This window comes from Xiphophorus hellerii, chromosome 17 (assembly GCF_003331165.1).
Source record: "Xiphophorus hellerii strain 12219 chromosome 17, Xiphophorus_hellerii-4.1, whole genome shotgun sequence".
NCBI classification, from domain to species: domain Eukaryota; kingdom Metazoa; phylum Chordata; class Actinopteri; order Cyprinodontiformes; family Poeciliidae; genus Xiphophorus; species Xiphophorus hellerii.
The window spans coordinates 15,206,042-15,494,399 of NC_045688.1; the positions used below are offsets into that span (position 1 = coordinate 15,206,042).

At 40.6% G+C, this 288,358-nt stretch overlaps 4 protein-coding genes across 13 annotated transcripts in view; 3 read left to right on the forward strand and 1 right to left on the reverse strand.

The window, feature by feature from the left end:
- The window catches only part of LOC116736669 (calcitonin gene-related peptide), a 2,137-nt gene extending 1,184 nt beyond the window's left edge, over nucleotides 1-953 (forward strand). The window contains exons 3-4 of the mRNA XM_032589284.1: nucleotides 134-280; nucleotides 375-953. Of these exons, the coding sequence (XP_032445175.1) occupies nucleotides 134-280; nucleotides 375-549 (322 nt within the window). The 3' untranslated portion in view covers nucleotides 550-953. The remainder of the gene's footprint in view (nucleotides 1-133; nucleotides 281-374) is intronic.
- A 3,497-nt stretch (nucleotides 954-4,450) lies between these two features.
- Nucleotides 4,451-10,654, forward strand: pyroxd1 (pyridine nucleotide-disulphide oxidoreductase domain 1). 3 transcript variants are annotated; one of them, XM_032590003.1, is made up of 13 exons: nucleotides 4,451-4,767; nucleotides 5,329-5,409; nucleotides 5,509-5,628; nucleotides 5,782-5,910; nucleotides 6,276-6,349; nucleotides 6,458-6,654; nucleotides 7,191-7,288; nucleotides 7,383-7,485; nucleotides 7,592-7,707; nucleotides 8,424-8,546; nucleotides 8,645-8,802; nucleotides 8,912-9,001; nucleotides 9,971-10,654. In XM_032590003.1, the coding sequence occupies exons 1-13, from the start codon at nucleotides 4,690-4,692 to the stop codon at nucleotides 10,008-10,010; spliced, it is 1,407 nt and encodes a 468-aa protein (XP_032445894.1). In that variant the 5' UTR covers nucleotides 4,451-4,689; the 3' UTR covers nucleotides 10,011-10,654. The 3 variants fall into 3 exon arrangements, with proteins under 3 accessions (XP_032445894.1, XP_032445891.1, XP_032445892.1); XM_032590000.1 differs by having other exon boundaries at nucleotides 8,665-8,802; XM_032590001.1 differs by having other exon boundaries at nucleotides 7,595-7,707; nucleotides 8,665-8,802.
- A 3,233-nt stretch (nucleotides 10,655-13,887) lies between these two features.
- On the forward strand, nucleotides 13,888-27,826 carry etnk1 (ethanolamine kinase 1). The gene is made up of 8 exons (XM_032589846.1): nucleotides 13,888-14,195; nucleotides 16,643-16,902; nucleotides 18,075-18,206; nucleotides 18,651-18,793; nucleotides 24,110-24,193; nucleotides 24,288-24,448; nucleotides 25,142-25,215; nucleotides 25,408-27,826. The coding sequence occupies exons 1-8, from the start codon at nucleotides 14,049-14,051 to the stop codon at nucleotides 25,478-25,480; spliced, it is 1,074 nt and encodes a 357-aa protein (XP_032445737.1). The 5' UTR covers nucleotides 13,888-14,048; the 3' UTR covers nucleotides 25,481-27,826.
- Nucleotides 27,827-74,420: 46,594 nt separating this feature from the next.
- On the reverse strand, nucleotides 74,421-177,387 carry sox5 (SRY-box transcription factor 5). 8 transcript variants are annotated; one of them, XM_032589328.1, is made up of 15 exons: nucleotides 177,111-177,387; nucleotides 164,767-164,962; nucleotides 154,064-154,286; nucleotides 130,123-130,209; nucleotides 122,491-122,663; nucleotides 121,005-121,073; nucleotides 111,980-112,103; nucleotides 107,471-107,547; nucleotides 97,597-97,761; nucleotides 90,484-90,682; nucleotides 86,717-86,892; nucleotides 83,760-83,862; nucleotides 82,426-82,599; nucleotides 80,221-80,437; nucleotides 74,421-78,616 (listed from the first exon to the last, which is right to left on the reverse strand). In XM_032589328.1, exons 1-15 carry the CDS (start codon nucleotides 177,185-177,187, stop codon nucleotides 78,319-78,321), a joined length of 2,358 nt encoding a protein of 785 aa, XP_032445219.1. In that variant the 5' UTR covers nucleotides 177,188-177,387; the 3' UTR covers nucleotides 74,421-78,318. The 8 variants fall into 8 exon arrangements, with proteins under 8 accessions (XP_032445219.1, XP_032445218.1, XP_032445223.1 ...); XM_032589327.1 differs by having other exon boundaries at nucleotides 97,597-97,758; nucleotides 111,980-112,106; XM_032589332.1 differs by having other exon boundaries at nucleotides 86,717-86,889; nucleotides 90,484-90,592; nucleotides 111,980-112,106; nucleotides 177,111-177,386.
- Between the last annotated feature and the right edge of the window lie 110,971 nt (nucleotides 177,388-288,358).

The window sequence follows — 288,358 nt, forward strand, 5'->3', positions numbered from 1 at the left end:
ATTGTGCAAACCTAGGACAGCTGGCTAAGTGGCCACTTTCTCCCCTCTCACTCGGTCTCTCAGGACTAGCAGCTACTATAAAGAGGGTATCATCAGTGTGAAATGCTTTGACCCTTTTCCATCTGTAATCCAGGTACTTCAGTTCCGGCTCCTCCGACGACGGCGAGCAAGAAAATGCTCTTCCAGACAAGGAGAGCAGGTCACTGCCTGAGCTAATCTCCGACCCGTTCTTCGGCCTCACGGGCGCGCGGCTTCAGAGGGGGCTCACAGCAACGAACAGGTACGCGCTCGTGAACATTATTAGTCTTTATTGTATAAAAACACGATAAAAGCAACTACGAATGTTTTTTTTTCTTCCCCCCCATCCGTTTCAGTCATCACGTACATAAGAGAAAGTGCAACACAGCCACCTGTGTGACCCAGAGGTTAGCAGACTTCCTGGTCCGGTCCAGTAACACCATCGGAACGGTCTACGTCCCGACAAATGTGGGCTCGAGCACCTACGGCAAGAGGGACCTACATCAGCCTCCCGACTACCTGCCTTTCTAGTACAAACTGGGAGAATACCCCAGTGACCTAATGATCATGTGTTACAATGAATGTGAGAATGTCGACTCCATAAGATGATTTTTTTAAAAATCATTTGATAAGCATCAAGACTACAGTGCCTTTGAGTTAAGCCTTCTGAATCCATGTATGTTTTCTTCCAGCTTTGTGAATGTCGTAAATCACAGCACTAATGAAATGGAAAAAAAATTCAAAAAATAAAATATTCTGTCAGACAGAAGAAATGTAAGGCCCTTTAATATGAATCATCTGATATGTTTTGATAATAAAAATGTTGAACTCTATGTCTGATTCTTGCAGGAGATTTCTGTTTCAGCACAAGATGCCCATTAAACCAATAAAAGTATTTCTTCCTCAACAGGTTGGGGTAGAAAACACAGTGAGCATTTCGTGTCCCTTGCTCGTCATTTAAGACTGCTTTTCAATGTGTCTGTAAGTCACAGGTAATGAATGAGCTATTTAATAGCGTTTGTTAAATGTTGCCACAGGTAACCCTAAAGAAATGCTTTGTTTGCTGTGACGCCCTATTGCTCCCCTATGGTATGTTAGCATTAAACTTAGCCTGGGAACAAACCAGCTTTGAAGACTCAGGCTACAATATTCATACACCTTCAGATTTGCTCTATTATGTCAATTTACACAACAGTCATGGGTGTCCAAATCCTGACCCAGAGAGCCAGAAAATGGCAGAGGATGTTAACAGAATGATCATTTGGTCGGCACTCCACAAATGTGACTTTTATGGAGGACTGATATGAAAGTTACTGTAGAAAGAAAGCCAGAAGAAACCTTCTCTGCAGTTTGCCTTGGGCCATTTTAGACTCCACCCACTTGAGGATGTTTTTTTTTTTATTATTTTGTAAAATGGGTTGTTGGTTTTAAAAATACCCACATCTCCAGTTGAGAACGTTCCTAGAAATGTTTTGAGCCACACGGAAACGCCAAAATCAGGACAAATCACTATTTTTACTCCCCCAGACCTGTAGGTGGTGCTAAACATGGAGCATAGGACATGCACTCAAAGTCTCCACAAGAGATTAGTTTTAGTTTAGAAATTAGCACAACATACACATTTGGGGTTATAGGTAAGGTTAGCGGTTTGGCTAGTATGTTAGTGTTTTCACAACAGAGGCGTTTTGCTGTTCATGTGAATATGTAACTGTAAAAGTTAAAATGTAACTGTAGTTAAAAACGTTCCACTGTGAACAAAGACAAATATGAAAGAAGGCTCTCTGGTCAGACGAGACCCAAATTGGGTCTTTTGTGGAAAACCAACATTGCACATCACCCAACACCATGATGGCTGCACTTTACCTGGTCTTTACAAACCCATCCACACCTCTTGAATTTTTTCACATATTTTCACTTTACTACCATGAACCTCTGTGTATTTTATCTGGATTTTCTGCAATAGACACACACAAAGCAGTAGATAACTTTAAAGGAAAGGACATGATACCTAAGTGCATAAAGTGTTCTATCTTTGTCTCTCTTTAATCATAGAAGTATTTCAAGCTCAGTCTTTTTGCTGGAAGGTGCCATCAATAAGTCAACGCTTTGTGCTTTTGCACTTTTCTGTCTGCTCTGTCCTTTCTTTCTGTTCCGTCTTTAATATGTAGATATCTGTATTAAAAATGATTCCGTGGGTAAATTTCTTAATATTTGTTAAGTTAGTAAGTGTACACTGTTTGGTATAGGACACCTATTCTGGGTTCTACTTTAGTTCATTTTACTTTCAGTGCCAGTAAATCGTCATCTAGTGTTTACCCAGTTACGCTATAAATCTGAACATGGCTACATCTGGTGAATGTAACATTTTATTTTCAACAGTTAACATTAAAAAATGAATTTAAATTTTTTTTTAAAACGCAAGGCTTTCAATTACACGATCAAGTGTCCTGTAAATCATTTATGCCCACTTTTCCTCAGTTTATTTCCAAACTCGTGGTATGCGGTGATTGCATCTAGTGCTTATTAGTCATTGTTTACCCACATTACCTTTAATGGCACAGCTGCAATCACAATATTGCCTCCCATGTTGTCATGTGTCGTCCTCCGACGGTGCTTACTCAGGGTAATGAAAATCAAGAGCGAAACGGTGACGCACGGCATCAACCCCTGTTTGATTAGCAGCGACCTGATCATCTCAGACGCTGACATCAATACCCTCGCGCGTGGCTAACACCTGTGTAAAAGGCTTTTCGAAAATAGAACAAGTGGCGGCTTTTGCTGATGAGTCCAAAAAAAATAAATAAATAAAACCCAGCCATTATCTGACAAACACTCCCCGACAGAGAACGGGGACCGTGTCAAGATCTGTCGAACACTTCATGTGAGGCCTGCAAATGGGCTCTGTTGCCGGGTTGTTTATTGTGATAATGATTACGGTTGATGAATGCTTTGACGGAATCTCAGCTTATGTATTTATAATGATGAACTGTGACTTCCCCATAGGGCAACGCCTACCTGGCTTTGCTGCACAGGGGAGAGAAGGACCCAAAATATCAGGCGAGGACTACAGCAAAAGGGTTTTAATCCGTTCTTTTGTGTTAGTATGACCCCGTCAAAGTCCATACTAACATACTAACACAGTTTTTGTGTGTTAGTACGTCTCAGTCAAGGTCCAGCCTTAAATCCAGTTGAAATTTTGTTCTAAGATTCAGTCTAATGTGGGTCGAGCTGATTTGCAAGGAAGAGCAAGTAAAAAAAAGGAAATCTCTCTTTACGTGAAAAGCTTGTAAAGACAACCCCAAAAATATTTTCACCTGTAACTGCAACAAAAGGTGGCTCTTAAAAGTAAAGACTCAGAGAGGCTGAATGCAAACACGCCACAACTGGAACATTTGTGGTTGTAATGAAGGGGTTTTCACCTCAATTTCACAATTATGCACAATTTTGTGTCGGTTTGGCATACAAAAACCCAATAAGATACATTGAAGTTTGGTGCTGCGTCAAGATAATCCATACCCATCCACACCTGGGATAATATGTGGAAAGCTTAAATTTAATCCATTTACCTGAATCAGGAAATTTCGATGATTAAAAACAGCAAGTAAAATTTTAAAAATAACTGATAGTAATGATCCCTATGTGCTTGGCCAGGTCTAACAGCAAATCTACAACACAATGAGTGGAAAAAATAAGAGAATCCAGCCCCAAATATATTTGGGTAGATATAGTTGTAAAATGAGACATTAACTGGACAATGCACGTAAAAATATTCACAAACCTCGACAGAATGCAGCCGTGCTGATGTGGAGTTCTGTGAAGTCTTCTTTGGGGTTTACTAGTAATTTATCCAAGCAGCTGAAACAACTTCAATTGTCAGTTTCTCCATCTGGATGTGGCAAATGTGACTATACACAGTAACAATATTTTTTTTCTATGGTTCTGATCTTTTTTTAAAAAAAAAAAATCCAACTGAAAAATCACGTAGACGTTTTTAAATTCTGTAAACAATTTAAAAATAACATCTGAAGAAATGGCAAATAAAAACATTGACATATATTACACACCTTCCAAAAAAGAAATGAACAAAATTATTTCACAAACGATGCGTACACAAATAAATAAATAAATAGAAAAAAAATAAAAAATAATACTTTACATCACTAATTCAAATAGACTTTATGACGCTGGCTAACAGTTGTGAAAACGCAAATGATTTTAGCGCCATCTACTGGAGAGTAGATGCAAACTGCAATTTTCAATGGTAGCCTTTCTTCACTTGTAGACTCGCGAAGATATTACATCAAACAGTTCATATCAAAGTGTTATATACGTTTAATTTTACATTTAATTGTGGTTAATTCTGTTTTTAATGAACCTGAGATGTTGCTCGTGTAAAGAAAAACATGCCCTGCTGCTTGCCGTAGATAAATGTAAATACGGACGTGACGTAAAACCAGTGTTCTATAACAGAGTGCTAAAGCAGGATTGATAGAATTACCTCGAAATATTTGACATTTTTAAGAGTTACGTTTGATGTGAACGTTTTCTTATAGTTTATTTGTTTTCGGTTTAAGTGGGGGAAGAAACCTCAGGCAACATAAACTCATTTTGCGGTTTGAAAGGGAGGCTTCCTGTATCGCTGGTACTGTTAGCATGTTAGCTTTTTGAGCTATGGAGAGTAAAAAGGAGAAAACGTTTAAGTTTGTTGTGGTCGGAGGTGGCATTGCGGGCGTAACATGCGTGGAGCAGGTAAAAACAAAACTTTTTTTTTTCTAAAAGTGTAACTAAAAGCGCTAAAAATCTATGTTAGCATCAGGGTGTTGCTAAAGTAAAGGCCTATCTCCATGTTTTAGGGAGTCTTCGATACATTGGCTCAATTCAGGTTAAATGTGTCGAATATTTAGGCTCGTAAAATGTGGACTGAATTCCTTGTAGATTCTTTAACACCCAAGTTTTGTCGTCTGTAAAGTTGTGAAATAATTTATTTGTGAAAGTGTATACTTGTGGAGCCACCATTAAATATAATACAACTCTAAAACAACAACCCTAGAATAATCATCTGACCTGGATCAGGTCCACAGGACCGGGACATATTCTAGTCTTTTTAGTGTTAAAAAAAATAAATGCACGGTTATCAATAAAGACAACCCTAAGCATTTTTTAAAAAAAGGTCCCATCTCAGTAATCATAAACAGTTTTTAAGTATCTGGGAAAACAACAACAACATGGTTTTATGGGATTTACCCAAAACTTTTAAACAAAAATGTCGACATATTCTATATGTAACTTAAAAATCCTCTCCACTTGCAGCTGTCATCTCAGTTTCCATCAGAGGCCGTGGCTCTTGTCACAGCAGGTCCCCACATAAAGGCGGTGACCAACTATAAACAGGTAAGTAGTTGAACTCTGGAGTTTTTGGGGGTTTTTTACACTTCCAACTGAGAGGAGATTCATGTTCATGCACATCCTGATCCTTGTCCCGTTCATTAGGTGTCCAGAAGACTGGAGGAGTTCGATGTGGAGGAAAAACCCTCCAGTGTTTTAGAGGAGAAGTATCCCAACCTGACCATCATTCATTCTGCTGTAAAATCCCTCCGCACACGTACACATGTAAGGAGTAAACCTCTGTAAAGCCTATTGGCGCCCCCTTGTGGCCACAAGGTTACAGCACATGGCTTAACGGCACAGTGAAATGCTTGAATCTTGTTCCAGAACTGATTAATTCCCCCCCACCTCAACGGATTTATTTCTTCTGTCACTTAGTGTGTGGAAACCGCAGACGGTCGCGTGTTTGGTTACGAGAAGCTCTGTATATGCAGCGGTGCCCGTCCGAAACTCCTGACCCAGGAGAACCTGCACGTGCTCGGGATCCGGGACACAGACAGCGCACAGGTAATAATAACCATGTTTTTGAGTTCGAGGTTTACATTTGTCATTATTAGAATGCATTTGATTTTAATTTCGGTATTTTAAGTAGTGAATTGAATATTTTCGTATTCAGGTCGAACGTCTTGGTCAGCAAGTTTGAATTTATTATTAATTTTTCAAAGCCATGCCATATTAGACTAATGCGCACACGCTTTTATATACCAAACCACACATTTTGAGCTTTTGTTGTAGTACCGGCTGCACATTTGACTACATATTTTGACAGAAATTATATTTTATTTGCTATGGACAAGCAGTAACATTTGAAGTAGTGACATTTTGCTTTGAGGTCACACAGCATGCTAGATGCTGTTCTGTTTGGGTTGCAGGAGTTTCAAAAGCGGTTAGCCAAGGCCAAGAGAATCGTCGTCGTCGGAAACGGAGGGATCGCATTGGAGTTGGTGTAAGTGAGTCAACGGTGCAAAGTCATTTCTCCTCATTTTAACCTGCTGCTATTGCCTGTATTTATTCCTGTGTATTCATGAGCAGTTTGTTGTTGTTTTTTTTCCAGGTATGAAGTGAGGCGCTGTGAGGTGATCTGGGCTGTGAAAGACAAAGCCATTGGAAACACCTTCTTTGACGCGGGAGCGGCGCAGTTCCTCATCCCGTCGCTGGAGGCCGACAAAGAGCAGGCGGCGGCTCCGTGCAAAAGGCAGCGCTTCACCACGGAGGAACCGGCGCCGGATGCTGCGCACACCTTCACAGCCGGTACTTGGGATGTTTCTACGTCTCTCACGGTTTATCACGTGTTCTTTGGTCTCCTTGATTATGTTTGTTCTCTAACCAACTGGTTGCATATGAGTTTATTCAAGGATTTTAAATGGAAGGGAACCAAAACCCAAAACTTGTGTATGCCTGATCACGAAGTTAGGGCTGGGAGATAAATCGATTCCATCCATTAATCAAATGTTCTGTTTTTGAAGATTACATTTCTGGAAAATTGTGTTTTTCTTTTTCTTTTTTCACCTCTTGGGTTTCCATAGCGATTTTAGCCAAGAACTGCCATTTTGGATGATAAGGTTGTTTTTTTTTTTTTCCAGATCAATTCACAAAATATCTGAAAAATTGAAACTTGCGGTTAAAATTTAAATAAAATACATTTTAAAGATATTTTCTGTTATTTTTTTAAGGGAATCATCACCCAGCCCTGTGCAAAATATCCATATTACTGCTGTGACTGTGTTGCTCTTTCAGCAAATGGTGTTTTTTTTTTTGACTGTATATCTTTTCTTTTTCATTCCCAGATGAATATTCCCGCGGGCAGAACCCCGGTCCCGTCGAGTCCGGCAGCGCTCTCGGCCCGGACTGGCATCGAGGAATCGAGCTGCGAGGAGCGGAGCAGGTGGGACGATGTGTGTGTCTGCTCCGTAACCCTCCGTGTGTCAAACACTCGTTTGTTTCACACATATCTCTTCACTTTTTCTGTTTCTGTTCAGGGGTCCCGCAGAGTTTCAGTGGAGTACCAGTGTGAAGTGGAACACATCTTCACCTCGGAGGAGTTCCTCGTCTCCTCAACGCAAACTCCAAAACCTGACACTGGTGGGAACTCCTCTTACTTCTCTAACTCTTCCTTTGCTCCCCCGCTTTCCTCTTTTCTTCTCTCCCTCTCCACTCACTTTTCCCCCTCGCTTTTCTTCTCGCCCAGCAGGATCCTGGCCGGTTTACGTCCAGCTGACCAATGGCGAGACGTTTGGCTGCGACTTCGTGGTCAGCGCCACCGGGGTCGTCCCGAACACAGAGCCATTTCTCCACGGCAACAACGTGAGAAAACACTTTGGTCGAATATCTAAAAGCTGCCTCAAAGCTGAACAAAACGGCCTAAATAAAGTCTTTTTTTTTTTTCTTAAAAAAAAAAAACCCTTATATTGAATTGGGACTGTTAAATGATACATTTGATATATATTTCCACCCTGGAGCACTTCCAGGGTGGAAATAAAGTAGATCTCAGTGCACAAGTTTGAATTTATTGTGGGTTTTCTCATAGCTATAAAATCACAGAAAACATTTTAATAAGTCGTTAAAAAAAGGGCTGTAACACATTTTGCCCAGTAATTATCACAATAAACGATAATATTAATGTTTTTACACAGTTGCATTATTTTGCCATTACCATTATGTCACTTGAAAATTGATCTCAAAACAACAATATTATCTTTTATTGCAATAACTTCTGGGACAATTTATCATCCAGAAATGTTTCTTTTTTAAATCTAATTTATTTGCAAATAATAACAAATAAAATCAAATCTTGTCTTTGTTATGAGACAGAACTCTACTGAGTCAATCTACTTCATCATACGTTGACAGAGTTTTATATTTTGTTATATTTAGTAAAAATGGATCTTCTTTCTGTGGCTTCTTGAGACAGATTTGTTCCATAAGCAGAAAGACCAAGCAAATGTTTTTCTCTGTTATAATCAAATAATAATAATCAGATGTTATCGACAATCTTTTTTTCCCCCACGTCCCCCGTCTAGTTTTCATTGGCAGGCGACGGCGGCCTTCGAGTAGACGATCACATGATGACATCAGAGACGGATGTGTACGCTGCAGGAGACGCGTGCAGTGCATGCTGGGAGCACAGCCCACTTTGGCAGCAGGTAGAAGCACTACGAAATGTATTGGTGTGAAAAGCTTTACAGCGCAAACAATAGAGGATGTATTAGCGGACTACATCTGGCGGGGGGGGAAAAAAAAGGTGTGTGTGTGTGTGTGTAGATGCGGCTCTGGACGCAGGCCCGTCAGATGGGCTGGTACGCGGGCCGCTGCATGGCGGCCGACGTCCTCTCCGAGCCGATCGACCTTGACTTTTGCTTCGAACTCTTCTCGCACGTCACCAAATTCTTCAACTACAAGGTAAGCGACGTTTTGGCCTCCAGCTAGCCGAGCTGCGTAGACGACAGCCAGCGATTAATTGAGCAAGCCATTTTTTTTTTTTCTCCCATCGTTTCCGCTTCTTCCTCAGGTGGTCCTGCTGGGGAAGTTTAACGCACAGGGGCTGGGCTCTGACCATGAGCTGCTGGTTCGCTGCACCAAAGGCCGGGAGTACGTCAAGGTCGGCGCTGGTGCCGGGACGATTTCTGCAGTGTTTCTGTTAATGTCTCTAGTTGATTTTTTTTTTTTTCATATAGGTAGGATCAACATGTCCAGGTGTTTTCTTGCGAAGTTTACAGATATCAGAGGGATTTTTATTTACATGAGGCACAGCACTGCAAAAACTCAAAACCTTACCACGTATTTTTGCTGTAGTTTCTAGTTCAAATATCTTATTACACTGAAAATAAGATGAAGCTAACGTACAAGTAACCTTTCAGCAAGACAAATTAGCTTATTTTAAGTCAATTATTTAATATTTTGCTCCACTGGCAGATTATTTTACTAGTAACTAGCACTTATTCATCAATATTAAGTAATTATTGACTTTATATAAGCTCACATATCATGGCAAATGTGCATGTTTTGTGCAGACAAACTAATACAGATTTTTTTCTCATTTTTTGATACATGTTTGTTTTTTATACATATTTTGCTTGCAATAGCATGTGACGGACAAAGATTTTAATGAGTTTTATGTTTTAATTTTGATGAAAGAAACCAAATTTTCACACACATGGATGATAAGGTTGTCATGGTTTTTATTTTATTTTTCAATGGGTTTTTTTTTTAGGTTTTGTTATAATTCTTAATTTGTTTTCTAAAAAAATAAAAAGAGAAAGCTTTCACGTTTCTGGTTGCAACATGACAAAATGTCGCTGTACGCTGAAGGCCCGCGAATACTTTTGCGTCAAACGGCACGTAATCTTAAACTAAAGAGAGAGAATAAAGAACGTCTAAATTCAATTTTACTTATCGGAACTTGGGGAGGGGAAAAAAAACAAAACGTGTCATTTTTTAAAACAGACGTAATCTAGAGCTCTCCGTTCTCCCGTCGCTGTGACCGGATGACGCATTGTTGTTGAAAACTCAAACTCAGAATGCGCGCGGAGCTCGTTTGTGACAGAATGCCGCCATTTTCCACGTGCAGGTGGTCCTCAGCGGGGGCAGGATGGTGGGGGCCGTGCTGATCGGAGAAACCGATTTGGAGGAGACGTTCGAAAACCTGATCCTCAACCGGATGGACCTGACGGCGTACGGAGAGGAGCTGCTCAACCCGGACATCGACATCGAGGACTACTTCGACTAATCGCTCTCTTCCGAGTCTGGATAACCATGAAGAAAGAGACTTTTATTTTATTATTAGGTAGGTAAAAATCTGATTTTGAAGAATAATTAAGACTTTTTTACATGAATTATGACCTCAATCTTCTGTTGTTCTTTTTCTTTGCCAACTCATTGATCGATTGAGTCGAGTTTGACAGATGAAGGCTAACTCACAAATAAAAAAAAGAGAAATTTAAAAGCTTCTTAAAACAAAACATTGTGATATTTCAGGACTGGAGGATTATACACACATTAAAACCCATCTTGATCAATTCTATGTGCTCAAATGTTCACAATATTTTCAAATCTGTCAGGGAAAAAAAACAACAACAATTGGTCGATAAAATCTGGCTGGAATTTAAGTTGTTGGAAACCAGAGAAGCATCTGAGAGACGGCTCGAGTCGACGAGTTTAGATGATAAAAGATGCCTTTGTTTGCATCCGTGTAAATGTGTTTTTGTGCTATAATTAGTTGAAAACAAAAATAAATTATTTTTCGAAAAAGTGAGTTTGTTTTTTTCTTCGTTGTCGCAGATACGCCCTTAACAAATGCGCTGATATTTAGCCAGATAAAGCCTACTTATGTTTAAGATTGTGTTTGAATTTTCATCAAACACATTTGCTAAGGTAAATTAAGATACTGTCCTGCCAACTATCCTCAAATTTCATTGTCTAGTCGTGGTATACACACACGCACACACACAATAGAATGGTTTCTAACACTGGACCTTTATTTAGCCAAAAAATAGAGGTCTGTCAAAAAAATAATGCTCAGATCTAATTAAAGTTGACTTTTTATGGCATTTAAGGAAATTAGTATGTTTGGGAAAAGCTATGTTATTTCTCACAATTTTAAAAACTGAGAAATTTTTCCCTGTCCCTATAATCAGGATCTAAGGATTCTTAGAGAATCCTGATTAAAATGACGCTGAATATTTACATAATATTTAGATTTATAAGAGAAATCCCAAGACCGAATGTGAAAAATTAGAGACATTAATTGTGAAAATTGTAGCTAATTATATATATTTCTTTCATTTGATGGTGGGGATGCTTTGTTTAATGTTAATAGGTTAGTAGGTCAACTAAATATATTATAGTTTAGTTAAAAAAAAAAAAAAGGCAATAATATTGAAAAACTTTTAAATGAGATGGGGGTTTTTTTCAACCTAAGCGCTTGATGACTCTGAGCCAAAAGTGGATTTAAAATACAAGCTCCTTATTTGAGCTCAGACTATATTTTTATTGTTTTCCTTCGTTGATTTACTTGAACTCTTGCGTAATATGACCTCGTGTTTACCAGATCGGTGACTTTGCAGCAGGAAGTCGCCGACAGTGAGCGAGGTGTCTCCGCTGGCTGACCTGGGTTGGCATAGTAACAAGGTTTTATGTCTTCTGGGAGTTATGGAAAATTACCCAGCATGCATATAAATAGAAAAAAACGAGAGAATAATCTCAGGGCATCTCTTCCAGGTTGGAAAGAAAATACCTTTTTGTGGGTATGTGTGTGTGTGGGTGTGTGTGTGTGTGAGTGTGAAGAGAGCGACCTGTTGACTGTCAAGAGGGAGAGTCAACAGAGGCACGCGTTTGAAGATCCAATTAAAATCCTTGTTCATATGGAGACGCTGGATTAGAGTTGGTCTGGAGAGAACTCAAGAAGCAACCTATTCATTATGAAGGTTGCTAAGGAACCAGGCAATCAGGCCTGGTATGCTGTGGAAGAACAGAGAGGGTCAGTGAGTTTTATCGCTGTCATGGGAATACAGCAGGATTTTTAAGTCTCCGTGCAGTGTTTTTCTTTTTTCCTTTTAAATATTGTTTATTTTATATTTTTTTGAAAGAACTCATCGATTTTCTAAAAGAATCCACCTGGGACCTGCAAGATAGAGCCATTTCGTCCCTCCTTGGCTCATTGCACAATCGGAAAATATTTAACATTTTGAAGAGTCTCTTTCTGAGAAACTTTCTCATTAATCAATGACCAGAAAAGGTTGAGTTAAAGAGTACGGGCGTTTTCTGGAGGCCACAGTAGCTTCAGAGCTGATGTGCAATTTATTCCAATCCTATTGGCTGACATGTGGGCGGATAACCTGCTGCTGCACCTGACTCCTGGACAGATTTCCTATGGGAGGTCCCTCATGCATAATTAAGACTTTCCACTATTCTTTTTTTAATTTTTTATTGAGCAGTTTATTGTTGCAAGAGTGCTCTTTTGCTAGATAAAACAAATAAATAACTGTGTAATTTTAATCATGTCCCCTGGAAGAGGAGAACAAAGGAGAAACGTTCACGTTTATTTCTCAGAATTTTGACTTTAATGCAGAGGAGCAACCAGCTCCAATGACAGAGATGTGCGTTGTGAAGAAGAAGAACTGCATTTCTGGAGGAATTTGTTGGATTTAATTGGTCAATAAAGTCAAAATTCTTTTTTTTTTTATTTATTTTTTTCAGTGGCCCAAATTCTGTACCGGAAAGTCCTCTAGGATACTAACACTAATATCTAAGATACTCATTTCTATCTGGTAGAAATTGTGAATACAGTGGACTTTATTTATTTATTCATAAGAAAAACGTATTTGTTATTTTCATTCTCCCTCTATATTTTGTACTTCTTGTCTGTTGGTGTAGCTCGTGCAATTTCAATAAAGTGCATCAAAGTTTGCGATTGGAAAGTAGGAAAAGCAAAGTTTTCTCCATTACCTTAACTCAATGCCTTTGTCGGCAGAGACTCTGTGTTTTGAAATCCAAACGTTTTTGTTGATGTAGTACTACATCTGATTGTGACAATATCATATAACAATAAAGCAAACACACCAATACATTTGTGATTAAAGTTGATCACATTTGAAAGCACCTCACAAGGAAAAGACTATAGATTTATATGGAAAGTTGTCAGTTTGCCTTAAATGTGAAGCAACTCATGTTGTTTGGTGGATTTTTTTTTTCTGAATGATGCGACTGATTTACCAATGTATGTAGTTAATACTGTTAATAATGTTTGGCCTTCATCTCGAGAGCTTGTGGGCATGGGGGGCTCTCATGAACAAAAAAACCCAAATAGGTTTTTTTTTCGTTGGAAAAGTAATAGAAAGTAAGGCTGGTTTTTAGGGCTTGTTTGGATGTAAGAGTTAAATGCTGTCGTTTTTATCAAGGTGCCATCAATACAGTTCAGATTGTTTTTATGAGTTATTCATTTAAGGAATCGCATTTAAACTGTACATTTTGAGTGTCTTTATTTCCAACTAATGTCCTTTGCATATTTGCCCTTCAGTTAGTTGCTTGGTTCTGTTCTTCCTCTCTGGAAGGTCACGTAATAGCATAGTATTTTATTAATAGTATTGTTGTCAAGTGCGACTGAAATATCACGTTAAATGCCTTACATAAATTTATTTTAAATAAGTTATTTATTACGGATGTGACGTGTACATAACGTGACTGATACGGTCGTGGACGTTTGTGCTTATTCGCCTAGTTCCGCCGTCCACCATTGAGAAACCAGTAATTAGAGAATTATGGTAAGTTTTATATTTGCAGTCTACATTAAGTTTCATTAATTTATTCCTTTGAATGTTTTAGTTATTAGAAATGTAGTAAATCATATATTTGAACAGCTACGGATAAAACATGATGTGTACTGCGTTAAGCTCCGCCAGCGGTGCACGCTGGTGATATAAACAAGCGGCTCTAAAGAGTCGGCGGAGTTACGTACTGCTAGCATCAGGGGAACTTTTTTTCTCTCACGGATGGGTGGTTCTTTCTGAGAGGCGTTGCCATACAGCGACTGCACCAGGAATATATACCCGCAGTCACTTACTCTGTTTCATACGTTGCGCACCGCGTTGCCATTTCTAAGCACCGCTTACTTCGCCGTGTGAGTTATCTTGTGAAACGCTGTCTTCGCCATGGCCGACTACATTCACGTCCCAGACGAGGCTCCCGCTGTGCCCAAAATAGATGTGACGGTCGATGAGAACGACTACCGACCCGGTGGATTGCGGCTAATGAAGGAGCTCAGACCAAGCTGGAAGCCGTCCGAAATTAAAATGAAGGTAATATTTAGGTCGTTTTATTTTAGAAAACGTAAAAAAAGATTACTTTGCTTAGTGGACTGTATTTTCGCACGCTCTAAAACCGAAAATGTTTTTTTTTTTTTTTTTTTTGCTACCTTCGAGTTAGCTAGCTAGGTGTCCAATTTAAATAAATGTCACAGGCTTACGTCAGACGAAACGGAAGGATTATAATATCATTGCAAGGCGCTAGACGGACAAATATGTGCTATATTCCAACTAAAATACATTTCATTGTATCCAAAAGTGGTGGATTAACTTATCGATAGATGCAGAGATAGAAGGCGACCCTTTTATCATGAGTATTTTCACTTTGCGGTTAGCATCTAGAACCGAGTATTTTGATTTCGCTTTTTATTGGGTGTAAAACCCTGCTTGCACCCCCGTTTTATTTGTTAAGATAACAGAACTGGTTGTGTTTGGAGCAGTCTTTATCGAAACCTTGGCACAACTCTGTAAATTTGTTAGCAGTGGTGTTTCTATCCTGACTGGCGCCCAGGGCGAGGCCATGTTCCCCCACCCCCTCTCTCTCTCCCGAAAAAGAAAAAAAGGTTAAGAAAAAACGAAAATAAGAACCACGGATATGTAGTTTATTATAAATATGGAAAAAATGGGGATTTTAATATTGACACTTAGGTTTTTTTTTTCATTTGTTTTCATATATATATAGTTTTAAAGTAATAAAGTTGTATTTGCTGTTGTGACATATGTTGTAATAATTGGGAATCTAGGTATCATTTGCATATTTGAAGTAGACTTTTTAATTATTTATCTACACTCCCACACAGCAGGGGTGCTTTTTTCCCACGGAAAAGGGAAATAAGCATAGAAAACTTGTCTGGTTTGAAACTTGAATAATGTTTTCTTTTTCTTTTAACCCCCGCATGTCTCCCATATCATGAAGCACCACTACTTATTAGCTCATGAAGTTAGGGAAGCCAATAATTAGAGCTAAGAGATCAGAAGGATTTCATAACGCAGCTTTGGAAACTTCTGGAAGAAATGTCGACGACCGCGTGAGCTTGACTCTCAGACGTTTGCATTTATGATTTGCATAATTCACTTGATCTAATCCTTTAAGATTACAGATGTCCTAAAGTCAAACAGTACCTGACTCACGCCATCGGCACAGATAAATGCTGCGAGTCACACGTAAATTAGTCCAAGTGGAGCAGGAAAAAATTTTCCTCTCCTGTGATGGCCCGGGGGTGTGGCTCAGCTTAGTAAACACAGCCAGGACGGAGGATCACATGCCCCGCTGCTTTTCCCTGTTTTCATCAATGAGGCAAAGTGGGGGGTTCAGCAAATACCAGTCGGTCCTTGTGCGTGGAAAAATAAAATTCCACGCAATCCTGTCATTCTCTGTCAGTCCTAGACAGAGTAAACAGTCTGACTGTTGCGTAGCAAGCTGAGATCTCCCTTTATCTCCCTCCCCAGTAAATTTCCAGCTTTGTTGTGCCGATAGGTCAGTTTAAATTGGTCAAACAAAGTCACACTTCTAGTTCAGTCTGTTTTACTCTATTAATGTTTACCACATCCTGACCTGCTCTAAGCTTAATGGTTAAATCCTTCAACCCTTCATTCATTTGCCTTTTTTTGTAGTTGACCTATTTACAACCAGGTGCTTTACATTTGAATATTTTTGATATAAAAAAACATGTCAGAGCAATTCATTCTATGGAAGTACAAACAAAATTCAATAGCTAAACAGGTTTCTACAGAAGGTTATTATAGTATGTTTGTGGCCACAGCAGATTACTGTTAGTCACTTTTCTGCTAATGTTTAATAGATTAAACATAAAAATAGAAAGTCTTCAGAATTTTTATAAATACTTGCACATTAATTTTATTTCTTGTGTATGCAGGCAACCTTTAGCTAAACTATACTTTATGAAATAAACAGACCTGTCACAATAACACATTTTACTGAACGATAAATTGTCCCAGAAATTATTGGGATAAACGGTAATATTTTTGTTTTTGAGACCACTTTCAAGCAATATAATAGCAACGATCGCATAATGACACAAGTTTACCCTATCAAATAATAATAAATCTTTTTTTTTTTAAAGGACAGGTAACACTGGAACTAGAAGATATTTTAAATATCTAAAATAAATTTTAAAAAATGATCAAAAACATTAAATGAACCCACGATAAATGAAATGGACAGTAAAGGAATCAAAGCCCTTGATATCTGATCCACCACTATAATCCTTGCTTCTCAATTGCAACCGCTGCAGCGTGCCTCCAATGTTTACCAAAGTGGGACAAAATGAAACTAGTTTCATAGTAATGCTTCTGTCCTAATGAGTTGTTTTTAAACACAGGTCTGGAGTTAAAATAATGCATGAAATATAAAAGCTGGTACTCAAAGTCATGTCCATGGCCCCACAATTTACTGTAGGTGATGTTGTTCCTCTCTGCAGTTTTTCACTGATGGAATAACCAACAAGCTGCTTGGCTGCTATGTGGGCCCAGTCATGCAGGATGTGGTCCTGGTCCGCATTTATGGCAACAAAACGGAGCTGCTGGTCGACCGGGACAACGAGATTAAAAGTTTCAGAGTTCTGCATGCGCACCGCTGTGCCCCCCGCCTTTACTGCACCTTCAACAATGGCCTCTGCTATGAATTTCTGCAAGGAACTGCCTTGGAACCGGAGCATATCCGTAGCCAAGCTGTTTTCAGGTAAGGGAAGAAGACAAACCGGGACGAAAATCCCAATCTGCAGTCAAAACAGTAAAAGTGCTAAGTTACATTTTTAATTTTTATCTTCATACTTTCTTTTTAAGTTCCAGTGATATATGGTGTTTTGTTTTGTTTTCGTTTTTTCATCTGACAAGTCGATGATCATGAGAATCACCTTCAATGTTCTGCATTTCTATTGAACATATAATTGAGCAAATTGGAATTACAAAAATAAATTTGCTTAACAGAAACACAGCAAGTTTGAAATATCTCATGTTTTTTGATAAAGTTTTTGCACTAGAATGCGGTGATATTTTTATTTTTTTGGCCGTATCGAAATTAGTGTTTTTAGAAAAGTGTGATGGTTAGTTAAAACAGTCAGTTAAAACAGGTTCAGGTTTTTTGTTGTTGGAAAATTAGTCAGAAATCTTTGCAGGAAAAATGCTTTAGACCCATGCCAGAACACTAGATATCTTAAAATGCAAACACAAAAATAAACTTAAACGCACTCGACATGCAAAGCCTGCAGCCTTAATTATTCTATGTTTGTCTTCACCTTTTCAGATGATTTTAATTTAGTTTGAGTGCTGGTGAGTGCTTATTTGTTTCACATCGCATAAGTAATGTGATTAATGCCAGATGTTACTGCTGGCGGAAAAGATGAAGAAGACGACAGGAAGTAGTTGGAGGATGACGGCGTGGCGTGTTTTTCAATGACTTATTGCGTGAACAAAGTTCTTCATGTGTGATTTTAATTGCAATTGCAAAATTCAGTTTTTTTCAACATCAGCGGAAGATGAAAAAAGTTTTGCGTACATTTGTAATGGAAACGCAGCTAGTGTCTAATGAAGGAATAATAATATAGGAACGAAAGTTGGTTGATGCGATCACAAATGCTTGATTTGCGTGGACTAAAAAGCCTTGTACTGTAAGAGCTGGTTATTTTATAATTCCTGTTTTAGATGTCTTGTGTCATATTGCTGTTGGTAATAAAGCAAACAAAATACAGTCTTGGTTCTTTGCTCTGATTTTCCCCCGTTTAAAGTGACATTTCCAACTCAAATCTATATTTACACGTCTGTAAGCTGATTAGCAGTATGGGGCATGTCTTTGGTCATATTGGTTTACAGTGACATCTTTACATATTGATATTCGATGCCCTTGCCATGCAGGCTTATTGCGAGACAGCTGGCCAAGTACCATGCCATCCACGCCCACAATGGCTGGGTTCCCCGCTCTGACCTGTGGCTGAAGATGGGCAAGTACTTTGCGCTCATTTCCAAGTGCTTCCAGGATCATGACAGGTGAGTGCTTGTCTCTTAACTCTTAAACAACTTAAAAATTCACTTCTTATTGAAAAATGTTGCATCTAGTGGCGTTAATGGAAAAATATTATCTAGTCTGCATTGCGTTGGTAGTAAAATATGTTGAGAACTGGTTTTGGTAGCTGTTAAAGCCATAGGGAAAAAATTAGCTGCTGATGTCCTGTTCCTGCTGGGTTGCGAAATTTTGCGTACCAGCCACAGCAGTCCCAGGAACCCAAACTGTAACCAGAACATGAAGTCATAATGAGATAATCACATACTTTTCCTCACCTGACAGGTGTCATTTGTTCATTTGTCTCTGCTAGATGGTATTTTTATGCAAAGGCAAAAAACAAATTTAACTAGTTCTTGACATAAACCAGTCTATTTTCCTGCATAATACAACAGCATGGCTCAGAGTGTGGACCTTTTGGCTCCCTCCAGGTTGAACATGGAGGTCCCCGGCCCTCAGTCCCTCAGCAAAGAGCTGCTGTGGCTGCAGCAGAGCTTGTCAGTGCTGGGCTCTCCTGTAGTTCTTTGCCACAACGATCTGCTTTGCAAAAACATCATTTATAACCAGAGGGAAGGTGAGTATGAGCCACAGAGGTGCAGTCTTGGACGTTTCTGTGTGACTGGTTGCTGGTGTGAGTCTTCGTATTGGGCAGGGGTGCATTCAGGGGATGTCATCTCCTGCACACTGCTTGGTAGTGTCTGTATTCGTCTGCAAACATTGAATTAGATCAGATTAGACATTCTAGTTCCTTGTTCTGCCAAAGTTTCTACTTCACATGAAGGTAAGAGGAGATTCAGCCCAACTTAATATGTGCAACACTTTAGAATTTTCATTCATTGCAAATTAGCTCAATTTTTAAGAGTTTACATTTTTTTTATTTAGTCATTTTTTTATGTCTAAGTTCTAATTCTGTGCTGCTTTTACTGAAGTTGGAACAATAGCTAACATTAAATGAGTTTGCATACTAAGTCTCTGAGTTTATCCTCCTGAGGCTGTAATGTTACCACTTTGCTCATAATGTGTCCCACTTTTACACAAAGCAGCATCTTTCTGGCTAGCCAGTGAAACTGTTCTACTTTGTTGTTGATAACAATAAAACACAATAGGTGAACGGAAGAGCACAGTCTGGTCGGTGGGGTGAAGGAGGATGTGCGAGCTGTCGGCCCCCTCGTCTATTTGCGACGGGGGGGTGAGGAAATTCTCACAGCTCCTTGTGTCTAGCTTTTCTCCCCCAGGAGTGACGGCGGAGGCTTTGACTGCCGCTGCTGCTGGGCCGCCATGCCCTTTGGGGAGGCAGTGGAGAGAGACTAACCAGCACTGTGAGGGACCCTCATGTAGTGTGCCCACTGCTCAGGCTAATCGGGATGAGTTCATGGCAGCAGTAGGAGCCACATACATGCGTATCAGCAGTCAGTTGTTCACATGACATCTTAATATCAAAATAAACATCTAAAGTATCAGTATTTTAATCACAGGGATGACTAAATAGTTACAAAAAATATGATGGTGTGATATTTTGGTTTCTTTTCCTGATAGTATGCCTACAGACAAGACCAAACCCAACCTTAAACCCAACCTTGTCACTCGTAGTTGTATGTTTTAGAAAGTACTTTGTTTAATCAAATAAAAATGATGACAAATCAGTAAATCTACTGTTTGGTAATATAATTACAAAATACATGTTGAGGAACATCGAATCAACAGGTGTTTTATTCCGGAAAGTTTGACAGTGTGTGACTTGTGGAAATTCTTGGTTCTGGTCTTGTCATGGGCGTAAACGACAAGATAAAGTTGATAAAGAATATCAACTTTATCTTTATAGGCTGAAACATGCTTATGTGAAGACAGTTTAAAAGCAGCTGTACTGTCCGTTGTTTTGTCGACATGCTCACTTACAGCACAGATAGTCAGCAAAGATAGCGATCAGTGTTTCCTGAACATGTTCCCTGCTCTCTGTCACACTTTTACACACAGGAATAACCGGTATCTGTGTACAATCCCTCAATACCATCTTAAAGGAATCCTTCCTTGTACTCGTAGATCAGTGGGCGTGAAATCTATGTACGTGCTTTAATCTATGTACGTGTTTTAATCTATGTACGTGTTTTCTCTTGCACAATCATGTCTCAGGTGTCAGTTAAAACAGGTTCAGGAGTTTCGTTGTTGGCAAATTAGTCAGAAATCTTTGCAGGAAAAATACTTTAGACCCATGCCAGAACACTAGATATCTTAAAATGCAAACACAAAAATAAACTTAAACGCACTCGACATGCAAAGCCTGCAGCTTTAATTATTCTATGTTTGTCTTTATCTTTTCAGATGATTTTAATTTAGTTTAACTTTTTCTTACCTCTTAAATTTTTTGTAACATAAAAACCAAAAAACTTGAATATATTTTAATGGGATTTTATGTTTTATACCGACTCAAAGTAGTATATAATTTAAAAGTGAAAGAAAAAAGATATGTAGTTGCTCCACCATTTTATTTTTTTCACATAGAAATCTGAATAATATGGTGAACCCTTTGTATTCAGCCCCCCTAGTAAAATCCAGTGAAATTGGTTTCCTTCATAAATATCTTGAAGTCACCTGTGTATCATTTTTTTTCTCTTAAGGAATTTGTTGGAGACCATTAGTGACCAAATGGTAGCATAAAATAGCCTAGTCAAAGTCCAGAACTAAACTCAACTGAGAATCATGAGCCAAACTTTGAAATTACTGTAATCAGACACTTTTCATCCTTTTTTTTTAAGCTTTTTTTCAAAGAAACACTCAAAAAAAACAATCTAAGCACAAAGCTGGTAAACATATTGTGTTGAAAGGTGATTCTATAAAGTATCAACTCAGGTGGGTTAAGTACAAAAACACGCCACACTTTTCCATTATAATTTTTTTCCCTCTAAAATAATTTTGAGAACCATTTGTCCTATTTCCTTTCCTTAAGTAAATGTTTGCTACTTTGTTCTGGTTCAAGGTCAAGAGACAAACTTTTTCAAGTCACTGTAGTTGAAGCTTTTAATTGAGTAGATACGAGAACAGGTTTGCTGCCAGGCTGCTTCTTGTGCCTTTTTCTCTGTTGGACAAAATTGATACAGTAGAAAGTGCCACTTCCTGTGTGAATAAAACCAAAAAACCCAGGGTGGAAGTGCAAAGTCACTTAGCTTTTAGTGTTGCCCAAAAATAATGCTCACCTTTCATCTCAAAAAACCCAGTCACATGCTGAGTATTTCTCTTTCTTTTCACTTCTCATGTTATTCAAAAAGTAGATTGAAACCCATAAGCAGGCCTCTCAAAGATCCTGTCACATGAAAAAGCAGCAGAGGTCTTACACCATTGGACTTTTGCTGAGCCAATAGGAGCAGAGCATTGGGAGGGGGAGTGGCAGGTGACTGAAACTGTAGAGGGAAGAGACTGTTGCTGTAAAAGTTGAGATGGGATTTTTTAAATTTTTTTTTATTTGGCAGCAGGCCCTGATGTCTGGAAACTGTGAGAGAATGGTTAAAAGACAAATGTGTGAGGAGTGTGAGCATGTGTGAAAGATGTGTTTGCCCAAACCTTTTCATCTGCTGCACAGGGGGGCTATAGCCACTGCCCGGAGGTGTTCAGTTGTGTCCCGCTAGGACCTACACGCCGGCTGGTAACCCACCTCAAAGTGTCTTTCTCTCTAGTCCAGCCTGAGAAAAATTATTCTTCCTATATGTCAGGTTTAAGGAATTGACGAACGTTTAAGAAGTAAAACTATTAGGTTGCTACTCGGAAACAGAATTTCGGGGGCGGGGGTTTATTTTCTGTATCAGCGGGCCTGTCAAAGTAAGGGTTTGGATTTTGAGATAAACCGCCTCATGACTGACTACTTCCTCCTTTCTTTGTCTGTTAGTGCTGATGCTTCATTTTGTCAGTGGTTTAAAAAAAAAAAAAAGCACCAAGGCAGCAACACATTTTTGATGGTTTATTTTACATGTTTAAAAACAAAATGTAGAGCTAAGCTAACAGAACAATGAAATTTGACATTTCAAATCCAGATTATCATCTTGAGAAAATACATTCGGGTTGATGTATTTTGCAGCTGGAACCATCACTCCATACGACACGCCTATTAAGTCATAGTTTCAGTGACCTCACCCAAAAAGTATGATGTTTGGATGAACGAAACAGTTAAAAAGTTACAAGTTTTTTTTTGTTGTTTTTTTTAAGTCCACGCCTCACAACAGATTCAAAACATGACGTGTACTCATGACATGACGTCTCTGCAGATTTTTCCATTATACCAGTCAGAACACATGGATGTAGCAGCCAGGTGCTGGATCAGATCTTGTCTGCCAGCTTTCAGCTCCAACCCGCACCGGAGATGAAACCGAATTCCAGAGCAGAACGTATCGATAGAGACAATCGCCGTGGCAGACTGTGTACGTTTGCTTACGTGCTTGTCAGCTTGTGGCTTTAAATGTTCTGTTCAAACAGTTGGCAATTAATTCCCACGCACAATCCATGCACATGCATTAACGCTGTTTTAAGTACAGAAAGCTTCCTCCGATCCCCTGTTGGCTAAAAGCTCATACAACTTAGTTTTTATGTTTCCAATAAAGTCTGTGACGACCTCAAGACGTCCTCCGTAATACTCCATGTAACTTAAAGAGGACAAGTCAGATATTCAAATGATAGGCGATATCTTTATGCAATAAAGTGGTTTAATAATTTCCACATTAGGGATGGAAGTCATCGATTTAATTTAAAGTTGATTGATCTCATCGATCAACTAACGATTAATAACCACCATTTACTTAAAAACCTTAGTTTTCTGTTGTATGAAGAGGGCTGAACGTCTTTCCGTAACATTATTGAGGGCTACACATTTCATAATGTGCTGAATTTTGGAAAAAAGCACATTGTATTTTAACCATTTTTGTGTCGGCTGTGTTAAATACTGAATGAATAAACGGATAACTGTGTTTTTCTCACATTATTAAACTTACACACATTTTATAAAATGTAACAAAACTAAGTGGATGTTATTGGAACAAATTTTAATCTAATAAACCATTTAATCAACAATCAAAGGTCTACAATTAATCGTCCGACGGTTGATTGTTTGCATCTCTACTCCACACCGACTTAAACCTGCATATACAAAGATCTGATAAAGATATTTTATAATCTCTCTCATTTTGCAAATGAGAGAGATTATAACTCTTGGTGTGTTGCTGTCTTTCTACTGACTCTCTGCCCCTCAGTGTTTTTTGTTTTTTTGTGCTTTACCCTTTCACCTTCTGCTTTTGTTTCCATCTCTCTTTGTTTTTCCGTGCCTTTCCAAAAAGTTTTGTCTGGCCAGTTTCCTTCTTACGCTCTGCATGTATCCAAAACAAATACTCACTGGAAAGTCAGCTTGCCCTCCTCCCAGCAGACTTTTACAAGTGTTGCACCGTGCCTCACACATTTTCACCTCTCATGTATCCCAGTCACCCTTTTCTGTGTGCGTCTGCATGTTTTCATTTCAAACCGAAGAAACAAGCAGCCCACAATAAGTCTTACTATAATAAATTATAGTGCGAGTGAAAATGTGGAAGCTTTTTTTCTTTCTCTTTTTTTTTTTTCCATTACCTTGGTTCAAGCTTCCTCGTTCTCCATAAATAAAAAAGCCTACATTTCTTAAACTTACTGGAAGGGGCTTTATAGTTTGAGTACACACATCTTTCTGGCTTCCTCTAGTTTCTATTTACTCCTCAAAATGCAAACTCTTACTTCTCGCCCCTGCAATTGGCTGCCTAGACGGCTTGTCCATTTAGCTGACTAAAACATAGAGCTTTGACAGAGTTATTAAAAGGGAAACAACATAATCATTGCATCTGCATGTCCGGCATCACTGTCTAAACAATGCGCCTTCTGTTTCCAGGCAGTGTAAAGTTCATTGACTACGAGTATGCAGGGTACAATTACCAGGCCTATGATATTGGGAATCATTTCAATGAGTTTGCTGGTGAGTACAAATCCACAAAATCTGAAATGTTTCATTTTTGCTGTTGAAATTTCTGTTGTTTTTTAAAATTATTGTCCATCTTCTCATGTTTTAGGCCTGAATGAAGTGGACTATAGTCACTACCCGGAGCGGGCCTTTCAGCTACAGTGGCTGCGCTCGTACCTGGAGGCCTACAAGGAGCACAAGGGCCAGGATGGTGAGGTCACAGACACAGAGGTGGAGATCCTGTACGTTCAAGTCAACAAGTTTGCTTTGGTAAGTTAATAAATAAATCAATCGCAGTAAAGCAGAGTTTGAAAAATTACCTTACTGATTGACAAAGCAGGTAATTCCCTCTTTCATTTGTTCAACAATTCATCCAGATTCTTAAACGCAACTATAGTTTAAATTAGTTTTTGCACAACACAGGCATTTTGCTTCAACTGACAGAATATATCAAAACACGTTGCTGCCACCTCTTCAGTGTTAAATTCTCTTCCTGTTCAGTATCTAAACTCGTCAGACTGGTAATTTGTTAATACCTCGTAGTCAACGCCCTTTGTTGTTTCACTGAACTCTCATTCATGAATTGAGTGTGGTGAAGTCTTCTAGGAAATGCTTTGCGTAACAGACATGCCATCGTTCCTGCAAAAAATGCCTGTGGGGCATAACTAAGAAGTAATTGACGCCTTTAGTCAATGGTGTTTTTTTTTGTTTTTTTTTTAAGTGCACCTTTTAGATAAAACATCAACATTTCTTTATCTTACTGAAAGCTCCCTCGATGCTAAAAATAAAAATGAAGCTGACTGCAGTAAATCCTCTCGGCTGTTTTTGTGTTATGATTGAAAGACGGCTAACTACTTGTTTTCTGAGAAGACATGTCAGCTGGCTTGCTTATTGTGTCCAATAATTCAAAAATAACCTTCAGTAATCCTGATTCTTTTCTCTTATTTCTATCTTTGTGTCCAGGCGTCTCATTTCTTCTGGGGTCTCTGGGCACTGATTCAATCCAGGTTCTCCACCATCGACTTTGACTTCCTTGGGTATGTTTCTACCCTACAACAAGCTAGTGTGCTTAAACTTGTGCTTAATTATTATTATTATTACTATTACTATTTCTCCGTATTCAGCAGAAATTTTCTGCCATGTCTGCTGAAGCAGACGCATCTCTAGCAGAGAGCATTTTGTTCCATCTCATTGCTGACCGTGCTCTTTTCTCTCTTTTCTACCTGAAGATATGCGAAGCTGCGCTTCAACCAGTACTTCAAGATGAAACCAGAGACGGCTGCTCTGACATTACCCGAATAAAACGTAACAATTTCTCTCTTCTTCTTCCTCCTGCTTTCTCCCTGCCTGCACCCTCATATGATGACTGCAGGGCGCCCTCTAGAGGACTGTGTTGAAATTCCCTTTTGGTTCCCATTGTCCTTTTTTTCCAAAGGAAAATGTACCTTGTGGGTTAAAATGGAGGACCTGTTATAATGTGAAGCCCATGTGACTAAATGGTTCTTATTTAGTCATTTTTGTACTGATACTATCTGGGATGTGGGCATTAGATCAGCATACTGTACTCTGTACTTCACTGTATAAGCTGTTACAGAGACAAAACAAAGTCTCCTACAAAACAGATATGGAGCAGGCACCTGATAGGCTGGGATTCTTTTTTCTCATCTGGATTATAATAATACTGGCAAACATGGAGAGACTTAAGGGTAAAAAGGAGGAGATAAAAAAAAAACAACAACACACGACACAAAGGCGGTTTTGTGTTCCAAGAAATAGATACGGGACGACTCCTTTTTGAATCTCATGCGATACGAGTTTCGTTCCCCACCCTTTTCCTCCTGGCTTTGTTGTCACCCTTATGTTACCTCGTACTGTACATATGTGGGTGCTACACCAGAGTAGCCACGCAGTCACTGCTGAGCAGCTAGACGAGGGCTGTTTTGTTTGCAAACAGCGACTTGTAGGAAGGCGTCACGTGTTTAATTCTGACGAGTTGTGAGTCACTGGATCGCCTTTTCAACTTGGTGTAAATTTCATGCTTTCTTTGGCACTTTTATGTTTTTCTTTTTCTTTTTTCTTTTTTTCATGGTTAGCTGCTTCCAGGAATTTGAACATTCCATGTTCATAACGTCGTGCAGGAAACATGGTTGCACCCGTACGATGGGTCAGGAGTGCCAGCGGGATTGAAGTCGCTACTGTTTTAGACAAGACCAAACCATTACACTGTCCGTATGGGGATTATCTCTGGTATTCCATCAGTTTGCTGTTCAGTTCTGGTTGTCTTCGTGTGCTACACACTGACCACTCCCAAATCGAACGTCTCAAATGTCTGAGCCAGTGCTTGGAGACGAGGTGCAGCATGGTGAATGTTCTTGTTTAAAATAGGCATGGGCTGGAATGCCGTTTCCAGAAATGACCTTTGTAAAAAAAATAATCTCTAGATTTATACACAAAATGTAAAATAAACATGATCCAATTGATTTTGTTTTTAGTGGAAAATTCCTACTGCTATTTAAAACCGTACAACATTGCTTAGTGGTTATGTTTTAGATTATTTTGATACTGAAATATAGAATGAACCCGAACCAAATCTGGTTGGAATCTTCAAGCATGCATGCTCGTTACAGCTTTTAGCATTGGCAGTCTTAACTAGTCGGGACAAACTTTGGCACTGTGGCACATTTTCTGGCATCTCATCAAAAGGACCATAAATTGTATTTTGTTGTTTTCGTTTCACCGTGATGTCGGTAATTGGCCCATGCCTAGTTTAAAGCTCAAATTAGTCGGATGACGAGTTTGTTGGGGAGGGAAATGGCCTCTTGATATCAAAAACCGACTTATTCTTCATTTTTCAAACAAGCCAAGACCAAAGTGCTGCCACCTTGCTTGTACATTGTGCACATTTCTGTTTTGACATGGAGTTAGTTCTATTTTTTTATGTATATATTTTGAAATGGAACTCCCGTTCCACGGACACAGTCCAGCCTGGAATGTTGTGTGAAATGTTTCTGCACATTACCTGCTAAGGAGTTGGTTTCCCTGTGTGACATGTGAAAGCACATATTTCGCACTTCTAGTAAGTGACTCTTGGAGCCTGTTGACTTGTTTTTCTTGGCGACGTAGTGAAGAATAAACTGACAGTTTGAGTTGAACCCAATCTAATGTAGAAGTTCTCACCCACGACTGATGTGAAAAACTAGAGTTCACTAGTATTTTTTAAGGGATCTGTAGGAGGAAGTTTTCTTTTTACATGTGGTTAATAGACTTTCAGATCATGTTTACTTTAAATTGATATTTTCTCACATTTTATTTTTACATTTCATTCATTTCTAAATGATTAATTCAAATACTTTTTACACTTGTTTCTGTTTATACATCTGTTCCAATAAAAAAAAAATGACTGCACATTTTTAGACGGCTCTAAATTATGTGTAAATCTCTCTGGCCACTGTAACATTTTACATGTACATCGAGCGTATGTATTGTAATGCTTACACTCTAATGTGAATAAAAATGTACATAGCAGAATTTTTATGTTTTTTTTTTTTATTATTATTTTATTTTGAAGATTGCATTAAAGTGTGGTTGCCTGATGTAAGAGGCCATCTTGGATAAAAATGCTTTTGAAAATAAAGTATTTGCAAATAAGGGCGTTACTCTTGAAGTGTCCTCACTTTAACTGTGTTTATGATGGGAGAAATGTTTGGCTTTATCTGCAGATTATTACTATTTTTATTTTTGCCATTAACATTCCTTCAGAGTATGCCGTCGTTTCAGGGCTCTTCCAACATAGAGAAAGATTTATTAGAAGAGCTTCTTTGTTCCTTAATAAATTGTTTTTTTAAAAAAAAAAAGACATTTATTCAAAGTACATTTTTCATTAATAATGTAGAACAAGTGTGATTCTCGGTTAAAAAAATGTAGCTTTTCACCGAAAAAGTGTAACCGGACCTTTTCAAAGTTCACTTCAGGTTTCTTCACACTGACGTCAGCTGGTTCAGATCACAGCAGAAATCTGAGTTTGTACCACGGGTGACCACAAGATGGCGACACAACCCAAAGAAAAACATCGTCCTGCTCAAACCTAACATGAATCACACACACACACACACACACACTAATCTTATCCAGCGTTTGATTGTCGTGAATGAATCAAGATCGACATATAAAAATATATACAAAATAAACCCGGGTCATGTTGTTCTGCGTGATCTCTGTATGAAATTTAAACACCCTGCTCAGACTGGCTTACATTGCGTTTTGACTCAACTCTCTTTTGCTAGAAACTCTTAGCTTTACAGCCAAATTCAGTTAAACGTAATACGTTTACATAAATGCAGTAAGGGAAATAAAACGGGAGTAATTGTGCACTGTAAAACAGTGGGACGCTAATTTATTAGCTTGTTTATGCTAACCTAATGGTTAAATTCACGCCTCGCACCCAAAACCAAACAAATAACTTCCACTATTCTCTCGAAGCGAATCAAACCCACTCCTCGTCTCCCTAATATGAGCAGCTTCTTATACAGTGGAACAATTACAACAGTGCGTTATCCAACTCACTGACTGTAATTCAATTATCCTCCTCCCCCCGGCTTCATCCACCCAGATAATACACACATTAATTAACAACAGAATCCAATATCGCCTGTTCTGCGCCTCCACTTATTTTCATTTCCAATAAAAAGGTCACAGCAGCCACTTCCCACCGAAGACAATTAGCGTAAGTGTGCAGTAATGGATTACGCTTGTAAATCACCAGCGGCCCGAAGTGTGTGACGGGGAGCGGGAGAGTGAGCCCGGCGGTAGCGGGAGGGTGCGGCCTGGGAGAGCGGAGGTGCCGACTCGGCTGCCATTAACATCCATCAGACGTGTCACTCTGGAGAACTCATAAAGCAAGAATCTCCGCAAGGTGGATGTTTTTGCGTCACGTATTCCGGGGGAGCACAAGGAGACTCTTCCCTCTGTTTCCTTCAGGTTCAACGGCAGATCACAGTAGTGGACATTGCCGTGGTCCAAACGGCGTGGAGGTTTAAGCATAGAGGCTGGCAATGTTGCTAGAGTTTTGCATGCTTTCCTCATGCTTACCTAGGGTTTCTCCGGGTACTCCAGTTGCCAGAGCACTGTTCAGCCTATGGCTTGACAACAGAAACAATCAATCTGTCCCTTGCAAGCAAGACTATTCTATTTTTATAGGCCAAGGTAGATAAAAAAAAAAACCATCTTGATAATCCTCTCTTTTATACTAGATACACATATCCATTATTTAATATGTTTCTAGTTCATTTTTATTCATCTCTTCATTTTTCTTACTGTTTAATTCTTCTTTTCTTTTGCGTTACTCTATTTTGCATTTTATACGTCGTAATCTTTCCCTGGGAAATAGAGGTGTGGCGGGAGTTTTATTTACCATGAGGCACAGGTGAACTTATCTTTTCAAGAGCACGAAGTGAGACAAGAGACCACGGATGAAAACTCGACAACTCATGGCAGCATTCTCCCACTGTCACAGATGAGCAGACAGTAAATCAGGAAAATGCCAGAGTGAATGGGAGGGGGCAGGGTCAGTACAGATTCAGTCATCCTCACTAAGGCGGCGACCTAATTACCCAAAGAGAGGGAAACAGTAATTAGCAGAGAGTCTCACCTCGTTAATCACAAAGGGCTCCTTCACTCTATTTATATCTGATTAATGGCTTGCTTAAGCACGCTGAGGTATTTATTTTTCTGTTAATTGTGTGCAGCTTGTCTCCTCTCAGCTCACTGCAGATTGCTAACACCCCCAACTGATGCACACACCTCCACGACACCTTACCCGATCTTTATTTATTTATTTTATTTTTTTTACATTCTCATTTTGACTTACTGGCTTCCTGACTTAAAGATGACAAGAAGTTGTTTCTCCAAATGTGAGGAAATGGAGTACTTTATCTGGAACGTCAGGTGTTTGTGTATAATGCTGTTAAATATTATTTTGACCCTCCCAAATTTTAGTTGTTGTGCTTTTCTGCTAATCTTAAATGTTATCAAATGATGATTTAATTTATTAAGCAATGAAAGCTACCCACACCAATCTGACCCTGCTTGAAAAGAAATAGCCTCCTACGTCTAATCACTAACACCCTTGGCCGAGAACAACTGCTATTAAGCATTTACGAGAACTGGCAGTGAGTCTTAAACTTTGCTGTGTAGAAATTTTGGCCCACTCTTCCGTCTAGAATTGTTTCTTTATTGTGGCCAAATTGGAGGGTTTTTCAAGCACCAACAACCTGTTTCAGGTCATTCCACAGCGTCCTAATTGAATTCAAGTCTGAACTTGGCTGGACATTATGACCAGGCATTCTGCTTGAAAAGTTTCTGCTAAAGATAAAACAAAATTTATATTTTCCTCTGTCACTGATTTTCTGAAATGCTGCTTGTTTTACACCCGGTTTAATGGGATGGACTAGACTGGTAAACACCAGCCCTTTGTTCTAGACAGAGTCTGGACTCTTGGTTATGATTGCTTGCTGGAGGCATGGACTCTGTTGAAGTCCGAAATGTTACTGAGTGAATCATGTTTACCCATGACATATGCAATGAGGCAATTTGATGCTATGAAACTTACCAGAAATTGCCTGAACTGCAAACAACCGTCCTCCACTACGAAGGCAGACGTGCAAAACCGAACCAGCTGGGTGTTAATGTTGACGGAATATTTGGAAACATGGCCAACACGCATTTAACGGCTTTGTTCACTTTATCTGGTGGCAGTGCTAAAACTACAGGCGGACTGCGATTCTAAAAAAAAAAAAAATCTATGTCATTGTTCACAGCTTCTCCTTCTGTTCGCTGTTTGGCCTGGTTGAAATTCAACCGGAGAAAATGCACCTTAGTGGGATAAAGCCCAGATGGGACGATGAAGAGAGATTAGAATCAAGTGGAATTGTGCAGGAAGGGCAATAGCCAGGTTAGGGATGGACACCTTCCAAAACGTTCAACGTTTGTCTCTTTAGCTCAGGGTATATTTTCCCAGAGCTAAAAGTTCTGCAACTTTTTGGTGTGTCCCTGGTCCAACACACTGGAGTCAAATGGTTGAATTACCTCCTCAGTATGCAGTCAAGTTCCCAAGAGTCCTGCAGGACACTGGCTCTTGAAACCTGGATTTGAGGTCCTATGATCTAGAGGATCATCAAGATTTTTTATTTTTTCCAATTGTGTTATATGCCTTATCGTTCTTTTTGGTCAGCAATGGTTTTTTCCCTTGAGATTCTTCCATGAATGCCATTTTTGGTTGACTGGTCAATCTGGGTAAGGTTCACCGCTGTTCTTTGTTTCCCCCCATTAAAGGATTATGATTCTAACGGTGGTTTGCAGGACTCCCAAAACCTTAGAAATATCTTTAACTCTCTCCAGACTGACAGATTTCAGGGATTGTTCAACATAAGTTCTTCTGGCCTACTTCATGTTGTCATACGAGTACTAGAATATATAAAAGAGTGTTAATAAAAGGCCAAAACAGGGGACTTCTGTAGTACACCAACAGAATCTCACTTTCAAAACACTGACCTACCCCATAAAGGAATCAAACTGCAGCTTTAGACCAAAACCTCTAGATGAAAGCCAGGAGAACAAGCAGTCCTTACCATCTCCATCTCCCTCATTGTTCGGTGAGGGCTGTCAAAAGGCCGCACGCGGAAGCGCAGTGCGAGACATCACTTTTCAGACGAGCCTCTGACGGGGAGCTCTGCGCGGGTTTCCCCCCTCTCGTTCCCTTTCTCCCCGCAGATCCAACATTCCAGCACAGCTTTGCCAGGCTCAGCCGCTCGTCGTGAGCGGCGAGGGGAGCATAATGGGAGAGGATCAAAGAGCTAAACGAGGGGCTAAAAGATACTGAAGCAGATTAGGAGTGCTTCCCACAATGCCGACAGCTGCTTTAGAACTGCGCCGGGCCTAAAGATATTGTCTCAGATTAGCGGCAGCGCTACAATGCCCAGGCAGCTGCCGTCTGCTACCCGCAATACAATGGGAAAGGGAGGATCAGCGAGCGCGCTAAAAAACATGTGTTATCATCACAAAGGGATTGTCAGCTTCAAACGCCTTACATCCTCCATGCCATCCCTCAGGATCAAACAGGCTGTTGGCTGGCAGTTATCACAGAGCGCTACTCCAGTCTACTCATACCCATTCTCTACTTCTCCTCGCCCCCTCTTTCCCTTTTTTTCCTCTCTCAGCAGGCCTTAATCTCAGTCATTCTTATCCTCGAAGCCATCACAGACAAATAATCAAGACAATCCCCTTTGTCTAGTGTCTGGTTTGGGCCTTCTCGATCGCTTTCAATATTATCAACAACGCAGGATCTCATTGTGGAACTTGTATGCATCACAAGCGAGCAGCGTTTCTGAAACAGATCGGGGGATTTCATTGTTCCTCATTGTAAACCGATGAACTCTCCAACTCGATCCGCCGCATCCTAAGCAGACTCCGGGCTGAATGCATCACGCTGGTATGAATGTGTCACATTATGAGGCAACAATTACAAGAATTAGAGAAGGATTGTTCTCCGTTAAAAGACGACGTTTATTCTCTCGCCGTTTCCCTTGCTTCGTCCCACCGAGGAGTGATTTCCCAAGTCACACATGGATGTAAACAGCGCAAACTCATAAAAATGAAGAAGGAGAAGTAATAAAGTTCCGGTGGTTTTCACTCCAAGTTCTTGGGCAGATGAACAATTTGAAGTTTCCCTGTGTTTTGTGGCGCAACAAAATCAGCTTTTCTTTGTGACAGACCAACACAAAGTAGCACATGACTTTGAAAAGGAAGGTAAAGTGGTGCAACAGGTCGTTTGACACAATCCTGCTCAGCAAAGTGTTCAAGCTGTCTCATGTTTAAAGGATGATCACAGATCTGTTTGTATATGCCTTTGGATGGCCATTAAAGAATAGCCCAATGCTTTCTTTACCCGTAACCTGCAACCGATGCTGAGTTTTCTGGCATTGGGGAGTATGATTTGCTCCAGAATGCCATGGTAGCCTTGAGACTTTGTTATGCCCCGGAAATATTCAATGTTAGATGCTGTGAAGTAGCCCAATAACAAGACAACTCCCTTATTTTTATTTTTTTTTTACGCTTTGGCATTCTTTTCTGTAAAAGCTTCCTTTTTCCTTTGATTAACAAAGAGATTAAGCAACAGGCCAAAAAGGTTTCAGCTTCTTCCCATCAGCTCATCAGATAGTGAAGAAACCTCGGGTCTTATCAACATGCATTTTGGTGAATTCTAGTCTAATTGTTTTTGTATTTTCCTGCCAACAGTTGAGTGCTATTTGGTCTTTGCCTTTTATTGGTTGAAATGTGGTGTACCTTGACCCTGTAAATGTGAGGAGTAGCCATATTGAAACACGTAGTTGGCCTTAAGAATATGGGGTGAGTTGGAGTTTCTACCGCTTTCCAAGTGCGAAGTCTGACTTCTGGGGGCGTTCCAGTTGATGTTTCTGACCAAGAAGTCGGAATTTCCGATCGATTTCTCACGGTGAGAATGTGTGACTGCTCCCAGAACACAACAACAAATGTGTGAAGTAGACAAGAACAGCGAAGGCTTCAAAATCTTGCAAGCATCTGCATTGGTTTTTGGCAGAACAAGCATATTTGTGCACTTCTTTTATGAAAGCTGATTGGTCAATCGTAAAATTGACCAATACCAAGGACTTTCCAGCAATGGTCATTTGGGTGTGATTAGATGTGTTCATAAAGCAAGATTTCATACTCTTATTTCACTATTTCATTAACTGTGTTACATCCTAAAAACATACAGGTAGAGATCAGATTAGACCATGTTAACTTCTATGAAAGTAATTTGTTGTTCTTTTCAAAGGACCTGACGTTAAATTAGCATCACAACATCCACATGCTTTCCACATGGGTCAACTTAGACATGGTTATTTATGCAAACTCTTTTGAAATGCCTTTTGATTTCTTTGAAATAAAATTCCGAGTCGGTGGAAGTCACATCCCTGTTATGTTCGTGGTTTTGTCCGAGGCGCCTCGTCTCTGGAGTTGTCCGTCTATCTGGATGGAGAAATGCCTCGGCGAGGCTTGGAGCGTCCCGTGGACTCCCCTCGTTCTCCAGTAGATGCCAGCAGTGAACCATTGTAAGCGCAGCATCCAGCCCTCCCCGCCCTCCCCCCACCTCTCCTGCTTTTAATTCGAGGGTTCTCTGCCTCTAACTGCTTTGGAGTTGGAGATGGTACAGATGGCTGGCCTAAACGCAACACTTATCCAGACATTTCACTGTTCGCAGAATGATATCAAAGTCAACTCAAAATGGAGGCTGTGCCATCAACTTGAAACAAATTCTAACACTCCCAACAAAATTGTATTGTGAGCAAAGTCACCATGGATTTTGGTCAGCGTTCAGCACAGATGTCCCCTCCCCTGAGTGTGTGTGTGTGTGTGTGTTTGCGTGTTGCGGTGCTCTCACGCTTGTGTCTGAACGTGTGTGTGTAGGGGTGTGTGTGTGTGTGCGTGGTTGCGTTAAATAAAAACAGGAGCTCACATCCTCTTAAAAATTCTGCAGTGGATTTCGGGGGATAAATACTCACAGTTCTAATGTTTTAATCCAGATTGGATTCAGACACATTTATTTATTTTAGAGAGTGAGAGTTTAAATCATGCTTTAAAACATTAGGAGGGCCGCAACAAAAACAAATACCCTAAATTATGGGAAAACGTGGCAGCCTAATTCGAACAGCAACAGGCGTCAATTTCTCTTCATTTCTGTGCAAGATAGTCTTCACATTTATATTATATTATATTATATTATATTATATTATATTATATTATATTATCAAAAAGTGTTATTGTTATATAATACATATTGTTAATACCTGGAATTTCTATTAATACTTTTGAAAAAAAAAATGCATTTCATTATTCCTTTCTAGTTAATTCCATACATTCAATGCAATTCTCCTAAAGTATTGACATAAATTCATTGAATAATTCATGTTTTATTTGCTTTGCTCCTTGTTCCTCTCCCTCCTGACACACATCGCAGTCAAACGGGCCCAGATTGAAGTTGTCAAATTCCACTTACGAGTGTGCTAACCTCGGTTTAATTTTAATATGTGCAAATTAACAACTACATTTGTTTCTTAAGCAAAGCGTCCTGATGGAGATGAATGAGGAGATCTTATTCATGATGGCATTAGGGGGGGAAAAATTGGTTGTGAAAACACCAGCAGCACCCGAAGAACCAGTTTAATTACAAAACATGTTCACAGCTCGTTTAACAGGAAATACACTGAATTCGTGTGTGTGTGTGTGTGTGTGAGAGCTGTTCCATTACCAACAATAGGCTATCTGTGCGTATTTCTCGAGGGCGGGGCCCCTGAGACCTGGCCTCCCCGTGCGATTGGCTGGCTCGCTGTTGTGAGAAGTTTACTTTGGAAGGTGCTGCACTGTGATTTTTATTTATTTATTTATTTATTTTGCTTCCAATTAAATGTGGAATGCAGGACTCTTGAAGGCCATTTGAAGTGTGTTGTGTTTGTGTGCGCACGTGCATCCGTGTGTTTGTATCCATAACCTCCTCCTTTCATTTCCACACAACACGGGGGTCCTTCGAGCGAAGACGCGGCGGCCTCCCGAAGCAGGTAAGACGGGACCCCGAACGGGCTCGGGTCAGTTCTCCGTGCCAACCTCGCCGCGTCTCAGTCTGATTGCGTCCGCGCTCGGCGTCGTGACCCCGAGGTGGGAACGGGGAGGCTGCGAACACACAAGCAGCAAGTTATTTTCTTGCTATGTCAAAATCTTCTCATCCGGAGAGGATTAGCACTTCCTGGGAATGTGTGTGTGTTGTGTGTGAGTCATAAAAGACTTCTTGCTTCTTGTTTACTGTTTGTCAGAGGTGTCTTGTGTCTGGATGTGATTACAGCCGGCTTTCCACCACCCCTTTCAGTTTAATCACATGGGTGGGTACGGCCCGTTTCCAGACGGCCTGGTCAAATACAGACAATTTACTGGGCACCTCTGGTAAAGATGTGCAAAAAAAAGGGGGAAGCCTTGAAATTATTTCAGCTTTTATTGCAGCTATATAATCTCATATTGAAAAAAATAACAAGTAAGAACTTTAATTTGACTTTTATTCACTGAGATAACTTTTTTTTTTTTTACTTCAATGGAGTGGAGGTTCTGTGATGCTTTGGGCCTACATCTGTTCCATAGGCCACAAACTGCACAGTTTGAAATATCATATTGGACCTTAACATGTCACACAACATAAACACGACGTGAAGACATGACAGTGGCTCTTTTCACGCCGAGTGACGGAAGGTGCAGCAGAAACCTTGGACAGAGAGATCAATCTCAAACTGAGTGGAGAGCAGGTTGTGATTGTTAATGCTCTTATTATTAAACTTAAAGTCTGAAATGAAAGTTCAGAGACCTTCTGATTTCCCCAAACAATTTTGTACAAGATGGCCAACAATGATCCAGCATAAACCTGGCGTAAGATTTACATGGCATTGTAAATCCTCTGAAATTCAAGCTATTACCAAAAGCATTGGCTTGTTTGCGTTCACACACATATGAGCTTGGGTGAAATCCAGTTCTTTATCCACTTGATGATGACGGGCCAACTTCTGCAGCTACAGTACAATAGATTCAACTCTTCTTTGAAGACTTTCCACAAGGTTTTAAGAGTGTGCTCATGGACACTTTCGACCATTCTCCCAGAACCCCCGCAATGATTCATCCCAAATATGTTCTATCAATTTGAGGTCATGACTGTTTGCAGGCCAGACAGATTCCTACACACCAAGCTTGTTCATTCCTGACTTTAAAGACCTTGCCTCGTGTGAAAGGGTCCATCCTTGAACTATTCACGCAAAGTTGGGAACACAAACTTGTGCAAAATGTCTTGATATGTCGAACTTTATGAGTTCCTTTCACTAGAAATTAAGGGGCTGAACCCAACTGCTGGAAAACAGTCAGGTAAGCCCGGACTTGTCCTTGGAATTGCCACACAGACAGGCTTATTTGCCTCTCCAGAGAACATATCTCCACTACCTTAAAATCACTTGATATCATGCTTTACAGTTGCAATTTACATTGCACAAAATTCTGCTGCTCAGCCATGAAAACCCATTCCATGAAGTTCTCTATTGACGTCACTCTCTTCAGAAAGCGGCGCACTCTGCCATTATGGACATCAACGCAACCGACGCGCTGCTGTAAAGCTTGTCAAAAAACCTAAGCCTAACCTCACTTTAAAAGCGGTCAAAGGGTACTCTGCAGTCAGCTGCACAAATAGACAAGGACGAAAAACAAATGTGTCATTTTAATGAGGAACAATATGGTGGTGATGGACAGCAGCTGTCAATCACAAGGACTGGCAACTCTTGGTGTATACGCGGATTTGCAGCAAACGGTTTTTACAAGGTAAGAGCCAGCAAGTTGATCAAATCAGCACATCAAAAGGGAGAAGGTACGGGTCGGTTTCTAAGCTAACTATTTCTAAGCTACTATATATTCCCAGCTTTTGTAAATATCGTTGTCTATGGATCTCAACTAGGTGTGCTACTTCCAAAGTCAAATTAGCTTGACTTGACCAAATAGAAGTCATGGCTAAACTGGCAAAAACAACTTGGGAAAACAATCTCAGTCGTTCAACACTCCCGTCCCTCACATCCGTCATGGTGCCTCGCGTGATTAAGTGAACTATTGCAAAGGATCGATCCGTTGTTCTTTATCTAATATGAAGGCCACATGAGGTTTGGGTGTCTCCACTCAGCAGAACGTTGTTGACATCTTTGTAGTCTATTTGTATCCACTGACTCGGTCTGTTATTTTACAATTGCCTACTACTTCTTCTTCTAAGTTGCTATACTTCCATTTTGTTTTAATGCCACAGTTGATTGTGGAATAATTGTTGTCAACAAGCAAACTTCCCAATTGGGGTTACTGCTGTGGCGTCTTATCGCTGTATCACTTTGGAACTCACTTGAGTCCTTCTAAAGGGACCCAAGTCGTTCTGTATTTTGTGCATTTGTGGTCTTGAAAGTCATTCCAACATCTCAATTCAACGATTAAAATGTGCGACCTAATACTTTAGACACTAGAGCGAAATCTGAAAAATTTGTCTTCAAAGCATCTTTCAACAGAAAACGGAGGATACATTTCTTATTGAAACTTGTCTTACATTGATTTGGAAGGACCAAACCAAGACAGAAATGGCTGACAATCCAAAATCAACCATCTTTGATGACCGTCCTACATCGACCTGTGGGCCAAGCTGAAGAGAAGAGAGCATGAGAGAGGATCCAGGACTTTGGATGAACTGGTCTAAGATCCCTCTCTCTCTCTGTATTCTCCAGCTTGGTGAAATGTCATCGAAGAAAGTTACTGTAGCACATAATTTACAATTAAATTATAAATTAGATTTTTGCTCTTTTTTTTCCTGAGAGAGCTAATATGATTGCAATTGCAATTCCTTTCAAGGCTTTTTGCACATTTTTGCCTGGATCGCCAATAAATTTGTTTACATCTAATGTAGAGGGCGACAAACGAAGGAGGAGATGTCATCCACAGCTTAAGTATTCCCAGACGATTTGTGCGGTACAATGTGCCCCGCCAACTAAAAAATGAAAATGAATGAATAAAAATAAATAAATAAATAAAAACAAAGATGTTAGCACCCAATATGTGGAGAAAGCGGAAATAAAAGCGAATCTCAACTTAATGAACATGCATTACTGGCATGGGAGCGCTTTCATCAGCCTCCTTTTCAAACGTGTTTTCACGTCCCCTCAGATGCAACATCACAGCCCCACTGAATCTGACAGGGAGGAGAGAAAGTCTTTATTTAGACTCAAATGGGTCTCGTCTGAAATAATGAATATGTCCTTGAGAAAAACAAAGAGCCCCGCAAAACAGGCTACTCTTCCACAGAGGAAACGAAGATGGCAGATAATTGTTTTCAAGTCTGGCACCGCTCTGTAAATGAGTTTGTTCTGTTCTCCGGGCGGCTAACTGTGCCTTTACTTCCTTTTATTTCTCTCTGCTCATTGTTTCTTCTTACACACACACCTTTTGATTTTCCTTCTTCTCTCACCTTTGTTTTTTTTCTTGTTATCCAGTCTCTATGTTTACCCTCTCCTCTGCTTTCTCAACAGCCTCTTTTACATTCCTTCCTCTTAATTTGTCTTTTCTCCCACTTTCCAGCATTCTTTGATGCAGTCAGCTTTTTACATCTTTGCTTTATTCGTTGTCCACCCCCCCTCCCTTTGTTTTGTTTGCTTGCTAAGAGCTTACAACAGAGGAATTTTCTATTTTACTGTTGTTCACAGCAAATAGCTTACCTTGACTTCGGCCGCCTCAGCCTGCTGTGTTCTCGTCAAATAGTTATTAGTGCTTGGCAACAATTGAAGGGGGTCTCCTCACAAAACGCGGCTCCATTGAGCTCCGAGCCGCTTTGGACAGTTTCTTACAGTAGCTCTGGCCGTTGAGACAAAACAATAAATAAGAGCGAGGTACAAGGTGTCGCCCGTGGATTGTTAGAAGTCCTTGTAGACATAGATAAAGGGAGCCACTGATTCATGGAGCCTGGAGGAAATCCAAAAGAACTTTTTTTCCTTCAGAGTATTCCTTCTCTTGTTGAACACACGGATATTTATACAGTTCTTCTCGCTTCCCTACACTGTGGGACTTTCATGTCCCTCTGTTATTTCAATGAAATTATTCAGTATTTTCAGTTGGGTTTGCTGAGGTAACAAAACACAACCTTGATTATCATTACTCCAATAGGATGAGCTGAAGAAGAAGGAAAAAAAAAACCCATTTCTTTTTAGATAATTATAATAATGATTCCAACAGAAATCAACTTGAATTGTTCACAAAAAAAAAGTCAAAAGATTTTCTCACCAACCAGGACCTGAAGACCAGCAAGACTAGCTCATATATAAAACTAACAATGGTGACAAAGACGACTTGCATTTTTGATCAACTATCTTAATAGACTGTTTCACAAACAGTGCAACACAACCACACATTAGCGAGGACGCTGCTACAGTGTTTGATTTAACATGTAGAAAAAAATAACAGTTTGTTAGCCATGTCACTGATCACATCAGTTAGCATATGTATATCCAACAAGTTTTTGAACTTTCCTGAAGGTTGATGTAGTTGGTGATGTTTAGATTATATATTTATGATCTGTCCTGTAGAGGGCTTCTCATTTGTGTTGGTATAGTTTGTTTTTTATTTTTTGCAGAGAGAGTAAATTATGATCAATTCTCACCAGTCTACGTTCAGGTTCAATCAAAATAGGTGCATTAGTGAGCATAAAACATAGAGAATAGTATGGAACTGGTTAACAAAATACATAAAATATATGGAAGAAGCAGAAATGTTATGAGCTGTACAGATTGCTTTAGGGCTCCGTGAATATTCCATGGGACTGTGAAAATGTACTCCATAATAAAAACCCAAATCCCTCCATTTTCTCAAAGTGTTTGGATGCGTAACTAAATTATCTAACACCATGCCTTCTGATTGGCTGAACGGATGACGCACGGAAACCACGTCAGGAAGAGCGTGAAAAACAGAAACGCCGAACTAGACGCTAGGCTGCGAGTAGCAAGCTACAAATGGAGGGGAAAAAAAGACACTGAACATAAGGTCAGCGATATTTTAAGGCACGTCTATGTTTCTGGTTGTTGTACGTAAAACAGCGGGACTTGAAGAATCTTTTTCATGTCCTGCGTAGCTTCGCCAGACCGAAGTAATGGGCGAGACGGCAGCCGCACGTGATAGCGCTCCAGGTAACCAGGGGAAACCATGGTAACTGGACTGGCAACGCTGGATAAAGCTGGGCTTCATGTGAGTAGTAGACTTTGCTGCTTTTGTGGAAGACACTCCGCCGGAGAAACCAGCTAGCTCTCCGTGCTACTAGGTCCTCTGACGACGCGGGATACAGCGACATGTGCCGCCGGACTCCGCCTGTTGCTCTGCTCCACGTGGTTGGGAGGCGTCACTCAAGGTCATAGACATTTCACCGCAGCTAATGTGAGTACGGTACTAAATCTGACCTGCGACGTCGGGGCTAATGTGTGTCGAGTAGTCAAACAGCGCGGATTTTGATTTGGGATTGAGTTTTAGCCATTTGTTCTTCAAAAGGTTGTGCAGGTGTGAAATTAGATTCACATGTGAATTTTTGTTAGCAATGTTCTATTAAAAAAAAAAAATGCTGTAGTTATGGAGGGAGGGAAACTGAAAGGGTATAATTGCTGTTTTATGTAAATCTTAGTGTTATTGAAGTAAGCTTAAAGTTCTGAGTGAAGCAAGACTGAGGTATTTTTGAAATAACCTTGTGGTTTAAAAAAAAAAAAACCTTACTGCAATCTGCTTTATTTTGCTCATTTTAAAATTGCTTTTCTTACTCTATTTACGGTGTCCCAGAAGGGTCAACAAAATGGAGTTAGTCAGTTGTCTGTTTGCTGTTGGAGTGCTGTGGATTTTTTTTCTGTTGCCTTTTAGCTATTTGCTGTTTTGTTGTGGCTCTTTTCTGCCGTTTGTGGGTTTTTTGCAGGTGTTTTGTGGGTTTTGCTGACTTGTTGTGGCTGTTTGATGTGTGTTGGCTTTTTTTGTTGCCTTGTGACTCTTTGCTGTTGTGACTCTTTGCTGGTGTGTTGTGGTTCATGGTGTTGTTGGGGCCTTTGCAGTAATTGGAGTCAAAATTGCTTCAATCGTACTTACCTCTCTATGATGGTGTACAAATAAAGCGGCACAAAATCAAATATATCATGAATTAGTCTATTTGATTGGACAGGCACAAGAAACTTGGATCAAGACAATCTGTGAATGAGAGATGAAAATGGTATCTTCTGTGAGCTCTAAAGTCATCACAGAGATGCAAAGAAGTATAAATAATGGCTCATCTGTGTCCAGCATGAATTTCCATTGAGGACTGGAATACTAAAACACTACAATGTGTCCACGGATCCTTAAAATTTTAAATTAAGGTTTCTAAAATTAAGACTGAAACGTCTTAAATTCATTTTTAAAAAGAAAGTAAATTGGCTTTAATTTAATCACAGGTTTAAATTTTTTTTCTTGACTGGACTATTTAATCTTATGTGTATTTAAACTGCATTTATTTTTTTGTTCTCATGGAACTGGTAACTCACTGCTAGGACACCCTTGCTAGTTAGCTGACATTTTATGTACCTATAATGAATAACTTCAAATTTATCGCCAGTTGGCTGGACGAGGTTCGTACGTTTCAGAGGCGACATAGGTCTGAAGTTCTATTATTTTTTTTCTGGCCATGCTTAGCCTTAAAGATAGGATGAGGCGATTGGAGCAGAACTGCTCCTTCTTTGCATCGAAAGCAGTCAGTTGAGGGTGTACTTGTACAGCGGTTTATCAAGTCCAGAGGACCCCAAGGCACTTCACACTACATTCAGTTTTTCACCCATTCATGCACACATTCACACGCTGATGGTGGCAAACTACTGGATAGTAGCCACAGAGCTGAGGCTGCAATGCCACCGGATCCTCTGCCCACCACCACCAGCAGCCAAGACGGGTGAAGTATCTTGAAAGACATGATGATTTAAGCGGACGGAGAGGGAAACAAACCAGCTATACCATTGATTGTGGGACAAACTCCTACCACTGTCTCCATAATCATCCCATAACTTGTCAAAGGGACTCTCTGGGACCCTTCTGGCCTCAAAGGTCTTCCCGGAAAAAGTTAGAAAGTGTTTCTGGGGACAAAGATATCTGAATTTCCCTCTGCTGTTAATCTCGCAACCTGTTCTCAGTTGCGCAGAAGACGGCATATTTCCTCTAGTCTGAGAACATGCCCAGATTCATACCATATCTGGAGACCTGTTACTACATTTTCGTCTGAATTCAGAAAGTTAAATGCTTTGCTTCCTCTCTGCTTACTTTCCCACTTCCCTTCATAGTCTCAGTGGTTTCCTATTCCCAGGGTTCCACTCCACACGCCTCGAGTCCCTTGAGAACCATTCATAGCTCTCGCTGGCTGGTAATAATGGCTTTCTAACGTCGTCTATTTAGACTGCAAGTTTCCATTAAATCTCACCATGGCATTGCAGTTCATATCCTTAATTATGCAGCAAATGTCCCCAAGGGAATATCATGGAGGCCACCACTCCACAATCTGTCCATATGGCACTTAATTAAAAGTTTTCTTAAGAATAAATTGTATTCAATTCAATTAAAACTGTAATGTCATACCAAAATAATGGGCATAGCCTCCTACAACGTGCAGCTCAGAACGCGTGCACAAAAAAAATCCACCTCCCCCCCTTTCCATGTTTGCAATAGAAAAAGTGCATATCTGCCTTCCAAAAAAGCCCCCTACTAGAAAATATGCAAAAGGCAAATATCACCAAAGCCTCCTACATGCCACCAAGCCCCAGGCAACAACGCGCTTGAACAGTCGAGCTATTTCTAGATTCTACTCTTGGAATTCACACCATGACAAATGAACCTTTGGAGTTTGGAATTCCTATTTATCTGCGGCGCACAGAGCCTCTTGATTTGGGTGTGAAGAATAAAGGAATTATATGGACAAAAAAACAGACAACTTAAAGGATAAATGATAAAAAAAATAAATAAAATAAATAGATTGTGTGTGTGTGTGTGTGTGTATGCTTTCCCTCTGGAGCCTGAGCTATTTGTTCATCTGATTTGAGGGCGTTTTGGGTGGGTGTGTCCTTATCATCTGGATGCTCTGATCTAACCAAAGCAATGCAATTTTTTATTTTTATTTTTTGAAATAAGCTGCATCTGATATTGAACATCCCTGGCATAGATTCGCGGCAAAAACCCTGCAGGATTGTCTCCAAGAAAATCTGTCTCCTTTCTGACAATAAATAACGCGTACTTGCATATAATTTTTCCTTCCCTGAAATGCCTCAATAAGTTAAAACCTGCACGAGAGCCAACAGTCGCCTCAAATAATCACAGATTTACTCCGAGCACTCTCTTGCCTAACCTTCCAATTACAACTTCGTCTTGCAGATGATGAGCATTGATTAGAGGATGGGGGGGAACAAAGTCCATTTGGTAAAGTAGGCCGCTGTTCTGCACACCCCATCTGCTGGGTGTGAGATGCTGACTTCATCTGTTGACAACGCAACGGTGACTAGGGAACCAGGGATGAGTTGATTTCCCTCTTTCGCTGGTTGAGCAGTGAAGGGCCCTACAGCGTAAACAAAGTGTTTTTCTTGTTCTAAACACAGAGTCTTGGCTCGGGTTTGACTTGGACTTGGCTGCTACGTGGGTGCATGCGTGTGTGTTTGTGTGTGTGTGACTCTGCTGCTCACTCAACCCCACTTAAAGGACCTGTTCAGTTTCTACAACACAAATACCTCCCCAACTAGCCATTAACAGGTGACCAGCACACGTAGAGTACAGTGCCTAGAATATGTTTTCACTCTCCTTGAACAGTCCCACATTTTGTCATGTTGCAGCCACAAACTCCAGTTTTATTGGGATTTTAAAGGCTTGTTTACACAACAAGGCCAGGACAGTAAAGCGAGAATATTGTGTTGCACTTTGACTTCTTCTTGTTGACATGGGATAACAGCATTTGCAAAAGTTTGACAACGGGTTTAAGAGTGAAACCTTTTAGAATCACACTGTTACTCGTGTTTGTGTATACGCAAACCTCAGTCAATCTTGAACCTGCGACACCCGGTTTTTCACCCGCGTACAACAATAACAACAATAGCAGACCTCCATGTTCTGTTGGAACAATGATGGGGTCAGCTAAGACTCTGATTACATCTGCAGATCATATGTGCACCTCAGAACTTGTCTTCCTTTTGTTCCGGACTTACAAGCCTGTGCTTAACCCCTGCGTTGTGCCATCATAAGGTCTCACTGCCTCCCGCCGGCCTGGCATGCCACACTACAGCGTTTTGCAGTACTAGCTGCGTTTTCATTCCTCTGTTGTGTAAACGCAACAGTTTTTTTTGGAACACTGTCTTACAAATAGGGCGTGAATGATAGGTCACCATGGAGAGATAATTGGGAGGAGGCTTCAAAAATATACTTTATTCTAATAAATAGAATTTTGAGGTGTTTGTATTCTAACCCAAAGTCAAAACTTTGTAGAATGACCTTTCATTGCAGATATAGCCGGTAGACCTTTTTGGGGGAAGTTTGACCAACTGCCAGGGATCCAAATAATGACATTCCCACAGCATGATACAACCACCACTCTGTTTCAGAGTAAGGGTTTCACTAGATCTTCCCAGAACTCCTTCTTCATATTTTTGCCCCCTTCATAGCCATAAGTACTGCTCCTTCTGGTGTTCTTATAATGGCTTCCTTATGGGTTCTTTTGTAGATATTCAATGTTGGGCATATTTTTTTATAACCTAACTTACTTTAAACATCATTGTTCATCATTTAAACATTTTGCTCACTAAAGCTCCATAGCAAACTACTAAGGTCTTCAAGTAACTTTAATACTAAAATTAAATTACACATAGATGTACATTTCCTCATAAAGTGACTTTTGAAAGCAATTGGTTCTATTGGATTGAATTTCGGAGATCAAAATAAATCAAACCCGACATTTGTGAACGCCATAGAATTTTCTTCCACTTCACAACATTGTAGGTTTATCATATGGAATCCCTATAAAATATACTTTTGTGGTTGTAAAGTTGAAGCGCTGCGAATACTTTGGCAAAGTACTGTAAAATCTCCATGCTTACAAATGAAAACCACATCAGCGTCACCCAGCACACACTCACACACACGCATATACACACGATGCTGCGTTTTTAGTAATCATGCCTTTGATTATTTGCACGCTAAAGAAGTGGTGTGAATGGAAACGTACTTTAAAAAAAAAAAAAAAGAAAAGTCAATGCTGAGGATCAAACAATTCCTTTCAAATCGTCGCATCTATTTTCTGCCCACTGCCTACACAGAAATACTCTGACTCACTAAACAAAACACTGAGTTTTGAGTTAATCACACCAATCAACACCTTAGGTCCAGAAAACATGCCTTTATGTCACCGTGAGTGTTTGCCAGGATGTTTTGAAGGCAGATACGTTGTTCCAGGCAGCAATGAGCTGCGTGGCCTCGACCTGCCCTATCCCCTCTGGAAATGTGATGTTTTTTAAAAAAAAAAAAAAAGAAACCTGGAGAAATCATTGATTTGAAACAAGTAACAAATATTTTAGCCCGTTGAAGATATAATTGATTTAAGTTGCTGGCCAGCACGCTTTAAACGAAAGGGAAAACCAGAGGGAGAAATATCCGTGAGAGACAAAGAACAGCAGAGACTGGAGAAAGAAGGCATAAATAAATTTTGTCCTCTGCACTGTGGACATCTGATAACTCACAATGCGAGCCTGAGTGAAAACACTCGCTGTCAACAGCCAGTTTCACTGCACTAAGCCAGTCTAACAGATGTGCGCTCATCCAAAAACTAATGCAGATGCCACAGCTGCTGCTCCTGTGTGAGTGTGTGTGTGTACAAACAGGCTTATATGTGTATGGCCATGTCAGGCATAGTTCAGCTGTGCTTTAAAAAAAAAAAAAAAAAACACTTTTAAAAAAGAGGCATAAATTTGCTCTTGTTGGATTTGATGATAATTACATTAGCAGATGGACACTTTCTTGGCTATTGTCCTGGTCTGCAGGGCTGATTCATGCTCACTTATGGGCTGTGATGGGCTTCCCTGCACAGTATGTCTGCCCTTAGTGAAGATATATTTTGTTCTTTTAGGGAGTGAAAGGGTTCAGGGGGGCATCCTGTGGCCAAGTTGAGAGTCTCATTCTGGTTCAGATGCTCTAACCTCACACTTTACAGCTCAGATAAAGCTGGGCTCCACTCCCAGCTGTTTGTTTCAGAAACAACGTTAAAGGTAAATGGACCATTAGTTTGGAAGTCACATGAGCTGTGACTTGATTTGATAGATGTCAAAGTAAATTTTGGTGTTTAGAAAGGATACGTTTGGCTACACAAGATATGCGTTACTAACAAACTGCATGAATTGCAACATTTACAGCCATCTAGCGACCAAGATGGAGCAGCCAAATGTACCTAAACATACGCCTGTCGTACTAAGCAACGATTCAACTAATCATATTATAAATTTCAAAAAGCTCAATTCGATTTCATGTTTTTCTCTTTTCTCTCTCTCTCTACCTACACCAACCAAAAACGGATAACAAAAGTCTTCAGTCTGGTGCTTTGGTCTTAACTAGCCCATTTTTTGAAGGACAGGTTTGTTTACAGAGACTTCAAAATTCATTTTATTTGTTGTTTCTGCTGTTTTGTTTATATATTTAGCATATTTAAAACATCTTCCAGTTCCACTGTTAAATGTTTATTAGACGTTAACGTTTATTGCCCTTCTAAAATGTGTTCTTGCATTATTATGCCATTAATATTACATTACTTGAAAATTATTTTAAGACAAAAATATTATCATTTATTCTAATAATTTTTGGGACAATTTATCACCTAGAAAAATGGTATTGTGACAGGCTTACTTACAAATTAGCTATTTACTGCATTTGCAGCATTGATTACTTGCAACACAGTGATGTGATGTAGAAGGAAGTGTTTGCTCTCTACTCACCCATTCACACATGAATGACCCATGAAAAGTACCTCATGAATGTTTTTTCATTGTCAATAATGGCCACGAAAAAACATTTCACAGAGGTAGAAATGTGTTGGTGAGTGATGTGGAGAGTCAAAAAATGTTTTTTGGTAGCCACAGTAGTGGAGAGACAAATTAAAGGAAAACACCGCCACCATAATTTTGGGACGTCAGTGGCACTCCTCCACAGTTTGTGAGTGGTGTCAAAGCGCACATTTTGTGTGTTGGTCTGTGACACACATCACCCTGGTGATCATCTGGGAATGAGATGCTGAGAAAACTTTGAAAAGGTGTGTGAACTTTGATTTTTACATTCAAGTTGGCTTATAGATGTCTTTTATTTGAAAGGTATTTATTTCTACGTATGGCTCGCTTAAATAACATTAGTACTATGATTAAAGTTCGATATGGAGTGAAATTAAATGTCTGAGAAGAATCATGATGCGGTGTGGCTTCAATTCCCCACCTCACCATGTGCGTCGCCAGTTTCCCCGTCTTAAAAAACGAACGCAAGAGTCAGAGTTTACGTGAGGGGCAGCATTTTCCCCAGTCAAGTTTATGTTTTATACATCACAACCTGCGTGGAAAGTGATCTATAAAAGTGATTCTCTTTTGGGCCCTGTGTTTTTTTTGTTTTTTTTGCACACGCCACGTTTATAAGTGAATTCACAGACCTTCATCCAATTAGGTATCCTCAAAAAGACTTACATTTGTCTTAAGGGAGCTGAATGCAAAGTTTTATTTTGCATTCAGCAAAATAAAACTGAATGCAAATTCAGTTTGCATTCGGTGCAATGTATTTTATTGCCGTTCAGACGGCAATAAAATACATTGGAAGCCACTATAAATAGGTACTTTAGTCAAAGAAATGAAGCAATTTGTTAAGAAAAACATTCATTAATCAATATTTTTTTCAATAGTCCTAAATTTGACTCTACTAAAAGACTCCTGATGAAAGTCAAAATTTTCAAATAGGTTTTTCCAATTATATTTTACAGTTTCATTTAATTTCCACCCGATGTCACTTTGGAAAATTTGTCAAATTGATGCTTCTTTTGCTTTCATATCTCCCATTGGTTAAAAACACGTTCACACTAAGAGTTTGTCCCGTTGGCAAACTTACCTGCAAAAAAAATCTGAAACACGCTCAACATAATCGCCCATCTGTTGCTGTTAGATCTGCGGCTATTGATCGTAATGTTGCCTTAAAAAGTGTGCAAAAAAGAAAGCAGCCCACTATCTCAACTTCTCCTCAAATTCACGGCCAAGTCTGGTAGCTTTGAGAACGAGGTTGTTTGGCTCCGTCCCTGCCTGGTGGGCAACGCTCAGCCAAATTACCTGCAACTGAACCATTTCTCACATAGAATAGGTTCAAAACTCCACATTCTGGTTACTTCGTTTATTCACTCGTATAAAATTTTCCAGGAATCTAGCTTTTTTTTTTTTTTTTTAAATTCGCGCGATGAAACTTTTCAAGCGTTTACGGAGCAAAGTGAAAGCAAATGTTGTTGTTTTTTTCCCCCTCCCTTATCCGTCCAAAGGTGTCACATTATAACAAGGCAGCGCTTTTAGAAAATGTTCCCCGATCCACTCGCCAGACTGTTGCTGTTAAAACTGTGCGACTGTGGAACTACTGTTTCTCTGTGCACCGAGAAAACAGCCCCACAAACACACACGCACACACACAGGCTCAAGTGCCATCATGGGTGTGTGTGCGCGCATATGCATGATTGACAAACACACACAGACACACCACTCTTTCTTCTTGTCTCATTGGCAGGCTCATATCCCATCTGCTCTCCAGGGGGGCGGACACAGAGATACTTGTCATTGTGGAACATCTCTCCGCAGGCACACACACACACACACACACACACCCACACACACACCACTGGGTACCAAACTGACTTCCACACGCACACCTCACAAACCCCCATGCAGTCACTTTTATGCATCTTGAGTCCAGCCACATTCTTCTCTGCTAATTGACTGTCATAACGGCTGGCGAGATTAACTTCAGCTCAGTCCCTGCAAGATAAAGGATAAAGATGCGGGGGCCGGACTGGGCTCGGATGAGGGTGTGGTGCGGGGCCCAAACTGGGCTAATACCGCCACGTTTCCTAGATGTTATTGATATTTACAGGCCATGGTGTCACTCCTTGCTCGCTCGCCACCCCTCCTCTACTTTTCACCCAAATAACCGGCTCCCCCTTATAGGGATTAGCATTAGTGGCAGGCTTATGGAGTAAGCGAGCCCCTGTCAAACCCATGTCCCCTCTTTGCCATCTCCCAGATTAGCTCTGTGACTGGCTCTCTCTGCAAGACACGAGACTGCAGGCGTAAGGGAAATGACAGAACTTGGTGTAAACTTTTCCTAAAGCAGGGGGTAGGGAGCCGGTGACTGTTTTTCTTGAGAGCATACATTGTCTTCTTTTTAAGAAAAATACCAGGTTTTTAAAACATAAGGAAGCTAGATAATGATAAATAATTCATAAACTTTTTCCAGTTTTAATGTAGCACATACCATGGGGACTTCAATTGTAAATCAAGCTATTTTTTTAGGGGAAAACAGGGAAAAAAAAAAACTTAAAAAAAAAAAAAATCAGCATTCAGTGTTTGAGCTAATTAGCATTGTCAAGTTAAAATGAGGCAAAGTTCTCCAAATCTGTCAGATTGAGAGGACATAGCTTGTCAACAGCTCTTTTCCAGTGACCTAACAGATGCCTAAAGTAAATTTTCCTCCCATAATTGTTCTTTGTTGATGTGAATATATATTTGGACTCAGCGTGTAGCTAAAAAGATATTCAATCAAAACTGAAAAATATTTTGAACTGTTCCTAATTTTATCCAATGTAACGTAACTAGCAAGAGATTAATGTATGCACAACCATGTTTCACTGTGGTTGTGGGGTTCTGATCTTTTGAAATTGTGGCCTTATTCTAGACTTGCGTACTAGAATAAGGCTTCAGAAATAAGCACATCTTCTCACAAGGTTTTTCAACAACAGATTAAACAGTTTAAACAAATTAAATGCCCGATTATATCAAAACGTTATTGAAATAATTGATCAGCATTGTCAGACTAAACTAAAAAGGCATAATATTCTGTTACTTTGATCTCTTTGAGCTTTACGTATCAAAGTTTTGTATTACTGTGAAGTAAGAGAGAGTGTACAGGTTCCAACATTTATAAATAAAAATCAAGGCAAGTTTATTTGCATAGTACATTTTAGCTAAAAGACAGTCTAAAGTGCGTTACATCATAAAAGTATCATACAGTCATCAGTTAGGAATCAAGCAATGAACATTATGTCAGAATCCAAATATAGTGTTTAAAATCTTAACAGCATGTAGGTAGGTTTAGGACTCTTATTTTGGAGTAAGAAAGGAAGTAGTTCAACCAAATTGGGTGCTTGTGTGGCAGTATTTTGGGTGCTTTCTAGAAAAAAAAAATTTGTTAACAGTTTGACGCACAACGCTGTTAACATTTAACGGTCTTCCAACAAGAATACCCATTGTGGCTAATTGTTATCTGCTAATAGTGCAAAATTTGGCATCTGCTTGTGAGCATACCATCCGCACTGAAGAGCTATTTCATTTTTACTATTTCACAAAATACTACTTATGGCTAACTGTTAGCCATAAAAAACGCGGAAGTGCGAAAATGCACATACTTGGGGGCTTCTTATCTGCTAAATGTCTACTTTAAAAGTTTGAAAGCAGTGTAGGAATACTGTTAGCTAACAATGCTAAAGTTAGCATTTGATAGTTTCCTAGCAATACTACACTAAAGGTCTACTCATTAATATGTAAGCACTGTGAAGCTAGGGCAGCTGGCTAACTCTCAGCTGCTAATGCTAAAGTTGGCATCTGACATGGAGCCTCTTGTCAGTGCTAAGCTAATGGTCTACTTAGCTTTAACAATTTTATAATTTGTAAGCACAGTGGGGATACGATGACTGGTTAACTGTTAACTGTTAATCATGGTTGGCATCTGATTCAGAGCTTCCTATTGATGCTTAATTAAAGCGTTATTTTACTTTAAAAGAAACTGGATTCCATTGTCTGTGTAGTTTTCCATGTCTAGTCCATAGACATGAGAAAACTAAGTCTATGGACTAGCTAAGCCTTAATTATCTCATCCTACTCTAATTATTTATCACAAACATCTGGAGATTTCTGAAACATTTTCTGTTGCTATTGGCTGTTAAATACAATGGGAAATGTAGCAAAATGTTTTAGCTCGTCTGCTGTTTATACATTTCTGCAAAGTCAATGTCAAACCCAAAGAGAAAATCCAATCCACTTTTTTTTTTCTAGAGTGACACACTCTGACCAGTAACATAGTAGAAGTTAGTGTTTTTTCTTTTCATCCCTAACTCCTCTCATTTCTGCCTAATCTACTTCTCCTTTTCTCTCACTCCATCCCAGCCTCTGCGTTTCTTCCCTCCATCCTGGCCGTGCGGATGACAGCCGTGCTCTCGCGGCATCTGTCTGCTGCTCCCCAGCTTGTCTGTGTGTGATCAACTCCTCTCCAGCTCTCCTCCACACTTTATCTCGTCGTCTTAGTGCTCCCTTTTTTTTTTTTTTTCACTCAGCCTCCTCGCTGCCAACTCACTGTCGCTGTTAACTCACATACCATCTTATGTATTGCCAAAGCAGATTGTGTTTGGAGGGCAAGCAATTAAGGGGGAGGCAAGCGCAAAACTGTAATGTAATTTTGGCTGCAATATTTACAGGAGGAGGTGGGTGGGGGGGGGTAAAAGAAGAAGGGTGGGAGGCACAAAAAAGCACAGAGGAGGGCTTAAGCGGGTCGGACACCGTGGAGTCAACACCGTCGAGAATAATGATTCTGAGCTGAGATTTAGTGGGACGGAATCTGGCACTTCCCTAATTACGAGAGGCCAAATGTCAAGCCTGCTCGCTGTCAGCTTGGTGGCGCTCAGTGCTGCTTTCTCTCCCTCTGTTTCTTCCCCTCTCTCTCTCTCTCTCTCTCTCTCTCACGCTCTCCCTTTTTCTGCAAGTTTGTGCATGTTTTATGAATCTCATTAAAAGTCATTAAAAGTGTGGCGAGATTTTCACAGCCTCCGCTCCGTGGCCCTGTAGTCCTCTTTCGATCTGTCACAAATCTGAGCGAAAAGAGACAGAAGGAAAAAAAAAAAAAAGAAGAAAGAAACTAGTTTGAGAGTTGGAACATTCTAAGGTAAACAACTTGGAAGGAATTACAAGAGAGAGCACTGAGGGCAAGGTTTCTTAGTGGAATAGGGGGTAGGTTTTGCTGAGCGGTCTCTAAAGAAAGGTCTAATTTTTACAGACGTGTGGTGTTATCGGCCCTTTTCAAGGAGCAAACAATCTAACATATTGTGGGAATGTGAACAAACACCTTGCCGGAGGAGGGTTTTCTGACAGCTTGGCCTATTTGTCGATCAGCATCTTTGGCCAAACATTCAATTCAATGAAGTCTTGTCTGTATTTACAGCTCCCATTTCAGCTGATGCTCGATACAGCAAAAGGGGTCAAAGTCAAGGTCTCTCTGCATCACTGATTGGATAAAACTTTCAGCTGCTTACAAGCTGATACAAAGACCTGTTTTGCCTGGTTTTATGGCAGACCCGGTCAGGGTGAGGGGGGGAGGTTTGCCCAAGCCGCGGACCTTCGGCTCATTCTCAAAACTCCCGGCGAACATTCGTGCCTTGCGAGCAGAATGGGCCACCTTCGCTTTTCAGGAGAGACATGTGAACGGAGGAGTTGGAGGTGAAAGCGGGCGACGTAAAGCGATGAGGAGCGATGAAAGAGTGTGAAGGAGAAAGAAAGGGATACAGAGAAGGCACTAAAAGCAGTTAGTCTGACTTATAGCATTCCAGCCGCTACATCGTTGGTCATGCTCCCAATTACACCACTTCAATAGACCGGCTGAAATCACATTGCCCCCCCTGTGTGTATGCACTTCTTCTATAGTGTCTCCTTCAGAACACACTGTCACACCCACACACAGAAAAAAATAAAAAATACCTCCCACCTCAATACAAACACACACACAAAGGCGCACATTGTTGCCTTCTGTGTGGCTAATTGAAGGTGTGCATGTGCGGGGCCTAGAAAAGGTAAAAGTAGTTGTGCAAGGGGATTTGGCTCGCTCTACCGATGTACCAAGAAGTCTACAGATGGCCCTGCAGTGCCACGGCGGTGACACTAGAATGTGTGTGTGTGTTTGTGAGTCAGGGAGATAGCACATTGTGGAGCCTCGGGCACCATCGGAGACCCCCCTGTGACTTGGATGTGGGAAGCGAGCGGGGAAAAAGTCTGCGTGGGTGGGTAAAGGTATGAAATGATTTAAAAGAATAAGGACCAGGAGGCGGGGAATTGGCTAAATGGAAGAATGTCAACTTCAGGGGCAGGTAGGGTTTGATGATCAAGTAACGGTGTTGAGGGAATGGGGGTCAGTCTTGAGCTTTGACCGGGAATATGGGAACAATAAAACATCTATTGGAGCAAAAACACTATCCAAAAGTGGATTGATTTTGTTATCAAGCGTGGTCTGTTTTGCAGCACCCTCCAGTTGAGGAATTTCATCTTCCTCCTTTTATGGGAAAGCTCTGGGATCCCTCTGATTGAGCTGGAGAGAGTTGATTGGGAAACTGTTCTTTGCCATTCTTACTTTAGCCAGTTTCTCTTTTTTTAAAATGACCCCTCGAGGTTCATTGTGACAGGCTTGTCATTGTGACAACCTCACGAAGGAGCTTGGAGCGTAATGTTGTTTTAGTGATGTTGTGTCGCTGAGTAAACGCCTGGATCTGATGTGCCTCGTGATCCAAACTCTAGAAGACAATGACTAGGATGGACGAATGTCAAGAAACAATCCACATGTAGGACAGTGGGAAGGCCTTCATTAGAAAGAAAAGTAAACAGTGGAGCACAACCACCATCATGTTTCAACAACATAAATCCTCCTAAACCTGCAATAACTTTTCAAATAATTGCTACCTCTTTATTAATACTAATTTAGGTTGATGTGTAGTGAGTTGTTCTCTTTCTTTCTAAAAGCTTGCAACAGACATTTGATAATATAACTAGAAGTGATAAAAAGATTGAAATACAAATGGCTAGCCATGAAAGAGAAAAGAGAGAAAAGAAAAGCCCGTAAAACTAAAAGAATGGAGCATGATATAAAAGACACGAGATCTAACAGCCTGCACATTACTGCACCACACCAGGCTCACAGGTGTGAACGTAAAATTTTTATCCCCTCCAGCAGTGAGTCGTTTGGTCTTTCTGAACTGACTTCATGTGCACATATGAGGTAAAAGTGGTGGATAATAGAAAAAATAATAAAGCCCTATTAATGCCTCATTAATAAGGTTCTAGTGGCCTGCAGAAAGTGAAAGGACACTAATTATGGGTAATTTTGTGCAGAAGCAAAAGGAGAAAAAAAAAATCCTACTATTCAGGCTAAAACTCGATTGCTCAAATTGGAGTACAGCTGGGTTTTCCTGAGTCTGTTCTTTGTGAATACCATAGGAGCCTGTTTCTTATTACAACCCACCAGTTGACTCGCATTTTAGCTCAGAGGGACGTTAAGCACAATTGAATCAAGGGAAGAAGAACGAAAATATAACGTTTCAAAGCATTTTAGAACATTTGTTTCCAGTATAAAATTTACATCACATTTGAATCATGTCTACAGCAGCTTTCTTGTACTGCTAATATATTGAACCCGAAGACCTTATGGTCTGCTTCATGATTAAAAGATAAAAATAAAGCAAAAATAAAATTCATTCACATTGTATGACTTTGACCAGTCCCCCAAAACTATTTACAATTTTCCCTTATGCATATATTATAGTTTTCTAAAACTGACATTGTAAAAATGCTCTTATTGTATAATTTGTCACATCGAAGGACCTTTTTTTGTGGGATTATTATTTTTGTTGGAATGGCCCAGATAAAGTTGGGAGCTAAATTAAGTAGAGAATCTGTGGCAAGATTTTAATCTTATTTTATTTTTTTCTTCAAACAAGTCCAATCTGGCAGCGTAACAATCAGAATAGTTGAGTAGATCAAAGAGGGAGATGAGAAAAGAGGAGAGGAAGAAGGATAAAGTGAATACAAGAAAACATGCTAGGAATCTGCTCCTGCACCTGCAGAAAGCGAGAAAACAGACACCACAGCAACGAACATTTAATTTAGTCCAAAACTTTATCTCTTCTTAGTGGAAACACAACAAGTTCCATCTAGAAAGTGTCTGTTTTACAAGATAGTGACTAAATACAAAATTGCTCCAAATTTAAAAAAAAAATTTCTGCGGTAAAAAGAAAGTATGTAAACAATGTTGCTTTTTTTTTGTCATGCTCTTGTACATAAAGTATTCAAAAGAAACCCTTGAGAGTTGTTGCTGTAATGGGGGGAAAAAAGTGTGTTCCCATGTTTTTTTTATTTATTTATTTATTTTTTTGTTGCATTTTTCGCTAAGCTGTTGTACTTATCTAAGCTCCTCTATCCAACTTCCAAAACACTCAGAAAACAAGCCCTGAACGTCTGATTAGACTGTCAGATGACGCTGGTTCTCTGTTTTCGGGTTTTCAGAGACTCCTCTGTCACACGCTCCAACCTCTGAGCGATCCGAACAGGGAAAAGTGAAACTGCAATGTGCAGGGGAACCCCTACTGGGCATGAAGACAAATGCGGTCCACACACACTCTCTCCGACACACACATGTCTGACAGAGCCCTGCAGTCCCACCTTTGACACTAAGCTTCCAGAAGCAGGGAACTCTGGCTCATCCTGACTAACTCAGACTGGCAGGTGAAGCTAAGCACCCTCTCTTTTCTCTTGCACTCCTCTCCTTTTCTGTCTCTCTTCCACTCTTTCTCTTACCTTTTTTGTGCGTTTCTTGCATTCACTTTCTCCTATTTCTGTTTTCCTATATCCATCTGTTTCTTTCCTATGCCCCTCCAACCCCCACCCCCTTCCTTTCATTCCCTCCCTCATCTCCTTTCCTCTCTCTTCCCCTCAGAGGCTGCGGGCTGGGGTTGAACTCATCTGTCAGGATCAGAAAGGGTCTGGAGTGACAGGAGACTCCTGTTTTAGCAAGATAAACAGCCAGCGCAGATCAAAATGCTCTCTTAAACGTACACACACGCTCAGACACGCACACCTACAAAGGTACACACCGAATGATCCATCTCGTACGACGGCAGATTGGGGGAGTTGTCAGCTTAGACAAGGCGCAGCATCTAAATGCAGGTGGTTATTTACAAAGTTAATCATGGAAATTTTCAGCTAAAGCTTTCCAGAAAAAAATAGGAGGATTGGGATTGTTTGTGTCCAGAAAGTTCCAGGTATAGATCCATTATGTTTTAGATGAAGTCTGTTTGCTTTGACTGCAGTGCCTAATGTCTAAAACAGCTTCTTTTAAAAATGTTTTATTGCTGCTTCCCGTCTTCCTATATCGCCCTTCCCCCAAGTACACACTCCGTCAATGAGGACAATTCTACAAAAATGTAAAAAAACATTTCATCATGGAACTTAAAAAAAAAACCTTAATAGATCCTAATTATAAACTGGTCTTTGATTTTCATGTACATGGTCTCAGTGTTACAATATTGAAAAAGTATAAATTATTCATGCTGTTAATTTATATAAGTGATTTATTTGTGTTGAATTTGATACGCTGACAATCAAAAATGAAAACATATATATCATCAAGTAAACATGCTTATTCTGCTGAATATTATAATTTTTTTTTTTTGCTGTTTAGATAATAGACTTTGGCCTTTATGAGATTATTACGGTATGATACCTTGAGTAAAAATATCAGAGCTACACACTATCCTTGGTATTTCTACAAATTCAAAAAAATAAAGTTTAGCAATACCTAGCTGTTCTTATTTAAAACAAAACATGTTGTACTTGTTGCTAAAAATATTATAGTTCTAACATTTTATATTTTGATTATTTTTTATATTTTTAATATCACTATTTTTATTTTAATTTTTAAAAATGTACATAGTGGTTAATGTAGAACAATCCCCGCACTGAATTGTTTAAGTAAACTTTTAGAGAGTGGGAGTCTAACGAGCTGATATTAGTTGTTTAATTTTCCAGGCTGGCCTGCAGTCTGCTGCTTAACAGACGTGCTGCTCTAGCCTCATAGTATCTGTACTATGCTTTCAAATAAAAGCCACGTAACAACATTAATAGGCAGCATGCCTTTAGATTACTCATAGTGGGTTTCTTTCTTGTAAGCAAGATAAATGTGTTGGGGTGACCAGTAGTGCGCCTTAACAAGTAATAGAAGCAACTCCAAACAACCAGAAAAAGGTGTCCATTCTGGAGCCTTCTTGCATATTAAAAGAACGATACATTGTAAGAATCTTGTTCTTACAATGATTTTTAAGCTAGTGCTTTGTTGAAACTTTTGAATACCTTAGCCCAGCGCTTCTCAATTCCAGTCCTCAGGCCCCCCTGCTCTGCATGTTTTAGATGTACCTCTATTCCAGAGCAGCTGATTCAAATGATTGCTTGACCATCAAGTGCTGCAGAAGCCTGTTAATCACCCACATATTCAACCCAGGTGTGTGGCAGAAGGGAAACACCTAAGACATGCAGGGCAGGGGGGCGTGAGGACCGGAATTGAGAAACACTGCTAGCCTAAGGTATTCTGTAAGTCTGATGGTAGGGGCACTAAGGCAGTCTAACAGCGGCCCACCATGTTTCTGTGTTTAAGAAGAAAAAAACCCCTAAAAGTTACAAAAATTTGTAGGTGGGCAAGTAGGCAACATTATTTGGAAATAGTAGAGTGTGAGGCCGATGAGCAGCACAATTGGTACTCACCCTCTTGTGCCTAGCTCAGTGCGGCAACTATAAACCTTGCTTAATCACGTTTTTACTGTCATTGGTGTATAAAAAAACCTTATTTAAAATAAATAAGCAGAATAAATAAACAACTTGTATCCTGGTGGGGGGGCAGGTAAAGCCTGGTGGCCCGCCAGACTTGCAATACACCAGGCGGAAACTCTGCTCAGGCCTATCTGCTTTGGTTATTACCTCACAACGGTCCAGAAATCTTCAGCTTTTTTTGTAGCCTCTCATTGAACTCCTTAAAATCATAGCTGGATGTTCAGTAGTTCTGAAATTGGAACCTTTGATTACCAAAGTGGAAGCTATTCAGTAAGCCAAAATGATCTTGCAGTACTGTAGAGGGGGGTACCTAATCCCTACTGACTGGACAGGCAAATCAGCTGTAGAAAACTCATTTAACTGATATAACTTTTTTTTTTTTTTTTGTCTTGAGTCCTCCTGCTGCCCTGCAGGCTGTGCCGCCCTGGGCACTGAGCCACATCGCCCCTATCATAAAACCACTACTGGCTGCTCTCGAACTTGCCAGGATGATAGCAGTTGCCCACATGTCCCATTTGATGTTTCCTGCCTCAAGAACATGTGGGAGAAAGGGGAAGGGAGCAGGAGAAACAAGGGAGTATAGAGAAAATAAGTGGGAGGGAGAAAGAGGGGAGGTGGAGGGGAGACAACAGGGGGAGTCAAAGCACATGAGAATGAGAGGAGTGGAAAAGAACATTAGCTTGAGAGATGCCAAGTTCACTATCTGCCAGCCTGAGGTGTGTGTAGCTCGGCTGTTGTGCAGGGAAGGAGGGATGAGGCAGGCAGTGGGTGTCAGGTATGTCTCTTTTTCTATCCGAGTGCTCCAGCACGCTCCTCTCTGCCGCAGCTGCTGCGCGCCCGGATAACAAATCATTCCCTACAGCGCCTTCTGGTAACCTCGTCATTCCCGCTAATAACATTTGGAGATGCTAAGCTTGTAAATTAGCAAATCTGGACCGAGGAGATATTATTTATGCTTGTCTCCCATCCTGAAAGACCCGTCTTGATGGGTAAATTGTGTTTAATTCTCGGAGGAAGCCGTTTTTTTTTTTCAGCGCCCCAGCGTGAGATGAGATTAATCCCTTGACAACCTTTGCGGGCGCGCTTCAAAATTGCTCCCAAATGTCACCAGCGCCGCCACCATTGGTGCCACCGCACAGATTTGTGGAAGGGTGCAAACGGGGAGGAAACGTGCTGAAACGGGGACACGCCATCCCTTCCTGGTACACACAAACATACTCTTGAAGTGTATTTTATTTTCCTCTTCTTAGCATTCACAGAAAAAGCGAAAAAGAAAAAAATTACTCGAGCCACAAGCCGTCGCCCGCCCCCACACGCACAGACACACACACCTTGCACCCTCCTATAGATTATGTTCTTGTTATAATGACACACACATACCGTCGCAAAATAAAACTCTCACTTCGAACTGAAGCAGAGACGGCAGTCTCAGAAATACAGGGAGCGCACACTGTAGCAGTTGTCCCAACACACACACACACACGCGCACACACACACACACACACGACACAAACACTTACAGCTTGTTCCCCAGATTGCCTTTTACTAATTTGTTCCCTCCAAGTGAGAGTTTGTCTTTGATTTAATGTCTCTGTATGGCTCTCGGTGAAAAGACAGCCTGGGATTTATTTAACAAGAAGGCAGAACAGGCCCTGCAGCTTTTTTGTTTTTTTTAAATCACACATGAAATCAAATAGTTGAGTGAAACACACACACACACACACAAAAAAGCATCACCTCTGGTTGAATGTAAGTTTAAAGGGAAGTCCAGCAGCTCTGGAGATCAGCTCGCCCCTCGTCCCTGTGAGGTCTGTCGGCTGATGAGTTTTGGTCGCGGTTCAACCTACCCTGCAGCTCGGAGATCAGATTCCCAGAGCGGAGTTTAACTGGAGAGTCTATGCCTTCCTTAATGACCCACAGAGCGGCAGATATCAAACCTGTCAACACACATCTGCATTCTTCCTCTCCTTTGACACTCTGTCTTAACAGTTTTTTTTTTCTTTTGCACTCCATGTGCAGTCTCTTCTTTTGTTTTTCTTCTTTGTTGCGACTTACTTGTCTCTCTATGTCTTTGACAACAGCCAAAACAAAAAAAAAAAAAAAAAAAAAAGACGAAACAAACATGTTTATGTTCCAACGGCCTCAAAGTGTTAGTAAAGACAGGCAGATGATCCCTCATTTTCACCAGCAATGCATCAACTTCTGTACGGGAAAAGTTTATTTGAACTGCGATGCGATTTGATTCCTTAATGCCAAACATACCGTTCTCGACGCAAGCATTTTCATCTTCCTTTCCTCCAAATAAGTTACTACATATATGTTACATTCTCTTTTTTTTGGGGGGGGGGGTGGTCACTTTTTTTGTCCAAGAAAGCCTAATCAACATGTGAATTATGATATAAAAAAAAATTACATGTATTCTTTTGTTGTTTTTTTTTTTTTTTACTGAATTTTTCCAAAACTTTTATTTGTGATTTTTTGGCTCCTGGTGAGTTTTCTTTAAAAATAAAAAAGAGAGAGAAATTATGTTTTTTTGCTATTAGATCAAATATACTCTCCTAAATGCGAACTTCCACATTAACTTACCTCTGGTGACATCACATAAGGTTGAATCCAACAAATCAGTTTTTAAGTACTTACATTTGTATCTTCCTATACTTTGTATTTAGTTTGTTTGGTATTTATTTGGATTGTTTTAATAAAGTTGCAGATTTCCCTTTTACTAAATCCAGCTGATCAGGCTTGTGCCTCCTGTGATGTCATCGCTGCAAGACGTACACGAAGCAGGAATTCTCTTCAAGGCACATCTTAAAATCGCTGTATGTAGTGAAATTCTTGAGTGCAAATCTACACTTTGTTTCCCAGTTGTGTTTTTATTGTAGAAGTAGTTTTGTGAGTGGTGGAAAAACAGAACAGTGAATAGTATCTTTAATGTGCAAAAAAAAAAAAAAGTTGGAAAGTGTTGTTTGAGTAAATTACACTGAGATCCCTCCGCTGCATTGAAAACCCAAAATGACACGTGGGACTGTTTTTATGGAACAAGTCATTTCTGATAATTACAGTTATTTGTGGCAACTGTCCATACACACTAATTAAACCCGTCTGGGGCCTTTCAGTGAGCATCAGAGGGAAAATAAAAGTTTACTTTTTTTTTTTTTTAAAACAGCAAACAATTGTTGCGAAAAATAACCGAAAAACACACGACAATATCCCCACTATATAGTCTTAATTTTCACCTTTGACCTCTGACTCTAGAGGATTAGTCAAACATTCGACATCCAACTAGACTTTATGTAAGCGTGTTTATTGTGACACGAACTCCCCTTCCCCCCCCCCACAAGAACTTTGATGATGTGTTTCATAATAATAATAAAATAAAAACTCAGGGTTTTAAAGTTGTTTTCGCAGAGCTGAAAAGATGTCATTTAAATAGAACATAATCCATAAGCTGAATAACAAGCAGAGATGTTGGTTCGTTCTCTCCCTCTCTCTGAGTGACACGGCTACATAATGTCTGTCTGTCGCCGTCTGAATGTAGGCTGGAGATCTGGTGACACACACTTTTTCAAGCACGCGCAGGCAGAGAGAGCTGTCTTCTTGCATGCTAACGTGGATCTATCGGAGCGTTTTAGAGCCAGCGTACTTCTGTGTATGAACTGACAGCTTGGCACAGCAACGAAAGAAGGAAAAAAAAAAACCCTCACTTTTTCAGTTCAAGACGGCCTGATTGGCAAGGATAGAGAAAAATGTCCCACTGATAAGGACTGTTACTTTATTTTATTCCAAATGAATTGTTTTGTTGTCAACTTATAGTCAAGATAATGCAAACTTGAAGTGTTTTGATTCTTCTTCAGGTCTCAGAGTTGACAGACGGATGTCAATCTGAGATTCACTGTTGCTTAACCTCAGCTGATGTTAGAGTTCAAAATGCAGACACTAAGAAATTGGCAAAAATGGCATCCATGGCATTAGATGTAAAACTGACAGCATTTCAGAACAAGATAATACCGACAGTCAAACATAGTGGTGGTAGTGTGGTGATCTGGGCTGCTTTGACACTTCAGGACTAGTTTGACTTACTGTAGTTGACGGAACCATAGCCAGTCCAGTTTAACTTTTAAGCTCAGTCACATGAATATTATGCACCAGGACAATGAATGAACCAGCAAAAACAAACTGGCTTGGAAAACCAGTTTCTGAAGCCACTAGTAAAAGACTGGAGCAGATATGGTATTACCTTAAACAGGGCATTCAGTTTAACATTTCAGTGTTGCTGAAGTAAAACTATTCTGCGAAGAATTTCACAAAATCGTTGTTGTGTTTACAATGATTCTTTTCCATACATTAGTTTGGATAGATTTGATGATCCTTAACAATACATTGGATTATCATTTGAAAAGTACTTTTTCTGTTTACCTAGATTAGCTTTATGTGACATTATTATTATATAGCAGGTTTGGATCAGTATGTTGTGAGTTTGATTCCAACTTCCCTGTTGTCCCTTGTCAATGTGAATCTGGACTAGGCATTTAACTCCAAGCTGTCAATAGGTATTAGCATCAGTGTAGGAATATGTGGATGGTGAGGTCAGCTGGGGAAATTCAGCCAATAGGTTGTTAGCTAGCAAAAAGATTCATTTTGTGAGCTTTTGGTGTTTGGATTTCATGGTAGACGAGTTGATCCGTTGCTTGTATTTGCTGATTTTCGACAGTTTAAAGAAAACGCCATTTGCTTTAAAGTTCTTCCACATAACTTTGCAAATCAGCATTTAATCTGTGTTTAAGCTTTGGAGAACACACCTTTAATTAAGCTTCGTGCTCCGTTGAGACCATGTCATCGACTTTCTGCCCAAAAGAGGTGGTGGCGATTTTTTTTTTTTTTTGGAGGGTAAGACTTGACGTTCAATACTTTAATCCATAAGGTCTGACCGTTTGGAAGTCATACGTCAGATCCTTGCTTAAAATGACCTGCTTAAAGTTCACATCCCACCTTGATAGCATTGCAGATGCAATGCTGTTGAAGTCATTTTAAGCGTTTTTTTTTTTAACGTTAGTGCAGTAAGCCAATGCCAGAACACTCATGTCCGCTGCATCAGACTTGGAGTGCATCAGACTTGGAGTGCATGGTTATTTTGGAGAACTTCCTCGGCTGTGTGCGCCGGCCTCTCCAACACTGTTTATGGAGCTGTGTGTTGTGGTCAGTGTGGTCTCTCGCTTGTCCCCGAGGCCTAGTAAAGAGCCTCACCACAGGGCTGCTCAGACTCGGCATGATCCTACCACAACACCAGAACGCTCACATCTGCTGCGCAGCAACATGTCAGAGCTCCGGATTTATGTCTGGCACCCGGCGGGACGTCAGGAAAAAGCTGACGTCCCGCTCCCGAGCCCTGCGTTTGCACGCTGTTGTTTCAATTGCGCCGTCTGATTTATTGTCTCGAAAAGGTTTCGCTTCCTGGAGCTCAGATGGGATTTTGGGTTACTTTGGGTCAGAAGTTTTCATGCCTGCTTATTAAAACCCAACATATCAGAATACATTCCAAGGATTTGGGGTTAAAAACATGATTAATTTGTCAAACCATTCTGCATCCAGAGGAAACATTATTTGCCTCTTTCACTGCGCCGTATATTCCCTAATGATGTTTCCTTTTCTAAAATAGTTGAGGGAAACTGATGATGTGAAAATAAATTGCAGTGATTGTGCATAATCGCTGGAATTTTCCCCTTTGATTAATGCAACAGAGAGCTTTTCATTACCCAGAGAGCGTTTGTTAAATAAAGCGTTAATTTGAATTCATTTAAAGCTTTTCAGAATACTTATTGTGAATGAGATTGGATTGGAATTTCAATGAATGTCAACACTCAAAAGAATTCTTACTGTCCTGAATCTCTCTCTGCTCCCCCCGTCCTCACACACACAAGCGCACGCCATCACACATTCAAATGATGGCGACGGCTAACACAAGCCATTTAAACAATCGCCCCAATCCCCCCCCGTGCCCTTATCTTCAGGAGTTATGGCTCTAAATCTACTCGTAATACATAGCTCACTGAGGGTGTAATCCCTGGGAACATCGGAGTAAATCCGTGCTATATCCGCTACATGCAGACTACAGCGACCAGAGCCAAGGCCATTATGGTGACTGAGAAAGTGAGGGGCATTAACGGGCTGGGCATGGATTCGTGTTAACGCCGAGCCATTAGGATACCTCCACCGTGAAAATCTCCCGAACCCTCGTGACCAAAACAGCTGTCCAAAGTGGAACTTTAAGTCCCTCCTTTTGGCTGTTTGCCCTCTTGTCTGCCTTTTGGCTCAGATTGTCCTCAATTTGTCCCAATTAGGGGAAAAAAAAAAAAAAACTAATTAAAGTTTAACAAGTGCACCCAATATCGTTTTACAATCTCACCCAACCAGGACCTGGCCAAAAACATCGAGTAGTCTATTGGTTTTTCACAAACCAAAAGGTTTTCAAAAACTAAAAAATCAAAAGAACAAGCAAAATTATCTATATTTGATTCAAAGTTGGCTGTCAGGATACATGGCTGTCTGCTGAGCCATTATGACACTTGTTTTGTCCTTATTAGAAAAAACCCCACCGTGGTCGAAAACCAGAACATATATTTTGTTGGGTCAACATTTTCAAAAACTAAAAGATGAAAAGAAGCAACAAAATCAGCTATATCTATGATTCAAAGTCAGCTGTCAGGATACATGGCTGTCTGCTGGAGGGAAGAGAGAGGGAGGTGGATCTTGTCATGTCCAAAACAACAAACCATGGAGGAATAAGTGGGCTTTTTAATCTTGGAGCAAAGAGAAGTGACGAGGCGCTCAAATTAAAAATGCAAACCCGAGCTCTCTCCCACCCTTTCCTCCCAGGCCAGAGCGAGAAAGTAACACAGACAGAGCTCTTCGTGTACTGACGGGAAAATCGAGGCCCCTGGGTTCCTTAACTCCTTGGCCGGACGACAGTTTGCTGGCCTGAAGGGGTCAGCGGTGGGCTGTCTGGGAAGCTGGCAGCCATTGGGGCTCCAGAGGGGATGTTTTGCAGAGAGAGGGGGGGAGAGAGCGGAGGGTAGTTGAGAAAGGCTGGGGGGGGGTACATCTTGTGGCTGGTTGGCATGGAGCGGACACTGACAGTTTCCAAACACACTGGCTGTCGCTGCCAGGGCCTGCTGAGCTCTTCCACATTACACCACAGTCCGGGAAGACCAGAGGAACTGGAGGCCTGGAGCTACAGAGCCCCCCCTACAGATTCATTGGGTATCTACAGGGTCCGGGGCTCGGTTAGTGGTGCTTTACAACTCTCAATACTCCAAACAATTATATGTTGTTATGGTGGAGTTTAATTCCTGGAAGAAAACACAAAACTTAAAGCAATGAAAGTGTTGATGAGTTTGATAAGCAAAATATATGTCCTTATTCTTGTGTATATTAACTACTGTGATTTTTATGAGTTTATTCTACTAATTTCAAACTGATATTTTATTAATGGACTAACAATTGTTGATGACTGAAAAAGCTTTAAAGAGCTAAAACAAATACTTGCATGTTATAGAACTTTATTCAATAACTTTACAACGTTAAGTATGGTTTTTTGTTTCATTTTAGGCATAGTAAAATGAAACAAGATAGGAAAACTAAAGTACTAGTTTAGTTTTCCTATCTATTTAAGCTTAGACTCAGAGCAGGGTTTTAATGCTGTGGCCAACATGGACTTAACGGCTTTGTTCACTTCCTCCGCTGCCATTGGTAAAACTACAGGTAGATTACAATTTTAAAACGACACAGAAAAGTGACATTGTTCACAGCTTCTTCTGTTCGCTGATTGGCCCGGTTCAGATTCCACTGGGGAAATCCAATTCAATAGGAGAAATCCCAAAAGGAGCATTGAAGTTAGCTAAGAATTCCCGGTATTCATGGTCGTTAGGGACCAGCTTCTCAAGCTACATTTGCTTTCTAATTCTTTGGATCGGCTCTGCAAAGAAATATCCAGAATTTCAAATGGTTTCGAGGTCAGTTTGATAGAAAAATCACAGTAGGGGAATCTGCAAATACTGCTAAATCTGAAGATTTCCACCTCTGCAGCAATTTTCCTCCGAATTTGAAAGTAAATATTGAACTCTCCCACCGGTGGCTACATAACAACCGTACCAACTTAAGAAAGTCATTGAAAGTGTGAGGGTGGCAATGCTTGATAATCCTAGCCTATTAAACGGTCATTTTAAATGTTTTTTCTGGCACCAATTTCACCTCGGAGACGAGAGGAAACCGTTCAGGCCGATCAAACACAGATGCTGTAGATAAAAATAAAAACAACAAAACATTCTAAGCCAGAGTCTTACAATCGTGAGACTGTAAACACGAGGCATGACGATAACAAGGCAGTCGTAAGAGTCAAGAAATAACTCTTGGCTGCTCACAGCACCGATGATCTCGTTCCCGTTTGCTACCAGGAACAATACAGGAAATCCAACAGGAGGCTCTTCTGCTTTTAGTGTGAGTGAATGAGGATACGGTAAAGCTCAGGGAAAGTGGATGCATTTACATAATGAAGCCATAAGTTAAACGGCGAAGCATTTTACGACGGTTTCCGTCGGGTCAGGCGCATTACATTCAATGAAGCGCACCTGTGGGGGCAGTGTCACCAGCTGAACACATAATGCATGTTAGCTGCGTTCTCCCAGTCACCCCCGCTGCACCGGCGCGTCGCACAAAAACACCCAAACAGCTCCACGTTCACGTCCCTGGCCCTTTCAGCTGAAAGATTTGCAATTACAGTTCCTTCCAAAAGTATTTGCACCTCTTCAGAGTTTTAACTTCTTTACTTCAGTGCATTTTAGTGGAATATGATTAGCAAAGTGGTGCATTGCTATGACAGAACGCCTGCTAGACCTGGTGGTAGGAAGGAACTTCACCGGCCGGCCACCATGTTTTTGTGTTAATATATGTTAAAATTGTCACTAAATTTAACAATAATAATAATTTAAGAAATTATTATAGGATCCCATAATATTAAATAACAATTTAATAAATGACTAGGTAGTTGTATGTTTATTGGAAGACATTGTTGGTAATGCTTACACATACAACTGTAGATTCTTTAAAGTAAACACTTAAAGTCCCATTTAGTGTGAATATTAGATCTGATCTGTAACTCAGTTCTCTGATTCAGCCAGGTTAGCTTCATATTCAGATAATTGACCTGTTGCCGTTGCTTCCAGTGCAGCAAAATCATTCAGATTGCAAAAGTAGGCAAGGGCTTTATTCTCTTTTCAGTTTTCAGCCACTAACCAACAGGGTCCTGTCTGTTCTTTAACTTTGTCATTTCTTTTAGCCCTGCTTGATTTCTCTTCTCGCTGAACACCTCCATCCCTTTCTCCTGTCATTTTTCTATTTTTACTTTTTCACTCTTTAATCTTCTAAAGCCCTTTCTCCTCTTTCTAACCCTGGTCGCTCTGCTCGGCGGTATTTCCATATCCCTGAGCTCTTTTTCTTTTCTTCCCCCTTCCCCTCACTCGCAGCCTGTTGTATTCCCGCTCTCCCTTCTCATCCGTTTATCACTGGCCCTTGTTCTGTTAATCCCCGAGGGTTTTGTTTATTTGTGTTGGAGCTGCTTTTACAGCTTGCGACTGACCCCACCTATTTTCTCACCAGTCATTTGAACAGCAGGGCTGCTTTGCAGCTACTCCACCAATTAACATACCATTAGCATAATATTTGCATGTGTGCATTAGGGTGTTGATGGGGAGAGAAAATAACACTTTTACAGGGTTCTAGATTTTTTTTTTTCTCTTCCCATTTCTCAAAAAAAAAAATAAAAAAATATATTTCATAGAATGACGTTAAAGCGCCCACTGGCTGTTTTATCTCGCTTTGATTTGATTTGCGGCTCGGCGAGCAGCGTCTCCGTTTCAAGTTTACTGTGAAAAGTTCTGCAGCCCACCTACACACTAACATCTGATGATCAAATTCAAATCATTTCCACTGTGTTAATTTAAGTCGTGTTTTATCAAAATGCTAATACTTGCACGTTTCGCGTCTTCTAAAGTAGGAGTCAAAACTCAGAAATTTCAATATGCAACTCAGTGTTATTTAATAATAGCTCCTAAGTTTTGGTGTTTTTAATATTTGTTTTTTTAACTCAGATGAGTTACAGATATGGATGGGCGATATGGATTTAAAGATTTGTCATGATATTTTGCGATACTATTGTTACTACAAGAAAACTGACAATAGCCATTTATTAGATCTTTTTTAGGCAACTTGATGATTTATAGCCCCAAAAACACAAATACTGCCCTCGAAAACATTCCAGTTTATAGGCCTGTCGCGATAAACGATAAATCGATTAATCGTACGATAAATTAAAACTATCGACGTCATTTTAATTATCGGCATTATCGTCTCTTCCGGCCTTTTTCTCTTTCTGTTAATGACACTGAATGAAAAAAAGGCTCAACTCCGGTTCTCTCCACTGACTCCTCCCTTCCTCATTTCCTTAGTGTAAAGCCCAGCGCACACTACAGCCGATTGTCGGCCCATTTTCAAAACCTGACAGACCACACATTAGCCGACAGAAATCCTAGGTATAACGGTTCGATCGGGTTCCTTCCTGCCCTGTGGTGTCCAACAATGGGCACAAAATAATGGCTACAAGTTCAGTGAACTAATTTTAAAACCAGGCATTAATCAATGTTTTACTACAATCTACCTGCAATGCATGTGGCTAGTGTCAGCGTAAAGTCCTGACTGAATGAAAATCATTATAACCTATTTACGTCACGTTAACGAAGAACAGCTGAAAAGTTACCGGGTTTATCAACTGCGGTAGCAATTTCGCTCCAACTCCTCCCCTTGTCATTTCTATATTCTTTGCATGTTAAATAAACATTAATGTTGTTTCCACATATCATCTCCAATGTTCGCTGGACTTCGGGTTGCGCCGTGTCAGCTGTTTGGGATTCCCCGACGTAATTTCCCCTCAGAAAGTACGGAGGAGAATCCGCGCTTTCTGATTGGCTACCTGTCACATTCAACAGGCTGCGTTAAAGATCCCAGTCGGGGAAAACCCCTGATTTAGATCTGAGCGGCCATGAGGATCTACCGTAACAAACCACACAATCTTAGAAAGACCAAAGGTCTAAGATTGTTGTATGGGGAAAAATAGGAGCAAAAAATCATGTAGTGTGAACTATTGCATCAGGTAGTCGATGTGCCCATCTTCTCTATTTAAATCTAATTATTACTGAAGGGCAACATAATATACACTTCATAATCTGCACTCTTTTTGTTGAATGCAGTATTTATTTCCACTTTGGCTTTATGTTGTTTAGTTTTTTTTTTCAAGTGCGTTTTTTGTTAATGGAGACTGAGAATCCATTTTATTTTCGTTTTTGGTTGTTTTGTTTATCAGTTCCAGTGTTTAGTGTTCTTTTGAAAATAAAGTGTATCTATCTTTGGCAAGAAATCGCATGGATTATTATGTCATTTCCATTAAATCAGTGTAAAAAGGTCTTCAAACAATATTATCGTTTATCGCAATAATTTTTGAGACAATTAATCGCTCAGCAAAATTTGCTATCGTGACAGGCCTACCAGTTTAAGAGAAGTGGGATTTGTATGACTAAGCAGCTCACAATAACTTCATTATAAAATGTATTTGTATTTATTGATGCTTTAATTGAGCAGTGGAGAAAATATTCAAACTAAATCCTGAGAAGGATAGTATTTGGTTTTTTTTTTAAACATCTTTATTGGACTTTATTGTGACAACGACGAATCAAAATCCTTATGATAAGTTTATTACGATAAATCATAAACAATACGATAAATGCCCACCCCTGGTCACAGGTCAAGAGGATGGAGTGGAAACGGGCGGGAAAAAAATCTTCTGATGAAGGCAGAAATGAGAACAGTTCACTGGGAGGCGACGCATCACAGCAGGGAGCCTCGGCTTGACAATGCCGTAATAAACTCGTTCGTAGGTTTTGATGGAAGCCGACAGGAAGAGATGGGTGAAACCAGGCCAGCCGAGATAGACCAGAGGGGGAGAAGACGAGTCCGGGGCGTCGAGCCAGTTTCCCGGCGCCGATCAGGGATCCGCCCGCGGGCCCCGCTGTTCCTCCGGTGTGCTACGCCTGTCCCTCACACGCCACCGCTCCCAGAGCCGTCACATTAGGGCCGTCGCTCAAACCGCCGCCGCTTTTGTGTCCGTTTGAGGTTTCAGTCACCGAAACCTGAGTGACAACCGGCCTGAGGTATTAGTAAAATAAGCAGGTGTTCAGCGCATCCAATCCAACAGGAGCCCTAAAGGGTACTAGAGTTGTCACACACGTCACGTATACGAATGGAAGTCTTTTTGTATAAGTGATACATCATTGGTAATCATGCAAAAACCTCCCCAAAACACAAAATGTGTCTGTAAATTGGTGTAGTCTGACATTTAACTAGAAATGTGTGTGTTGTTGAACAAGCTTTTTGGTCCTGCACACCGTAGAGTTCCTTAGTTTGGATTTTTTGGAAAGAACAGGATGGAGATGAAGACGCATTTTGTCAGATAAGTTCAGTCAGTTCAGCCAGAATTTATCGGAGTTTCTGAAGCCTGAACAAACTTTTAATACAATTGCATTACAGGTCTGTAAAGACAAATAAAGTGTGTTTAAGTTCAGACACATTGGCTGTAACGTTAAACAAAATAAAAAATAAATAAATCTAACTGTATATTGTGTTACTTATTCATGGACGGGTCATATAAAATGTCCTAAAATCTTTCTTCAGTGTTCCTGTAACTTAAAGTCCTTCCAATGTGAAGCCATGGGAAACTCCAAGTTATCTTTGGCTTCCTTTGGCTGTATGCTGCATAGAGTGACCTAGAACTGCCCCTCCCCAACTTGTTGTTGTACATAAAAAAAAAAAACAGCTGGACTTTCTTCTTAGAAGAAATTTAAATTTGGCTTTTTTGAAGAAAAAACCCCCAACAATCACAATTTGGAAACAATTTATCTATGACCCATCACTCTTATTATGGTAAGGCTGAGACACGACTAGCACCAGTTAAAGGGTGTATTTTCCAGGCACATAGTGATATTTTGTCGCACATTCAAGTTACTATATTACATTTAGTTGTTAAAAAATGCTATATATAATTAATAACTTCAAAGGAATTCAACTTTGTAATGTGACATTTTGAAATTGAAGCTCTGCCTTCAGCGCGTTATAAAAATGCCTTTCCATGTCGAACATTTCAGTTTTCCATAACGCTGCCCCTTTAAGGAGACGGCTGCAGATTAGCAGCCGACTCGGATAGCCTGACTAACTAAACTAACTCTGCTTGTTCCTCTTAAAGAGCAGAATATCAAAATGCTGCTCAATAAACACTTCAAGACTACAGCTGAATTGATTGTTTATTGTCGTTTATTTTATTTTCTACGTATAACTATAAAAAAACTATCTGATATTTGCATGAATGGAAATAGCAATTAGATCACGTTGTGCTCTTTTTGCTCATCATACTGTGATAATGTCATGCTTACCTGCTGTGGTTGATATAATTAACACTTGTCTGTCATGACAACGGTTACATTAGATGTGTAATGCATAAACGTTCAAACATGAATAATGTAAAGGAAGTATAGGAGCTGTAGGGACTGATGGCATTTGGAATTCATCCAAATCAAATCATGTTTTTCATCCCGTCTCCAACCGTTTGACCTCATGGTGTTTAAAACTTAAATACAAATCAATAAAAATAAACTTGAAGTAGATTTTTATTTTACTGTGCTTCAAAGCCTCAAGTTACCTCATCTTTTATACTCTGAAATTTTAATACGCAATCCACAGACTAACAAGTCTTGTTCCCCCCCCCCCTTTTTTTTTAGCTTAATAAAAAAAAAAAAAAAGCTGATGAAATATTAGAAAACAGAAACCTAAACACTTGCTAGAGTTTTTTTCCCTTCCTCTGATACTTGTGCGATTTTTAGTTTTCCGTGATGCTGCAGTTTGTGTGTGTGATGGTACGGCAGACCGGGGATTAGCCGAGCAGCCAGAATCAGAGATGAAAGGAAAAGGCACTGCTCGGAGATAAACACACATTTGTGCTAATATCCCAGTTAGAGGCAAGAATTAATTTCTTTGAAATGTTTTCATAATTGTTTGTTTGCTACTTGTCATCTGGGGAATACAATGTTTAGAAACCAAATCCTAGTCGCACAAAAATATAAAAAGAAAAAAATATATATATATTTTTCAATTCTGCATGAATATTTTTATTTCTAAAAAGTTGATAAAAAATGTAAATATGAAATTAATTTGCATTTATTTTATATATATATATATGAAATAAATAAATTAAAGTGAGGCCTTGGCTAGTGTGCTGCACTCAGCTCAAGCTGCTCTTGTCTCTGTATAATCCTCCTCCTCATGAATACATTAACGCTGCAGCCTTAAACTCAGTTTAGCTGGCGGCTCAGCGTCACAGCACATCCTATTACCGACTTTAAATCATTAATGTGACATCGTTTTCACTCAATTTCCAAACACCCACGGTTGAAAGAGAGGGAGGGGGGGGGGATCCACGGCATGTTTCACCGAGCCGATGCAGGCTGAGCGGCCTGCTCTCGGAGCACACCGCTCAGAGTTTTAGTGTTCGGTGCAGTTTGCACAAGCAGGAAAAGTTCAAGGCAACTGTGCTGATAAAAATAATTTTGCCATTTGATAGTTTTTCCTTCTTTGTTCTGAATTGCTCACCTCCAGCCCACCTCAGGGTGTGTGTGATTTAATCGGAGGCTAACCACTGTTTGCTTCCTTCAGCATTCCCAAACTGCTGACAATAAAATAGAAATCCAAACTCTTTTTCTGCTCCTCAGCTATTCACACACACAAACCTTTTCTCTTTCTCAGGTTCTTTGCCTTCGGGCCGCTTCTGAAAAATTCACGTCGTCCAGACAAACCGAATCCTTCACTTAGTGTATTATTCCGTGAGTTTTGAATCTGCCCCCCCTTCTTGCCTTTTTATTGCATCAAAAGGTGTTTTTTTGGGGGGGGAGGCAGGGGAGTGTGTGTCTGTGAAGTTCTGGTAATTAACAAAGCACATAAAATCCTGTCCTCTGAATGCATTTAGCTTGTTTTTATGCGCCGCGCGTCGGGCAGGGCTGTGGGGGTTGATTGCGGAACATATGGACGCAGATGGGGGACAGCATTTTAATGGGCACGCTGAGTGGGGTTTGGTGTTTTTAACCCCGGAAAATGGAGGCACGAACATTCTCAACATCCATAAGCAGGCATCAATTATACATTTGCGGGGTTTTTTTAAACCTGGTGACAGCAGCAAACATGTTTTTCTTTTTTTTTTTCAGAAAAGTGTCCCTTTCAGGACAGATAACCAGATAACCTTAATTAGGTTATCTGGTTGCTAACAGGCTGTGATTCTTCATCATCTTCTTCCCTCTGATTGGAGGGGCAAGAAGGTGGACTTACCATAATTAACATTATGAATATGATTCAATCACTCAACTTTGCTGATGGCTCACATAATAAGAATAATAAAATAAGTCGTGAGGAAGACATTTCTAATTGCTTTTGGAAGTACCCTTCACTTACTCTGGGTCCAAGTATTTATCGACGCCACACTTTTATTGGTGTAGGGAAAAAAATGTGTGTCTATATGAAAGTTAGTGGCGGGAAAAAATGAGCAGGACCAGCACAAGTTTTACTCAACACATTGCTGTCTTTATTAGAGCCTCGTCTGGCAGTAATACTGAAAAAAAAAAGTGAACTCAGAACAGATGGTGGTGGCAGCCCACGGATTTTTTTTGTTGTTTTTCCTCTTTTTCTTTATTTCGTTGATATTTTTTTCATTTTTTTTGAGAGAGTACTGCGACTCCACTTTTCTGTGGCATGAATAAACATCAATAAAAGAGACAGTAGGGAGAGAAAACCAAAAAAAAAAAAAAGAAATATACAACTTATATTACACTGTGTTATGAACAAAATATAAATCTATAACTCTATGTTATATTTACATAATTATCTTTCTTGATTTTTTTTTTCAAGTTGAGATGGTAAGATAGTTTTTTGTTGTAATAATTCTTACTTTGTTGTGAGCTCCACTCGTGACTTGATTGTCTTAAATAATATTTTCATTGTCTTGTCATGGGGACAGACCTTGCCAGCAGGGATGATTGATGTCTTTAATGCCCCACACGCTCTCCTGATTCCTCTCTCCAGCAACAGTGTGGTGATAACAGGGGTGACTTTACAGCATAATTAAGACCCAGAAGCTCTTTATGTGGAACATTTATATAGCGATTTAAAGAAGAAGAAAACAAAAAATAGATAGGGGGGTTTTGGGGATCATTAAGCGACGTCACACCTGAAGAGTAGTCATGGCTCCTGTAGCGTCGCGTGGAGCTCAAACAAAGCAAAGGGCTCCAGATGAGGGAGGTTAGAGATACCGCCGGGCCGCCTCGCATGCCGACATGGTGAAACACTCCTGCTGGGTCAGAGTAAACTCTGCTCTCCTGTGATAATGATGATGATTGGATGAAAGAAAATCACTGCTATTACAAAAACATTCTAGATATGTACAGGGTTGAAAAAAGCAAACAGCATAGGATTTGTTTAGTTTCAATAATAATCTCTTTATATTGTCGGCGTGTGTTTTAGTGATTGTGAGTGAAGACGGTTGAATACACTAATCAGCATGAATGTCAAATAAGGGAGTTTAGATGATGAATTAAATATCTATAACTCTTAAATTAGAGTAAATAAAAAAAAATAGACCCACGTAAACTGAACTTTAAGATAAGCTGTGTACTATTTTATCAGTCGACTAAAATCAGTTTTTCTTTGTATAGGACCAAATTACATCTGTGAAAAGATCTTAAAATTATTACATTTTTTTACTGATATTTTTATTATTACATAAGCCGTTCTACAGCCCCTTTGAGAACATTCATCATCTTGATGCGGTCCGAAATGTAAGGTTTGAATATGCATATTGTCAGGGCCAATCCAGACGCGCAATGGTGGGCAGTTGTACTCCAGAGCTAGATGTTACGTGAGTTTGGGACACCCAACTGTGTCTTAATGTCCAGCTATTCGTTGAATGAGGAGAAATTGGTTAGAATCTTCTGGAACAACCCAGAAACCACAATGGCTGAAGTTCTACTGCATGGCCTTACATTTCTTCAAGTAAAGATTAGCAAGATTGATTGGAGGATTCAAGGTGATGCTTGTAAAATTAAGAAAACTGCACCAACTGCTACACATCATGTTGGGCAAATGTTTTGATGTCAGTGATTCTGCTAGATGGTTACAAAAATCGGTTATCCTGTTGGAAGCAACCAATTATAAACGTTCAAAACTGGTTTCAGAATAGTTAAAGCAGGCTAGCATTGTTTGCTGACCACTCCCAATTTTAGCCCGATTTATAACGTATGCTGCAGTCTTCATGCAAACTGAGCAATTTAAAGAGCCAGTGGTCAATAATCAGACAGAATTATGAAAATACAATGTCATGGCTTGGGAAAATGTGGAGTTCAAGTACAACTTGCTAAGGTGTGTTTAACAAGACATATAAAACAATTCTGACTCTTGTTTTATACAACATATTCCTTTTTTAAAAATTCATGTTTATATATATATATCTTATCAGTCCAGCTTAAAATAAGGAATGTTCAAATGTGTTAATCAGTTGACATTCATTCCGATCAAGAGTATGTAAACCTCTGGGCGGGGCTGTGGACGTGAGAATCCCAGCAGATGTTTCACTGCGTCTCGGCTCAGCGGCTCAGCTAGTAAACGGGGACAGGTCTTTGTTCACAGAAATCCTTCAAATCATTCTCAAAGAAAACAACAACAACAAAAAGAGGAAACCTTCACATTGTACATGGTGATAATCATTACAAATAAAATTATAACAATAATAAAAAATATTAATGTTCTTTATCTCTGACTGCAGAGAGTCTGAGTGCTTCGTAGAAATGGGCATGGACATAAAAAAAAAAAAGTCTTCAGCGTCTTTAGAGGAGCTCGCTGTCCTAACTGAGCCACACATCCGTCCGCAGGGGTTAATACAAGTCAAAACAGATTTAGGAGGGGAAAAGAAAGACAAACAAACAAAAACAAAGCAAGGTAAAAGAACAACTTCTGCTTAAATCTAAATCCTACCAGCTAAATAGAATAATGTTTCAGTGACCGTTTCATACGGGCACAAAAACCTGATAAGGAGGAGAAAAATAAATTATACTGTACATAACTTACTTAACTCAGGAAACGCTGACCATCCTCTTAATTATGGTTAATAATAATAATAATAATAATATTAGACTAGAGGCAGTTTTAAAGAAAAAATAATAATAAAATACAGAAACACTGACTGCACTCCGGCTCCACCCACTGGCTTACAGCAGGACGACGTTGATTGGAGGGAGCAGAAAACACTTAGACACAACAATAGCTTTCTGTGTGTGTGTGCGTGAGAGAGAGAGAGAGAGAGTGTGTGTGTGTGTGTGTGTGTGTGTGTGTGTGTGTGTGTGTGTTACAGCGCATTAACAGCAGCAGAACAAGTTTCTTATCCTTCAAGATTTTGTTTTAGCGCCTTTTTTTTTTTGTTGTTGCTCTAAACCAAAAACAAAAGTGCTGTAAGCAACACACACCGACGCGCACCTGTCGGATGTTTCAGGAGAAGTCGTGCTGATGATGATTTTTTAACTTTTTTTTTTTTGCCCTACACGATATCGAGATGGAGACAGGAGGGACGGAGTGAGAAGAAAACTCGTGGATTGTCTCACAAACACAGTGCTTTCGATTCCTCTCCGGGACACCTCCCCCCCCTCGATCGGGTCCCCTCTGTCTCCTCCCCCTGAGCGGTGGCGGGAGAGAAAGAGAGGCGAGTGGAGGCACCGATAGCACACCGCTAGGCTGAGGATTCGGTTAAAAATAAAGGTCTGATGTCTTTCAGGTGCTTTACAACAAAAGGGAGGGGAAAAAAAAGAAAAGTCTCTTTTTTTCTATTATTCAAACTTGTAGCACAAAAAACAACAAATCACATTCACAAGCCACTTATTGGCACCGTGTACCTGAGTGAGAATATTATAGAACCAAAGAACAAAAAAAGCTGTTTCTTAAAAGTGTCTCTTGATAATAAACAGGTCCGCCGTCCTAAAGTGTCATCTGTTAGCCTTTGACAGGTCCGCTGTTTTAGTTTTTCAGTTTAAAATGTCTCCTTTCCCTCCAGATCGGACTGAAAAGGGTTGATTTTTATAAACGTCTTCTCACTTGTGGCATCACACTCTCGCAGTAGTACTTGAATATTCCTCAGTGAGCTTTAAACTGGCTTCCTCCCAGACTCCAGCATGTGTAACAGTCAGTGTGAGTGACAGGTCCTGTGCTTCCATTGATTGATCAGATGCTGGTATCAGGACTCCAGTGGGAGGGGAAGGGGAGCTGGCTCTGCCGAAAGAGTCCGTGTTAGTCAGGAGAAGAGGGGATGGGAGGTGTTTTTATCTTTTAAACTGGAGGTGATTGGCGAAATACAAACTCCTCTTCCTGACTGATGTGTTTAGGGTCTTTAGAGCGCCACCGGCAGTGACCGGTGCCGCCTTAATGGGGGATATGGTTGTCGTTGTCGCTGGCGTAGTCGGCCTCTTCGTCCTCGTAGTCAAAATCATCGTACACGTCACCGTTGCTGTCGTCTAGCCGCAGCTCCTCCTCCTTGATCCGTGTCTCGTCCCCCTTCAGTCCGGGCATGTGGGGGTTCTGGTGGTGGTTGGCGTTGGGCTCTGGGCTGCTGGACATACTTGAGTGCTCTGAGGGCATCTGGGGGGAGGGCATCCCTGCCATTGAAAGGGCACCTGGGTAGACCATGCCTGCAGAGGATAAGGGCAGCTGGCCCTGCTGCCTGTATTCACAAAAAGAAAGGAAAGTAAGGAGTAACGTCAGAAATATGCTGTAGCCAGTAAGGTGAAACCTTTGCCTCGTTTCCACTGTGCTCAACAGAAATTTCCACGGCCAGTTGGACTTCAACGGGGCAGGCAGGGTTGAACCCAAACACCTAACGTTGAATCAGACGAGTGCAACGACAAATTAGACGCACAAGAATGACATTTTTCTGTTCCCTAATCAATGCTGTGTTGAGAGGTGCCAGTAGTTCCACTCTTACCATACCATACAACTATCCAATGGGCCTACACCTGAATGGGGCCCAGGAACAGCGTGGTACAGATCGGTTGTATGGGCCCCTTTTATAATAGACAAAAAGAAAATAGCTTGCCGAACCGTACCACTCAATGGAAACGAGGCATTTGTTGATAGCCCTGCTTAACAACTGAAGCAATCTTTCTTTCTTGTAGAATAAGATGTTTTAGAGGTTCAACTATATTTTTGCCATATGAAAATACAAGCATTTCTTATCAAAGTTGAGCCTGACCTACGAAGCACTATCTAGTGGATGTATGCATGTGACTTTGTAACTGTGTGTGTATGTAACAATTCACCCTCTACTTTGGTTTAAAAGGTTTGCTTCTTTTAAACCAAACCATGTTGGAACCATTTCCCTGATTACCACCATCAGAGCATACAGAGTCTTAAAAGGTTACTGTCGGAAAAAAAAAGTCTAAACTTCCTTTAATTCCAGTTTGACTCGGTGTATTTCAGTGCTGTAGTCCTTCTCTGCCTGTTGTTCGTGGCCAAGCAGCTAGCTAAAAGGCAGCTATTAACTTTTACCTACTCTTTAAAGAGAAACTTCAACTATTTTTCAGCACAAACTATGATTCGGAAAAATAAAATGTATCCCATTACAAATAAAGGGTCCTTTTACACAATTTAGCTTTAATTTAATTGTAAATATGATGAAAGTGAGGTAGCTTTATTGCATGTTGTTATACCTGCAGGTAAAACATTACTGACCCAGGCCTACATTTTGGGTATTTGGTACAAAGCTACTTGCATTAACTTGGTTTGTTTCAAAAGAACAATTACAGGAAGATCCAAAAATGAGAATAGTACACATAAATTTAAAGTAGAGATGCACCAGAGTTTATCTACCAAATGATGATTTCAGGTTTGTTGTAAACACTGAAATATTTTTACTCGACGTTCTGCAACAAAGCACCTTTTCTTCGTCCTCTTACTTCCTTTTTGAACACGTCACTGATAGTGAATTTTTTCCTTTGTATTAACTTCTGTACTGAAGAGTGTTGTTATGGCAGACTGGTAAAGTTTAAATGTTAATGATCTGAAAAAGGTCCCACAGGCTGGTTAAGCTGAAACACGTCTGATGGGTCACCAGCCAATTTCTTAGTGCATCTCGTTGGTCAAAATCCTTATTAGTAACTATGATATATTTACATAAAAACTAAAAGAAGAGGAAAAGCAAATTTACATTCAGTCTCTGCGTTTAAAACAGAAATAGAATGATGAGGAAAAAAAATCCTATAAATTCTGATCTTTTTATTTGCAAAACAAACAAAATCCTCCTGGACCTAGAACTACCCAGTCCCTCACCCTACGCTGAAGTATTGTCTCATCTCCTGCCTGCGGGACCTCATGATGGCCTTGTACTCGCCGATGCGCAGCTTCTTGCCGTCCACCAGGCAGGTGCGTTTGGGCCGCGGCTTGTACTTGTAGTCCGGGTATTTCTCCAGGTGCTGCTTGCTGAGGCGAGCCTGCTCCTCGTAGTAAGGCTGCTTCTCCAGGTTGGTCATGGCTTTCCACCTCGAACCTGGAGACAGATGGAAAACAGTCGTTAGCTTTTATTAGCTGCTGCTTTTCTTTGAGACAACTTCCCACAGAAGGCCTGTTGTAGGGCTGGACAATATGGCTGAAAAACCTAACATGATATATGCATTTCATGTCTACAATGGTGTATTAGGGCCTTTGTAGATAGAGAAAAAATTTGACAAAAAGCACTAAAATTTCCAGATTAATGTCTAGAAATTAACTTTTTTTAAAATTACAATTGTTCTAATACACTATTGTACATAGCAGTTGATATCGATAATCAATTTGGTTTTTGTTAAAAATATCTGAAATACTGCCAAATTGGTAGCGTGATTCTTATTTTTATTTTGTAAAGCAGTTATGAGGCATGGGGGTAAAGCTGAAACTGTTGCTGCGCAAGTTACTCAACAGGCTGTTGCTAAGTAACCAAAGAGTGAGTAAGTTGGGCTACGTTCACACTACAGCCGTTAATACTCAATTCCGATTTTAAACTTTTTTGTGTGCGGTCGTTCACATTTCCAAATACATGAGACTTGTATGTGACTTGACGCGTGAACTGCAAGCAATGTAAAAGTGTCCGCATGTCCAGCAGAGGGCGCAATAATGCGAGCGTGCTCGGTGTTTATGGAAGTACATGTGGATGATAATGGTGGAACATAGTTTGCAATTTATTTATTGCATATTAGCTATTTTAATTTTCATTATTGTCCTCCATTGTTGTTGTTTTACTTCCCTCTTCTGGGTATCAGGATGCAGAATAGTGACTTTTATTGTGTATCACTGACATACAGGTGGGATGTCGTACAAAGGCAGGTCACATTGGAAAAGGTCGGATACGTGTTGGATTTAGAACCACGTATCCAAGTAGCCCGGGTCAAATCTGTATAGACTGACATGAAAAGATGAGAGAGGTCACAGAAGGTTAAAAAAAATCTGATTTGGGTCACCTCAGTCTGCAGTGTGAATGTAGTCTTAGTTGATGCCACATTGAGCAGTAAAGTCTTTCCTGTGCCTACATCCCCCAGAATGCTGTGAGATTCTGGATTGGAGTTCAGTGAAATGATTGAATATTCTATCAGACGTATTATCTATTAATATTAATCATGCAATATTTATTTATTGTCCAGACCTATCTTTCAGCGCAGTCACTGATTACTACTAGTCCTGACATTTCTTTGAAAACATGACCGTCCGCATGCAGATTGGCTACTCTGACTGATGTGTGGTGTAGGACGCTCACCAAACAGTTTAAACTGATACAAGTGAGAATGAGCTTAGAACACACACACACACACACACACACACGCAGTGTGGTGCTGGAAGTGGCACCCGGAACGAGAACGCAAAAGAGAGCAAAAGAGGGTTAATGAGGAGCACCGCTGGGACGACAGGTACTCATCTCAACTAATGAGGACTTCACTTAACCTGCTGTCATCTCTCAGCTCGGTTGCTGCTCACAGATCTGTACTGTGTGTGTGTGTGTGGGTGGGTGGAAAATCTTGTGCCTGTCTTCCTCTGTGTGTGTGTGTGCTTCATATCTGGTCTGAATTTGCACTTGACTACTGTATGTTTAATGGGTAAAAGCTGTCAGTGCGCGGCTGTTCTCTCCCCCTCTCTCTTTTCTCCCTCTCTCTGTGTTCTGCGATCTGTTAGCAATCGAGAGCGCGGAGGCTTATTAAAACCAGATTTCCCTGTGTTATAAAACGCTTAGGAGCTCTTTAAAATGTCAGGGCCGATCCCGGCGGTCTGGGGGAAATGTCAGGCGGCCTTGCGCTGCTTGTTTAATGCATAATGAATTATATCATCATTTGTCGTGGTGGTGCTCTCCCCCAGCCTTTCATTAACGCCCGCTTACACAACGCCGCCGTAGTACGAAAGCAGCATTAGTTTGCAATGCATGTGTGTGTGTGTGTGTCTGTGAGACGGAGAGATGGCTTATATGATAAGGACGCAGCGAGCGCATTGAGCTGCTGAAGGGCGGTAGTTTACCGAGGATCTTGCTGATGTTGGAGTTGTGCATGTCTGGGAAGGCCTGGAGGATCTTCCGCCTCTCGTCCTTGGCCCAAACCATGAAGGCGTTCATCGGCCGCTTAATGTGCGGCTCGTTGTTGTTCCTGCCACGCGTTTCCCGAAATATTCTGGAGTCGGACACGCTGGGGGATCCTGAGGAGGAAGACCGGTCAGGAGGAGACAATAATTATGCAATGTAAAAAAAGAAAGTGTAGATCAACTTTTGTGCAAGGTTGAAGCACACACTGCAAAAAATACAAAATGTTACTAAGTGTTTTTGGTCTTGTTTCTAGTGCAAATATCTTAGTTTTGTCTTATTTCAAGTCTGCTAACTTACAAAAGTACTTGTTCCACTGGCAGATTATTTCACTTATAACATTGGATATAACCGCATTCTTGATTGTTTTTCTGCTAAAATACCCAAAGGTGACAAGTTTTGATAGCATCCATTTAAAATGTACTGGTATTTCAGAGTTTGTAATGCTGGGCAAGGTTCCCACCTCGATCTTACAACCACAGACCAACATCCCAGTAGAGTTTATCAGACTCTAGATATTTATGCTCCAGGTGTTGGGACAGAAAAGGTTTGGTGAGCCTAAGCTGCTGATAGTTAGATACTTTAAATCTGAATCATTCCTCTGACTGGTGAGGTTCACATTAGTTGTCATGTTCAGTTTATTTTATACACCACAGTAGTTCAAAGTTCTTTACTCCATAAAAACTTAATAAAGTAAACAATTATGAAATAGCAATAAATAAATTTTTGTCAAATACAATGATCAATTTTGCAGATTATTATTAATCAAATGCATTTAAAAGGACTCTCTGTTTATGCAGTTTTCTGTAAGTTTGTTCCAAATTAGTGGAGCATAGAAGCTGAATGCTGCCTGAGTACATATTTTGTAGAAGTATAAATATTAAAAATATCAAACCACTTTTTTAAATTGAATGTTTTCTTATCTTTAAAATTTAAAAGGTGGCAAAAAGAAATGGGACTTAGATCATATTTGTACCTCAGGAAAAAAGAAAGGTAGTGAATACTAATTAAAGACTTACAAAATCTCAAAGCTAGCATAAAATGAAAACAATGGTTTCAGTAATATTTGTTAAACTATTTTCAGTTTAAAATTAAAGTTTAAATAAAATAAAATCAGAGTCAGATTATGCTAAAGCAATAAAAGATGAATTTTTACTTCAGCATATTTGTATCAGTTGTGCAACTCATCTTTCCTTTAAAGTTCAGATATTCTGAATGTGAGAATCCTTCCTTTGGCATTTTGTGTGTGTGTGTGTGTGGGTGTGTGCGTGCGTACCGTCGGAGTCTCCACTCATGGTGAAGTCCAGCATGGCGTGGCTGAACTTGTCGTCGGCCTGCTGCTTCAGCTGCTGACTCAAACTCTCCAAGGCAGCTTTGTCCTAAACGGTTCACAGTAGCAGTCGGTCAGTGTCTGAGTCATACGCTGGGAAAACATGAATGAAACTCCAAACCTGCACTTCTGACTGGCAGCTCCCAGTCCAACTACTCTCATATCTTTACAAAAAAAATGTTTTCTCTCGTTTTAGACATCCGAGGTGAAAATGAACAATTGTTAAATGTTATAAAAATATATATTTTTCCCCCCCAAACAGACAATCTGTTTGACGTGGAAATGTTAAAAGCCTGAACACACATCTGCGTTTTGAGTGTGTTTCCATGTAAAAGAATGTTGATTTTACTCCGGTTTGGATGTTTACTGTTATGTGAGTGCGCTGCTGATTAAGTGTGTGTGTGTGTGTAGCAACTCCTGGCAGCCACCTGCGAGAGTGGAGTGCGGCGGCTTGCCTCTCTCTTGCAGAGGCCCCCGAGGGTCGACGCATTAGAGGGAGAGAGCGCAGCGCGGACGAGAGCGGGGCCACGCCGCGCGGCCCCCTGGGTATTTATTACAACCAATAAAAGGCTGATTTACTGAGCATTTACATGCCTAATGCAAGCAGCCGGCACACACTGCGCTGGAGCTCGGCTGATGCTCGCTCGTGTGCGCACACGCACGCACACACACAGGCGGCGCGGCACCAGCGCCAACGTTTTACAGTTTAATTACACGATTAGGAGCTCTACCCAAAACACGGCCGTCTTCTAAAACGATGTTCCGGAAAGTGTCCTCCTCCATTTCCATGTGACCCTGGTGAGCCGGGTGGCTGCAAGCAGGGAGGGCAGAATGCTAATGAAATGCATTTTATCTATTTTTTTTTTAGTCCAACGCTGTTTAATTGTTAGAGATAATTTCCCCCTGCCTCCCCCCAATAGGTTGGAATAAATAGGGAAGAGGAAGAATAAAAGCTCTAAATGTTTCAAAAGCATTTTAGTTTTAATTTCTTCTGCTTTTATAAATGCATAATAACCCTCAATGGTTTGGAGTTAGTCATTTTGTATGTAAATCAGAAATATTTTAGGAGTTTTTCCCTCATTTTGCTCTAATGAAAGCCTCATTCAGTCCTTGTTCCAGGAAAAAAATAGAGCACAAAATGTCTCCTCACACTTTCAGATTTTAAGATTAAATATGCGCTCTCAGTTGGCTTTATGGAGTGTGTGTGTGTGTGAGAGCAGAGACAGAGTGGATGACAGCCTAGTCTGACATTAAGCCCCAGTACAGTACATGGGAAAAGTGGATTGATTGGCTGACATGAGAGCAGAGACACAAAGTAGTGACAAAACTAATCCTCTGAGTGTCAGGGACGCCGCCGCTGTATCCCGACACACAAAGCCCAGAGCGGAGGAGGAACAGGAGGAGCAGAGCTGCAGAACATCACAAAGAACCAACACTGTTTCATAAAGTCTTTACAAATCTGCAACTTTATAACAGAAACATCTGTTTGTCTTTCTTAAATGATTTCTTGTCCTTTAAAACTCTTAGCTATTTACCACAATGCCGAGCAATTTGATAATATTTAATGCAGTCAAATCTGCTCCATATTTCCTCTTTGATCATACGAGCAAACAGTTTTAAATGTCATTATTTATAAGAAACATTTAAAGCATTTACATAAAATTTAGTGGTTTTAAAAAGTCCAAAGAATCAAATCTTCTACTTTAAAATTGCCCGAAAGATGCTTTCCCACATTTTCACACCGACATTCTCTGAAAGATTTGTTGCTGAAAAGTTTAAATTAAATCTCAGCTGACATTTATTTTGATTGAAAATAAGAGTTTCAAATAGTTTTGACGCTACAGTTATAAAGTCGGCTGCAGTGTAAATAGTCTGTCCAATTAAACAGCCACTGTCAAAATTTATGTTACTCCATAAAGAGCAGGACGGAGAAAAAACTATATTTGCAACTTGCAAAAAATACTATTTAGTTTAGTAGTTTGTTTTATATATATTAGTGTTAATTAATGATCCTGAATGCAATATTTATCAGCAATATCAACATGAATACAGAAAAGCAGCAGGAGGAATAAGTCCTGCTTTGACACTCCAGCTGATTCCAAATATGTTGAACAAATACTCAGAGTTTATCTGAGCCGCTGAGGAGCCGACGCAGTCATTTCACATTACTGTCTCCTTGACACTCCGCTGTGCCACACGCACACACACACACACACACCCACCCCCACACACACGTACACACTCAGAGCCCTACAGTGTGCCTCACAGACGCAGTCATTAACCTCCACGCTGCCTCCGGTTTTTACCTTATCTGGCCACGTTTAGCTGTGCGAGGGCATTGTGTGCCGATTTACCTCCTACATGCCGCGGCGGGGACGGCACGTGGAACGACAAATTACCGCACGCCGACAATGAAGACGGTCACGGCCTGCGATGACTTCAGAGGGCTCGGGGTAGATCTGTTGCAGTTTTTTTTTTTTCCTTTTTTAACGCGCTGAATTCAGAGGCTGAGATAAAAGGCGGCGATTTGTATTCGTTTTTGCCGAGCTCCAGCTGACTGAGTGTAAATCATTTGTTGTGGGGGGGAAAAAAATCCCGACACAATTAGTACTTCACCTGAGGTGGGAGCTGAGAAGATTTTTCTGATGTATTTATATACACTGTGTATTTCTGTAAGCCGTTACATGTCTAGGAAATGCCCACTAACTATAATTTCAATTTTTAATTTGTGAGGCTGTATAAATTGTTTAGAGTTCATTTAAAATAATTAAAATTGTGCTTTAAACAAACTTTAAAATAATAGAGGAGACAACACATAGTTGCTTTTGCCAAATTTCATGCCTCAACGGCTGGGTAGATTTTAAAATCTTTGTGCGCTGGAAGGAAAATCAAAAGAACCTGACCTTGTCGGAGCGGCCGTTGTTGAGGCTGAGGTTGCTGACGGAGGCCATCTTGGCGTCCAGGGCCTGCTGCTCCCCCTTCAGCTGCTCCTTCATCTGCCGGGCCTCGGCGAAGGCCTTGCTCACCGCCTCGTGGTCGTTCAGGTAGGCTGTCGACGACAACGAAGACAACAAGTCTGCTGAGACGCAGACAGGAGGGACAATCTGTTAGCCATCCTGTTCAGCGTCTTTATTTTTCATAAGCACAAATGCAGATTGAGTATTAACAGCAAAAAATATATGTATATAGAGAACAGCCTTTTTAAAAATTATTATTATTGGATAAACACTCCAAAGTGTTTACTTTGAAGGTTCTCATCTGGAACAAATCTTCTGAACCATAAGGTAAAGGCATTAACATACAGTTGATGAGGGGAGGTTGCCAGGGTGTGTGTGTGTATTTTTTTATGTATCTAACTGAAAACACTCAAAGCGACTGACCACTTTGCAGCCGAGTGGAGCATGTGAGTCAGAGTTTGCCCCCAGCAATCTCATCCCCTTCAACAGAACGCTGTAAGCAGCGTTACAGTCAGCAGAGGCACCTCTTATTATTCTGCATGTGTGAGAATGTGAGGCGGCGCTATCTCTGCTCCCCATCGGTCCGGTTAGTTCTTAACAAAGAGCCGCTGCTGCTTTATGAGGCCTTTATCTGCGCTAATCCGCGCCGCTAATGCCATCTCGGACCAGATTATCAACTTCAGATTGGTAATGACAGAGCCGTGAACTCTTTCAGAAGTCATAACCGGAAAATCTGGACGGGAGTGGAGCCCGACAAAAAAAAGAAAAAAGAAAAAGAGAGGGTGCGGGATCAGAGGCAGGACAGAGGAGTGAGAACAGAGATGAGGAGGTGGAGGAGGGGGGCAGGCGGGGTGACAGAATTGGGTGGCAGTCAATTTTAATCTGCAGTCAAAAGAAGAGGCGGCGGGGGGGTTGATAGAAATTCCTGCGCACACGATTGTGTGATTGCTTCAACTGACAGAAATGACAACCATCCAGACCCGACGAGTGAATGTGACCCAAATAAAAGGAGGGAAAGGTTGGAGGGGATGTCTACTGCTCTCTCGCTGCAATAACACAAGTTCTGTTTTTTTTTTCTCTTCTCTGCAGATGCATGAGGTACGTTTATAAGGAAACGTTGGAGTTGGGGGACTGCAGTTGTTCACGGTGCAGACTGAGACAAATGTGTGACGGTGGTGGAAATTACAGGCGCCTACATCGCTCAGTCTGGTTAGAGAAAGATGGACGGATGGAAAGAGAGAAACATTCCTCCAGGTGGAAAGGTCTTCACAAACCAAAACACTTATATCTGGGATCATATTTAGGTTTACTGAATCCTGAAAAGTGTTGCAACAAAGCAAAAGCATCTGCTTGGGTTAAGTTGAAAAGCATTAAAGTTTTAAGCAGATATCTTAACGTGATATTTAGCTTAATTACAATAGGTCCTCAACTTTTTAATGATTGTTTTAAATTTAGAATAAGAAATTTATATTTTCTGGGAGTAAGAGCAAGAAAAGATCAACATGGTTTAAAGAGATGTAAAACTAATAGTTTTAAACCTACAGTTAGCATGCTAGGAGCAGATAGCCTGACTAATTAATCACCAATTATCAGTTAGTGTTGCTCTGTGAAGACCAGAACAAAAGAAAAATTTGTGCAATTAGAAAGTTTTGCTAAATTTGTTATTAAAGTTTGTGCAAATGAGGTACCAAGATCGCAACTCTAGAAATCTATAAACTTCTAAATCTATACATTTTGATCTACATTTTATTTCAACTTTGTTCAGTGTTAAAATGTGGATATTGTTTACTTACAGTTTTCCACCAGCTATATGTATATATAAACAAACACACATCAGGGTTAAAAAGCTCTGATCTTATTATAAGACGTATGCGGTCTGAAAAAGAACTTGATGAAAAACTAAATGTGTTCTGCACTCAGAAGGGTTTAATCAGGTTTCATTCTGATTCCAGTTTGAATATAAATAACCCCAAAAGGCCGTCCTAATCTGCGACCCCCCTCCTCTCTCTCCCTCAAACAGATTGCAAATCAAAACGACCACCTCTGGACCCCGCTCCAATTTGTCCGTCCGCCCTGAACTTGTAAAACGGATCCTAATACGATGAGCCGGAACGCGGCGCGGCGCTCCTGACCGCCTGGAACTCAGCGGCAACAGATGGAACAATGAGCTCCTGCGTATCAGGGATCTGGCCTCCGCCGCGCAAGTAATTCAGCCAGGATCACACACAAACTTAAAACACTGTAATCCATTTTTCTGAACAAAAAACATCTGGGACCGAAAATCCACTAATCTGATATTAAATCCGCCGATTTGTTGAAAAACAGTGAGATTAGCCAGAATGTCAGGAAGAAAAAAAAAAAAAAACGGACTTAACTGCATTTGAGGAGGAGGATGGATTGTGTGTGTGAGGCTTTGTGTGAGTTTGAGTGTGTGTGCTGGTATTGTATAGTTAATGCTGGGTGTTTGCGCTGTCCTGGCTCATGTAAGAGGCTTGTCTAATCTCATTGGTGATACCTTCTGTCTGTCATGCACTCCTCTCTTTATTATTCCCCCACTTCATTGCTCTGGAAAAAAAAGGAAACACTAATCCTCATCTCTCTCTCTCCCGTTCCCTCCCTTCTCCTCACTCCTATGTCTCTCTCTGTCTCTTTCAGTCACTAATAAACACATAACAATGAAGCCGCCCTGCAGGCAAATAGCAGCACGGAGGAACAACACAAACACTAATTATAGCCTGTTACATATGTGTAATATTTGAACTATCAGTGCTGCATGAAAAATGGATTAGGAGTAAAAAAAATAGTGATTCATTTATGTCATTTTTTCTTTATGTGTGCATGTGGTTAGGAAGGATTATGGTGCTGTCATCACAGTACTGCTAGAAAAAACACTGTTCTTGTTGTTATAGAAACGCTGCAGACACTTTGTCTTAAAAACTTTGAGATTTCCACTTATGGAAATGTATCTTTCTGGTAAAAATGTTTGCAGCTTAAGAAACGGAGCTTGTACATCTACAGTTTGTTTAGAGATGGACTGGTAAGTTTTGATTGGTCAAAAAGCCTCACTTAATAGTGTTGAAGTTGTTACTGATGGAAGTAGACTCACAGCTAGATACTTTTAATGTCAGTAAACAGTTAAAAAGTAACTGTGTTCCTTATTATCCCTAAAATAAAATCTGGTACCAGTGACAATATGCCCAACCCATAAGTGCCGATCAATTTAGTCTAATTCTACTCTTTCTGCTCTGAGCTTTACTATTTATTTTACATATTTAGAATTCCTAATTCCACTTTCTGAACTATTTGAAAGAAGATTTGTTGCATTTTGTTTTTAGTTTGACCAACATAGTCAACCTATTGCTTTTGTCAGTTTAAGTTTCTTTATTTATTTTACACTGGCTGTTATTCTCCTAATTTCACTGATTGAACAAATTAAAGCTGTTTTTGCATATTTGAACAAAGCTTGTAAAGTTATTGATCAATTTAAGTGTACTTAAATTGTACTGATGCAGAGTTATAAAATAAATTTGTATATAAACACACAACAGTTTTCTGTATCAGATCGGTATCAGCCAACTAAACCTCATATCGATGTTGGTATGGGAAGTGAAAAAAAAGGATTGGTGGTTCCCCACTTCCACTTTCAGCCCCTTACTAGTGTGTCTTTACTCTCTAGTGCTCTGCTGCTGGACAGGCTAGTTAAATGTACTTACCTATTGAGCTGACTCTGGTGGACGGCGCTCCAATGCTGGAGGGCACGGCGCTGTGCTTCACGGAGCCGGCGGGACCCAGCTTGGTGGTGGCGGCAGCGGCAGCGGGAACCTGTGGGGAAGTTGGGGGGGAGTTGGGTGACTTGCTCTCGGATGCCTTAGGCTTGGCCGACAGGTTCAGTGGCTGTGCACCCTCACTGTCCTGCAAAAACCAAAACAGCACAGGTTCGCCCACCGTGACCACCGTAAGGTAATTTGGAAGCGGGGAGGCGAGGGGGACGCCCTCGCGTCTCCCATGACCAAGACCACGTGCCGATTTAGCCGAACCACCATGCACAGCAGTCCGAGGATGAGGTGACGGGGTGCATGCCACTGCCTGTCTTCACACAACGACACACACACACACAGACCTTTGGGTGCAAAAAAACCCCCCACTGACATTCACATGCAAAACAACGGGCCATCTATAACAGCGACGCATGCACACTCCACATGCAAGCTGCAGGAACATGCAGTACAGTTCTGCTTCTTGAAGAGCCTCACATCCAAACAATATGGCAAGCAACAACTAAATATACGGTGAGGAGGAACACTGTGGCGCCGTGTATAAATATACAGGACGCCTCCCGTCTTTCACAGAGAATAACGCAGCATTTAAAGGTGTGAGAGCGCAAAGATGCAGCGACGTCTCAACGCATCAAACAGCGAGCGGAGCAGAGGACAGTCTGTCACTTCAAATCGCTCCTGGTCCGTTAGAGAGCAGAGACCTCAGAGAACGTCCCAGTGTGTGGAGGAAGGCAACCGCTTATGCCTCAAACACACACACGCACACCCCCCCACACACACACACTGAAAAGAGTTATTTTACTTAGAAAGGTTGGTGACTTGCAAAGGTTTTCACACCTGTCGAACTTTTCCACATTGTGTCGCATTACAAGCACCTCGACGGCGTACTGGGGCCATGGTAGACAGGAGGGGGAAAAAGGAGAACATTTTTGAGTTCCAAAAGCTGAAAATGTTCAACTTTTGAAACTCAAAAATGTTCTTTGTTTTTCTAGAAAATTTCTGAGATAAATCCCAAAATTTCAGAGTTTTTTTATTCCATCTACAGTGACCCTAATAAGCCATCATACAGCCACAAACTGTATTATCTGATTGAACGGTTGAGTGGAAAGAAAGTCTTTCTCAAACATCTGAAAAGGGTACAGTACTACTTTAGCCACGACAGGCCAGCAAATTAACCAATCAGAGAAACAGCCAAGAGGCCCATGGCAACTATGGAGCCACACGGGGAAGGCAGCATCATGCTGTGGGGTTATCCCTCAGCTGAAGACCTGAATGTGATGTGAAGATGGCTGTTTACAAATGCTCTCTATCAAACAGTGACACAGATGTCTGTTGTTTAATACCCCAGATTATATACAATTACAGAAAAAAGTTATTTGAAATATTGAGCATGGGGCAATTAAGAGATATACACACTCCACTTAAGAAGGGAGGAAAAAATGAAAAGTTTTCACTATATTTACAACTAACATCTTAACAGTTATACATTGCAAATGAAATTAATCAAAGTTTGTATTTTTGCGACAGAAAAATATGGAAAATTTCAAAGGACAGAAAAAGTTGAACGTTGTCTGGTGAGCTGTCATGGCAACGTAACCCCTGCTGGCAACCTAATCCAATCAGGAGCAGCGTAGATGAATCACATGACGGGAAGGAAGGAATTAGATCAGAGACGGAGCAGATGCACACACACACACACACACGCACACACACACCACCCAGTGTAATTAAAACTCCACAATTAAAAGCCCGATGCCAAACGAGACGGTGATGCAGGCAGGTCAGGCCAGACTGCAGTCGTGTGAAAATACAGTTCTGGTTATTGAAATGTTATTTAACAGAATTGGGGATAACTTTCAGGTGTGGCTCTATTTAAAGCTTAACGGGAGATAATAGAGACATTATTTGTATTTTCTGGTCATTAGTCTAATTGCAGCTTAGGCAGTATAGAAACCAGAATATAGTGGGATTCAAAAAGAAAGAAAAAGTATTGTGTGTGTTGTATATTCACTCATTAAGGCCGACTTTTCCTGATTCCCTCTCCTTGAGTCACACTAAGCCTTATGAGCCCCTCACAACTCAATTAAGCCCTTCCAATTAAGCCCCTACGACGTGTATGTGCCATCCTCTGTGTGTTGGCGTGTGCGTGTGTGTGTGCGACGAGTCCTAACCGGATTGTCCTTCATTAGGGAGGTCTTTCTAAATAGACGGAGGACCCCCAAAGATGCCTTCAGAAAGACAATGGGCCGGAGAAGAAGAGGAGAGAGGAAAAAAAAGAGGAAAACTGAGCGGGAGCTCCTCAATCCTGACCCATATTACGGCGGGCTTTGGCTGCGAACGCGTTTGAATATTTATTACAAATAGATAATGCCTCTGCTGCTCGTACAGTGGATGGGGGAGTTTCCTCTCCGCGCCAAGCCAAATCCTGTGGTGGGAAGGTGGCCAACCTGCATTATGCCAGTGTGGAGGAATTAGTTTAGAGAGTGGAGCTGAGACGTTGGACAGACTTGTGTGTGTGTGTGAGATATTGTTCGACAAGCTCTAAAGTGTGTGTGTGTGTTTGCATGAGGACTCTAAAGGTTTTGGAATCTTGAATTAATACAATTGTTTTTGTGTCTCTCTTGGCGGAGGAAACAGTCTCCAGCTTTGAGACAGAAAACATGCAGAGTGACAGCGAGAGCCAGAGGGACACGGAGATGGAGAGGAAGCAGAAGGGGAGAGATAATGTGTGTGTGTGTGTGTGTGGGCTGCTTCTGCGGATGCCGACATGTGCGAGTGACATCAGTGTTCTGCATCTTATTGCAGGAGCTGACGGTTCAATTAAAGCGACATGTGCTGTGCCACCACCGTTTATCCCTATCTGCTCTGCATGACGGCGTGTGTGGGGTGTGTGTTGGGGTGTGTGTGTGTGGAGGTGAGCTGTAGTGACTGTTCTATTAACTTTAATATCATTAATCCATCCATTATCTTACATGCTTATCCCTACTGGGTGCTGGTGCCTATCTCCAGTGGTCACCCTAGACAGGTCAACATATCAAACTTTAACAGGTTGAAGTCAATTTTAGGTCAGCGATGCAGAATTGCATCAGTCTCCAACATTTAAGGTGCCTTGCAGAAGTTATACATTATGAACTTTTTCACATTGTCAGGATACAACTACACGAGGCATGCTCTTTAATCTAGTAAAAACTGGCCCTCCATATTACCTACTGTGAAACATCACGCTGTGGGGAAGCTGGTCTAGGATTAATACAACCTGCTGCAAAAGACTTGGATAGAGATTCAATTTGGACAACTAAACATACAGCCAGAGTTTAGTTTGAATGGCCCAGTTAAAGTTCAGACTTAAATCCAGTTAAGGATCTGTGGCAAAACCTGAAATCTAGCTGAGCTTGGGTTACTTTGTAATGAAGAATGGGCAAAAATCACTCATAGTCATGATTTAGAAAACCAAGGTGTGATTGCAGTAAAACGGCTGGTTATTGATTGAAGGGGCGCAACACAAATGGACAGAATCCCATTAAAAATATTTCTGCAAAGTATTGCATACAGTCATTTAACAAATACTGGAAAAACATGTTGGCACAAATCTATGGTAGAGAAGTTCCGACTCTAGTTTGACAGATTTAATTTTTTTTTTGCGTCGTTTGAGTTTATGTAATAAGCAAGATAATATTGTTGAAGCTAATTTTAGTCTTATAATATGTCATAAATAAAACAGATTTAAAACAAACAATACAGATTTTTTGCCACAACTTAGAATTACTTCCATCTATTCAGAAACATTTGAGAAGTTAAATCAAATTAAATCTGGAATCAGCAGCAGTCTAGTGGCTTCCTGTTGAGCATTAAATGGATTTTAAAATATTTCTGAACTCTGTTCCACTTTGTCTTAGAGCCCTTTAGTTGTGTTAGCAGTTTGTTTTAGATATACACGATTCCAGACTGCTGCAGATAAAACTCTGTTTGTATCAATTAACGCTTTTTGAAAACACGTCAAAATTTGCCTTTTTAACTGCTTTTCATGTTGGCATTTTAAAGAATGCACCATATATTTAGTATTTTTACAGATTTCAAGATTTCCCCTAGACTATTATAAGCCTGGTGGGGTACCAGGCTTTACTTTACTTAGCATTGCTTATTTATTTAAATATTTTTTAAAATAAATAAATATATATTTTTAAATGTTTGCATTTTTTAAGAGTTTATAGTTGGTGTTTCAGATATTAATCTACCAATCTTCCAATAACACATAATTATCAAGTGATATTTTCAAATTTCCTGTCAACTTTAAACATTTTTTAGCTCAAAAACACGGCGGGCCGCTGGATGAATGACTGTTTTAACCTTGGATTTAATATTGTTTTTATTATATTTTCATTATATATTTTTCTGTTTGATAAAGAAAAATTAAGATACCTTTAATTTTAAGATATTAAAGATGTTGTTTTTAACATCTTAAATCTTCTTAAACAATATTAAAACACCAGAAAATCCTCTCAATATAGTTGGATTGTATTGAAACAATAAGCTATTACCAACCATCACACTCATGTACGTGTGTGATTGTGCTGCATGTCGGCTAAAGCGCTACATATGGCGCATCATTTTGCCCTCCATTGTGTGTGTGTGTGTGCGTGTGTGTATGCATGCCTGCCTGCATCTCCACATCCACTCTTGCGTATAAGAAAGCTTTATGCAGTCTGCAGTGATTTAAGCACAGAGGGTGTATGTGTGTGTGTGTAGTGCTCCACACCTGTGTGTGTGTGTGTCTGTGTCTCACCCGAGGGTAAAGCACTTAAGCGGTGTGTGCCTGAGTCCAAACAGCTGTGAGCAGAGCCAGCCACTGAGTTTCTAAATGACTGGAGCCCTGACATAGAGCCCGCATGGGGAGGACACCTATGAAATATACATGTCACTTGACTGAAGACATGGTGACAAAGAGGAAAAGTTTTTGAGGAAGCATTGAGGAGGTCAGTCTAAGCCAAAAAAAAAAAGGTGAATGTCTTTAAAATTGGTCTAAAACGTTGGTAAATAGGCTGTCAGGGTCCAGTCTGGTCAGCTCACCAGCCGGCCATTACAACTCCCTGGTCTTCCTCCACCACAGGCCATGACTTTCACTGCCAGCCTGACTCTATATATATGGTAATAAGTGTGTGTGTGACAGCGGGGTATGATGGTTGTGTGTGTGTGTGTGTGTGTGTGATGGAGATGTAGGGAGTGCGTCAGCAGTCGAGGCTGCAGGGAACAAAGTCGGAAATCAATTTGCTGAGAAAGGAAACAATGGGAACATTGATCAGGAATCTGGAAACTGGAGAGGAAAAAGTAGAAAAAGACGAGCTAAACTTTCTTGTACGAACGTCCTTGTGCGTGTTTGCCTGACTGACCAGAGGTCATGCGAGCACCAGGGAGCGTGTTTGTGCGATTGTGCAGGAGGCCGACCAGATATTCATAGGATTCCACCTGGATGGACACGAGGCTTCACTCTCATCACACCCATCAGGCAGTCAGCCAAGAAAACGACACAAACTCCAACAGATCCCCCCAAATGGACCGCGATGGGACACCAGCTGGGGGTTCTGGGATGAAGTTACTCTATTTGATTTGTAGACATGAAGTGACTGAGAATCGTCGGGGAGCAAGTTTATCTGAGGAAAACTCAGAAAAAGAAGGAAGGACCTTCACTGTTTACACAAAGTCAATGGAGAATTCATTGTGACCACAAACAAAAAGTTGGTTGTTAATCTCAAAAAACGTACATTTTGAAAATTACTTTTGGTAAGACATATTTTAATCGTACATTATAGGAATGAATCCTGATTTTAGTTACTTTTAATGTTCGTTTGGGACTAGAAAGTTGTTTTTGAAGATGCAAACGAGAGCAAAGGCAGTCATGTATCCAACTACAGCTGACACTTTATGTCCCAGGTTTAACACATGAAAGCATATTTCATGTGCCTTTAGGTGTTCTTTTGTACAATTACCTTTATTTAAAATTAAATTAATTAGTCCATGTTGCTAGACTGCAAAAATACAAAATCTTACTAAGTATTTTTGGTCTAGTTTCTAGTGCAAATATCTTGGTACGCTTGAAATACAACTAAACTCATTTACAAGTAACTTTTCAACAACATGTAAGAGCTTCTTTTAATTAAATAATCCCTTGATATTAATAAAAAAAGAACAAGTTCAGCTGTCAGATTGTTTTACTTATGGGAAAAATGTTGTTATAAGTGAAATAATCCGTCAGTCGAACTGGTACTTTTTCATCAATATTAAGGAATTATTAACTTAAAACAAGCTCCTATATGTTGCTGAAAAGTTACTAGTAAGATAATTTTGTCTTATTTCAACTGTACTAAGTATTTCCACTAGACACTAAACCAAAAATACTTGGTAAGATTTTGTGTTTTTGCAGTGCTAATGTATATCATTTTCATCCATCTTCCTTTCAGCCTTAAAATTTAAAATTAGGGCCTTAAAATGCCTCAAGCTCAGCTAAAATAAGTATGTTGACCTTTAATAATGATACCAGGTCTTAAAGTTTGTCTTGACGGGACTATTTCATCTTGTATGTTCTTTCTCTTTTTTTTTCTCGCACAACTCTTCTGTCAGGCAAAAGTTTGAGTCGCACACAGAGATATCTTTATTGTGAGGCTACCGCTAACTAGCTACTAATACACCCAAGCTAATTAACTAGCTTTTTTTGCATTTATTTTTGCCACTTGCTTGGACAAAGTTTGTACATTTCTGTGGAGGCGCAGGTCTTAAATTCCATTCATAATGGTCTTAAAAGGTCTTAAATGTGAGTTACTTTAACTATTATCTGAAAAGGAAGCATCTTCATAGCATGGGGGGTTACTGTGTGTTCAGGCTGAGGTGCAGCGATACACTCAGCTCTGCCCTAAGTTATATAACATATAGAAATACATGACATGTAATCTTGCAGATGGGTTCTTGCTGTTGTGTGTTGAGTACAGTAACATGCACATCCACAAGCGCAAACACAAGGCCTTTTGAGTTTTGTTTAGTTTTTTTACCCCATCTTACCTTGTTTTTGTTTGAAGGTGGGGAGCTGCGGTTCTTGTCGCCCTGTGGATGTGAGTTGGTGGGTGGGGAGTGAGCGCCCAGGTTGGCTTGGGGCGCGAGGCTGCCACCGTGCTGCTTCGTCCCCGGGGAGACCTGCATGGCCGCCAGCTGAGCTGCGTACAACTGCTGCCAGGTCAGAGAGGCGGGCGGGTTTGAAGGAGTGGACAGTAAGAAGAAAGGAAGAGGAGCGAGGTTACAGGAGGGGGAGGAAAGAAAAGGATGACATGAATAAATGAATACTTAAGAGCACACACACACACAAAAAAGGAAGAAGGCAACTAAAAAGCTCCAGAAGAGGAGGCCATTAGTGGCCCGGCCTCTGTTTGTGTGACAGAGGGACATTTCTACTGTCACCCCCCTCAAATCCCTCCCTCAACCCATGGGAGAAGCGCTAACAGCCTCTCTGACAGGCCTAGAGATGGGCATGTCCCCTCCAGGTGCATCGTGGGAGAAAGGCAAACATTCTGGCTATCGAGGTCATGCCGGAGAGCCCGGCTCTGGCACAAGGTGGGGAAAAAAAATTATGATGATACAGAGAAAAGAGAGAAATGTGTCTCTTAGCTTAGTTACAATAAGAGCTGCAATGTAGTTCAATAAAGATAAATTAATTGAATAAACTGTTGTGGAGGAAACAAAAACGCAGCTTTCCGAGTCTTATTTTTTTGTATTTAATTAGTTTCTAATTAATTTAAGGCATTATGCTGCAGGATGCTGTGTTGGTAAATTCACTTGTTTTGTTTTTTTCCCTTGAGGCAACACACACACACACACACACACACACACTAAAATGATCACAACTTGGAAAAAGCTTCAGTGTTCCTTTCTGTCTCAATCAAACCCGTCCTGCAAAGCTCAGCTGCTTTCATGTCTTCTAATACAAATCTCCCAGACGCCGTGTCGTCTTGCGTTCCTCCGAATTGTTATTCCTCCCTCTGAGGAGCAACAGAATGCTTAGTTTAGAGAGAAGTCACTGATGTGTTTTTGTTTTTTTTGAATAGTTATAATTGTTATTTATTTCTTGTGGAATAATTTTCTGGATGAAGATCACCGTTTTTCTTTTTCTGAGTTTAACTTCCGTCCTTCTGTTGGTGCTTGGCTGCCGGCCACCGGCGTCAAACAAAGGCTGGTTTATGCAAATGGACAAGGAAGAGATGCTGTCACCGCTATTTTCTTCTCTTCATCATGCTTTTCTGTCTGCTTGTACCTCTTTCTGTATCGCTGCTGACAGCCATGTTACCTCCTGCTCTCCTCTGCTATCTCAAATAAAGAGATTAATCTCTGGAAAGAAACAAAGGCATACTTTCAGGGAGGAATCTACGTCCATCACAAGTGGCTGCAATAATAAATACTCCAGTAGTACAACAGAAACACGTTTTCTTTTACAATTGCCTCCCTTTTCTATTCCTCTTGCTGAATTTCTACTTTAGTTTTTTTTTTTTTTTTTTTTTTTAAAGAAAGGATACCAGTCATTCCAGCGAAATCAATTATTTACTGAAGGAAGAATCACATCTCTGGTTAGCCCTGACGAATACCTTGAAACTTTGCACTTGAAAACTACTGAATTGTGAAACTGAGTTTATGCCAAAAGAAAAAAGTTTCTTCACATTTGTGTGTGTAGTTTTTAAATGATTCAGACGTTTTTTTTAAAAAAGAATTTCCAGGGCGTGCCGTGGTGGCGGAGGGGTTAGCGCGACCCACATTCAGGCAAACGTAGCCTCGACGCGGCTGTCGCGGGTTCGACTCCCGGACCCGACGACGCTTACCGCATGTCTTCCCCCCTCTCTTTCCCCCTTTCCTGTCAGCCTACTTTGAAAAAAAGGGACACTAGAGCCCACAAAAAGACCCCTTGCGGGGCGATAAAAAAAAAAAAAAAAAAAAAAAAAAAAAAAAAAAAAAAAAAGAATTTCCTGAAAAGTTTACAACATATATCTCAACATCATCTGTTTTTGCTGTAACGTATTGCTAAGGGTGTCTTGATGCAACTTTTTCACTTTCGATACGATACACATATCACATATTTGAGAATTGTCTGATACCGATAGAGACCCGCTACGATATCTGCGCGAGTCACAGATACTTTTAGAACTTATTTTGTTCTGTACAAGGTTAGAAAAGGCTTGATAGAGTGACAAACAGTGATCAATTATAGCAGGGGTCTCAAACTCGCAGCCCGCGGGCCAACTGCGGCCCTTGGGATGATAGTTTGTGGCCCCCGCCTTAATATGAAAGTTTAATGTTAGTGCGGCCCGCGAGTTTGATATAATTGGCACTTTTCAGTGGTGTGTGCGGAGCTGAACGAACTTACCAATCACGGTGGAGTATATTGCTCTCGGGGGCGGGACATCGGCCGGGCCTATTTGCATTTTCTATTTGTCATTATTTGCATGCGGTACATGCGCAATTTCCGCGGCCGCTCCCGCTTCACGTGCTTCAGCATCCAGTCTAGACCGGAAGTTGCTGATCAGTGTAACGTAATTAAGGTTAGGCGCTGCAACGCTTGGGTTGTGTTTAAGGGAGGAGAGGAGGCGGCAGATTCGTCAGGACGGTCAAAAACTCACAACCACACTGGTACTGGGAATTCCACAGTGTTGTCCTTTAATAAATACGCTCTTCAACAACCTTACAAAGTCCGGTTGAACGGCTGCTATATTATCAGACATGAAAATTGAGCAGCGTCCAAACAACCCGTAACATTACTAAAACGTTAGGGAGCTAATATGTCCGTCTAGCACGTTTCTCCCACGCTCTCTACAGAGAAGCCGTGGCGCATACTTCTGACATCATTAGCAATACTAGAGTATCTTAAAGAGACACTACACAATTACTGCTGTTACAGCGCCTGACTACGGCCAAATATGGTAATAGGCGATCAGAAAGGTTCGGCTGAGGAGACCGTGTGTGTGAATGCGGCCCAGCCTCACCCAGACTCTACCTCTAACTCTAAATTGAGTTTGAGACCCCTGAACTATAGGTATAATAACAACTGACCCATTTATTATTAACCAGTGGCTCTACTTGTTAATAATAAATAAATATTTGAAATTTAGGATTAATTCTTGTAATTTATTCAGTCTGAGGAGGTTTTCACACCTGATAGTCCAGTAGACTCAGTTTGATGCAGGTCCAAAGTTGCAACATTTGTTCCAGCTGGAGTGGTTCACCTTCCCACTGCCAAATGAACCAAACTAATTAAAAAACCTATCAACCAGTTGCCTGTGGTGGTGCTGCACCAAGAACTACTGAAGGAAACTACATGAAAACTTCCGAAGAAGACATGAGCGCAACTTTCTTCTTCACAAAATGTAAACAAAAATGAGGTAGGTCAAGATTTCAAAGGTTGTGGGATTTGTGTTTGGCAAGAGATCATGAGCCATTTCTCTGGTTAATGCTAGACTCATGCATTTGTTTGGTTGTATTTACCCAGAATGCCCTGCGCTATGGTCCACTTCTGACTTTTGAAGTGGTCTCCGGTCCACTTGCATTCACACATGCATTCAAACCGCACCAGAGTTCACTTTAACCAAGCCGAGTCCAGAGTTTGCTCTTTTGGTCCGCATCCGCAACAGAGTTCAGTTGTGCATTCACACCTCCCCAAATGAACCGGAGCTTGATTAAAGCAGACCCAACAGGACTGGTTGGAATGCACACTTAAATTACTCCACGTGTTTATTTCTCGGTGTCTTTACCAAGGTAGCATGTACATTATAAGGTGCTGTGTTTTGTAAGCCAGCAGATCCGTCATGAATCACTGGATGTGGAGGCCAGCTAGCTGAGATCTGATCAGCTACTTGCTCCCTCATTTCTCTTCAATTAGCTGCACTGTAGCTCCTGGAAAAGAGGTGGAGGAGAGGTGGTGGGTGGGAGGGTGGAGGTGCAACCAAGCATGAACTCCCCTCACCACTAGCCAAACTCCTCCAGCCTGTGCACCACAGGCGGGTGTGTATGAATTTGTGCATCTTCGTGTGTGTGTGTGTGTGTTTTCTGCCATATTCGGACCAGTGGTTCAAAGGCCTCTTTATTTGTGGACTGAATCGAGTTCCATTACAAGGCCAGGCCCGCGTCACTCAAAGGCTGCTCAATGGGCCGGCGAGAAATGACACACACGCACCCGTTTCACTGCACACATGTACACACGCATGGTGCAGAGGGCAGCGGCACTGCGAAGCGTGCCCAGAGCGTCGCCACGACGACATGCATGTCAACAAACAGGAAGTGACAGCGCAAAGCCCCCTGGGGTGACTGGAGGAGTGAACACACACACACACAGACACACAAACAAAGAGTGAGAGGGGGAGAAAATTCAATCGAGGTTTGCTGGATGAGACCAAGAAATTTAAAATGTCACTCTCTGGCCAGGCATACTGCTGCGCTTTCTGTGTGTGTGTGTGTGTGTGTGTGTGTATGTCCATTAAGACTTGCTTCTCGCTCCTTCTGTCCTTAATCCCCTAATGTGAGTCCAGCAACATCTGCATATGTCTGTGTAAGCTCGTGGTAACATGTTTAGTGGTCAGTGAGTGCTTCTTGTCCTCGCTGACACACTGTGTGTGTGTGTGTGTGTGTGTAGCATGTACTGCTGGAGCCCTACTGATGGACAATGTGAGGCTATTGGAGATCCCAAACTCAAGACATAGGGTGACTGTTTGGTATTAGCGCTATTGACTCTGTGCAGTGTGTATCTTGTTGCAGTCAGTGTGTGTGTGTGTGTGTGTGTATTTGAGTCATTGTCAATAATCTGCAGCTTTAGAGAGATTACAAACTCACTTGATCCTCACTGAGCTAGCTAGCAATGCGTATTGTTTACATGGACACAAGGGGAGTTTGTATGGAACTGAATGGATTGTCCTCCACCACTGTGCATTTCTTCCAGTGATGATGAAATGTTCTGGTACTTTAAGAGACAACAAAGTCAGCATTTATAGACTTCAAGTAGCAATAAAACAAACAAAAAATGATAATTTTTAAAATAACTCTCAATTTCTTTTTAAAGCTTAGACACAGTGTTTTTAAAAAAATAGGAATTCAACATTTTAGATTTTTTTAAAAGATTTGTTCACCAGCTTTATCAGCCAGATTATTGCCAATTTAAAACAAATTTTAAGTCTTGCAACAGATTCTTGGATGAATTTAGGTCCTTACTTTGATTAGGCCGTTCTAACTCAAGATTACAACTTCATGGAGCTCTAGCTGCATGTTTAGAGTCAATCCTCTGCCACAGTCTCGAGCCTTTACTTGCATCCATCTTTCCATCCTGTCCATACCTGAGCTGTGGATATCCGTAGCTCCTCTACAGTTGCCATAGAAACGTTAACTTGCTTCAAACTTCTCCATAGCTTTATCCTCGACCTGTCTGCTGTTTTCCGCTGCCTTCATGGTATTGTTTGTTCACTAAATAAGAAGCTCAAAGGCTTTTTGTTCACACATAATACAACGAAAGAATTAAGTTGTGTTAAGAGTTTGATTTGGTATCAAAGTTGTGATAGAAAACTTAAAAATCTGTCCACAAAAACAGACCCTTGCTAGCATACCAGCTATCTGTACAACCTTGATTGATTCCTTCACTTATCCCAGCTTAGCACAAATATTTCTTGGAATCAATTATCACCTCCGGTAGGAGAGATACCAACACAGACAGAATTCCCATGTCCAGGAAAACTGCTTTGCTGTTACTCCGCTTCTTCCCAGATAAGGTTTTTGTACAGAGACAAGCTACTCCATTGATTTCTCCTCTACCTCCTCTCATCTGTTCCTCCTTTTTCTTCCCCCTCCTCCTCTATCTGTCTACCCGTTGTTCGTCCATCTATGTCTCCGGAGTACAGTGCGATAATCCAGGACAATATGTTCCAACATCTGCCTCTCCATATGATGCCTGACCCACGCTGTTGACCCTCTTTATAACACACATACACACACACATTTTCTTCCTCTCACACATCCACCTACTTCCTTCTCCACCCTTTTTTTTTATCAGTTCCTCCCTCCATCTGATCCTCTGGATGTTCATCCTTTACGGCATTTTATCAACATTCCCCCAGTCTGTCTTTCGCCATTTGTTTGATGTGAATGATAACTGTATCAATGTATGAAGGGTCAATAGGGAGTCAGATTAATATGCTCTAATGCACAATGTCCCACTCATCTCTCAGATTAAGATGCTAAATGCCAACCTTACACACTCCAAAGCCTCCATTGCCTTAAAAACCTTCTGTAGAGGATTCTGTGTTAAGCCACTATTGACTGGAAGAGCTAGTCTGCACATTTCTATGGAGGCTGTTAGAAAAGAAGATGACAGAAAGAGCATTAAATCCCAGAGATTAAAACATTTTCTCTAAGAAATGCACTTATCACGGGGCTTTTGAGAGATCTCCTCTTAGTTGTCTTTTATCCCGTGTATACACTTGCTATGGAGTGTCATCGGGTCAAAAGCCATGTTTCTAAGCATGACTCCTCGCCTCTTATCTAGAGTATGCATCAGTTCACTTGAGAGCAACATTATGGAAATAACAATAAAACAGGCAGCAGCTGTTTGTGAAGAGAGCCACAGCCATCTATGAAAAGTTGTTCATACAATGTGGTTTTTTTCCATGCCAGTTCATCTGCTAGATTTTTCCACCTCCACTGGTGTAATAAACCTAAATGTAGACAAAGTAGAAGGGATTTGCAATATGGACTTAAAGTTTTATTATTATATTTTGTGGTACTATTGTGATAGCGATAAATGTGACGATTTATTTTAGGTAACTGTACGGTTGTGACTGTGTCACTGTAATTACAGCCCCACCAACACAAAACTGCTCTTGACAAACATTCCCATTTGTTTTAGGCTGCTTTATGACACCAGTTGCATATACAGAAGTGTCGATACTCATTGAACAAATGGTGGAAAAATAAGAGAGAGAATACAGACAATTTCTGGAAATTTTAAACAACAATTGGAATTTACTTTTTTTAAAATTGGAAAAAATAAATTATCACGATAAATGATAAACAATACTATAAATGGTCACCCCTACAAAGTAGTCTTTACCATGGTTTAAAAAATGTTTTCTAAAATTCTGCAGTAGAAATCCGTACTTCATTACCTAGCAGCATTTTTACCGTCAGCAAATATTTGTTGGAGGAAAAAAAAAATACAGACAGATAGCATAATTAAAATGGAGATTTAAATAACAATTTACATAATTCGTCTAAGTAAGTGGCCCTGCAGCCTCTTAAACAACAACATATCTTTATAGTTTCCAAGCACATACAGCAAACATTCAGTTGGGTGCAACTCTGCTGTAGGCAACATCTATGTTGATCTTCAACGTCTGCCCTACTGACTTATAGATCATGACTTGTGACTCGGAGATCATTTACAGTTTTGTTTCAGAAAGATATCCAACGGATGAGAGTGAGAAGTCTAAGGTTTGCCCTGTCTGGCCTGATGGAAATAAAAGGAAACTTTGAAATGTTTTGGTCTTAAAAGGTTAACACTGCTTGCTTAGTGGCCCTTATTTGCTTTTTATCTATTTTTCTCCCTTCCTAACATAAAGGTTAATTAAGAATTAGCAGAAATGGAAACAGTTGGCAGCCCTTTGTTGTCGACAGCAGGGTGCTTCCAACTGCTTCAGATCTTATATTGTGTCAGTAGGGGTCTAGGATGCCCTTCAATAGTGCGATTACACCAGCTTCATATTGCCTTCACATTAGTGTTAGCATTGTGGTGACAGTACTCAAATCATTGTAGCAATTAGAATATTAGCATATGTAATCACTATGTCTCTGCATGCTAACCAGGCACTTTTAGCTTGTTTTTGTCGGTGCCTTTGTGACGCAGTGTGTCAGATGTGTGTGTGTGTGTGTGTGTGTCTCCTCTCTCTGCGGAAGCACTAAGGTTATCGCCGCGTCTCGTCTCGGCAACAGAAACACCTCCTTATCAAATGAGGGCGCCATGACAGCCCCGAAGGAAATCCATCCACGCTGAGACATCTGCACTCGTGTTAGCCTGGGCAAATCTGTTCCTCTCTGACGAAGCCTTAATCTCATCAGGCGACTCTGTCAGTGTGAGGACAAAATCTGTTACTGAGATGATTTGTTTTTCTACTAGTTGTGTGTTTTTTAACCTCTCAAAACTCGTAGAAAAAACCCCCAAAACAAACTAAGGTGGACAAAGCTGTTGAGCTGATTTTAAGCGAACACATGGACAGCTAGGTTGAAGCGCAGACAGAGAACATTATTCTCCAGCTACACACACATACACACACGCGAGTAATAATGAAATCAGTGTTGACAGCGGGGCCTGTTCTCCATGATAGAGTTACACAGCTATTGCGTTCTCCCTGTAGTGTCTAGCATATGGGGCGGCACGTTTGGCTGACAGGTGCAAATGTATTACGCGCGCACTGTGTCTAACCCCTTAACCCGTATTCTCCCGTCATTCTCTGTGTGTGTGTGTGTGTTTGCGGTCAGCAAAAAGACGTGTTAATGTACTTGACAACCTGCGTGTGTCAAAACAGCTGCACAGAGCCAGACATCAGTGCGTGCACGTGTGTTACATTTAATAATTATTCACATCGAGGAGGCAGAGGTGACGAGCCCAATACCGGAGATTAATGCGTTTTAGAAAGGCAGCTGATGGGACACCCGTACAGGCTGTTAGCCTCTGAGAGAGGAGGGCCACAGAGCCCGTGAGAATTGTGGTGAAACTGTGTGATCTGCTTGAAAACGGACCAAACACACAGTCATCCTGCTTCTAAGTGGGATAGCAGTTGACTCTTTCCATGGTTTCCCTTTGCACCCCTGCCTTTGCTGTTTTGACCTAAACTGGCTGCTGTCAGCATGCAGATAGCTGTAAATATTTTGAAGACTGTGTTTTTATATGTAGACATATAAATTCACCTATATTTTAACAATAACTGCAAATAAAACATTTTCCAGCATTTTGAAGAAAGTTTGTCCCGTTTTCTTTTCTTCCTTCTATGTATTTTCCAGAGCAGCATGAATTAGTTTTATATGCAAATAAAACAAAAAAGAAACAGTTCAGATTTCATTACTGTACAGTATAAATAATTTAGGACCAACGACAGAAACTTGAGGGACCCCAGAAGTGATTTTGATGAACTCTTACTAGAGTTTATTTTAATATATTTTTACTGACCTTCGCTGAACTGCTAAGCAATAAATGTGCTCTTTCTCTAATACCATATCTCTGAATAATGGTGTCGAAAATCATTTTATTCTCCATTGATTAAGAAAATGATTGCTACATTATTTCACCTACATCTTCTAATTAAGTTAAATACAGCTCTACTATTCTCTCACGAAAGTTTCTGTCTTCCTAGATTCAAAGCCAATTTCGAGACAAGTTAAAGTTAAATGTTTGTTGTGACCGGAGAGGGAAAAGTCTAGATTAATCAATATGGTTGATCTGAATAACTCTGCCCTACGTGTGCTGACCCCTGTCAGCCACTCTACTGGACAACATCAATCTCATTCCCTTTTTATCTCAGTAAAAGCCAAAGGCTAAGGTTGCATTTGTCAGATCCGTGTGATTTTTCATGTCTGATCATGGAGATCACGTTGCGGCTGTCTCTCTCTCTCTGATGTCCAACACTCTGGCTGAAAGTGACAGCTGTGCGTCCCCTCCTGCCCGCCACTCTGCTTGCGGCTGTGCGCGGAGCAGCAGTATGTTGTGTGAACGCTGCCGGGCTTTAGGAATTTATTCACAATGACCGCATTCATCAAGGAAGACGGGGGGGGGGGGAACTGAAAAGTGTTTTCTTGAGAGTGTAAAAGTCGTTTGATTCGAGTTGCATGCTTGCCCTCTGGCGTATTTTAGCGGGCGATGCAGACTTACTTGTAGCTGCAGGGGCCCCAGGCCGGGCGTGGCGGCGGCCATTGTTGTGGGGATGAGCTGGAGAGGGTAGGGGTCACCTGAGGAAAACAAATATAGATATTTTTTTTACTTTGCAGCCTTACATTAAAACATCATTCAGGTGTGTTTCACGCACCGGTTGCTCCTTAGTTTCAGTGTTTATCCTTGTGTGGACTTTTAAGTTTTCTCATGAAAACTGTACTGTTGTCTGTACTGTTGTAATAAGAGTAAAAGTAACAATAAGAACTATTTATTACATCATTCCTAAGTGTATAGTGTGTGTCACAGCAGTTACAGCCTCTAAAAAACACAAATAATGCTCTTGAAAAACAATCCTGTTTATAATATGTTCGCTTAGGACACCAGTCACGTAAGAAAAGTGTGATTTGTATCACTAAACTGCGCACTGTAACTGTATTTTCTAATTTATTGATATTTATTGAATAAACAGCAGAGGAAATAGATATCAATCCTGACAATATGGACAGTTTTGGGGGATTTTCAGCATCATTAATTGGAATTTATTGTGACAGCGATAAATCAAAACTCTTATCACGATAAAAGCCCAACCCTAATAATCTTGTTTTACTCCCTTAATGCCCCCCTCTGTTTTTGTGCATCATTTTATTGTACTCGTCCCACCTTCATCCCTCGCTCCTCTTCCCCCTCCTACCACCTGAGTCCCTCTGCAGCTGTTAAAGCCCTCTTTTGTGTGCCCTGCCGGTATGGCCCTAATGAAAAGCCTGATTGTGTGTCCTCCTCCTTAATACCCCCTGACAAAGAGCAGCGAGGTGAGGGGATTCTGATAAAGCCGGCCCCAGCGCCGTAATTAAGAGCCGTGAACACCGATTGCTGCTCTTCCCCCCTCCTCCATTTTCTACCCTCGGCTGTTTGTTCTGCTTCAGGTGGCTCGTCCTCTTGTTTCCTCCTGTTGTCATCTTTCGCTTTTCATTAGTCTTCGTTGTCTTCTTCTTCTTAATAATCTAAGCATTTCCCCTCTTCCAGGAAGAACAAATGAAAAAATAGATGTCTGAAACAGACATAATAGGAGTGAACTGACGACAGCATGGAAGAAAAAGGATGAGTCGTGTTATTAGTTAGTAGGTGCAAGATAGGCTGTAATTACTTTGAGAGGCAGAGATGGGGGAACAAAGAGGTCAGAGATGAGGAGGGGAGAATGTGGAAAGGATATTGTTTAATTATGATCATATTGTATAAACATACTGCTCTAATTTGCGTTTAAAAATACCAGCTAACCACAGTGCACTACACGGAGGAGGTCAGGCTTTATTTCATCCAGGGAAATGTCAGTCTTCGCGGAGAAAACTTGAGAATGTTCTCTGGGCTTGAACTTGCATCTCTGGCTTGAACCTTCAGAGCAGGGGTCAGCCTCTTGGCTCTAGCACTGTGTGTATGTAAATCTGTATGTGTTTGCGTGCATCCTAGCGTGGCATAAGCCAGACTCTCCTTGCAACATATTTTCCCATCTCTTTAGAGACGAAAAACAACGAAAAGCGAAACCGAGACATTCTTGTTTCCAGTGGGGAGAGGGCAGGAGGGATTAACAAATTATTTCAGGACTGTGTATTCTAGGAGATTGGTCTTTTCTACTTGCTTCCTAAGCAAACATGAGTCCAGTGGATATTTATGCTCCTCCTGGGGGTCACTGTAACAAAAGGGAGAGGGACAGGGAAAAGCAAACATGTTGCTCTTGGCTCGGGGACAGAGGCGAACCAGGCTGAGATTTCTCACCGACAACCAGACGAAAGACGAAGATGAATGGAGCGAAGAGGGAGAAATAAAGCAGGGACGGTCCGTCTCGACCTGGTGTCATGTTTCACACAGTTTGAGATGTAGGAAAAATCGTTAAGAGCACATGTCGCCAAGTCCGGTTTGATCGTCAAGAGAGGCTTTTAGGAAAGTGGTTCCCAAATTCCTCACCAAACATTTGGACAAAGCTTCTGAACACGCTTCAACAGAAACATCATATATTATTTTAGGTGCAGGAAACATTTTAAATAATTGGTAAACTTTTGATTTGAGAATATTTTCCTCTTTTTAACGACAAATCAATTTGAATGTTTTCTGGGAATTATCTTAGTTTTATCTACAGCAAAGAATGTGGATACAGTTAAAGTCCTGGCAGAGATTACTGAACTGTATCTGTTTACATTTATGATGGTGGGACAGAAAATCTTTTATTCCAAACATTCGATTGGCATGAAAAAGGCATCTAGCAGTTGTTATGGAAACACTGTAGAGATCTCCAATTGAGACCTTTGGAGATTTTGTTGTTTTATTTCAAACTTTGCTACTTTAGTCTTCATTGTGTGTGAAGACATGGGCATAAACTGCAGAAACTGACTGGATCATTTTTCATTTGTATTAATATCTGCAGCTCATTATCACCATCACTACAGCTGTTTAATTGTTTGCCCTGATCTGCAGTGTTGTATTAATCTCACTTCGTGTTACAAAATCTAATCACAAGATCGATTCTGCCTTGTTCGCAGGGCGAAAAAGATTTTCACTGTCTCATTGTATAAAGTAATCATTTAATGACTAAGGTGTTAAAATGTCAAGACATTTAAATCAAATCCATTTGAAAATGCGACTGTATGAATTCTGCATGTCCCTTTTCAGTTTTAGTCAAAGAAAGTCGTGTTTGATGCTGTCCAAACAAGCCGAGCCGTGCTTAGAAGTCCGCACTGCACGCAGAATATCTATTCATATCTTCAGCAGCGCCATGAGAATATGTCAGAGCACAATGCTACACATGTCCTATTTAGAGCTTGCCGCACCAAACCGCATCGCTTCACAACAACTTCCAAAGTTGCCAGAGAGTTTTCTCAGGGGCGGCTTGGCCTGCGACAGTGTGCCAGTCCGGTTGGAGTTGGCTGAGGCAGCGAAAAGACAGGCCCACTACTTGTTAGGGTATTTACGTGGGCCGTGGGTGTGGGTGAAGATGGCACTAATTAAAATGGAGTGGACTTGTTTAGGAAGCTGTGAAACTCTAAGTGGGGTGGGGTTTGGGGCGGGTATTCCGGTGGTTCACCAGTCTGTGTTCTTGTGCGCTATTGTGGAAGTTTCTTTCGATAAATTTCGTCGTCTCTATCTGTGTTTGAGACGCGAGTGTGTCTGCGTGAGCGCTAGTGCATGTGGGCTGAGTTGGAAACGTGTTTTGGCTGCGTCCCGTGTTAATGTGAGGAGAACCTGGGGCAGGTCACATTACCACCCCCTTACCCCCCTTCTGCTAACCCCCCCCACTGTGCATTTATTCCCAGCATCCCCTGGCAAGCAACAGTCTCTTTCTCTCTGTCTCTGTCTCTCTCGCTATCATGGTAAACAACACATTGCCACACAGCCGGAGTGTAATGGCCAAGAGAAAAGAAAAAAAAAAGTCCTGCAGAACGCCTTCATTTTGTTGCTTTTATATGTCAAAAAATAGACAAGACAAAAGGAAGGAGCCAAAAGGACTGAGTGAAAGCGGGAGAGATACTGAGTGTAAACAGGAAGGCTGTATTTGGACTGGTTTTTCTATTAGGAGGGAGATGTTGTTGTAAGGGCGAGCTCGCCTTTGGGGAAGCAACCAGACTCGTCATGTGGGAGAACGCTCAGTTTCTACCTTTCTTGGTGGACAACAACTGAAACATGAAAGTTATTTTCTGTGAAGGTTGCCTCTCTTCCTGACTCCACATGCAGTCAGAGTTACAAACGCTCCTCACCGGCCTGGATAGCATATTCATTCAAGACCTTCTTTTTCTAGGATGGCATGATGGTACAGCAAACAATTTGCCCGTTTTTCAATCAGATATGAAATGGTTTGCCTAAATTAGTTGACTGCTTGGCACCAGGCTTTAAGGAAAGTCAAGAAATGTCCAACAGGGTTGAGGTCATTCCAGGAACCAGCCACTTTTCATGTGTGTTTGTGACTAGTGTCCTGTTAAAACACCCAGTTTGGTCAAAGTTTTAACCACCTGTCATTTGATTATTTGAGGTAAGATGGGAGTATTTCGAGGTACTCCTCTATTATCCTACTCCCTTTGTGCAACAACAGTATCACAAGCAGTAAAACAGACTCACACCACGAGGATGCTACAATAATCTTAGGTTTAAAGCCTTACCTGACCTCTACCAAATACAGCTTAATACTTGAGTCATCTGACAATAAAACCTTTCTATAGTAGCAATTTGTTTAGCTTGAAGAAATTCTGTCTTGGTCGGCACCCTCTAAATCTACAGTGGCCTAACACTTTACCATAGATAGGAAAGCTGGTCTTCCTATTCAATTTAAAGTTTGTGTTCCTGAATGGCCTCGATGTTGATCCTATGTAAAGTTCATGGACTATACTAAGAAGTGGTACTACTTTTGATAAGACTGATTAAACATCCAGAATTCTGGAATTCTTCTTTTTTTAATCCACTTAAGTTCTTAGTCCAAATGTAAGAGTGCGAGAAAACTTTAGGTGTGTGAGTGTCGATGCCACTCACTGCAGCCAGGCTTGTAGTTGAAGCCAGGGGGCATCAGGAAGCCCTGCTGGGCTGCGGCGGCCGCCAGGGTCCGCTGGTCAGGAGGAAACACGGGAATCATCAGTGGAGGGAGCTGGCCCTGGACCTGCTGATGAAGGAGGGAGAAGAGGTTGGTGGGTAAAAGTGGTAAGAAGGGATGGGAGATACAAATAAAGAGGTGGGAAGAAAAACAGAAATGTTAGCGTGCATGTACAAAGTCAGGAAGCACATTACCTAGCTTAAAAACTGGATGTTGTCTCTGAAAAGAACATTGATGGGTTTTTCTTGACATTTTTATCTATAATATTGTCGCGGCTCGTCTACTTTGTTGCCTTAAAAAGATCTGGGTTATTCTTGTTTTAATTATGAAACAGAATATCCCATTCGCCTGTTCCTGTCAAGCAAATCACCTCTGACACAATCAAGAAACCAGACCAACCAAGTGAGCAAAGAAAAATAAACAACAAAAATAAAATAAAAATCTGGTCTTTTTTATGTTTAATTGTATTCCATAGATAGATATTTGAAATGTTTATTTGTTTTATGTCTAGCAGATTTCGTTTTACCTCACAAATACATTAGGAACTGCAGAAAGAAACTAAAAAAGACCTGCCATCCCATCACTTCAAGCCACAAGGACAGTTCACTAAACTGTAACAACAGCTGGGCTTTTACTCTTATTTGGAAGATAATGTTCTCTCTCTTCTCTCCGCACCGAACCAAAAAGCTCGCTAACCCAACCCTCTGCGCGTGCCCGTCGGCAGAGAGCCATACGACTTCATAAGATTTCCAGGATTTGAAAAGGAGACGCAGGAAGAGAAAGAAAGAAAAAAGTCTCCTCCGTTGGGTGACTTTGGCAGAGACGGCAGGAGAGAGAGAGAGGAGGAGGAGACAGATGGTTGCACTAAACAGCGTTCTGCCAAAAACAACACACAAAGACTCGCATGTGATGGACTGAGTGACAGCTAAGGATGAGAGGGAAAGTGGGGAAGAGAGAGGAGGAAGGTGGATATGAAATGGATCTTCTCTACATGAGAGCTGGTGTGATGCAGAAGTCGGAGCGAGGCCACCGGTTTTGCTGTTGAATCTTTCGGGATGGCAACAATACAACGCTCGCCTACACTGTACTGAAATAAATGAGAAGTAGAAGCAGGTCCTTCAGTTTCACCACTTATCCTACACACTACATCTATACTTTTTTCTCTTTATTTAAACGTACAGCAGCACCAGGAGAGGTTTTGTGGAGGTAAAAGTGACAAACTGGTAAAATACCCCCGTGAAATCCAACCCTTAAAGCCTTTGACCTGCATGTTTCTGGCTTGTAAGCGCTCTTCCCTCCTCGCAGCTCATCTCCCTCCCTTCCTCTATTCTGTCGCTTTTATTTTGCCAGGAGGCCAGAGAGGTAATGGCTGAATAGGATAATGGGCAGGTAAAAGCTGTCTGATGTGGAAAATTGATCTGCAACGATGGAAACGGCAGCACAATCGTCAGGAAGGTGGTGCTGGTGGTGCCACGGTACAATCAGGTAATATCTCAGCACTTGAAGTGGTTAGTGTTGGAGATGGTGTCACTCGGTACTAACAGCGCTTTTACAGTGTTCAGTAAGTACACCCCCCTCAGCCGCCACCACCCTGCCATCCTCTCCTGCTGCTCCTACGTGTTGGCATGCGCCCGCCGGCAGCACTGTAATCAAACTATCACAGCGCAGGGGGAACGGCGCTCTCTTCAAGCAACTTCCCTACCCCCGCCTTCTTCTCTTACACCAAAAACAATAATTACTCCACCGTTTTTTTTTTGGGGGGTTAACCATAAACCGCCGCGCCGCCTGCGCGCCACGCGATCAGGCAGCGGACAGGACCCCCGCGGGGACGAATCACAGACAGAACTGTTCTGCTTTGCCTTTCAGGCCTAATTGGACATATGCTGGAGCAGCGAGGCTGGCTAGCTAAACTGTATCGTACCAAAGGGAGGAGAGGGAAAAGCAGGACGATAAGTTTGAGACGTGCGTATGGAGCGTGTGATGTCACAGCGCGCGCGCACGAGGCTTTGCTTCTTTCTTTCCGCAATTGAAATTATCATAGAAAACCCTTCAAAGCATCCAAGGCTTCTCTCTTCTCTTATCTTTTCTTCTCTTTTGATCTCGTAACAAAAAGCCTGCACACAATGGGCAGACATTAATCAGCCTACAGAACTGTTGCATAACATATTCAAGTCTCCACAATATATATATATATATATATTAAAAAAAACAGGCTGTAGGGGGGGGGAAGCAACAAAAGGACAAGAAAGAGACACAAAAGCAGCAAAGCAGATATAGAACAACACCGGGGAAGGTTTCTAGTGAAACACTCTTGTCCATATGTTGCAGATATTTCTGCAACAGCTGTGGAGCTGATGAGCAGCACCACCATGCTTACTGGAACAGATGCATGTTGGGTATGAAAGGGGCGGCACTCGCATGGAAAGCAGAAAACGCAGGTCATGGAAGAACCTAAAATATACACCAACATACAAGAGTTTCTGCTTTAGTGCACTGCAGAGCTGACACTATGTACAGACTGGATGAGTCAGCTGGGTTAAATAAGCATTGGCTTCTTCATACTCCTTTTTGCCTGAATATGGAAGTTTTAGTTTGTTTGGTTTTAATTCCTATTTTTCTTTTTCTTAGATTATTCTTTTTTATTTTTCTCTGGCATTTTTTAAAATATATGTTGGGAATAAAAATTACATCATCATCTGACTCTTCATCCCTAACATCTACAGTCTTCCTTATCGCCGCTCTGGGGAGTACAGCTAATCAGCGCCAAGGAAAAGAAATGTTGCTTCCCGATTGGCTGCTTTGGAAACTCCAGCCAATAGAATGTCAAGTAGCGTTGTGCTTCGGTATTTCAGCTCTCCAACTTGTATTTTCTTATTTTCTTTCAAATATTTTAGATACACTCAGCAAAATTTACCATTAATAATAATATGGAATAGTGGGGAGGAGATTATAGTGCATCACTGTGAAGTTGAAGAACAGGAATAAATCAACCCTGATCAACTTCTTGTTCAGAAAAATCATCCTCTCTGATTGGCTCTGAGTCTGACTCTTGGTTTTCCAACACAGCGTTAGCATTAGCACTTTTCCTGCTTCTCAAACTAATGATCTCCTTGCCCAGAATGCCAGTTCAAAGAGACAACCATGTCTTGGTAGGTTTGCAGTTGAATATCAAATAAAGTATGTTGACGTTTGTGTTCATAATGTGATAAAAGATGAAAACGTCCAAGAGGTAGATATATATTTACAATGTGTTCAGTTCCATTTGCCCTGATATCCAAGTTTCTGTTTCCATTTCATCCAAAAGAAAAACAAGGTCTCCTCATAACCGGCCCATAATAATGTAATACCTTAAGATGAGCTGGAAGCTTTTGCATGTGAGTTTTGTGATCATCATAAACTTTTAAAGTTTATGACGTTCTCTGTAAACTAGAGAACGGGAATCAGAGATAAAGATGAATTGACTGAAAGAAAAGAAAAATAACGTTGAAAGGAACAAAGAGAGACCAGATCTATGAGACAATCTCCAGATTTTTTACATAAAGGAAGAGAGATCTGAAACAGTGGGCACTTTGGGGAATAATGCTCTCCTCAGCTTTTCTTTCTCATCAGGCCCAGAGCGAACATGAAAACCTACAGTACACACTGACAAAAGATCACACTGCTGCTTCTGTAGTCTGCTGACGTGGAGAATAAGAAGCTCCGCACGCTCTTTCACGTCCGAGAGAGAAACCTGCAGCAAACAAGACTGCGACTCATCTGCAAAATTCCTCTAATCAGCGATAGCCCAAAAGATAACAAAGGAAAGCCACTCCGAGTTAAAAGAGGGAAGTGGGGAGGAGAAAAATCACAAATATACACGAGGAACAAGTGTGAGACTTTATCTTGAGAACTTTCACAGGGTCAAAGAGGACGGGAAGAGAGAATTCACCCTGGCAAGACAAATTCTCAGGATTTTTTTTTTCTTTGTAAAAAAAAAAAAAAAAAAAAGAAGAAGCAGCAGATAGAAACAACAGAATGAACAAGATAGGCAGAAGGAGCGTGAGGAAGACTCAGAGAGGGGAGCAGGAGTTGGATAATTGGCAGCGAGCTGAGGCTGCGTTCACCACGCGCCAGGCGGCACAGCTTGAACTTAAAGCGCCGCTGCGGCATAATGAAGATGTGGCCGCTAATTAACATATGGGGTGCGAAACAGGTTGGTTGGCACGCAGTATGCTAAAAAAAAACTCCAAGGTAAAGTTATTATTGGGGAGTAATTAGCTCTATGAAGTTAATGCGCCGAACAATAGCTGCCAGCGCCGCACAATATGGCTCGCATATGAGCGCACGAAAAAATAGCCCCCGCTAAAGTGTGAGTCCCACAGCTAAAATCTGTTGGCGACCATATGTTACAGCAATTAATGCAAGACCTGGTTGACCTATTGCGGAAGAGGTGACGTACGAGCAATAGAACCAATAATTAATTTGGGCAGAGAGAAAGAGAAGCGGAGATATGGTCGCTGTTTAATATTAGTCCATTAACTTTCTATGGACGGCGCTATTAGGCCGGTCCCCTGTGAATGCCGGGGCCCGGTTCAGGAGGAAATAACGCTCACATTGCAAAGGATCCACAGACCAGAGTGTGTTTTTCAGGCTTTGAAAGGGTGGCAGACTCTCAGTGGGACGGGTGTGTGTGCCAGCGCACGGACACCAAGTCATACAGTGTGAACGGAAAGCACAAATTACTCGGGCTGCTGTGTAATGGTTGTGATTAAACAATTACACAGCCAATTGGGCTAGGTGCAGGTATGTAAGGGAAACAGAGGTACTCGCTGTGTTTTTGTGGGCGACACGAGGCTCTTTCTCCTTTTTTCCCCCTCCTTCCGACATGATCTGAAGAGTTGCCACCAAGGTTGATAACAAGCTTGTTAGCGACTGTCCTCTGCGGTTCTGACCCTTCTTAAACCAGTCAAAGCATCAAGTGGTTTTCACTTTGTTCTGAATCTCCTCTCATTCACTGATATGGAACCTACAGCGACGGTGAATCTTGATGAGATGAAAGGCGGCACGCGGAGTACGCTGGACTGTGCCGGTGTGTTTTGGTTGACTGGCTTTTGACTCATTAGGGCCGACACTTTCTTATTCGCTCGTCCCTCTTGTTTCAGAACACAATGTCTGTGTGCGCTGCTGTTCTCTGAACATGTGCGCTCGCTCCCAAGGTAAGCCCCGGAGCCGCTCGGCAGGTGAGCTCCTTTCATCCCCGTCGCGCTTCCCCGCGCGGCCGCAGCCGCCGTCCTGGCCAGCTGCAGGTGGGGGCCTCGTGGACAAGTCGTTTTAATTAGAACGAGACGGAAAGTAAAGGGAGCTCGAAGAAAATGTGCTCACCTCTTCCAGCTTAACAAGATGGCCCCAAGCGGGAGGTAATGTGCGAGGGAACGTGTTTTTTTTTTGTTTCTACATAATTCACACGCCTGTGTTGGGATTTCTTATATTAGCACGAGAGCTGCACATCAGGATTAAATGTAGAAAGTGAAGGACAGTTTTCTTTCATCTGCAACTAGAAAGTAAAATGTTTTTTAGAGGACTCACGGCTTATGCTACGGTTTAGATTTCAGGTCAGGCCTAGTGGTCTAGTCGGCTTAAAAGTGATGGTTTCTTTTGGCCATTCCAACACACAACTATATCTTGACCAAAACCATTCGACTGTAGCTCTGGCTGTATTGTAGAAAGCTTTTGCAGCCTCTAACAAGTTTTCTTTCAGAGTTGCATTGATTTTAGCTCCATTTACTGTCTCATTAACCCTAAAGGGAGCGGGTTGGACGCATGGTCAAGTGGTTTTGGACTGTTTGATTTTGCACACACCCTTCAAGGTCCACCAGTTCCTGTCAAACAAATGACCTTTACAAGTTCATAAGTTTGCAGGAATTAATGATCGAAGAGATGCAACTTCTCATTTTATTTTTTTTAATGTTATCGGAGAAAAAAAAGAACAGAATGTGTATTTGGGATGTTTGCCCACTGCACTGGACGAGAACTGGATGTAAGGAGTTCAGTGTTTTTGTCTGACGGTACGTACTTCTTCACCGTCTCGGACAATTGCTTCTCAAAACTATCCATCCTGATCTCTGGCTGAAGAACCGGCTTCTGGAAGTTGAGTCGTTGGCGCTGTTTTACCCATAAACATGAAAGGGTAGGCGACATAAAGGAAATAATGACGCTATTTTCATCACGCAACTGCGACGAGAAGCAATCCTTTAACCAGCTTTCCTCTCTGCTATCGTGCTACAGAAACTCAGTGCCAAAGCAGAATGGTTTCACCACAAAATCCCAATAAAACACACAGAAGGTTGTGGTTCACACCTGTCAAAAGCTAAAAAAGTAATTACTAAATTTAAAAGACATTGTATAATCAGTTAGAATGACTGTCAAATGTTGATGCTGTACATCGTTAGCGTGGGCTGCTATCATGACTTCCTCTGCATGCCAATTCCGAGAGTGCCTTTGGCCTAAATACGGCAAACTTCTTTTGGGGTTTCAGGGCGAGAAAAAATAGGAAACCCAATAGAAGGACAATAAATAATTTGTCCTCCATACATGAAGGATGTGTGTCACTCTCTTCTCTTTTTCATGAGCGTTGTAATTCGCTTCGTTTCATCACCTCTTCCGAGTGGACGGTTGAAAGCATTCTTCGCGGGCCTTTGGGGGATTCGAGCCCAACAAAGCCAAGGACGGGACGCACACGGACGAAGGCGCGCGAACGGAGGGACAGCTGAACTCAGTCTCGTTAGGGGGAAACGCAATCACAAGGGGCTTATCGTGCTGGCACAAAACACACACGCACGCACACCCCCCCACACACACACACCCACGCCCCCCAACACACTGAACCTGGTGCCCTCGCTCTGGCAGGCCATTGTATTGTGGGATTGTGCGGACAATCTCTTCATGAATGATTAAGCAGTGCATTTCTCGACCAAGTCTTTGATGATGAGTGTGTGTTTGATCATCGACTCTACCCCGACTACGTGCGCGCCAGCAAGCGATGCCCAATATTTTACGTTTTTGCCCCGTTTTTGTCTCGCGCGTGTGTGTTTATGTGATATTCATGTGAAAATGTGCGATTTCAGAGCTCCTGTGATGAGCCCCTGTTGATTGTGTCCCTCTCTTAACGAGGCTGCCTACAGCTGCCCCTGCTTGTGAGAAACTATTGTTGAGCGCGTTCAATGGAGAGACGCTTGTTTGGGAAAAGGTTGCAAAGTCATGGGAAAAGAGAGCTTTGTCTCGGCGGGGTCGTGAGGGAGTGAATCATGAGCGGACGTGTTTATAGCTTAACACACACACAGCTGCAGCAGAACGCACACACACACACACACACTCGTGAAGAAATGAAAGCATCAAGAAGGCACAGAGAAACCCTAAGAAACAAACATGTGCTCTCTTTCTTTTTTTTTTTGTCAAAAGAGACAAAACGTGAACAATGCCGACTTTAACTCGCACAAAGCAAATAAACTGCTTTGCACGGAATCATGGACAGACAAACGTCCAACGCACATGCACTCACAAGGTCTCTTGTCACACAAACTGTGTATGGCTATACTCTTGGGGGAAGGAGAATGCGCGTGTGTGCGCTCCTTCTTGGACAGAGTGTCTCTTTATGGTACAAAGCCCCGCTTTCTCAGCTTAAAATTCAGTGTCATCTGCCTTTACAAAGTCCCAGGCTCTTCATTCCAAGCCACCTGGACCAAAATAGAGGCTCCAGTGTAGCACCCTAAAGTACAATACTTCTATTTTTAAAGGCTCAGATATATACCCGCCCCTTTCTCAAGCAGGAGACAAAGATTCACATTGAAAAGGACGAGTAACTCGGCGAGTCTATTTAAGGTTCTTCTTTATACTGGTCATGATTAGATTTGGACGTTTCAAATATGCGCTGAATAACTGGAAATTGAGTTTGCATTTTGAGTTTGGGATTAAAGGAGTTCCACCTGGACGTGTTACGATAATAACGGGAAAAAAATGTGTCCTTCGGTCTGTTGGAGACTGAAAGTATCTCTCAGAATCAGGACAAGGCTAAATAAAAATGGAAAAATTTCCAATACTAAAAAATGTTGGAAATGTATTGACACCCTTATGCTTTACAACCACAAACTCCTTTTACTTTTGCTGCACAGCTATGCACTCTGAGTTGGGTTAGCACATAAAATCCTAATGGAAAACAAAGTTGTAGTCATAATGTGGCAAAATGTGAAAAAGTTCAAGGGGTCACTGCGATCTATTAAACACCGACATGCTTATGCTTCCCCTGTTTAACAGAAACGAGGCGCCGAGTTGCTCATTATTTTCAACTTTACTCATCCGTTTTCAAAAATCTATCAGTTAAAAAGTTATATTTCATAAAAAGTTGGCCAGTCTGTGCCACCTCTCCCCTCAGAGGAGAACAGCATGAACACTTGCTTTTCCTCCCTCACCTCTGCAGAGCAGCTGCAAAGTGGAAACTTGCTTCTTTTGTTGTTTTTTAGTCATCTTTTTTTTTCTGCTAACACAGCCCAAATTCTTCTGAGACATAATTAGGTTATTCCTCCACAGAAATTAAAACTATAAGTGACTATTCATAAAGGCACCTGGTAGGACCCTCTTTTTTTCAGCACTGAGAAGACTTTGTTTCATCACTTGATGCAAGGCACTCATTTATGCATTCGGCCGACTGACTTAGAATGCACAGCTTTATGCTTGCTAAAACATTAGCTGTAATCCATCACGGTGCACAGGCCAGTTTTAGGTGATTGCACAAGTTGTGTACATCGGAGCTGCTATAAAAGTCAATGTTGATTCAGGCCCTGAGTGCTGATGACAGAGCAAAGCTGCAACAATTACAATCACAAAACTGCATTTGTAGGCCACTCTGACACACACACACACACCCCCACAACTGAAAGACGCTTTCACATTCACACGCTCTCACTCGGGCGCACACACACAAGCGGGCCTCACCTGGATTTGTTGCTGCAGGAGGTTGATTTTGTGTTGCTGCTGCAGAAGCTGCTGCTGTTGCCGGGCAATCTGGGAACAGAGCACACACACTACAATGTTGGTTTCTTTTTTAGAGCGTGCATATTTCGAGTGTGTGTGCGTGCAGAGCTTGTGGGAGATGCGGCACATCTGCGGGTCTCTGAGGCCCGCCGGTTGCACGACAGAGGGTCGATGCCCCTTCATGAAACATTAAAGCTCGCCTCATCCGGACTCAGCAGTATGCAGACCTTTATGGACAGGTACGAAAGCGCATAAAGAAAAAAAAAAAAAAAAACGCTTGATTTTGTAGACAAGTTTATGGCAAATTGTTCAAGCTTTGTTACAAATTTTGTATGAAGCAGCTCCGCTAAGACGTTAGAAGCTCAGAGTCTGGAGGGGAGAAAAAAAAAAAAAAATCCAGCATGACATACAGTAACAGGGACATGCTAAAGAGTCCAGCTTCCACATACATTCTTGTTCTGTCACAGTCATTCTGTGCGCTGCTGTGAGATGCAGCCCAGGGCTCTGTAATGCTTTGTGTTTGTCACAGGTGATTTGTCCTTACAGCTGTGTTTCTCTGTGTGGCTCTTTGTAAACCGAAGCTCTCCAGAAGCAAAGGAAAAAAAAAAGCACAACAACAATAACAACAACAAAAAAAGGGAAACCCTTCACTATGCAAATACCTGACAGACTCTTGCCTGGAAACCTGGATGTGTGTGTGGGGGGGTGTGTGTGAGAGAGAAAGAGAGCGAGGGAGGAAGAAGTGTGTGTGTGCTTTTGCTACATCTGCTCCAATACAACATGCCCTCAGCTGGTTCCTGTGTGTTTCTCCAGTTGCACTAATGCTCTACAAGACGTGGAATTGGGTGTGTGTAAAAGAACTTGCACATAAAGTCAGATTTTTTCATCAACTTATGTTGGTGGAAGACTCTCTAATGAAGCCCCTATTGTTTATATATCCAGGTGCAGCAATAAAAGTCTCTTTGCATGGTTCCTACAACGTCTTTCACACTAAATTTTATTTTATTTTTTTACACTAATGCTGACTTGGGTAATGAAAAAAAAAAATCTAATTGCAGACTTTCCTAGAATTTTCATGACTGCACAGGAACAGTTTGTTCAAGACAGTAAAATAAAACTTTGGACACATGTTGAATAAATGCGCGCTGTTTCCAGTATTTCCAAGGTCTATTTATTTTCTTTATGTGTCTGCATAAATAAATGCATTTGACTGAATGCAAATATCTGCACGCTGTTGCGGCTTTGCCCACTTTTTAGCGTTTCAGCTTAGCAAATTTGCACAGAGTACAAGGTGAATTTTGGCCAAGGTTTACCTCGTTTAAAGGTAAACTCGGCGCTTTTATGATTCTTGTTTGCGCAGAATTAGAGCGACTGACTAATTAGGATGCAGTTTTCAGCTGCAGAGCTTTTCCAAATGAGGCCCTTCACATGCAGCGGGCTCCTCTACCTGGTCCTGCTGCTGCTTGGCCAGCTCCATCTGCTGCCTCTGCTTCTCCATTTGTGAGGCGGCCAGCTTCTTCTGCTCCTCGTGCGCCGCCAGAAGCTGCTCCCTCAGGCTGCTCAACTGGCCAATCATGCCCATGAGTTGGCGCTCTTTCTCCGCCAGGCTGTCTGGGGTACCTAAAGGGCAAAAAAAAAAAAAAAAAAAAGGAGGAGGGGGGGGAGATGGGTCAAAGGTGAAATGTTAGCACTTTGAAGAAGAGTACAAGACTCGGCTAAGGTTTCGCTAAGAAACTTTTTTTCCCCCCTGCTCAAACGTAGAATATAAATTAAACCAACAATTTGCCTTTGTGTGGTTAGAAAGTCCTTCGTTCAGTGGAGGCGTGAGGGATTTGCAAAAGTATTGATACCTTGCAGGGCTGAAGAGATTGATCGGATTAATCGTGATGAATCGATTGAAATAATCATCAACTAATTTAGTAATTGATTAATCGCTAACTATTGAATACAGACTCAAAAAAAAATGGCTACCTGTTGAAAGAAAACACTCAGAGCAGTAATTAGACCAAAACTGTACATCTTTTTTTTTATCCAATTATTTATTTGTTAATCCAAAACAATAATCATTAGATCAGCTGTACTGATATTGAGTCAAGCAGATGCAGCTTTTGCTATAAATAGTCAACATTCACTAAAGGAATGCTACCAGTGCATCTTAGGCAATAAAATGAAATATAAGGTGCAGATTTTTAAAAAAATGAATCATCAGAATGATTGATAAAACTCTTGTTTACTAAAATGATTGTTTGCAACCTTGTAAACGTCTTTGCATTCTGACACAATGTAACCTCAAACATCCACCTATCTTTATTGATGCCATAGACCAGCCCAACGTAGTGCAGAATTATGAATGGAAATATTTTCAAAATTGTTTAAAAATGAACATCTGTGATCAGGAATGTTCCCCTTCGTGATGGGTTTTCGTTTGGGGCCCGGTAACAAATCAATGCTGCGCCCCAAATATGTTGAAACGCCACATATCGTTTTCCTTCCCTTCGCCAATTATACAATAATGTGTGTTTTTCTTTCACATCAAATCCTAATAAAATACAGAGGAGTTTGTGGGAAAAGTTTAAAAGGTATGAATGCTTTTAGAAAATCCTAGTTTCTAGACTTAAAACACCAACAAAAAAAAAAAAAAAACCAACAAAAAGCATTAAACCCCAGTAAAGACATCCGTGGCTTGTTGGTTAGATTTATATATGGCTGGTTTGGGGGTTTGAACAGCAGGGGGGAGCGTGGCAGTGGAAGATGTGCTTTGATAACGAGCATTGGTCTGCTCCAGAGTCGCACAACCAGATGTTAACCGGTTTCCCTGGGAGGCAAAAGGCCGGCATCAATTAATCAAGTCCCATCCATCATCATCATCATCATCAGCTTTACCGCCTTATTGAAAGAAGGAAAAATAAATCTGGCGGAGGAAATATTTGTAAACAGGCAAAATGTGGTGGGGAGCAGGAGCAGGAGAAAAAAAAGAAGCACAAAATAAAAAAGCAAATGTAAAAATCAGAGCCAGACTCATACGTTTCACAAACAAAAACCGATCCGCAGCCAGGTTTGGGGAATTTACATTTCTCACTAAAAAACTGGAAGCCAAAAGCAAACGTATTTGGTTTTCCGCAGAATTACGGGGACATTTGGAGACTGAGCCGCAGCTATCAAGCTGTATTTCTGTGTGATTAAGCTTAGGAGAGAGAGAGAGAGAAGAGAGGGAGAACCGAGCAAAAGAGTGTGTCTGGTCTGTGTTTACTCTGCAGTCAGCCAACCTCCTTCTCACATTTAGCATGGCCTGACCTTTGACTCCTTAGATCCTGACATACCAGCTCCATTACACACACACGTACACAGGCCTCCACACAAGGCCTAAATCATTCAACAGGATGTAGTTATAGGGAGGCACACTGAGGCCCAATCAGCACGAGTGTGTGAGTTCTTGTCTGGTCATATGTACTCATGTTTGCCTACATGCCTTTGTTTTAGCGTGTGTGTGTGCGTGTGCGTGTGGAAGAGCACAATGCCTCATTGTTCCTCGGCTGCTACCTTTAACAGGACCGCATTCCTGCACCAGTCAAACCAGATGAGGAAGAGAAAGGGAGCAGAAAGACGGCGGAAGAAAGAAAAAGACAACACGATAAAAAAGAAAAGGAGTAAGGGATGGATGATCCGCCCTTTGACCGCTAGAGAAGGTGGAAGACGTCCATTTGTCCGCCGCCTCCTCCTCCGCTGCCCACCGGCAAACCCCGCGCCTCCTCTTCCTCCCTTTTTCTTCCCCCTTCTCCCCCCCCGCGCTCCATCCATCCGCCAACAATGAACAATAAAGGCAACTGTCGGGAGCGCTGGCCGCTGGAAAAATAAACACGCCGCTGTCCTAACTCACAGACCCACCTTTGTAGAGCCAGAGAAGGAGAGTGTGTGCATGTGTGGTGGTGGGGGTGGGCGTGCTCGCGTGTGTGTGTGGAGCTAAAGCTGACCGAGACAAGAAAGGGCCTTGTGTTAAAAACGTTAGGCTGTTCAAACGCAGGGTGAAGGGGTGTGGAGGAAAAGGGCAGAAAGAGGGGGGGGGGGTCGCAAAGGTGAAACGATGGATCAAAGGAGGCTTTTTTGTAGGGGTTAACCAACCTTCCAACACAGACGTGAGACACACACACACACACACCCTCTGAAATGTAGTAAAAAACCAAAGGCATGTTTGCCTTTAGCTGTGTTTCCATTGAGCTTAAAACTGCGCAAATTGGAATTCGATTAACAGAAGCAGAAAAGAAGCTAGCGTTTTAATTAAACAATTTTTGCGCCAGGAGGAGGTGGTTGTTCAGCTGCAGGTGTGTTTTCATTTACCTTAAAAATGTGCAAATTGGAATTATGAAACTAAATTTGCTTTACGGAAACACGCCGACTCATCTTTTTCGTTTTTTGCGCTAGGATGAGGTGCTTTTTCTGCCGTTGTTAACGTGTTTCGCTGCGATGGAAACACTTTTTTCCCATAACACTAATCAAGCGGATGTTACTACTGGTGGAAAAGACAAAGAAGACGACAGGACGTGGTAGGAGTATGACAACACCGCATGTTTTTTAATGACTTATCGCATGAACAAACTTATTCACATTTGAGTTTAATTAACAGAAAGGCCTTAATTTTTTTCTTTAAAGGTTAAAGGTTTGTTTTGGGCTCTAGTGCCCTTTATTTGAAAGTGCTAAGGCAGAAAAGCAGGTAAAGAAAGAGAGGTGAGACATGCGGCCGGGAATCGAACCTGTGACGGCCGCGTCAAAGACTAAGGCCTCCTTATGTGGGCTGTGCTTAACCCCTGTGCCACCACAGAACTCTGGAAACGCCTCAATTTTTTCGACATTAGCTGAACATCGACAAAGTTTTGTGCATGTTTGTAATAGAAACGCAGCTAGTGATTCTGGTGGGGGGAAAAAAAAATCTGAACTTTTCACACTCTGACCTTCTTTTGAGTATCACTTATCAGTAAACAAGAATATTTTCAGGACAAACTAAGAGGCGAGACCAGATCTCTTGCTTTTAGCTCCTCCTCTACTGACCCCATAAATCAGCCTGCATCGCCTTGTTTCCTCCGCTGCTCTGAGGCAGGCAGCCAGGCGGATCAATAACTGCTTTCCTCCACGGGTTAACACACATTCTTCCTTAGGCAGATTACTCCATCCTGTGATTATCAGAACCAAGACCAACTTTCTCCTTTCTCGCTCCCGCACACACACACAAACTCGCAGCCTCCCTCACGCACAGGGTAATTAACCAATTTCCAACAATGTAATACTTGTCACCGCGCTCCTACCGCTAATTAATGACCCCGGCTGCGCTGATAACTCCTCGCGGGTGAGACGGGAGGGAATGAGAACGAAGAGACGCAGCCAATAGATGGCGGAGCCTCGGGTAGGAAAGTGAAGGAGGAAAGACATGGAGGACGGGATGGAGAGGAGGAGTGGAGGCTTTTCAGGTTTTCAAATTTCTTCAGTGTCTGACGCCGCAATTCCGGTTTTTACCGATTCCAATTTAATTCCCAACAGGAAAGGGCAAAATTCATGCATTCAAGTACATGTCCCTCAACATCTACATGGTTTTAATTGAACTCAAAAGCGCATTAAAGTACATGATCTGGATTTATAGAATGCTGGGAGTTATTGGTTGTGATATATAATGAAATCAAGGGAAAACTGGTTGATTCCAGGCGCTAACTGGTTGATTGGTGCAACTTTATTCAAAGAGTTTTGTCACCAACAACTTCCTAAGTTATTTATAGACAATATTGTAAGTATTTATTGTGGTCAGGTCATTAATTCGCTAACAGAATTTAATGTTTGTAGCAACCAATAAGTAGATATATTCTATACTTCATAGTTTTGGAGCCGTTTTGACCATCATAACGATAAGTCATTGTTGGCTGGTTAATATATTATAGGTCCAGCATTCAAAACTATTTTTAAACATGTAATAGTGCAGGCATTTATGCAATAATATACAAATAAGACTGCTTTTACTGGAAATGAGATATGTTTTTAATCAAAATTGGAATAATGGATTTCTTAATCATCAAATTCATTTATTTAACAACATACAGCAAGAAGAACTTAAACATTCATCTTTAAGTTGAATGTTGTTTATTAGTTAGTTGGGTATTGAATTAATGTCACATTTGTTTAAATTTATGGAACATAAGTTCTGCTACCAGCAGTGTTCATATTTTCCGTGAGCTTTGAATTTAACGAGTCTGTTTTTAACCTGGCCAACCTGAACACCAGGGTGCGCTCAGCTGCTGATATTCATAGTGCACATGTTGAAAGTCTAATAGTTTGAAGGAAGGTGAGGCAAATCAAAGCCAGGACAGACATCTTTCTTTCCACTCGTCACCATCTACTGAGACGCGCTTGATGTTAATGATACTCCTCTATGTGAACATTTATTCTGTCTCTCCACTTCCATGTAACGGTGAGTGCATAGAGTTTGCGATGTGAACCGCATGGGGCCTTTTACCAACGCCTATGGAGCAGGAGGAGGAGGCGGCGGCGGCTCAGAAGCACTTTGTTCCCGGCAAAAAGTTCTTCAGTGGAATTTGATTTAGGGGAGAAAAAAACAACCCACAGACGTGAGAGAGCAGCGCAAATATCTTCACTTTTCCACACACACAACATTACGTAAGTACGAAGACACACCCGTCGTGGGTCCAGCAGATACGAACTGAAACAGAGGCATGCATATATTGCTCCCCAGCTGCTGGTGTGCGGCGCGCCAAGCGGGAAGCCCCTCCGCTGAAATGTCAGCGCGACAGGGCGCTGGAAGAGGGGGTTTGATCAATGGAGGCCCCCTCTAGATGGCCAGGCCCCTCAGTGAGCCTCTTTGATTACATATTGCTTTGCTTCCTAATGAAGTTCAATTACTGGAGGAGAACGACGGCTTTGCCCCGAAGTTACAGGGAATAATAGCTGCTCTCCTCTACCTTTCTCTCATCTTTTTCTCATTTCGGTCTCTGATTCCTGCATCCATCCGTCTTGGCTATTAAGTAGAGGTGAACTTCAGAAAAAAAGATGGACCCACAAGGACGTAGTTAACTTTATGACATATAGCCGAGGAAGCGGGCGGTTTTACTTAACATATTTTTGAAACTTTAACCTGAATGTCTCCCTCACTCTGAAAGTAATTGACTGATGAGCCAATAAACAGAACGCGACGGTTATTCTTTTTGAAAATGCGCCAGCTGGTCCGGCTTAGTCATTTCGAAACAAAATCCACAAGATGGTAGGGATGTTTGAATGGTTACCAAGAGAAACAAATCTAATGGGTTTCCCACGGTTACCATTACTCCGCTAAGCTGAAAATGATCGATAACGTCACATCCAGTTACAACACTACTCAAAACGCAGCGTTTCAGAAGTTAATTAACTTAATAACTAACATCTACGTGACAGTTTAAGCAAGTTAAACAGAACTTTCTCAGCTCCATTTGTCCAACTTTGACACCCTCAACATATGCTAAGCTCATCAACCGCAGATTTTACCGTTACCAGCATCTCCAAGCAAATCCTCCATAAACATCCTTTCACAGTAACTGAATTTGACTTTAAATGGCTTTTCAGCGCACAATAAACCAACATTTTTGTGGGGAAGAATTAAATGTCTGGGGATGAAATTTTCCAGAAACAGTTACTGCTTGTAGTTTTGACACAACGTAATCTTTCTCAGCCACAGCGACAGATCACAAAACAAACAAATCACCCTCAGAAGAAAAGCCTTTCTGTCAAAAATGTTAAAACGGCAGATGAACAGATGCAACTTCTTACAAACTTCAAAATAAGAGCCTTGGGGATCTAAGCTGACTTACCAATAGCTGGGTTTATTGTGTGTTTCAGCTGCAGCCTGATATTTATGCATGAAATAAAAGGCACTTGTAAAATTTAAGAATCGCTTGTAAAACACTGAAAATGATCTTAATGCTGTTAATATGTCATGAGTTAAGCTCAGCAGACAGAAACTAAGCAGTTACACATTTGCTCACCCAATATGCACTAGAGTGTTTAGTAATATTAGAGGTAAAATACTTTATGCAAAATCTCACTTTGGTCACCCTTCACCATCTTAAAATTATGAAAACCAATCTAGTAAATTGATCAAGTATATTCTGTTGTCTTCATATGAATCTTTATTAAAGTGCCATTTTATAGCATAATAAAGTAGCTACGTTAACCTCAGTTGTTACAAAAATGGTGTATCAAATATGACTTAAAAGAAATTTTACCTTGTAATTTAATTCCTCTGTCTCTTTAAAAACTCCTGTGCTTTCTGAAGCTCCATTACATCACTCCTTAATAAACCCTTTAACAATGTTTTTTAGAAGGGTTTCACTGAGAAGTTGCTCCTATAACGAGCTCAGCAGATACGCAGTTCCACCAGGTGTTTGCTAATTGCTGCTGGCTAGTCTAAAGGAGCTGAGTGAGGGCATCGTGGGGGAGAGCTGCGCTGTGAGATGGAGCTTTGTCCTCCAAGGCGGGGCCAGGTGTTTGCACAGCTGCCTCCCATGGCGGTTGATGTGATTTCTCAAACAGGCATAAAAGCCTCGATGCAAAACTCCAGGCATGTTTTTGATGATGAATTAGCATTATAACAGGACGCAAAGCTCAAAAAAAGTCGATTTTACAAAATACTGTCTCTTTAAATAATCCTACTTTATTCATACATTATTCAGACATCTCACTTTAGAAGACAGCCTGTGTGTAGGTGAGAGTCAATATGTGAAAATTAAAAAAACGTCACTTTTACTACTGCTACTAGTATTGTTAATGATTGTGATAATTATAATAATACAAAAGGGTGATTTTTGGAAGCATAAAAATGTATGCTGTAAACAGGGTGCTTGCTAACTGTTTTGACTTTTTACTCATTCCAGTCATTGTAGTTAATTTGTATAAAACAAAGCTGAGCTCATCCTGGATTTTAAAAAAATCAAAAAAATCTATTTTTCTGATAATGCAACACAAAGTCCAGAACTTCACTTTGTATGGATTCAGTGGTCATTACCGTTACATAAGCGTTGCTTTATGCCGTTGTTATTTCCTTTTGCCGTACCTTTAATTTCTCCGATGTGCCCTGAGCCCATGGCCAAAAGTTTATCCTTCCAGTCCTTTGACAACAGCCTCTCAATGCTGGGGGCCTCTGTTTAGGGGAGGAAGGGAGGAGGTCGGGGGGTGAGGGTTTGCAGAGGAGAGGGAGAGAGAGAGGGATTCAGTTGGCTGGCCAACATGACAATAAAGCTCATTTAAAGTCCATTTGCTGTAATAAAGGCAGCGGCGGCTCAGCCTAATGGCCGCATCAGCAGGAGAGAGAGGGAGAGGGAGAGAGGCGGAAGGAGAGAAGCTGATAATCGAAAAGAGAGCAAATCTGAAAAACAAAAACAGGCGAGCGAAAGGGAAACGAGCGAGAGAGGAAGAGAGAAACGAGTGGAGGACAGAGAGACAGACAGAGAGAGGCTTTTTCTCCCCTCTCACCTGCTGCTAGAGAATCATTAGCCCTGTGGGCCCTGAGACAAAGAGGGCCTTAATGCACCCGCCACAATGGACACATTATCAGCTAGCGCTTTGTTTTCAACACACACTTCACACAGTCTCTCTCTCTCTCTCACACACACAAAAAGCGCTGCACGGGCACACACGCAGAATCCCTAATTATGATTCTAACTGTGGTCACAATTCTGCCCAGATGTACACACACACACACGCACAGCGGGAGGAGTGGAAATGTCACACAGGAGAGCATGTGCATGGAGAGACTCAGTCCTGAGTGTGTGCATATAGACCGCACACACACGCACGCACCCAAATCAGAAAGTTACGCACAGTGGTGGAAATAGCATTTTAGTGTGAAGTCTTCCTAATCATTCACAGAGAAACAAACTGTATTGAACACTTCAACACCCTGGAAGTTTCTTCTAAGCGTTTAAATGACATAATTTCAAACTTTAACAGAGCCACGCCCAGCAGCTAAAGCAGAAACACCCAGTTCACACGCTGACACACATGTATTCATCATCTAATGGGAATATCTAAACCAATACCTGATGGTTTACTTCACCTTACAGCAGCTGCTAATGTTAACTCGTCTTAAACTCACAGTAAGCAAATTGTTTGTCACTATTTTTGTGAATCAGTGATGCATTCAGCTGCACACATCATATACAAACACTAATAAATTCAGAAGTCACCACGCACAGTCCTAAAGTTTAAGCGCATGGTTTATACCTGCATATTTTCATGCGGCCGATACAAACATCTGTCAGCTGGGTTTTGATGCGGTGAACCAGGCTGCTTTCATGTTTTTTTAAAGAAACTCAAAAATCAAGTTGGACCATGAAGTACAACATCAATCAGACTAATGACTGTTCTACACTACAAGCAGTCCAGCTTCATAAATTTGACTGGCAACTAATCAGATGAGCTTGGAAAAAAACATTTCAATATATTATTTCAACTTGATTGATTGAAAATCAAAGAATTAAAAAGTTATGACTTAAAACGTTGAAAAGCACTGCTTTAAATTACAGTTAGATTTTTATAAAACCTTTTCCCCCCCATATTTTAAAACAAAAAAAAAATGCTGAGGGGAGTAAAAGGGGGCTCAGAAGGATGGACTATTCGACACTATTCGACCAAGGATCGCCCTTGTAAAGGCGTCGATGTTATAACCAAAACAAAAATCCAGGTTTATATCCTGTTGAGCTGAACAGCTGTTCTTCACATCCATCCATCGTGTTAAGCAACATTATTTATTTTACTACCAATCAAAAACTGGTTTCCTAATGGTTCCCTTTAAGCCGTGGAGGTATCGTCAAGAGACGAGGATGGCGGAAAATGGAAGATTTTCAGGATTCAGTAATTCCTTCAGTCACACACACACAAATCAACACATAAGGGACTAAAGATGTTCGGGCTTGGCAGAGAAACACACACACACACGCACACACACATTGTACCTCCACTGTTATGTGCCTCCAGCTTCCCCTGAGGGTCCGGTGTTGTCCCTTTCTTTTGGCTTTGAGACAAGTGCATTCACGCCTTGCTGATTACCGTGGTCGCACACACACACACACACACACACACACACACACACACACACACACACACCCCCGCACACGGTCAAAGATCAATACTGAAGTTCAAACCAGGCCACCTCTGACTTTTCCTGTTCATCTCGCCTTCGTCCTTGTCCTGGCCTGTCCTTGTGTTTGCCGCGTTGACAGAGATTCAGTCCCTGACGCACCCCACCGCCCCTCCCTCCCCCGGTGCTTCTCGTGTCCCTCGGGGTGGGTGGGTAAGAGGGGGGGTGTTGTTTGGCTGAGCGATGAAGGTATGAAGCAGGAGGAGAATGTTTGTCTAAAACAGAGAGCAGTGAGAGAACACACTGCAGACTCCTGCAGCTCTCTCCATGTCAGCTGTCTTAGCATCACCCCAACAGGTGCTATTAGCCCCTGCACTCCTTCCTTCTTTCTCTCCATCCCGTCTCCCCCCGCCCCCCTCCACCATCCCTCTTTCCCTCAACAATGACAGAGGCTTTTAAGCCAAAGAGCTTTGACAAGTGAGCGGGAACAACAAATGGCAGTGTTGCCCGTTCTCTCTCCGTCTCCCTCGCTCTCCGTCTCCATCTCCTAGTTATTATTTTTATTTATTAACAGGGCTGCAGCCATTGTCCCTGGTGACAGGCCGGGGCCACTTTAACTATTAATAAAAGCCAAGAGGCTCTTTCATTGTGTGGCGGACGGCGAAAAGGGAGGAAGTGGGCAGGGGGGAGCTGGAGAGGGAGGCTGGAGAAAAGAAAAGAGGAGCTGAATCTTTTAGTGAGCTGCTGAATGATGCGGTGAACCTCCACTGTTGCCCAAACCGCACTAAAAAACACCAACATACAAACTTCTGAATAGGTTGGAACTGTCACCTTAGAAAATGTCACTCTGACTCCCAGCTATTAGCTTCTCATCGCTGCTGGTTTTGGCGCATTAGAATGCTGTCAACCTCCAAATGTGCTTTCTTAGCCGACTCCAGACTCCCCGACAACAACAATAGCCATCGCGTCTGGCGCACATGGCTTCCAGAAAGCCTCCTTTTCACCTCTGCCACATTCACAGATTCAATACTTTTATCTTCCATTTCAGTGAGCAGAATGAAAACATCTCTTCTACTTTGTCCTGCAGTAGAGTTGGGGACATTTGAGGCTAAAAAAACATCCAGCCGCAGATATATTTGTCATGATCCCTCGTAAAGATGTGTAAAAAAAATTTAAAAAATGTCAATTTGGGCATCACTCCCCTGCCTGAACACTCAATGACGATCACATGATGTATTTTTTTCAATTACAAAGCACTCTACAAAGGACTCTAGACAGGTTACTAGGATTATTGAAAGAGAAAAAGGTGTACAGAACGACGCAACACGGCAAAACTCCAAATATACATTTGTGATGGTAGGACCGAAATGGTCATATTCTGGCATGCTACAATGACCAGGTGCCCATAAGTCGTCGCTTCTTGCTGTACCTCTCTCACGACAAGCTCCTTCCATCTATCTCCATCAGTATCAAACTTTTAAAAACGGGCAATTTAAGGTTTAGGCAAGTCTTGTAATTTGTAAGTTTTTTTTATTATTAAAAAAACATACTTTCTAAAGCTGAAAAGCAAGTTTTCTTGTCTTCCTTATTTTGAAGCCTGGCTTCACCAGGTCATATTTGTGCCACAGGGGGAACAGGAAGTCATGGATTACTAAACGCTGAGAGAAAAGCTTTTTTCCAGACATTCTTAGAGATTTCTGTACACTTGACGCCTGTGATTAAAAAACAAGCAAACAAAAACAGTTATTAACCTCGGATTCTTTGTACTTATTTTAAACAAAATAAACAGCATTAAAAAAAGCAGCCAACTCATTTGTCAGAGTCTGAATATAAAATGAAAACGGCACAACTCTTTCCATGAAACTCACAAACTCCTCCCTCATCTTCTGGCGAGTGGCATGCCGCCTGTTTGGGGTGTGTGTGTGTGGGTGGGGGTGTGGGGGTGTGTGTGTGTGTATGGGATGGGTGAATGTTGGTGGTGAGGTGAGGTAAGTGTGCGGAGCTTGTTGCCCACGCTGGGGCGGGAGCTGCATATTTTGTGGGGTGGGGTGCTCTGAGCAGAGGGCGGAGATGGGACACCCTCTCACCTCGGAACAACAGTAATGCCAACTCGCTCATGTTTAAGCTAACTTATCGAAGATCACCCTTCCTATTTATATCCTGTCTAAAAAAAGTATGTTTCATGTCATCTTGTTCCAGTTGCTTAATTAGTCTTATGATGAATAAAATATCACCTCTCCTGATGTCTCCGTGTCTCGCTCAAATTTTTCCCCAAAATGTATTCCCCACCCCCCTAACTTCTCTTAGCATATCTCTAAACACCTTCTCCCTTTCTTTGACTTTACAGCACATCTGATTTAGTCTCTCGTTGTGTTTTTGTATTTTCCACACAAAATTATCAATGGGAGACGTCCTGATTGGAATCCCGCTCGGCTGAGGAGGATTCTGGGAAAAGCAGAATTGGGGGGAAAAAAAAAAAATGCTGACAATAACTCTGGACTCCAGCGCTATTATTTTGGCTCATTGGCTCAAACAGAGTCAAGCTGCTGCCCTGCGGCTGAGCCAAAACAACCCCGTCCACCTGCCGAGAGAGGGAAACCGCGTACATATGTGTGTCACAGCACCCCACCCACCCACCCAACCCCCATCCGGGCTGTTTCGGATCCATGGTGAGAGGCGCAACCTCTGTCCGTCTCACAAACAATATCGCCTCTCTTGCTTTCTCTCTCTCGCTTTCTATTTTTCCCCGTCAGACGTTTTGCCTTGAGTCACCCACAAGATGCCAGCTCCATTTTTCCTATTATCTCATATTTGTGAAGACTTTTAGAGGAAAAAGAAAAAGGGAGGGAACAGAGGAGGAAAAAAGAGGAGGTGGGGTGGGGGGGGAAAGTAAGACGGACAGAAAGCTGGGGCTCTCGGGCGCGCAACAAAGGGACCTCTGTGCCAGCGCCAGGCCCAGCCAGGCTGAGGAGAGGGTGGAGGGTGGAGGAGGAGGAGGGTCCACAGGAAAGGGCCCCGGCTTGAGATCCCCGAAAACAGTCTCCACATTGACTTAAGCCTTGGCAGCAGCGGAGGGAGGTTCCAGCGACTCCACCTTCCTTCATCCTTCTCCTCCTCCACAAACACAGTAAGGGTCAGCGTTGAATAAGCAGCTATAGGAGCACGGGTGGAGTTTGTCTACGACTGCCCACCCCGAACAGTGAGGCATTGAGCCGGCAGGCAGGGAGGAACGGGCGATAATATCTGATTGAACACACGCTCACCGCTGATCAGAAACAAAACCATTAAAAGAATTCAAACAAACAGAGAGTTTCAGAATGAATCTAAAGGAACATTTTACTTTTCTTATTTTTAAACACCATGACTGCACCAGTGAGACCTCACCCATAATACTCTGGGTTACACAATCGAAAAGGAAAATTTCAGGACAAGAAACGCTGTACTGGGAAGCACACCTGAATGCGCACTAATACATTATACAAATTACAACTAAATTAATTCTTAATAATTTAGTTATTAAGAATGAAGGACTGAAGGACTATCTGCACTCTTCACTGCAAAAGTACAAAATCTTACCAAGTATTCTTTGTATAGATTGAAATAAGACAAAAATTAACTTTTCATCAAGATATAGGAACTTATTTTAGGTCAATAATTCCTTTGTATTGATGAAAAAATACCAGCTTCATTGGCAGATTAATTTCTTGTACTTTAAGAAATCACTTACTTAAAACCAGCTTCTATATTTTGCCAAAATGTTAGTTGCGAGTTAGTTTTGTCTTATTTCAAGTGTACTAAAATATTTGCAGTTTAAACAAGACAAAAAATATTCGGTAGGATTTTGTGGTTTTGTTGTGTGAAACGTTGCTTCCTTCATCCAAAAAAGGAGGTGCTGCTGTTTGAATGATAGAGAACAGCTTACACCTCACAGACAAAAATGACTGAATGATTGAATGTTTAATACAAGATTTTTATTTATTTATTTTTTTCCCAAAAATCAGATGCTCATTTATTTACAGCCTGTTGATGCTGCTCAGTCTGGCTGTTCCCTCTCGTCGTGGCGGCGGCGGCGGCGGCGCCAACACGCTCCATTACGAAATGATAATGTTGATATTTTGATGATCAATCCATGTCTGGTTGAGCTGGGCCGTGTGTGTCTGGACACATTTTTCATCGATTCCTTCTAAAGACGCTCCAATTGATCCAAGCCCTGCCAAGATTATGGGCAGTCTTTGGTAAGAGAAAATAAATAACTTATAATGTTAAAAAAAAAAGAGGAGTCATTTTGGTGGTTTTGAGGAGAAACAAATAAGAGAGGAGATGTATCAAAAAGCTTTTTGTCCAAGCCCACCCTTACAAAACCACCTCCGCAAGGTTAGCAGCTAAAAGTACCAATTACTGGCTTGTTGTTGGGGAGAACGGCGCTTGGCAACAGTGGCTTCGGCGTAAACATTAAGATCCCTCTCCTTGCTCTCTAACCCCTTCGCGGTGCTTCCTGAATACGGCAAAGAAAGAGACGGGAAGATGAAGGTCCACTGTGTGACTTCTTCGTTCAGAAGCAGCTCCGGCTATTAATAAAGCACCCAAGAAGAAGCTGAAAGAAATCAGCTCGGGTTCACACAGCGTGACGTGACGGCAACTTCGTGAGATTTGTTCACCTTTTTGGGCGAAGCGACAGGGGACATATGGTCGTCCCCCTGGAAGAACGTCTCCAAACACATTTAGGGGCGGCACACCTGTTAGCGGAAAACTGCAAGCGTTCACACATAAAATCGCTTGCCAAAACACCTGAAGTGTGTCTGGGAAGCAGGTTTTATTTCTGTTAATTTAAGAAAAAAAGAGGGGAAAAAAACAACCCCCCTCGCGTCCCGATCACGCTAATACGAGGCGACTGTGGTGTAAAAATATATACACATACTTTTTTTTTTTTAAAAATCATTCAGCTATCACAAAACAACAGATGTAGCAGGATATTTTTTTCCACCCTAATATTAGGGATTGTAAGGATGTATAGCAACAAGCTTCTATGAAATCCGACGCGCTAAGAATAGGCCGCAACACATAAAGCGAAAATTTACAAGGGTGTCAGTCAACAATTTAATAAATTGAAAATCCATTTATGTGAATGCGGAGCTCTGCCCTTCACTCCGCTGCCTTTTCCCTAACAGATGGTGTTGTGGGTGCTTATGTCCAATTTGATTTGAACCAAACCCTCAGCCAATTTTTACACTGGCATGAAATCTCAGCGAGCCAGATCCACACACTGGCAGTCAGAAATAGCAGCGGAGAGGGCGCGACATTGTGAAAGAACGATGAAGGGCAAAATCTGGAGCGACATTTGAGAAAGTCGCAGAAAAACTTTCCCTGTCGTTTCACTCCGGTTGTTTGTTTTCTCTCTCTCTTCCTCTCTCTCCCTTCTTTTGCGTGTTTTTTTTTGTGCTGGGCTGGTAAAATTACCGATGCTATCTTAATGCTTTCTTTTTTTTTTCTTTTTCCCTTCGCAGGAGACAGAGAAATGTTCCTTTCACACACACAAGCGCACCATTTTCCCAATTGCCTCCATGACCTCCATTATCATTAAATGGCGTTTGATAGCATCGAAACATTTGAATCCACTGTGGACTAATTCTGCTCAGGCCTTGATAGCCGCTGCCACAGCACCTTATTAGGGACAAGTTATGGGAGCAAAAGCAGAAGCCATTTTCATTTTACTGCCTCATACTTTTCAGGCTGAAGTGTCAGCTGTGGTACTGATAACCACTGAATGCGGCCCACTAATTGCCCGGTTAACAAACACAGCCTCTTGGAAGACTTTTGAATAGATAATAGAGACTCCCATGCAACAATGGGTCATGCTGTGTTTGAAAATGTATGAATTCATTGAGGATTGTTTCTATTTAAAAAAAAAACAAAAACTGCTCTAACAAGTAAATGATGGTGTTTTTTTTGTTTGTTTTGATTTTGTTAAAGGGAGTTTGAAACGTATGTCTTTAGGTCTAATTTATTCCATGAATAGCATATGGCTAATCATTTTCCTGTCCACAAACTGTCCCACTTGAACTGTGGATCACTGCAGCTCCTCCAGAGTTACCAAGGAACATTCGCGCCTGTCTCATTTTGCTTCCATGTTTAATCAATTAATCAATCAATCAATCAATCAAGTTAATTTGTGCAGCACATTTCAGCAACAAGGCAGCCCAAAAAACACATCATAAAAACACAAAAATAAAAAGCAACAAAAACGACAAGTCACCAATTGAGAAACCATTTGAAGATGGCACATTTTGACGAATGCCAGGTATTATGGTTTTGTCTTCATTTAAAGGAACTTCATGTTTCAGCTGTTTAGATGGTGGGCTGATAGGTGCTCTGTTAGATGTTCAAAATATTAGATTTTATGACCTAATATGCTGTAAAATTCTGCAGAATTTTTTTCTGACTGGTCTGTTTTGTACATCAGTCTTCATGCTCTTTGTTCTCTACCTTAACCTAAAAAAAACCCTCTGAAGACTTCACAGAATAACTGGATTTACTAATCAGGCAACTTTTGAAATCAATTGGTTGCACTTCGATGTTTTTAATTTTAAAAACCCTAGTATCTGCCTCCGCATTACAACTATGGCCTACTTTGTGTCACGTAAAAGCTGCTTACAATTCTCTGAAGTTTGTAGTCCATGTGATTAAATGTGAAAACATTCAAGAGGTAGGAAGACTTTGCAAAGCACTGCAAGAGGTCAAACGCAGGATCATGATGGTATCTTTTAACCAATCCATGTCAATCCCGTAAATTAGGTTTGAGGGGAGGGAAGTGGGATAATTTACTTATTCCCAAACCAAAATGAGATTTGCGTTTCACTCGATGCTTACACTTAACGGAAAAACTTGATTTACATCAACGACCTGCGGAAGAGCCGATCAGATAAACCACCAAGAAGACAAAAAAAAAGAAGAAAAATTGTCATACCGAAGTCAGGGCGAGGAGAGGGTTAACGAGTCGAGGGCCAGCGCTGCGTTTTTAATGCACGCACATCTCTCCCTGTCAAAAGCATCCTGTTAAAGTCGACCGAAGCGTGTACACCGGCTTGTAGGGTTGTGTGTGTGTGTGTGTCGTCCACAGTGGGCTCGGGCTGCTGTAATGGAAAATGACACTTGCAATCTGTCTCGTGGCAATAACCCCTCTTCAGCGCTCTTGTCTCCGCTCGGCGCACGCCGGCGTGCGCGTGCACACACCCACACCCACCCTGAATGGTTCTGTCACTGTGGCAGCCCTCGGGCCGTCCTTGTCACTGCACAGCTTTATTGCATCATTTTAACGTGACAACAAAAGAACACATTGTGTATTAGGCCCCACTGTGTAGAGACGGGGAATGGACCCACGCATTAACCACGCTACACACACACCCACACACACACACACCCACCCACCCCAATGTTTTCACTCTCGAGTCATGACATTTTCCGTCTGCCTGTCAAAGCAATGACAGAGAGACAGGCAGAACAGCAAGGCACTCCTGACACACTAATGCTGCTTTGCATGTTGGAAGTCTTTTCAAACTGTGCTGAGCTGTGACTTTAACCTCCCCTGTCGGCGTGGGGGCGTGCGTGCGTGTGTGTGCGCATGCGGAGCTGATGGGTGAAGACTGTTATTTCTGATGCTATCATAGTTTTGGCCCTGTCTTTGCGGTTTGATTGACAGTTGGCTTGGCTTTCGCCGCTGCTTTGCTGGACGGCGGAGGCGGGGCCCGCCTATTTCGGTTAACGCGAACACTGTTGACAAGCGCAAACAGACGCGCATGCACACACTTCTCCCTCTGTTTATCTGCCTTGATATCCCTCTCTGTCTCTTTTTTCGTCTTTTTCTTCTCAGTGCGTGTGTGTGTGTGTGTGTGAATGCGTGTTCCATCTGCGCCATTGATCGGACCGAGACAGAGCGCGCCGTAGAGTCTTAAGAATAGCCGACATTGTCCCGTGCGCTGCCTTAAAGACAGGAGGACGGGACATGTGAAAGCCATTAGACTGATAGCAACAACGGCCCAAAGAGCGCTGGAATGCTCCTCTGACTAACGCGCGTGCGTGTGCGCGCGCGTCCGTGCGCGCGCGCGTCTGTGTGTTTGTGTTTGTGGATGGTTGGAGCCTTACGAGTCACTGTGCTCCAATTATTCACTCATGTCAATGTCTCTTCTTGTAAATCTTTTCCTACTCCCAAGTTTTGCTGGCAAAGATTTCACCGCTTTTAGGCGAACAGAAAAAAAAAAAAAGTTTGATTGGTTGAGGAGATCTGTCTCGTCAATATCGGGTGATGCTGCTGGTTAGGTCGCATTCAGATCATTTAGCCATCTGTGGCTAACAAATTGGAAGAGAACTCAGACAAATTAAATGACAATATCAGACTTAGGGAAAGAACTTGGTGTTTTCTTTTTTTCTTCTTGGCATGTTCGCCTTGATTTGACAGAACAGAAGAGAGAAAGACAAACAGGAAAAACAGAATGCAAGAAACATGTTTAGAGGCTCAGTTAGCATAGAGATGAACGAGAAACTCGGCCAGATCTAAGTTTGAAGTTTCGGATGAATTTTCAGCAAGTTGACCTGTTTCACCTGACAATGCAACAGAAATGTCATGGCTGCCATTTCCTGAAGAGCTAAGAAGTTTGGACGAGATTCAAAATCTCTAAACGTTCAGCATGAAGGGATAAGAATGCTAAACTTCATGGAACATGTTTTAGTTTAATTTAGTATTTTTAGAGATGACACATCTTCCTGGTTTATACTTAATCCTGTCTTTTTTTTCAGGTCTGACCTGCCTATTCTGATATTAACTGATTATGCTTTTCTGTTTTTGCCTCAGGTCTAAGAAACAAATCTGCTCCAGATTGCTTGACAAAAATGGAAATTTTTAATCAAACACAAAATGAAGAAGTTGCTAAAATATCCCTCTTTGTGCATCAAATTGTTTCCCCGAGAACCTTCATCTGATTATCATTAAACTAAAAGTGCGTGTTGTGGGTTGATGCTTTTACAGACCACAAAACGGTGGGAGTTGTTAGTTTTCCTCACTTATCTTCTTCCTATGCATACATGACTTCATTGGACACTTCATCCTCCCCACTCCATTTGTCCTTTGACGAGACACCCATGACTCTTTGAGTGGGCTAATGATCTAACGTTTGGCTCACGAGAGAGTGTGGCCTACAGTGAAAAGTATGATAGCCTTGGAATGAACCGAGTTAGCGGAATTGAACAAACCAACAAACTGGACAAGGAAGGCGGGTTTCGCAATTAACTGGGGTAAAATATGTCTCAGTAGATTTGATACAGGAGTAGTAGTAATGTAGCGACTTCAGTGTTGGCTTCGCACACAAACCTGTCCACTGTCTGGGAGTGAATGACTCCCTGATCTGCTGTTTGCAGAGTGTCTGGTTTAGGTATGGGCCGGTGACCAGTATCAATGTTTCAAACACAGTTTCTCAAACTGTTCCTACCGTTTAAAGTAGGTGCCAGAGAAAATGTTGTGGGGATCAGAGGTTTTTCCCCTGAAAGGGGCAGAGTGAAATGAACGACTGGGAAACTGGCTGAAAGAACGCTATTATACTTTTCTCTCATTACAGCTGTTTGTAAATTTTTCCAGCTGCAAAAGACATGGACGGTCACGGTTTGAAACTAAAGGAACGCCACCCTGGGGAATGGGCTGGTTGCTGCTATCAAGGCATTCCAAGACATTTAGAAAATTAAGGTTTCAAACATGCTTTTTATTTTATTTTATTTTTATTTTTTACTGTTCCTTTGGCGTAAAGTCTTGCTTAACAGATGCCAAAGAAATTTCCAGTGTGACTTGAGTTTTTTTTTTGCCACGCACCTCTGTGCTGCTGCACATTGCTGGTTAGAATAAAACACTTTTCTTCCAAAAAAAGAAGAAGAAAAGAGAAAAACATGCCTGTATGAGAACATTTCACTAAATTAGAACCACCATTTGCTTTTATTAAGACAATCCAGATATTAAAAAAAAGAGTTGGGAAGTGTGGGTGACATGCAGGATTAACTACCTGAGCAGATAGCTTGACTAATTACTCCGCTAATATTAGCTTGCTACTCTATAAAGAGCAGAATGACACTGAAAATCACCAAATATCCCATATTTTTGCTTAGGTCTGTGTCTAATGGAAAATAGCAACAAGAGCTAAGATTACATAACCAGATTTTGTTTTTCTGTGTAAAATAAAAATAATTAACTCATGTTATAAATTTTTACTTAACGCTGAATTTGTGGTATTTTTACTCACTCAAGGCTTTTACATTGTGAAGCTTGAGAACGACAGTGAGAAAACGCGTTCAAATAAAACGCTTCACATTTAATGAGACGCAAAATCCACAAAGGAGGGAGATGAAGATGGAAGACATCTTAATTTGTAGATGTTCTTGTATCTTGCTATTGACTGTCGTGTGTGTGTGTATGTATAAATTTGGTGGAGCCACCAGCATGACCGCTCAGTAAGCCCACTACCTACCATCTGACACACATACACAGACGGGAGCCTGCAGACTCTACCCACATCTGAAGGAGACATAAATAGCGCCGCTGAAAACCACTTATACACCACCGATCATTTATATTCATAGTTAATCATCGTTTTACTCACATCACATTTAAGCAACAAAGATCCACCAAATCTAAATTTAAACCTCTGTCTGGCGGAAAAGGCATGTGAGTGTAGGAGGGGGAGGAAGGGGGGACTGCCAAGACAAACTGTGACGCAGGAAGACGTTAAAACACAGAGATCTTGGATGTACAGGGCCAAGTTTATGGCAACAGTTTGGATCTTTGTTTGTGTAAATCCTAAATATTGCATGGTGGATGATGTGAAAGTTTGAGGAGTGAAACCCAAACTTTTCTTCCGATTTCTGTTGAGCTCAAAACGTCACTGCCGCCCAGTTTGCGGCCAACATAAACCGGTTGAAACTTGTCGCGTTGCAAATCGGCAAGATTTGAAAGTTTTATGACGTTTCCAAAATCTTTTAACAAAATACCTAACTTGGGGAAAAAAAAGAAGTAATTTGTCCTGTTCTATCAAGAGTTTTCATTTAAAAACAGACAGATGCCTTTGGGTCCATTCACTTTCGAGTGTTGCAAATGTTATTAGCGAGAGAATTCTGGCAATCAAGTCAGAGTGTAAACACATTTCACAAAGTTAGGCAACATTTTTTTATTTTTTTTACCCAGTTTTCTTCTGGCCAAACGCCTACCTTTTGGCTCAGAGTTTATGCCACAGACTTTCTCTGATCAAATGGAGGTGTTCTTAAATCCTGAAAAATCAATATCAAATTTATAATTTTTTTTATCATTGTCAGGCAGATTTGCTCTATGGGTAAATGAGAAATTTGTCCTGACATGAACAGATCAGATCTGGTTCAGAAAATATGACATAGGTTGTATCAAGAGACAAAAAAAGCAAATGGAGGAGGATTATAGCAATGTTAAAAATAATAATAATAATAATAATATTCTGACTTTTGATCTCAGAATTCTTTATTTTTGTGGCCCTAGTCCTCTGTTGCTATTTCCTTAGAAAAATCCACCAAATTATTTTACCTTCGAATGAAAGAAATTTAAAAAACATCAGTGTTTTGCATCTCTGACAACATTTTTTTTTTTACCCCTCCAGGGGCTCTTTTGTGGGCTCTAGAGTCCCTTTTTACAAAGTAGGCTGACAGGAAAGGGGGAAGGAGAGGGGGGAAGACATGCGGTAAATGTCGTCGGGTCCGGGAGTCGAACCCACGACAGCCGCGTCGAGGACTTGAGGCCTCCAAATGTGGGTCGCGCTACGCCCTACGCCACCACGGCACGCCCCATCTCTGACAACATTTTAACGATGACTGCACTCAAACAGACACCTGCTTTATACCTGCTGACTGTGATGTTTCAGTGAGGCTACATAAACACACACCTTGATTATTGACAAGCCTGACACACAACAGCTGACTTGCTTTGTCAGTATTACTGCAAACCCCCAACTCCCCTTTCCCACACACAGGTCATGTGTGTGCACGCTTATATCTGAGTCTATCTGGATGCTTGAACATGTGTGTGTGTGTGTGTGTGTGTGGGGGGGGGGGGGGGGGGGGGGGGGGGGGGGGGGGGCGCGTTACTGCGTTTGCGTGTGTCTGCGCGAGTTTGTGTGTAGGTGACAACTCCAGCCCCAAACTGACTGGCATCTGGCGGTGGCAGTTGTTTTAACAGCTGAGCTGACAGCATTAATCTGAACGCACCCAAATCAAAAGGAGACAACACCTGTTCACCGCTCCTGAGCCCAGCTGAGGAGGAGAGAGAGAGAGAGAGATGAGGGGAGGGAGGGGGGCAGCGGGGTATGAATGAGTGCAAGAGATGGAGGGGGAGTGATTAGGAGCAGGTGGAGAGAGTGATGGAGACAAAGGCAGATGATGAAGGGAAGGTAGAAGAAGAGAGAAATGCAGATCAAGGATGGGAAGAAGGGGATGAGGGAGGAATAAAGGGAGAGAGAAAAAAGAAGGGATTGGGAGAAAAGGATGAGAGTGGGCATGGTGCCAGGCGATGCACACACTCTGCTTTTTTTCCCCCTGGAGCGAAGCGGAAAGCGGCAGCGGGCCAAATGAGGAAGGAGGAAAAAAGAGAGGAAGAGGTAAAGAGAACCAAAGTAGTACGGGACAGGATTAGCTGGGGATGTCTGATCTGCTGGCCATGCAGTGGTGAAGGAAAAGAACGCAGCCAATGAAGAGCAAAGTAGCGGGTGGGGCGTGGGGGGTTGTAGAGCAGCTCTTGAGATGCTTGTCTCCCAACATCTGGCTCAAATAAGCCGGGGTCATGCTGCGGGCTCTGCTCGTGACCCCCGAGGCTGACAGCATAGACAGCGCCACTTCATCTACCGCTCCCACCCTCTGACCGGCCAGCCAGAGGTTAATTAATAAAGACCGCGTGGCTTCAAAGACTGACACACTGACTGGCTGATGGAGCAGATGAGTGGCCGGCTCGCTGGCTGGCTGAAAGGATATCTCACCAGTGGGGCGGCATGCCGGGTAATGACAGTGACTGGACGACTTGTTGCTCTCTGGCAGTGCTCTCACTACGCCTCACGCAAAAAGGGCACTTTGTGTTTTAATGCCTGCGTCTTTCAAAAAGGTAGAAAATCATATATTTTAAGATAAACAGTCTAAATAATGAAAAAGTATGCAAAGTAGTAAATTTCACTTTTGATTAAGAATATCTATAGCAGAGAAGTGGTCCGTTTAAAGTACGCTGTACTCTACAGTAGGCTCTAATGTTTCAATAAAGGTGCAAGAATTTTGGAGTAGACCTGCAGGACTGTCTGCTTTAGAAAGGTCACATGAACATTAGAAATGCAGCAATCCACTTTTTTCACTTCTGGTAACAATGCCGATATTGTTAGAACAGGCAGATACCAATTCGATATAGAGAAACAGTAGAGCTGAACTGACTTCAAACTTCCTGTTTTTTAGACAAATGTAATGAACTACTCGTTTATTTGGTAATTCTGCACCAGTAGCGCACAGTCAAACTCAACAATATTTTTACAAGCTGGGTCAAACATCTAAAAACAACTTTAATTTTTTCAATCAGTGAAATAAGGAGTAAAACAGCCAATGTAAAGAAACTGAAACTGACAAAAACAATAGGTCAACTACCATGGTCAGACATGTAAAGAATAAACTGCAACAAATCTTCTTTCAAATGGTTCAGAAAGTCGAATTAGAAATTTTAGATATAATATAAAATAAATAAAGCAAGACGTCGCTCAGAGAAAAAAAATAATAATAGAATTAAACAGAATAGATCTGACCTAAAGGATCAGGCACACTGTCACGATACCCCAGCTATTTATTTATTTTTTCCTATATCAGGAAAGATACAGATATTAATATTGGATTGATGCATTTGTAATAAATATTCATATAAACATGCCAACATATAGGAAAACATGCATAAGATTTGGGTAATTTTGGATTTTTCCTCATTGGGGGGATTTAGTCAGTGGAAGATTTAAGTCGAGACTTAGAGGTACTGAAATGGGTCAATAAAAACAGACATTTCAAATAAAATAAGTAGAAGTTATTTGGGGGTTTTTTCCCAAAAAATTTAATACTATTTGAAATAGTACTCAAACAGCTGGAAATAAGTCAAACACTGGTTTCACAACCAACACTGTTTACATACATAACACAAGATGTTGCAACATCAAACTAATCTGCATATCATTTAAAGTTAGCTAAATAATCCACTCCTGAGCAAACGCGCTGAGACAAACAAGCATGGAACGAAGATACCTTGAGGCCTTGCAGCAAAGCTTTTTATTAGTTAGTTGTGGCACAGTGTCAAAAGGAAAAGCCAAACATTTTTTTTTATTTCAAAAAGCAACTTCCACCTACTCACAAAGTAACTGCTGGTATGTGCTCTTAATGGAAGACAGTTGTTGGTTGACTTGATCATTCTTCGTGGCAAATAAAAGTGTTTCGGCTGCTGTCGTTTGGCCTTTTGAAAAACGGTTCGAACTTCAGAGGCCAATTGCTTTCCACAATGTTCCTTGGAGTGCTTTTGTTGCTTGAGTGCCTCGTCTGAAAAGTTTTGAGATTTTTTTTTCCTCCTTTTTCCGAGCATTTCATGTCCTTTTGATACAGTAATTGAGGGACAAATGAAAGTCAGAGCACTCTGCACAAAACTCATTAATCTTGCGGGCATTTTACAGCATAAAAAACATTCCTCAGACTCTCCATGGGAATGGGAGAAAAGGCAGAGAAAGGGAAATAACAGAAAGTGAGGAAAAGCGGCGGCAGATTGCGTTTCATGAGCGTTACGTTGATAGGTTATGGATTCCACAGATTTGGTCACTGAACACGATGCTGAATATTTAGGCTCCTAAAAACTGGCAAAGAGATATTTCTAAGGAAACTTGACAAGTAACACTTTATTAACTCTAATACACAAATGTAAAAAAAAAATTTAATTTTACTAGGAGAAGATCACAGCTACTAATCTATGGAAACTCAGTGATTCATGAACTCAACCTTTTGTCCTTAACTTAATGCCATGCCAGGGGGGCCAATAACACACACACACCTACACACACCCACACACACACACACCTTCAGGAAAACCACAGGACCTTCTCTACCCTGTCTAAGCCCCTTCATGCACATGGACCGGACAAAAGCTTGGGCACTGTTTTTCTCCTCTGAAAAAATACATACACACACACACACGCACCCCCTCCCCACACACTCACACACACATACATACCATTCATCTCCTTAATATTGCTCATCTGAACTGGGAAGAATGGCAGAAAGGAGTTTCATCCCCACCGATTGTCTCGTGCAAGACTGGGGAGAGAATGGGACGTTGAAAAGCAGACGCAAAACAATTCAATAAGGAAAAAAGTGACTTGAATGCGCCTTTCATCAACCCAACAATGGCAAGCCCCACAATAGGCCTCAGGTTTGCCCCATGACGTTGCCTGTTTCTCATGCCACAAAGGGAGAGGAGAAGAAGAAGAAGAGGAAGAAAGCCCAGAATTAACTCGAATTGAATTGTGAGCCATGTCCGCGATGATCCCCCATTCCCTCCCTTCATCTACAGCGAATCCTACAAAGTTAACTGACACAATGACAACCGGATAACGACGAAGAGCGGTAAATGAAAAAAAAGGAATTGTTTTACATTAATGAGCAACTTGAAGTAAGAGCTCCTTTCAAGCTTTCTGGTTGTTGTTGTTGTTTTTTTTGTTGTTGTTCTTTGACAGTGACTCTTGAAGTAACACTGGGTCAGAAAGTATGTCGTGAGGCAAACAAATCAAATCACCGAGTTCAAAATCTCTCCGAAAAGAGGTCAAGGCAGAGTTTAGCCTCGTGAAGATGAAGCCAAATGTCTGTTTGGTGAATATCAACAGCGGATTTAAAAGCTCTTGATCTGAAAAGCATTTTATTTAGTCGAAAGTCCTCTTTCTGCTGTTTGGCTTTTTCTTTATGAAAACAAATCTATCTTTTGAAGATCCCCTCGCGAATAATCTCACTCACCTTCTTCTTCCCAAAGCCAGAAGACTAATCGCAGCAAACAATGGCGCGGAGAGCCCTGCTGCACTTCGTGTTAATTTATACAACTAACTAATTGCCAACAAAGGGTGAAAATCCCATAAAGACATTCTCCTGCTCCCACGCTAGGACTGTGAACTTGCTGCTGTGAGCGTTTGGATATTCTGTGCAAGTGTGTATGTGTGTGTTGCTGTAACTGTTAAGTTTTCCCCTCGAGGATATGTGCATGAAAATACTACGCAATGACTGTACGTGCCATTGTGGATGTTCATAGAGTGTGAGCATGTTGAGTGTTTGACATAACCCCCAGATAGCCGAGGAGAAGGATTAAGCAAAGTGGAGGGGAGGCGTAGGTGGAGGGGGGTGGATGTTGCTCGGACTGATGGATGGATGAACGAGAGACTGCCCTGATCCCATCACTTCTCCGGCTCTTTCTTTCTCCCTCTTCTTCTTCTTTGGCAGTACGTGCCCGCCCTTCCCATTGTCGCCCATTGAAGTGTACGGAGGCGTGAGGGAGCTCCAGCCACTGTGTGCTTGTGTGGCAACAATGGCTTCGCCTAAGTGCTGTCCTATAAAATGCCTCAGTGCGCTCTAAAAGCAAGCCCAAGGTTCCGTCCGTTCCTTAAGAGTTGACGGAGTGCCGTGGGTGTACATGTATGAGCGTGTGTCCGTAAGTGTGTGGCTGGTTGACATCTGTGGCTGCGCTGGCAATTTCAGTGTGAAGTCTAGAGCCTTGGAGGGGTTTGGGTATATCAGGTGCCATAAGCTGTAAAAAAACTATTTTGACAGAGCTTGCGCCGGATGATGTGGCTGGTGGTGTCAGAAAGTGGAGAGTGGACGTTCCAAAAAGTACTGCTTTTTGGTCTCCCCAACCATGCAACGGTTTCTTGGACAACCAGAAAATTCAGCATAACTTAAATGCTTGTAATGCCATTTATAGTATTAGCTGCACTGGATTTTAAGGCATGGTGTGGTGATAAAATGTAGCATTGTTCAATCAAATACCTGGAACTGGAAAGATAATGACAATTGCAAGTCTACCAAGACATAGTGGTCCACATAAACGGACAGCCCAGACAAGTACAGCACTAATTACAGAAGCAGCAAAGAGGCCTATTGTATCTTTGGAGGAGCTGCAGAGATCCATGTTAATATGACATTTGCAGTCAGAAACCAAACTCTGTTTTTGACGCAGCAAACGTGTTGGAGAAATACTGCAGCAGTAATTGGAATAAAAGATGCTTGCCACATTTTTCTGATTTTTTTTTTTTTTAAATTTGCTTAATGAAAAGCAAATAGTTATCCATTACTTTGTTGTGGTCCATCAGATGAAATCCAAATTTTGCTTGTGATGTGACAAAAAAACATTAAACGCTCAATACTTATGAATGCCTTTGGAGAGGTGCAGTACAAAAAGAAAGCTGCTGTTTAATTCAAAACTTGCTTTGTATGTAGATTTATTTAAATAAAAAAAGTCCTCAACTAAAACACACTTCACAGTGGGAGCCTTCGTTCATCCCTCCTTCCAGCTGAGGCTACAGTAAAAGGAGGAGAGAGCTGAGCGCGCCCCAGAGGCCATGGAGCCCCAGTGACGGGTAGCTGTGGCTGGGTAGCAGAGGGTCAACAGACGGGTCCAGAGACGGAGCTCAGCTGGCACTAAGTGTGTGTGAGCCACTTACAGTTGATACGGCCGTGCAGTGAGAGGAGAGAGAAGAAGAGAGGAGGAATGAGGCTGAGAGTCTGGTGAAAGTCCAGGGCAGTAGAGGCACCACTCCAGGGGCCGAGAGGAACATCTGTGCCCCATTTAGCATTTAGCGATGGTTCTCATCCCTTTAAAACCTCTTTGACTTCCTTTGTTCTATCTATCTATCTATCTATCTATCTATCTATCTATCTATCTATCTATCTATCTATCTATCTATCTATCTATCTATCTATCTATCTATCTATCTATCTATCTATCTATCTATCTATCTATCTATCTATCTATCTATCGTTTTTTTTTTTGTGTGGTGCTTCTGGGCTAACAGATTATTACGGGGCCTTGCTCTGTGCCACAGGGGCCAAAAGAGGCTAAATGTTGAGTCCAAGAAAACTGACCAGGTATGTGTTCTTCTGCAGTCATCTCCCTTGGGTTGAACTGCTAACCCTTCTCTCGACCCTGCACCTCCACTGATGCCCTGTACTCCTTCCTCATTATGCCACATAATCACACACACACACACCTACACTCCAACATGAGCCACTCAGCCACCCAGCGACCCCGACTCGGGGAAATCACAGGCAGCCGGTGTCGAGGCATCCTCATCATCTCCCTGTTGCTCCTGAAGAATTTATTAAAGACAGTAAGTAATGTGGTGGGTGTGTGTGTGGGGGTGTATGTGTGTGTGTGTATCTCTGGGGTAGCAGGTGGCCGGTGGAGCGAGACTAGAAGATGAATGGAGGGAGCAGAAGAGCAGTGAAGCCTGGTTGGGCCAGGCCATGAGGGACAGGATGCAGAGTCATTTATTAGAGGCCAAACACACCTTACCTTCCATAAATGCAAGCAAATGCGATTTTTTTTTCCCGCCAACAAGCATACACATCTGCACAGTTTCTGTCACAAAAAACATATGCAAATACACACACACACACCCCCACACGTTTTCATTCTCCCAAAGGCTTTAACAGCACAAACACACACACACTGACCTAGTATCTACCACTCGCCATTCATCTAGCCTAAGTAGAGCAACACTAGCCACAGACTAAATCTTTCAAACTTAGTGCGGGCGACTTTCTGTGTGTGTGTTTGGGGGTGGGTGTGTGTGTGTGATGTGTAGCTCAAGGCCTGCCTTCGATAGGCTGAGCCCTTCTTTCTGTTTCAAGATGTTTATCGTTTTCTGACCCATTTTGTGTCTTTGTCCCCTCTTTCACATCCCTCCTGGTGTTAATGTTCAGACACTATGAATGTGTGCGTGTCATTGATCCAGCTGGAAGCAGGATGTGTGTGTGAATGTGTGTGTATGAGCAGTAATATTCCAGGCCTTTCATAATGATTAAAGCCTTCATTAAATTTTCATCCCAACCTGCTGTTTGCTGCTAATGGCCTTTGTGAGCCACACAGCCAAACAATAGCCAGCCGGGCAGAGAAAAGGGATTTCTATCAGGCGTTCAATACGGGCCCCCTTGTCGCTTCGCTCCCTGTCCAACCTGTCCATTTCACCTTTGCCTCTCGTCTTCTTTTCTCCGTTTTTCCCTTTTCTCTCTAGCTTGGCCTGGGCTTGTTGTTGTTTTTTTATTTTCCTATGTGTGTGTGTTGGGTCCAGAGGATCTTTTATTAGTGCGTTTCATTTAATCGTACGGCAGATAATGCCCTGGCTTGGTTTTGATGCCACATTGCCGTGGCACTGTGCTAATGGGGTCTGTGAAGACACTGCTTTTTCTCTCTGTCGCTTTCCTCTCCTTCTCACGCTCTCTTTTATTTTTTCCCCTCCTCACTCTGCCCTGGCTGAGTCATAAAGATCCATTATTGTTGTTTTTTCCCTGTGCAGCCGGTTCATGAGGTCCAGCGAAGCAGCGAACAACCCAAAACACACCTCAATTACAGTTCAGCTCGAAAAACAGTCCTTTTTTTTTTAGCCTTCTTTTTTTTTTTTTGTAAAATGTGCCACAACAGGCTTCTTTATCGGCCAGAATAAAAACAAGCAGACGGCAAGAGCTCACCAGCCGTCGCGGGCGCTTTGAAAGCCTTAGAAAAACCCAGCAAAACACGGTTACGACATCACAGCTTGAAATGAAAGCCTGTTGATGTTGTTTGGGGTGGGCATAATACACATAAAATGCACCTACACTCCAAGGCAAACTGCGCTGCTGTTCTTTCACCTTTTGGGCTTCATGTCAGTTGAATTTGAAGCGGCGTGTTTCAGGACGCTTGAATGCACCGCTGCAGTGGCTTTGGAGACCAGAGGAGAAGTCTTAGTGTAGTAAAAGAAGGAAAATCAATTGCTGTAGTATGTATTTGATTAGGTCTAGACAGGTCTAACTCGTTTTCAGAACACTACAGTCTTAGATCAAGCTGCATTAGTACAAGCAGAACTACTAGTACCTTAACTCGGCTGCCTCTTTAGGCTGCCTTAGGGAACAGGAAGTTTAGGCTTTGTCCCTTCAGGATGGATCTATATGTCAAGTTTAGATAGAATTAATTTCCTACCTGAATAAATATGAGAACATAAATATGGTTTGATCCAAACCATTTCATTGTATTTCTGGCTTTATGTTTCAGCTCCTTGTCCTGCTCTAATACAAACCCTCTACACTTTTGCAGCCTCTAACATCCTCTTACAGAACTGTCCTGTATTTACTTATTTACTTCTTATCAACCCCAACCAGTCTCCTTGTCCTCGTATCATTTTTCTGCCATGTTTCGCAGTTTCAGGTTTCTCTTAGCCTGTCACTGAAATTTGTCGTTGCAGAGCGTGACAAATTGAGAAAATGTTTTGTAAAGCTCCGCAATAGGTCAAACACACGATCACGATGGTATCTCCATGTAGATCTCTTAAATGAAGTTTGCAGGAATTATTAATGTGCTGACCAAAATGCGATTTAGTAGAAAAGATTTGTTTTAATGACCTCAGGAAAAGTCAATCAGATAAGCCAAGAGAAGGTTTGTCAAGCTGGAGTCAGGTGGAGGAGAGGGTTTAGCTGGTTGAGGTTTAATGCACGGAAAACATAAAAAACCATCACGGACGGTTATGCATCACTTTTTCAGTTTTTTCTGTTGGTCCTTAACATACTGCAGGGAACTTAATCAAAGGCTGATTTCTACCTGGTCCAGATTTTTCTATTCCTGAGTGAGATGTTGCTGAAAAGACGACTTTGCCTTGGATGTTTGCGATGTGCAAGAAAGGATCCGAGTTTCTATGTCTTTGTTTAGGCTACATTTGGACACTAAAATTGAGGTAGAAATGTGACATTTTCAACATATTTTTCTCGGGCAAAATACAGATGAGGTCTCAAGAGCCATAGAGAGATGTTCATGAACAGTGTTTGGGTTTTGCTTTGCTTTATTAAAGTGAGTTGAAGAGAAAAAAAAATCAATTCAAGCCATTGTTAAGAGGATTGATTGAAAACTGATATTGACTGAGAATCCCCCTCACCTCTTTCAGTAAAGTGGCATGGTATTAAAATGCTCTTCCTAAAAGAGACAGACACCCATTGCTGAGATTTATATCACATTCTGATTGTAGCATGCATTCCAGGGAATTTGACACCATTTATCCACTCAATATAAATGAGCATTAGCCATGGGCTAAATTTATCTCTTTGCATGACTCCAACTAGTAGCCTGAGGCTCTGCTTGGGAATAAAAATGCAGAGGCTAGTGGTGCAAAGCTCAGTAGGGCCCTGCCAGATCTCTGGTTCTGCCTTCTGAACAGTAAGAAATCTTTATCTGAGTGCTTAAAATGCATCATCCAAAAGGTGGTGAGGTGTTTTTGTTACTGAGACGAGTCCGTCTCCGGATTTTAAAGCAGCAAACATTTGGAGAGTTGCTAACACTTTTTCAAGCGGCCAACATTCACACTTGAACACATGCATCCGAGTGCACATCTTACTTGTCAGGTTGTGATAAATATGCAAAGCGTGGCGGACAATAGGCCCAAGCAGCTGAAGCTGTCTGTTTGCGTTCTGGGTAAACAAAGGCTCTCCTCTTGTCTGAACATGAGTGGGTTCAGCGCAGAGCAGAAGAGGAAGAGGCATGGAGAAGGTACAGCGAATGAAATGAATGGAAAAAAAGAAAGAAAGACAGAAACAGAGAGAACAGACAAGCTGGAGAAACCGAAACATCTGAGCTTCCGTCACTGACCTTCTGGCTCGTTTTTGATCAGTTCCTCCATCTTGCGTTGCTTCAGCGTGTCCACGACGTCCGCCAGGCTGCCCTTGCGTCTCTCGGGGGTCCCCAGGGTGCCGGTTGCCGAGCCGCCGTCGCTGCAGGGTCTCCCCCCGCCTCCGCCCTCCTCTTTGCCTGGTGAGGTAGCGTTGTGCTGTGGGTAAGGACTCAGAGAGCTCCCCTTGATGCCATCGTGCTCCTGCAGGGCGGAGAGGGTCAAGAAAGACGGATGACATTTTATTAGTTGAAAAATCACCCAAACTCGAAGACATAATGCAACTGTAGATGGAGTAAAGAGATTGAGGAGGAGCTGGCACAGACCAACTCATTATCTCCGTCCTTCTTTCCAACTCTTTATTCTTCCCTCCACCCCCATCTCCTGTTCTTACAACCCAATGAAGCAACTTTCATCCCCAGCCAGTTATCTCAAGTTAGGGCGCACTTCTTCCGTCTCTCTAGCATCCACTGGAATCTGCATTTGACTGACTTGGAGGTAGTTGACAGAGCGAACACATGAAACGACAGCGAGACACTCGGTTCACTCTAAAGTGTCAACGCTAACTCTTAATCACAAAGCTTTCGCGTTTGAGGGACGTCCAGCGCCACTGCTCCAAATCGCGCGCCCGACTTTCAGAGCTGCTGTAGTTTTTTTGTCCCTAAGATTCATCATAGCGAGTGCTGAGGGTGCATCTCGGGCAAACAGAGAAAACGGCAAACAACGCGTTCCTTTTGAAAGAACAAAACGCTGGAGAGGTGTCAAGTCATTTCCATGAAAAACAACAACTTTTATGTACACAGTGCCGGCAAAAGTAAACGCTCTGTGCCTTTATCCAACTTTTCACCAGGACTAATTATCCTTCGGTGTTTCTTTCACGTTGAAAGTGCGGTAAACCTCTTGAAATTCACAAAGGCTTGTTTTTGAATGAGCATCTGTGCAGCTTGTAGCCAAATAGTTGATTATATTCCCTTCATATAAAACTTTGTGTTTTAAAGTTAAGTGAGTACCTAGTGGCTTTTCATATTTTTCAAACTGTTCAAGCATTACCAGAATTTATTGGGTTTTATGCAGTAGACCAACACAAAATTATGCTAAATGGTAAATAGATTTTAAAGTGGAAGGGGGGGAAGGAAAGATATTTTCCAAATAAATGTTTACTCCAAATACACAAAAATAAACCAGCTGCCTTCAGAAGTCACATAATTCTTAAACTTTGTCCATTTGTGTGTAGTTTATCCAACATTTCTATGAAGGCTTTCGAGGTTTGTTAGAGAACATTAGTGAACAAACAACATCATGAACACCAAGGTACACAGCAGACAGGTCAGGGAGGAAGTTAAAATGATAAAACTACATGCCTTACAAATAAAATCAGATTTTTTCATACCAAATTTGATATCTGATTTATTTCAACCGATCCCCTGAACTCGAAATCCAAATAAATAGAAGCTGTAAAACAGCCAAACAACATGGTGGGCCTTTGGTGTTCTGACATCACTCTGAACTACGGAAACCCAGCATGTAATAAAAACCTTTTGTGTGATAAAGATAAACACTGTGGGTTTCCCTGAACATACCACTCCCCCTTGTGAAACATGGTGGTGGCAATAACTTTTTCTACTCTTATCAATTGTTGTGTTTTATTTTGGATAATTAAGATGTCTTCCAGTTTCGGTGTTAAGAGTTCTTTACAAAATTAAGTTTATTGGTCTCCTTGAGGGCAAACTTGCATTATTACGCCACTGTCAATACGTTACTTGAAAATGGTCTCAAAACAACAATATTATCATTTCTTGCACCAAATGCTCGTTCAGCAAAATCTGTTATCGTAGTTTGTTTTATCGTATCTCATTTAATCCTTACGAACATCACATTGGAGGTTTGTGGCGACGTCTTGCCGAGCTGTGCAGCCACACAGAGTTAAGGTGGCGTGAACCGTTTTGCCAAACGGCGGCAGGTGAAGGCTGCAGTAAGTAACTTTTAGCAGGCTAATCTTTGGCCCGGTAAAACCTGTGTTTGTTTCTACAGCCGGCATTATGGACTTACGGCCGGCTCAGGCCAATTAACGGCGACACCGTGAGGGAGGTCGCCATCAAACGCACGCAACCGACGGAACGGTGTGGCGATTTTCTCGCCGTATGCCGGAGACGCGGAAAACGCACTCGCGCTGGCATTCTTCCTCTTGAACTCTGATACGCGAAGGTGTGCTGTGGCATTCCAACAACAAATGAGTCAGTCTGTCAGCTCAGCTCTTTGTGAGCACGAGGGTCAATGGTCCACAGGGTTAATCTTTGGCTAATCTATCTACAGTATAGGGCATGCCACCTGAGACGGCAGCACACATGTACTGCTTAGGACCTCTGTTTGTTTGTGTGCACAGGAATTCCAGCTATATTAAAAGTCACTTGGTGTATTAACTAAACATTAACTCCTCGAGTGCAGGTGGATCACAGTCAAATATGAGGTCATCCGGGCCGCAAACGTCAGATTTTGTTCTCTTCTGTTTCTTAATAGAAAAATACTTATGTAAGAGATCCGATTTAAAAACAAACAAAAAAACAAAAGAAGAAAATAAGTAATTTTTTTTTTCTTTTCTCAGTGGCTTTCAATATCGACAATGCTTTCATTGTTCGTGGCCCAGCTCTATACGAGAGGTCCAGAAGAGCATTATCACTTGGCATTTTCCACACCTCACTGACTCTCTCACTTCGGCTCGTTGTGTTTCCACACTCTGAATAAGTCAGCACTCTCAATAATTCACCCATCCGCTCCTAGACGCTCTTGCACATAGCACCGCCGCAGACGGACGAGCTGCGACAGCGGCTATAAGGATTCGAAAGGTGTATAAGATCTAAATTTAAGTTAGTCTTTTATTGCAGCATCAATATTCTTTTTTTTTTTTTTTATTCTACTTTTATTTGAAAAATTGAAGGAAAAATCTCCAAGGATGAAATTATCACTCATGCCATTGATAATTATGTTTTAAAAAATCCAATGGAAGCTTTTTTTTTTCTTTTTTTTAACAATTTTATTTATTTACTTACAAATTTTGAGTGTTAGGATCTCTGATCAAGGTATAAAAAAAATGTTTTCTTGTGAAAAAAAACTCCCTGTTCCAGAACTGTTGAATGTGGTGACATCAGGTCTCCATAATAACCACAAGATGCCATCTAGTTGCCAACAGGTTGTTTTGGAAATGATGCCAACAAAATTACACTTCCTGTTCTACCATCACAAATGCAGACATGAGGATTGTGATCAACTGTATGCCACGCGAGAATAAACTCAGATTGAGCAGAGAAACCCCTTCAGGGGAGTTTAGTATAAAACAAAGGAAAAGGTGAAGACGTTTCTCATCCCATTGGTTGAGCAGGTGGGATTATGTTTAATGCTGCAGGAGTTTTTCTCTTCTAACACTGATGAGGACCATGATAGATTTCACAATACATTCACTCCAAAACATTGACATTTCCATGTATATTCAGTCCTAAGTCTTCTAGAAAACCGGTAGACTCTGAGGAATAGTCAAATCTATCTCTCTGTGAACCTACAGAAGACTACATGCTGTACTAATGGAAAGATGTGATTGTACAGTATTCACAGGACGTGTGCCGATATTTGCATGAACATGGGATTGTTTTCCTCACTGAATAACTCTACTGTTTCTCCAAGTGTTTCAGCATGAGATCATGCAGTAACGCAATAATAAGAGTCCAGCCTACCACAGTTGCGACAGAGAAGCCTCCACTACTCATCTGGGAGGTCAAAGAGGAACCCAGCTCTTTGCACTGCAGGCCTCGCTTCCTGCACTTAAGGTCAATGTTTATGATTCAACAATTACTAAGAGAGGTTTCCTCAAACAACAGTGATCCAAAGCACGGGAGAAGAGGCACCTCTAAATGGTTCAAAGTAGAGCTGCGTGAAGGATTTGGAGTGGCCTAGTTAAAGTCAGGACTGATTGAAGAAGTGTGGCAGTTGGTATTAAGTTTAGGGGGAAGAGGTCTGGGTTGGGTTTCAACTTTTAACAAATGAAATCATCATTTTACAACTTCCTTTGTTTAATAGTTGGAAACATTTAAGTGTCGAAACAGAAGGAATTTGTCCCAAATTAGTGTTGCACTGTAAAGTTTTTCACGGTTCTCCAAATATGAGGAAAACGATGAGGCTTGAGTGAACTTCTGCTTCGGCCATTAACACTGCAGCAGAGTCTTGTGATCTTAAAGCCCTCAAAGACCTTCCTCTTTCCCCTCCAACCACCTGACCAAGCGGCTGCTCCCGACTATCTGCGCTGCTTCCATTTCTCCTCTATAGTCCCGATTAGGACATCTCAGGCTTAAAAAAGCGGATTTCTTCGGGATTATGAGTTGGATCAGAAGCAGCGGCACGACATGCAAATGCAACAAAACTGAAGGCAGAGAAGGTGCGCAAGCATGAAAAGTCGAGGAGGGCGCAACATCCAAAGACAAGAAAGACAGAGAGAGAGAGAGAGAGAGAGAAGCGGTGTTATTAGAGGAAATGGAAGAGGAGCAAGTTGAAAGAGAGAGATACAGGGAGACAGAGAGCAGGCGTCTTGAAGGCAACGGTCACACCTGTCACATCCCATTTATCTAATCCAGTGCCTACTTAAAAGAGCCGCACTCTTTCTTTCGAGAAAGATGTAGCGCAAACAAACAAACAGAACAAGAATATGGAAGGGAGACGGGGAAAGAGGGGAGCTAGGTAGGTTGCTGTCGAGAAGCTGCCAGGGAGATGTCATCTGGCAGCGTCCAACAATAAAGGTCATTTCCCGATCAAACGGAATTAGCAGGGGAGCCGCTGCATCGGGGGCTCCGGCTCCGACAGACAGCCTGATCCTGCAGGCATCTTAACATGCTTACGCTTCTTTCCCAATCAACCTCCGAGCGCATAATCCACGCGCCGCGCGCGCAGACCAAACAGAGGCATCGTATTTAAAAACATTTTTTTTAAAAAGAGAGATTTTATGATGTAAATGGGTGTCACTCAGCTCTCCTCCTGCTGTAACGCGGGTTGAAAAACTTTTCTCATCAACATGCATTTATTCATGAGTAGAAACGGAAATTTGGAGCACTGTAAATGTTCATGCCCTCTGCTCAGTGCATGTGTACGAGCAGCCCTTTTTTTTTTTTACCCATTTATTTTGCTATATGTGTGACACTGGCAGTGCACATAGCCTGTAGGTGTGTGTGCGTGTGTGTGTGTGTGCATATATGTATTTATATGCACTGGATGAGGCAGGCTGGTAGTGTGGGCGGTTCTGCCTTTAGTTTGCAGATGTCAATTCTCTTCCAAATGACTGGAACAAAGTAAAAATTGCGCCTCACTCTCTTTATCCTTTTACTGCCTCTGCAATGGAACCGAATTAAACAACTTTTGTCTTCTTAAGCTCATCTGTGAGGGGAGGTTGGTTGAAAAACACTTTACTCTTGCCAAAAAAAATAAAAAATACAGGAAGCAAAAAGAAAAAAATAATCTAAATGCTATTTTTCCCCAGCAGCCAGCACATATGCTGCTGTTATTTATTTTTTAAAACTCCCTCGGTTTGCTACCCTTCCTCCTTTTTCTCTGTTGCCTGACTCTCTCTCTTTTCTTTTTTTTATAATTTTTTTCTCTTTTTTTTTTGGAACCCCCAGCCTGACATGTCTCGGGCTGTGAAAGGTGTACGCGTGAAAAAACATTTAATGCTTGGCGCGTCGCTGCGGATCAAGGCATGGACAATGTGGCAAGTAGGAAGAGCTGGAAACAGCTGCTCGTCTAAAACGCACACATACACACGCACACACACACCGAGGATGTCACTGATCGCTCCCTTCAGGGGGGTGAGACTCAGGTCCACGCCAAGGCTGCCAATCTCCCCGATAGACTACTTAACAAAACTCAAAAACCCTGCTAACACACACACGCACTTGCAGCAAATCCCTTTACATGCCATGGCTAAACGCAGACACCGACCCTGGAGACCCTCAGGCTGGGACAAACCACTAAACACACATTACTTTACTTCTGGCAGCTTTAAATCATATTTTAATACAATTAAAATACAATTAAGCCCTTTAAAGAAGCAATAATCTTACATTTTAAATTCTTCCCAATGCCTAGTATCTATATCAGACACTGCAGCTGTTTTTTTTTTTGCTGTGTTTTTAAATAGCTGTTTTAGCTAAAATCTGCACCAGTATATTTTACGGCGACCCCTCGCTGTTGACAGGCAAGCGTGTGTTGATTCATTAGTGCATCACTGGCATGAGAAATTAAGTGTGACCACTGTGTCTCAAGACTGCTCAATGGCTGTGTAAAATCTGTCATACTCACATGAACACGCCCGCGCACGCACACACATGTAATCACACATTGAAATGATAGAAGAAGAGAGAGAAAAACAGGAGAGGAAAGGGAGCGTTTGAATGAGAAATAATGCTCGATGAAAGATCGGTATAGTTCTCCGCGGTGTAAGCGGGCGTCTCGGCTGTTAATTAAATAATTTGTGTTCATCCATTAGCACGTCTATGAAAGAAGATGCTCGCCTCTGCCTGATGTGAAAACAATTTTTTTTTTTTTTTGGCGAGGATTTGCAAACAAACATGAAAGGAATGAAAAGAAAGGAGGCAAAGGAACAAGATGTCAAAACCTCACATCTGCAGCTGCCCCCGGGACTTATTGTGGTGCTACAATAGTTACTTTTAAACAGGCTTCTCTGAAATGGGTCTCTTTTGTCTTTATCTGGACAGTTGCGTTATATCTGAGTACAACGCTGATTGGTTGTGCCCAGTAATCAGAGTCTACCTTTTTTTTTTTGCACCTAAGCTGGATTCTAAGCAAAGGCAAGTAAGATATTTTGACGGAGTGATAACTTTAAGTAAAATACTATGTTTGTGAGGTATTTGTACAAATATTTAATGCATAAAAGCGTATATAGGACCAACTCCCAGGGTTTTGGGATGGATATTATTTTTTAAAAGCCACCTTGAGTGAGAGAAAAGTGTAACTAAGTGAGCAGAACCGAGTGATTTTAACAGACATGGGTCCTGGCTTCCTAAACTGTATATTTTAAGACAGCAGTGCCTTAATTTAAGGGATAGGTGGTGCTCCTTTGGTTTGCAACTTCTAACTGTGTTTGTCTTTCTTGTAGAAGAGCAAAAAAAAATCTATTCGCCTGTTAGCCAGCTCACCAGCAGTACGTAACAACAGGTGGGGGAGAGGCTAACGTGCTCCATGACACCAGACAAAGTCACTGCATCAGACTGAATGGCCCATTTGAACAAGTGTCAGTGATTTTCAACCCACTATTTAATCATTATTTGGTTTGGCTTTTGCTAAACCGGCTAAACAGAAGAACAAAGCAACAGGTGGGGAAGGGGCAGTCCTGGGTTATTCCGTTCTTCAAAACAGAGAAAACTCCATTCACGCTTTCACTTTCTCTGGCATCTCATTTGGGCTTTAGTGAGCCCAAATGAAAAGGTTTTAATAGTTCTAAAAGTCTTAAAAGCAAAGTTCCTCCCTGTATTAGCTTAATATAGAAACTCATTTCTCATTTATTCTGTTGCAAACCACACTGGACAGCACAATTTCCCATCAAATCCAACGTTTGCGTGGGGAAAGAAAAAATCTTTTAAACGGCATTATCCAACACCGATCAGGTTTTGTGAAACATCCCGTAGTGTGTGTGTGTGCGTGCGTGCATAGCGGTCGGAGCCAACGGCGAACAGGCAGGCGGAATGAAGAGGTCAGTGTGTAGCTGAGCGCATCTCCAGCACCGTGCTAATTCACTATGACAAGATAAAGCTGTAATCTCACCCCCCACCTCCACCCTCCCCACTGTCCCACTGCTGCCTCACTTCCAAGTCAACCAGCGGCAGATGAGCCATTTACTTCCCCCCCCCCCCCCCCCCCCCCCCCATCACTTACAACAACTGCTTCAGAGAGGAAGAGACCCCCATCCTGATCTCTTAAGAGTGCCATCGACACCCCCTCCCCTCCACCGGTTAGTAAATCTCCTCTCGCTTTCAGTTCCTCCTCACTCCCATCCACTGACAGTCGGCAGAGAAGGGATTGGCACTGTTAACCTCCTTTTCTCGCTCAAAAAAATTCCTAACACACATAAGCAGGCAGTCGGATAAGCCCCCGCGAGCCTCCACACTTCCCTCCATTCCCAACGCTCCACATCAAGCGCCTCTTCTCTGCCATCCAGTAATGAAGCAGCTGTGTGTCCCTCTGAATGTGAATATTCAGGAATCTTCTTCTCCAATCACCTGAAGATAACAACGATAAGACCCATTTTGTATACACTCAATCTAAATGTACCTGGATTAATCTAATCGCTGTCCTCAACAGCAACAGATAACCCATTGTGTTTGTGTGTGTGTGTGCGCGGTGTTCCTCCCCAGGCCAGGACTTTGGTTTACAGTCAGCACCTGTCACACATGCAGAGTCCATGGAGCCTAGGAGGGACCCGAGAGCCTAATCAGACGGCTAATTACAGAATTAGCTTTCCATTACAACTCCTAAACACTGTTTATTGTTTTACAGCGTGCAAGTGTTTATTGTCAGGATGGGGGGGAAAGGTCGATGGTCGTTATCCGAGTGCGTGTGACAAGGCCTGCATTTGGCAAGCGGAGGAAAAGTTGGTGCGCAGTGAATCACACAAGAAGGTACATGCACAGTTTTCAGCATTTACAGTATTCCAAATTGGCTTAAAGATCACGTCATCACTCTTTCAAAACAGGAACTGTAAATAACTCAAAATGCAGACAGACAAAAATGATCATAATTGGCATAATAGGAAAGTGAATCATATGAAAGTTCATGAACAGTGTGGTTGCTTCCTCAGGAATACGTCGGGTAATATCAGCAGCAGATACCAAAACATATCATGAATCACAACAAAAAATGGACGTAGAACGCATCATCATCATCATCATACATGTGCCATCCAATGCCCTCGAGAAAACGGCCTGCCGCAGTTCCTGTTTTGCTTTTACACAATGAGGAAAGTTCTGGTTTCCTGAATCAATGTGCACCAAACTTTCTGAGAAATTGCTCCCTCAAGACCACTAAAGATGACATCTTTACTTCCAAGATAAACAAAGCTCTCTGGGAATATTTGCATATGACAAACATGGAAAGACAAGCAGTCTAAATGAGAATGACTCGCCGCTTTTATTAGGATGAATCTGCTTTAAAACTGCAGTTATCAAGTTATGAGCTACATGTCTGTCAAGCAGCAGAATGCAGGCTGGCTCTCCCAGCAGAGAGCCTTACTAATTAATAACAACTTTACAACTTGTAATATAAAAGTAAATCAATAACATGATCCAATAAAAACAATTTTCGTACTGCTCACAATATAAGAATTTTATTACAATAGTTGCGATAACGTTATCTAACCTTTTATTTGGAGTTATTTTTATTTTGAATCATGCTCTTAAGGAAAATAGAGAGTTCAAATAGTGCACAGAATATTTTTCTTTTTGGTGTTTACTCTTTATGGTGTAAAACTGGAAGCAGAAAAAGCTGATTTTGTCTTTTTGAGTTTGTGCAAGTGGTGGAGCTTTTCCATTGGAAATGTGCACAAAACTTTGTTAATATATGTTAAAAAAAACACACAATTTCATAATTGTTGTGCCTCCATTAAATAAAAAACGCAATTAAAATCCCATTTGAATAAGTTTGTTCGTGCGATAAGTTATTAAAAAACATGCTGCACCATCATCCTCCAACTATTTCCTGTTGTCTTCTTCTTTGTGGTTTGTGCCAGTGGAGAGTTTCTGATCATGTGACATGTGTAATGTGAAAAAAAGTGAAATGAACAGACTACGACAAAAAAACCCACCTTATCCTTCCACCAAAACATTTTATCTGAAAGAGTTTTTTTCAAAATTGCCGCGTTTCCATTATTTTTGAAGTGTCAAGTTACAGACTTATACGGCCAGTGGAAACGAAGCTAGTGCAGGGTTCAGCTACCCAACTTTACGTCTAATTATCTCAAAGCAGCACAAACATTAAAAGTGCGTCCCAAATGGTGGCCTGAAACTTTCTGCTCTGATTCAAATCAGCTCCCAGCTACAAGCTGCTGTTTACCAACAGAGGAAGTCCAATTCTTCCATTTTTAGGTTTCCATCCATCAAAGGGGCATGTGCTGTTTATTTTGATTTTTTTCCTCTAACACCGGTGTTGGTGCTATGCAATAAATGTGTAGGGGCCGTCCCCAAAAGGTTTCTGAAATCCTTAATCCTTTGGCCATTATATGCAAATAAATAAATAGAAAATGTCCCCCTCAAAAAATTTATTTCTTTTCAGGAGTCATTTTAAGAGATGACAAACATGCAAGGTCAGGGAAGTTAATTTCTAGCTGAATGGATCCACAAATGAAAACATTTTTCCAGTAAAGTTTATTTGCAGTTTTCTTTTTGTCCTTCCAGCTCACTGAGGAAGCACTCATTAAATACAGGTGACATTTTTCCCCACCACCACGTGTGTGTGTGTTCTCGGGTTTAGGTTCCACCAACGTCTCTCAAGCACCAATGAGATGAGCTGATTAGAAGGACGATGGTGCATCACCTACGTCACCTTTCAACCCCTCCGTCTTCCCATGAGTGTGTGCTTTACCTCCCCAAAAAGACGGCAAGCGGGTTAGGACCCAAACCCCCCATGAAGGTGTCCTTACCGTGCTGGGGGGGCTATCCAAGTGGCGGCTGGGGGGAGAGTGAGGGGACACCTTTCCGCAGTAGGAGGCCAGAGGGAGGTGGATGACACCGCCCGGTCCCTCGCTCTCCTCGTCCTCCACTCGCTGTCTGCTGGTTGCCATGGTTACCTCTCCATCTGTCCCCCCATATGGAGAGGCTGGTCGCTTGGAAGACATCCTGGAAAAGAGTAGGAGATAGAAAGATGAGGGAGAGACGGGAGGAAGAGTGAGCAATATTCAAAAGGGGATACGGCTTGCAAGATGGAGGAAGTTCCTGTCGATTAAAAAAAAAAGAAGAAGAAAAAAAAAGTACTTTTCATAAACTCCCAAATGGTGTCGTAAAAGATTAATTTTTAAGCCCTTTTTCATCTCCGCAGCTCCGACCTGCTCCAGGTTCTGCTCTTCTGCGTTTCTTTGAGCGAACCTCTTCAATAAATCCCCTCCAGTCGGCTTGTGATCGCCCCAGCCGCCTGGCAGACCTTCAAACCTGCTCTGAGGTCTTACACTGTGTTTACCACGGGGGCCATTCAGAATTCACTTCCCCCAAAAGGACAAGGCCATTACTGCTAAAATGGAGCCATGTTGCACGGGGCATTGTGAAGGAAATGACCACGTCTTGACAATAGGTCTTTTCACGCAGAAACACAGGAGAAGGAGAGGGGGGGAAAAAAAAGAAAAGAGAAAAATGGAGCGAGGGCAGAATGTACAGTGACAGTAATATGTATTTATGAAAACGTGCGGACAATAGAGGAACCGGAGGAAAAAATAGCTGGCAACATGACAGCCCTGCTGTTTGCATTTGTTACCGTGGCTTTGTTCCCTTGAAAAGAGGGAAAAGGATATAAAGCCACATCTATTAGATGAACTCTGTCTCTCGCAAGGTAAATTTGCCTCCCTGTACTTCAGCTGAATAGGGATGAAGTGACTATGCGGCAATAATAGAATTTAATGTGGTTCTCAGCGTCGCCTGAGTGCTTTCAGATGCACTTGTCAGCCTTGAAGCCACTGCGACTATGACCCTGGGTAATAGGCTGCTAACGCTCAGGGGTGCAGAGCCAACACATGACAGGGGACGGAGGGACTCTGGGAAACTGATTGTGTTGCGAAGCGGTAAAAAAAAGAAAAAGAAAAGAAAAAACAAGCAATAAGCAACAGGCGCTCACCCCTCAAACTCCTCTAATTCTTTATTTCCCTTTGAAATAACAAGCTGGTTTCTTCACTCATCTGCACACGTCTCTGTCCTGCATTCATACCGCGCCGCGCTCTAATTGGCTCTGTCATCCTCCTCGGCCTTTCTCTCTCAAATTCTTCCCCCATGCTCCCCGCTTGTCTCCAGTAAACTGATTACACTCTTGACTCTATTGGATTTCCTCTGGACTGTACATCTGGCATTCTTCCTCGGAGCAGCCCTGCTCCTAATTCCTCGCTTATTTACCTCACGACGGTGGAAACGCAAACAGCATCGAGAGCCGCTCGCTGGACGCAGTACTTTATCGCACCTCGGGAAGGCTGGAGTTGAAATAAAATAGCAAAAAAAAAACAACAACTTGTGATTTAATGACTTGCAGGTGATTCTGGGGGGATTTTAACTGCAATATTTATAGATGGAAAAAGAACACCTAGGTTTTTTTTTATTTTTATTTCTTTGTCTTGGATATCCCAATAAGTCTTTTTTTTTTATATATATTTCTAAAATGTCAAGTTCCCGAAGAACAAAAAGGTCCAGGGGAAAAATGTTTATAGCCCTTAATCTTTTTTCAAATGTGATCAGATTACAAATCTGAATGTGTTTCACTAGGATTTTATGAGATTGACTAAAAGTAGTACATTGTGGGCTTTGACTAGGCCATTCCCTGGTGCTGCTGGGAGGTAAGTGTGAGGTTTTCGTCCACATTTATCTTGGATGAAGCTCCATCAACTTCCCAATTAACTCTCATCAACTTCTCTATTCCAGCTTGAGAGAAGGATCCCCACAGCATGATGCTTCCATCACCATGTTTCCCCCAAAGTAGTTTGTCCAAAATGATGTAAAGTGTCAGCTTTACAAAGTTTGATCTTAATCCATCGAGCAGGACTTCTTATGCAATGAAATCTTTATTTCCACAATACAAGTTCAGAAAATACTATTTTTTAAAAATTAAAAAAAGTTTACTTAACATCTTTTAGTTTTATTGTTTTTGTATTTTGGTATTGAATTGATGTGTGGATTATGCCTTCACTATCTTGACTGTTGCTGTTTGCGACATTTATTTAACTGAGCCGAAGAAAGGGGAAAAAAAAGATGTGTGATGACATCACACAAGGCACAAGATAAACCCTTTTAAAAGGAGGTTTATAAATGAAAACACAAGTGAAAAAGAAAACACAAATTGGCATATTCAGAATAATGCTGATCAACTACTTTATGCCTGATGTGATGTCACCTGAGGCATGCATTTGTGTGAGTTTGGTCTTCATTGGCATTTCTGATGATTATGTAACTTTTACAACACGTAGAACCACTGCGACATGTTGGCCCTATAAGTGCTAAACTACTTCAGAAGTGACTTCATTGACTTTACAGAAGAAGTCTGGGCAGCAGCTTTAATCAGACAAGGGTTCAACAATGCACAGCAAAAACACAGAATCTAATGTTGGTCTAGTTTCTAGTGCAAATATCTTAGTAAACTTGAAGTAAGACAAAACTAACTTACACGTAACTTTTCAGCAAAATATAGGAACTTGTTCTGAGTCAATAATTCCTTAATATTGATTTAAAAATTCCCCTGACAGATTATTCCACTTACATATTGGAAAAAAATGTTTTGTTACAAGTGAAATAATCTGCCAGTGGATAAATCAATATTAATGAATGAATAATGACTTAAACTAAGTTTCTATGTCGCTGAAAAGTTACATGCAAGTCAGTTTTATCTTATTTTAAGTGCAAGTGTAAACTAGACCAAAAATTCTAGGTAAGCGTTTGTGTTTTTGCAGTGTAGAAACTTGCACGCCAAAATCAAAATGTTTCTTTCATTAACTGCTGTTTTATTGCTTCTAGTAACATAATTCACCGGACTCCACATCCTTCCACATAAAACAACGCTGAACTTGAAGTGATTGCTCTCATAAAAAGGACAGTATGTCCAGAAAGAAAAAGCACAAGAACAGCATGAAAACACATCAACAGGAACAGCAGATTTCTTTATCTCTGCTGGACGCTCCACCTAGCTCAGCAAAAAAAAAAAAAAAAAAAAAAAGAAGAATGCGTGGCCATAAATGGCTGCTGGAGTTTTTGTTTCGTCTTGATGACAATCAAGGCGTTATCTCTAAATCTGATTGACACGAAAACTGAAACTGACTTGCAAAAACAGTTATGATCCCTGGGTTGTAAAGAGCGCCTGTGCTGGCGCCTGTGTTATGTGGCGCTTCACACGCCGTCCAATGCAAGCGGCAGACCCAGCTGTACAAACTGCCTTTTGAGCCACGCGGCACTCGCGCACACACGCAGACACACACACACACACACACACACCCCCACACACACACACACATGTGTGAGCTCACACAGAACAGAGGCCTGAACACTGCTGGTCTGTCTTCATCACTACCTGTTTACTTTACCTCCTTTCACTCTCTCACACTAAGGCCTTTTGTACGAGACACAAACACACGGCCCCTTGTACCCTTGTATACACCTCTGTCTGGTCAGGAGCTGACACGCAGACCTGAGGTCAGCTCTGAATCCTCAGACCTTTCCCTTGAGTTACGCACCTTTTGCTCCAGAAAGTTCCCCGCAAACGTGGGAGGCTTTTAATTTGGATTTTATAATTTTACTATCCATCATTTAACCACAGTAGCTCCTCTGGCTTATCCAAATGGACTGGGAATCCAGAGTTAAATATTAACCCAAAAAAAAATAAACACACAAGCCTATATGCAAGCCAGGAAGGAACCAGCTCCCAGCCTTAAGATTAAAAAGTTACAGTTTCAAAATAGCAAACAGTTCCTGTCCTTTTCATATGAAGCCAGAGAAAGTACAGAAGTTACTTCAGTTTTCTGGATAGCTTCCATAAAGAAAAGCTATGACACTTAGCCTTTCCTCAAAAGACAGATAAATTCATCTATTAGGAAAAAAAAGACATTCAATATATGGAAATTAGGATTTGGTCAATTATTATTACCAAAGTATACCAAGGTTTGAAAAGTTTTCAAAACTGCGAAAACGTCTGAGAAAATGCCAGAGCGACGAGAAACTTCTGGTAGGCTAGCTAAAGAAAGGCTACTTCACATTTGGTTAGCTTAAAATCTAAATAAATTTGGATTATTGGAGACATTTCTTGTCTTGGTGTGTGAAAATTCTTATTGTTTGATCATCGCTGTGTGAAACTATGTTGGGAAAGTTGCTAACATAAGGCTCCACTCATATAGTTCTAAGGCACACTGTGTAGTGCTGAATGGCTAATATGAAAGGAGACTCAGACATTTCCTTTGACTTGTCTCAGTGTTACTATAGTAAGAGCTGAATGGCATAAAGGAATAATGCTCTGCACATCTGTCACAAAGACTAAAAACTTCAACAAATTTTATTGGGTGTTTATATGTTCTATGTTTCTGCTTAGCTTCTGTATTCAAGTCAAAATAGACAACATTGTTAGAACTGGAAATCAATATGTCATAATAGTTGAGTAGCAGAAGGAATATTTCTTTTTTGCTTCAAATAGAAACAGTTGTCTTATGTTACATATTTTAATACAACATGCCGGACCAGAACGACCACAGCGGGACTGGGGGGGATGACTTCGCCCTCCCAACGTTTCATGCCATAAGATTTTCTTTCTCCTCCTCTTCTCTCATTTGGCCCCCCAGACCCACCACAACTTCCTCAGAGGTGGATGACTACGAACGCTGAGATTTTTCACAGCTCCTCTCTGGCTGTAACCCCCCACCCCCACCCCAACCTCTCTTTCTCTCGCTCTCCTCATTTGCCTTTGAAGTGGAATTACTACACAATTGGGCACAGCGGGTGTGCAGGTTACGCCGGCTACTTCATTTAAAGTTTGGCAGGCCTGTCACACTGATGGAGGCCTGTAGAGAAAGCATGATGGGAGGATTTATTGAGATATAAAAAAAAGAGATGCTGCTTTATTAAGCTGATAAATCGGCATAGTCGGTCAGGTTATAATTGCTGAATATTTGCATAGTTTTGTTTTTTTTCCAGCACTAAAAATGCTCCCAAAAAAACCCAAACTCTTACAGCATACACACACGCACACATGAAGCGGTGCACACAGTGAGAGCGCTAAGCTGAGATTAGAGCGCCACTTCCCCTTGGCTTTTTGATGATTAGTGGCTCCTCATCTAAGTCCCTCTCATATCACATATGTCGTCCGCCGCTAAGTCACTAATCGGACAGCGACGGACGTCCATTAACAGTCCGAGTAATCGCCATCAGCGGTGGTTAACCGTCTCCTGGCCGCTGCGCACTGTAATCAACGCACACACACACACGCACAAAACACATACAGACGTAAACGCGGCTGAGAATAGGCAAAGATGTCTAGAAAAACACACTTTTTAAATGAATTAAGCAGAACGGGGACAAAGATTTGTTTAAGCGTCAATGAGGGGGAAGGAAAAGACAACGCAATCATTGCAGAAATGTCTCCCTCTCTCTGTCTCACACACACACACACACACACATTGTGTTTCGCTCAGTGTGTCTGGCTGCTAACATAATCATAGTGCTAACTGCTCTTGTTAACTCCTCTACTCAGAACAAGCTTTCAGGGAGCGTGGGAGCCTCCTCTGGAGAATTCCATGTGTGTGTGTTGCACTTGTGTGTGTGTGTGAGCAGCTTCTTTTTAAATTAACTCCCATTGTTTTAGCCTGCAAAAAATGTCAATCCCATCTATGATCTGCGCTTAAAAATATTTTATTTCTTTTTTTTTTTTTTTAAAGAAGACATCTATTGTGTACCAAGAACTGTCACTCAGGTGTGGGTCTATCGGTGGAAATGTGAGCCATCTTTTGAAATTGCTCTCTGAGGGAAATTGGAAGTGGATATCAAAAATAGTTGAGCTGAATGTGCCTTTTTAGATAAGGCGCCCAGGGTGCCTTTTGCCTTCTAGGAGCCAACCGCAGCATTTACATCCATATGACACCTCAGGCAGGAATTTAAACAAATGTTTCCCCCCGCGTGTCGAGCTATCACTCGCTTTATTGCTGTCATTTTCACCCCCACCCCTCTCCTTCCCTCCGCTTCTCTTTTCCTCTTTTAGCTTTAAAGCGGAAACAAATCTCTATCTCTTTCCATCCTGCTTCTCTCTGTTACACCCTGCTGAACTTATCCTAACATTTTCTTTACTGCGCTCACATCTTCTGTGGCGTTGTCTTCCTCTCTGGTCTCTCTTCACACAATCAGCTGTTTGTAAGAACTTCTTTCCATCCCTTGTTTTCCTGTCTCACTTTCCCCTCTCTAGGCAGACTCTTAAGAATATTGCCTAATAGCTATTTATAGATTGTCCCTTTAAATAGTGGGAAGAGTAGTGGAAAGGAAAAGCTCATACGGCTTCAAATTAGGTGAAAACCTTTTTCTGTCTGTGACTTCGAACTTTTGAAACACAATTTTTGCAATTGCGGTGTCCTAAGAGACGAGGTTCGTTGGACCCAGCAAGCTTTTTACCCTTTTTTTTGCGCAGTCCCGGCGGATCACACTGATCATGCGTACGCTTTTACAATGTCTTTTTTTTTTTGTTGCTATGCAGTTTCGGGATCTGACGGTCTGACAGGACAGCCCGCCGCTTCCTCGTTGTCTGACTGTGACATCTGCTGCGCTCTTCCAGAGAATCGCACTAAGACTGTGGCAGGGTTAAACAAGAAACAATTAAAATCACACGTGATTACGTTTGTTCACGCAATAAGTCAATAAAAAAACATGCCCCATCATCATCATGTTGTTTTGTCTTTTCTGCCAGTAGAGATCACACGATTCGTTTGATGGGAAAAATGTATTTCCATTGCAATTTTATGGAATACGCCAACGTCAATACAGTCGAGAAACCACCTCATCCTCGCACACCAACTTTTTTATGAAGAAATATGTTGTTCTTTTAATTGGCGCCTTTCAATTAAGCAAATTTATTTTCGTAATTCCAATTTGCACAATTACGTGGTCAATGGAAACGCAGCTAGAGATGCAAGTCAAAGCTACAAAATGTACTGCAGAACACTCATGGTCACACACAGACACACCCACAGAGGCGCAGACACACACTCAGCCTCACAAACACAAAGCGACCTCTGTGTGGTGCCCTAAATTGCCGGCCGGCAGCCCAAGCCGTGTTTCCTGTCCAGCTTAACCACAAAAGGCAATAACACACAACCCTAATGTCACCGCTGTTAATCACACACACATGAATGCATGCATGCAGGGGGAAAAGAAAAAAGGAAAAAAAAAGTCCTGCGTTTTGCAAAGCAGAAGACGGAGGCCAACTCATGTGGCCTCTGGGAGAACCATCCTCTCTCTTTTCTTTTCTTTGCTCATCCACCCAAAGCTTTAGTCATCCCTCCTCATACTTTCCTCATACTTTCGACGTTATATTTATGCCTTAACACTGAGTCAGTGGACATCACAACAGTCGGTAAGGAAAGGACAGCGAGGGGAAAGGGAAGAAAGTCTGCTGCTGTCTGGCTCTCGAAGCCTAAACAGCTCGTGGGAAAAACTGGAGTGTTGCTTTAGAGGAAAAAAAAAAAAAAGAGGCAAGAAAGACAACGATGGGGGAGCAAAGAGAGAGAGGAAGAGAGAGGAGAAGTGCATCCGGCGGATGGTGAGTCGGATCCCCCGGTGCTTCGCGAGAGGGATAATGTTTATTGAGCGAGGGGACAGTGTTTTTTACCATTGTTGAGCTGGGCCTCTGTTTGTGCCGCATTTGTTAAGCAATCCATAAAGGAGTTGTGGCATTTGTCTCACTGTCAGCGACTTGGCCTGCCCTTGCAAAGCAGACCCATACACACACAAGCTTATTCTCTCACACACATCCACAGACTCCCATCTGGCTTTGAAAGTCTCCCACTTCGCCCCCGAACTGTCCCGGCCTTTTCCCCCCCTCGCTACCTGGGGAGACAGAGGTTTCGTTGTAGATTCTGACACCGTCTCCTATTGTGGATTGTGGAAAGATGGAGGATTTTTTTTGTGACTGCGTGCACTCCAGGCAGGGTGGATGAACAAATAGGATGAGAGCGTGGAAATGAAAGTGTAAGCAACATCCATGCATGGTGACCTTTAAGAACACCACCCTACTTTTCACGGTCTTTACACATGACTTCAAAAAATTAGGAAGATCTAATCTGTTTTAAAGTAGAAAAGTAGAAATTATTCCAACTGCTGCTAGCATTTTAGTACAATCGATTACTGTTAAACAATGTTTTAAACATTTGCTTGTTAAGATGATTCACTTTCTGCAAAGCAGCGTTACAGTGATGGGAAATTAGGGGTGGCGCTTTTTGTAGTTTACGCACCACAACTGGTTGTGCTTTTGGTGACCTGAAGCACTACTATATAGACAGCCTTCTCACAGCAACAAGTGGGGGAGAGGCAGCAATGAACACACAGCTAAAGATCCTTCGGTAACTTAGTCCTATAAACGGGACTTTAAAAAGGTAGAAAACGATAACATTTTCACGTTTGGGTCTCAGTCTATCCTGACTCCAATGACCGGCTCGTATCGAGTGGGCTCTGTTGGTGTTTCTCTGCTCTGCTGACATTGGAATGCACCCTGCTGACATTTGACCTCCACCCGATGACCCCCATGTCATATGACCCGACTCTAGTTAGCCTGGAGGGTAAGAGGTTGCAGGGGGGACACCTTTGTCCGCACTCACACACACACACACACACATGCACTTTCCTTCTCCTTCCTGGTCACTTCTGATACTGAAGCTCTTCTCATCACTCTCGCTTTCTTTCATCCCGTCCTCTCTGAGCCAGAACCACCACAACGGGAAGAACAAACGCAGCCTGTGCAGAAACCCCCCCCGAGGGTCAGCTGATCAACCCGGGCCGGGGCACTTTAGCATTCTCCTTTGGTATTTTTCTGTCTTTCCCTTCTTTTTTTCTGCCCCCCCCTCATTGCTTCGCGGATGGAGACACGGTTATCAAGGCTCTCTGGGGACAGACAATATGGCCTAGACAATGGACTCCAATCCGATGTGGTGGGTGGGTGGGAGGGGCCGAGACAGGGCCACAGGGGGAGAGAAGAGAAGAACGGTGAATTAGTTTGCAGAGCACGGACATTCTGCTCAATTACTCCACTCTTACAAATTCTCTGTCTTCTTCTTCTTCTCTCCCCCCACCACAAGCCCCAACTCAAACTGCCTCCAACTCAAACTGCCTTAATCTCACCCGCACCTTCCCCCCCCACACACACTTTTACATGAAGTACAGCGACACTTAAGCTGGAAGCAGAACTGCTCACTCAAAATTAGAAACAAGTGATCAACAGCTGCAGAAACGTCTTCGAAAACGAACGTGTCTCTTAACTTGCCAACACAAAAATCGAAAAGATAGAAGTTTCACACAAAGACATCCGGACTACAAATTATAAAGCACTAATTGAGAGAATTTCACCTTGTTTTTTTATTTGATCTTACAGCATTTTACTGCTAATCGTGCTAATATCGTTTAATCATATGTAACAATGCGTCTTACTTTATGAATTGCTAATTGTCCATTTGGGTTAGGATCCGAATCTGAAAGGCAAATAAAGCTGCAGCTGTCACAGCACTTTACGCGAGGCGATGAAATGAACTTCCATCTCCGAGGCTACATTTTAATTACTAATAATGAGACTTTTTGTGTCACTGAAATCCAGACAATTCCTCTGGGCTCTTAGCGGCGCTCTGATGTCAGACTGGATACCAGTGTTGTCCCGCTTAAACCGTTCAAAGTGTTGACATGTCCTCTGCTGACACACACACACCTATAAACCGAGGGGGGACAAATGGAGGGGTGTGAAAATCCACCACCGCCTTAACACCACCCTGACAGAGACCTCTTCCTCTCCTCCTTATAGCCGCCCCCCCTAACAAACACACACACACACACCCCTCTTTTCACTTCATCTCTGGCACTCTCACTTTTCTGTAAAAACCTGCTTCAAATGTCTGCTGGTGAGGAATGTGTCAGTTTGACCACATCATCTCTTTTCCCCTTCATCTCGCTCTCTCCTCCACCTACGACTACAATTTCAAATCTTGCTTGTTTTTAAAAAAAAAAAAATTATTCTACCATGATTATTATTTTCTCCCTCCGTCTCTGTTTTGGTCACTTTGGTATTCTCCTTTTCTTTCTCTTCATGTGTTTTTGGTGCAAGGACAAAAGGCCGTGCTTGCAGATTTGACTAATTTCAACCGTGCGTTAAAAGTTCTGTAACACAGCAGAACATTCAGAAAACTATAAATATCTATTTCTCAGGAGAAAGCAATAAATATTAAATTTTTAGCACTTCAAAGTTAAAAGGTGAAGCCAGAAAATAGTATAAAATTAATCTGACTAATTAAAATGTTAACTTCCTACTCTTCAAACTAAGATAATATTTCTTAAACACTGTCAAACTACACTTTAACAACATTTTCAATAACTTACAAAGGAGCAGAAGAGGAAGAAGAAGAAGCATGATGAAGAAGCATGCGGACACTTACTGTAGCACATGAACTGAGAGCATCATTGCAAACCTTTGGGGCTGAAGCGCACACACATACACACGCCTGCACACGCACGCACACAAGAGTACAGTGGAAGATACCCCCACTCTCTCTCTTTCCGTCTTGCGTGCACACATCCAAATATGAACATGCAGAGGCTCTGAAACACGGCCGGAGCCGCGGTGATGGAGTGCATTACTGGAAAGCAAGAGTTTTAAGCGCTCTCCTCCTAAGTCATTGTAATCCCTGCATTTATCTCCATACATTCTGCTTTTTGTGTGTAATCCTTTAAATGTTTAATTCCTTCTAGCTGTTGTTATCTGTCCCTCTCTTTTCCTCCTCGACCACTTTGCGAGGATTGAACGGTTTATTAAAAACACATTTTTGCCACTTCTAAATATTTCGCCTCCACGGAAATCCCCCCCGAAATCCACACCGCCGACCCTAGTTTATCTCAGAACAAAAGATTAGTTTCATCAGTGCAAAAACAGAGAGTTGAATGGAATAAAAGTCAAGAGCGAGAGAGAGGGAGGGAGGGAGAGAAAGCAGAGAGGAAAGAGCGGCGTTACCCATGTTATGATATGTGTGAGTTAGAATTAAAATGTATTAGAGCATAATCTGCCTCTCGCGGTATTAGGATCAAACAAGCATTATTGCATGGGCGAAAGCCACTTGTGTTGACAGTGCAAGGTTAGGGGGTTCACACCTCTAAATGAAGGCAGGCCTGCACAAACAACAGAGGAGCACAGTGAGATTAATATTAGCATAAGGCATAACAACGAGAAGAGCGTACAGATTGAGAACGGGATTAACGGAGGGGTTTGGTTTCATGCGTTGAGTTTGGATTAAAACAACAAAAAAATTTAAAAAAACCAAAATTAAATACATTTATGAGATGAGGCAAATCCTGATTGGAAAAATAATAACAATAAAAAAAACCCCGTAAAACTTAAAAGAAAAACGGATTCAGATGAGCATTTCCATGCACTTGTGAGCGTCTGATTGCGCCTAAATATACCCGGCTGCTACAGACGGAGACGCATGAGCGCTGACAGGGAAGCAGAAGTAAATAAAGTTGTGGCAAGAAGCGGAGATGAGATGATGAGAGGAGATGATCGCACATTCTGACTGACGCGTCTCGCCTCGTCTTTCTGACTTGTGCTCGTTCGGGTTATTTATTTATTTTATTTTTTGCAGTTTTGTCCGTGGAAGATTTGAATGAGCGCAAGTTTTACTCAGGACGGACAGAAAAAGAGTGAGGGGGGACGCCGGGGAGGCGGACAGGGGGGAGTGGGAGTCATCTGTCACCGAAGCTTAAACAAACACATCCCCGGACATATATTGCTCCAGCTTTGCATATGTTATCTGAACTAAAAGGACAGGGAGTGAATCATCAACTCTGTCTTAACATTTCATCTCACAGTCAGAGTCAAACTCCGCTCAGACAGTTACTTCACGCACACGCCGACCCAGTCTTGTTTTCACACACTTTACACATTTACGTCTATTTGTCTTTGAATCGTCCCCTCTCTGAATCCCGGGTCCGCTTTTCTTTCTGTCATCTGCATGTGAATGTGTGTGTTTATATTTATATATATGTGTGTGCGTGTGGAAGTGTGTGAGCGGCAGGACGTGTCACGTACCTGTTACACTCCTGAGGTAGCTCAGGCTCAGTGAGCATGCTGGAGTAAGGGTCCGTCTCTCTCGACAACAACAACATAAAACAGTCCGACAATGCTTCAGATGAACAAGGTTAGTCTCCCCCAAAAACAAGACGGGATTGAAGTGATCCTTCAACCTCTCACACACACTGCTGTTTCTCTCTCTCCCTCTCTCTTGCTCTCGCTCTCTTTCACTCTCTCTCTCTGCTCACACACTTCCAGCCTCACACCCTCCCTCTCCGTCTTTCTCTGTGCCTCTGTCCCTCCTCTTCTCCCTCCCTCGCTGTAAGCTGCGAGATCTGGGCTCAGCTCTTAAAGGGACAGCAGCCGAGTATCCCTCGCTCAGACTAGACAGAAAGAGAGAGAGTGTGTGTAAGCAAAAGGGAGGGTCTACCTGACCAGAGGGTTCGTCAGTCCATCAACGCAAATGCACAGCGGTGCTGCCCCCTTCCTCAGGTCCATCCTTCATCCTCCCCCCCAACCGAACACAGTTTACAGAAACTTTAAAGTAAATAGCCAGAGGTGTGTTTTCCTTTCTACCATTGTACATTTTAATAAAAACACCAGGATCCAAAAATGATAAATGTGCCATGCAGAATATCAGCTAACATACTAAGTTTTGCAAAACAAAAACAGCATCTCTGCCTAGCAACCTTCACCCAATGTCATAAGGCTAGGAAGCTGATGGCTAGAATAATTCTGAACTAGGAGAGCTGACACAAAGTTCTGAGTTTCAGGGTGATTTGTTGGTTTTAGTAACATGATGCCAAACGAGCAACTTTAAGCAGATTCTAGCGAGGATTGTGAGGCGGTACAGCTGTGGCAGGAAAAAAAACAAAAAAACTTTCCTCCTGCTTTAGTTTTACATGTCTGAGCCACAATGTGACCCTGACAGCCCTAACCAAGCAGTGTTGAAGACGTCGACCGTCTTCAGGACCTAAATTTTGATGTTTTCTATTTTTTTGTGACTGTTGGTGCATAAAGATGCTTTCACATCAATCGTGAGATGCATGATAAAGCTGACAGAAATCACCTGCTTTTTGAGTACACATAAACAGAGCTCTTTATTCTGTAAAACTGAGTCAGGGGCTCAAACTGTGTCTGACGGATGAGAGAAAAGCTTAAAAAAAATTGAAAAATGTAAACATGGCTATAATGGAAGATAGTTGTATTTGCTTATTGAGAAAAGCCCCATGAAAACTTCAAAGAAGTCCCAGTAAGCTACAAAAAGAAAAAAAAAATCATATCAAAATCACATCAGCTGCTCACCAAAGAATAGGGGTGCAAAGATACACAAATATGCACTGCAAACTTGGTGTACAGTCCCTTTAGTTTGATATGCATGTGTACCGAATGAATATAGCGATGTTTTAATGTTTACGTGCGTGGAGCTACGATCCGTTACGCACCTTTACGCAAACGTGAAGCAAAAACAAAACAGCAGGACTCCATACTCAGTTCTGATCGACCGCAAGACTCGTTGTGTACGGTTTACGTCCCCAAGCAACCCGCATGCTCAGAACAACGATTATGTCACACAACATCATATTGCTTAAGGAAGTCAGAATGGATGGAGCCGTCTATGGATCCGTCTTAAAGTTATTCACCAAGATGAACAGAGACAGTTGTCAAATGGTCATAGCGTGAAGATAGGTAACAAAAAGCGACATAAAAGTTGAATGACATGCATCAGTCATTCTGACTGCAAATGCTTTGAAAACAATCGGATGCATATCCGATTTAGCACCATATATTGAAGTGGCACAGACTGTGCCACTACACAGGTTTTTGAGGGGGGTTGAAAGATCGGTATTGGGCTGTTCAGTCTACTGTAAAAAGGCCAATATTGGTCGCATTTGGGGGGAAAAAAAGCAGATTTGTGAGGCATTTGCCTGTTAGATGAAAGTAGCCATGTTCAGCTACAGTGATGAAGCAGAAAAAAGCAGGACTGAACCAAAGGTTTGCCAGCATTTTTAAACAATTGAAGCAACTTCATGCCGAATGTAAACACCAATGGTATTGGAGAAAAACTAGCTCATGTCCAAATCCTACTACATTGATTGGCATTCAACCAGTCTTTAAAAAATGTGTGTAACTTCCTATTGTAATCGTTTACATACCAAATATACCATAAAATAAACGACAGTCTTTTCACGACATCCACTCTCTGCTCTAGAGGGAACAGCCAATCAGAGCTAAGCTTTGTAAGTAGCTTTGTGCCTCGGTATTTCAGCTTCCCAAGCTGCATTTTGCAGGTGCATACTGAACTTGGACGTCAGTGTAGCTTTACAATCCTACTTATGTAGAAACGGGATATTTCTCGGAATATTTCCTCTGAGGAACTGCAATTTTTTGAAACATATGCAGTTAAAAATAACAAAACAGTAAAAACAACAAATATCAGTCATTTCAAAGAATTTTCAAATTTAAAAAAAAAAAATTTTTTTAAATGAAAATTAGATGTTCTTGGTTGGCTTCTGAAATCTAACCACTCACTTACGCAACAATTTATATATGTCATCTGTTGGCTTTTCTCTGAAAACCTTTTATCTGGCCCGATCAATCTATTAAACCTACTTCATTCTGTTTCAGACACTAAGCTCTTTTACATTTTGGTTCCTCGTGCCTTAAATCAGACACACCCGAAACAAAGATGAAAGAGCAACGGGATGTGTGACATCAGGCATTCGGGGTCGGACTGTCAATGAAGTGAGCATAACAAACGAGGCTGAACGCTTCAGACAAATGGAGGGAGTTAAAAAGACATTTAGTTATCTGTTTTACTATTATTTTGCCACTCCTTAGCTGCCCGTTGAAATATAGATGAAAACACATTCAGCTGCTTTCAGTTTAATGTTAATTTTAATGTAAATAGCAAATAAACATAATGGAAAGGCTAACAGGGCATTATGGACACTAATACATTAACTGGATGCATGAATTGAAAGGTTTATGTTATCTCTAGTAATGCCTTGGACTAACCCATGCTTAATTGGTTAACTTGTGTTGTTCCTTCCTCTTTCACTGTCCCTTTGGTTCCAGCGTGTTAGTGAAGCAAAGACGTTTTGTGCTCAACTTTGATACACATCATGCTTTTCACATGATTGGCTATGCTAACGGAATAAAGCGGCAGAACAGTGGATGTGAAACAAACCTTGAAACGAGATTAATATAAGGTATCCTGAGGTTCGAGCCTTTCGATTCCTAACAATGGCGTCTTAAAAAAGGCCAGCCATGTTGCCTTTGAAATGATTTCTTAAATTATTTGCTTTCAGTTTTGGTGTCGAATTCTTGTTGGAAATAGAAATAAGGGGTGAAAGATGCCGATCAGAGTTCTCTCCATCTTTGCCTCCAGCGATATATGTTTTAGCTGCATGTCTCTGCGCACGCTTTGACGCTTTAAAATCAACTAAATGGCATTTCTAATGCATTTAACAGAATTAATAATGGACCTCTGCATGTTATTACTTTCCTGTCATTATGATTTAACACTGACGTGAACGTGAACGGGGGAAGCCCCTCGTACACCGTGGCCACTTGCCAAATATCAAACGTAATGAACCTGAATTCATGCTCTCTTGAGGCAATCTTGAGATAAATGTCACTTTATTACGGCGCGAGCATTAATGTCAACATGTTTGAGTAATCCATCTCTGTCAATTTATGCAGTCACTTTTCTTTCCTCTGCTGCGCTTAAACGTGGCTGGAAGATTTGTTACCATTAGCTCAAACGGCATTAAGTGACTTTTTTTTTCCAGCTTTCTTTTTTATTTATTTTTTTAACTAAAAAAAAATATACATAGAGAATAATTTCTTCTCTTTTTCTTCAAATCTGCAGATTTGATCCTTCAGGAACACAGCTGTACTCGCCCAGTAGGGCTCAAGCTCAAGATAAATACAAACGCGCTCAGACAGCACACATATGCAACCTGACTGAAACCTTGACCAATCCACCACACCCTGCATGTCCTCAGGTGTGTGCACGAGTGTGTGTGTGTGGTACATGCATGTGTCTGTGCTAGAAGTACATGCTGCTTTCAGCCCTTAGTGCTGTCAGTCATTATTACGAGTGTGTGGTCTGGGTGTCACACATATGGCCAATCCAGCTATTGTTCTGGAGCTCAGAGAAAAGCAGAGCTGACGGGCTGCCACTTCTGCCGTACTTTAAAACACACACGCCTGCGAGCGCACACACACACAAATTGAGCAGAGAAAGGCAGTCATCTCTTAAGATGGAAACTAGGTGCGCTTCAAATGCACAGGTGATGCCTCAATCATATTTTAGCTGCGTTTTTATATACTTCAACTGAGTGAAAAGGTAGATTTACAGAGATATTTTTACTGGCACCGCCATATTTCTTGGCACCAATGGCAAATAAAGGAGACTAAAACACCTGAAAACAACCGTAGTGGAAAATTTGAGAAAAATCAAACCTTTAACTGCAATACATTTATTCAGTGGGGGTAAAAAAAAAAAAAGTCAAAAGGGACGTTTAATCAATAAATCCCTACTTTCTGTTTCCCATGAACATAAATATGATGCGACATGTAAATTTTTCTACTACTCTTCAAAATAGCAAAAACAACAGAACATATCATTCAAATAATTAAGGTGTTGGTTAATAATTTTAAGTCAGAGAATAATGATGAGAGTAACTACTTGCTAATCAGAGCTATAAATACAAAGTTTAAGAAAAAGTGAGGAAAAAAAAACGACACCACTTTGTTACAGAAACAGGTGGGTTATTTGCACCAAGAGATTAAGCTGCCATGACGAAAGGTGGATTTATATTCAGGTATGACAATAAATGTGGAGGTCGCCATTTTTGAAGATTTACCAATTTGAATATTAAAAATGCAATAAATGCAACTGTTATGAAATATAGCTCTTCCTTAGTTCTGATTTTCCAATTGAGGAATACAGTTTTATATAAAGTTTAAGCCAATGATGGGAAACCACCATTTATGGCCTTTGTACTCATCTTAGACTTGCTCCCACTTTACAAATCCAGCCGTTTATGTATTTATCTCTGGTGTTTATTGATCTCTTTGTGTTCACCAAATTACAGTCAAATCAGACCTTTCCTTCTGAGTGAATGACTTCTTTTAAAGGGATAAGTCTTTTGAAGTTGTAGGCCTCCAACATGGAACCATAGAACCCGTCTCACAACATGAAGTAGGAGAAAAGACTTCCAAAAGCAACGCCTCATGTCCACATCAAAAGAAATGCAACAAATGTAAAGTCATGATGACTACCAATATGGGAAGCATTACTAAAGTAGAAGGATTCTTCTGTCAAACCTCATTGAGAGCCATTATGCAGAAATTAAAACACCATTTGAAGAGTGGTCAACCAAACACTTAAAGCACTACAAGCCTTTCTTTCTTTATCTTATACAATGTCAGCATTCATAACTCAATAATAAATAAATAAAATTAGGAAAAACGGTACTTGGAGGACGACAGCACCAATTTACATTTGAGGCACCTATTTACCTCAAACGTCTTCATGACTCCCAAGACTTTTTGGAAAATATTCTGTGTCCTGATGTGACAGAAATAAGTCGATTACATTTGGACAAAAACTAACACAGTTTGTGATGTTCTGAGGTTGCTCTGCTGCTTGACGACCTGGATGACTCACCGTAATTGATGAAACCATGAGTTCTGCTGTATGCCAAAGAGTTAACTAATAGGCTCTATAAAAGAAATATGCTATTGACATGAAAGGCAGTTATGTTTGGCGACGTCATCTGAAAACACAGCTTTACTTCTGGGAGCAGAGATGCGTCAAGTATGGATATGTTATGCGCAACTTCAATCCAACAGCAGATGAGCCCAATAAAAGCACCATTTCTTAATTTTACAATTTCTCAATCACTGTTTTCCAATTAATGCCCCAAGTTCTTGAGTTGTGGTCAAAAATGTATTGGCACAATAACATCTTATCAACAAAATCTAATCATGCCAACCAAGAGGTCCAAGTCAATGTTTGTGCCAGATTCAATGAAATCCAATCAAGCCATTCTTTGTTCAGAAGTCAGAAATAGCCAAAGAGCAAAAAGAAGAAGAAGAAGAAAAAAGGAAATGCCAATTCCAGTCGCTTCCAGAGCCAGTTCTTCCTGAAGCAAAACATTTTATGGCGATTTAATTAAATTATTCTACATTTAATCAATAACATCTCAGATGACCTGTCTAACAGTTGAACAAAGAGTGGTGCAGTACAACTAATTTGCATAGCTGCTTGAATATTGGAAAATAAAGAATTGCTGGAGATAGAAGCACCAAGAAATTTCAAGTTTCATGGAAACTGCTTAATAATAATGATTGAAAAACATTTCTTGGTCTTTATCCAGTCTATTGTCACGCTGACAACAGATTAAAAAGTACAACTTAGTTTATACAACAACCAAACCCAGGCTCTCTGTAACTTTTACATTCCCATGGGAGCCACAAATCCATACCAACTCTTTTGCTTTCTATAATATGAACATTACAGTGTCAACCACAATCAGTGGCATTAGTTTTCTATTTACCTAATCTAATTCATGGCCAGATGGGGAGAATACACTGGAAGGGCTAAATCTAATCGCATTCCCGACTAAATTGAGCCCCGATTCAACACAGCATCTCTCCTTGACCCTGTAAACAGCTGCAAAACCAATGATAACCTCATTTGTGCATTACAGAAACTTAATTTCTCCATTATGCGGCTGAGACGGCCACGATCGGTCAACATAACGGAGCAGGGCTGACCTGGGCACACCCCTCGCCCCACTCCCCGCCGCCGCTCCTTCCCCCGTCTAATGACAGCTGGAAGAATGGGCATGAGGCTCGCGTTCATATTTTGAATAGCTCTTTATGAAATTACCATTCACACAATGGTAAAGGCTAATAGCATCTCAAAGATTTTACTTGTAATGAACTCGGCGAAGATTAATTTTGACTTAATAATGGATGGCGAAGTGGACAAAAGACGATGTAAACTATAATGCAAATTTACAAAAATCGATGTAGTTTGGTGAGCTGCATAAAAACATACTGCTTTTTTTTTTATCCAAAAAGCTGAACACAGGTCAGGCAGCACAACATGCTAAATTTTTTATGTAAACAATAAATGTTTATCTAAATACAAAGGGATTAGCAAAGATCCCTTGTATAAGCTGTTCACAAACAGAAACTTGTAAAGCAAAGTATTGGTAAAATGTGAAAAAAGGGATGAAAACAGAAAAGAAACAAAAAGAACGATTGATTCTATTTTAGGACCCTGACAGTTGTATTGTATTAGGAGTTGACCATGAGCAAGAACAAGCAGAGATCAGAAGAAATAGTCACAGTGTTGGAAGACAAACGTTTAAAAACACACATCTCTCCGACATTTCCTCAAACATTCTTGTTCCACATCATGCAAATTCTGAGATAAGGACGTCGGACACAATGCGGCAAATCAGTATTTAGGGACGGTGGCGGTTTTCAGTGCAAGCTCCAGATTACTTTGCAAAAACGGCATAGTTTGCATTTAAATAGGTGAGGAATGAGCATGCTACCATTTGTCAAATATTGCTTTCCAGGCAGGCTGAGAAGCAAAGCTCTCAAAATCCAGATTTTTTTTTCCCCTTTCCCAATTTATTTCAAAACGGACAAGTTTTGCATTCTAGTGGTGAATGAGCGATCTACTGTATCTGTTCGTGAAGGTTTGTATTTCAGTTTACAGCTAATAACAGAGTTCAAAAACCCTGTACAAGAAGCGTTTTTAAGGTTTTGTCTTGCGTTTTCAGTTGTACCACACCATTTCTGTCCTTCAATGACAGATTGTATAGTGCTGTCCGCAACATCCTCCCTGACCTGTCTGCTGTACTTCCTGATCTTCACTACAACATACAGTATGTCCACTGACATTCTCTAGCAAACCTCTGAAGTGTAGAGGCTGAAAACTGTGAATTGTTTTTATTTCACTTCATGCTTCTAGGGAACTTTGTGTCAATCTTTTACAAAAAACTGCAAATAAAATCCGATACAATTCAGGTTTGTAATGAGGGAAAATGTGAAAAAGTTCAACAAGTATCAATATTTTGCAAGGCACTATGATTTTTTTCATCCTGCCACCCAGTGTGTGCGGATAAACCAATGGATAAGGAACCGAATTTAGATTAAGGAAAGCATAAACTGGCCTCTCTTCCTAAGATTTTTCCTGTTGCCATTGCTATATCTCATTTTATACTTTTGGCAACATCATATAACAGTTTTCCGTAACATGAGCGATGAACTGTCCCTGTCTACTTTGTCTCTGCCTCAGTCTGAGGCTGTGCGCACGTATCAATACCTCGGGAAGCTTTTCTTCTCTCTTTCTCTCTCTCGTCTCTCCAAGGAGAAGAGGAGAGGCCAGCGAGGAGAGGCACAAGCCCCTGTGAAGTGGTTTTATCGTGGGAAGAAGTGCGCAGGCAGAAGAGTCCGTCTGAAGGCTGAGTGGCAGGCAGTGGAAACCATTAAGATAGAGCCGCTATCTCTTGCTGCCAGGGCCCTTTTAATACGAGCAGGGGCTCAGGCCACTGCAATCCACACACACCCACCCACGCCCACACAAAGACACACCTTCTCCTCCTTTGGTGTGTCAAGTGACATGAAGTGACATGGATGTGGACATGTGTGTGTTCGTTTTACACTTACAACCAAGTCTGTCTCTTTATCTCTGTCTATTTTGCAATCCCCTCCCCTTTCTCCCCTAAGCCATCAATCTCTGCATAGGCTGGAAAACTGAGCAGGTAAATGGGGAGGTGGACAGCTAGAGACAAGATGACAGACAAACAAATTGCTTTATCCCACTTTTCGCAAGGTATAGTGAGGCGAGTAAAGTACGATAACTTGGCCAGAAGATTCATCGCTTAGGGAGAAGCAGAAGGTTAAACCTGACGTCTTGTTTTCAGGTTTTATTTTGCTTTTTGTTTCAGAAAATATACATATGCTTTGTTCTTACTTCAGTGTCACGAAAAGTTGCTTTTATAGCAAATATTCAAGAACCTGATTTATTGTCAGCTGCATTTAAACAAAGAAACAACACTTGTATTTGCAGTACAATACTATTATTTTTTGCTACAATAAGTTTATTATGGTAAATTGATAGATAGTGTGTTAGGTCTGCACTGAATTAGACCCAACAGTGGTTGTGGCAGGACACACCTAATTTCTTAAAGAGATTAGGGAAAATTAACAATAAAGCCAAACAAAATACACCAGTTATAATTAGTTGGACTCTACTGAGGATTTTCATGTCCTGGATCCTAGATAATCAAAATGTATTGGTATGATTACAACTAGACATTACAGTTTTCACACTTAAGCAACTCTGATGGCAAGTGGATTATACTAGAATTCATAAAAGGGTCTAATAAATTTTATGCCAGTAAAACTGACTCTTTTATTATAATTTTTTTGCATCTTAAAAGTCCTTGAAAGGACAAAGAGCAACACATCTATTAAAAAGAAAGACTTGTCATTAAGAACTGCATAAATATTAAAACTAAATATTAAGTTTTTAAGTTTCACGGTCGTGGTACAATAGGTAGGTGCCTTGATTTTGGTGCAACAAAAGCAAATGTCAGGTTTGTTTACCCACCTTAGAACAGAGACACAAACAAACCAAGAGTCTCACAAGGTTGCCAGTTGTTGACTCGTAACTTTATTTCAAAACAAACATTTTAATATTCTTTTCAAGTTGAAGTAAACAATTCCTGACAAACTGTTTGCATGAATTGAAGACAACTGAAGATAAAATCTAACTTGGAGGTTTTGTCTCAAATTAATTTGTCATTTTGCAGAATATTGTGAAATATAAGACGGTGCAGAGGTGAATAATTCTCTGTTTAATGCGTCTGAAGCTGGAAGTGAGATTATCGAGTCACATCAGACCCAAACTGAGGGTGCTGTCACTAGATGCCAAGAAACCAGGGACTGCAGAGCTCATACTGTTAGCAATATAGCAAAGAAATATTTTCCAGTCTACGAATTCAAACACTAATGGAGCTTGTTCACTGAAAGACTGGATAGCACTGTTTGTGTTACTAGTTTAATGGCATACAACCAGTCATATGTCTAAATCTGAACTTGGCATTCATTTATTTCTGACTTTCCAAGTTAGAACTTCAGGAAGCACTCCAATAAAAATGGCCACCTTATAACCAGAAATCGCAACTTCTAAGTAGAATTACATCACCACTAACTTCTCCCCAAACAATAAAATATCAAGACTTTCGAATTACTTGGTCTCACACCATCAGGTGGCGCTTAGCTTAGCACTTTAAGAGATTTTACTTGGTGTCATTAGATAAATAACTTCCTGGTTGAATATTTAACTGTGTTACAAGAATCCAGGAGGCGTTGTAAAGAAAGAAATGCTATGGTTAGTCAAACATCCACCACATGTTCCATCCGTAGCTTCCCCAGTGTCACTGGAAGCTAGGAATGTTAGCATGCCACTGTTTTGAAGCTTTTGTGTGCCATTTTCACTTGATACTTTGGATGAAGAGTTATTGTGAAACATTTTAGATCTTTATTATTTAAATGAAGGCAACTAAAACCCGGGCACGTGTGATAAATTTCCCTCTTAACTTAACTGATCTGTAACTTTGGCCTTGCAGTCAGAGGGTTTCTAGTTTGGAGTGTTTGTTTTGGTATTTCAGGTTTTCCAGATACTCCAGTTTCCATATAGTCGAAAATGTGCTTTAGGTTTGTTGATTTGAAATTCATTTTTGGAGTAAATGTGAACAGTTTTCTCATGTGTATCTGTACTGACCAGCGGCCGTAATGACCTCTAGCACATCTTCCTTTTAATACAGCTCTAAGCAAGAAAATGGGGGGGTGATAAATGAATGAAACCATGGTTCACTCTTTTGTCTGACTCTCTAAGAGTCTTCATTGAAGTTTTTTTTTTCTTATTACACCTTTTCTGACACGGGTGTGGAATTCACATGTAATATTGACAGACCTTTCCCTGCCATGCCCCCTAAGTGAGCTATAAGCACGACGCAAAGAACTGTATTGTAAACAAGCTGTTTTTCTCACCAACAATGGCTGTGTGGAAAATTAATTAATCATCTGTACTCTTTGTGCGAATCTTAACTCATTCCTAATTAGCTCCTCTCCTTGAAAACATCAAGTCGGTTAATTATGAGTGAGGGAAACAGGCTGCTTCTGGTGTCACTAATTTATTAGTAATCCTCAGTGCTGTGCAAGAGCGAATGGCTGGAGCAGACAATGCGTAGTGGTGAATGAAAAGGAGTCCGTGTCACATCAGGGTTAATGAAAAACTAACCTGGGAAGATAAATAAAAAGTGAATGATTTACAACAAAAAAAAGAAAGAAAAAAGAAAACACCAGACAACTTGGAAACACACACAAGGTATGCGCACATTAAAAAGACAGAAGTACACAAAAAGTGCAAATGCATGCTTGGATACACCATGTGTATCCATGTTATTGTTTCTAAAACATAAGCTCTTTTGAAATACTGCGTATCTGCTTAGACAAGAAATTTACAATTGGGAAAATTTGCAAAAGTAAAAATCTGATGTTTATTTTGTGGCACTTGAAAACGCGCTCATCTCTTAGCAACACCTTGTTATTGTTAAAAAACACAAGTTTTCTTCTGCTCTTTTGAAATACTACTTATCTTCTAGTACTTACTACTTAACAAGAACTGTGCAGTTGGTGGATTTTGTTTCGTTTTTTTTGTCATTAGTGGTAAATATATTATAAAACAGACATTCAACACAAAAGTAAAAATCTGATTTTTACTTCGTGGTACATTGTTACCAGAAAACTCTCTCATCTCTTAACACCAAATTCATAACAAGTAATGATATTGTTTCTAAAATATAAGGTCTTTTGACATACCGCTTATGTTAGACACAAGAAATTTGCAGTTGGTAAATTTTGCAATAGCAAAAATCAGATGTTCACTTGGTGGCAGTAAACAAAGTAACTTCCAGATCGTTGCAGTTACAAAATTGCTAAGAAATTCAATTAACAACAAATGTCGTTGTTCAAAAAGCATAAGATTTCTTCTTCTCTTTTTGTTACTTGTTAATTTGGTGGTATGAGATGAATGCGTTTTCTGGTAATGAAGTGCCACCAAGAAAACATCAGAGTTTTACTCTTGCAAAACTTACCAACTGTAAATTTCTTGTGTCTAAGCAGTATTTCAAAAGAGCTTATGTTTTATAAACAATAACATTACTTGTTATTAATTTGGTGTTAAGAGATGAGCGTTTTTTTTATGGTAACAAACTGCCATGAAGTAAACATCAGATTTTTACTTTCGTGTTGAATGTTTGTTAAATAATTTGTTTACCACCAATGACAAAAAAAGAAAAACATTTTCACATTTCTGCTAAATTTACCAACTGCACAATTCTTGTTAGGTAGTAGGGAGTATAAGATTACCCCTATTTCAAGACAGCAGATAAATGTTATGTTTTTTAAACAACAACAATGTGTTGCTAAGAGATGAGCACGTTTTCTGGTAACCAAGTGCCACGAAGTAAACATCAGATTTTTCCTTTTACAAAATTTGCCAACTTTAAATTTGTTGTGTCAAAGCAGATAAGCAGTATTTCAAAATAACTTATGTTTTATGAACAACAACATTAGAGACTTTACACCTCGGTTGTCCTGCCACCTTACATCAAAACAGACAGAACAGACATTTTTCTAAAATTACTTGATCTTTAGTCAGGATAAAAATGCAAATATTTAATTAAATGATATAAAAGTTGTTTTAAAAAACATTATATATCATATAAAGTACAGGGGCAAGGGAAAGGGCTCTTTGGACTGTAAGCCAAGACTAAGCATCTTCTGAACTTACATTTAATTTATAAACTGAATATGTTCGACTTTCATATGCCCTGCAGACTTCATCATTTTGGTTATTTTCTAAGCATATTATAAAAAGTCTGGACTGCGAGTGATATTTATGTAGAGTTTCAAACTCTGCTTAAATATCGAGTTATAAACACCTGATATTTAAGTAGCATGGGCCATCTTGTCAATTACTGGCTTGTAAATTCCCAATTTGAAGCCCCCATTTTGGTTGTCATTATCCTTTTAATAGGTATACAATCATAATTGCATAAGAAAAAAAAATTGTTGTTGTTTTGCGTTAAAATAATGGCTTTAGAGATTTAGATTAACTTTACATCCATAGCGGTGGATTTTATAATCTGGCCAGATTTTTCAAACGTCTACCACCACAACTGTCTGGTTCGCATCACTGGAAGAAACGAGAACAACAATTAAGATATAGCTGGATAACTACACTAGAATTACACTGAAATAAGTTAAATGTCTGAGCGCCAAGGATTGTAGTCTTATTCAGAGCTCTATAATGAACTTTGATCCCCAAATCTCTTATGAAATAATCTTTGAGTGCTCAACAAAATTAAAATCTGCACCACTGCTATTCTGTTTCAACTTCATCTACTGATGAAGGTCATATATGCAGCAACTCATTTCAGAAAACCTTCAGCTGAACTATTGTATTAGGTATTCATGGTATGGAATAGTGTAGAATGTGATTTTTTTTTTAAAGAAGAGAAAAAAACACAGGGCTTTTGATCTTTCTGCCCAAGGGGACGACAGATGTTCATGACAATTTTGTCAGATCTAACTGGTCAAACTAAGAGATTAAACCTGGTCTCATTATGTCACAGAGATGTGGAAAGGCAACAAATTTTTAAATATTAAAATACAGAAGATTATCACTTTGTAACTCCCAGAGCATTGCTTTTATCCCCAGAAGCTGATGTTCACTCACCACCTCTTCATCTCCCATCTCCCACCCTCCAGCCTCATCTTCATTTTCTCTCCCTCTTCCCTCCCCACCTCAAAGCTGTCAGGATGTTGCCTCCTTGGGTCTGAGGCTGAATGAGGGGATTTGGCACTGTTCCCCTTACTCGCTTCAGCCATTTCTTTTTTCTTTTTTTTTTTTTACTTAAGCACATGTTTATGCACCAAATCTGTGCACTTTGTATTTCTCCACGTCAAGGCGCAAGACTCAGCCCTGGATTGATGCGGCCTGGCAGCCCGTTGTGTACTTGCTTAGAGGAAGAAGGGGGACGATGGAGGAAACAGAAGAACTGGGAGAAAGAGGAGAGGGAAATCTAAAGTGGAGAGGAGATGATTTTCTGATTTTATACACAGGCTTTGTGGTCTTGGAAGGCTCTTCATATGTATGCGAGAGTGTGTTCTTTGAGTCCATTGGCGAAAACAAAAGATGAGGATATTGTGGTATTCACTGCCTAAGGGTGATGCTGAGCCTATATATTTAAGCCCTGCAATGTTCTTTCCTTAACAATAACGCCTACAAGTTTTAACTTAATTCTGTCATTTTCTTACTAAATAATCCACTTCCATTTATATGTCACATCTGAGGGACTAAATCTAATCTTATCGCATAGCAGACTGGGTGTGAGCCCTGACGCTTTCTATAAGTTTCTGTTTTTCCAGCAATGAGGCAATATGCAAAGAAAAAAACCCCAACAAAACAAACAAAACCAGACAAACATTTGAGAGTGTGCGCAGTTAGGGAGGCAGGGTACGAGAATGCACACTGCAGCTTTTACTGCATGGCTGCATTTGTGTTTTGCGGTACTATTGTTGAATATGTGACCATGCGTGCCTGCGATAGAAGTGTTTATCTGAACGTGGGAGTAGAGTGGATTTAGATAAGACACAGAAGCCACACAAAGATATCAAATTACGTAAAAAGAAAAAAGAGAAAAATGAACAAAACTAGATGAGAAAATGGAGGGGGACAAAAGAAAGAAAAAAGTTACTGTAAAGTCAGCTAGCCCATGATGACCGTAATGTGCACAACATCCACAAAGCTTCAATAGCTACTCACATTTCCATCAACTTTTTCCAAGACTATGATCACATCTCAGTAATAGGTAAATAAACTAAACCAATACTGCAATTACAACTTTACAACGGTGTGTATGTGTCTTGTAATTTTAGTAATTTTATTTGGAAAATGAGGTTGTGAAAGAACAATTTTCATCTTGGTCTTTCACTGGCCTCCACATAAGTTGGGCTATTTGTGGATAGTCCACAAATTGGACTAAGCTACAGGTTCAGAAATGGAGCGCATAAACACAAGGCCATTTAGCATGTGATCAGAGTTGTACATTACCTGAACTGCAGCTGTATGTTTATTGTTCCAACCACTAACTTTTTATTTTATGGGACAGTCCAAGGAGCTTAAACGCTGATCATTGGGAACTACTGTTCTGCAGCATCCCGGTTCCAACACAACTGAATTAAATGACTGACTCATCAGCAGGCCATTGCAGAACTTTATGACATGCTCTGGAGGTAATTTAGCCTGTTTATGCAGGTTTATTGGAGCAAGGAAACGTCTGAAAACTGCTGGACAAGGGACTGTTACAGATCGACTCATGGTTGTTTGGAATTGTGGAGATTTACGAAAATGATACATTATTTTTGAACAATTTTCCATCTGAAGAGCATTGGATGAATTTCTGATTAATCCAAATGATACAAACTCGTTCATATTGGATGGAGTGTTTGTGAACCTCACATTCTCCTGAATTTAGGCAATTTTGCAAAGAAGTGTAGGTCTCCAAAGTGAGGGGAAAGACTCGTTGCCAGTTTTCACAAATATTTAATGGTAGCTGTGCTGCTGAGATATTAGCTTTAGGGGTGATTACTTTCTCACATTAATACATATTATTTGAAGACTGCATTTTGTGCTCGTCTCTGATGTCAAGATTTGTTTGATGGTCTGAGACATTTTATTGCTACAAAAACACGCAAATCTAAATCCATTGTGATGATTAAATAAATAACTGAAGATGCATGTTGATGTAATGGTCCAGAATGCAACTATTTTGATCAGATCTGCTGACCAAAAACATTTCTGTTTTTGCTGATCTTTATTTTGCGCATATCCCGAAAAACCACACCAGGTTGTACCTCCAAGTGACGCCGCAACGAAAGGTTCATCTCAAAGGAAATTGCCTTTTTAAATTTGTGCCAGCACATACACATATGTGTGTCTGTAAAATGTGGTTGCTTGCTTTTGCTTTACCATTAAAACAAGACCCAAAAATTCTGCCTAGAAGCAGACTGTAGCAGTCAGGCAGTCTTGGCCCACTTTCTAAGTCTGCACAAAAGTTTCAACAACAGCTTTTCTCCCAGACTAAATTACCAACATGACCAAGTTGTGTTGCTGTGAGCTCATATGTCAGTGCTTCGTCTAATCCCAACATACAGGGCACTGTTCTGTTTTTAAATCTTTACACTTGCTTTTGTTGAGGGAGCCTCACCAATATCGCCCCCCCTCCCCCCGCACCCCAAGTCATCCTTTTGTCACTGTGGGAACACACTGGCACACAGATGGTTAAGCCCACCCTTGTGATGAGTGGGAAGGGTGCATAGTGGTGGTGGGGAAGGGTGGGGGGGTTGTTGCAGATGGCACAGAGGGCATCGCCAATAAGCCAACATGCACTCACACACACATCAACATGGAGGAATGAAGGGGGAAAGATAAACACAAAGGGGTTAGTAGGATATGGATATGTAAGGATAGAAGAAGGTGTAGGTGGGAGTGTGGGTCTTGTGTCCGGATGTGTGCTGTGTACGTGCGATGGCTGGTGTTGATCTCGTGTGGCACACAAAGCCTTGGCATCTCGCTGGCACCTCTGCCCACGCCGTGCCACACTGAGAGGCACAGCGAGGCCTGCCAGAGGGGTTGGCAAGGCTCTATGTGCCTTTGACTTCATCTGCATCTGAACATGTCTTTGAGGTATACACATAAATAATGTGTTTCTATGAATTTTGCAAAGCGTGTCCTAACACCAATTAGCCAACGTCATTTGCTGGATGATTGGTGCCAGGTACCTTGTACTTATATATTCATTACAAGTACAATATATGCTGCTTTTTAAGGTGCATGCCTTAAAAAGCATGTATGTGGCGTGAGACCCAATCCAATACCACACACATCAGCACACACAAGTGGTACCCTTCTCATTAGAAGTAGCCTACTCTCTATCTCTAATGGCTGATTCTTTGATATGCAATGACGACTAATTCCCTCCTGTGTTCCGCTCTCTGCAGACAGCACAGTCATTAGACCGTGGGCACGGACACACACAGACATGCACAGTTGTGTTTGAGCAGGAGTCTAATCATTTAACCCATCCAGAGTTCAGAATCTCATCCGTTTTCACCTTACTGTAGGAGTCGTCTACCAAGGGACGGGGCCCTCCTCACTTGTAATGTAAATAGAACAATATTTACATAAAATATTTGAATTTATTATTAAAAATGCTTTTTCTTGGTGCAGACTGGATCTTTAAGACTAAGGTGAAGCCTAATTTCTTGTTGCGGTGTTTGTCTTGTATGCATAAGTTATTCCATCATCACCTCGCGCTGTAATGAGGGATACACATCCCAACATTTTAAAACGGAAAAAGAAATTGCCACTAGTAAATTCCTTTGTTTTTTGACAAACGCAAACAAACAAAAAAAGAAAGTTCCCTGTCACATTATAACTTGATTATTCTTGGCCAGAAAAGGATAGTTTCCACATCTTTTAACAAGTAAAGCTCTAAAAGGTGTGTTGTGCACCAATTAGAACGATCTTTTTACAGCTACAATTCTTCTGGGGTACGGATCTACCAGCTTCGCACATTTCGCCCATTCTGCTCAGATAGCTTGGATGTGTAGCATTTGTGCACATCAATTTTTAATTCTTGTCAAGGATTCTCGATTGTATTTAGGTCTGGACGATGTCCAGCCTATGAGTGCACCAACACTTGGCTTTTGCATAAACCTTTCCGTTGTAATAACGGATTACTTTCCAACACTACTTTTCATTGCTTCGCCTAATAATACAGAGTTACTCCAACCACACATACTCAAATGGTTCTTATACAATATAATGGCCAACTAATAAAAAGTAATAGGATTGCGCTGCAAGTAGGTAAACTGCAGTGCTAAAGTTTCATTTTTTTAAGACAACCAAACTTTAGCCTCAGACTTATTTTTTAAATACTTTAGTTAATCATTTTTTTCCCCAAAAAGCAGAAAAATAATGGATAGAACATTAAGCACAATCTTTGGGATTCTCATATGTTTAAGTCTATTGCATAGGGGTTTTAATATAGTGTCCATTTCTACCACTTCAGTTTGAAGGCATCCATTTTTTTGCAACATTTCTCCATTTCATAAACCTCTGCCATTATTTCCATCCATTCTGTTACTCTTTTCAGCCACTTCTTTGTGATAACATTCTTCACAGCCACCATCATTATTTTAAAGATATCAATATCTGCTTTTTCAATCAAATTTCCAAAATCAGACCTACATAAGAGACCCATCGGTCTCTCAGACCTTTACACTGAAGAACCTCATCTGTTAGCCCAGCAACATCTGACCAGAATGGTTGTAGTTTATCACATGACAAAAAAGCATGATAGCGATTTATGTGACTACACTCTCTTCAATATTGTTTTGTTTTTCATATAAGGTGTGATTAAATGTAATACATTTCTTCATCCAAATTCTCTCAAGTTTCTAGAGCTGGAGTTGCGTTTTGCACATCAAATGCCAATCACTTTCTTAGATTTCCATTTCCAAACTGTTTTGGATGGCACCAATTTAATAGACTTCATCATTTTCACTTAACACACTAGTTAGTTGATAACTGCGATTTCAGTGTCATAAAAATGTGAGCTGCAAATACCGAAACAAGTCTTTATTTTCTATTTTGAATTATATATTTTTTTTACTCTTTCAAATGACTTAAAAGTATTTCCTTCAGTCAAAATCAAAGTGTGTATTACTGTTATGCCTCTTTTCATCCACCTGTTGAAAAATCTTGTCAGTCATTTTTAATCTGAATATGTTGGTGTTTGAAGGCAACACTTCTAGAAATTAGGCTACCTCTCATTACGGCCTTGACCATATCCCAGATTATTACAGGTTCCACTTCAACATATTTCTTTAAATTGATGCACTCTTGAATTTCCTTCTTTCTTTCATCAGGAAATCATTTATTCTAGAATGCGCTTGGTAAGTTGCAGAATAATGAGTAAAATCCTTCCCTTCCAGATGAAAATCCCTCCACACTTTAGTCCATTTTCCTTTAGTTGTGTTTTCCATATGGTGTCTAATTCTTGTATCAAAATTGTAGTTCAGTGTAATATTCCAGTCACCTGTGCAGAATAAAAAACCTTCACTCAAGGCGATTATTCTATCAAAAACAAGCCTGGGAAACCTCAGATCACTCTCTAAAGGTGCATATTAGCTGGCCACAACTCTGTTGATTCTGCCTTTAATAATAATATATCTACCATCTTATCAGTTACTGCTTATATTATTTCATTCAAAACTGACATGGTTAGATATTAACATAATAACCCTCTCTGCCATTCTTACATGAACTGTAAAATGACTCATTTTTTTCATCTTTTCATGTCCCTTTCTCAACATGTGTGTTTCTGCAAGAGCTTTTATCAGAGTTCATTTTAACTTTACATCTAAACTAAGTGATTAATGATTCATGAGTCCTTCATAAAGACTTCAAGAAATGCTGCTGATCATGTCTAATGTATTGAAAATGAATTTTCTCAGCTGTCAATTTTCCAACACCCTTACACCATACAATGGTTTTAATAATATTGTTTAACAAGTAATTGCTTAGTGTTGCACTTCTTATAAAGTTCAGGGGTAAACTGAAGAAAATACTTTTTAAAACTGAAGCAGCAATTGAGATGTCATTGATTTTCATCCTTGGTAGGAGTCAAGTATCTGATGATGACTGGATTCCACAAATCCCAAGTATGTAGCAGCCTTTCGACTAAGGTAAGAAAACCGAATCCATTCTTTCAGAAATTATGTGACTCGGTTGTTCTTACAGGGTCAGGTTTGTTCTTTGTGATTTTCAAACTTGAGTAAAAAACTTGAAGTTTTCACAAAAATCTATTCCTGGCATTGATTGGTTGAAATTCCATGAGAAGATCAACTCCAACACATGCTTCACTTCACAATCTCTTTCCTCAATGTTAAATTCTACACTCCTTACTTTGCTATAACCGTCCCCCACAACTACTTTCCTTCTTTTTTTCCCCCTCTGAACAATCATTTTTTTCTTCTATCCTCAGTTCAATCTATATCAATTAACCTGGAGAGCATCCCCCTCTCTGCTTCCAAACTCTAAAAGTCACATATGTATTTGAAGGATTAACCATGAGTATTATAAAGGACCCTGAGAGAAGGAGAAGCATGCAACAAACAGCAAATTCTGGAACAAGTGGAAGGATGGTGTCTGGGGTAAATAGTGACACTGAGTCAGAAAAGGGAGCTGCCATTTGCAGAAAATGTGCAAACGCTTTTGTTCAATATCAACAGCTTTGGAAATGCGGCCACCATATTGTGCTACTAAGGAGCGTTGCCACAGTTACGCTCCATCACCACTGCTGAAGGAGGTGAAGGTGAGAAACCAAGGTCCAAATTATGATTTGAAAACTGTTTTTATTTACTTAGAGCATCTCTGTTTGATATTAAAATCTGTTAGATGATTCTAAACATGCAAGTATGACAAAAAAAGCAAAAGGGGGCAAATACGTTTTTACAGTCTACTAGAAACTTCTCTTATTTGACATCCGTGTATTATTTCTGCAATAGCAGAAACGTTACAGGCATGCATGAAAAAGTAATTCAAAAACAAGTCATATATAGATGGGAGCATAGATAATCCAAATGGGAAGCAACTTGGAGGAATAAATCTTGATAAGCAGACAAGGAAATGTGGATTAAATTGTTTTATGATCACGAGGTTCAAGAATTTAATGTGGCCTTAAAGGAATTTGCAAAAAAAAAAAAAGGAGACCAAGTTTTGATGAAATTGGATTGAATTAAATTAGCCTTTTGCTACATTTCTATGGTCTGTTAACTAATTAAGTCAATGATGTATTGATAGTTTCATTTTTTATCAGTTGTTTTATGTGATTTTACTGGCTATAAACATTATTACTTTGACAAGTGTTTTGAAGTTGCATGTGTGGGAAAATGTTCTAGAAGTCTGACAGCGTAAAGAGAACCAGAAACAACAGAAGTGAATTTTATTAGAACAGTATGAAAAAGTTCTACATGTTTTGGTGATGTGGAAAGTTAGCATTTTAGAGGAAGTTTTGAAAAGTATGAAAAGATTTGGGGAAAAGATCTGACTTTTAATGCATTTACCAATCTGTAGCCATTTAGTTTCTATGTTGGACCATGTTCTGGATTAGAAGGATCGGGTTACCTTCAAAAACAATCGAGCAATGTACAATGCTGGTGACATATGCTCATCATCTGGATTGATGCCTTTAAATGTGAGCCTCACAACAGGACCGTGAGCTTATTTTCATGGACGAATGATCATTCAGAAATCCACTTTAAAGCATATGAAAATCAAGGATTGTTGGTCTACTGCCACAAACTCGACTTTGAAACATGAATGAGACATTTTCAAAATGGCCGAGCTCTAGGCCATGTCGGGGTCTTCCAGTTTGTCGCATCAAAATTTGGTTTGATTGGAATCATTCTTCCACTGGAACACCCGATGGTAACCATTTGGTTCTGTTTTATTTGACCAAAGATTAGAAAGCATATGAATGTCGATTGAGGAGCAAGTGCTTATTTTTTGTTGGGCTTCCAGGTCAGCGTAATGTAAAACCTCCTTATAACGTACAGGAACACAAAAGGGTTCTGTCAGGTTTTAGGCAGGTTGGGGATTTGGTGGTTCCTGGGTTTTTCTGAAAATCCTACCTAAATTTCTCTCTTCTGACAGGAGCTTTAAACTTGAACAGATCAATGAACCCAAGAAGACACCAAAACGGATTTAGAGATGGACACAACAGACTTCTGAAAGAGCCCTCCAAAAACCATGTAGAAAATCAATCGACTATTCTTAGAAGTCAAATAAACAGAACCACTTACATCAAGACGAGTTGGCAAATATGTCGCAAAGATTACGTTAGAAGCTTGTTACAGCCAAAAGTATTTAGTTGAGGTGAAATCATCTTTGGACATTTCAACTAAAAATATAGTCACATTCAATCAATCTGAATATGCGTTCAGATGATAACTGCTTGTCAGAATAAAAGCATATTTAGGACTTCTTCCTAAGTGCTTGTGCGGAAAGCTTCTAAACAATGGTCTGAAATGGTGAGTTTGTCTAACTTTCCTTAATGTGCCACTAGATCAAACCGTTCCAGTGATAGTTGTTGGATGTAATTTAAAATCGATTCTGAATGCCTCATAGAAGATGAGTCTAGGGTTATGCAAAAAGTGATGTTTCGGGGGGGTTTTCCACAGACAAGACATTTACAGAACTTAAACACACAACGTGATGCAACGATTAGATTTCCAGATAGAATCTTTATTAACAAGGGAATTTCCTGCCAAACTTTTGGTGGAGACAAAACCACTCTGATCCACGCTGCTGGCTGCATAACACAGACACAAAAGCTGGTTAATACCATTGTCTGTGACACAGTGATGTTTGGCACCGTGCGTGTGTGTGTGTGTGTGCATAGTTCACTGATCTCAACATGTGAACGTTTCTGCATGCTTCTGCATATCCACAACGCTGGGCTGCATTTAAGTGAGTGAAAGCATTAAAGAGGCTGCTGGGGAGCCCGGCTCGCTCATTGCCGGCGATAATGAGGATGTTTTCTATCTTCAGTTCAATCAGCGCACCCAGCTCTCTGAGACGGGGGAGAGCCTAGCAGATGCACGGCACGTAGCAGATGTGTGCTATTGGAGAGACATCTGAAAGTACAACTCCAGTCTTTTTTTTTCTTTTCTTTTCTTTTTTTTTTTCTTTACAACATTGTGCGCTGCTGTTTAGATGCCTGCGATTTCCTGGCGCAGAGCGACAGCGACAACAGCAACGTGGGAGAACTAGCAAAGGAATACAAGAAGAAGAAAAAAAGGAAAAAGGGAAGAAAACCTTTGGCAGGAGTCTTGTGTTTGAAGTCATTTGGAGGGAGATGACATGCAAAATTAGAGAGTAGCGTTTCGCCCTCTCCACTTGACTAGACATTAAACGCAACAAGGAGAATTTTTCTTCCTTGGTAGAGATAAAGTGCACCCCTCACACTTCCCCATCTCCCAAAAACACAGATTACCTTGTCTGCTTGTTTTCAGGCTGTTTGATTAACAGGTGCAAGTTTTCAGCCATTCAGTTATGACTTTTCAAAGAACAACTTTTCTCTTCAACTTTTTTCTTTTAAAAAAGAGTCCTTGAACAAAAACACTGAATTAGAAAAAGGCAAAAACAGAATATCTAAAATAATTCACTGTTTAGTTTCAACTATATTGTTTCCTACTGGAGAAGCTGCTTTTACTGGGGTCATGCAAACAAGACAGATACAATAGTAATTAGCTATTAAAACAAGATGCTTAGTTTTGGTTTTTTTTGCAATTGAGTCTAATAGTTTTCACTTGTTTAAGTGCAGTGACAACCAAAAACCACTACATTATTAAATGGCCGCTGTTCCTCAGCAGACGAATATCTACAACGGACTCCAACTGCTTCAGCCCAAAGTTAAAACAGGAGAAGGGTTTATGCTAATTTAGATTTTGTGTAGGTGAACGCTTAGCGGAGCCTTCCTCGCTCGCATACATTTATTTGTGTCTTTGAGGCCGATGCATTGTGCGAGCGTCTATAGTGCGAGGCTGATGGAGAGAGAGAGGGAGTTTTATTGTTGTGCCCACGGGAGCAGATGTCACTGGCACTTGCTCAATACTTTCTCTCATTCTGTCTGTTTGCTCCCTTGCTGCGTCGCTCCGCATCTCTCCATCTCTCGGTCTGTTTGTCTTTCTGTCCCTGCGCTTTTTTGCGCTGACCAGATGGAGGGATGCTCCGCTCCAAACCTTTTCCCCCTGTTTCGGGTTCAAGACGAATCTCTGTTATGTGATCCAGCATGAGATTTCCTCCCCGTTTCTGGCCGTAATCTACCTCGCTCGATCTACCTCGTTCTCGGTGTCCTTCTCCCCCCTCCCCCCAGCACCCCCAACCCCACCAGGCCCCCGACAAAGCCAGACAAAGGCCTTTCATTTCTCCATGCCTGCTTGTCCTCCGCATGTTTGTACTGTACCGAACTAGGCTCCCTCTCTCATTGTATTCCCTCCCTGTGTTTCCAAAGAAGGTGTCTAGGGGCCATGGGGCCCCCGCTTGGAGACTCTCTCTCTCTGTGTGTGTGAGGAAGCTGGCAAGGGTGGGAATGGTCTGTGTTGTGAGTGAGCGAACGAACGAGGGGAGGAAGAAAGAGTAAAAGCGACAGAGTATATTATTTCATTAAGTGCTTTGGAGCTTGGCGGCGATTGGGGAGTAAAACCTTGCAGCTCTGTGTGTGACAAGGGCACGACCCCCCACAACCTGGGAACTCTACCCACACATTGCGCCGCTTTCATCTGATACTAGGGGGTGTGTGAGAGCTCTCAGTCACTTGGTGCTGAGAAGGCTAAGACTTTTTTTTTTTTAGCCAGGGCCTGCTGAACGGAGGAAAGGTGGCAAAGATGATGGAGAGGAGGGATGGAGTGAAGGTAAAGGGATGATGGGGGTAGGTGAGCAGAGGACATGGGGAGGGGGGCTTGCTTTGCCCTCGGTAAGACAGAATTGGGCATTGTCGCCAAGCGGAGTGAAGCAGAGCTGGCCCATTCTGTTGATCTGAGCAGGATCCCGGAGAAAACAAAACTGCATTGTTCCCCGCAGATGGAAGCCAGTGTCTCCTGGGTAACAGCATTAATCTCCTCTTTTCTCCTGCTTCCTCTCTTGTCGGGGGCCATAATCGGTGGGCTCCTTTCAGCAGCCGAGCCAGCCTCAAAGCCCGGGCTCCTAACTAGCCTCCTAATTAGCTGCAATTACAATGAAGACAACATGATGAGATAATAGAAATTTGCAAAATAATGACATACCACGGGAAAATATTCCTCCTCCCCAAGCACCGTTCTTTTTCCCTCCAGGAGGAGCACAATGGAGAGCCGGGGCCCTTTTCTGAAAGCGGGGAGCTCAGAAAAAATGGTGGCGCATTATGTGGCATAGAACCCTATTGTCTGCCTTCTGGTTGCTTCAATCAACAGGCCATTGTCTGGCTGCTTAAATCAAAATGACTCAAATACGGGCGCCGTAATGATGCCCTCTCAGCACTGCATACTGAACACAGAGATAGATTGAGGGAGAAGGAGAGAAGAGAAGAAGAGAACAGAGGAGAAGAGCTAATCATGGAGCATGAAACAGCCGGTTAAATAGCTAATATTTGTCAAATATCCCCAATGAGAGAAGCACAATATGATGGGAAAGTCATTGATATTGTCTACTAAATGCTTTAAAATGAAATGTCAGCATCACCCAAGACACAGGCAGAAAACGTTAACCGAGTTGGGGAGGGGGGTTTACGGGTTGACTGCTACTTATCAACTATCTGTGATAAATTAAGTCTTGGAAAGCAAATGGGAAGAAGTAAATATATCTACTTATAAGATGAAAGCAAAGTATCTTTGTCCATTATTTTCTGTTTGTTTTGTTTTCCATACATGGCTGTAAAAAGACATTTGGAAATGAAATAAAAGTGCAAGTGAGGTAGTGTGGATAAGGGGGGGAAAAAGAGGAATCCACAGATAAATCAGGGAGGAGATGGAGGTAAACAGCAGGTGGTAGTCATGCACAGAGCAACATCTTTAGCAACTCTAATAACCAAGAACAAGAAACTGTTTTCTGTTAATCTTTTCTGTAGCCTTTATTAAAAACTACGTACATTTTCTTAAATTTTTTCTTTTTCTTTCTAAATCTAAGCTAACAAGCAGTCAGCTTTTCTCTCATCTGTCCTCAGGCTTAGTGCTTGTCACCTGATAGCCAGGCTGACATATTGAATGAAAAGACAGACAAGCAAGTAGACAGACAGGCAGAGAAGGGAAGGTTAAGATTTTGGAGCAAATATAAGTGTTATGTGATCTTTTGAATTTAATTTGTAACGCAGCTATCACACATCTTAATATCTTTATTAGGATTTTATGTGATAAACACAAATAATTATGAAGTAATAATTTGTTTAGATGTGCTAAAAAAACGTGGTATCCATTTATGTTCAGCTCTATTTAGTAGGAAGTCTTCGGACTCTTGTCGAGAGCAGCTGAAAGCATTGATTTTTAAGTTTTGTTGACATTCTTCAGTTTGAACAGTGACGGCCATCTTATGATCTAAAACACAATGCTTGCGTCCAATTTTTCACGCTCATATCAGATTTATACATGACTCACAGGATCGGACATGATGTGCCCTGGTTGGACCACCAGACTTGATAATGCATCAGAAATGATACCAGTGTAAACACAAGTCGGCCGGCAGTAAACTTAAAGCTGCTTGAGCAAAACTGATGTTTCACTTTTGCGTATTCCTGTAAAAAGTACACAAAATTTGGGGGAATTAAAAGTTTTTAGTTTATATTTTCTCCTAAACCGGATGTGTTGTACGTTGCCACTGTGGCTCACTTCCTGTCTCACTCAGGACATTTCCATCAGATTGCTTGACAGTTGGAGATGCTGTTGTAGAGAACTGTGATTGGTCTTCAAGGCCTCATTGACTGTAGCGTCTTCTAATTGTACATCATCTGACCCGATTTTCTGTCGGATTGGATGCCAAAAACAGATGCGGTGTTTTTTGGTCCTAATGCGTCAAAATGATCCTATTGCAACTCTCTGCAGGCTGTAAGTTTAGAGTCGTCCACCTAGAAAGTGAGCCTCTGCCTCAGTTTTGATTCTCTTGTAGCTTTCAAGAGCTCCCTTCCAGAATTATTCTTTAGCTCCATCAATATTCTGATTAACTTCAACCAGCTGGAGAAAAGAATCCCACAAATTGCAGTGGTGGGATAATACGGAGAGTTAGTTTTCCTCCACACTGTGTTTGCTTGAAGGTCAAAAAGACTAAAAATAAATTATGATCTCATATGACTATAGAACCTTCCTTCACATTTGCTGTGTCATCTGTGATGTGGTGAACAGCAAACTGCCTGTCTTACAGCTTTATTTAAAAGAAAATGGTTTTTCTTGTCACTCTTCCATAAAATAAAAACTATCTGTTTAGGGGCTGGACTCATTGGTGTCCAGCTGACAGATTATTGTATCCAAACTGCAAATCAGTTTGGATACAATAATCTGAGTCAGCTCTCGCAGAGTAACTATAGGCCACTAGGCTGCTTCTCCAAACCATGTCTAAGTTTAAACAAAGTGCTTGTTTGGTAAGTTTGTAGTTGTGCCATATTCTTTCCATTTTCATGATCAGATCTTGGGATATTGCTCTATAACCCAGCACTACACTACAGCTATGTTTGTCTATAGTGATCTTTGTCTTAATGATGTTGTTTATGTACTAATGTCCTCTACCCAGCCAGTAAGAAAAACTCATCTAAATTATACACCTGTTTATTGACCAATGAGTGTTTCTTTTAATTATTATTACATTAAAAAAACTTTTGAATACCATAAGTCATTTATTTTCACATTGCAATTATGCTAAAAAAATTTCTTAGAATTTTACGTGATAGACCAACTAATATGCCTTGTTGTTTTAACAATGCAACATGAGGTATGAGTAACTTTACAAGGCAGTTTAAATAACACTATCTGGATTTAAATCTGGTCTGCAATCTAATCTGAAAGGATTTAAGGGTGATGCATTGGGAATTTTGGATGTATTTGGAGAAATAAACATGAATAACTAGTGGCCATCTTGATATGAATAACATAGAAGTTGAAGTTTCAACTCTGTTTCATAAAGTGGAACAATGAATAGGTATATATTGATCTAAAAATATAAGTATAATCCTCTTTAAAACATTTATAAATGTTGGTATCGGGGTGCTGGAGCTGGACTAGATTGACCTCCCCCCTTACCCAAAGCACAGAGGACTCCCATGGAGTAATTAGCTTGTGTCAGATAAGTTGACAAGCTCGTTAACACGCCGCATCATCTGATACGGTCGCCTTTGTTTTTGTAGGCTTCTGAGAGGAAGTTAGCAGTCTAATTAGCATAATTACAACTGCAGATTTATATGGGCGTAATTAGCAAGCAGCTTTCTGCATGTTGTGATCTGATGGAGACATGCTGCTGCAGAGGAAGAAGCTGGAGATTCCCGTACATCGTGCTCAAACACACAAAGCTTCACTACGCGAAGGGTGGAAGCAGCCATGGCCTTCTGTCTCCTCTAAAGATAACACATCAGCTGATATTTCAGAGTTTATGCTCATAAGGCGATCTCAATGTTGGATGACTTTTCATTTTTTGTAACTGCACTTCTATTATGTTAAAAAAACAATTATTGTAAAAAAAAATAAAGCCTTTTCATGCCTAAATCTAAAGAGAATCGAAGCAAGGAACACATGCATGCAAAACCATCTTCAATATAAACACACACACCCTCACACCCACCGAATAAACTTATGCTAAAAGGTGTAAAAATGAAAGGACGGGAACAAACATGCGACGCAGAGGCATGACCCGCCCGACAAGTTGGCCTTAATTACAGCAGACATTCACAGTAGGACGGTGAATTAGTGCAGTTACCTCTCATCGCTACTGTAAAACCCCAGGGTTAGTAGATTAACAGACACACACACACAGAAAATGTGGAGACACACAAAGTGCAGGGTGCCGTCAGGCGGTTTTAGCAGCTTCTTAGGTGACATGAGGTGAAGTAAGGGTCAAAATTAATCACTGTGGCAAACCAGCACCCACAACAATGTGCAAAACGTCATCATAAGCTGACTGGGAGAGTCCTGGTGCCTCGAGAGCCTTGAAAGTCTTTTGTGAGTCTTTTCACGCCGGTTAATTTGTCAAATGCACCCGTGCTTGTAGCTAAGGAGACACCCTCATTTGTTATCTACACCTTTCTTTTAGGGAGGAAAAAGTTATTTCTAAGTTAAAAGCAAAACTCAAAAACAAAACACACTTTTAAAGATTCTATGACAGGAAATACCAGGTTCTAATTATTACATAAACTGACGTTCTTACATTGACACAAGCTTTTCTAAGTTGACTAATTTTCAGAACATCCCCCACCAAATAAAATCCCAAACTTTGATCTGTGTAAACTTAGATGATTTAGATCATTTAATCCTCGGACATGCAAAAATCATGTAGCTCTCTAAAGAGTAATACTTTGAATTGATTGATTTTCTATACATGAATTACATAAATGCCAATATCCTGCATAACAGGTGCATGGATTTGGTGCTGTTGTGGATTTGGCAGAGTTTGAGCACATGCATGTGTAAGTTGTAGATTGACTGCATTAATTAATGCAGTGCAGATGAGTCCCCTCTGAGCTGTCTAATTAGACATTAGCATGAAGATGTAATTACCTGAGAGGGCTCAACACGTTTCACTTAACTACTCTGCCTCCTGCATGAGAGACCGTGCAGGTAAGGCTCGTCCTTTGTGTATGTGGAAGTGTGTGTGGGTGTGGGTGTGTGTGTGGGTGGGTGTGTGTGTGCTACTGAAAATGTGTGTATAGTAAATATATTGCTGAATGCAGGTACAGGTGTTGCTGTGTGGGACTGTTAGCAGAGGATCTAATCACATTAATTCTAACATAACCCATTTTTATTTCTCTTGGGTTCATTTATTGCGGCTTCCTTTTTTCAGCACTGAAAAACCGAAGCTTGTAATTTTTCCCCCTCCCTTTGAGTTTTAACCATCTCTCTCTTGTTTGGGTCGAAAGTGCATTAGGCAACTCTGAGCGAGCGACATGGGTTCGATTCTTGATCAATATCCACCACTCCACAGGCAAAAGAAGAAAAAAAATATAAAGCTCCCTGTTTTTTTTTTTTGGCCTCTCTTCCTCATAGAGACAAGGGGAGGGGGGGAACAAAAGGAAAAACAGATCTCTGACATCTGTTTACCAGAGTCGCCACAGCAACGGCCACTGCCAACCTTGACACTGGAGTTGCATTGTCTGGGACCCTGACATTAGGTAAATAAATTACACAACCTTTGGAGCAAACAGACACGCATGCTTCTCTTTATCTTCTCCCTCTTTCACAAACACACACAAACAAAGGCAAATACAATTTTTTTTTTGCAACTTGAAAGAAAAAGGAAATCCAGAAAAGAATGCATAGCCGATGCAAACAAAAAGCCCTTTAGATACACAGACGTGCTCGACAGGTCAGTGGTCCACTCACACCGAGAATTAGCTCAAATACTATAATTTGCCATTTCCTCTGATAAAAACAGACTATCAAGCTGAACCGAGAGGACACAGTCAATACAAGACAACAGATTGCGAGAACCCCTTGAACTCCGAAGCCGCCTGCAACAAAATCTCTCGGAGCACCAGGAGGAAATCTATGGGCTGCTACAAGCATTGTCTTCTTATCTGTAGAAGGGTCTGTCCGCTTTCAATGAGGATCAATAATGCTATTGCATTAGCATGTCTGAAAGAACAACAGACAGACGGGCTGGAGGAGAGCAGCTAGAGACCTTTGAACAACGTTCTAATTACAAACACGCAGCATTTACACTGTCTTATCGTACTGACAAGTCCTAACTGAAAACTTTTAATATAGTATAAAATTCTTTCTGATAGAGCTCCTATCTCTTTACTATTTGGTTTGTTTTGTACCCATTTCTTCTGCATGCAAAAAGGAGACCAGCAACATTTTAAACCAACAATGCCTCAATTCATAAACTTTATGAGGTTGTTTGGCTCCCCCTTTTAACAGCCAATGTTTTCAAGAAGTTTTATATCGTCTATTTATAGGCTGTCGCAAAGAAATGTGACTGTCTGACTCCATTTCAAACACTCTGATGTGAGATGAGTAGCCAAACATTTTGAGAAAAAGAAACATTTTTACTAGAGTAAAAAGAGTATTTAGTACTAACGCTACTCAAGCACTAAGTATCTGATCACGACATCTAATTTAATATTTTAAAATTATGTCAAACATAAAAAAAGTGTTATTAACTTCTGGTAATTTAAATGCTAAAATAATTAAATAAATGAAATGATTACCAAACAGACTTATGACAGTGGGTTTAGAAAGATCATGTTAATTCAAGCTGGAGATCAGCAGTCTGCTATTTGCAAACAGAGCCGTTTTACTTTTGACTTCAGTAAATAAAGACGTGGAGTAGGGCAGCATGACATTAGGAAATTGGATTGTGACCGTATTGTTTCCGGCATTCTCTGAGGCCTTTAGCTTCTCGGTCACCGTCATCTACCTGGTAAACTCTAGCAGTGAGACTCCAGCAGGCCGAATATCTTATTAAAAATAGTAACCAATAAACAGTGCATTCCAGTTTTTTGCAATATTAATAAGGTACATGTTGATATTGTCTTGATATATTGTGGAGCCAATACTTCAGGGATGTAACGATTCCTCAAATGATTCAAATACCTCGATTACTAAAATTCGTTGTGCCTTGAAGCTTTGCTAAATAATGTTTTATTATTTAGCGGCAGGAGATTATTTGTGTTGCGCATCGCTCTCACTTCCGCCTATGAGTTGTTGACAAATGCTAAGTGTTAGCAGCATAGCATCCAATTTTCAAGTTTGATCTGGGGAGTTTTCATTGATTGATGATAATGTCCGGGTTTTTTCTGGGGACCAATAAGAATCCTTAAAATGACCGGCATGATGCCTGGAGTACGACAGCCTTTCTCCTCCCAGAGCGGCTGCCTGGTGGCTGGTTCAGCGCGAACGGAGGGGAAAAGTGCGGCAGGTGTATTTATACAGGTAGAGTGGATAAATGGAACAGAGTGGGCTGCTCTCTGTGCTGTAGTTGAGGCTTAATGTAAGTGTAGCTTTACAGACAAACCAGAAAATAAATTTCATATCATCCCGGTCGGAACAAATGGGTGGCGGAAAGCATCATGGCTGTACCACAGTTGTTCTGCACATCAACAGCATGAAAACATGTTCAGATTCTGGGAATGTAATAAATAGAGTTTATTTATTACATTCCCAGCTCAACAAGAACAAGATGACTTGGTTAAAAAGTTCTGATCCAATAACAGAGTTCAAAGATTACTAACAATATCATGTAAGAAGAAAGAGGTTGTTAATGGAATCAGGGAGCAGCTTAACATGTGAATGAGAACAATAATGACGACACAAAGAAGAGATAAATCCTTTGTAAGTGCTTTGGAATTATGTCGGCTCAGTGGATTATAAGAGGCCTTGATCCAGCGCGAGTTGGAAAGCACGCCGCCTATTCTTACATGTTTTCACACAGAGAAACGCACACAAATACCAACACATTATGCCAAGTCAGAAACACGCAAACATTAACAGACGATAATACAAAAACACATGCGGGCCCATATGTAAATTACACAACTGCATACTCACGGAGGCACAAACATCAAACCTCAATATCTACTCATGCTGGCGGATAATTGAATTAATTCACCCGAGGAACAACTTCACAGATTAGTGACTAAACTTTTCAATAATAAGAAAAAACTCAGCCACGCGTGATAATTACATTTGTTTCAAATGAGGGCAGACGTCAAAATGTATCATGCGTTGCCACGCGTCCACAGTTTAACCCACACGCTTGCATGCACACACACACACACACACACATATGCAGACACCTCCCCGAATTGATTGAGAGACAATGACAAATTCTGACTTGGAAAAGAATGAGTAATACGGACACCGGCTCAGTGTCAATACTGACTAAGGGAAACCAGTGAGTAGAATGCATCCAAATATTTGCCCACATTTCCCTTCCAAATACATAAAAAGTATGTAATAAGACTTTTAAAAAGCTATATTAAAAAAGCTCCACTAGCCTGAACAAATGTTGCCACCTAGACTGCCAGTTTGGAGCTTTAATATTCAATGAGCAAAATCAACCAATTGTAATCGATATCTATTTTTGAAGTCACAGCACCTTTAAAATGCACATGATTCATGAAACACAATGGAGCGCAGTGCAACCGTACAGCAACCTTACTACTCCCATTTCATTTTTATGTATTACATAAATTACTAAGGGGGGGAAAAAGTGTCATTTTATTTAACCTGTGAAAATTTACACCAAAATATGCCTCAACAAGTGTTCTGTTGCCTGCACCCACAATCTGCAACTACAGCCCAAAGGGAGGGAGATAAAAGCTAGAATTTATTGATGTAATATTTTATAGGACAAGTTCATGACTTGCATTTTTTAAGCATCAGAAACGTGCTATAGCTAGTGCCTAGAGGTGAATAGTTTGTGTTATAATTTTCCACTTTTATCAGTGAGTGTACCATTTTTTGACTCTCATAATCCGGCTTAGACGCTTTCATTTCAGTGTTCTGGTGGCAAGTCTGAAATTGTTTCATATCGAACGTCTTTCACTTATATCAAGACATTTTCCCATGTTATGTGTTAAACTCTACCAGTGGAACTAGTATTTTTTAAAAATCAATATCAAGGAATTATTGACTTAAAACAAGTGTACTGAAAAGTAACTTGTAAGTTAGTTTTGTATTATTTCAAGTGTACTAAGATATTTGCAGTAGAAACTAAACCAAAAATACTTGGTAAATTTTGTATTTTTGCTATGAAATAACCCTGGCTGTTTCATTTAAAAATGTAAATTTCTAGAGGAAGATGAGATTTTGTACTGATAAAATATCCCGATATTTATCATCAATATTGGGATATATATATATATATAATTATTTTAAGCTTACATCTTTATAAAAGCTCCAGTTTTTTAAAACTTTGATTCCATATTCTCTTCTGTTATGCATAGACATCCAGAATATGCAGCAACAAGGCTTGGAACAAATATAATTGATGTCAATGTCTCAGTTTCACTTTTGAATGACTAGTGTCATTGATTTAAGGCGTCTTCACAATGATTTTAATTGTTAATTATTATTTTTGTTGACTTCTCTGTATTCCAAAGGATTGTATGTAACTTTGTATCATTTAAAATTAAAGTTCTACTAAATCAACATTCCAAGAATTAAATAAATTTGAGAGCATAGAAGAGAAACATTTTCAATGCTCTTTTAGCACTGGGACCAACAAGACCCAAAACAAATGCTCTGCACAAATCTGGAATGGAATATTTTACACAGACAGGAGGACAAGTTTGTTTTTTATCCAAGTCAAAAATAAATAAATAGGTATTATTTCATCTCATGTTGTTCTCAAGAACTTAGTATTTCTCAGATTTGCGTTGTTAGATCAACGTATCACTAGATCCCTAATAAGTAAATAAGAGAAGCCAATAAATTTGGTTTCAATGTTATATTGACCATCAATATATCATTGCTTATCTCCTGAATAACATCATATAGTTGTAAACTGAAAGGATATCTACACAAAGATGTGTTGTGGTTGATGATGACTTTCAATGTCTTTGCTCATACTAAATCTGTATAGGTCCTAAAGTTGTTTTCTTTCCACTTACTTGGCTAAATAAAGACAAGGATATGCCAGACCTTCAAAAAGTCAATAAAGAGTAGTCTATGAAAACTTGTGTTTAAGGAATGCACTAGGAGGAGGAATTGCTGCCAGTCAGTGATTGAGTGGCTCTCCCTACATAGAAAATGTTTTATTAATTGATTTGAATAGTAAACTAAACCTGACTGTGTAGTTTAATAACTAGGATCAATTTGAATGTATCTGTTTACATAATTGGATTGACTTCCTGTTATAAAACGTGCTTTTTAAGACATGTTTTGAATTGTCGCAATATAAAGCTGAATTGAATTGACAGAAAGCAAAATTAGCACATTTGTAGGAAATTAATGGCAATAATTTAAAGTCTAAGTTAATAATAATACTGAAAGTCAGAGTTATCTGTAGATTGATGCATGAAAATTTGTGATGTACCATTTGTTGTACCACAACATTGAATTCTTAACCAGCACAAAGAAGAAAAAAGCCATAAAAATTCCAGAGAGTTCATTGAGAACCTCTCTAGTTACCCTCTGCACCCCCATCCCTCACCATATCGCGCTTCCTCTCTGTTCTGCCTCTCCTATTTCTGTCTATTGTCAGCACAAAGCATCACATTCAGGCCCAGATGACTTCTCATATGGAAGCCAGTGGTGGACTTAGCGTACAATGGCCACATGAAGACAAAGGACAGTTTATTAGGCTGAGAAGTCCCAGAGACAGATGGACTGAGAGGGGCCGAGGCTGGAAAAAAGGAAAACGGAGGGGAAGAGTGGCACTCTGCGTTCCATTGTGGCTGGACCCACATCTGGTGGCCATGTGTGACCGGAGCGGCGGGGCTAATGATGGGCTTCCTGAGGCCGGCTCAATTAGGCCAGGTCTCACCGGACTCCCAGAGAGAAGCAGAAAGAGAGATGACTATCGACATGCTGGTTACTGTTTGTGCTAGCTTGTGTATTTGAGCCAGTCCATCTCGTTTACCTACACGTATGTCCTTCTGAGATGAGCTTAGACGTGAATGCGTGCACAGGTGAGGTCTGTGACAGGAGTGGCATGAGGCTAAGGGCCCTCTGAAACAACCTTTGACAATTTTACTCTTATTCAGCATCTAAAATAACATATTTTTCAAAGCCCATTAATAATGCTTTTGACCAGGTTAAATAGAAGTACATTGGCGTAAAGTTCATTAGTGTTTCCCCTACTGTAATATAAGCCTGGTGGGACACCAGGCTTTACTTGCGCCCACACATGACTAAGCATTGTTTGTTTGTTTATTATAGTTTTTTTTACACCACTAACAGAAGTAGCAAAAACAGGTTAATAATATAACAACATATAATACAACATAATATGATCAGTATGTGAACACATATAGTCTGAGGTCAGATGTCTTTTTTTAAATGACTGTAACTCCATGGCAACCGCCAGTCTTTACTGGTCTTTAGACACCTTAAATAGGGTAAAACAACAGAAGTGCAAAAAAAGTATATTTATTTTAATTGTACTTTTAAAATATTTGCCTTTTTAAGACTTTAGAGTTGGTGTTTATGCATTGTTGCTAATGTCTTCCAACATCATATTTATCTGGTCATATCTTAAAATTTCCTGTCAAATTTAAATATTTTTTAACTCAAAACACAATGGGCCACAGGATGAATGCCCGCCCTAGCATCATTATCCCCGGGCTTAGCAGTTTTCTGGGTGAACGATTTGATGTCTTAATGTACAGTAAGTCTTCCAACACCTTTACCCCAGATAGAAAACAATGAGTGAGTCCTCAAGTATCTACAGTCATTTATATGTCCAATATGCAGTATGTGCGTGGGCACCAAATTAAATGGGTTCCTGCAAAAGCACCATCCTCCATCATTCCCCCTTTGCCCCTACAAGACACAGACTGAAAAATAGAAACCTAATCAACAGAAAAGAAAAGCCTGTTTGTCTTTCTTAATAAAATACTTTATTGGGGAAATTCAATGCCAATTCTTCCCATAATCACGTGTTCCTGGTCAGATGTGTATAATTAGCCTTGCATAAGCAATCACACAAACAAGATCTCGGGTCATCCAAGGCTCTCAATTTCAGCGAAAGGACAGAACCACACCTACAGTGTATTAAGTTAATGTTTCAGACATGGTGTTTGTCCCCCTCAGCAATATCAGTGGTCATGGATTAGTAGTTGGAGTTCCCCAAATAAATGATTAAAAAAAAAGTAGTTTAATCTGTGTAAATCATTTAGGAAAGTTAAATGTATGACTGGATGAAAAGATAGGAAAATAACATTGAATATCTAGGTTAGGGAAGCAACTTAAAGCAGAAAACTTCAAAACCAACATGTCAGGATTTTTGGAATTTGAACTCAGTTTTTGCAGTAGTTAAAAGTGATGTGCAAATATTTATGGATTTTTAAAACCTTTCTTAAATCTATGGCCGCTATGATTTTGCACCAAGAATTAATGTATGGTTTGTCTAATACTTGCAGAGATGATAACTTTGAAAGACCTGATCTGAGTTGCTTGTAAAAGACGGCAATACGCTTTTAAACTTTTCACATTTTATTTCACGCTACAACCACAAACGTTAATGTACTATTTTAGGATTTTAAGTGACAACACCATAATTGTGAATAAAGAGGCTAGTCCTATTGCTGAAAAATACTGCACATCTCTTTGAACACACTAAAATGTGGTAGAAGTGATTTGTCAGTATAAAGTGCATGTATATAGCAATTTAGTCTAAATCAGTTTTTGTTTTGACACTAAAAGGTGTTTTGCTCATTTTTACTTACAATAAAAAGGGTAAAACAACCAAAGAGTGAATATTTTTTATTGGCTCTGTATTTCTTCAGTGGGATTGGTTAATCTGGTTAAAGTTGATGTCAATGGGGCGTGCCGTGGTGGCGTAGTGGGTAGCGCGACCCGTATTTGGAGGCCTTGAGTCCTCGACGCGGCCGTCGCGGGTTCGACTCCCGGACCCGACGACATTTGCCGCATGTCTTCCCCCCTCTCCTTCCCCGTTTCCTGTCAGCCCACTATCATATAAGGGACACTAGAGCCCATAAAAGACCCCCTGGAGGGGTAAAAAAAAAAAAAAAAAAAGTTGATGTCAATGATGCTAAATACAATGCGATCCAGGAAGAAAATCTGCCACATTTGAGACTGTGGTGCGGGATAGCTCAGATCTACAGTTTTCCTTATCTCTGCTCTTGGGGGTACAGCCAATCAGCACTAAAGAAAAAGGATGCAAAAACTGTGAAATGTTGAATTTCTAGCATGAGAAAGTAGGAAGATGAAGATGAACTGAGTCCAGAAATAATCTCTTCTGCCCACATTCTCTGTCCTGTTTCCCTTCTAACACCGAATCAATGGCAGTCAGCTGGAGCGTTCGATCCCCATCTGTGTTCAGAAGCTTCTTTTGTCTGGCTTTACAGAAGGTTTCTGTGGTTACATGATCTCCCTCTGTGGAGTGGAAGCGGGTCTTTAGTTTGAGAATCACAGGTTTCTGTCAGAACATCACCAGCTAGAGTGGGCACCATCAAAGTTGATTGTCGTGTGTCTGACCGACTGCAACCTTCCGCGCTAAGCTATTTGTATCGTTGTTTCTCAACAGGTGTCCATCAAGTGCTGAAGTAAATACCATCTGTGGAAAACTGAGAGCAAATCTACTAAGTTTGTGACACCATTGCCAAAGCTGGCATTCAAACTCAGACGGCTCTGGTGGATGTTTCACATAATGTGCTGAAAAAGATAAATCTTAACACCCTGACAGGCGTGATACTTCTCACACAACAATTATGACTGTAAACAAGTTTAGATGGAACGTCGTGTCAGCTGTGCCCTGAAAAAGTTAGAAAAAAAGTATCATGTGGACTTATGTGTTCATGGAGTGGATATATCTTTGCAACTCTAACTTCATCCAATTGCTTTCACTAACTAACAAAGAACTTTTCGACCAGATATAGGAGCTCAGGTCAATAATTCCCTAATATTGATGAGAAGGTATTAGTTGCACCGGAAGATTATTTCACTTAAAACAAGACATTTTTTCAAACGTTATGAGAGCAGCCATGTTGGCCTTTTAGTACAACCTATGCCACCTGTTGGATGGCAACAGCAGCAAACCACCGGTAAGCCCCTCAGTCCCCTTCTCTGTCTCCACAGGAAATGAGCGGGCAAATAAGCAGACGGAGATAATTACAGACCAAACAATGGCTGTCATTTCTGTCTACATCAACCTCCCAGCCCTGCCCTCCCACCGACAGCACAGCTCTTTATTACCCGAGTCCAGTTGGAGGACGGCTGAATCCAAACTGTGCTGCACGGATCTGTTCCGGATGTGTATTTCTCATCTCCCTGCATGCTTTGCTGTTTGCAAAACAAAAGCACGTTAACCTTGAGCTGCAACACAGCTTTGTACCGTCGTCTAAGGAGGTATTAGAAGGATGATTAAGTGAGATTGATGGCACTTTAATTCCCCAACAAAAATAATGGCTCCCGCCTGTTGTTTAATCTTCATTACATAAAGAAGAAACTCAAGAGAGTGTGTTTTTTAGCAAAAGAAGGCCACGCTGACAAAGGACATCATCAAGGATGGCATATTTACATACCTAATCACAATAAATTATAATTGAAAGTCCAAAGAAGAGTGGGGGAATTCAACAACATTTATCCTGAAAGGAAACTGTTAACAAATTCTGAAGGTAAATCTTTTGAAGATGTTTAATTTCTCATTCTTCTCAGATAATTCAGACTATTTAGTTGCAGCTGAGCACCACCGTAATTATGAATACAATCTCAAATGTCTTGCGTGCATTTGTTATTCATTCGTTTATATTGTCATAGCTTCTATTATTCAGCATCAAATAGACTTGTTACCATGACCTTCCTGCCAAATACCTATCAAAACTCATTATTTTGAAGTAACAAAACTGAAGCAGTAGTTATTTCTTAGCTTCAGTTAAATGAGATGGAGTACAAAAGCTGCTTAAAACTGTAACGTATAAACGTTTTCTGGTTGGTTGCTTTGCAGTATGTAGCTTTCATTAACAATATGTTTATTTTAAATATTCTTAAGGCTATGTTGTGATAGTATAACATGAAGAAGATATTCTGTGAAAAAAAAATAAATCAAGATTTTTGCCTGCGGTCCTACTGCCATTTGGAGATAACACACCACGTGGTCAGAAATAACCAATCAGAACCAGGACGACAGTCTCAGCACCGTCAATAATGCTTGTGTATGCGCTACAGTTGTGCTAATGGTGGGCAAACAACTTATCGTTACAAGAAAACAGTTCAGTCACCGTCATTGGCGGCCATGTTAACTAGCTTGCGCCACCGACTCCAGTGTGGGGAATTAGATGTAGCCTAGCAGAAAGCAAGAGGGAGAGTGTGAGCAACATGTACAGGAGTATAATTGACAGCGCCAAGACTCCCCCCTCCTGGCTCTGGTTGGTTGCTTTGGAGCGGGAGGGGTGCATTTCTGCAGACGGCAGTAGGACCACAGGAAGGAGGCAGAGGAGCTTGATTTTTTTCTCAGATATGTCACATTTTGTATCTCATACTGTCAGGACGTAGTGATAGCTAAGAAATATGTAAAACAAACATAAAAACACATATATATATAGTATAGTTAATGACATATGTATTCCTCTAGTGAAAATAAAACTGAGTTGTAAACGTCTTGGTTTTGGTGCTGCCTTCCCAAACCAAACAAACCTGTATCATATTTTTGCACCAAAGCTGTGGTTAGCTGCTAGCATTCTTCCATCGAGTGATCAATTCAGCAAGTAAAAAAAAAAAAAAAAAAAAGGCCAACGAGTGCAACCTCAACAGTGAGGTCAGTGAGGTCAAAACAAAAGGTCGGCAGAAGAGCAGCGCTCTCACAGTGGACAGAAGTTGTATGTCTTGCTCAAGGACACTTAAGGGTGGGTGCTTGCCGACATGCAGCCTAGTTCCTTCAGTTCAAGGGATGGCTCCTCACTTGCTGCAACCGTCTGCTCCTCTCAAAGAATCTGCATAAATAATGTGGATTTAACACAAAAGTGCACTGTAAACAACCATGTGGTATGCTGTTAGCAAGATACAAGGTCTTGCATTTACGAGGAGCGCCTGAGGTCATTTGGTTTCACCAGAATGAAAGTGAAATTTCACTGAAATTTAAATAACAGAATTAAATGAAGGCTTCAGAGCACACACCATTTTCTACGCCGCTGCCTATAGTCTACAAAAATATTATCTGTCTTCATGTGATTATGTTAGAGGCCATGAGGGTCTCAGGCAAAGTCAACGTGAATGCACAGAGAGGCTTTATCTGGCTCTATGTCTTCGTTGTGAAAACAAGCAAACAGGGTAAGGAGAAAGTCTGGCATATTTTCTCTTTCATAGGACTGAAAAATTGCTAATAACATTCACCTGTTAACCCAGATTGCTCCTGTTTATTTGAAGTAGGTTATTTTAGCTAGTTACTTTTCTTTGCCAGAGAATTTTAAAAAAAACAAAAAAACCTTTTGCTATGCCACGACCCTAATTTGCGTTTTGAGGAATTTCTTTGTGATAGGCCAACACAAGACTGCTCAGAATTACAGACTGAAAGGAAAGCAACAAGCAACGAGAACTGTAATAAATTAACAACTGAAAACTGCAGATTCGTTTAGCGTTTAGCGTCTACCCATCATCTTCCACTTACCCAAGATTGGATCAGAGGGTAACCGATTCAGAAAGGAACTCAGTCAACCAGACTATCAGGCGTGAAAACAGCAATCACAGGTCCACCAACCCATAGATGTCTACCTAAACTGATTGGCTTGGCAAAGATATTAATCAGAGAAGTAGTGGTTCATCTGGAGGAAGCACACAGCTCCACGGCATGAAAATGCACATTTTAAGAAATGCGTTTGTTAAAAAATGTAAACACCGTTTCCTTTTGCTTCCACTTCACAATTACTACTGCACTGGCATATCACAAATATTAAAAAACAATACATTGACGTTTTTTATGTTTTGATTAATGACTGCAAAAGATGAACTATTAATGCAATTAACCGCACATGCAAAAAAAAAATAAAAATAGTCCCACAGTGTTGCAACATATGGTTTAACATAACCAAATGTTGTTGTTTTTTTTTAAATAAATAGGTGAGGTTAAAGGCACATGAAGACTTTACTGCAGACTAAAGCTGACCCTCTGTATAATCAGAACTACAGAAGGAACAGAAACAACTCCTTTAATCTAGTGCATCTTTCGCTGCATTTCAGTGTGATGTCTGACTTCACAAAGAAAGGTCAGTTTAGGTGGGTGGAACAAACGACTGGGATGCACTGGTTCTCCCCCTCTAACCCTCCCTCTCTCTCAGTGGCTTCAATTTGTGCTTTGGTGTACAGTTACAGTTAGTTTATTGACCATTAGAGCAAAGTCAGTCTTCTAAGTTTTCTAATAGACTTGTGTGTTTGTTGTGGTGGTGCGAAGGAATGAATGATGAGGCTTTTTTTTCTATCTTTGAAAGCTGAACTGCATCTGGAAAAAAGTTAACCAACTTGCCAGAAAAGTTAATTGTATCTGTCAGATTTTTCTCTTTGTTTCACTTTTTCACTCTTATTTGACTCTTTGCTTTGAAATATTTTCCCAAAAATAATATACAAGCCGGACATCTAAGGATCTGCAGACCGACGGACGAATGCACGGACAGATCTTTTAGACTGTGTGAAACTGAGAAGAAATCTGGCAGGACTCATATTTTTCCAAGCGGTGTTTGATTTTTCAAAACCTATCCACACATGGGAAATATTTAAAACAAACCCCATACTTTTACAGACTTCCAGTCTATGTAGCCTAAGCTAGCTCATGCTCCAAACTTCAGCTCAGCTTCTTAGCGAGACAAGAGGGACTAGAAAGAAAGCGCTACAAGGAGACGGAGAACAGGGAATTAAAGGAAAACAACACTAAAGGAAGAGGAGAGAGGAGGATGGGGGTCAGTGGAGGTAGAAAAGAAGAAATGAATGCATCCTCTGTTCTTCCCCACTGTCTCAAACAAGGCCTTGGTAAACAGGAAGTGCAGCTGCGCTCGCTTTGTCCCTGTGACTCTGTCTTTCACCTCCTGCACCTCCCTCATTGGATTATCTTAAAACATGCTTCATTTATACATATAAAAAAAAGCACGCTGACATAATTTGATATTTTCATTTGCAAATACAACAATGCTAGAAAGAGGGCCAAAAAAGTGATACCAGGACATCTAAAAAAGAATCTTTCGCCTTCTTGCCGTCACATGGTGAGGAGTCATGATAGTTGGCAATCTGGACACGCAGTTCCCCTCTGTGGGCCCTAATCCCCCTATTTCTTTAAGAGAGAGGGAGTAGAGAAGAGGAGAAAAGAGGCATTGTGGCTCGAGACAGTGCAGTAAAAAGAGGAGCGTACAGTACCAAATTGAGGTCGCGGCAAGACAATGGCTGCCCTTCACTGGCTCATTCACACACGGTCTCCACACAGCTCTATCAAACGCCTCTTTCTTTTCTTCTTCCCCTCTGTTCTGTTCTCTTTCTTTCTCTCACGTCCGCCTTTCTTCCCCTCATCACAGAGGGACAGGGGATAATGAAATTCCCCAGGCTGTTTTGGGGCCTGTTGGAGACAAGAGGCTCTCTCTCGTTCTTGTCTCAACAGGCACCTTTTTATTAACTATATCCAGCACTTTCCATTAGCTCCACCCACTGATTTGTTTTGGAAGGAAAGTTTTTAATTCCATTCCCTAAGGCTTGGTTTTGTGTTTTACACCCTTAAAACTGAACAATTCTCAGTGTCGCTGCCTGACCATTACTGCTTCTAATTGGTGTTCACTTTGCTTCATCACCTAACATAACATAACACAGTACCTGCTGCTGTGTAACTGGTTCTTTTGAGTTATATAAGCTTGCTTCTTCTTAATGTTTGTGAACCTGTTTGGTACTAGTTGAGCCAAAGGGTAAGTTGAGCCACCCCTTGTTGTTAGGAAATAGCAAAGAACATTGATCATGTGATCAAATAGTTTGGAGGAAGGCATCATTTAATGAAGCTTGAGAAGGTAAGAACCTCATAGTTACCTATGTTGGTTATACATACCTTGGTTTGACTTTCATTTCTTAAAAAAACATTTTACACTCTTGAAAGAGAATTTAATCTATGATTAAATTTCATAAGAATTGTGTTTAGACCATAACAGATATTTTTTAAGTAGTTTTATACAACAACTGAGTTATGTATGAGCTACCATGAGGTTATAAAACACAGATAAAAATGTTGAATTTTAGGTGTGGGCAGAAACAAAATGAAATTGGTAGCTTTATGGCAAGTTGAGCCACTGATGGGGTTGAGTCGGAGAGGGTGGAGTGTGTGCATGTGTGTGTTTGTGTTTTTTTATGTGTACAGTTCAACTTGCCCCGTACATAAGGTAAATTATGCTATGAGACAACTTCTTTTGGAAATGTTATATTATCAGAACAATTATATCTACCCCCATTCTGATAGTATGAAGAGATGCACAATTTATGTGTAGATATACAGTACAGACCAAAAGTTTGGACACACAGCTGTGTCCAAACTTTTGGTCTGTACTGTATGTTAGCAAACACACTAAGGTTGCCTTGATGTAGTGATCCTAACGGGCGCTGCCAGGAATCTTGGGCCCCATGACAAAAAATTAAATTGGGCCCCCTCCACAGCTGCTGTTACAATTTTTTGAGTCTATCTGACCCATCAAAAGCATCACAATTTTAAAGGCTTGCTACTGCCTTGCTTTTTTTTTACTTACTGAAATGTCTCTCCCCACGAGCAACAGTGAAAAGCAACATGCAAAATATACATGACGCAATCCAGACTTCTTAAAAAATGCTATATAGTTGCATTTTATTCAAGCTGCAGTATATAACTTTAATAAAAACTATGTTTGCTCCATATTTGTTAAAACTGTCATCATGTTGTGCCAGTTAATTATGAGACAGATAATCTGTGAAAAGATCAATCTCCTCCACCTCCTCCTGGAATTACTATTGCTACCTAAAGTAATGCAACGTTCTGGCTAAATCAACCAATCAGAACCAGGAGGAGGGTCTTAGTGCTGTCAATCAACCTCATTCACTCACTGCTAAATGTGCTAATGGTGGAGAAACAACTTATCATTACAGGAAAAATGTTTATCTGCTGTCATTAGTAGCTATGCTAACTAGACTGAGCATTCACAACAGGCTATGCTAGCTGCAGCATAGGAATGAGCAGCCACATGAGATTGTGATTGACAGCACTAAAACCCTCCTGCCTCTGATGAGTTGTTTCTAGATAGCACTGGGAAGTGGAAATACGATTTTTCACAGATTATCTCTGATGCCATACTTTCACAACATGATGACAGTTTTAACAAATAAGTAAAAAAAATATTTTTCATTTTATAAAGTGACATACTGCAGCTTTAATTTCACTTAGGAGAGGGCAGGTCAGGAGGGACGAGGGTTAGAGCTGCTGTTGACTGACTGACCTGTTGTTAAGTGGTAAAAGGTACAAGGGACAAGTTAAATATATGAATATCTGGGTAATTTATTTCCTTAATTCATTAAATGTTAGTGAAATGGAGGCAAACAGTATTCTGTAGCTAAGCTAACTATGCTGAATGGTTGATAATCTCACACAGTCTACCCACCTCTCTGAGAACTGGGTTACAAATTGACACTCTTACCTTTTTCTCTCTTCCTCTCTCTATTTTTTTGAAAACCTGACTATCATTTTTATTGGCAGCGTAGTAACAGCCGCAGTCGTTCTTGTCTTCCACTGACTGCTAGTGAACTCCGTCACCGTCAAGCACGCCAAGCAGGAACAAACCATTTCATGCAGATCCAGGGGGTTCAGTGCAAATATGGATGCCTGCTTTTTGGCCTGGGAGGGGTAACATTTAATTTTTACTGTTAAAAACAATTTTAGAAAACATAATATAATAAATTTTATAATTGACAGGGCATTATTTTTTTTTTAATTTCTATGAACAAAAAAAAAGAATTGTGGAGGGCAGGGGCCCTTAGAATTGTCCTAACTTTCCCCCCTATACAGCGCCCCTGGATCCTAAATATGAAAAATGGCTCAACTTAGCTCAGCCTCCCTAATCCTTTTTACTGACAATGCACTTAACAAAACAAAATGTCTGAAGCTGAGACAGCTGTGGTTGACGACACAGATTGTGTGACAGTCCAACCTGTGGCTGAGATACTAAAACTGCTCATCTAGAAGTACATCACTAAACTTGCCAAATTCAAGTCACGGTCAAAGCAGTTTTATCTGGATAAGCACAAATTAGCATCCAGTTTAATTTCAGGACCAAGTTGGAATGACTGTGGGGTGACCTCTCTGGGCTAGACACAAACAGTGATTTAGTGTGGAACTACGTCATGCAGCCATTGTTTCCGCTCTTGTGGCAAGTTGGCCCAAAGCTGTAGCATAAGGCCCTTGACAGCCGGAAGATAACAGTTTGGTTTAAGTGGGTGTCTGAGCTGATCCAGTACATGTTTGTTAGGGGGAAAGACTGTATGGCTGTGTTGCCTCAGGAACCCAGTGATGTGGAGCTGTGCAATCAAGCTCCCTAAAATCACTACTAGAGGTGACCTGACTTAACACCAGGAGTAACGTCTGTGTGTCTCTACACAACACCGGCAGCACCTCTCCTCTCAGTCCACTTCTCAAATCATACAAAATTGATTTCTACAGTCATTCTATAATAATTCTTTTTTTTTAAATAATTTCTGGTTTTCCTTTTCCTTCCAATTGTTACAAGTGAAAAGGGAGACCCTCAAGGTGCTGTCCAAGGACCTATATTCTTCACTATTTACATAAATCTTGGGCAAAATATTTGCCAATCAACTTTTCATATCATGCCAGAACCCTCTCCTGCTCAGGCCTCTAAACTCATCTTGCATTTCATGGATTACAAGAACATCTGTACCTACAGCTTTTTATAAATTCAGACAAAGAAATGTCTGCTGTGTAGTAAATTAAAAGCTGAGAGATCAGCATCATATAAGATGGTCAACAAATTTAGTTGACTTACAATTTTTCCAAATACTGTGAACAATACTGAAATTTATTGTCAATTGTGGCCCGTAACTCTCCAGTCAAACTGACTGAAGATGTCAAACTGAACAAAAAGTCAGTTTGACATCTTCATGTGCTTAAGGTCTTAATCACTTATGTGTTTGTATAAAGAGTTATTTGGTATAATTTCTTTCCATGTGCAAAGTAACACTGTGTGCTCCATCAATACTATGGGCTTTCACAGAACTGAAGTGGGGAAGAAAGTAATTAGGTTTTGGACAATAAATTCATTGTTTAAATTATAAAACTAAACTTTGGCTTCAAGTTCCTGTTACACTGAATGAGTTAAGATATGTTGACGTTGTTACAAAGAACAGCACAGTGAAAGAGATCTCTGACCACAATGGGAATCACACGGTTAAACAAAAAGTTATAAAATATAAATAACTAGCTTCTCTATATGTTATACTACCAGTACCAGGTGGGGTAAAAAAGGTTTAGAGCCTTTCCACCCAAATTGACTGAGCTAGAATTACATTGCAGTTTCTGTCTGTCAGGATGAATAAGATGGAAAATATTTGCATTGTTTCCTTCTACCTAATAATTCATTTAGTCTATCACATTTCATCAAAATTAAATGTGTTTATTTGTAGTTTTAATCTGACAATAAGAAGAATTTCAACGTGTGCAATGCACTAAATTTGTTAAGTTTGAACAAAAAAGAAGCAATGCTTACAGGATTTGACTTCAAGTACCATATGCAGGTAAAATGCATTAAATGTTAAATGAAACTCATTGAAGAAACTTCTTACATGAAGAATGAAGACACAGTTGTAAAATGGAACCAGCTGTCTTAAAAAGGTTAGACAAATGTCTTATTCATTAAGTCTGATTGCCTATGGAGGGCTCGTGAAGAAGAATTGGACAGTGAAATGTGATCTCTTTCTGCTAATAAAAACATTCATGGAATTCACATTTTCACAAGTCTAAGAAGTTTACAGGCCTTCGGGCAACTACGGGTCACAAAGGCTGATCGTCCTCAACCCTAATTTGGCTTGGCAAGCGTAATCGTTCAAAATTGATCAACTACAGCATCTATTGGTGACATTTAAAGGGTTTATTGTGTAAACAGGGATTGGTATTGTTACACAAACCCCAGAAAAATGGGGTTGAGCGCGTGATGGTCTTAAGGGGACCAACATGGCTCCAGTGGAAAAGAAGTCGCAACAGTTTTGATAATCAAGTGCTGTTCATTAGAAAACAATGTGTGTCATACCAAAAAACAAGACCGGGGATGTTTAAATTGTGGCACAGGGTCCATTTGCTCACTTTATGTTATTAACCATGTTTTGCTTTCATTTTAATGTAAATATAAATAGGCTCACAACCAACCAGCTGGCTTTACTTGAAAGCAGATCTTGGCACATGAAATTTAACTAAAACAACAGACATTTTAAAGAAAGACTTACCAAAACCCATTCCTCAAAATGTTCTTCTAAACTAAGAAACAATCCAGTCTATCCAACAATTTAGGAATTCATATGCTTTTCTTTTGTTTATGAAAATGTTGAGGGCCCTTCTTATATTTACAGATCTCTTTTCTACAAAATCAGCATTTCATTTTGTTAAAGCTAGTCACTGCTTAGTTTAACAGATAAGGTTAAACTTCACAAAAAAAAAGAAATGTTCTTATGTTTTTTAAAAGAAGAAGACCACATATGGAGCCTGAGATCAACTTCAACTTTTTCCCATGTGGCAAACAGTTTGATCAAAAAAGCTAAAACCAAGTGTGACGGTAATTGCAGACAGCACAACCAGACCTCATTTTATTCTTTAACACCTTTGTTAACAATTAACTTCTGAAAGAATTTAATCATCTCATGATGGCAGAGGTTTGCAAACACTGGCCGAATTCTCCGACCACAAACCTATTATGTAATTTCCTCTTTAATAAAACCAGAAGGGCTTTTTAAGGTCTGAGGTCATTCATTCATCAGTCACCTTATACATGGTTAACTTCATTGTTCAGGACGTTTGTTTTCTTTAATAGCAGAACCTCCTAAAGGGAGGTCTACACAATGGTTAACCAGAACCATAGGTGCTGCCAAAACAAAAAAAGTACACTTTGGTGGCATTTCAGTTGTCAATTTTACGTGTTACATGATGTTTTATTGCATTGATTTGTATCTGTATGCGTTTTAGAAAACCAGAAAGCAGCACCTGCACTTGACCCTCATGATTAACTATCCTAGTTATTTGCATAAACGGAAAAGAAAAGGAGACAATGCTTACACGTACCTAAAATCCTCACGCCCATCGCCCTCTGTGTTTCTGCTTTCAAGTAATTACCCGTGAACCTATAGTAGGTGGTGACCATTGTGTAATGTCGGCTTAGCGCACAGGGACGTGTTGGATTTATGCATGCTCAGCGACCTTTCTGATTGGGGTTAACAGCGGCCTCATTTGCATGAGGAGATGGGGTCTTTCATTAGCTTTGGTAGCAAGACCTCAGGTGTGGAACACACATACCTGGATGTCTGACCATGAATCGTATTATTAGGGCTTTCTGTAAGTCATATGTCCTGCAGGTCTCTGTATGTTCACTGTTTTATATCTAAAACTTGGAACATTGGTTTCAGATTTAGTCAACTTGATTTTTCTTTTCAAGATTTCCTCAGTTTTGTTACTTTTGACACGGTAAGTTTATTCATGTTGGTCTTTCTTCAACATTCTGTGTTCAGGTTCCCATTACAGCCGGTTTCATTTTGTAGCAGTTCCTTTGTTCATTCCCATTTGTTCCCTGCCCTTGAGTCACAGTTTCATTGCCTTACCTGCTCCGTTTTAAGTCATTGACTCACTCAGAATATTTCTACTTTGCTTTCCTTTGTTCACTGCTAGTCCTCAATATTGTTTGTAGCCATTGTTCATTTAATAATTTTGAGATCATTTAATTTCTGTCGCAAGTTGGTTTTTCTGTCCAAGATTTTTTTTTTTGAATTGTTTAAAAGTAACCTTAAGATTTCAAATTGCATGGCACCACTTTATTCTGACAGTGCCTTCCACCTTGAACTTTTCACATTTTATCCAAATAAAATCAAAAGTTTCACAATCTTTTAATTGGAAATAATGTAATAGACCAGCTGTCAATTACACAGTCCACAGGTGCAAATATTCTGGTATGTGTCTACAAGCCCCATTCTTCTTTTTAAAAGGCTTTGAGACACTAATAGTCTCTATTCACTGTATTTTAGACAGAAAATAGGCCAAGTGAGAAGATATACAATAAAGCCTCTGGTTAGCAATCAAACCTAGGCCTTTTTTTTTTTTACATTCAAATAAATGAGTTCCTCAGCAAAGAAAAATATACACTCTCTCCTGCAAAATATAATGTCCATCCAGAATCATGCTTTTATTGTGTGACAATTATGTTAAGGTGTCTGCAGACATGTATTTCTAAGTAGATATCTGTGATTTACTTGAAAAAACTTTTTTTTTTTAAAAATATGAAACATTTCTAGATATAAGTGCTGAGAAATGCAAAGGTTTGCAAGTGAAATGTTCTTGAACAGCATACTGAAGATGCCCTCAGTAAAGAGAAGCAATAGAATATAGTCATGCTACAAACTGGACACTTCACTCACTGACACCTACAAATGCTCTCATACACATACACACACACCCCCGCATGCCTACACACGCACGCCTACACACGCACACATGTACACTGTCCCTTTGCTGTCATGTATAATTCAACATGTGGTCGGGTGGGCAGATGCCTCATCCCCAGGGGGTCCCATCATGCCTTTGCTAGAATGAAACATTTAACAGCATAGGACAAAATGGAACATGCTCGGTGAATAAAGGGGAAATGGTTTTGGAACAACACATACAACACACACACCAACATGTACCCTTACACACCCTTTGCCGTCCGTCGCAGCATTGCTTTAAGATACAACAAACTCAAATGTTCTCGTTGTGACTAACCTGCGTTTAATTCAAACTAAAAGATGACAAGTTCATTTTGCGCTTCGTCACAAACTGCAGAATTGTGTTGTGGATACTTTCAAACACACAGTGGAGAGCAGAGAAAGATCCTTACGTCTCCTTCAGCAAATGACCACGCCCTCACAAACAAGCAGATATCTGTATCGGTCACCAAATAGTGTAATCTAGAACGCAGCTGTAAGACTGCTTTTAAAGAGTCCTTAGAGATCCTCTACAGAGATACAATATGTTCATATAATGTCAGTGTTGCTCTATATTCAACACATGATAGGACAGAAAGGAGGAAGCGGTATGTGGGTGTGTGTGTGTGTGAATGTGTGCCAGTACTTGATGGAGCAAAGAGAGAGAAGCTCTGCGAGTCTGAGCAGATGCTGGTGCTTTGAATATGTCTGAGCGATGGAAACAGCTTAGGAAGGCCTGGAGTGAGTCCAGGCAGCTGTAAAGCGTGAATATTAATGTACTGTAACCTTGACACAGGAGAAGCTGCTGGTACTCATGAGGAGGCGCCTTATGACATCAGACAAGGGGAGAACAACTCCTCCTTCATGTAACACACACACACACACACACACATGCTGGAAATCTTCATCTCCAGTTCTTCAGAATATAATCTGTGTCCCACATCGTTCTAGTCTAAAAAGCTCACCTTCTTTTGAATCTGCTTCGTCTCCTCCGTTACCTTTCTGCTCTTCTGCCTCAGCTCACCATCTGCGTTTCTCGTTCTCCTGGACCTGAAAGGATGTTTGTTGAAAAAGGTCGTCACACCTACAGTACCAGCCAAAGATATTCCCCTTGAACTTTTTCCAGTTGTCACATTAGTACCAAAAACATCAATATGACGCATCTGATTGTCAATCAAATACCCTCACTTAGGGATAGTTATAAATGGAAGAAGAATTATGCAGAGTTTTTATTGTTTTTAATGTGGAAAAATCTGTATGTACAGTTTTTAGATCCACCTTTTGGTGCAATTACAGTGGCCTTTTGGGAGAGTTTTCCACTAAAACCTTTGCCCATGTAAAATAACTCAAACACTGTCAAACTGGATGATTGGTGAACGTCCATTTTAAAATCAGGCCATACATTCTCTACTGAATTTAGATCTCGTAAGCTGTTCCATTGTAGCTCTGGGTGTTGGTGTTCAGTCATTTGTGCTGAAACATCAACATCCTTCTCAGTCTAAAATCTTATGTAGCATGTAAGCACTTTTTTTCAAGAATGTCCTTCCATTTAGCTGCCATTTCTACAAAAAGCATATATTTAGGGTGATTGACATTATCATCACACATGACCTTTGAGTGTATCCAAAAAGAAAAAACACTTAGAGCCCCGTTTTCCACATGTTTGCTGTATCTCCTGCATGGCTTGCGGCTAGCTGCAAACAGGGTTTCTTACGACTATGGCTTTTTTCTACAAGGGCCACTTTTTAAGTGCTTGACTTATAGTTGCCCTGTGGTACAGAGCCTCTCACCTCTGGCTTTGCAGCTCCTCTAGAGTTACGATTGGGCCTCTTGGCCGCTTCACTAGTAAATTTTCTCCCTGCTCAGCTTGTCTATTTAGGAGGAAAGTCATGCCTTAGTAGGTTTACTATTGTGCCAAACCATTTCTATTTTCAGAACTGGACTTAACTTTGAGTTGAATTAAACAAATGGAGTGACTGGGTGGTTTATAAAGGAAACTGGTTGCACTGGGTTTATTTAGGGAAATCCCATTAAACAGGTCACATTTTTCAGATTTTGAACACCGTCTATCATTTGCATTCCACTTAGCGACCATTGTGTCTGTCATATAAAAGGCCAATGAAATCCAATGAAATATATTGAAGTTTGTGGTTGTAATTTGACAAAAAATGTGCAACGTTTAAAGGATATAAATATGTTTATAGGGCATTGCACATTGACGAAACTTTACTAATTAACCCCTAAGCAGGAGTGATGTAATGTAGAAGCAAACTATTAGTACAGATGAAGGTACAATAAAGTACTTTCAGCCAAAAATAAGGTAAAATAGATGTATCCAACTTTTAAATACTAAGAAGTTTAAAGCATTTTCTGATTAGTAATAAAAACAACATTTTATTAACAAAGAATTTCATTCAGTTTAGCGTTACATCACAATCTAAACTTCTACATCTAAGAGGCATTGACAGTTTTGCTAGAAGCATTACATTAAAAATCAGAGCCGGGGCCAACGTATGGTTTCTGAAACCCAACCACAACTGAACAGTTGATGCCTTCTTGTCAGACAGCGTCAGATGAAGCGTCTAAACTGGGCTAAGAAATATCTTAAGACAGGTTCACGAAGATTTTAGGGAGCGATGAAATGAGGAGGTCTCTTGACGGACAAGATGGTTTGGCTCGTGGATGGATCAGTAACAGGCACATTTCCACTTTGAGTCAGATGCAAGCAAGGTGGAGGTGGGATGGTGATGTGGGCTGGTATTATTAAAGATGAGCTGCTTGGACCTTTTTGAATTGACACTCAACTTTAAATCTACTCCCAAACCTGCTGCCAGTTTTTAGAAGATAAGTTCTTCAAAAAGCCGTTCAGAAAGAAGCCTGAATCTTTCAAAGACAATGATTTTTATGCATTTATATAATCCTCAAAAGTAAGACTTCCCTAATAACTGTGCATCATGCCAAGAAGTAGGAGGTGATTTCATAAATGTCAACTTTAACTCCAATGCTATTGCAAACCAGGTTATCTTTAACCGAAATCAGCAGAAATGTTTTATCCAACTATCTAAACCCTGACCCCATCACACCTCTGCTTTCCTGTCTTTAAATCTCACATTCATCCACTCGTGTTTATTTGACTCATCTTTATCTTAATTTATTACACAGCCACTCCGGTTTTAATCCCCTCCAATTTGTCGTCGTCCTTTTCTTTCAAATTGTCTTCGCTTTCATTTCCGTCTTCCCCTCCTGTTCTCCTTTTCTGCCCTACTCCCATCTTTATTTAATTTATTTGCCCCCTCCACTGTTTCCATCCATTACTCTGTTTTTCCCTGTCATTTAGTGCTGTGCGCAACAATCCTTTTCAATGTCTTCTACTAACACCTTGAACACCCCCAACCCCTGGTACTCCTACCACCTCTCTCATCTTTTCCTCTGTCCTTGCTAAGCACTACAGTCATTCTATTCTGTTTTTTTCCCTTTGTAACTGCATGTGTATCAGGGAACACTCCAAAACTCAATTTTCCGATCTTATTGTCCTTCCATTCTCCGTCTCTCTTCCTCCTCCGTGCCTCTCTCCCCCCTCTCCCTCCCTCTTTTAGCTCACTGCCAGGCTACCACAGCCCAAACTGTTCGGCTGCAACTGTTCCAAGCCCAATAATTACAGCTTGTCAGAAAGAATTAATTTTCTCATTTCTCATAAAGACGTGTAAAAAATTACCATGTTATTATAACGCTGCCACTCTCTTGAGGCACCAAACGAAAACCAAATTTAATTTCGGAAATTCTTCCCTCGCACATTAAATTAAACACATAAATAAGAGTTTTGGAATTGGGGGGTAGCTGGGTGGGGGGGAGCATATGGTCGTTAGGCCAGCCCCAGCTCTGGGTAATGGCCATCGTAATGTTTTGATGGGCCCAGCTATTGGTAAGCACCAATACATTTGCATGATCACCGTCACGGCAGGCGAGCGAGCGTCCAATTAGCTCTCATATAGGCCTGGACAATGCTGGGAGAGAGAGAACAGGGGATCTGTTTGGCATAGGAAACGCACAGCACGATATGGAGCACAGCTAATTAACAAGCACGTATGGAGAAAAACATATTTACAACGGGGGGATTCTCTAAGGGACGAGTAGCCTTTCATGGAGGATAATATCCACTGAGGAAACATTTATGAGTTAAAGTACAGCAAGGCTTCACTTCACTGGTACAAACCCCAAAAAACAAAACAAAACAAAAAAAAAAACATGGCAACAGACTACACATTCCCTAGGAAAACAATCCATTTCATTTCCGTATCAAGTTATGTAACAATTCTATTAACAGTATTTTGCTCTCTTTTCATCTGTGCTGAATATATAGCAGAGCTATTGGAATTCGCAAACTAGCAATAAGGAAAGTGTTTTTGTTATTTTAGGCAAGCATTACAAAATCTTGTTTCTATGGACTTTTTTTTTGGCTGCCTTGTCTCAGAGGCACAGGTGAAACCAGAAACTTACATACACAGTATGAAAATAAACTGTGCTTAATTGAGATGAGAAATGAGAAATTTAAGTGACATAAAAACCAAGATTACAGTTTGCAAATCATCCTCCTTATGGAGACATGCTGTGTGGTTTGATTCAATTAATATTGAAGTTTTCCACCATAACGTCCATTATTGGATTGTTAAGAAAGCGGAAGACACTTTAAGCCCTAAAAGACCCTGTAAACGGTGAAGTACGGAAGCAGCAGCATCATGACATTTTAACTCTAAGGTGCTTAACTCTTTTTCTGTTTTGAAAGACCAATATGATTATAAACTTCAGCGGTCCTACACATCCCCCCGCCCCATATTTTCAGACTACTTTATGCTCTATTCTATAAAGTAGCATGCCATTTTCACCCATTTTAAACCTGCAAATACAGAAACCCACAATGAATCAATGGCAGAGAAATCTTCAATGGCCAGGCTTTATAGTAGAACCAAAAAATCTAGACAGACAGGACTTTTATGGAATGACTCTCCTTGTGATGAAACAAAATCACCATTTAAAATCATTACAGATTTGGTAATACACACTTGTTGGGGCCTGCCATGCAAAGCAATGGCAGGAACCTATTACTCTACACCCAACAAGCGTCTCTTTATTATTATAGTTCTTTATTTTTCTTCCGTAACCGTTAATGCGGCTCATACCGCTGGGTGCACACCTACAAATGAGGTATCAAAACGTGCAGAAAATTCACGCCATTGTTGCTATTACTTTTGGTGGGATTTGGGCTTAACGTGGCGACATAATTCGCAAAAAACTACGAAAAAACCCCCATTATAAGTCAATGGGAAAAATCCTGGAAATACCCTATTTTTGAGGATTTTCTGTGTCGTCACTAATTCACGTAGAAATGCCATTCAAATTTCATTTTGTAGATACGTCTGTGATCTCTTCGAAAGTGAAGACGGCTCGTCGATAACAGTTACGGTTTGTCCACAATTTGCCTCTAAGCGACCCAAAGTTTCTCATTTTTCCTAAAGTTAGAGTGCTTCTCTCGCTGATTAGAGTGAGAGATCAAGACAACTTTTTCAACCCAAATCATTTTTGAAATCGCCATCACGCCCACAAATATCGCACGATTAGTATCAAAATCGGTCCTGACATTGATACGCCTGTCTGCTCCGGTAAAATCTTTTCGAAATTTATCTAGACCGTACGGTTTTCTGTCACGGTGCTTCAGAGCAAAGTCATGCGACAGGATTTTCTGAGGCTGTCTGAGGCTCTCTCCCATGTATTTGAATAGAATTTCAGATCTGGGCACAACATTTCTTTCTCTCATCGCTGTAAATGTTCTGAGTGAGGTACAGATATGAATCTCGGGACTATCGCAGAAGACACATTGACCTGTCATACGCTTCAAACGCTTTTCGAATATGTATTACGGTTCCCGACCAGGAAGGATTTGTTTCCAATGCTTTTTGTCAGTAAAACGTGTTTGCTCAAACACACAATTGTGTGTTTGACAGCTCAGAGCTCACACCCTGCTGAGACCATTATTTGCCATAGCAACGGATCTCAAGAGGCTATTGGCTGCTGGTTTGGACTACAGATACGCATCATTGTAGTTCTATCTATAGTGGAACCCTCAGTTGAAACAGATCAGGACTGAACTGGCCTTTAGAACTATTTGCTGCTATGGGCTGTATATAACTGATTTAACTCAGGAACTGTTACACATGGTATTAGTTTGGAACTTTAAAATTAAGCATAATAATAATTTCAAAATAAAAGCCTTGAATATTTTTACATCAGGTAATTGCTGTTTTTGGCTTTATTTGACTTTTTCATCCAAAGCACTGTTACACATGGTATTAGTTTGGCCCTTTGAAATGAAGCTTAACAAAAATTTCAAAATAAAAGCTTTGAATATTTTTACATCATGTAATTGCTCTTTTTGGCTTTATATGACTTTTTCATCCAAAGCACTGTTACACATGGGATTAGTTCGGAACTTTAAAATGGAGCATAATAATAATTTCAAAATAAAAGCCTTGAATATTTTTACATCAGGTAATTGCGCTTTTTGGCTTTATGTGACTTTTTTATCCAAAGCACTGTTACACAATGGAATAGTTTGGCCCTCTGAAATGAAGCATACTGAAAATTTCAAAATAAAAGCCTTGAATATTTTTACGTCATGTAATTGCTCTTTTTGGCCGTATATGACTTTTTCATCCAAAGCACTGTTACACATGGGATTTGTTAGGAACTTTAAAATGGAGCATAATAATAATTTCAAAATAAAAGCCTTGAATATTTTTACGTCATGTAATTGCTCTTTTTGGCCGTATATGACTTTTTCATCCAAAGCACTGTTACACATGGGATTTGTTAGGAACTTTAAAATGGAGCATAATAATAATTTCAAAATAAAAGCCTTGAATATTTTACATCAGGTAATTGCGCTTTTTGGCTTTATGTGACTTTTTCATCCAAAGCACTGTTACACATGGGATTAGTTCGGAACTTTAAAATGGAGCATAATAATAATTTCAAAATAAAAGCCTTGCATATTTTTACATCAGGTAATTGCGCTTTTTGGCTTTATGTGACTTTTTTATCCAAAGCACTGTTACACATGGGATTCGTTCAGAACTTTAAAATGGAGCATACTGAAAATTTCAAAATAAAAGCCTTGAGAATTCTTACATGAGATTATTGCTGTTTTGAGCACTATATAACTGATTTTATCCAATGACTGTTATTCATGGTATTAGTTTGGCCCTTTGAAATGAAGCATAGTGAAAATTTCAAAATAAAAGCCTTGAATATTTTTTAAATGAAGTAATTGCTCATTTTGGCTTTATTTGACTTTTTCATCCAAAGCACTGTTACACATGGTATTAGTTTGGCCCTTTTGAAATGAAGCATAATGAAAATTCCAAAATAAAAGCCTTGAATATTTTTACATCAGCTACTTGTGTTTTGAGCATTATATAACTATTTTAACCCAAGGACTATTACGCATGGGATTAGTTTGGCCCTTTGAAATGAAGCATACTGAAACTTCCAAAATAAAAGCCTTGACAACATTTTAAATCGTACCGAATGGTGAACGTCCACCTTACTAACGTTCTTGTGGTTCTCTGCGTGCCATTGATCACGTTGCGCCGTCCTTTAGCGTCGATGCCAATTTGTAGCGTGACGACGCCGGGCCCAAACCCGACGGGCGCGCCTTGGCAGGCCCCGGCTAAATTTCTTCAGAAATTTTGGTTTTCTAGTTCATTTATTTGTGAGTTTATTTCATGTGGATTAAAATGATCATGTCTCATGCTGTCATCAAAAATCTTGATTTAAAATAAGTAATTGGAAGAAAGAAATCAACAGAAAGCATATTTTACCCTCTCTCAAAAGTCAATCTACTATTCCATAAGCAACTAATCATAAATATGTACGACAATAATGCTGCTGAAAGGGTTTGATGCTGCTGAATTACTTCAGCTCAGTTGTTAGAAGGTCAGATGTCCTGGAAGTTTGATGAAACCGATTTAAAACGCCAGCGTCCCTTTACTGTGATGGGGAACTCCAAAAAGAACAAAATCTCACCCCAACACAGATGAATAAGGTGTCCCATCTGACTCCCTGATATGGGAAAAACAGGGACTTTCCCTGCCTGCAGGACAAGATACGCATATGGCACACACACACACACACCATTACCAGGGACACGCATAGCAAAAGGTCACCTCGAGTTGACACACATGCTGTGGGCAGAGTCATGGCTGATCTGACAAGGCCACGACAAACACTCGTACATCCGTATGCATACACAGAAATGCTACAACACACACACACGCATACACACGCAGGCGCCGGTCAGCGCAACCAGTGCCAGCTAACTTTCCCCATCAGAGCAGCAACAGGGCTACAATCTGTGATTATGATATTGCCTTGACACGCGCACTCACTGAACTTCTTCATACACAAATATGTGCCGACACATACTGTACACACACACACATGCACAAAGGCAATGACACTGCTTCCTGTTTCATGGTCACTTGTCTTGTTTCTAGTTTTGTTGTCACTGTTCTCTCTTCACTCCGGGCCTTGTGCTCCACACAGAATGAGCCCCTGCTTTTTGTCATCACAGCCAAGTGGTAACTTGCAACTTTTATGCCACAGCATATAGAAACACTCACAGCTATTCCTCAACACGCTTTTTATGACTAAGTAAAAGTTGCAATGATAGAAAAATGCGGCGGCATTATATAAATGATTCAGTCAGTAGACAAAGAGTCAAAGCTCTGAAGGATACAAGTTCAAAAGGTCAATCTGACTCTGACCTGCTCTCGTTAAATCAAACTGTATTATGTGATAACGTCTTTTCAGATTAAGATTAGGTAGCTTCATTTCACATGCTAATGAGCGCGTTACTCCTCCCTGTATAATCAAATAGAGTTTATCTAACGTTTTCAAGAGTAATTAGCTTTTAATACGGATATATTTCAAAATTCCCTCAGCCTGGATACTTTAATAAATACCTCTTTATCAAATTTATTTAGATTTTCCCAAACTGTATGCCGACTGGCTGGTCATTTAGTTGTGAATACAAGAATATTTTAAACTGTGATTTCACCGTTAATGATTTGACACACTTAATCCTACCAAATTAATGGTCTCATCACGAACCGCAACATATTTATTGGGATTTCATGTGAAAGACCAACATAAAGAAGCACATCATGAAAAAAAAACATGTGGAAGAGCAACCAAGAGCCCCAGATGGGGACTCTGGAGGAGCTGACAAGATCAACAGCTCAGGTGGAAGAATCTTACGACGGAACCCAAAAGAGTATAGGAAACAAACAAAAACAGATGAGACCAAAATGTAACTTTTTGGCTAACATACAAAGCACTCTGACCAAAATATAAGAATGTGCGTCACTCTCAACACTCCAATACAATAATAACAATGATATTGTGGCGTGGGGAAGTGTTTCTACAGCAGGGATTGGAGCATAAACCTCAATAAAATAGGCACTTGTGGTCTAAATCTGAGTAAATATTAAAAAGTTATGAATGCTTTTGCAAGTTATTGTAGGAACTTGATAATATGGCAACACTTCGAAACAAATATTCAAAGGTGAAGTATTTAATTAAAGCCTTACCAGGAATTGATGAATGACCTCAAGAGAAAAATGCCAAAAAGCTGTTCCTGTGTACAGAGCCCTTTCACTCCTGGACACAAAGAAAAACAAAAAATAAACTTATTACTTTCAAGGTTTCTGTGTGATCGTGTCCAATTAAAAAATATTGTTACTTTATAATGAAGCAGATTTGATTTAAGACACATGGCAGCAAGTCAAAGAAACTAGAATAAAATCTAAGAAAACAAGTCAATATAAAAAAAAACTTTATAAACTTTTACTTTTTTTAACTATTAGCAGCGATTCTGAAACTTTCAGATGTTAGTAACAAACTAATAGGACCCCAATTTAGAGAAGGCAACAGAAAGCAATTGGAGGATCCAGAACTCTTTGCGCCCTTCTTCTGTAATTCCTATTCCCTTTCCTCCTCCTAACTCTCCTTTTCTTGCTCCCTACATTCCTCCCCCCCTTCCTCATTCACACCAGAATTCTTCCATCTATAAATATCAACAAGCGACTATAGGACTGCGTGCAAAACCACACACACACACACCAGACTAAACCAATGAACACAGTGGCGTATTGTGCCAGCGGAGCCAATACACACTTCCACGGCCATTACTCCCCATGGAAACAGGCGAGTGTGTTCGCGCACACATGTGATGTTGACGTTGTACCCGCACAGTGGCTGCTTTAGACAATAAGCTATTTCAGGGCCAAATCACTGACAAAAATCCATTTTTCCACCCCACTAAAAAAGATCAGGAATGAGGGTGGGAGAAAGAGCGGGATGGAGAGAAAAGCTGGAATCAAATAAACAGTGGCGCACATCTCTCTTAAGCTGGATTTATCTCTGTATTTTGTCATCATTCTAATTTATTCCCCCAACCTGCTTACAATTACCGCCTTTTCAAAACTCATAACGGAGGCTTGTTGCTGTTTCCAGAGAGATTGCGTGGTATCTGCGGATGAAAGAGTGGGGGGACTTGCATAAGGTGGAAAAGCTCCTAGTGTACTTTTGTAGATTATCCACTTGATACCGATTCATTTTCTCCCTCGCTCCTGTCACAGTTTTGTAAAGGAGGCGATGTAGGACAAACACACACACACACACCCCCGCACGGCGTACTGTAGAGGAGTGTAGAGGGATGGGAGTGGGCTCATCATCTTTAGCTGTGATTACAACACTTGGCAAGCTCTCCCCTGCCTGTTTGCCTGTCTATTGCCTTACAAATGGATTAGTAAACCCTGTTCCATTTGTGTGTGTAGCTTCGCTGAGATTTAGGCTGACTTACAAATAACACCAATCAGATTTGGAAACAGCCGTTGTGTAGTCTTTTCCGGGGAAAATACTTAGGGATGTGATGTGGGGACATCGCTTTAGTATCATTTGTACTGAATGTACTTAGTTTGGGAAAAATAAAATAAAAATAAAAAAACTGTGTATTTTTGTGTGCACATACAATATGAGGGGATGTGTTGCAAAGATTTGACATGTCCTATAATAAGGAAGTCTGCTTTAAACTTTTGGAGTCAGTCAACGGTTAATCCAAGGGAGGCCTTCTCTTTCATCCCTAGTTTACAAGTAATATAGAGGAGAATAACACAGATTAGATATAAAAAAAACCAGACATTTAGTGGAGAGCACTTTTAGTAGTTAGAGATAAATATTTTGGTATACTTGCAGCACGTTGAAGCAATGCAGAAAAGTAACTCAATGAAAGGTTAGTATCCATTGTCTACATGATTGCCTCTAGTGTGTGGCAGACTAAACAAGACTGCAAAAAGGTCTACTGCTTTGTTTGCACTTTCAAGAGACGTTTAAAGCTTATAGCCTTAAGTATTTTAAGTACCTTCAAGTTTTTGGCATAGCAGTACACACCTCACTGAACATGCTCCTCTGGCAGCATTTTGAGCTGCCAGAGGAGCTCAAAATGAAGATTATGGAGATCCATGTGAAAGGTAAGATCTGTAAAAGATCATTTACAGGAAGATCTATGTTCCTGCTGCCAATATTATCAAGACATCTATAATTCAGGTTACTTGAGCCAAGCCCCCAGAGAGTGGACCCAAGATTGCAACCCCAAGTTGATCAGACGGCTCCTGTGTCTTATAGAAAAAGAGCCAAGAGAACCGTCCAAAACAATTCACTCTGAACTCCAACATCAAGGTAAGTCCCTTTCTGGTCATTGTGTTTTGAACCGTAACAAGAGACGACCCAGGAGGGCTTCACTGTTGCTAGAAAAACACAAAAGGTTCATACTGTAATTTACCAAAATGAATAATGACATGTCCAAATGTTTGGGGGAAGAATGTCCTTTGCACTAATGAGACAAAAGTGGAGCTTTCTGGCTCATCACATTTACGTTGTGTTTACAGAGGGAAAAAATAACCATTTACAGAAATACAATAAAACATGGAGGGTGTTTGGTTTGGTTTTGGCGGTGTTTTGCTGCATCTGGCACAGGGAACGCCAAAAATACACTCCTGATCAAAATCTGAAGGCTACAGCAAAACTTATTTACATTATTTACATTTAGCACAGCTGGACTGAAACCAGGCTGTAAGCTGAGCTTCGAAGTACAAAAAGACAAAACAGAAGCAAGATATTTAAGTAAAGGACTTAAACACACACAGTATGTTTTGCAAAAGTTCAGGTCTATTGCTCTGAATCCCAAAACATAGCTAAATGAAAAGGCCAAAAGAAAAGAGCCTGCTTCAAAACACATACTTTCAAACTTGACTGATTATGGCCCACATGGACATGTCAGACAAGTCCAAGATTGAGCTTTTTGGTCACAGTGACTAGTTTCAAGAACTCAAGTTGAGTTTTTCAACCCTAAGAATACTGTACCAGCAATTGGTGGTCGTAACATCAGCTGAGTGCTCCAGCTTATCTTCAATCATGGAGTTCTTCAACTTAAAACCAAATAAAGAGTTAGAACATTAAGACTGGAGAATACTGTTACTACAGGAAAATGTTTTGGAATGAAGTTACTGTTAACCTTCGGAAATAACCCGAAACTCAAACATTTGCTGGTTCATGTCTCTTGTGGTTTCTGTGGCCGCTCAGTTTTTGTGTGGCATAGATTTGATCAGCCATACCAATCCAACAGCCGCCAGCCAATAAACCTTCCCAAACCCAAATCCTTCATTTAACAGTGAACAGTCCAGGCATTCGGCCCCAAAGAAGCACAGAGGTTGGACAGAAGCCACATTTTTTCCAATGATCACTCAGAAAATACAAGGAAATAAAAAACCATGACGTTCCAGGGATAAATCATTCAAACATATCTTTATTAGAACAGTCAGATGATAAATAAGCATATCTAGGGGCTGAATTAGGTCAGTCCACACCAGACTGCAATGGGAAAATGTAGTTTCTTATTGTGGTAAAGCTTAGCTAAAATGGTTTTAATATGTTTATGCTTGTCAGTGAGGTCATCACGGTTCTAAGTAAGGGGATGCAGAAACCAAGTACAACTTTGTTAACCCAGTGAAAAAAAATAATCCCTAAAGCTGAACGCAAACAGAAAGAAGTGTGACTTTGTTCTCTGGTAAGGATGCCAATATTCCACTTTATCTTCACACTGTCTTATTGTGTGTTTATTGCACCTTCTCTAATACATGTGTTGTAATAGGTTTTTTCTTCTGTTTTGTGTGGCTTTAATTAGAGATGCTAATATGTGTGCAATGTCAGCTGCAGAAGAACCTGCTATACCCAGAGATATGTCAATTTCTAGTAAAACCTTTTCATTTTTCAACCTTAGATTACAATTCACAAATATTCCCAAAATTTGTTGGTATTAACTTATTATTAAGTCATAAAACCAGGATTTTTCTGAAAATTGAACTATGTGAACCTTCCAAGACAATTCAAAAGAGTTCATCTTAAACAGAGCTCAGTACATTCAGCTCTGAAACAGAACCATTAAGGAAATGTCACCATCTTTTTTTTCTAATTTCATCCTTTGTTGTCCATATGAGACATTTACGTTGTATTCAGAGGATCCTTGAAGATACTGGGCCTTTTATGTTTAAAAGGTACTGGATGAAAATAAAACAACATTCTGAAAAACAAAGAAAAGAGATTACACATTCAAGACATGCTGCGAAAAATCATGTGTCTATTCTTAATTATGGAAGGGCTGATCCAGGTCAGTCCAGAGAGAAATTGAGATATAGATATATAGATAGCTATGCATTCGCATGTATACACGGACCCTGTTATACATCTTATTTTAGTGCGAGATGAGCACAAAGTGTTTTAAGTGCTTTGGTGTCAAGCAACTGTCTGGTCACAAACTCTTCCATCACTTGAAAAGCATTATAAAAACAAGAGCACAGACTTAAGAGGAGAAGAACAAGGTGTGTTTGGTAGTATATGGGAAAAGTGAGTGTACACATTTGTGCTTCTGGTGACCTGAGAGTACAGTTAGTGTGAATAAAGCTCTAAGCGGAGCTTCCATTAAGGCCCTTTCAACACAATGCCCCTCTTTCTCGGAGCCTCTGTCTGATGGAAATCTGCTTTTGTTGCAACAGTTCAATGTCTCTGCTATCTCCTGATGGAAGCGCGGAGAAAGGATCGTCTGAAAGGGTTTCTATAGTTTTGTTTTTCCATGCAGTTCCCCACACGCACGCTTGCAGCATTGCACTCAGTCCTTGCTCTGCAACAATGAAATCAATGCTCTGCGTTCCACACACACAGTATCTTTAACAGCCAAAAGCTTCTTGCGATCAGACACCACATCGAGTTCTGCAGCCGTCAATGATAGAAAGCAGAGGTGCTTCTGTGGTCTGGCCTTGACCCTAATTAAAACAGTTACAATGGTTTTTGATTAAGTTTTTCTCAATCATGTCTCATTTGCTACATTATTTCTATAATTCTTTTCATTTGTAGCATTAGGCTTCTTTTGTAAGTGGTAGTGATATGTTTCAGACTAGCTAACTTTCTAAATAATGGGACAACAGCGATATCACCTACCAACCTTCAGTGACAGCATCCTTCTTCTGGTCACTTGGTAGCTGTTACCCGAGTGACCAAGATTAAGTTAGCAATTTTTAGCATCAGTGACTAAAAACGTGTTTCCATCATTTTTGATGCCATTAAAAACAATTTTTAATATTTTATTGTATTGTATTTGAAAAGTTAGACAGAAATCGGAAAATTTGAAATGAGGTCCTAGATTTTGCAAAAAAAACTCGGGTGGTTTTTGGCTTTTCCGAAAAAGAGTTCATGTGCCAAAGGGGAGATGGAAACGCACTTCCTGAATAAGTTCTGATTTTTAAAACATTTACCTCATGTGTTTAATTGGCTGTGTTCCTCTTGTTGTGGAGTTTAATTGCATTTCTTTCTTTCTACGAACACCTTGAAAACCCTTCTTCATTTCTCTGAGATACGAGGGCCGTGTTAGTTGGCAACTTCCACTTCCTGGTTATTACCTTCAAGTATAACGTCAACATCTGACAAAATTACACTTTGTAGACGAAAAACGCCTAATCCGCATTTTCTTTTTTTGCAACATTTTAAAATTTCGCTCAGAATTTGCATTATAATTGGATGGAAATGCAGCTAGTACAACAAGCATAGAGACAAGACGTTATTTAAGACAGCTGCAATTTTTTTCACGTTGAATCTTTTTACCACTGAATGCACGTAAGATTTTACATTTGCAGTAAATATTCCTCTTTTGAGAAAAAGAAAATCCAACTGTTGTTGTATTGGTTGAAGATGAATACAGTAGACTGTATCGAGCTGCTTGTACAGTCTTAACTGCATTTGTCCGAGTTAACTCTAACCACCTGGATACAATCTACACAGGCACTGTCACACACAACTAATAAGAGGCAAACGCACACACACACACACACACAATCTCACATTAACAGTAGTGCACATAAGGTTGCATGGAAGACAGTAACAGGGCCATGAGGAGACTCAAAATGAAAATAAGTTGTACAAACACAGACATAGACCTCCACAGCTGCATGACTGAAAGCATCTGACTTGACGACTTGATTCAATTACAGCCAGGATACAATGGAGACAAATAGGGAGGTTTTGGCTTGTTATCCAACAGCACTGTTGTGCCAGGCCTGCAAGTTCTTTGAGTCAAATAAGTTTCTAGAAGAAGGCGCACACATGAATATGGTACTAGAAACACAGAACTGTTTATTTATTTATTTTTTTTCATTTTGATTAAAGAGTATTTGGAATAGGTGGAAAAGCGTACTGAATATTTTAGATACCTGAACATCTCATTTGCAATTTATGCAAGCAACACGCAGAAACTGTTAAGGGGAAATAAGCTCATTGTTTTCTACAATAAATACATCAGTTGGTGACAGGTGACGGTCTCACGGTTCCGGAATAAAAGAGGATTTAAAATAACATAAGAGTTCAAAGACATCCTGCCGCAAAAAGGCCAGGACTCAGACAAGCTGCTTGATGGGTGTGACCTTAGAACCCCCAGGCAGTGCTATAAGAAATAAAAAGGCATCATGCCATCATGATCACACGGCCTCTCTGAAACAAAGTACCCCCAGTTTTCAGTAACAACCATTGTGTCACATGGGTTGCATGTAACTATTGTCACCAAAAACAATCTACTGCTGCTTAGATGAATCAGTTCCTTCTGCTTTTCCGAGTTCTACCAGCAATGGGTGTTACAGGCCAGCCTGCTGTTTGGTTTCTCTTATAAGGAAATTAAAGTTGTACTATTAAACCAACATTTGAAAATAATTGCTTTGGTTTTTGTGAGTTACTCAGGTATCTACTTGCTGATGTGCTTTGGACCATTGCAGATGCACCAAATCTTGAAATTTTTTCCCCCAGTGTTTAATCATAAATACTGACTTTAACTTGAGCAAATGAGATGTGGAGTGCGTAGTGTTTAGGTATTTTTTTTATTTCCAATGGTTTAGTTGATTCATAAAATGGCAAATATTTTTTTTCAAATTTAAGCAAGTTTCTTTAAATAGCAATTTGCCTCGCTACATATAATCATAACTTTAATGCATTTTGCATTTAACAAGGTCTTCTCTCTATCACAAGTTGTTTGATGACGTAAAAAAATTAAGTGTGACTAAAATGCAAAAAACGAGAAAAGCTGCAATGGCACAAATACTGAACAAATACTGATTCAATGTATGTATCCAAGGAATCTTTAAAGGTCGAGAACGTAGAATAAAAAGGAATAGGTATGGATGTCAGCCATAGTGTCTGTACATGCTGCAATGTTAAAGTATTGTTTTGTGACATTACTCATTTTTATGCATGCACATATTCTGTTGCAGGCCATTTTCACTACTTAATCACCTTATTTACAGACCACTGAATGATCACTCATGTAACCTTACAGTACAAAGTTGTTAGAAAACATTAAGCTATTGACTTACAGACTTTAAATTAAGATTTAAAATATATGACACTGGACTGTTATGGAAAAAAAACAGCCCTCCACCCCACAGTAATCCAAGGACAAGACATCAGTGTAGACATTACTTTAAAAATCTGCCGTTTATAGTAGTTTTCTTAAACTCTTCTCAATTGTTTCAGGCCAAAGGTCTAAAATTAATTCATATTGGTTAAATTATTTCTTTAAGTAAAATTGCCGGTTGGAAAACATTGACAGTACAAGATTCCCATTGTGTTATAGACTATCTATCATCAATTCAATCAGTGAAAAGATAACATTGCTGCAGCAATTTCATTATTCTATCATTCACTTCTAATGGATTATGGCTGTAATGGTGCACTCTCTAAATGACAACAGTAATGAAATGTTCTCCACTGTATTCCATAGACAAATGAGGAACACATTATATAAAATGAAGGCTAACAATGTCCAAAAATGTTCCCTCCTGAACCACAACTTACTGGAACTAATGTGCCGGGCAATTATGCATCTGTAACAGCAGCGCGTTGCACTGCAGTGTGGACAAGGACGCATCTCGACACCTTGACCCTTTCCTAGAGCTGGCCCGCAGCTATTCACAGCCATGTTTCCTTTTGATGTGAAACATCACTTTCTTTCTTGCCAAGTCTAAATGAACCTGAGTAATTAGAAATCTATAAACAAAGACGAATGAGACATATTCCGGGCCGTCTTTGTGAGCTGGAGTAGGCAGGATGGACTTCTAATGGACGTAAATAGGAGCACGGCATCAGAGTTCCGAGACCTTGTTCAGGCCTCAAAAGAAACAAAGAATTTATTGAAGCAAATCATTTCATAAACATCATGCTGCCATTATGTCCTTCTCCCTAGGACAATCAAAACAAACATGGGTCTTTTCTGCCTACTCCTTTGGATGATTAAGTTCATGCAGAGGTCTAGTCATCTAAAGTGGATGAGAAAACAATATCGCGGACCACAGGATCAATGAAATCCTGAGGCAGTACTTCTCCGTTTCTTAAACTCACTTAATAGACTGCATTAGTGTATCCTACTCTCAATGCCGCATTTCTTTTCTTCATATTATATCCATATTCACCTAGCATGATCTGCTTTTAAGTGCATTTTTTAAATCAACATTATGCCATTTACTTAAATAGAAATGTTTGTAAATAAGAGAAATGGCATGAAAAGTAAAATCAATGGTGAATCAATTATTGAAATAATTTAGCAATCGGTTAATCGTTAGCTAGAGCTTACAGACTCAAGAAATTGCCAATTATTGAAGGAACCTCATATTCAGAGCAGTAATTAAGAAAAAAACTGTGCAAAAAATATATACATTTTGCATTTAAAATAAAAAAAGAACCATAGATCTGTTCCACTAAGAACTTCTCAAGTGGCATAGCGTTAACGTCACCTGGTTCCAACTCTGTACCAAATAATCTCCTAATAATAACCTTTTGCTTTCCAATTACTATTTGGTCATCCAAAAAAATAATCAATGATCTTTTTCTTTTTTTTGCTACAGATGCAGAAGACACGTGTGGACTGAGGTTTGTGTCGTGATAACCTTTTAAAAACGTTCAGGGGTGTGTGAATACTTTTTCAAGGTTCTGACTCAAGAGATCACACGAATAAAAGTCACAGAAGGGCCAATCAGTGTATTCATTACAAATGATACTAACTGCATGTAGAAATCCTGACTCAAAGCAAAATGATTTCTGTTCATGCTAACAAATCAAAAGGTCAGCCTAAAGACTGCAGTCACATTTGAAAGGAGGCAAGGCGGCGCTTTTGTAAGAGCTAAAAAGCTATTAATTTAACACATCCAGACTAACAGCTGTAACGGAAACCAGATCTGAAAAGATGCTTTAGTTAATGGAAGCGATACTGTAGTACGAGATGCTGCAGATGACATCCTGATGGGCAGAAAGGTTCCAAAGATTAGCGAATAGGCCAAAGTGCATCACTCAGGTTTGTTTTTTTCCCCATTCTCTCTGTGACAGTTGCTCTACCGCTAACACCGCCTCCACAATTAGCGTCTTCTCGCAGAGACACACACATACACACGGACACCCCAGGGCTCTGCACAACCAAAACAGCATAATTAGACATCCCCTAAACAAAGCACATACTCTGTAATTACTCTGTAATGTTACATAGCACAGGGGACTCAACAAAAGCTATTTTCCCTGGATCAACCAGAGGCGCGCAAACACACGCGCGTGCACACCCCTTTCCTGTCCCACGTGTCAGCGACTGTGTATATTTATATTGATTTCACTGGGCAGAGGATTCCCAGCAGCCGCTGTTGGGTCCGAGAGTACGCAGCAACACTCAGTCTGAATATCTGCCTTTATTGGACCCTCTGATATGCGCATGGCTGCTTAAACACGGCCACGTTTGCGTACCTGACCCCACATTACGTTAAAAGACAAAGCAATTGAGTTTTTTCTTGTCCAGGGACGAAGCGCTGCTAAAAATAGAAAGCACAGATAGAGACGCACTCCTCGCTCCGTCTGTCTTCTTGCCTCCATGTCTCCAGAAAGGGACATGACTAATTTCTGCAGACAGAGCGACAGCATAAACACAGGCCCCAACACTTGGGCTGATACTTCTCTTGACAGGGCTCCCCTCAGCTCCAACAAACTGCATTGCCTCTCCCCTCCCCCAAACTCCCAATTTGATATCAACAGACACCATCCCACAACACATCCACAATATCTACACCCCCATTGCCGCCGCTGTGCGACCCTCAAGTCTACGCAGATATTTCTCCCAGTCCAGCGGCAGTAAATTAAATCTCTGTGCCGAGACAAGTAGTGTGAAATCACATTGGATCTTAATCAGGGACTATTGTGTTCGCCGTGTTGAATATTTTCTCCTTTATTATGGGTGTTTTATTTATTGTGTGAAGTTTGCATGATTATTATGTCACCATCAGTAAGTTAAGTTTTTTTATTCGCTCGTCCCGATGCTAGATTTACTTCACAGCACTGTAGCAATAGTGTCTACTCTGAGCCCCTTGTAGGTCACAGAGCTACACAAACCAGATTTAGAAGCTGATTAATGAAGTTGAGAGGCCCATGGTCACTCTGGAGGAGCTGCAAAGAGCTAAAGCTCAGGTATAGCAACCTGTTGACAGGACAGCTGATATTGGTGCGTTCCACAAATCTGAGGCTGTTGTTGAAGGAAAGTTAAAAGGCGTTGTGCTTGCAGTTTGAGAAAAGCATCTTTAAATCTACTTAAGGTTGTAAACTGTTAAGAGTTTTACGACTACACATATTTCATGTCAAAATTAAACACTTTTCCAGACTCAGATTTTCAGAGTGCCTTTTAGTTTTTGATAAAATTTCCAACTCCTAATAAAACCTCCTCTAAATTTATGTGCAGAATAGACAGACTTTTCATATTAAACCTATAAAAAAACAAGAAAATTGATAGAAAAGGAGAGATGGATGTGTGACTGAAAGCAATGGTTACTTAAATCCAATTGCACACTTTTTAGGAAACAAGTACTTTGCAACATCAGCCCGTCATTATATTTAGAAACAGATTAACTGGACATAGTGTTCATGTTGAAATTTAATCGCTTAGATGCCAATTTGAATCAGATCTAGATTGTTTCTACATGCTTTGGTGTTTAAGGACTGATACAGAGTTCGGAGGTTGAAGTTGAACCGCTGTTGTTGCGCCTGAGTCAAGAAGGGAAGCAAATGACAAAGATATGGAAGCAAAGAAGTGTGAAACACTGTGGTGCTAGCGTTCCACTTATACATGCAGTGCCGTGTGCTGTAAAGCACCATGCAAAAAAAGACTTGTGTGTTTATACCATTTGAGTCAAAAATTGGCAATATATTTATGCTGCAGCTAAAAGAATGCGACAAAAATAACGAACGTTTATGAAACATAAATAATAGAAAGCGCCCATGCTTCTCAACTTGCTGTTTGACATTGTATACTTGCAGATCCTCTTCAACAAACCCTCACCGACAACCAAATGAAATGTGTGAAGTTACTTGCATACATTTTTAAAAAATTATCCTAATAACAGTCCAACTTCCTTTTACATGCGTTTAACTTGCTTCTCTTTTTGGCATTATGTGTTTGTATGCGTGTCTCCAATGCAGCTCGCATGCATTTGCACATTTGTGTGAGTTGTGGTACCTTGTAGCCGCTGCATGCCATTTGTTCGCAAGCTTCCCCATCGCTGTCGGGAAAACAGCAGATGTTGCCACGTCACTTTTACAGTCAAGGCTGACAACTGAACAAGAGCTGCTTTTTTACACAAGAGGAGGAACTACTTTGACTGGACTGTGAAGTTCAAATGATGTCTTTAGAAGTAACACTGTGCAGTAAATCCAGTGGATTGTTTTCAGTTATTGGTCTAAGCTTCCATGCTTAATGGCATTTAACTATCAAATGCAAATGTTTCCTTTCTGTTCTGATACAATTGGTTAAAAATTATAGACAAATCTTAAATAAAATATTCTCTCCTACAAGCAACATTAATGACGCTTGTAGCATCATAAATGTTAACGAGCCATGTTTCAGCTGCTTTCATCTGCACACCTTTCTTGAAACAAACTGCTGTTTGAAGACAAAAGAGAGTCGCATTACAAACAGACAGACATGAAGTTAAGTTGTACAGAGTGAAAACCCGGATAAGACTGGTCGACAAAACAACACTGGCAGTCTTTCATCATTTTGCAAGTATTGCACATGAAAACAGGTTGTGATTTTTACAATTTAGCCATGAAATCCCAAAGTTCACTGATGGACGCTGGCGACAGTTTGCAAAAAAATAAAACAGAAATTATGTGTTGCATTATATTTTTAAACAGCAATTAGAGCTAGGGTGTTAGTGGCATGCCAATATATAATCTGCCCAATAAAAGATATTAAGGAATGAATGGAAACAAATTTGTAAGTAAAACTAGAGGTGAATTTACAGGGAGCAGAAAAGTAAGGAGTCTTTTTCCAGCTCTGACGAGGATTGCCTAAACATTATATGGAGACCGAACACTACGGCATAGAGAAGTGTGTCAGCTTTTAGAAACTGAAACACTTTTCACACTTGCGAGTGAAGCCCTTTTCTTATTTCTTCTTATAAGGATGGAACACGTTTTGCACAAACCCGTCAGACAATGCAACAGAAGCACCTCTCTGCTTGCTGCTTTTGTCACTGTCCTCAGTCAAACTTCCTTCTTTATTTCCTCCCGTTTCTCTCGCTCTCCTTCCTCTTTCTCTTGGTAACAACAGATTCTCCAGCCGTTTTCTTAGGCTCCCCTGCTTCAGTCAATGTCACTTGAGCGAGCAACCATAAACCAACAAAAGGACAAAAAAAAGGCGAAATTATTGATTTGATGTCAGTGTCAATTAGAGGAGAAAAAAAGAGTAAGGGAGCAGTGGAGAGAAACAGAAGATCCAGAGCCAAAAAAAGAAGAAAGTACGCCGTGTGGATAAACATAACTGAGAAGACAGTGGAAAAATTAAAATGACAATCCAAGAAAAACTATGAATGAAACATTGTAAGAACTAATCTATGAGAAAGAGCATTGTTAGCAACAGAAACAAATAAATGTGCCTGTACTGGAAGTTTCCACATTTTAGACATCACATACAAATCATAGCTTATTTAGTAAGACAAACTCCTTTTCCTCTATTACTTTTACCAATATGTTCAGTAAGGGAACACCAGAAACAACCAGCCCATAAGCAGATTAGCATCCAAACCAGACCAAGTTGTATACAAGTACATCATGCGTGCATAACATAAAGGCCTGCCTGAAGCTATTGTGAGTGACAGGTATTGAGGAAAGACGACAACATATTGATCTCACACACAGTAGCAGGACAAGAAGAGACAAGGGGGGAAAAAGCATAGATATCTAAGTAATGTGGCTAACTAAAAAGATCTGCATCATGTATTCTATAACCATATTTGGGATTTTACATCAAAGGAATAGGGAAAAAAGCATGATTGTGAAGTAAAAAAAATGCTTGTTAATTAGTATAAAGTACATAAAAGAAATCCTTTTTTCAAATTAGATCGCATCAGATCCACAAGCTCCAATGTATTTGATTTCGAAGGGGAAGGAAAATGTTACATGGGTTTATTATTTTTTTACAAAAAGCGTATCATACTTTTGTTTTAAGTCTAAATCAGAAACCCCAAAAATCCTGCAACCAATTGCCTGGTTGGTAAATAAAGGCACTTCTGTGTGTAATTTAATCTCAGAATAAATCCAGGTGTTCTGTGATCTGCAGTATGTCAAAACTGTAGATCTATGAAGAGCTGTCTGGCCCAAATAACAGGAGCATTATTCAGAGAAGCAGAAAAAGAACCCAGCAGTAACTCTGGAGGAGCTGCAAAGATCCACAGCTCAGAAGGAATGATTTATTTCAAGGACAACCATCAGACATACATTGCACAAATCTGACCTTTATGGATTAGTGACTAGAAGAAAGCATGTTAGCTTTTTGCTAACGGTGAGCAGTTAGCGACTGTGCCCTGAAGAGACAGTGGAGAAAAAAAGCACTGCATATTACCCCGGACGTACCATCTCCACTGTGAGACATGGAGGTGTCAGCATCATGCTGCAGTAGGGATGTTTTTCTATCAACATGAATAAGAAGCTGGAGATGAAAGAGAGAAATGAAGTAACTGAAATATGCTGACCAAAATAGCTTTTCATCCAGTCCACCTGGATGAACTAAAGCACACTGAAAAGAAGAATTCAGTGTTAAACAAATGGTTTCACTTTGTTTAAATGTGAAAGCCGTCTATCATTTGCCTTTTGAATCACATTGACAATTCACTCGACGTGCACTACGATCACTTAAAATCTCAACATTTATTGAGCATTGTGTTGTACAAAAGCATGTTCTGTCCTGTTACATCACAAGTATTTAAACTAACCAGTGATCAATAGCTGCAAACTACTAACATGCTGCTAAATTACATAAATGCTTTCTTGGAACATGATTTCCTCTCTCATGTGGCCCAATGTACAAATTACACACCTGTTAAGGAAATAAGTAAGGTGCATTTGAGATCCATCTGGTGGCATGATGAATGTGTCTGATTGTGTGTGTCTGCGTTTAGGCACATTGTGCAGGAGATTGTAGGGCATTCTGGGGATACTGTTATTTTTCAGAGGACATGATGTCTCATCACACATACACACACGCACACCCCGTCAAGCAGGCACACACGCAGTGTGTCACTGTGCATTACTGTTGCTTTCTGTGGGTGCCGCGTCCAGACAATGACAGGCAGGCAGGAGCCACAGCATAATGAGAGAGAGCAGGGGCCTTTGCTTACACACACGCACACACACCCCTGCATGCACACTCAAATGCAGAGGGCAGTCGGCTTCACTCCGTCCCCTAACCTCTCAATTACCCAGCAGGCTTTTAGTGCCACTCTGCTCCACTACAGCAAATTACCGAGGGCCCTGTCTCACTTAGAGACCTGTGACTCTGTGTGTGTGCGTGTGTTGGGGTGCACGGGTGCTTGACAGAGGTAGAGCAGGCATGTGTGTTTGTGTGTGTTGTGCTAAAGCCAGCAGAGCTAAAACGGCGGCTGGAGTCCAGCAGAGGCATGTGAAAAGCTAATAAAAGTGTTTGAATGCAACTGCCATTAGGCTAATACCTCTCCACTGGTTTGACACACGCACACACACCAGACACACACATGCGTGTGCAGAGAGGCACATCCACAGCAAGAGAGAGGAAAGAGGAGCTGACAGGGTTAGCTATTGCACCCTCTTTTAGATCAAATGTAGCTCTCTGGCTGAGAGAGCTGGCTTTTATTGAATGAGATATTAAACAGTTGTTAGCTGAAGAATACCGATCCTAATGGCTACAGATGGCTGTTTAATTGGAACATAATTTGGGGCAACTTCTGAGAAAATCTACACCCCTCCCAACCTTTGTACACCTGGATTCGTTCGGGTCAGGAAAGCAGCTTGTAGTCCTGTCGGGCATGTGGAGCCGCTTCTGTGTCGACAGATATTGGTGTTATTTTAAATCGAGCCCCACTGTACATGACCTGGCAGAAGATCTGCCTCATATGAAGCACAAATCCACACTTGTGTCCCGTTTTCACTGAGTGGTACGGCACGGGTCGGTGTGGTTTGGTGCGCTATTTTGTCCGTTTCCACTGTAAAAGTGGCTCATACAACTGAATTGTACTGCACCATCCAGGCGGTTCTTTAAGTTGTAGGTCTATGAGACAATGATACGGTTGGAGTGGAGCTACTGGTGTAACACAACACAATCCATTGATTGGCGGACAGAAAACTTTCACCGGGAGTGACAAGCACGAGGCATTCTGGTGCGTCATGTTTGTCGTCGCTCTACAAAGCCGCCACGTTTGGTGCTTGCCTAGTGAGACTCCATCTGACGTTGGAAAATGTCCTCCTGACTACGCTGGACAACAAGATAGCGTACCGAACCGACCAGCTGTACCACTAGGTGGAAAAGAGGTATTGCATCTCTAGTGAAGATCTGTACAAACAAATCTCCATTAGAAATATCAAAATTCCTGGTCCTACATCATTATAGAAATGTAGCAACAACAAAAAAAATTCAATTTATACTTTATGTGTTTAATAATATCTTATTAATCAACCACTTACTATTTCTCTGGGTGTGTAAAAATGGTGCAACACAAAGGCTCAACTCTAGGCTATTCTTGAAAATAGAAAAGACAAGAGAACAGACTATTAAAGTAAAGTCAAATGTACAGTATGTCCAACTTAAAAAGTCCACTCATCCAAACCTGACCATGTCTACAGTCAAAGCAATAAAAAGTTTTAAACATTTGGAACCGTGATAAACCGGGACGGATTGGGGTGCAACTTTATCTTGCCCCCACGATAAGAGAGCTAGATGTGAAGGCAATGGTTACCAAATCTTGCACTTTTCTGATCTTCTGAACTGGTACAGTTCCTTTGGATTATTGAGGTATTTCAAACAAACACTACTATCTGTTTTAAAGTCTAGAGGAGAGCAGGCCTTTGCCTTCTCTCCTCTGCCACCATTTAGGTGGCCATTTAGGTGGACCAAACTGCCTCTTCAGATCAAGTCCTCCCCAACGTCAGACGTTTGTAAGCTCATATTCGTTCCTCGACTTTTAATCAGAACGAGTTCTGTCTACTCGAAGTGGGTAATTTCTTGCTCAGGTTTGTCATTTTATGTGTCCTTTTAAAATTCCTCATGTCACCCTTTGTTTTTATCTCAGTTGATCATTTTAAAGGTGCAGCGTTTTGTTCAACAGCTGTTTAAAATGTGCCATACAAATAGATTTAACCGACTTGAGGAATGTAAAAATCTCTGATGCTCACTGCCAGCTCAGTCTCACTAAATCTTTGTGAAAATATTAAGGTTTTGTACACACTATCACATCAAGAATTGAAGAGAGCTATATATTTCTTCCATTAATTTGTCATAATAAAAGTCTATAAGATGAAAAATGTAAAACGTTGGACAAAAATATGTTGGCATCTGAGATCATTTTCATCTCAAACTATGAAATAAAAGAAGGTAGTAACCTTGTTAGAAGCTGAACAAATCTGAAAGTATCTCAGTTTGTTAAGAAAAAGTGGTTCATTGACTAGGTTTGGTAACTATCTCTGATCATAAAAATTTTTCCTATTTTTTCTTCTTTTTTTTTTTGAAAAATTTTGCTTCTGCCAATTGCACCAAATTTCTAGTAACATTCCCAAAGTTCCCGAGAAAAAAAAAACTGGATTTTATTGGTTCTATTTTATTGATGTGTGAAAGTAATAAATGGTTTTCTTTGATTTTGGTTGTGCTCTTTTTTCCCCATTCATGAAATGTTGCCATTTGCTATCATTTACATCTCAAAAGCAGTTCTGCCCTTGCAAATCCAGACTTATTGGATGTTCTGAGAAAAGAGCAAATAAGAGGGAAAACTATATTATTGTGTCATTTGTTGGCATCAGGCAAAAAGAAAAGGAAGTGATAACTGGGATTTATCGTGATGTTAATTAAGAATTTCATGTTTGAACCATCTTGTCCCTACTGGTTCAATGAAAGATTACAATTGAACATATTTAATTATTATTATTATTATTATTATTATTATTATTATTGTGAACCTTTAACTGCGCTACCTCATGTAGCTATAAGATAAAACTTTATCTCTTTAATTTAGGGTAAATGTAATTTTTTTGGAGCAGTATCTCGTTTGTAGGAACAAATGCAAAATTTTCTAATATTTTTCATCACTACTTGTATCCACATTGTGATAAACACGCAACAATAAAATTAAAAAAATTCAGTTAAATTACATTTTTAATAGAACATAATCTGTTTTTAATGAAAATGTCTGTTTGCTACTTTATTTCAACCAGTAAGTTAAATATGAGTGGTCTGGGTCAATGCACTGTGTGGCACAAGCCAGCTGCAGTCATTGAGATGCTTTACTGTTTTTGTTTTGTACATTTTTGAAATCACCTCAAGTTGCACACTGAGCATTTATTTCCTCTCGTTCATCAATTTGACAATGTCAAATTTATGAATGTGAATCAAAATAGCCTTGAAGGTGTGACAGTAGTGTCAAGAGGTTTGACAAAACGGTAGTTGCTTTCCCTAAAATTGCTAAGAACTCAAAAAAATAAAATAAAATAAAATAGAGAAACATGCAATCTTTGGCACATAGGCAGTAACATGGGGGGGGTGGAGGGAATCACTAAACTAGAGAGAAGAGCAACGTAAAATCAAATACAATCCACCTGCAGCACACATCTAATTGAGCAGATTGGTGTCATATTGACTAAACTGCAAAAGAGATGATTTGTGCCATGAACACATGAAGATACAAGAAATTGGTTTAGACACAGGAAGCACAAAGTGGTTGTGCGTAAGCTACTGTCTGTTCTTTTGCTTGTTTGTGTTTATGTGTCTGTTGCTCCACTGTCTCATGCCTTTACAGCAGCAAGAGATGTTAATTAAGCAGCAGCTCTGCCGTGGTGCTGTGCTGAGCAAGAGAGGCCACAGCGCAGACAGAGTGGGAGAGAGGGGTATAGGATCAAAGCGAGGGTCTGTGGCCAGGAGGCCCCCTCTGTGCTTAGATGAAATGCAGCAGTTAGAAACTTTAAAGACTTCCTGCCATTAGCCTGGACCTTGAGTCCTGTGCAGGCCAGGGCCTCCTCTTGCCCTCCTCCCCAAAAACAATGAAAAAGAGACAGAGTGGGGAAGACAAAGTACAATAGATTCGATGACTTTAGACATTCAGTTGTCCTCAGTGGATGCTCAACACATTTGGAGGACACAGCGGCAAAAAGTAAAGCACATAGCTAGGAGACAAATTGTGAAAGTGTCCTCATCAGGGCCTGTTTTTCTACTAGTGCTACTGTGGCAAAGTGAGTGAAGTCATGAAATATGTCCATAACCTACACATCTTTCAACTTTACCTCGTAAGGTAAAGTTGAAAAACCTTGTGAGTTTTTCTCCTCCAACAATAGGAGAGAATATGCCTCCTGCTATTGAAGGCATATTCCAACAATACAATGTTGCCAAAAACATGCCAAAACAAGTTTTAAGAACACATAAAATAAGCTAAGTTAAAGGCTACAGTATCATTAGGATATTTAACTGTTTCTTATGATGTTCTGTGCTGCAGGCATCATGGTTTGTCATATAAGGACAACACCTTTTATACCAAATTAATTATTTTGACCAAGTGGCCAATGTCCGATATTAAATTTTACAGCTAATATCAGCCGATACCGATACCATGCCAATAAAATCGTGCATCCCTAGCTTTTACAATGTTCACCTTCAAACAGAACAACAAACCGGAGCAGGCAGCCTGAGTTACAGTGGAATTGTTGAAATCAAAGCATATTCAAACCTCTCCACTTTTCCACTATTCATGTAAAGAATGTGGGAAAATGATATCTCTACTTATGCAAAGATGCCGTGAAAGGTCTACAAAAATATTTTCATTTCATCTTATACAATCCTCAGGAAAATCAACTGACGTTTGTAGTTGTAGAGAAATTTAAGGGGTATGAAAACTTTTGCTGGGCGCTGTATTTGTGTTGAAATAATGGGTTGCTTAAGAACAAGCACTTCCACCTGGACTGTATTAGAGGAAGGAAGTGCCTTTACTGTCCTTTCAGAGTGCACACAGGCATGGACGAACACACTCTGCAGAGCCAGGGGCATGATCTGACCATCTCTTTGGGCGGCAGCGAACATAGTAAGCACACCAAAGGCTAACGAAGGAGGATCAAAGAGCACATTACCATGCCTCCCCTCTTCCTCTTGCTCTGTCTCTTTTCCTCTCTTTGCCGTTCACAAGCAATAAGAGGCCCGCCGGCCGCCTGTCCTTGTGCTTGTTAGACGGTGACAATAGGACGTGCCCTGAGCAAAAGGAAATGAATTATTTACTCTGCTCCCTCTTGTACTCTTGAAGAAAAAAAAGAGACCCTTTTCTTGTTTTACCATTGAACTTACTGCTCTCGTATTCCATGAGCGCCTTGTTCTGTGGCCTTAGATGTTAAATGCCTAGAATAATTCTGTTCACCGTTGCTGAAGATAACTGTCCATGGTCGTACTGTGCAGAACACTCAAGGTAGAAAAGGGTGCACACTTGAAGGGATATAATCATGTATTGTGTGTAGACAAGGCTGTTTCAATATGCACGCCCTCGCTCAAACTTTTCCTTTGTCCATGAGGAGTTCGTGGCGAACAGGGTGACATCTGAGGGCGCTGGAGTGCAACGACGGCGATAAAGTGGAGGGTAGGTGCTGTGGTTCATCTGCGCCTGATAAGCATAAGTCTTCTAATTAATCTGATTATAAAGAGACAATTAAACCCATGAAGCGGCTTGATATCCCATGACCCCCGGCAGAAGAACAAGACCCTTGCAAGCGAGGCTGCCCTCACCGCAGAGCTGACAGGAGCTGACAATGGTTAACACGAGTTCGCGTCACTGTGTGTGTATCTGAGGACACGTTCTGCTCAGCACAATATGCCCTTGGTGAAGTGCTTCCTTAATTATTTCACTTATTCTCACACATACTCACTTCCTCCCTCCATCTCTCTCATTCTCCAATCACACTTTTTTTCTCCCTTCATCATAATTTCTCCTCACATCCCTTCCTCCTCTTCGCCGTCTCCTCTTCTCAGTTCTCATCTGTCCGCCCCTCCTTATCCTCTGTCTTTTTCTGTATCTTTTCTCCTGACCCTGCCTCTGTTCTTAGGAGCCTTAATGACCATCTTTGAAACAAGGGGGGAGTAATGGTCACCTTGATAATGATGATGGTTGTGTTTGGTAAAGCGGTGAGAGTGCTGGGGGCAGAGCGTGGTCTGTCAGGACAAACTCGCCGTTCTCCCTCTACTGCTCCTGTACAAAATTGTAAACTAGAAAAGACTAAAACTTGTTCTTTGGCGAGATACATGGACACAATAGAATTAAACAAATGTAAGCTTGAACAGCTGTCACCAGTGACTAGGCAGTCAGGAGCTCAAGAATCAAAATCTGAGTTTGAACTTTCAACTTCTCTTGTTCTGCCCATGCCAGACTATGCATATCCACTTTTTGTCACAATGATGTAGAAAGACAATAAGGTGCATCTCAACGATGCATTTATGTGGGCCAAAGTTTTTGGATCCCTTCAGCCACATGCTAATATCATTGCACTCTCCTAAAAAAGCTTCTCACCTCTGCATGTAGGAGGCTTGAGGGATGGCAACCCTCTGATTAATTCAACTAATAAATTATATGACTACAACTCCTTTACAGTTGGTTAGTTAATCCTTCATCACAGAAAAGGCCTGAGACGTCCCAGGAAAGTGATATATCAGGTCATGATGCGGCAGGATACTGAATTCCACAACAACGATCCCGATATACACGCTGTAATTATTACAGGAGCACATTAAATATGCAGAATGTAACTTTTACAGAAAAAAAAAAGTTTTTTAAATTATTTATTAAAATTGTCACTATATTGTTATATGTTTTCAAATTGTTGTTGAACAGAAATTGGGTAAAACTGACATATTTACCAAAGCTGTATATTGGAAATGGGGAACAAAATTCTGATCCGTCCATGTCATTCTTTTCTTCCATTTTCTTGTCTTTACTAATTTTTCACCCTCCTGTGAGATCAATACTTAGAAACTGCGGGTAGACAAAGTGCTGCAGGGTACACAAGATCTGTGTGGACCCTGGACAATCCATCTCTACACACCGCTACTGGTGGTGGACATGAAAGCGCCTTCATTAGCTGCGCCAAAAGACTCATATATTTCTCACAGGGCATAAAAGGCCATTGTAAAAACGCCCTCTGTTCCCTTTCAAACATAAAACGTGTCAGACGGCACAAAAGGATTCCAGTCGTCACAGGGAGCGAGGATCATTACCGAACAAGTCGGCAAAGGCCGTGTAAAGTGAGCGCAGCATTGAGAAGAAAAAAAAATCATGATTAGGGGGCATATTGTAAAAGGCGAGAGGGTTTAAAGTAGCCTAAAAGAGGACGTCTTTTAGATAACACATGCATAACGAGGAAAACATATATCAACGTGAAAAATATTCCCAGGTAGTCTTTTACGCCTCAGCTCCATGTCTTTTTGTCTGACTTCCTGAGTGTACAAACCTTGAGTTAGGGGAGCATCTGCTCTGAAAGCGCCTTTCTTTGAGTCCTTGGGCAGATAATGACTGCACTGCAAGTCTATTATGAACCACACAAACCTTGCACACTGTTGTATCTTCCTCTCCCAAAGAGAAACTCGACAATGGAAGTGTCTTTCTAGATTTCAATGGTCCCCAGCACCACATGTCCCCCTCCCTTCGCAGCTCCCATCTGCAGGGAAACTGACCCCACACGACTTGCGAGGGAACTTCATTACTGGTAGGGTGCCGCGGTCAAAGTCGTCTCTGTGGTACAATGCCCAAACAGCCATTGTTCAGGTAGCAAATCGCTGCACTTGAAGAAAGGTTGTCCCTCATGGAGTATAACTGGAATTCAGATCTGGTGAGATTTATGGAGGGAGAAAAAAAAAAAAATGACGCCTGGGATATCAGCTGAGCCCCTTGACAAAAGAGGCTGATTGAGATTGACCTCTGCCCTCTGCTGTACAACAGACAATGCTGTATCTCTTACACAGGCTCTCTTTATGCGATGAAACGCAGACAGCAATGACCCCCCCTGACCTGTGCCATTATCCGCCCCAGAATTCTTTTCAGTCTTTTAATACAAGAACGAACGAGTCGGCAGCCGTGACCAAAGCTGAGGCAGTGCAAGGCATTTGGGCAGCATACTTCATATTGAAAACATACAAAAAGGAGGCAGGAAGAAAAGATGTGAATAAAATTGTTAGTGTAAAACAATTGCATTCCATTTTATGTTCCTCACAATAAAATAAGGCTTTGTTCCGGTCCTTCTGTGCAAGCCCACTGGTTCCATTAGTTCTTTGTGGTCGAGAACGGGATTTGCAGATACAAAGCAGAGAATCGGAGCCGGTGAATTAATATTCTTTTTTTTTATTATTTTCAAGGTCATTTTCTTCTGTTTAACTAGAAATTCAACTTGTTTTCTTTCTCACTGTGACAAATGTGAGAGTACGGAGTAAAAAAAATATATACAATAACCTTTTCTTGGCTTTGTTATCAAATGAAACCCAAAAATCCAGGAGTAAAGCTTTTCATCTTAAAGTTACACGAAAGATCCATTCACTTAATCGTCGTTTTTTATTTTCACTTCAGATAGAAGCATCTTGTGTGGATTGACCTATTTAGAATATACTGCACAAATAAACACAACAGAAACAACACTTTGAGGAGGAGGAGGAAGACGGAGGATGAGGGGGGGCTGTAATGAACTACGTTCCGGTATTTGTACGCCAGCAGATCAACTTGTCTGCATGGCTTAAAAGACTCATTACATTATTAAGCCACACAGCAGTGATTTGTTTTCAAGTACAACAAGGCTTGCTGTGCTGAACATTACCCATCTGGGCTGAGCTGTGGCAGCGTGCGAGCATACGTGTCTGTGTGTGAGCACGGCAGCGGAAGAGGAGGGGGTGGCCGGGAGGAACACCAACTATCTCAGCAGATGTGTTCAAGATGGAAAGCTACTGGTGACCTGTGTAGGGAACGACCGGCGTATTAGTCGGACAGCGCAGATTACAGAGTGCTTACAAGGGGTCAGACTCCAGAGAGTTTACAGGGGAGCTAAATGGGAAAGGAGGGTGTGTGTGGGAGGGGTGAAGGTGGGGTGGGGTCAAAGATCATGAGAGGAAGCTTGTACAAGAAAATGTCTTTACCGGCAGAGCGTGTGCTGGTACTGGTTGCTATTGAAGAACCGTGATTCTGGTTTACCACACAAAATTCCAACAAAATGCACGAAAGTCTGCGATGTGAAATTTAAAACCATAAGAAGACTTTTACTAGGGACAGTGCAGATACAGTATATTTCTTCGTGTTCATAAAAGACAAAGAACGCCCAGTTCTTTTGAACAGCCTCATTGTTCAAAAGAACATAAAAGAACATATTTATCAGTTCTTTTATAGATTTTTATTGTAACCAAAAAAATTCAAACAGAAAATGCAATTAAAGGTAGTATTGAACTAAAGAAGAAAAGGCGACGCCAGTATAAAATGAGGAAAGAAGTGACAAGGAAATGGTAAGAATCTATAAATAAACTCTAAACATTAGGTAGGTTTAAATTAAAGTGTTCCTCCCCTGGGGTACAACTAGGATAACGTGTGTTGCAGTTTTACATATTTTTTTTAGAAATGTAACTGTTTCTGAAGGTGTCTGACAGTTAGCGGTTTGTGTTTATGCATTTTATCTTATTTCGGGCGAAATCTTGTTTTCAGAGCTTTCTCTGAACCCAACATTTCAAACTCCTCTACGGCTTTTAAAACTGGGATTTCTTCTTCAAGGGCATGTGACAGAAAGTCTCCCACAGCACGAGTCCAACAGCAGGCCTGACCAAGGCTAATTGCATTGCTCCATCCAAACCTTAAAATGCCCCCCCAGCATCTCTGATTATGTTGAACTTATGTGTGATCATGTGCTTTTTCTTTTGCATTACCTCAATAGTTAAATTGTAAAAACTTCCCAGTGTGTAATTCATATGTTAATTTATTTCACAGGGCAACATTTGTCCGGAGTCTTCTATCATTTAATCTGATTAGGTCCCAACAAGAGGTTTACACAGTCCACTTCAGCACAAACTATGACATTCTTGTGCACATTAAGAGCAGCCGGAGCAATGTGACTGTGTTGGCAGTCTACGTAGAGCGAGTCCAAATGTAACTTAATACAACGTTTAAAGTGCAGGGAAGCACAGCCGATGCCGATAGCTTATCTCCCACATTCTGCAAGGGAATACTTCTGTCACTTGGCTGAAGCGTTTGATTGCAGGTATATGCAGATTCTATCGGAGGCTGGGTGAGGTGTTGTGAGTATGAGGGCTTATCGGGAGTTAGCAGGAAGCCGCTCGGCTACAGTGGGATCCACAAACACCTGTTGAAAAGGAGCATGAGCGCTGCTGAACTTGACAAGATAAGAGACAACAGTCGGACAGAAGACCAGGATTGTACGCCGTTGCGGCGAGCACACAGGGAGGAAAAGACAGAAGTTTTCGTCAGAAACGCGTCGCTTTGCACCGAGGAAACTCTCAGAGGAGCTTTGGCTGCTTTACTTTTCCCCCGTTTTAACCAAGGAGAAACGCTGAAGACCAGCCTGGCTCCAGTGAATCTTTGTGAAGATTAACAAGCAGAAAGCACATGTGCTCTGAGGGAGGTTCACTGCAATAATTACTGAGCCCTCCCGGTTGCATCTGCCTCATGCGAACTGGTGGCGAGCCAACGAACAACATGCGCTGAAAACAACAGCCCCTCTCTGCTGGTACTGCTGTCGCTCACTTTTTTGCTTTTCTTTATAAAATAAATAAATAAACTGCCTCCCTCTGCCTTTTCCTCTCTCTCTGTCCCCCATCTGTCTCTCTTCCATCTTCTATCGCCATATTCCACATCTTTATCACGTTTGCCGTTGCTCCTGAGCGTTCCCTTTTCACCCTTCCTACTCTGTTCCCACTCCTCCTCCCTGCAGCCGAGGCCATGTGGTCCAAGCGAGGTAGCAGGGTGACAGAAGCCGGACCCTTTGGTGTCGCAAGTTCCTTGTCTCACTAACGAAGTGATGCCGTTCGAGTCTGCTGAGTGTCTGTGCGTGTGTGTGATTCGAGGCGATGTTCTCGAGGGCAAAGCGAGGTGTGAGAGGATGATGCACTTGATACACTGTGAAGAGAGGAGGAAGATGCGAGGGAAAGAAGTGGAGGGTAAAGACGTCCAGGGGGATGGCGGGGACCAGACTGAGCTGCTTGCTCCGAGCATGCCGCCTACTGGACCTCGCTTTTGTCCAATGATGAGTCAAGAAGTTCACACTGGAAAATAACTTGGGGAAAGCTTCTAGTGTGAGGAGTTGAATTTTCTGAGACCTTGTAGGAAGACAGGCTTTGCAGACTTAAACTTACATGCATTTTTAAAACAAATGAGATATTTGAAGGTAGTTATACATTTGCAGGATTAACAGGGTGCAATACATTCTAAAATATAATCTGTGGAGAGGAGCTATCATTTAAATGGGCCTATTTTGCAAAGAAATCACACAAAAAGTTCATTTTCAATTCAATCTGGCATCAACACAAGATATTTCATTTCTCAAAGTACTAAATTTGTTCATATTTTCTGAGTTTTATTTTTTGCTCACTGGGCAGATGATAATTACAGCTTGAATAATGTTTGCCCTTTTTGCCATGCAGGCAGCACAGACACATTTCAACTAATGTGCAGTAAAGCATCTCTTCACAGGTTTCCTTGAAAAACAGATTAGAAAACGGAGCTTCTCCATTCATTTAAACCAAAGATAAATGAGAAATCAACTTGTTTTGTTTTAAAAAGGTCTATGATAAAATGCTGTACCATTTGGTTCAAAACGTTTAGCATCAGGTACGAGCAATCACTTGAATAGCTACTTTAAAAATCATCATTATTACCATCATGACTCTGCACACACCCAAGTTGGCTAAAAGCTAGAATCCATCTCAATTTCATGTTTTCTGAACATATTAAGGCCATAATGCTGTCTGTGCAGTTTTCAGATAAATTGATAAGGGGAGCGTTTAACAAATAATTTTAGTTGAAATTACTATTTTGCTGAGATTTTGTTTTATATTTGTTTACATACAATCTAAATCCTGGATATGTATTTTGGTACATGCTAAAAGTAGTAAAAGCTTCAGGACAAATAAAGTGAAGTAGGAAGAGTTTTCTCTTATTCCTCTGCTTTCAGTTTCAGTGGAGATCTGCTTGGGTGTATAAATCACTTACATGCAGCTTATACTTTTAATGTAATTTGTTTACTGCTGACGATCTTCTGTTAAATTCAATCTAAACTCCACTTTAAACTCCCAGTTAAAACAATGATTTTAAATGCGGTAAACATGTAAGTCGCTGTAACACTTAAAAGTGTCAGATTGACACTTAAATCAGTCAATCTGATTTTGGCGTATATTAAAGCAGTCATTGTGGAAAACCACAATGATTTTATTTTATTTTTTAAACACAGCGTGCGAGACATCTGTTGTATTTTAATACAACAGACTGACACTTTGCAGGAAATACTCTATTTGCCAAAAAAAAACTTTTATGGGGGTCTTTTTTGGGTTTATTTCTTTGTTTTTATTCACCGCATACTAATATTATGGTCTAATATTACTGTAGCTGCTGGTTGTCTCCTGTGGCATTCAGTAGGTATGGCACAAAACTAAAGTTTAAATTTTAAATGCAGTTTGAAAGGAGGAAAATTCTTTCCAAAGCACAAAAACATTAACACTTACAATATCTTTTGTGATATAAAAAGAAAACAGTTTCCATATGTTCTTATTTTACAACCTAAAACTTCCCATTTAAACCACAAATCTATTAATCAGTCAATTTTTATCAACTTTAAACATTGAGAGCCTTTGTTGCCAAGTTTTCATCACAAATGGTTCGTTCAGATTAGACAAACAGTGTCTGTAAAAGCTTTTAAAGTCAACGAGGTCAGCTTCTGTTTTCCTGCTGAAGAACTCCCACAGGATGATGCTGCCACCGTCATATCTCACATTGTGATGTTTTGTTTAGGGCGATGACTACAATACAGACAGAAATTTTGCACACGGACCAAAAAGTCACATTTCGGTCTCATCTTACCAGAGAGCCTCCTTCCACATGTTTGCTGTGTCCCTCACATGGGCTGAGGGCAAAACGACAAATGGCACTTCTGAAGGTTTTCTTTAAACAACAGCTTTCTGTTTGCCATTCTTTCATAAATGTTAGATCTATTGAATGCACAACTTTCTCCCCTGCCTGTCTGCTGTGTTCTTTGGTCTTAATGAAGCCGTTTGTTTTCTTATGTTGTCTAAAAAACCTCTGAGGCCTTCAGAGAACAGATGGATTTATTCTGAAATTAAATCACACACAGGTGGACTTTAGTGGCTTTTGTTAAATTGGATATTTTTGGACTATTTCTATCCAATTTACAATTATCTTAATAAAATACATATAAACTGTGGTTGAAAAAGTTTAAGGGGTATAAAGAGTGCTGTAAGCACTAGTGGTATCATCATGTTGTTGTACACTCAATTATTCTTTTTAAAGTTTATCTGGTTAATTGTTTTTTTTTACTCATTTATGTTACCAGGGCCTATAACTACAAAAACTTCTTTGAGAAAAACTATTTGAGGCACTGAACTCTTATTTCAACATCGCCCAGTTGAGTAACCGAGGTATTCGGTGGCCTCTGCCGCCCGTAGCTGACAGACAGAGCAGCATGTCTTGACTTTTTGGACCGGAGCCCTTTGGTGTGCGGCACAGACGCTGAGCAGACATTGCACAGCCGTTGCGTGGACGTGGAGGCCTCGGGTCGCCGCTACACTGTTATTAAAAACAGTGTGATCGCATGTTGGCTGTTCCTTCTCCTCTCCCCGTCTCTCCTCGCCTTTTTCTCTCCTTTAGCATGAAACATCACTCCTGCTTTGCCCTCTTTTCTGCAGCACAACTACTGGAGTCGTTTGAACGCGTTTTCAAAGATAGGGACTGAGGAGGCTTTCATAGAGATCATCCTAAGGCATTTTTTTTAAACTTTAGTCCAGTAGAGGTTTCATCTACATAACAAAAATATTTCTTTTACAATATTTTAAATAGCAGCAGTAATTCTGTGGGGAACTAGGACCATTAAACAGTGTGGAAAATATATTTTTTTGTATTCTGCTATGTTGTATTGGTATTACCGGTAAATGTTAGTTTTCACTTTGCTCTGTTCAAACCTTCGTGTTCTCTGGTATCACCTACAGTGTGGAACCTGGGAAACCGTTGAAGAAGTCATCAAATGTCTGCCGGCGAGATGTGATGACTTATTCTAACGGATGCAAAAGATCCTCGTTTCTCCCTCATCTTCCTCTAATTTTGCTTTTCGCTTTCTGGTGAGAGTACCGTAAAATGGGCTCCATCACAATACCCATCACAAGCTGCCTTTATATATATATAAAAAAAAACACTGCATACAGAGGTGTGCGATGGTATTCAGCTGCCAAAACATTCAAATTACAAAGACTTGATGGAATTGTATGCATTCAGATGGAAAACTCATATGCATAGGCAACAAGTCAATTCAAAGATCATCTCTTTAAATGAAACAGCTCGAAAGAAACAGAAAAGTCCAGAACACAGACAGGGTGGAGTAGCAAAGCAACATGGTAACTGCCACATATGAAGTCCAGAGTTATTCATCACTAACTAGAAGGGTCACAATGCCTATGTAAACAATCACTCCCTTTTTATTGTTTTTATAAATTAATCATGATTTTTTTTTAAATGGCTTTTTTTAAAAATAAAAACAGAAAACCCCTTAACATGAAAGTGAAAACTGATTTCTACAAAATGACAAATATTACACCTAAAATGAGCGATTGCATAAATATTCACAATTTTAAAGCGACTGACGTAATCCAACAGAGGTCTGTCCAACTGGTGCTAGTAGTCCAGCAATGTGAAGGCTTGTAGAGCTAATAGGTCAAATTAATTCATCAAAAATACAGAGAAATCAATGGAGGACAGTTTATTACCCCTCCATCTGCAAAAGAAGAGCACCTCTGGACAACAGCCTGAAGCAACCAGCTAAAGCTACACAGAAAAGGTTAAAAGAAAAGCTGGATGTTCTGGTGTGGCCCAGTCAAAGCCCAGTCACAGCTGACATTCATGCAGCCTGACAGCTTGAACACTTTTGCAAAGAAGATTGGAATTAAATGTGGAGCCTATAAACACAGACTCCATGCTGTGACTGCAGCCAAAGGTGCATCTATTCAATTCTTACTTTATTTTATGTTAAATATTTGTCATTATTTTTGTAGAAGTCAGTTTTCACCTTGACATTAAGCAGAATCTTTGTAAAAAAAAATTGTCTAAGTACCCAAATTTTGTTGATTATGGTTGATTTTTAAAAAGCACTAAAAGGGTAAAACATACAAGGGGATCAATACTTTTAATAGCCACAATGCAGACGCACCAATCAGATGCAGAGAGACATTTAAAACCTGTGTCGCAAGTTTTAAATGAGGTTGTACGTTTGAATGTAGAACAAAAAATAGTTCAATAAATGGTCCCAATTTATGCTTTAATGCCCATGTCCCTACTTTTTTCTGGTTTTTATTAAACACACAGAAATGCACCATATTAAAACTATCCATTCGTAATTATCGACTGAACATAGTGGAAGCTCTTAGAAAAAGAATCAGATCTTAAAGCATTTGACTTACTAATCACTAATCAGAGTCAGGCAAAAATGGCAACATGCATCAACAAACAACATGCGAATAACAGCACAAATTCTGTTATTTTAAAGGCTTTTTGGTTGGATTTATGCCACACGCTGATCAATGAATGACATCCAGCTCTATACATTTATTTTAGACCGAACCTTGTTCCATACAATTTAGGGCTGTGAAATGCACCGTGAAAAGCTCAGAATGCATAAAAAGCCGCAGCCTGAGGGACAATTGTTATCTCTCCCTTCACCTGGATTCAATGTCTTCACCGACGCCTCTCTGCTGTCAGGTGTGTGTCAGGCAGAGAGCGGAAGCGACCAATAAAAGTTCTCACATGTTCATCTGGCCCAGTTACTGAGAATTAAACACTTCAGCGTGGAAACTTTGAATGGTTGGGATGACCATGGAAAGGGAAATTTATCCAGCTGTGTAATTTATTCATTTAAAGTTGAGATTACCTGAACAGCAGATCCCATGTAGAATAAATCCACTACTCTAAATGCTTGGGTTGAGGTGACTGAATTTAGTTCAGACTTACAACATGATCTTAAAATGTTTGAAAGGCAATATTTATGAAGAATCAACTAGATATGAGGCCAACTATTTTTTTTATGTCTAATCCAATAAAGTACAGAACTGGAAGAGACTTGACTCTTCATTAGCAATATTTTACACTTATTTTCACACGTTATAAAACTACAAATTCCAAGACTAAAAAAACAAATTGACTGGAATATTTACTGCAAAGTTCTTCCCTCAACTTTGGATTTTACAGAGAAAGTTTGTACAGTATGAATGGTGACACAAAATAAAGGCAGAGCTGTGACAGCGGTGTGGGATGAAAAGTTGGGGTGTGTGTGGGTGTGTGTGTGTTTTGGTGTCTGAACCATGTGAAATCTGCAGTCAACCTGCGCGGGGTCGGGAGAGCACGCGCACATGCATGTCAGCCCTCACTGACATGCATGTGTCAGTGAGGGCTTTTGCAGTCCAGCTGCCTCTGTGGGGGATGCTGCAATGAATTTTTATGCTGCCAATCCATGACAACCTTATTCCCAAGCGCTGCTCGTGCTGCTCAACAACTGAGCAAATAATATCAGTGCCATTTGTAATTTTTTTTAGAAAGTGAAGCTTAAGCTCATTCATAATAAGCTTGATGCTGAAATAAGAGAGGAAGGAGGTCAGAAACTGTAACTTACTGACGACGATAGACGATTTTTGTACTAAAATGTGCTCAAGACGCACTCAGCATCACTTAGAAACTTTTTCTTTTCTGTTTTGGCTGTAAAAGATGTCTTTAAATCTGTCCAGCGCAACGTCATCATAGCTTCTCAGAGATTCAACCATATATCTTGAGACCCCATGTGAAGGTGGGATTTGTCTAATTTCATCTACCTGAACCAAAGTAACTACTGATCTGAAAAGATCAGGTACTTTAGAGGGAAGGCACTCAAAACGTGTACGTTTCTTTATGAAACTAGGCGTCTCAAGGGTAGATAAACTACACTGCCATTTGGAAGGTTTCACTTCTTCTTCATTGCCAAGCTAAATCAAGTGTGTGCATGTATAGCCAAACAAAGCTGAAAAGTAAAGGCAAATAAAAAAACAAAAAGTGTAAAGATGGACGCTGCGTTCGAGTTGTACTTTGAACTGGAAAGTCCGACTTCCAATCTAACAATTTCTGCTGTACTTTTAATTAAACAAGCTACATCGGTGGATTCTGATGGAGCTGCACATATATCACCTCAAACATTACCCCGGTATTAGTGTTCAGTAGCAGTTGGATGGACTTGTTAGTGACCAATCTGTATTTTTGTGAATGAGAGATGTAATTACTAAGAAACAAAAGAGTATAAAAAGGCAGATTAATCATTATTAACTTTGTTAAAAGAAAATAGAAGCACAATTACATATCTTATGAATATGACACAGCTCTTCTGCATGAGTTAGTGCTTCTGATCAAACCATATGCAGTTGAGATCCAAAAATCTGTGTAATATTGGCACTCTTTAGCACAATGCAGCCAATGTAAGCTACAGAGAGCAATTAATGTGAAGCACCATTGTGCTACCAATGTACATTTCCCTTAAATGGTGGTGATAAACGAAAAAAGTACTCCAGCAACCTGCTGATCAGTCAGGGTCCGCCACAGTAGAACTCATTACAGGCTCAAAACACCAAGCAACACCTGAGTCTAACCATCCCACCTTCCAACAACCCCTTCATCTTCATTTTCTGTCTCCTTATATTCACTCTTTTTCATTCATTGCCACCGTTCTCTTCCCCCGTTCTCTGTCTCTCCATCAGATGTAAACAAAGCTCAACGCCAGCCACTAATTAAATAGATGAGCGGTATTAACATAACCTGAAAGCCCCAGCCAATTGTACCCCCCTCCATTTCCCTTTAATGTCCCTCCTCCTCATCCCTCCATCCATTTTTTTTCCCTTGTTGTGATCCGAACAGTGAGTGCCAATTGTGGGCAGTGTAATTACCATTAGGACAGAGAAGCCTAGAATGTCTTTGATATGATAATGATGCTTCATGTACACCCTGTACACCCTCCACCCCCAACCAGCACAGACACACCCGTCCCATCGCCCCCCCAGCTCCCGCCCCGCCGCACACGTTTCAACTAATCTCCGCCATGAATATCAAGCGGGGCGACTCGTCAACACCTGATAGTGACGGGCTGCAGCTCCGGGGTGGCGGAGGGGAGCGAGGGGGCAAAATGGGATGAAGTGAATAAAGACAGACAGAGAGGATGGGTGATGGATGATGTGGTGTAGGGTAAGGTAGGGGGCAGGAGTGTGATAAGAACGTAAGTGCAAAAATTACATAGACAGAAAGGAGGGAGGAGGGTGACACAGGCAGATAAAAAAGAGGGGTGTAAAATTGTGACTGAAGAGAAAAAGAGATGGAAGGACAGAGCCATTCGCCTCAGTTATTACCACATGATCGCTACATGACAGTCGCTACTTTAATTATTGATTACACATGTCAGCCAGTGTTGAATCTTCTTTAGATTCTTCTTTTAGGTGGGGCTTGATGAGGAGAACCCCGACAAGGAAGCAAACATGTTTTCACTTCTAATTAAGTCAAGTCAAATCAAGTTCATTTGTATAGAACATTTCAGAAACAAGACAGTTCAAAGTGAATAAAAACATCATATAGTCACCAATTATGAAACAAGCAATAGGCATTTCATTTTGTCAAAAGCCATCATCAAGCAAATACATAAATATGTTGATCAATGTTCCACTTTCTACTAATAAAAGGCAACTCTAAAGAAGGTGGGTTTTAAGACTTGTTTGAAAGAAACTATTTCAGCCATTTTGAAGATTTCTGGAAGTTTGTTCCCGATTCGTGGTGCATAGAAGCTGAATGCCGCTTCCTTCGTTGTGCATTTTCTAATCCAGAGTTGGCCTAACCATTGAGATGTCATAACCTCCTCCTAACACTGCAACCTCGGCCTCTTTTGCTGTTCTACTCATATCTGTCCCTCTCTTTTCAGAATGCTGCTCCCTATTATGCCTTTCTCTTCTCTTTCTTCCCCTGTGTCCATGGTCTGGCTTGCAGCCCACAGATGGAACAGGAACAAACCAACTGCCCAGCTCCCTGCTGCCTCCCTCTCATCCCAACTACACACACACCATCCCTCCAAAGCATCCCGCGGTCCAAATCCCGCAGCCTTTCCCCTAAACACCACGCGGCCTTGGCCAGCCTCGCAAAATAGCCATGGACCTGGATCCTATGAAGCACAGAACATGACAACTCTCGCGGGGGAAACAATGCACAGTGTCAGAAGCACACAGTGTCCTTCAGTGCCTTGCTTTTGTGGTGGTAAAAACCTAATGCCAGTGGCTCGGCGACATGAAGCTTGAGCCAGTTAAAAGAAATTTTGGATCAGACGCAAAAATGTGACCCAATTATACTTCAAATAAGATACCATACAAGAAGCATGTACCACTTGTACACTTGCGTCACAAACACAATCGGCAAAGGAATAGTAAGTATACGTGTGGATACTACTTTTTTTTTATTCTGTAATTTTCCAAACCAAGATTTTCTAATTTTGTATTAAATTATTGGTTCTTTTTTTTATCATTTAACTGTTTATTAGTATTTTTCACAATTGTTTACATACACAATGTACATGAACACTTCACATTCAACATAACATAAAACTTTCGCTTGGGAGCTATTCCTCTCTTTGACCTTTGTCCCATCTAGTTCGTCTAGTTCTTTCTCTATTTTTTGTCGCTGTCTTTTGTCTTGAATGTTGTCCATTTCATCCACTTTTCTTCTTCCATTTGTGTTTGCTGACGTCTCAAACGATGTGTCAGTTTTTCCATAATGTAGATTTCTTCTATTATTCCAGTCCATTGTTCTAGACAAGGGGGGGTCTGCCTTTCCCCATTTCCTTGTAATAGCTTTCTTGCTAGCTATTAACATTATCTTAATCAAATACCTGGCTTTTACCCTTACTTTGAGATTGTTAAAATTGCATAGATATAGTACCATGCTACTCATAGGAATATCATATCCCAGAATCTTCTTCACAGTTTCATGTACATTTTTCCAAAATTGAACAAATTTAGGACAGTTCCAAAATATGTGAGAATGATCAGCGTTCATTGATCCATAATTCCACCAACACCCCATGTTTGTGTCCTTATATCTATAAATTATTGGTTCATTTTAAGGTTTGAATACAAAACATCCCTTATTTACAGGAGTTCATTTGACAGCTTGTAAATCTGGAGTTTGTAAAACCCTAAATGTGTCAGGAAGGTTTAAAATAAAGTAATATTTAGAGTGTAAACAAAGTTACATGGATTTTAAAAAATGGTCTAAAAATACTGAATTAAATGTCCATACTTCTCTATAAATGGAAAATACTGCCTGCTAACTTTACTTTCTACAGCTATTAACTAACTTCTGAATTAATTCTTCTTTTCATCAAAAATAGCAGAACTCGTTTAAAAGATGTAGCTTTTAAATATAGTCCATATATTTTCTGTAACATTCACATTTAGAAGCATGATTTTACCCTGATTTACTCTTTCTACAGCTTTTTCTGATGCATTTCAGTTTTCTAGCTGATGATTTGGGATGAAGTTAAACCATTTTAATTTATCATTTTGTTTAAATTATTTAATTCACTTTGTGCATTACACCAGAACCACCGGCAACAAAACAGACCCTCAGCATGATGCTACAACCACCGTGCTGAACAGTTCATACAGTGTTCTAAGCTCTGAAAGCTTTGTCCATAAGTCCAGAAGCTGTGTGACTGGACTATGTGGACAACTACAGCTTAGTTGTGCATGAATGCAACAATTTTGCAGCAAGGGTTTATTCTCTAAACACCTAGCCAGAAATATGAAAGGGCATTGCTCGTAGCTACCAGAAGCAGAGAGATTATCTGAAACTGGGGCATTCTGTATGTATATATTTGACCCTTTGTGAGTTTGAGAAAATTCATCAATTAATTCAAACCTGTAAATTTCATGTTTTCATTTAGTTTTTTTTCCCTTCTAAAATTACTGCAGTTGCTATGTTTTCATTACACCAACAAGTCTTTCACCTTTATGCTGACAATATAAAGCTTTCAATGGAACAGTAGATAACAAAGGTGTAGGTTTTTTGCCCTTCAAACGAAATTGTGAAAAATTAATTAAATGAAAAGGCTAGCTCAAAATCATTACTTATTTCTTTGGCCTAAAATCCAACTGAAAAAGGTGTGAGAACGCATATGGAAACAACCTCGCATTGAGCCAAAAACAACACAGATTTGAACATGTTAAACTCATAAGTTTGCTTTTAAAAGGTTGGGGTTTTTTTCCAGGCGGGAGAAATAAGGAGATTGTTGATGTTTATCATTTCGCGAAGGCCGTGGTGAGGTAGAGGAGAGCATTGAGGTGAAGGAGTCTGAAGGCAGACAGGCTTCGCTGCTCTCTGTTTCCCTCATCCCGCCGGCTCCCCAGTGGGCCGCGGAGAGCAGAGGGAGCCCCGGTCGATCAGAGGGGAGCCCAGATGGACTGAGATGCACACACACAAACACCCACATACGCACGCCCTCATCCGCACACTCACTCAGTCGCTCACATGTCATATGTTATCCCATCTGCACCATCACCAAGCTGCCTGTAACCCCAGGGCCTTGTGGGGGATATACACACACACACGCACACCCAACCCCGCACACAAAGGTTACAGATATGTACGTAGACACACAGCAGAGGTGTTCCCAGTGTGTAACTGGAGGTGAAGATAGCTGCAGCCTCTCTTGTTCGCTTGAATTGGCGCCCACACGTTACAGCATTGCTGCTCACACTAGTCTCAATAAGTCTCCTTGGTACAAGACGATCACAAAATATAAGCTATCTTATGCAGAATCCAAGAGCATGAAGCATTTTATATTCAGTGTCACCAGTAAACATTAAATCAAAAAAAAATAATGTAAAAAAACCCCAAAACTGTTCAGCTTGTAAAACTGAGGAAAGGCTGGAAAAAAAGGGTGAAAATCAGATGAAGGATGTGAAAACTACACGCTGACATTTGACTTGCTTATTTGAAATCAAATAGGACCAAAAGGTCCAGAATAGAAAATGTACATGTCTAAAACAACAAATGCCCTCACACCCAGATGTCTTTGTCTAACAGAATGAGACCTGTAATCCTTCCTCCACTTATCTTGGACACGTCAGCTAAATAGGAAGTGAAAAGTCAAATATGAGATGTCACATTCAGTTTACCTCCATGCCTACTCCCTCCATCCCTTCTCTTTACCTCCTCCCTCTCTCTCACTCCATCTTTCTCCCATTTTCTTCTGCGTGTCTCTATTTGATTGCATCTTCCTCCTCAACATGGCGTGCGCACAATACACACACACACACAAACTCAGATCCCATCCGAGTGACTGTTGTGAATCAGCATGTTGAGTTAATGAATTTCATACGGAGCACGGGGCATTTAATCGGAGCGCGGGGTAAGAGGGTCTTCAGAAACTGTCAAGGGAGAGAGATGCAATAGAATAGAAGAATGAGGGAAAGAAGAGGAGGTCAGAAGACAACATGAGATAAAGAACATAAATCTTTATATCTCCACCCAGCAAGGTGGCAGCACAGATATAAATCTTATCCTAAGGAGTGAGTACAGTCTGGGACTAGAGTACTTCACAAAAGTAATCAGACCTCTTGAGCTCTTCTACATTTTGTCACATTAGAACTACAAACGATGGATAATACCGCGATTTTTAAACAAAAAAACACTCGTAATGCATTACTGTGAAAGTGGTAAATAATGATGCAAGGTTTTCTATACGATTATTATTAAAATCTGAAAAGCTGTTGCTTGAAACATTGTCTACACAAGCCTACAAGCAAAAATTTCCCCTATTCTTCTTCTTCACAAAACTTCTGTGATATCAGTAAACGTCAATTGTCACTTTTTGCAACAGATTCTGGACTTTGATTGAGCCATTCTAGTTTGTGTAAGCTATATAAACCATTCAGTGACGTGCGGTCAGGGGAGGCAAGTGAGGCAGAGCTTCACCTGTCATGATGGAAAAATGTAATGATAAAATAATTTATATAGCTATTTTCACCCTGTGGTTTGTACTGTAAAGTATTTATTTTTTATTTAGCTTAAACAATTTTGATTATTTATTCTTCAAAATCTCAGAATTTTCTTAATTTCCAATTCAAATGCTCGGAAGAGAAGCCGGTGAGGCAGCAGGAAGCTGAGCCTCACCTGGGATTGCGCAACCTCTCGCTAACTCCACTGGCTGCCATTCTTTGGAAGCATGCTCCTCCTGTCTGTACGTCGCCAATAAAATGGTTAAAAAACATTTAATATATAAACTGATTTTCCATAATTTAGATTATGATTAAGTCAGTGCCTCACCAGCTTTGCACCTCACCGCACGTCACTGAAACCACTGTAGCTCAGGTTGTAGCTTACGTCTATTACAGCCTCTATGAGCTTTACTTTTATGGTTGTACTGTATGCATTTCTATACATCTTCCTAGCAACAGCATTAATACTGCCACCACCATGTTTCACCATGGAGACGGTGTGTTCAGGGTGATGTGTAGTTTTATTTTTCCCATAGAAGAGCAACCTCTTTCACATTTGTTCTGGCCTTCTTTCAATAATTCTTCTTGCCATTTTTCTATAAAAGGGCCAAGTTCTGGAGTGCATGATTAGTTGTTGGCTTGTTCCCAGATTCTGAGCTATAAATCTCTATAATGACTGTTTCTTTGATTAACACTCATAACCAGACCTGTCAGTTGAGGTGGATGACTAGTAAAGGGTACAACAAAGGTGCTTTACTCTGTTTTTGGAAGATGGATTGAGCAAAGATGCATCAAGCTTGGAATATTGCTTTAGATTCCAACGCTGCTCTAAACTTCTCCTGTCTTCCTCTGTCTTCATAATGGTGTTTGTGTAATAATGCTCTCCAACAAACCTTGAAGCCTTCACAGAACAGTGGGATTTTGGGGTATTACAGTAAAAGAACTTGATTACAACTTCCACAAAACTATTTTTTTCTACTTCCATTTCTAAAATATTTAAAACTACGTATTAATTCCACGTTACAATTACTTATTTCACCTCACAATACTGCACTACTTTCTCATTAAAACAGATCAATTTTTGACTGTGGTGTAACAAAATGTAAAAAACCAAAAGCTTGCCACGTATTTGTGAACCATTTTGTAACTTTAGTACTTTACGATTTCAGTATAGCAAGGAGCCTGATTATGCAACAGGCATAAGAAATGGATTGGAACATGACTAGGTCAGTACAAACACAGACATGTGCCTTTATAAGGACTACTGAAACACTCCAAAGTTGCAGCTCTTTTGCATGTGTGAACAATTGTCTCAAACTTGGCTAATTATGTAATGCATCTCTTTGCAGGTGTAAAAACCACCGCGGTGCACCGAAAAGTCCCTCTGGAGACTCCAACCAACGGAAAATTGCAGTAAAGAGTTTAATTGTAGAATTGAGAACACCAGGAGGTATAAATTCTTTCCCTAGCACTCTGGAGAGTATTTTCTTTGTTCTTGTCAGTGGGAGAGATAACAATTCCTCCCACCGTTAACTACCTGCCTGCCGACCGGGTTTTGTTGTGTTTTTCTTGCGCTTTGTTGTTGCTAATAGGCCTAATTGGGCAAAGCCCAGGAAGAGAGGAAAAGAAGTAGGGGGGGAGTTGAGGAGGAGGTAAGCTACCTGCTTTGCATCCCTCTCCCTCTCCTTCAGCTCTGTTCTCCATCCCTGTTGCTCCTTAAACTATGGAACCATCAAGTTTTTTTTTTAATACCATACACGTGGGTGATTGTATTGGGTTAATTTTTTGGCAAACGAGGAAGAAAATTGTGCACGTGTCTTAGTTCCCAACGGAGCACAGAACAAAGCCAGGTAATGTTTATGGATGATGACCTCTGAAGACCAGGCATTCACTGAGGAGTACTTTGATAATAAAAAGACCCTTGATTATATCCGAGTTAGGCTACAGAATGTGTCCTCTTCATGTTTAATTGAGTTATCGGTTTTGTTATGGTATAATGCACAATGGCGTCGTTTTGATCTCGTCCCTCGGCCACATCATGTAGTACGCGACACCATTGATGTGAAAATAATTGTTCAGTAGACGTCCCCTTGTGTGCATGTCATTAATCTTTCCGTTTGTGTGTCAAATATTCTGGCTCATCAGCATGTGATTGGCCTTGTACAGTCTACTGTCCATGAAATAAGTCCCATAAACTGACAAATGTGTGCAAAACAAGTGTTAAAAGTTGATGTTCTGGCTCTTGCACGTTTATAGCGCAGATTACACAGCTCCGCAGAGAAACAAGGGTGTTCCCTAGCGTGGAAGAGCAGTGAATCACATTGAACTCCTCTGAGATAAAGACAGAGAAACCGCCCTCCCAGCACACACAGGGTATACTGTGAGAACAGTATGTTAGTGGGCAGATTGTTTCAATGTGTGTGTGTGTTATTGTAATTGTGTGCGAGTGTGTTTGGAGCAATGGGACCTGAAGGAACACCGCGCGGACAATCTGTCGCCCCTCCGCCTGGGCCCTGGGTGACAGATGATGTGCTCCCACTGCTGAGCTTTGTCCATGCTTACATGTGTTCATGTGTGTATTGGTTTGGGGGTGGGAGGTAGATGGAGAGGTCACCATGTGAACTCGAAAGGCTACAGTACCAATAGCTTCATTTTAACCAGGTTATGTGAAATCAAAGCAAACATTTTATATCTGGTCTTTGTTTGGCTGGGCTCCACGCTGATGGAAAACACGTTTCTACCATGTGGGTTGATCTCTGACATCCAAGGGGTGTCGGAGAGTCTTCACAAGGTGCCAAAAGTGCTATAAAAATGAGTGAACTGTGCGGCAAAACCTGGCAGTCTTTACTGGTCTTCTGTACTAAAAGGCACCCTGTAGAGATTTTATACAGTAGAAGCACAACCAAATTGCGCTTTACAAGCAATAAAGTTCCTTTTGTTGATGCACGAGGGTGATGATTCATAACCATGCATGTGGAAAAGGTTGCAAACATACATCTACCACTGGAATAAAAACTGTTTTTCGGGGTTGGTTTTGTTCTGTTTGGCTTTTTTTTTCTTTTAAAGACTTTGCACAAATACAGAAAATGTAATAAATTACATTGATTAAACATTTCTAGGAATATATGTTTAATGAGATTATTCTTTCAATTTCTGTATGGAGTGTTTTAACTTTCTCAACAAATTATTTTGATCTACTTCAAACCTATGGCTTGAAGTTGATTTCCTCAAACCCTTTTTTATTATTATTATTGTATTATAGTCGTTTGTGTGGGTTTCCACTTTAAGGTACCAAACCAGGTTGCTAATGTAAATTACATATGCTGATACTGAGAGCTTCATCACTGATCATACTGCTGAATTTTTACTTCAGAAATGTAATTTAATTGACGTTGTTATTCAAATGCTGAATGTGTGTGAGAGGCTATGTCACTCCAAATTTCATGAGAACGCGAATCTAACAAACAAAACAAAATTCTGATTGTGTTCTCTCCCTTTTGGACCATAAGACAGGAACCAAAACAGAGCCCCAGTCAGGGCAGCAACCTAATTGTCTACAGTCCAAACTTGTGATTATTTCACATTTAGATCACAGGCTAGAAATGGAAGAGGATAAAAGTTCATTCAAAATTAGAGCAAGTTTCTCAAACTCTCAGATTTTAAATTATTAAAGCTTTCACCAAGCATCCCAAAGGAGCATTAACTGCACAGAGGAGCCTCTGCTTTAGTTTATTCTTAAAATCTGTTAATGATTCATCCTGGTGGAGTGTAATTGTTTTCATTTCTATTTTAGACTATAAATATAAACATAAACACTCAATACTGCGAGTGTTGACTCTGTGGTTCCTGGTTTGGAAATGACAAGAGTAATGATCCAACTATTTTTCACACCGATGTCAAAAATCACCTAATTCTTTCTTTATTGACTGATGAGTGATTGGGGGAAATTTACATAATGCTTTTCCTCTTCGTTTAATTCAAAGATGACAATTACCATTCTCCAGGTTTGTAAATTCCTCAAACAATATATTCTTTGATGAACTCTGGCTCTTTTTAAAAAGCAAATAAATTTTTCTTGAGTAACTGCAAGACAAATGAGGTTTGTGTTTTTGAGAGATTAAAATTGGAAACTGGAAATCAGTAATGGGATCAGGCCTGAGCCCTACAAATAACCATCACGACTGTATGGCTTTAGAAAGAAACTACATCTAACTAGAGTTTATGTTCTTGTATAAGCATGCCATCAGTTTAAGAAAATAAAAAAAGCAAGTTTATTCTGTGCCAAATTGTTGATGCTGCTGGGCAACACAACCGGAAACCACTGGGTCATTGTTTGCACAAAAGAAGAACTCATCATTTTCTTAAGAACTGCAGACTTTAATTCCACTTCCTCTGCATATAACTAGCTACATGGCGTCATGTATTCTGGAAATTCCTTGGGGAAAAGTCTGTTGTCAAGCTCTTACATTTGCTCTTTCACTTATATCCCCCCTTTTAACAAAAAGCATGGAGACATGCTATGGTGGGGGAAGCAGTCACATTATTTGAAACATTGTTTTCATTTCGGAAATCCTACAAGAAGACGCCAAGACAGAAGCGAGAAAATCTCAACTTACTCAGCTTTCCCACCCGTCTGACCAGAGATGCTCGTTCACCATCTCTCAGAATAAGTTGTTGCTTCTAGGGAACTTATTAATATTACTCACCACTGTATTTACAGTGAGAACCTGGGATGAACCAACTCTTTGTTACTAATCACTTTTGTATTGACACGTGTTGTGTACATAAGGCAGAGTGGGGATGGCATGTGTTTCCTCAGCTCTATGTATTTCAGACAGTTGTTTGTCTCCAAGACTCAAACAAAGGCGCATACTTCCTCCATCAGAGCCTATCTGTTTACGCCATCAGCTCCTTAGCACCCACATAGTTGTAAACACCTACCCACCTATTATGTGTTTCGCACATACACAGGCACGCACTACAAAAAAAAGCAGCAGGGTTAATGCCTTACATCTTTACATGTCGTTGGTCGACATCATAGTTTGAATCATTTAGTTATTTTCAGTCTGTTGTAGCAACCATTTATTTAGTTTCTTTGATAAATAGGGTTAAAGAAAATGCATCGGAAGACTAAAAAGAGGTGGGTCCAAAAAAAAAAAAAATTGTCGTAATTTCCTGGGGCTATACTTCCTGTTCCTTTAGCGTTTGTAACTTATTTCAGGTGGTGGTTCAACATGACACCAAGAAAAGGATCAGCATTTCGGAAGCTTAATCATCAGTTTTCACACATGCCTTTTACATGAACATATGTGACTTAATATACCTGTCTGTGTTAAGTCAACATCTGCAGCTGACGAAAGCATAGATTATTTTTATATTTAAAAAATATACCATCAACTGTACTATAGTGAAAAATACAAAAAAAAAATTATGCTTGTAAAATTCATTTTGATTTTGGAAATGTCCTGCAAATATACTTACAGAATATACATGCCATATAGCAGATTCAGTGTTTATTTCAAAGCAGTTAACTAAGAATGCTAATCCTAAAACACAATTCAAGATCCAAGTTGAATTGGATCAATTCCAACTTGAATTAGGTTGGGTTGAGCACAACCCAACCTAAAAACCAACATTTTAGGTTCTCTCAAGTAAATCTAAATGTAATCTAAGATATTTTCCATCTTAAATTACATCAAGGGTGACATGAATTATTGTACACTATTTTCCTGTTTTGTTTTCTTTTCGGCTGACTGAGAAGTACTGGAAGTGAATGCTGTGGTTACATGTTTTAAATTAAATAATATTTCTGTGTTGAGTAGCAATTAACTTTAATGTGTCATGAAATATATTTATATTGGAACCCTATAAACTTGATGTTAGGGTTCCTAAAATATGACAACCGAGAAAATATTAACATCTGTTAGTTGAATTGTCTTCCTGCTAGACCACAGAAGCAAAGTCTGTACATAAACCTTAGAAACATCAGGTTAAGGACTAATAATAAAGTTTAATGGGTGGAATATGGTTGAGACTAAGAATACAGTAGATGATCAGCTGAAAGATGATGCATCTCAGGTTATGACGCAGAGCTTTGCAAGTTTTTTCCCCCCAGTTTTTCTTAAAAGGCATGACTTTTAGATGGTGTTCATCTGCAGCACAGAATATATTTAGGCCTGATGCTTGTTTTGTCCTTCAACTTTCTTTTAAGCTTGCAATGTACAGTATGCTGTCACGGTCAGGTACAAGGACTGGATTGAAAAGGAGTAGAAAGACAACAAAACCCTGAAGAAACACTTTGAAAGACCATGAGAAAACTATTGACAAAGATCCCTCTTAAAATAGAGGGATCCAAGAAAGCACTGGAGAGTTTCCAGAGCCTTTAAAATAAATAAATGTTGCCCTTTTTATGCCATACTATTAAAATTCTTGATAGTGGTAAAAAAGGAAGCAAGTAACTGGGGTTTGCAGTCTGCTGTCAGTATGCTTGTAATTCAACACGTTCAGGCACAATCAACAAACTAAAGATTATATATTCCAAATGGAAGTCAGAAGGTCAGAAAAGTGTTTCAATGTTTCTTCCTGAAAGCGTCTGTGCAAGTACTTTTGGTACCGTAATCCTGATTTATTTTTACAAAAGACTATCACAGACTTCACTGACACCTGCGGTAAAGGTGTCATCTTGTGAAAAACAGACACGTCTCCTTTAAATAAATAAAGACAACGTGTTATTTGTCATGCGTTGTTCTCCATATCTAACTTTAAGACTTGAGAAGAGCCAAAATATTTTAAACTCCGTCTGAAAGATGTTGTATTTACGGAAACACAATGACTGTACGAGACTTTGCAGGAACAGGCTCCATATCTACACAGCGACTTTGTCTGTTTTGTTGGAACTGCTGAGTTCTCTATTTATTGTTTAATTGTTAATGTTTGAGTTTAAATGTGTGCATCTGTGTGCTTTCAATTGCTTGTCACTTTGCTGCAGTAACAATGAAACTTCCCTGCAAAAGAACAAAGAAGACGTTTCTATTCTAAAGCCATGGCTTGTTATAAGAGCCGATGAAAATAAAACTGAATGAATAATTAAAAAACAGTACACTTGCAGACACAAAGCAACAACATATGCTGCTCTGATGTTAAAATGTTTGCTCCTTTACAAAAGTCTTCTGGTTTTGCTTTTTTGTCACTTGTGTCAGCGTTTTAGACCATCAAACTCATTTCAATGATACACAACACAACCTGCAGGAATACAAAATGCAGTTCTTAAATAAGTTCATTTTGGGGAAAGATTCTATGCTAAAAATAAATCTCCTAAGTAGAACCTGTTAGTCAACATAAAGGAGGTTAAAAAGACTTACATACACGCACGCCCTGTCCCTATTGAAAGAGACTTAATAAAAACTGATAACCACCGTGATCCATCTGTTTGGAAAGCATAAGAAAGCCATTTCTAAGGGTTTGAGACTAGAGTGAACCACAGTTCAGTCATTGTCCACAAGTGGAGAAAACAGAACAGTGACGAAACTCATCACGAGTCATCTACCCATAAAAGAATTACAGCATGAGTGCTTGACAGCTCATCCAGGAAGCGCTGCAGGCCTCATTGTCTCAAGTAAGGCAAACAGTTGATAGAGACTGGACTAAAATATTCTCCATAGGACAGTCCTAAGGTAAAACCGCTGTTGGATTGAAAAAGCGGACATCTTTAAAATAACAATGGCAGCTGTGAAGAAAGTTCTCAGAGTAGCCAAACATAAAACAATGGATGGAAATAATGGAAGAGATTTATAAAATGGAGAAAACTGAATCTGGCTGCGAATCAAAATGGATGCTGTCAAATGAATCCAGTGGAAATGGACTCTATATTGAAAACCCCATTGCCACAGATTTAAACATATGAGAACTGTCACCCCATTGTTTGTGTTTTGTTTACTTTTGTTTACGTTCCACCAATGTTCATTTTTTGTTGGAAAAAAGACAAAATAAAGAGTCTGAAAACAAAAACCTTACCCAATATAACACAAAAGACTAATCTTCCATATATCCATATCTAAAGTATTCCGTCAACAGATGACAATAATGTTGAACTCTTTGTAAGGTGTGTGTCTTGTTACATCTTCAGTGAAACTAATGGCGTTTCTGACAATTTGCTGAAACTGATGAAAACATTAGTTCTGTTCTCCAACAGGAAAACTAGCAGCAGAATAATGATCTAAAACGCAAACACAAGGTCTGTAAACAGACCAATACTTTTCACAGCTCTGCATCCAGTTAATAAGTTTCCCTCAATGAAATAACACGCGTTCCACATTTTCATCGTTGACCCAGAAGTTTTTAACCGAAGCAACACACGACGAGTGACCCAGCACTTAGGCCGATGGCCCTGTATGTGGAGCGTCCATGGTACCCTAGTTTCACTCGACTGACATTAAAGACAACTGGATATGATGGAAACTGGATCAAAACCAAAAGCTCCATTCTGAGGCTTCCCGCTTGGCCTTGTTTCCTGGACAGAGCAAAGGAGCACAACCCATATGTCAGACAATATCAAGCCCTATGAAGCATACCGCTCCAGTGATATCTGACAGAAAACAGGGAAGGAGCACACAAACAAACAAGCACACGCACAATCTGATTTAGTGAACGGGGTTTTCTAGATGGTCGCTCTGGCAGATGACGAAACGGTAGTGAAGTCTAGTTGTCTTTCTCAGGAGAAAGTTGTACAGTGAATGGATTTCATCCAAATGAATGGAGGAAATACTTTATTTTAACAGTTTACATAAGGAAGTGCTACACAGAATGCTGTGCATGTGTTTGTTTCTCATCAGGCCGCAGAGTGAGGTCGCCGCTCCTCTAATGGCCTGACATTGTTAGTGGGATGTCATTGCCCCCACTCTATGTGTGTCGCACACACTACTCAAGCTATCGCCTGCTCTTTGTCCCCTTTCCAGATGGCATGTTGGTCTTTCCTCTTCTGTTCGGTCCTCATGGTCCCACAGTACTGGGTCTCTGGGCTGGCTAAAGCCATATGTCCAAGCTGAACTGACCCAACTCGCACCTCAGCGTCTATCTAACCGCCTGACTACTTTCCTCCTTACCCTTTCCTTCTCACTCATTGCTGAAAGAAAACTACACAGTAAGTTCATTTTTCTAATCCATAAGCTGTGGGGATCCAAAAGATAAGTGGCTTTTTTTTCAGGAGAAACAAACATACATGCACCCTATGAGGAATTAAAACTCCATATGTCTCTTTTGCTCATGCTGTTCTCCCCTTCCTTACTTGGCATACATTTTGAGCAAACAATCTCGTTCTCACTGTGCAGGACACTGTTCTTCTATTACCATCAACATTTTAGGTTCTCTCAACCCTCAAGACTTCAGTTCCAGTTTACGCACAATTTGAACCGTCAACATGGAAAGTGAGCAATTTCCACAAAAAACAGCTGAAGAGGATCTAGCGGACATTAACGGCACAGTTCAATCAGAACACAATCTAGCTGCTTACCCCGAGAATGTTTTGACAGGTCCTCAAATGTGACTTTACATTGTTTAATTTGGACCATAATTATGTGCTAGAAATGGCCCAGTCAAAGCCTAGACCAATTAAGAAAATGTGACAAGATGTGAAACTATTCCACCTGCATCCAATCTTACTGACCTTAAGCTATTTTGCAGAAAAGAAAAAAAAATGGCAAAAATGTTAGTAGCAAGATTTGCACAATTATAAGAAACATCCTCCCAAAGACCTGCAACTGTAACTGTAATCGTAGAAGATGGTGGTTGTAAAAGGTCTGGCTCAAGAGAGCTAATTATAAATGCACACCACACTTTTCAGATTTGTACCCCTAAATTCTCTTAAAACTATGCATCCTTTCCAACCAATTCACTGTGCACTACTTTTGGTTGGAGAATCATGAAATGCCAGTAACACATAAGAATGTAATATGGTAAAAAATATGAAACAGAAAAAAATTACTAATATTTTTTGCAAGCACTGCGGTGTCAAGTGTCTTAAATGGCCAATGAGAAGACAAAAGCAAAATATTAAAGAAGTCAATTTCCCACTCAGGAAATACTTACACTGACCAACAGCTCTATTATTAATTTTAATAAAGTTAAAATGGCAACTTCTCTTGTCCATCTCCTTAAACAATATGCTGCTAGTTCATACTTGTTACAACATTTCTAGTCACTGTTTCTGTGACACTTCTTGCCATCTTTTCTCAAAAAAAGAAATTCCTGCTATGTTTTTCATAGACTGATCATTTGCATGGTATTTATAAAGGAGGAAGTTTCAGCCTGGCACTTCCTCTTATTAATCCTTTTTGTCATTCTTCTGTTACTCTCATACCATTGAAGTGTGCATTCCATTTTTTAAGACATGTTTTATACTGTAGATATAAAAAACTGACTTGGAACACAATAGCTTAAACGGTGTTTGCTATGAACTTCAAACATCTCCTCATTACCCCCTCCAGAGACCAGCAAAAAATGTCAACAAGTTGTTATAGAAACTGACCAATGTGGCACTTCATAAACTCAGAAAATGCAGTGAATTGTATAATACTTTATCCAGATCAGCTGAAGGCTCTTTGCCGTATGCTAAAATTGTTTTTTTCTTTTACCTAAATACAACATGTGTGTGGATAAGAGGTATGAAAATAGAAGCTGACCTACAAGCGTCCCAGTTGAGTTGGCTCTGCTGCAGAGCAACTACCCATCAGAGATACGGCCAACCCAAGATAACAGACAAAGATTAAGCTGCAATGCCATAAAGAGAAACGGGCTGGCAGAACAACTCTTGACACACAAACGCTCTGAAATAAACCACCTTTAAAAAGATACAGCATTTACATACATTACTATTAATGTTTTGCTACATGTCCCCCCTCCATCAAGTCGCAGAGAAACCACATGTTTTGCAGCCGTGAGCAAGGTCTTGGCATAATCTCAGCTGAATATTGAGCACCTTTTAATCCAAAATAGCAGAAGTTATTTAAACTGGTTGATTTTTTTATTATTTTTTTTTGGCAAGGAGAAGATTTTTAAAAATAGTCCAGTCATTTTCAATGGAGTTCAAATTGACCAATTTAAAAAAAAAAAAAAAAAAAGTGTAATGATAACTCATTTAATCCGTTCCACGACCAGTTTTGAATCTTTGTCCTGTGGATATGAGTGCTTTTGTTTTGCTCTTCAAATAGTTATTGAGCATTCAAACTTTATTTGATTAAGCCTGCAGTCATAAAATCAAAATAAATATAAGTGCCCTATTTATGTTTTTTGTTCATAAGAAGTCTAACAATAATAGTCAGTGTGCATTTAAACTTCTGACCAGAACTGCAGTCCGTAAATAGAAATTTGGTGCAGATGATATTATCAGAGGATAAAATACTGTTCTAAGAAAAAAATAAAATTAAGAATGACATCAAAGACCATGGGGAACCCCTAATGAAAGAAAAAGGAAATAAAAAGACAAAATAAAGAACTTTAAATTATTATAGAGTAAAAATAAAGTTTAGCTCTGAAATAATCTGGTTTCTGTTCACATTTGGTTTAGCGTCTTTTATTTTTCAACAAACTGCAGCAAAGAACAAATGAGCTACAGCCTTTTATCTTTCATAACTCTGCAGACCAAGACAGGCCAGAGCAGTTCTGCAAGTCCTGTTTGCGAAAACTAAAGCAACAGCCTGCGGCTGTTAGTTTAGTTTAGTGTAAGGGCTTGAAGCACAGGGAAACAGCCTGCCTCTGTCAAAAGAAATTACCATTTTCAGTCTTTGCATGGTTGCTTGACATACTCACAATGACAACGGGAACCCAGAAAATCTTAAGCAGCAACCAAAAATATCTACAGATATGTAATAACAAATGTGCATTTTTACAACATGCTAATCATGAAGCTTTGGGGGTTTTCATGTTCTTAAACCAGTTTAGATAATCTCATTCCACAGCTTTTTCTGGGCTGGGCCAAACTGACCTAATGTTGGCTTTGTACTCAGATTTACAGTGCTTTTTTTTTTAAAAACAATAATTCAAAAATGTTCTAAACCTAAATAATGTCACTTTATACCAATATAAAACGCCCTCTTCACACTTTTGTACCTCAGCCACAGAAAAAAATGCATTACATGTGGGCATCTGTATTAAGTGTGTATCCATTAAAGCCAGATTTGTCATTGATGAACAGAACATGATAGTCTACTTAACATTGCCTCTTAAGCATTTCCCTGTTATCTGGGGCTCGGTCACATGTAAGGTCAAACAGTGATAAAACATGCTTTGTTTGTTTTTACAGTGAAGATATATCTGGTTTCAACTGTTTGTACCAAAGACAACACCAAAATAAAAGAACTGACAATATTAAAATATGAACTGGCTGGCATTTCAAAGTGCAGCCTCTGTGAACACAAACAGCTAATAACGCTAAGGACAAAAAGAGCTTATTGCATGTAAAAGAAAATCCAGATCAGTGGATCTCCTCTTGGCAGCCCTCAACTGCCTCTTTGCCACGTCTAGCCACGAAACCCAAACCCTTGTCCCCTTGTTCCAACCCAACACCTCCCCCTAAACATTCACTACTGGATGTATACGCACACACAGGGGCGCACGCGCATTCAGTTCCATTTATTTCTCTTTATAAAGGTCACCATTTTCTCTGGCTTGGCGCCCTGCGCTATTGATAATTTTATGCATAAACAAATGGCAAATTTGTGCCACATAAATATGTATTAGCAATTAATAACGGCGGTGTGTGAGGGGACGCCAGGTGCATGGCGAGTGGGACCGGCTGGCTGCTAGTGAAGTCACTGAGCTGGACTGGTGGCTTTATGCTGCTAGCTGGTCTCCCTCTTCTCCACTGTGTCTGCACAATTGCCACTCCACAATGCCCAGAGAGGTAACACACACACACACACGCACACACACACACACAACTAGAGCAGATGTGCATTCAACAAAAAGCGCAGAAATATATACCTGTGTTAGTTCCTCGACCATTTAATTAGGAATAGATTTGCACTAATGTACAAACAGGTAAATACACACACAAAAAAAGACAAATGCAATGAGGAAAAGCCTTCAGGGGGGAAAGGCACAGGAGAGCTAATGTTCTCTTACTCTCTCCCACCTGGAAAACAATGCATCCATTATTGTACTTCTCGCAGACCACTGAGAGTGGGCCACAACTCTCTGGGGCAGCAGAGTTAAAAATATTTGCAGAGAAACAAATATCAAGATATTAAAAGTGGGTCAGGCTGAGAAGGTCACAGATTGCGTATCCTTAACGTTATATATGCAATATTATTAAGGAGCCTGCTCATACAAAAGTTAGTAATACATTTTTGTAAATGTTGAGGAGCTGAATAGGAATGAATCAATGGAAATTCATGTAACTAGAACAATTCAAACCCAGAAGAAAATACCTTTTTCACTTGCTTGTCACAGGTATGTTTCGGGGTGAGCCACTGCAGGAATATATATTATTCAAAGTTTGCATCCAAAGGTGAACCTAACAAATAGTGCCGAGATATAAACCTAAAGATTTGCAGTAATTGGAGTGAAAAGA

What these genes read in the sequence shown, in the direction of transcription:
- pyroxd1 (XM_032590000.1), top strand. Translation starts at nt 4,690, where the DNA reads ATGGAGAGTAAAAAGGAGAAAACGTTTAAGTTTGTTGTGGTCGGAGGT. An exon ending in CGGTGACCAACTATAAACAG is followed by an intron (nt 5,410 to 5,508) that starts GTAAGTAGTTGA and finishes CCCGTTCATTAG; the next exon opens with GTGTCCAGAAGACTGGAGGA. An exon ending in CCAAATTCTTCAACTACAAG is followed by an intron (nt 8,803 to 8,911) that starts GTAAGCGACGTT and finishes CTTCTTCCTCAG; the next exon opens with GTGGTCCTGCTGGGGAAGTT.
- etnk1 (XM_032589846.1), top strand. Translation starts at nt 14,049, where the DNA reads ATGGCCGACTACATTCACGTCCCAGACGAGGCTCCCGCTGTGCCCAAA. An exon ending in CGTAGCCAAGCTGTTTTCAG is followed by an intron (nt 16,903 to 18,074) that starts GTAAGGGAAGAA and finishes CTTGCCATGCAG; the next exon opens with GCTTATTGCGAGACAGCTGG. An exon ending in AAGTCAACAAGTTTGCTTTG is followed by an intron (nt 24,449 to 25,141) that starts GTAAGTTAATAA and finishes CTTTGTGTCCAG; the next exon opens with GCGTCTCATTTCTTCTGGGG.
- sox5 (XM_032589325.1), bottom strand. Translation starts at nt 177,187, where the DNA reads ATGTTGTTGTTGTCGAGAGAGACGGACCCTTACTCCAGCATGCTCACT. An exon ending in TGGATAGCCCCCCCAGCACG is followed by an intron (nt 154,287 to 164,766) that starts GTAAGGACACCT and finishes TCCGCCCTGCAG; the next exon opens with GAGCACGATGGCATCAAGGG. An exon ending in CAACTACAAGCCTGGCTGCA is followed by an intron (nt 107,548 to 111,979) that starts GTGAGTGGCATC and finishes TGTTTTCCTCAG; the next exon opens with GTGACCCCTACCCTCTCCAG.